The following is a 288,358-nucleotide window of genomic DNA, read 5'->3' on the forward strand; positions in this document are numbered from 1 at the left end:
AAAAAACGTTTTGATGTTTGGAGAGGAATAACTTCATGATTTAGTATTTTATTTTATTATTTTTAACACTTTAAAACAATATGTATGAAATAAGCCAGAAACAAAACAACAATTAATGTATGGTCTCCTTTAGAAAATGCTTATAAGAAAACAGGGGCTTACACTGTAAGCTCCTACAGCGAACATATTTAGTATGGAGTGGTAATGATTATTTCTGGATTTTGAAAGACTGTTTTATATAGCTGTAACCTGGCATTTAGAGACAAGAACAAAGACGATCAGGTCGGGATTAAAGTAATTCAGAGCACAGGGGTGAGGAAGACATTGTCTATATTTTAGAGCTTCACTTACTCTTTGAAGCCAAAAGAAGAAAGGGTTTTTTTTGTCTGGAACCTAAATTTTCTGTAGCACGTAATCTAACTCAACCTGGCTGGGTAGCTCATTTGAACAATTGAAGCACAGGGAAACCAGAATACAAAGCAGGGCCTTTAGTTCAGTATAGGTTAATTTAGGCCTGGCTACATCCTAGAATATATTAAGCAGATAATCAAAAAATATTGGCAAAGTCCTTTCAGGTGTGGGAGAAAAAATATGGAACTATTAAACTTTACCATCAGGGAATCCTCTGATACAGTGTCAAACTTTAGGAACACCCAAATCAATAGGCCATGCCGTTGATCCTGAGGCTTACTCTTGTGAAGCTTATGTAGGTAGCAAAGAAGCTTAGCCTACCTATAGGTATGCCTAAGAGTTACTTCTGGAGGACCTCTTTTGTTGCTCAGATATGGCCTCAATCTCTCTAAGCCCAACTCCGTAAGTGAAATCATTGCCCTCCCCGCTATGTGGGACATGACATCCAGGGAAGAAAGTCTCCCTGGCGCCAAGGGAGATGACTCCCAGGGATGGCTCTGGCCCTGGCACCATGGGATCAACAATTCCATTGTGACCAAAAGTGGGGAGAGAAGTGTAACTAATAAAGTATCAGTGGCTGATAGAGTTCAAATAGAGTGGAGAGGTTACTCTGGAGGTCACGCTTATGCAAGCTTCAGTTAGACATTGCTACCTATCATAACTTGCCAAACCCAACCAAAATCATTCCAGCCAATCCTAACACCTAGGGCGATATATAAGATTTTGCAAAGTTTTTTCTATGCCTGTAAGTTCAAGATGGGTCCCTGGACCAGATAAGTCCTGAAACCTAGAGGGCCCAGCCTCTCCAGAACATCAGCTAGTTTCATCTCCCTACCCCATATTATTGACAGCCCTTTCAACATGAAAAAGTTAGAATGGGCATAGCCCAAATACCCCTTAAGAGTGGGATAGAAAGATCAAAGACAATGGTGGAGTTATACAGAGAAGATACGGTTTAACAAACGTATATGATTGCTGAATCATTAAATTGATATTTCTTTTAGACTCCAGTATCTTAGAGCAGCTAGAAACAGAGACCTAAAATTTGGAATTATAAGCCATACTAAACTCTGAAATCTGTTCTACAACTAATTGCTGTGCTGTGCTTTGAAATTTTTTGCTTTTTTTGTATATATGTTATTTTTCACAAAAAAGAAAACAAAAGTTGATTGTGATGATAAAAAATATTTGTTCCTTCTAGCCTCCTATATTCTGGAGCAGCTGGAAGGAAAGATTTGAGAGGTTAGTATAGTACCCCATGTCAAACTCTGGGATCTGCCCTGTAACTACTTGTTGAATAGTGCTTTGAGAACTATTGCTTTTTTCTTTCTTTGCTTTGTATATATATTATATTATACAATAAAAAAGTTTTAAAAAATGTATGTTGCATGCTAATAAACTTTAGCAGTAGTTTATTTCTGTAGCAATGAAATTTCCATAACAACAAACAATTGATAAAATACGAGTCATTATTTAATAATCTTTGAGTTATGTCTGTATAATCTGTACTTTGTAGATTCATGCTAGTAGTGTTCAACCATAAAAACTATATCCAATGACTCATCTACTGGAGTCATCAGAGGGAGGATGATAATTAATGCTGGATGGAGGTGGGGGAGGGAGAAGATCAGAGGGGGTCTGGTAGAGCCTGCAAAGATTCCCCCCAATCATCCTACAGAGTGGCCTCTCTCCACTCTTCATTTTCTCTGACTTCCCTAAAATCTGGGCACTGCTGGCCACCTTGTCCTTATGCAAGCTTATACCTACCTTGGCTTCCTGAAATTCAGCACCATCTTGGTTTGTCTATTTTATCTCTGAAAGCTTTTTTATTAGTTCATCTTCCTGTCTTCCTCAAGACCACAAGGATGTATCCTTGGATTGCTTTTCTAGTTTATCTCTCTCAGCCATCTCATCATTCATTCATTCATTTAATATGCATACCAGGCAGATGCTGGACTACGAAAATTTGACCAATCATAGTCCTTGGCTAATGGGAGACACAAGCAGATAGACTTACTATGTTTCATATCCTGTTCCATGTATTTTGCATGGGTTATTGCATTTAGTCCTCACCACAAACTCAATGGCAGATCAGAGGAAGGGATGTGAGTAAGGGAAGTGGAATGACCACAAGTTTCTCGGCTGATTGGATGAAACAGAGAGAGGAATCTAATTTTCTTGGTTACTGGGTAGATGGTGATGTCACTCACTATGAGGATAAACAGCAGGATTGGGGGGAGGAAGGTGATGAGTGAAGGTCTAGAGGTCTAGACACACTGAGTTTTCAGGATCTGTAGGATTTCTATGTAGAAGTGTCCATGTGGAAGAATCAGTTGGTGGCTCTGAGAGCCTGGATTTGGGCAGAGAAGTTTGTGCTACCACTTAAATGTGAGCATTATTAGTATATAACTAGTGGCTGCATCGATGAAATCGCTTAGGGATGGACTGATTAAAAAAAGAAGAATCCAGGATAAAAACCTGGATGATAGCAATTTATAAGATGCAGGCTATTTCTTCTAAAAATCTTTTAGTTGCAAATGACAGAAAGCAAAATGAAAATTATTTACATAACAGCAGCAGCAGCAACAACACAATTTATGACTGAGTCCCTGGCCTCAATGTCATCAGGCCACCTTCAGTCACCATGTCTTGGTTTGCTTTCCTCTAGGTTAATTATCTTCTCTGTCAGTCTCATTAACAAACAACACAACATTTTTTGTTGTGAAATATAACATATATACCAAATTTTATAGGGCACTGTAACCAGTGTTTATAGAACAGATTTCAGAGTTTGGTGTGGGTTACAGTTCCACAATTTCAGGTTTTTCCTTCTAGCTGCTCAAAGACACTGGAGACTAAAAGAAATACCAATATAATGATTCAGCAGTCATACTCATTTGTTAAGTCCTATCTTCTCTGTCATAACTCCTCCTTCTCCTTTGATCTTTCTCCCAATCTTTAGGGGTATTTGGGCTATGCCCATTCTAACTTTTTCATGTTGGAAGGGGCATCCATAATATGGGATTGGGGGATGGAACTGGTTGATGTTTTGGAGAGGCTGGGCCCTCTGCATTTCAGGACTTATCTGGCTTAAGAACCATCTGGAGGATATAGGTTTCTGGAAAGTAATCTTTTTTTTTTTTTTTTAACTTTTTTTATTAATTAAAAAAATTAACATACAAAACATTAAGATATCATTCCATTCTACGTATATAATCAGTAATTCTTAATATCATCACATAGTTGCATATTCATCATTTCTTAGAACATTTGCATCGATTTAGAAAAAGAAATAAAAAGACAACAGAAAAAGAAATAAAATGATAACAGAGAAAAAAAAAGATTATACATACCATACCCCTTACCCCTCGCTTTCATTTACCACTAGCATTTCAAACTAAATTTATTTTAACATTTGTTCCCCCTATTATTTATTTTTATTCCATATGTTCTACTCTTCTGTTGATATAGTAGCTAAAAGGAGCATCTGACACAAGGTTTTCACATTCACAGAGTCTCATTGTGAAAGCTATATCATTGTTCAATCATCATCAAGAAACATGGCTACTGGAACACAGCTCTACATTTTCAGGCAGTTCCCTCCAGCCTCTCCGCTACATCTTGAACAACAAGGTGATATCTACTTAATGCATAAGAATAACCTCCAGGATAACCTCTCAACTCTGTTTGGAATCTCTCAGCCATTGACACTTAGTCTCATTTCACTCTTCCCCCTTTGGTCAAGAAGGTTCTCTCAATCCCTTGATGTTAATTCTCAGCTCATTCTAGGGTTTTTCTCAGTCCCTTGATGCTGAGTCTCAGCTCATTCCAGGATCTCTGTCCCACGTTGCCAGGAAGGTCCACACCCCTGGGAGTCATGTCCCATGCAGAGAGGGGTAGGGTGGTGAGACTGCTCGTCATATTGGCTGGAGAGAGAGGCCACATCTGAACAAAAGAGGCTCTCTTGGGGGTGACTCTTAGGCCTAAATTTTAAGTAGACTTGACCTATCCTTTGTGGGGTTAAGTTTCATATGAACAAACCCCAAGACTGGAGGCTCAGCCTATAGCTTTGGTTGTCCACACTGCTTGTGAGAATATCAAGAATTCAACTGGGGAAGTTGAATTTCTCCCCACTCTCACCATTCCCCGAAGGGGGCTTGCAAATACTTTTTCTGGAAAGTAATCTTAACATGCGAAACTTTTGTATAATCTCACTTAGAGCCCTAGGTGTTCTTTAGTGTTAACAGGAATGGCTTTGATTGGAGTTTGGCAAACCATGGTAATTAGCAATATCTAACTGAAGCTAGCGCAAAAGTAACCTCCAGGATAGTTATCTCAACTCTATTTGAACTCTCTTAGGCACTGTTTTAGTTTGCTAGCTGCTGGAATGCAATATACCAGAAACAGAATGGCTTTTAAAAAGAGGAATTTAATAAGTTGCTAGTTTACAGTTTCTAAGGCCGTGAAAATGTCCCAATTAAAGCAAGTCTATAGAAATTTCCAATCAAAGGTGTCCAGGGAAAGATACTTTGGTTCAAGAAGGCTGATGAAGTTCAGGGTTTCTCTCGCAAGTGAGAAGGCACATGGCAAACACAGTCAGGGTTTCTCTCTCAGCTGGAAGGGCACATGGTGAGCATGGTGTCATCTGCTAGCTTTCTCTCCTAGCTTCCTGTTTCATGAAACTCCCCAGAAGGCATTTTCCTTCTTCATCTTCAAAGGCCACTGGCTGGTGGACTCTGCTTCTCGTGGCTATGTCATTCTTCTCTGCTCTCTCTAAATCTCCCACATTCCCCAAAATGTTTCCTCTTTTATAGGATTCTAGTAAAATAATCAAAACCTACCCCAAATGGGTGGAGGCACATCTCCACCTAATCCACCTTAACAACCATGCTTGATTGAGTCACATCTCCAAGGAGATGATCTAATTACAGTTTCAAACATGCAGTACTGAATAGGGATTAGAAGAAATGGCTGCCTTTACAAAATGGGATTAGGATTAAAGCATGGCTTTTCTAGGGTACATACATCCTTTCAAACTGGCACAGTCACTATTATCTTATTTTGTTACATTTCTTTCTCCCCTTTTGATCAGGAAAGCATTGTCAATCCTGTGGTGCCAGGTCCAGGCTCATTCCTGGGAGTCATGCCCCACGTTGCCAGGGAGACTTTCACCCCTGGGTGTCATATCCCTCATGAGGGGACGATAATAATTCTCCTTGCAGAGTTGGGCTTAGAGAGAGAGAGAGGCCACATCTGAGCAACAAAAGAGGATTCCTGGAAGCAACTCTTAGGCATGACTAGAGGTAGGCTTATGTTCTCCACTATAAAAATAAGCGTATGAGATCAAGCCTCAAGATCAATGGCTTGGCCTATTGACGTGGTAGTCCCTAAAGTTTGAGACAGTATCAGGTGCTTCCCCAGTTGTAAAGTTTAATGGTTCCATATTTTTTCTCCAGTCCCCAAGGGACTTTGTGTCAGGCTCTTGTTGTGAGGTAGCAAATGTGGCTTATATCCTACAAGTTTAGCAATGCCCATAGTAAAAACATAGTTTTTTTCTAATAGTTCCAGTAATAAGTCTTGGGAATGATTCTCAAAGGTCTCTACTGAGTCACTAGACATTTCCTGAACCTTGATTCTGGTTGCCCAGTCCTGGGTAATGAGCTAACTTCTGTCTTGTGGTGGGATCAGTGCTCCCTGAATCAAGATAACTGAGAGTAGTGGAAGAATGGTTCCTCACAGGAAAGGGAGATGCTCTTAGAAGTAGAAAGGGGAGTAGAAGCTGAATGTGCAAAAGCCACATATTCATATACCCAAAGAATTGGAGGTAGAAACTCAAACAGATACTTGTACAGTGATGTCCATAACAGCATTATTTACAATAGCCAAAACATGGAAACAACCTGATGGCCCATCAACAGATGAATGGATAAACAAAATGTGGTACAGCCATATAATGGAAAATTATTTGGTGATTAAAAGAAATGAAGTGCTGATCTGTACTACAACATGGATGAATCTTGAAAACATGGTGCTAAGTGAAATAAGCCAGACACAAAAGGACAAATATTGTTTGAGTCCACTTACATGAATACCTATAATAAGCAAATTATTAGAGATAGAAAGTAGATTAGAGGTTACCAGGGACTGAGGGAAGGGGGAATGGGAAGTTATTTCTTAGTAGGTACAGAATTTATGTTTGGGATGATGAAAAAGTTTAGATAATGGATGATGGTAAAGGTAGCACAACATTGTAAACATAATTAATGCCACTGAATTGTACACTTAAAAATGGTTAAAATGGCAGTTTTTTTTCTTATACATGTTACCACATGCATGCACGCACACAAAACCACTGGTGCCCTTACACAATCAAAAAGCCAACAAGGCCCAATATACACATAGACTTAGGAAGGAGGTGAAAAAAACAATGGGTCCAGGAGTAGACAATTCTCTTCACAAGAGGATGATATTATCAGAAGCAAGGAAGGAAACAGTTTCAGTTAGGGTATAGTCAGCAAAGTCAAATGAGAGATTTAGGAGAATGAGGGCAGAGTCACATTTACTAGGTGTAGTACTGAGAGGTTTTGATTGGACTAGTGAGAATGGGACAAGATTTCAGGTTGAAGAGGCAATCTAGTGAAGAAGTACGAGGGCAGTTCAGTGGTAGAATTCTTGCCTGCCATATGGGAGACCCTGGTTCGATTTCCAGCCCATGTACTTCCCAGACAAAACAACCAACCAAACAAACAAACAAACAAAACCCTCAACAAATGGTGCTAGAAGTATACTTGCACAACTCTTTCAAGTACTTTGGCAGTGAAGGGAAAGAGAGGGATAGGGTGGTAGCTGAGGGGAAGAGACCTGAGCCTATTGAAAATAAAGAGCTAGAAATTATATTATTATATCTATCATTTATTTAGCACTTCCTAGGTGCCAAACACTTCACTAAGCAACTAATATTATAAAACTTGGGCCCATGTATTTGTGTTTTCACTTTAAAGTGAATATTTGGCTGGAGAAATGATCCAGCCAGCAATAAGAATTTCGAAGTCTGTACCCACATATATGCTTTCCCACTAGTGACCAGAGGTGGACTTTCTTTGCTTCTACTTAAACCAGTCTCTCTTCAACCACTAGATCCTATGTCTCCCACCTACTCAAATGACATGAGTCAACTCATGTCAACTATTACACTGTCAACTTAAAAAAAAAATTATTGTGATAATACAGATATAGCATAAAACTTCCCATATTAATCACGTTCAAGTATAATGTTCAATGGTTTTAATTACATTTACAATGCTATACTATCATCACTACCATCCAATAATACCCTCGACTTTTGCTCAACAAACATTCTGTTATCTCTCCATTCTTAAAAGAAACTTCCCATCACTATACCCTCCCGCCAGTTACTGCCCCCTTTGAAGCCAATCTCTTCCAAAGAGTCATCTCTATTCACTCTCTAATTGTTCCCCTTCCATTGTCTTTTAGTCATAGTCCCATCTGTTTTTGTCCCTAGGCTTTCCACTGAAACTACTCTAGTTAAGGTCACCTGTGATCTCCACTTTGTTAAATTTGGTGCTCAGTTTTTGGTTTTCCTTTGTTTGACACATTTGCTCACTCCTCCTGGATACTTTCTTCTGGTAGCTTCCAGGACACTATACCATCTACCTCATGAGCCACTTGATCTGTCCCTTCCTTCTCCCAGACCTCTTAATGTAAGGAGGGCCCAGGGCTCAGCCTGAGTCTCTATCTGCATCCACTCTCTGTTTAATCTCAGGGTTTAAATACTGATTTGTATGCTAGCAACTTCCAGATTTATATTTCCAGCCCAGTTTTCTTTCTTGAACTCCAAACATCTGTACTTATCAATATGTTTGGATCTTGGATAGATAGCTCATATTTAAAATGTTCAAAATTGAACTTTCAATCTCTTCCTTCCCCCAACACCTACACCTTCCAGACCCTGTCCCAACAAAATTGAAAGCAACGTTCCAGTATTCTGGCCCAAAGTTATCATAGTAGGGAGGCTGGGAAGCCATCTACAACAGTGAAGAAGAGTATTTTATAACTCTTTTTTTTAAATTTTTTATTAATTAAAAAAAATTACAGGAAAGAAACACAAACATTCTTAATATGTGATCATTCCATTCTACATATGCAATCAGTAATTCACAATATCATCACTTAGTTGCATATTCATCATGATCATTTCTTAGAACATTTGCATCATTCAGAAAAAGAAATAAAAACACAACAGAAAAATAAAACGAAAACAGAAAAAAAAACCATATGCACCATACCCCTTACTCCTCCCTTTCATTGATCATTACCATTTCAAACTAAATTTATTTTAACATTTGTTCCCCCTATTATTTATTTTTATTCCATATGTTCTACTCATCTTTTGACAACGTAGATAAAAGGAGCATAAGACACAAGGTTTTCACAATCACAGAGTCACACTGTGAAAGCTGTATCATTATTCAATCATCCTCAATAAACATGGCTACTGGAACACAGCTCTACATTTTCAGGCAGTTCCCTCCAGTCTCTCCATTTCCTCTTGGATAACAAGGTGATATCTACTTAATGCATAAGAATAACCTCCAGGATAACCTCTCAACTCTGTTTGGAATCTCTCAGCCATTGACACTTTGTCTCATTTCACTCTTCCCCCTTTTCGTCGAGAGGATTTTCTCAATCCCTTGATGCTGGGTCTCAGTTCGTTCTAGGGTTTTTCTCAATCCCTTGATGCTGATTGCCAGCTCATTCTCACATTTCTGTCCCACGTTGCCAGGAAGGTCCACACCCCTGGGAGTCATGTCCCACGTAGACAGGGGGAAGGTGGTGAGATTGCTTGTTGTGTTGGCTGGAGTGACTCTTAGGCCTAATTTTTTTTTTTTATTAATTAAAAAAAATTAACTAACACAACATTTAGAAATCATTCCATTCTACATATGCAATCAGTAATTCTTAATATCATCACATAGATGTATGATCATCATTTCTTAGTACATATGCATCGATTTAGAAAAAGAAATAGCAAGACAACAGAAAAAGAAATAAAATGATAATATAGAGGAAAAATAAAAAATACAAAAATATATAAGAAAAAAAAACTATAGCTCAGATGCAGCTTCATTCAGTGTTTTAACATAATTACATTACAATTAGGTAGTATTGTGCTGTCCATTTTTTTTTTTTTTTTTTTTAGAAATCATACCATTCTACATACGCAATCAGTAATTCTTAACATCATCACATAGATGCATGATCATCGTTTCTTAGTACATTTGCATCGGTTTAGAAGAACTAGCAATATAACCGAAAAAGATATAGAATGTTAATATAGAGAAAAAAATAAAAGTAATAATAGTAAGAACAAAAGAAAACAAAACAAAACAAAACGAAAACCTATAGCTCAGATGCAGCTTCATTCAGTGTTTTAACATGATTACTTTACAATTAGGTATTACTGTGCTGTCCATTTTTGAATTTTTGTATCTAGTCTTATTGCACAGTCTGTATCCCATCAGCTCCAATTACCCATTATCTTACCCTGTTTCTAACTTCTGCTGAACTCTGTTACCAATGACATATTCCAAGTTTATTCTCGAGTGTCGATTCACATCATTGGGACCATACAGTATTTGTCTTTTAGTTTTTGACTAGACTCACTCAGCATAATGTTCTCTAGGTCCATCCATGTTATTACATACTTCATAAGTTTATCCTGCCTTAAAGCTGCATAATATTCCATCGTATGTATATACCACAGTTTGTTTAGCCACTCGTCTGTTGATGGACATTTTGGCTGTTTCCATCTCTTTGCAATTGTAAATAACGCTGCTATAAACATTGGTGTGCAAATGTCCGTTTGGTTTTTGCCCTTAATTCCTTTGAGTAGATTCCCAGCAATGGTATTGCTGGGTCGTATGGCAATTCTATATTCAGCTTTTTGAGGAACCGCCAAACTGCCTTCCACAGTGGTTGCACCATTTGACATTCCCACCAACAGTGGATAAGTGTGCCTCTTTCACCGCATCCTCTCCAGCACTTGTCATTTTCTGTTTTGTTGATAATGGCCATTCTGGTGGGTGTGAGATGATATCTCATTGTGGTTTTGATTTGCATTTCTCTAATGGCCAGGGACATTGAGCATCTCTTCATGTGCCTTTTGGCCATTTGTATTTCCTCCTCTGAGAGGTGTCTATTCAAGTCTTTTTCCCATTTTGTAATTGGGTTGGCTGTCTTTTTGTTGTTGAGTTGAACAATCTCATTATAAATTCTGGTTACTAGACCTTTATCTGATATGTCGTTTCCAAATATTGATTCCCATTGTGTAGGCTGTCTTTCTACTTTCTTGATGAAGTTCTTTGATGCACAAAAGTGTTTAATTTTGAGGAGTTCCCATTTATTTATTTCCTTCTTCAGTGCTCTTGCTTTAGGTTTAAGGTCCATAAAACCGCCTCCAATTGTAAGATTCATAATATATCTCCCTATATATTCCTCTAACTGTTTTATGGTCTTAGACCTAATGTTTAGATCTTTGATCCATTTTGAGTTAACTTTTGTGTAGGGTGTGAGATATGGGTCTTCTTTCATTCTTTTGCATATGGATATCCAGTTCTCTAGGCACCATTTATTGAAGAGACTGTTCTGTCCCAGGTGAGTTGGCTTGACTGTCTTATCAAAGATCAAATGTCCATAGATGAGAGGGTCTATATCTGAGCACTCTATTCGATTCTATTGGTCGATATATCTATCTTTATGCCAATACCATGCTGTTTTGACAACTGTGGCTTCATAATATGCCTTAAAGTCAGGCAGTGCAAGACCTCCAGCTTCATTTTTTTTCCTCAAGATGTTTTTAGCAATTTGGGGCACCCTGCCCTTCCAGATAAATTTGCTTATTGGTTTTTCTATTTCTAAAAAATAAGTTGTTGGGATTTTGATTGGTATTGCATTGAATCTGTAAATCAATTTAGGTAGGATTGACATCTTAACTATATTTAGTCTTCCAATCCATGAACACGGTATGCCCTTCCATCTATTTAGGTCTTCTGTGATTTCTTTTAGCAGTTTTTTGTAGTTTTCTTTGTATAGGTTTATTGTCTCTTTAGTTAAATTTATTCCTAGGTATTTTATTCTTTTAGTTGCTATTGTAAATGGGATTCGTTTCTTGATGTCCCCCTCCGCTTGTTCATTGCTAGTGTATAGAAATGCTACAGATTTTTGAATGTTGATCTTGTAACCTGCTACTTTGCTGTACTCATTTATTAGCTCTAGTAGTTTTGTTGTGGATTTTTCCGGATTTTCGACGTATAGTATCATATCGTCTGCAAACAGTGATAGTTTTACTTCTTCCTTTCCTATTTTGATGCCTTGTATTTCTTTTTCTTGTCTAATTGCTCTGGCTAGAACCTCCAACACAATGTTGAATAATAGTGGTGATAGTGGACATCCTTGTCTTGTTCCTGATCTTAGGGGGAAAGTTTTCAATTTTTCCCCATTGAGGATGATATTAGCTGTGGGTTTTTCATATAGTCCCTCTATCATTTTAAGGAAGTTCCCTTGTATTCCTATCTTTTGAAGTGTTTTCAACAGGAAAGGATGTTGAATCTTGTCAAATGCCTTCTCTGCATCAATTGAGATGATCATGTGATTTTTCTGCTTTGATTTGTTGATATGGGGTATTACATTAATTGATTTTCTTATGTTGAACCATCCTTGCATACCTGGGATGAATCCTACTTGGTCATGATGTATAATTCTTTTAATGTGTTGTTGGATACGATTTGCTAGAATTTTATTGAGGATTTTTGCATCTATATTCATTAGAGAGATTGGCCTGTAGTTTTCTTTTTTTGTAATATCTTTGCCTGGTTTTGGTATGAGGGTAATGTTGGCTTCATAGAATGAATTAGGTAGTTTTCCCTCCGCTTCGATTTTTTTGAAGAGTTTGAGAAGAGTTGGTACTAATTCTTTCTGGAATGTTTGATAGAATTCAGATGTGAAGCCGTCTGGTCCTGGACTTTTCTTTTTAGGAAGCTTTTGAATGACTGATTCAATTTCTTTACTTGTGATTGGTTTGTTGAGGTCATCTATGTCTTCTTGAGTCAAAGTTGGTTGTTCTCTTAGGCCTGATTTTAAGTAGGCTTGACCTATCCTTTGTGGGGCTAAGTTTCATGTGAACAAACCCCAAGACTGGGGGTTCAGCCTATAGCTTTGGTTGTCCACACTGCTTGTGAGAACATCAAGAATTCAACTTGGGGAGGTTGAATTTCCCCCCGTTCTCACCATTCCCCGAAGGGGACTTTGCAAATACTTTTCCGCTCACTGATCAAATCATTCTGGAATACATTGGGGCATCACTCTGGACAAATCAACAAAATCTCATGTCCTTCTCAAGATTCCGTGTACTTATGTTGTTGAACCAAGCTATCTACATAAGTTGTATTAGGAAATGGACTAGTCAAAATATAAATTTCATACCAAATAAACATTTTTTGCTTTAGTCTCACACATAAGTTGAAATTTTAAAATATTAATTGCCATCTATTTTCAGCACCCTGCAGTAATGACATTCCTTTGTTCTTCCTCATGCAAAAACATTTTTTTAATTTGTACATTTAGTCACTGTGATTATACACTCCAGGCAATCCTAGATTATACCATCTCAATCTTTATCGTCTATCTTTCTTTCTGATTTCATTTGTGCCCCAGCCCTCCTCCCTCTATCATTCTCACATTCAGCTTCATTCAGTGTTTTAACATAATTATATTATAGTTAGGTAGTATTGTGCTGTCCATTTCTGAGTTTTTACATTCAGTCCTGTTGCACAATCTGTATCCCTTCAGCTCCAGTTACCCAATATCTTACCCTGTTTCTATCTCCTGATGGTCTCTGTTACCAATGAAGTTCTCCAAGTTTATTCACTAATGTCAGTTCATATCAGTGAGACCATACAGTATTTCTCCTTTTGTTACTGGCTAATCTCACTTAGCATAATGTCCTTAACGTCCATTCATGTTGTTACATACTCCATAACTTTATTCTGTCTTACAGCTGCATACTATTCCATCACATGTATGTACCACAGTTTGTTTAGCCACTCATCTGTTGATGGACATTTTGGCTGTTTACATCTCTTGGTAATTGTAAATAATGCTGCTATAAACATTGGTGTGCAAATGTCCTTTGAGTAGAGACAGCATATAAATGGGTCCCATTCCCTAATCCATTCTGCCAGTCCATGTCCCCCGATTGGGAAGCTTAATCCATCAACATCAGTGTTATTACTGCCCAGGCAGTACCCTCCTTTACCATTTTGCTTTTTGGCTTTTATATGTCCTTCTAATTTTCCTTCTTTTTACTTTTGTCATGGTCTCCCTTTCTACACTCTTCTCCACACCTCTCTCTTCTGCCTTTGTATCTGTCTCTAGTGCTCCCTTTGGTATTTCTTGCAGAGCTGGTCTCTTGGTCACAAATTCTCTCAGTGATTTTTTGTCCGAAAATGTTTCAATTTCTCCCTCATTTTTGAAGGACAATTTTGCTGGGTATAGAATTCTTGGTTGGCAGTTTTTCTCTTTTAATAATTTAAATATATAATCCCACTGTCTTCTTGCCTCCATGGTTTCTGTTGAGAAATCTATGCATAGTCTTATTGGGCTTCCCTTGTATGTGATGGATTGCTTTTCTCTTGCTGTGTTCAAGATTCTCTCTTTCTCTTTGAACTCTGACATTCTGATTAGTAAATGTCTTGGAGTACGTCTATTTGGATCTGTTCTCTTTGGGGTATGCTGACTTCTTGTATCTGTAATTTTAAGTCCTTCATAAGAGTTGGGAAATTTTCAGTGATGATTTCCTCCATTAGTTTTTCTCCTCCTTTTCCCTTCTCTTCTCCTTCTGGGATACCCACAACATGTATATTCATGCACTTCGTATTGTACTTCAATTCCCTGAGTTCCTGCTCATATATTTCCATTTTTTCCCCTATATTTTCTTTTTCTTGTCGGATTTCAGATGTTCTGTCCTCAAGTTCACTAATCCTATGTTCTGCCTCTTGAAATATACCATTGTAGGCTTTCATTGTTTTTTCCTCTCTTCTACTGTGCCTTTCATTCCCATAAATTCTGTGATTTGTTTTTTCAGACTTTCCATTTCTTCTTTTTGTTCATTCCTTGCCTTCTTTATATCCTCCCTCAATTCATTGATTTGGTTTTTGATGAGGTTTTCCATGTCTGCTCGTATATTCTGAATTAATTGTTTCAGCTCCTGTATCTCATTTGAATTGTTGGTTTGTTCCTTTGACTGGGCCATATCTTCAATTTTCCCAGTGTGATTTTTTATTTTTTGCAGCTGCTAGGCATTTAATTACCTTAATTAGTTTATTCTGGAGATTGCTTTCACGTCTTTTCCCTAGGGTTTTCTTGCTGGATGAATTTGTTGTCTGTCTGTTCTTTGACATTCAGTTCAGCTTTTTCTGGATCTCTAGCTTAGGTTTTGTTTAACATAGGAGAATTTTTCAGTTCTTGTTTCTTGCCCTGCTTGTATGGTTCCTTTTCCCCCCCACCCTGAGGCGGGTCTACGTAGGTATTATAGACCCCAGTCAGATTTTCCCAGACCAAACTGGCCTCCTATCAGGAGAAAAGAGTCACCTGCATTGATTTTTCCTGAGGGTGAGACCCAGAAGGTTGACAGTCTTTCCTGTGAAGTCTCTGGGCTGTGTTTTTCTTATCCTGCCCAGTATGGGGTGCTTGTCTGCCTGCAGGTCCCACCAGCATAAGATGATGTCGTACCTTTAACTTTGGCTGGGGGCGTGGTGGAGACAGAGGAGAGGTTGTGGGCTGGTTTTAATTGCTTCAAATTACCAAGCCCTGGTGTCTGTATTCCTTGAGAGAGGGATTCCACCTGAGTTGGGCTTCACCCCTCCTCTGGGGAAGGCACAGGTTCCAGACAAGCCCTCAAAACGAGTTTGTTTCTGCTTATTCCTAGGGCAGTTGCAGCCTGAGGAGCCCTGTCACTGTATCCAAAGGCAGTCAAGACTTTGTAGAAACACAGCCACAAAAACCTCTGTTTCCTTCTTTTTTTTTTCTCCTTTTTCCATCAGCCCTGCCCCCTTGGTGCCGGGGCAAAAATGAGCAACCTCCGCTTTGACCAGGTTCACCTGAGCTGGGAGCTTATTTTTAGTAGTCAGAATTTGTTAATTAATTCCACAATTGGCGTTCAGTTGGGCTCAGCCCTTGCTGCTGGTAAAGTCTCTTTCCTTTCCCCTCTGGGAAGCAGCCATGGGGGAGGGATGCTGGCCACTGCAGCTTGGGGAACTCACGGTTCTGGGGGACTTGCAGCCGGTCCAGCTGGTCCAGACTGGGAACACTGTGTGTCTGGTCACTGATGTGGCCCCAGGAGATGTTCTGTATTGTTTCTGGTTATTTGCTAGTTGTTTTGGAGGATGAACTAAAATGCGCACATTGCTAGCCGCCATCTTGGCCGGGCTTATAACTCTTTAGACATTGTTTGGAATGGCTGGCACATGATGATAAACAGCAGACCAATGTTTAGTCCCTTATATTATCATTTTAAAATTATCTACAGAAAACATACCCTTATTCCTTATTGCCTGCACCCAGGGAGAGTCTTCTCATCACCTCTATCCTCTTCTTCCCTGGGATGCTATCTTTGCTTCCTCTCTTTTCTCTCATCCCCTGCTTCTCTATTCCTTTGTTTAACTCTTAATCTTATTAACTTTACCAGAATAACTAGAATCCAGCCTCTTCTTGCTGTCCCATTGATATCAACTTTGTCAGAGTTACCTCTATCTTCATTTCTTTTTCTGATTTACAGAAAATAGCCTCCTTAAAGTTCTCTGCTTCCACGCTTCTCCTCAGTATATTCCCAGTCCAACAGCCAGAGTCCTACACAATATCTTGCAATGGCTCTTCATCTCAGTCTGTAGAATGGCCCCTGAAGACCTACATAGCAGCTCAGCCCTTAGTGCCTGAGGTCTTCTACTCTTTCTCTCTATCCCATTGCTCTGTCTGCTTCTACCCCAGGGCTTTTGCTAAGAAAAAGAAGGTCTCCATTGGGTGAACTGTTCTTCCTCAGATATCATGTTGGCCATGGTGACCATCAAGTGTTTGGTCAAATCTCACCTTCTCAATGAGACCTATCCGCCTAATCACCCTCTTTAACCACTGCAATCTGTGTTGCCTTCTGGCACCCAGGTATGCTTCAGTCCTCTTACACTATGTTTTTTAACTGTTTCCTTAGCATTTATTACTTTTTAAAAAATATTTTTATTATAAACAATGAACTGACATACCAACCTTCCCAAAGTACAATCATTTTTGACATGCAGACATTCTTGACATGGTTACAATCAATGGCTCACAATATCATCACGTAGTTGTGTATTCATCACCATGATCATTTTTTTGAGCATTTCTATCTCTCCAGCAAAAGAAAGAAAAAAGAAAAAACTCATTCATGCCATACCCCTTATCACTTCCTTTCATCGATCACTAGTATTTCAATCTATTCAATTATTTTAATATTTGTTCCCCCTATTATTTGTTTATTTTTAATCCATATTTTTTACTCAATTGTCCATACTGTAGACAAAAGAAGTGTATTAGTTAGGATTCTCTAGAGAAACAGAATCAACAGGGAACACTCACAAATATAAAATTTATAAAAGTGTCTCATGTGACCTCGGGAACACAAAGTCCAAAATCTGCAGGGCAGGCTGTGAAGCCAGCAATTACAATAGAGGGTCTGGACGAACTCTACAGGAGAGGCTTGCCGGCCGAAGCAGGAAGAGAGCCTGTCTCTTCTGAATTCTCCTTAAAAGGCTTCCAATGATTAGATTGAGACATCACTCATTGCAGAAGACACTCCCCTTAGCTGATTACAAATGGAATTAGCTGTGGATGCAGCTGATGTGATCATGATCTAATTCTATGAAATGTCCTCATTGCAACAGACAGGCCAGCGCTTGCCCAACCAGACAAACAGGTACGACCATTTGGCCAAGTTGACACATGGACTGACCATGACAGTCCACCCCTGTCAACTTGGCAGCTCTATATTCACCTTAAACCATACCTAATTTCTAAATAAAAAATATTAAAACACACATTTTTTTCCTTCACCTAACAATACTCAACTGTCTTGCATATAACTGGAAACACAGTAACTCTCTCCAAAACAGGATGCAAGTCCTTTGGTAATATTCATTCTTAAACTTGATATCTTACAACTTAAATAGTATAACAGGAACAAGACAACATCACAGTCCTCATTTCTGTAACTGATCACATGGTTGCAGTTCATATTTATCACTACCTTCTTTCACTACCCATTCCATGTTCCCTTTACCATCAGCAAGCACTTCAGTTGGCCATGGTTCTTTGCCTGGTGGGGTGACCCAAACTTTCGTTCCTAAAGTTTCAGACCCATTGGTAGTCCTGCCTGGATTGGGTTGTTGCAGTTTTCCAATATTAATCACAGGACATGGTAGTACTAAAAGTTGCCCTAGAGGATCTCCTATATTCCAAGAAAACTCTTCTTTACCTCCATTGTATATTTGCAGTCCTATTTCCCCCTGAGAGTCAGGGTCAGTCATCCCAGAGAATAATGCAATCTCCTTCTTGGCTTGTTGATCCAGGGGCATGAGTAGCCCAAAGTGACCAGGTGTCAGTCTTAGATTCCAGTTCAATGGAATCATTGTTGTTTCTCCTGGTGGAAGCACTCCCCCTTTTGGAACTAAAACCTGTAGACCAGCAGAGCTCAGGGACGCAGGGACAGGAAGCAAAAATTTTCCTAGTGGATCACTAGGGGTAATAGCGAGTGGTGCCACTCCCATTTCTACCCCTTGGTTTCTGGACCCATGGTTCCTGGCTATGGGAGAAACAGCACCATACAGCGGATGCTGATTCAGAGCATATACAGCTTCCTGGAGAACATTACCCCAGCCTTTCAAGGTATTGCCACCTAGTTGGCACCATAATTGAGTTTTCAAAAGGCCATTCCACCATTCTATCAATCCAGCTGCTTCTGGATGATGGGGAACATTGTAAGACCAGAGAATTCCATAAGCGTGTGCCCATTCCCACACTTCATTTGCTGTGAAGTGTGTTCCTTGATCAGAAGCAATCCGATGTGGAATAACATAACGATGGATAAGGCGCTCTGTAAGCCCACGGATGGTAGTTGTGGCAGAAGCATTGCATGCAGGGAAAGGAAACCCATATCCAGAGTATGTGTCTATTCCAGTTAGAACAAATCGCTGCCCTTCCATGAAGGGAGTGGTCCAATGTAATCAACCTGCCACCATGTAGCTGGCTGGTCACCTCAGGGAATAGTACCATATTGGGGGCTGAGTGTAGGTCTCTGCTGCTGGCAGATTGGGCACTCAGCAGTGGCTGTAGCCAAGTCAGCCTTGGTGAGTGGAGGTCCATGTTGCTGATCCCATGCATAACCTCCATCCCTACCACCATGACCACTTTTTTCATGAGCCCATTGGGCAATGACAGAAGTTGCTGGGGAAAGAGGCTGACTGGTATCCACAGAATGGGTCATCTTATCCACTTGATTATTAAAACCTTCCTCTGCTGAAGTCACCCTCTGGTGCACATTCACATGGGACACAAATATGTTCATGTTTTTAGCCACTCAGAAAGGTCTATCCACATACTTCTTCTCCAGACCTCTTTGTCACCAATATTCCAATTATGGTCTTTCCAAGTCCTTGACCACCCAGCCAAACGATTGGCAACAGCCCATGAGTCAGTATACAAATGTACCTCTGGCCAGTTTTCCTTCCAAGCAAAATGAACAACCAGGTGCACTGCTTGAAGTTCTGGCCACTGGGAGGATTTCCCCTCACCACTGTCCTTCAAGAACACCCCAGAAAGGGGTTGTAGTGCTGCAGCTGTCTACTTTTGGGTGGTACCTGAAAATCGTGCTGAACCATCTGTAAACCAGGCCTGAGTTGTCTCTTCCTCACTCAATTCACTGTAAGGAACTCCCAGAGCTCTGGTCTGGGAAAGAGAAGGTAATATGGCAGGAGTGGAGACCATGGGGATTTGGGCTACTTCTTCATGTAACTTACTTGTGCCTTCAGGACCTGCTCTGACCCTATCTTGTATATACCATTTCCATTTTACAATAGAGTGCTGCTGTGCATGCCCAACTTTATGGCTTGGTGGGTCAGACAACACCCAGCTCATGATAGGCAACTCAGGTCTCATGGTAACTTGGTGGCCCACGGTTAAGCATTCAATATCTACTAAGGCCCACTAGCAGGCCAAAAGCTGTTTCTCAAAAGGAGAGTAGTTGTCTGCAGCAGATGGTAAGGCTCTGCTCCAAAATCCCAAGAGTCTGCATTGTGATTCTCCTATAGGGGCCTGCCAAAGGCTCCAGACGGCATCTCTATTTGCCACTGACACTTCCAGCACCATTGGACATGCTGGATCATGTGGACCAAGTGGCAGAGCAGCTTGTATAGCAGCCTGGACCCATCGCAGAGCCTCCTCTTGTTCAGGTCCCCACTCAAAATTAGCTACTTTTCTGGTCACTCAATAAATGGGCCGTTGTAGCACACCCAAATAAGGAATATGTGGTAGCCAAAATCCAAAGAGACCCACTAGGCATTGTTCCTCTTTTTTGGTCGCAGGAGGGGCCAGATGCAGCAACTTATCCTTCACCTTAGAAGGGATATCTTGACATGACCCACCACACCACTGGACACCTAGAAATTTCACTGAGGTGGAAGGTCCCTGTATTTTTGTTGGATTTATCTTCCATCCTCTGACACGCAAAAGCCTTACCAGTAAGTCTAGAGTAGTTGCTATTTCTTGCTCACTAGGTCCAATCAACATGACATAATGAATATAATGGGCCAGTGTGATATCTTGTGGGAGGGAGAAATGATCAAGGTCCCTCCGGAGATTATAACATAGGACTGGAGAGTTGATATACCTCTGAGGTAGGACAGTGAAAGTATATTGCTGACCTTGCCAGCTGAAAGCAAACTGTTTATGGTGGTCCTTACTAATAACTATTGAGAAAAAAACATTTGCCAGGTCAATAGCTGCATACCAGGTACTACGGGATGTATTCGTTTGCTCAAGCAATGATACCACATCTGGAACAACAGCTCCAATTGGAGTTACCACCTGATTGAGCTTACGATAATCCACTGTCATGCTCCAAGACCACTGTGTCTTCTGCACAGGCCAAATAGGAGAGTTGTATGGGGATGTGGTAGGAATCACCAACCCTGCGTTCTTCAACTCCTTAAGAGTGGCATTAATCTCTGCAATCCCTCTAGGAATCTGGTATTGCTTGTGATTTACTATTTTGCTAGGTAGGGGCAGTTAGTGGCTTCCACTTGGCCTTTCCCACCATAATAGCCCTCACTGCATGAGTTAGAGTGCCAATGTTGGGATTCTACCAGTTGTTCAGTATGTCTATACCAATTATTCATTCTGGAATGGGGAAATAACTACAGGATGGGTCCAGGGGCACACTGGACCCACTGTGAGATGGACCTGAGCTAAAACTCCATTGATCACCTGACCTTCATAAGCCCCCACACTGACTGGTGGACCAGAGTGACGTTTGGGTCCCCTGGAATTAATGTCACTTCTGAACCAGCATCTAATAATCCCCAAAATATATGATCATTTCCTTTTCCCCAATGCAGTTACCCTGGTAAAAGTTCGTCGGTCTCCTTGGGGAAGGCTTGGAGGAAGATTAACAGTATAAATTTGTGGCAGTGTAACAGGGTTCTCCCCCAAAGGGACCTGGCCTTCCCTTCATTCAAGGGGCTCTGGGTCTGTAAACTGTCTCAAGTCTGGAAATTGATTAAGGGGCCATGACTCTGTGTTTTTGTAATTCAGGTTAGACTTCTGTTCACTTGACCTAGAACTCTTTTGTTTAAGAATTTAGTAGACTGCCCTTCCATTGTATTTCTAGGTACTCCAGGATTTACTAGCCAATGCCACAAATCTCTGTGAGTCATATAATTTTGATGCCTGCTTTGAGTTTGCTGTCTATTATAATAGCCACATCTACCCTGTCTGGCGATTACGTGCTGTCACCTGGCTTCTGCCAACTCTGGATCCCATCATCCAATTGTGTTTAAGGATTCCAGCTCAGTGACAGCAGTTCCTATGGTATTATCTGACCTACAGAGAAGTGCTTTCTACTGAGCTCTTCAGGGATGATGGTACTAGTCTCACAAATTTATTTGTCATGGTTCTGGTAAAAGGTGCATCCTCTGGACACACCTGGGGTATAAGAGCAGGCTTTGCATGATAAATCCACTCTAACATTCCAATCTCTCTAAGCCTCTGGATCCCCTCATCTATATTATACCAGGGCAGTTCTGGCATTTCAACCTCAGGTAATGTCTGCCACCTTTTGATTCATGTTTCAACCAACCATCCAAACAAACTGTTAATACCTTTTCTAACCCCTCGAGCTTTAACACTGAATGCAGAATCTCTGCTTAGCGGGCCCATATCAATAAATTCAGCCTGATCCAGCCTTACATTCCTCCAACTATTATCCCACACCCTTAAAATCCATTGCCACACATATTCCCCTGATTTCTGTCTATATAAATTGGAAAACTCACACAATTCTTTTGGAGTATAATGTACTTCCTCATGTGTGATACTTTGTACCTCACCTTTAGCGGCCTGTTGGGACTGTAGTCCAGTTATAGGTCTGGAAGAAATGAGGGGTGGTAGGGGTGGGTCATTAAAAGAATTAGAAATATCTTCCAAGCCATTTGCTTCAGGGCCTTCATTTGCAGTTTCATCTGGTGAAACAGGATTAATCACTCTAGGGCCAATCCCTTCAGGAGGAGGTTGGGTGGCCAATTCCTCAAGGCAGGCTGGAGGTAGGGCGGCTGGTCCTCAGGTCAAACTATTACAGGGTTATCTAGAGAAGACTCAGCATGACCTAGGGTTTCAACCTCACCCCCGACATCATTATCAATCCATATGTTACCATACCATTTTTCAGGGTCCTACTCCTTTCCAATGAATGCCCTCACTTTAACGGCACACACCATGCAACATTGAGATTTCAGTTTATGTTGGAAAATTGCTACTCTAACAATAAGATTTTGAGTCTGATTTTCAGTGATCTCAAATCTATGGCTACAGAAAATAAGATTTTCCTTCAGAATACTCATAGAAATGTTTACATGTGTCAGATGGTGCTTAAGCTTCTTGTTTGAAGCTTTAAGCCCATCTCTTTCATACCTTCATGTAGCCAGTGTATCTAACAACAACCAGCCAACATCTCTATACCTCTTATTTCCACCAAACTCTATAAAGGTGTCAAAAACATTATCCCCCAGAGCCTGGTTTCGTACAAGTGAAGCATTAGGAGAATTGAATGGTGATATTTTGACTGTCTTTTTTGCCAGCTCACTCCATGGATTGGGAATGTCAGTCTCATTATGGGAATCAGAGTCCTTAATGCCTTTGAGTCCAGTCAGAGTAGAAAACCATTCATAAAAACCTATTTTTAAGATTCCGTTTCTTAAAATCCACTCCTGGTACCAAGATGTATTAGTTAGGTTTCTCTAGAGAAACAGATTCAACAGGGAACACTTGCAAATACAAAATTTATAAAACTGTCTCACTTGACCATGAGAATGCAGAGTCCAAAATCCGCAGGGCAGGCTGTGAAGCCGACGATTCTGATGGAGGGTCTGTACGAACTCCACAGGAAAGGCTTGCCGGCCGAAGCAGGAGGAGAACCTGTCTCCTCTGAATTCCCCTTAAAAGGCTTCCAGTGATTAGATTGAGCATCACTCATTGCAGAAGATACTCCCCTTGAGTGATTACAAATGGAATCAGCTGTGGATGCAGCTGATGTGATCATGATCCAATTCTATGAAATGTCCTTATTGAGACAGACAGGCCAGCACTTGCCCAACCAGAGAAACAGGTACCACCACTTGGCCAAGGTGGCATCAGACACAAAGTTTTCACGATCACACAGTCACATTGTGAAAGCTATGTCATTATACAATCATCTTCAAGAAACATGGCTACTGGAACACAGCTGTAGTTTCAGAATCTTTCCTCTGACCACTCTAATACACCTTAAACTGAAAAGGGGATATCTATTAATGTGTAAGAATAACCTCCAGGATAACGTCTCGACTCTGTTTGAAATCTCTCAGCCACAGACACTTATTTTGTCTCATTTCTCTCTTCCCCATTTTGATTGAGAAGACTTTCTCAAACCCTTGATGCTGAGTCCAAGCTCATTCTTGGATTTCTGTACCATGTTGCCAGGGAAGTTTGCACCCCTGGGAGTTGTGTCCCACATGAGTTTGCTTGCCTGAGAGAGAGAGAATCCACATTTGAGCAACAAAAGAGGTTATCTGAGGTTGGCTCTTAGGCCTAATTTTAAGTAGGCTTAGCCTATCCTTTGCAGAAGTAAGTTTTATAGAACAAATCCCAAGATTGAGGACTGAGCCAACTGATTTGGTTGTCCCCACTGCTTGCAAGAATGTCAAGAATTCTCCCAATGGGGAAGTTGAATTTCTCCCTTTTCTCCCCCTTCGCCCAAGGGAACTTTGCAAATACTTTATTCACTGTTCAAATCACTCTGGGATTTATCAGGGCACCACACTAACCTGGACAAACTGCAAAATCTCATCCCTTTTCAATGTTCCATGTATTCATGGTGTTCATTTAAACTGTCCAGAAATGCACTAGTCAAAGTATAAATTTTGTACCAAATAAACATTTCTTCTTGTAGTCTCACACAGAAGTTGAAGTTTTAAAAGATGAATGACCACCTATTTTCAACACCCTGCAATACTGACATTTCTTTGTTCTTCCTCATGCAAAAAATAAAATAAAAAATAGATTAAAAAATTTTAAATTTATACATTTAGTCACTATCATTGTGCACTCTAAGCATTCCTAGATTATACCATCTCAGTCTTTATCATTTACCTTTCCTTTTGATTTCATATGTGCCCCCAGCCCTCTTCCCTCTATCATTCTCACATTCAGCTTCATTCAAGCACTTTACTTTCTAACATACTACATAAGGTAGTTATTGATTAGGTTTACTCTGTATTGTCTTTCTTTCCAGCCTAAAATGTAAACTCCATGATGGTACAGATCTTTGCTTTTTTCACTAATGTATCTCAAAGATATGGTGACCATACATTGTCATCCCAACCAGGAGTGAAAGGAGGTGCTGAGATCACTGATATAAGTCAAGACTTTCCCCAAAAAACTGGGCATCCTACCCTAAGATCCAGACAGTGCCAAACTCTTTACTTTCCTGTATGAAAAACTTTGAAGACATCTAAATACCTATTTACAACAGATTTCTCCCCATCTAGCTTTTCCCATCTTAACTCTCACCTCTTTATTTTCATTTCATTTTATAATATATCCTCTCCCTTTTATTATAAGGGGAGGGGAGTAAAGGAGAGAAGTGGGGGAAGAAAGAAAGAGGTGGGGGGGTAGAGGAAAAGTAAGGAGAGGAGAAAGATGAAGGAGACTGAACATCAGGGGAGAAGAAAAAGGGAAGGAGGGATAGAGAGGAAAAGTTATGACTTGTTTAATTTCTCATTTAATGGGTGGGAGAAGATGGTCTATATGATATTGATTTTTTGAAATTTATTGAGGCTTCTTTAGTTTGTTTTGTATATAAGTTTAACGTGTGTTGTATAAGTTTCAAAAGAGTATGATTCTCTGTTGGTTGGGAATAAAGTTCTATATTTGACCAATAGGTTGAGTTTAATTATATTAATTGTGTTGTTCAGATTTTTTATGTTTCTATTTATTTTTGTCTGTCTACTTGATCTACATATTATAGAAAAAGTGTGTTAAAATCTCTAACTACTTGCCTAGTATTTCTAACAAGTTACACTATTGTATTTCAAGGCTATGTTGCTGGTACAAATAAATTTATGATAGTTATATATTCATAAATTAATCTTTTGCTAATATCTGTCACATTTTTACCTTGATATTTTAAACCTTAATATTATTATTATATCAGATGAAAACATTTTTTATACTAGTTTTCTTTAAGATCATATCCAGCTGATGTTTATTTTTTGGTTTAAGTGCATCTCATAATTTCATCTGATCATAGAGTCCTTGTCTTTTATTAGTAAGCTTACATGTTTATATTTACTGTAATTGCTCTTAAGACATTTTCTTTGCCAAATTATTTAAACTTCCTATTTAGTGTACTTTCTTTGTTTGCTTCTTTCCACATGTTTTCTGATGACGTTTTCTTCCATTGGTTTAACAGTTATATGCTATTTATTTTATTTTATTTTTTTGCATGGACAGGCATCAGGGAAAGAATCCGGGTCTCTGGCACGACAGGCAAAAAGTCTCCCTGCTGAGCCACTGTGACCTGCCCTATGTGCTATTTTATAAATGCAATTTTGACTTTATGGTAATTGCCCTTACCTTAAAATTCATACTCATGTTTATTTAACTCATCAATTTCTAAAATTTATCCATATTTATTTCTCCCCCTAATGAGCAATTATTATTTTTTAACTTTTTTAATTGTATAATGTAACACATATACAGAGCAAATAAAGAAAAAAGCAATCGTTTTCAAAGCACTCTTCAACAAATAGTTATAGGACAGATCCCAGAGTTTGTCATGGGCCACCAACCAGCATCTCAGATTTTTCCTTCCAGCTGCTCCAGAATATTGGAGGCTAGAAGGAGTAAACATTTTCTTATCATCATAATTGACTTTTTATTTTCTTTGTGTGTGTGTGAAAAAATAACATACTTACAAAAAAGCAATACATTTCAAAACACGGCACAACAATTAGTTGTAGAGCAGATTTCAGAGTTTGGTATGAGTTACAGTTCCACAATTTTAGGTCTTTGTTTCTAGCTGCTCTAAGATACTGCAGAGTAAGAGAAATATCAATATAATGATTCAGTAATCATACTTGTTTGTTAAACCCGACCTTCTCTGTATAACTCCACTATCAACTTTGATCTTTTTCTCACACTTTAGGGGTATTTGGGCTATGGCCATTCTAACTTTTTCATGTTGGAAGGGGCTGTTAATAATATGAGGCAGGAAGATGGAACTAGCTGATGTTCTGGAGAGGCTTGGCCCTCTAGGTTTCAGGACTTACCTGGTCCAGGGCCCATCTAGAGGTTTTAGGTTTCTAGAAATTTACCCTTGTGCATGGAACCTTTGTAGGACCTTATATATTGCCCTAGGTGTTCTTTAGGATTGTCAGGAATGGTTTTGCTTCTGTTTGGCAAGTAACGATAGGTAGCAATGTCTACCTGAAGTTTGCACAAGAGCAACCTCCAGAGCAACCTCTCAACTCAATTTGAACTCTCTCAGCCACTGATACCTTATTTGTTACACTTCTTTCCCCACTTTTGGTCAGGATGGAATTGTTGATCACATGGTGTCAGGGCAAGACTCATCCCTGGGAGTCATCTCCCATGCCGCCAGGGAGACTTTCTTCCCTAGATGTTATGTCCCACATAGCTGGGAGGACAATGAGTTCACTTGCAGAGTTGGGCTTAGTGAGAGTGAGGCCATATCTGAGCAACAAAAGAGGTTCTCCAGAAGTAACTCTTAGGCATATCTATAGGTAGTCTAAGCTTCTTTGCTACCTACATAAGCATTACAAGCATAAGCTTCAAAATCAAGGGCTTGACCTATTGATTTGGGTATCCCTAATGTTTGACACAGTATCAGGGGTTTCCTTTGTGGTAAAGTTTAATAGTTCCATATTTTTTCTCCCGCCCCTCAAGGCACTTTACCAACACTTTTTGATTATCTGCTTAATATATTCTAGGATGTATCCAAGCATTACATTAAACTATACAGAACTAAAGGCCCTTCTTATTCTGGGCTCCCTGTGTTTCAGTTGTTTAAATGAGCTATCCAAACAGGTTGAGTTAGATTACATGCTACAGAAAATTTAGGCTCCAGACAAAATAAACTTTTCTTCCTTTGGCCTGAAAGAGAAGTTGAGATTCTAAAATATAGACAATGTCTTCCTTACCCCTGTGCTCTGAATTACCTTAATCCCAACCTGAATGGCTTCATTCTCATCTCTAAATCCAGGTTATAGCTATATAAAAGAGCCTCTCAAAATCCAGAAATAATAATTACCACTTGACCTAAATGTGTCTGCTTCAAGAACTTACAATCTAGACCCCTGTTTTCTTATAAGCATTTTCTAAAGGAGACCATACAATAATTGACCTTTTATTTCTGGCTTATTTTGCCTCACCAAGTGTCCCACAGATTCTTTCACAGTGTTGCACACCTCACAACTTTGTCCCTTTTTGTAGCAGCACAACATTCTATCATATGTATACACCATCATTTACCAATCTACTTCTCAGTCAGTGCATCCTTCAGCCACTTGCATTCATTTGGCATCATGTATAATGCCCAAAGTCCACAGTTGATCAGCACTCTCAATTTTAAATAATTTCATTGTTCCCAAGAAAAAGATAACCAATAAACACACCCAAGCCAAATAAGAAATCTAAACCTACCATTTTCTCTTGTCTTTACCTCCATTATTTACCCCTGTGCTGTGCTGTGTTGTGTTACTGATGTTTTCCTGTTAAGCATAGACCATAACATGCAATAGCAGTTTTCTCCTGTACCCTGAACTTAAACACTCTTTGTACAAGAATTGTACCTTTGAAGCAGTTCATGAAAGAACTTATTTATATTTGTAGTGTTAATCAGTGGGATTCATAGGTTTATGCAACTCCTTTCAATCATGTCATCTTCAATATGGTAATGTTACTTATAGACCCACTAGAGAACCACCTTCATGTCTAGCTAGTCCCTTACATTAGTTCAATCTCTTTAGCTAACCTACGCAACCTCATTAGCTAACCTATGCAATTATTTTTCTACCTACTTATGTATCATTGGGTTCCTCCTTGAGACTTTTTATTTTCATATTTTCTACAGTTTTTTTTTTTTTTTTTTTTTTTTTTTGGCTTTTACCAGGTTTAGAGTCTCTTTCCTTTCCCTCTGGGAAGCCGCCTGTGGGGGAGGGGTGCCGGGTGCCAGGCGCCGTGGCTTGGGGAACTCACGGTTTTGGGGAGGCTTGCAGCCGGTCCAGCTGGTCCAGATGGGGGTACGCTGTGTGTTTGGTCACTGACGTGGCTCCGGGAGCTGTTCTGTACCGTTTCTGGTTATTTAGTAGTTGTTCTGGAGGACGAACTAAAACGCGCACATTGCTAAGCCGCCATCTTGACTCCGACTTCTTTTTTGGCTTTTAAAATGGGGGAATTTAATGCATTGCCAGTTTACAGTGCTAAGGCCGAGAAAATGTCCCAATTAAAACAAGTCTACAGAAATGTCCAATCAAAGGCATCCAGGGAAAGATACCTTGGTTCAAAAAGGTAATGATGAAGTTCAGGGTTACTCTCTCAAGTGAGAAGGCACATGGCAAACACAATCAGGGCTTCTCTCTCAGCTGGAAGGGCACATGGAGAATACGGCGTCATCGGCTAGCTTTCTCTCCTGGCTTCTGGTTTCATGAAGCTCCCCGGGAGGCATTTTCCTTCTTCATCGCCAAAGGTCGCTGGCTTGTGGACTCTGCTTCGTAGTGCTGCAGCATTCTCTGCTCCCTCTGAATCTATTTTCTACTATTTTAGTTTTGTGATTTTATAAATGAACTTTCTATTTTCTGTTAGCATTAGTCTTTCTTTTCTTTTGCCAACAGCAAATTTTACTTCCCACATCTCTTGCATGTACTGGGTTTGCTTCCAGTGCTTTCATCAGGGATTTTGCATTGTCTCAATTTGAGTCCATGAAATGAATCTTGAGATTCATTTCATTTTCTGCGAAGTAACTACAGTTATTGGTGCTTAGCAGTATTGATTGGCTGAGATGATTTGAAGGTGCACTTTGCCCTGTAAAGTCTTGTCTCCTGTTTTCACCTTTATTTTTAGGATGCAGTCTTTTGGGATCCCAATCCAAAGTGAGCGTTGTTCACTAGGTGCTTCTCCCTGACAGGTTCTAGACTCCGGTTTCTATACCACTAACTTCTCAAGACTGTTAGAAGCACTACTTAGCCTCTTAGCTACTGCTCAGGAGAAGCTCCACCTGGAAAAGTACTCCCAAATGTAGGCCTATTTTGGTTTCTCTCCTTTCCCAGATCCTGGCTTTTTAGCCTTTCAGTAACTTGTTCACTTTTCAATTATTTCAAGTGGAGATTTTTTCCCCCCCAGCTTTTTTTTTTTTTTTTTTTGGTTTTTTATAAAAATATTTTTATTGACACATATAATCCATGCATGCTATACAATAAGTGGCTCACAATATCATCATATAGTTGTGTCTCATCACCACGATCATTTTTAGAACATTTGCATTACTCCAGAGAAAGAAATAAAAAGAAAAAAGAAAAAAACTCATACATCCCATACTCCTTACCCTACCTTTCATTGACCACTAGTATCTCCATCTACCCAATTTATTTTACCCCTCAGCCTCCTATTATTTATTTACTTTATTATTTTTAAAAAAAATTTATTTATTAATTTAAAAAATTTAACAAACTAAAACATTAACATATATAATCAGTAATTCACAATATCATCACTTAGTTGCATATTCATCATTTCTTAGAACTTTTGCATCAATTCAGAAAAAGAAATAAAAAGACAACAGAAAAAGAAATAAAACGAAAACAGAAAAAAAAAGATTATACATACCATACCCCTTACCCCCCTCATTTTCTTTGATCACTAGCATTTCAAACTAAATTTATTTTAACATTTATTCCCCCTATTATTTATTTTTATTCCATATGTTCTACTCCTTTGTTGACAAGGTAGACAAAAGGAGCATCAAACACAGGATTTTCACAATCACACAGTCACACTGTGAAAGCTTTATCATTATTCAATCATCCTCAAGAAACATGACTACTGGAACACAGCTCTATATTTTCAGGCAGTTCCCTCCAGCCTCTCCACTACATCTTGAATAACAAGGTGATATCTACTTAATGCATAAGAATAACCTCCAGGATAACCTCTCCACTCTGTTTGGAATCTCTCAGCCATTGACACTTTGTCTCATTTCACTCTTCCCCCTTTTCGTCGAGAGGATTTTCTCAATCCCTTGATGCAGAGTCTCAGCTCATTCTAGGATTTCTGTCCCACTTTGCCAGGGAGGTCCACACCCCTGGGAGTCATGTCCCACGTAGACAGAGGGAGGGTGGTGAGATTGCTTGTTGTGTTGGCTGGAGAGAGAGGCCACATCTGAGCAACAAAAGAGGTTCTCTTGGGGGTGACTCTTAGGCCTAAATTTTAAGTAGACCTGACCTATCCTTTGTGGGGTTAAGTTTCACATGAACAAACCCCAAGACTGGGGGTTCAGCCTATAGCTTTGGTTATCCACACTGCTTGTGAAAATATCAAGAATTCAACGTGGGGAAGTTGAATTTCTCCCCATTCTCACCATTTCCGGAAGAGGGCTTTGCAAATACTTTTCCGCTCACTGATCGAATCACTCTGGGATTCATCAGGGCATCACTCTGGACAAACCAACAAAACCTCATGTCCTACCTGCGATTCCAAGTACTTATGGTATTCAATCAAACTATCTACGTAAGTTATATTAGGAAATGCACTAGTCAAAATATAAATCTTGTACCAAATAAACATTTTTTGCTTTAGTCTCACACATAAGGTGAGATTTTAAAATATTAGTTACCATCTATTTTCAGCACCCTGCATTACCATCTATTTTCAGCACCCTGCGTCCCTCCAGCTTTTATACCTAATCTCTTTGGGAGGGCTTGTCAGCATAAATGGATAGACCATTATTGGAAGCCCAAATCCCCCTACACTCCTATGGAAAAAGCATCCTAATAGCCAATATGCTAAGAAACAAAAGGACAGTGGAAATGCTATCTTTTCAAATGTTATCTTTTCCTTCATGGGGTAGAGGTTCTCAAAATACATGGGGTAGGATCACTGGTGAGTCAGACATCCAAGCCACCCTAACACCTTAGAACAAATATCAGAACAGAGGCCACTGGACTCCACAGACTTTTATTCTCTCTTATAACTGACTGCTATTGGCATTCTTAAACTGAATGTGAAGCATACTCAACCAGAGTGTTGGGATTCCCTCAATATTTTGGAAGGGCATTTTGTTATTGGTGTTGTTTTGACTCTTTTTTTTTCAACTGTGCTACACTTGTGTTTTGTGTATTTGTAGAATCTCCCTTGGATGGCTCTTCTGTTCATTGTTTTGGTGCTTGGGTAATTATGAAACTGTTAGCATTTCCACTGTCCTTTTGTTTCTTAGCACTATTGGCAATTAGGATGCTTTTTCCATAGGAGTGTAGGGGGATTTGGGCTTTCAATAATGGTCTATCTGTTTATGCTGACAAGCCCCCCCAAAGAGGTTAGGTATAAAAGCTGGAGGAATGCAGGGTGCTGAAAATAGATGGTAATGCAGGGTGCTGAAAATAGATGGTAATTAATATTTTAAAATCTCACCTTATGTGTGAGACTAAAGCAAAAAATGTTTATTTGGTACAAGATTTATATTTTGACTAGTGCATTTCCTAATATAACTTATGTAGATAGTTTGATTGAATACCATAAGTACTTGGAATTAAGATTTTCTTGAGTGCCCTTCACTAAGTGTTTTTGTCTGGAGGGCTCTATAGGTTTTCCTCTAATTATTAAAGTACAGAGTTTTAGATTGTTTCTTCTGATTAGATTAAAACCTCTCTTCTCCGTAATTCTTCCACCTCCAAGATATCTTTATTAGATCTTTGGGTTTTCACAACAGCCAATGATTGACGATATTCTCTATTATGTTTGGTGTTAACCAGGTGCCTTTTGATGATTGCCAAATTTTAGGGATGTGAAACCGTAGAGTTGTGTTCCAGTAGCCATGTTTCTTGAAGATGAATGGATAATGATATAGCTTTCGCAATGTGACTGTGTGATTGTGATTGTGAAAACCTTGTGTCTGATGCTCCTTTTATCTATGGTATGGACAGATGAGTAAAACATATGGATTAAAAATAAATAAATAATTGGGGAACAAATGTTAACAAAAAAAGATGGATTTGTGGGGGGAAATGTACCTATTGCAAACTATGGGCTATGGTTAACAGTAATAGTTTAATATTCTTTCATTAACAGTTAACAAATGCACCACACCAATATTATGGATCAATGAGGGGGAAGGGATAAGGGGTATAGGAGGATTTGGGTTCTACTTTTTAATTTTTATTTCCTTTCTGGAGGTGGTGGTTAGGTTCAGGGGTCAACTTAGCCAGGTGAAGGTACCTAGTTCTATTGCTGTGGACATGAGCCAATGGCATGTGAACTTCATCTGTTGCTGATTACATCTGCAGTCAGCTAGGAGATGTGCCTGTTACAATGAATTATGTTTGATTTAATTGACTGGAGGTTTAAATGTGAGAGGTCAGCGTAGCACAGCCAAGCAGCTCAGCATACCTCATCTCAGCACTTGCAGCTCAGCTCAGGCCTTCAGAGATGCAGAAAGGAATCACCTCAGAGAAAGTTGTTGGAACCAGAGGCGTGGAGAGAAGGCCAGCAGAGATCGCTCTGTACCTTCCCGTGTAAGAAAGAACTTCAGTTGAAAGTTAGCTGCCTTTCCTCTGAAGAACTAATGAAATAAATCCCCTTTTATTAAAAGCCAACCCATCTCTGGTGTGTTGCATTCTGGCAGCTAGCAAACCAGAACATGGAGTAATGAAAATATTCCAAAATTGATCATGGGAATGTATGCAAACTACGTGATGATACTGTGAGCCAGTGATTGAATATTTCAGATGGTTTGTATGGTGTGTGCGTGTATTTCAATAAAACTGTATTAAACAGTTTTTTTAGGGATCATGGTGACATTTTCCTACCCAGACAACTCCAGGCAAATAACCTATAGGACATGTTTAGATAAATGCTAATCCCATTCCTTAGCCTCTCAAAACATTTTAAAAAAAATTTTTTATTGTTTAAAAACAGGGGTCATATATACAACACAAAATTTTCCATTTAACTGCTTTCAAATGTGCAATTGAGTGGTATTAATTATATTCACAGTGTTGTGCTACTATTACCACCATCCATTATCAACATTATTCCATCACACCAAATGAAAACTCTAGTCACTAAGCGATAAACTCCCCATTCTCCCTCCCCACTTCCATCACTAGTAACTTGTAATCTATTTAGTCTTTCTAAATTTGCATATTCTAGTTATTTCATATGTGACATCATACAATATGTGTCCTTATTTCACTTAACCTGATGTCTTCAAATTTCATCCATCTTGTAGCATCTATCAGAACTTCATTCCTTCTTATGGCTGAATTATATTCCATTGTATGGATATACCTCATTTTGTTTACCTATTCATCCATTTATGGACATTTGGTTTGCTTCCACCTTTTGGCTATTGTAAATAATATTGTTAGGAATCTTGGTATACAAATATCTGTCGAAGTTTCTGCTTTCAGTTCTTTTGGGTATATATTCAGAAGTGGGATTGCTGGGTTATATGGTAGTTTTTTTTTTTTTTTTTTTTACATGGGCAGGCACCGGGAAGCGAACCTGGGTCCTCTGGCATGGCAGGCAAGCATTCTTGCCTGCTGAGCCACTGTAGCCCACCCTATATGGTAGTTTTATGTTTAACTTTTTGATGAGCTGCCAAACTATTTTCCATGGTGGCTGTACCATTTTACATTCCCACCAAACAATGTATAAGGGTTCATATTACTCCACATCTTTGTCAAACACTTGATATAGTCCATTTAAATAATAGCCATTCTAGTGGTTGCGAAATGGTATCATATTGTGTTTTTTAAAATTTTTATTGGTAGAACAATGTACAAGCACATACATTCTTAACATACAAACATTCCATATATAGTGTACAATCAATGGTTCACAATATCATCATATAGTTGTATATTCATCACCATGATCATTTTCTAAAAATTTATTTATTAATTTAAAAAATTAAGAACAAACAAAAACATCGACATATTCCGTTCTACATATATAATCAGTAATTTTCAATATCATCACATAGTTGCATAGTCATCATTTCTTAGAACATTTGCATCAATTCAGAAAAAGAAATAAAAAGACAACAGAAAAAGAAAACGATAACAGAGAAAAAAAAAGATTATACATACCATACCCCTTAACCCTCGCTTTCATTTATCACTAGCATTTCAAACTAAATTTATTTTAACATTTGTTCCCCCTATTATTTATTCTTATTCCATATGTTCTACTCGTCTGTTGACATGGTAGATAAAAGGAGCATCAGATACAAGGTTTTCACAATCACACAGTCACATTGCAAAAGCTATATCATTATGCATTCATCTTCAAGAAACATGGCTACTGGAACACAGCTCTAGTTTCAGGTACTTCACTCTAGCCTAATACACCTCAATCTAAAAAGGGAATACCTATATAATGCATAAGAATAACCTCCAGGACAACCTCTTTCCAGACCTCTGTTTGAAATCTCTCAGCCATTGACACTTTATTTTGTCTCATTTCTCCCTTCCCCCTTTCAGTTGAGAAGGTTTTCTCAAACCCTTGATGCTGAGTCCAGGCTCATTCTAGGATTTCTGTCCCATGTTGCCAGGAAGGTTTACATATCTTGGAATCATGTTCCATGTAGAGAGGGGGAGGGCAGTGAATTTGCTTGCCAAATTGGCTGAGAGAGAGACAAGCTTCATCTGAGCAACAAAAGATGTTCTCTGGCACTGACTCTAGGCATAATTTTAAGTAGGCTGAGCCTATCTTTCACAGGGATAAGTTTCATAGGGACAAACTCCAAGATTGAGGGCTTGGTCTATTGATTTGGTTATCCCCACTGCTTATAAGAATATCAGGAATTCTCCAAATGGGGGAGTTGAATTTTTCCATTTTTCTCCCCATTCCCCCAAGGGGACTTTGCAAATACTTCTTTATTCACTGTTCAAATCACTCTGGTGTTTATCAGGTAAGGTTTGCCCAGTAACCTGGACAAACTTACAAAATCTCATGCCATATTCAAGGTTCCATGTTTTTATGGTATTCAATTAAGCTGTCCATATAAGTTATATTAGGAAATGCACTAGTCAAAATATAAATTTTGTACCAAATAAACATATTTTGCTTTAGTCTCACACATAAGTTAAAGTTTTAAAATATAGATTACCATCTATTTTCAACACCCTGCAATATTGCCAATTCTTTGTTCTTTCTCATGCAAAAAACATTTTTAAATTTGTACATTTAGTCACTATATTGTATACTCTAGGCATTCCTAGATTGAACCATCTCAGCCTTTATCCTCCATCTTTCCTTCTGGTTTCATTTGTGCCCCCAGCCCTCCTTCCTCTATCATTCTCACATTCAGCTTCATTCAGTGTACTAACATTATTGTGCTACAATTAGGAAGAATTGTGTTATCCATGTCTGAATTTTTACAATCAGTCCTGTTGCACAACCTGTATCCCTTCAGCTCCAATTACCCAATATTTACCATATTTCTATCTCTTGATGGCCTGTGTTCTTCACTGAAATTCTCCAAGTTCATTCATTAATTTTAGTTCATATCAGTGAAACCATACAGTACTTGTCATTTTGTTTCTGGCTAATCTCGCTCAGCATAGTGTCCTCAAGGTCCATCCATGTTGTCACATGCTTCATGACTTTATTCTGTCTTACAGCTGCATAATATTTCATTGTATGTATATACCGCAGCTTGTTTAGCCACTGATCTGTTGATGGATATTTGGGATGTTTCCATCTCTTGGCAATTGTAAATAATGCTGCTATAAACGTTGGTGTGTGAATGTCCATTTGTGTTCATGCCCTCGTGTCCTCTGAGTAGATACCTAGCATCCCGATTATATGGCAGTTCTATACTTAGCTTCCTGAGAAACCACCAAACTGCCTTTGTTGGTGGTTGTACCATTTTACATTCCCACCAATGGTGGATAAGTGTGCCTCTTTCTCCACATACTCTCCAGCATTTGTCGTTTTCTGTTTTATTGATAATGGCCATTCTGGTAGGGGTGAGATGATATCTCATTGTGGTTTTGATTTGCATTTCCGTAATAGCCAGGGAAGTTGAGCATCTTTTCATGTGCCTTTTAGCCATTTGTGTTTCCTCTTCTGAGAAGTGTCTGTTCATATCTTTTGCCCATTTTGTGATTGGGTTGTTTGTCTTTTTGTTTTGAGTTCAACAGTCTCTTTATATATTCTGGATACTAGACCCTTATCTGATATATCATTTCCAAATGTTGTCTCACATTGTGTAGGCTTTTTACTTTCTTCAAAAAGTTCTTTGATGCACAAATTTTTACTTTCTTCGCAAAGTGCTTTGATGCATTAATTTTGAGGAGTTCCCATTTATCTATTTCTTTCTTCAATGCTCATGCTTTGGGTGTAAGATCTAGGAAATTGCCTCCTATTTTAAGATTCATAAGTTATTTCCCTACATTTTCTTCCAAGAGTTTTATGGTTTTAGATAAAATATTTAGGTCTTTGATCCATTTTGAGTTAATTTTGTATAGGGTATGAGATATGGATCCTCTTTCATTCTTTTGCATATGGATACCCATTTCTCCAAGCACCATTTATTGAAGAGACTGTTCTGTCCCAGGCGAGTTGGCTTGACTGCCTTATCAAAGATCAATTGTCCATAGATGACAGGGCTATATCTGAACACAGTATTCAATTCCATTCATCAGTATATCTATCTTTATGCCAGAACCATGCTGTTTTGACCACTGTAGCTTCATTATACACCTTAAAGTCAGGTAGTGTGAGACCTCCGACTTCATATTTCTTTCTCAGGATATTTTTAGCTATTCAGGGCACCCTGCCCTTCCAAATAAATTTAGTTATTGTTTTTTCTATTTCTGCAAAGTAAGTTTTTGGGATTTTTATTGGTCATTGCATTGAATCTGTAAATCAATTAGGTAGAATTGACATCTTAACTCTATTTAGTCTTCCAATCCATGAACAGCGTATGCCCTTCCATTTATTTAGATCTTCTGAGATTTCTTTTAGCAATTTCTTGTAGTTTTCTTTGTATAGGTCTTTCATCTCTTTAGTTAAATTTATTCCTAAGTATTTTATTCTTTTGGTTGCAATTGTAATGGATTTTTTTCTTGATTTCCCCCTCAGATTGTTCATTACTAGTGTATAGAAACACTACAGATTTTTGAGTGTTGACCTCATAACTTGCAACTTTGCTGTACTCATTTATTAGCTCTAGTAGTTTTGCTGTGGATTTTTTGGGTTTTTTGACATATAGTATCATATCATCTGTGAACAGTGAGAGTTTTACTTCTTCCTTTCCAATTTTGATGCCTTGAATTTCTTTTTCTTGTCTAATTGCTCTGGCTAGAACTTCCAATACAATGTTGAATAACAGTGGTGATAGTGGACATCCTTGTCTTTTTCCTGATCTTGGGGGAAATTTTTCAGTTTTTCCCCATTGAGGATGATGTTAGCTGTGGGCTTTTCATATATTCTCTTTATCATGTTGAGGAAGTTCCCTTCTATTCCTATCCTTTGAAGTGTTTTCAACAAGAAAGGATGTTGAATTTTGTCAAATGCCTTTTCTGCATCCATCAAGATGATTATGTGGTTTTTCTGCTTTGATTTGTTGATATGGTGTATTACATTAATTGATTTTCTTATGTCAAACCATCCTTGCATACCTGGGATGAATCCTATTTGGTCATGTGTATAATTCTTTTAATGTGCTGCTGGATTTGATTTGAAAGAATTCTGTCAAGGATTTTTGCATCTATATTCACTAGAGAGATTGGTCTGTAATTTTCTTTGCTTGTAGTATCTTTGTCTGACTTTGGCATGAGGGTGATGTTTGCTTTGTAGAATGAGTTAGGTAGCTTTCCCTCCTCTTCAATTGTTTTGAAGAGTTTGTGCAGGATTGGTACTAATTCTTTCTTGAATGTTTGGTAGAATTCACATGTGAAGTCATCTGGTTCTGTACTTTTCTTTTTGGGGGACCTTCTTAATGACTAATTCGATTTCTTTACTTTTGACTAGTTTGTTGAAGTCGTCTAATTTTTCTCAAGTCAATGTTGGTTGTTCATGCCTTTCCAGGAAGTTGTCCAGTTCATCTACTTTATTAGCATACAGTTGTTCATAGTATCCTCTCATTACTTCCTTTATTTCTGTGGGGTCAGTGGCTATGACTCCTCTTCCATTTCTGATTTTATTTATTTGCATCTTCTCTCTTCTTTTTGTCAACCTCACTAAGGGCCCATCAATCTTATTGATTTTCTCATAGAACCACCTTCTGGTGTTGTGACTTGCTTTCATGTTCTTAATTTCTTCTATTTCTGCTCTAATCTTTGTTATTTATTTCCTTTTGCTTGCTTTGGGGTTAGTTTGCTGTTCTTTCTCTAGCTTTTCCAATAAGCAGTTAATTCCTCGATTTTTGCTCTTTCTTCTTTTTTGATATAGGCATTTAGGGCAATAAATTTCCCTCTTAGCACTTCCTTGTTGCTTCTCATAAGTTTTGATATGTTGTGTTTTCATTTTCATTTGCCTCAAGAAATTCACTGATTTCTCTTGTAACTTCTTCCTTGAGCACTGGTTGTTTATGAGTGTGTTGTTGAGCCTCCATATATTTGTGAATTTTCTGGCCCTCTGCCTATTATTGATTTGTAATTTCATTCCTTTATGACCTGAGAAAGGGTTTTGTATGATTTCAACCTTTTAAAATTTATTGAGACTTGCTTTGTGACCCAGCATATGGTCTATCCTTGAGAATGATCCATGAGCACTTGAGAAAAAGGTGTATCCTGCTGTTGTGGGGTGTAATGTTCTATAAATGTCTGTTGAGTCTAGTTCATTTATTGTATTATTCAAACTCTCTGTTTCTTTATTGATCTTCTGTCTAGATGTTCTGTCCATTGAAGACATTAGGGAATTGAAATCTACTATTATGGTAGACGTGTCTATTTCTCTTTTCATTGTTTGTCTCATGTATTTTGGAACACTCTGGCTTGTGCATAAATATTTATGATTTTTATGTCTTCTTGTTGAATTATTCCTTTTATTAATACATAGTGTCCTTCTTTGTCTCTTTTAATTATTTTACATTTGATGTCTAATTTGTTGGATGTTAATACAACTTCTCCTGCTCCTTTCTGATTGTGGTTTGCATGAAATATCTTTCCCCAACCTTTCACTTTCAACTTATGTTTATTCTTGGGTCTAAAATGTGTCTCCTGTAAACAGTGTATAGATGGGTCCTGTTTTTTAATCCATTCTGCCAGTCTATGTCTTTTGACTGGGGAGTTTAATCCACTACCATTTACTGTTATTACTGTAAGGGCAGAACTCTCTTCTACCATTTTGTCTTTTGGATTTTATATTCCGTATCTTATATTTCTTCTTTTTACCTTTATCGATAGTCTTCATTTCTACACTCTTCTTCACACCTCTCTCTCCTATCTTTTCCTCTGTGTCTCTAGTGCTCCCTTAGTATTTCTTGCAGAGCCGGTCTCTTGGTCACAAATTCTCTCAGTGATTTTTTTTTTTGTCTGAAAATGTTTTAATTTCCCCCTCATTTTTTTTTTTTTTTTTTTTTTTTTTGCATGGGCAGGCACGGGGAATTGAACCCGGGTCCTTGGGCATGGCAGGCAAGCACTCTTACCTCCTGAGCCACCGTGGCCCACCCAATATCCCCCTCACTTTTGAAGGACAATTTTGCTGGATATAGAATTCTTGGTTGGCAGGTTTTCTCTTTTAGTGTCTTAAATATATCATCCCACTGTCTTCTTGCCTCCATGCTTTCTACTGAGAAATCTATGCATGGTCTTATTGGGCTTCCCTTGTATGTCATGGATTGCTTTACTTTTGCTGCTTTCAAAATTCTCTCTTTCTCTTTGACATCTGATATTCTGATTAGTAAGTGTCTTGGAGCTATTCTGTTTGGGGTTTGCTGCACTTCTTGGATCTGTAATTTTAAGTCTCTCATAAGAGTTGGGAAATTTTCAGTGATAATTTCCTCCATTAGTCTTTCTCCTCTTTTTCTCTTCTCTCCTTCTGGGACACCCACAACATGGATATTCATGCACTTCATGTTTTCATTCAATTCCCTACATCCTTGCTCGTATTTTTCCATTTTTTTCCCGATATTTTCTTTTGCTTGTTAGATTTCAGATGTCCCGTCTTTCAGCTCAGTAATCCTATCTTCTGCCTCTTGAAATCTAACACTGTAGGTTTCCATTGTTTTTTTTTTTTCCCCATTTCTTCTACTGTGCCTTTCAGTTGCATAAGTTCTGTGATTTATTTTTCAGACTTTCGATTTCTTCTTTTTGTTCATCCCTTGCCTGCTTTATATCCTCCCTCAATTCATTGATTTGATTTTTGATGAGGTTTTCCATGTCTGTTCAAACATTCTGAATTAATTGCTTCAACTGCTCTGTCTCATTTGAATTGTTCGTTTGTTCTTTTGACTGGGCCACATCTTCAGTTTTCCTAGTATGATTTGTTATTTTTTGCTGGCATCTAGGCATTTAATTTTGTTAATTAGTTTATTCTGGAGATTGCTTTCACTTTTTTTTACCTTGAATATTCTTGCTGGATGACTTTGTTGTCTATCTGTTCTTTGACATTCAGTTCAGCTTATTCTAGATCTCTAGCTTAAGTTTTGTTTATGAGATCAGAATTTTTCAGTTCTTGTTTCCTTATTTCTTGCCCTGCCAGTGTGGTGCCTTTTTCTTTTTTTCTCCTTAGGAGGGTTTACTTAGGTATTATAGATCCCAGTCAGATTTTCCCAGACCAAACTGGCCTCCTCTCAGGAGGAAAGAGTCATCTGTGTCAGTTTTCCTTGAGGGTGAGACCCAGCAGATTGAAAGACTTTTCTATGAAGCCTCTAGACTCTGTTTTTACCTATCCTGCACAGTGGCTTTGTCTGCCTGCAGGTCCCACCAGCATAAAGTGAGGCGGTGCCTTTAACTTCAGCAGACTCTCCCCAATGGTGGTGTGGTTGAGACAGAGGAAAGGCTATAGTCTGGCTTTAATTGCTTCAGTTTTCCAGACCCTGGGGTCTGAATTCCTTGAGGGAAGGATTCCACCTTAGTTGGGCCCCACCCCTCTCAGGGGAAGGTTCAGTGTCCAAGGAATTACTTCCTTTCACCTGAGCAGCCTCTTTATCTCTCAGACAAGCTTAATTCCACTCTTGCCTGGGGCAGTTGGAACTTGAGAAGCGGTTCTGGGTGGGATCACAGCTGGTTCAGCTTGTCCAGACTGGTGTATGCTGTGTGTCCGGTCACTGATGTGGCCCTAGGAGCTGTTACATACTGTTCCTGGCTCTTTACAAGCTGCTCTGCAGGACAAACTAAATTCCACACCTCACTAAGCTGCCATCTTGGATCTCAGATTCCTATAAGTTTTAAGGACTCCATATTATGGTTTTGAGTTGAATTTTCCTAATGGCTAATGATGTTGAACATCTTTTCATCTGTTTATTGTCTGAGGTTCAGTTTTCTCATCTTTAAATGGGGATAACAATGTTGCTCATGTTGAAGGTGTTTGGGGAGTTTTACATGAAATGATGAATAGTTTTTAATGAAAGAATGATTTTAAAATTCTTAGCACAGTACCTGGCACACAGCAAGCATTTGATAACAGGATAGTTTCATGAGTTTGATGGAGGCAATGCTCTGATAGAGTCATGTTTGGGCTGGGCAGGGCCTTCCTCAATCCTTTGAGAGCAATTCCTTAAGGGAGACCAGGGATGGGTGACAAGTATTCTGCTGGAATTACATCATCTGACTGGGGAGGGGCCTGAATAGGGTGTGGTGCCTCATGGAGGTGGCAAAACTGACATTAGAATCTCTATGCCTGATTAATAGAAGCTAAAACTTAAAATTAAGGAGTTTAATTACAAATTTCAGAATGAAATCATGGAACACAGAGCCTGGCAAAATTCTGGAAAGTTTTGTAACTTGCTCATGTCTACTGTGTTACCTCACAGTCTGTTTTCCTTTGTAGATACCCAGCACTTTCAAGTGTCTGGGTCCTATGGTGCTAAATACTGTATCTGCTTTATTTCATTCAGTGCTTTTATTAATGTCCATGTTCCTGGGGGAGAAAATGGAGGCCCAGAGAGCTTAGCTAAGTAAGCAAAGGAGTCAGATTTCAATAGAGATTTGTCTGGTTCCAGTGCTGGATCTCTGAATACAACATACTACTTTTAGGTTTGAATTTGAATTTCAGAGCTGGCATTCTCTAAGTGGTTGAATTCACAAATTTAGCAAGTAGTTCCTAAGCAAACACTGTACTGCTACCACCGTGTTAGGTGCTGGGGATTCTGAAATGAATACAAGACCACAACTATAATAAGCTTAATTCTGTGCCAGTTACTGTACATATGTCAGCTCATTTAACTCTCTGTTCTATGGGAAAATTATTGATATTTTATAGCTGATACTCAAGAGACTTTCCCAAGGTCTCATAGCCAGAAGTAGCAGAGTTTAGGATCTCTAACTTCCACGCCTTACTTCTTTCTTTGAGAAATGAAAATCTCACTCTTTTTAAAATAAAAGTAACATTCTTTTATTTTTCAAAATAGAAGTAATGTGTGCTAAACCAATACAATCAGTATGAATGCCAATTTTCTCACTCACTTGCCAAAACAGTTAACAATGTTTACATTTTCCTGGTGCGTTTTTACAGATGAAAAATGTTATATTTCACAGTTGCATTTTTTAAGTAAACTTTTTTCTTCATTTAAAATTTTCCACCTTTATTGAGATATATTTTATATACAGTCTATTTAAGGTGTACAGTTTAGAGATTTTTAGTAATTTAGAGCTGTGCAACCACCCCTGCAATTTATTTTTAGAAGTTTATCCATGTCCTAAAAAGAAACCAGGCATCCTTAAAAGTCTCTTCCCATTCCTGTTCCCCCAACCCCCAGCCCCATGCTATTTATCCTCTTATATGTTTATTGGCCTTTGTTAATTTTCTGCTTATGTGTCTGCAGTTCCTTATTCAAAAATATTAGTCATTTATCTGTCATGTGTATTGCAAATAATTTTGGTTGTTTTCTCATTTGTTCTGCTTTGTGGATGGCATCTCTAATTGGACAGATGTTTAAATTTCTTTTCAGTCTCTCAATTTTTTAATGACTTAAGGATTTCAATTCATGATTATAAATATTTTCTCTCCTCCAATCACAGAACTTTAAAAAATATATATTTTCTGGTCCTTTTGAGTTTTGTTTGCCCAAGTTTTCAATTCATCTTGAGTTTAGTTTGAGATAATCTATCTCAAGATCAAACTAAACTCAAACCGAGAATATCTTATCAAATACTACTGATCTGAAATGCCACCTTCATCAAATGGCCAAAGTTCTATTCATTTTTGAAACTGGACAGAATAACAAGCAGGGTCCTGCTTGGTTGAGTGCTCTCCTGCCGCCGTTCTAAAATTCTTAATTTTTGAACAAAGGGCCACGGCAAATTACGTGTGGTTCTGCTTTCAAGTCCCAGGCACTGTACTGTGTACTTTACATATATTATTTCATGTGATCCTCAGGGCAATTCTGTTAAGTAGGAATTATTATAATTATCCTCTTCATTTTATAAATGGGGAAATGGAGTGAGGAAGTCCACAGAGCTGGAAAGCTGCAACAAAGGAGTTTGAACCCAGCACCTCTATAACACTAGAGTAGTATTGGGTCACCGTCCACTAACACTGCAGGCTGTTACAGTCTAGGGGTGAGCTTGAGAAGGCGCGAAAGGGGGTCTTAACCCCCTTATTAGCTCTGATGAGTGTCACTGTCCGGATCCAGGGTGCCTAGCTTCGTGTGGTACAGACCCGTGCCGAGGGCACCGTAGGAGTTCGGGCGCGGGCGGACGGGCGGGACTCCGCCTCCTGCTCCCGGCCGCGCGCTCTCGCCTAGCGGGCGGGCACTCGTGCACGCAGTAGTTGTGTGGCCTGCGAGTTTCCCAAGTTCACACAGGCCCTGGGTTGGCATGGCAACCAGGCAACCTGTTCCAGAGCCGCCTGCCTTCTCCGCACATGCTGCTGCCACCGCCGGAGCCGGGGCCAGAGCCTATCCCAAGATGCACCGCGCCAGCTCAGTCCCCAGTGGGCCGCCATGTTGTCGGAGTGAAAGGTAAGGGGGAGCGAGAGCGCCGGAGAGAGAAGATCGGGGGGCTGAAATCCATCTTCATCCTACCGCTCCGCCGGTGAGTATCGGCACCCCGCCGGCCCCAAACGTTGCTCCGGACCCCTAGCGAACAGATTGTCCCATCGTATTGGGGTTTGAGAGCGGCTGAGCGGTGAGCAGGGCTTTGGAAAAGCCGCCAGGGCCCTGGCTGAGGCTTCTCACTCGCTGTTCCTTGTACATGTTTTGGAGTCAGCAGCAAGGCCCCTATTGTTATCAAAGGAAGGGAGGGGGTGGGGAGCGGGGTGGAAGCGAGCAAAATGCCGGGGGTTTAGGCCCCGGCCCAGGGCAGGGACGTACCTCTTTATTTCTGCCCGGCCCTGTTGCGAGTCCCCGAAGATTGAGGTTGCCATTCGGGTTGCATTTATTTATTTTTTGATGGATTTGCTAAGCTTCGAGTCTTCTCTGTGGCCATGAAATGTATCTAATTCCGTGCCACTCTGGATTTCTTCGACTTCTTGAGCTTTGGTGGCAGTGCCGAAGGAAGAGGAACAATAAATCGTTTCAGAAGCAGCCGTGGCCCTTGTCCACAAGCGAGACCCACCATGGGGGAACTTTGTGAGCCTTAAATGTGGAGAAGTGGCGATCATGAAGTTTCAGATCGCTTTTTAGGCGCCTGGGTGCTTGTGGCCTTTTGTTTCCGTGAGATGGAGTGTTTTTGTTGGGTTCTTCCTCTTTGAGCCTGCCAGTGTTAGTGTGTTTTGCCTAACTCAACGAGAGGTCCACCCTTTGTTAGTAGGAAAAAACAGAATCACAGTTTTAAGTAGTTCTGCTCAGAAACGTGTTTGGTAAACACAGGTCATTTTTTATACTTGTCAGTACCACTCCCACGTCAAAATGAAGAATACGCTCCCGTAACTTTTTCCCCCATTATAGTTCCCTCCCCTGTGTCCCTCCTCCAAATGCCCATAGCAATACGAGGGAAAGCTTTATCATAAATTGAAGGATTGCTATCTTTCATTGTCCAATTAAGAAAACACTGTTTTTAAGCTTTCCTTATCAATCCATTTACTTCCTAGTAGGCTCTAACCCAGATTAAGAACGAGTTTATGAGGCTTTTTTTTGGTGTTGTTTTAAAGTCAGTTACTTCTGAAACAGCAGGTTTGTAGCTGTAGCTTTTTTTTTTTTTAACGAAACCACTTAAAACTCACCAAGATAAGTATCCCAAAGGATATGTTGGCGTCCCAATCAGCTTTATTAAGTGAAATATTTTGCCTCATTGCTAATTTTAACTATAAAACACTCTTGGGAACTTGGATTCTCTATCTATACTCACTGGATAGAACTTGTGTTAGTGTTTTGTCTTAGCCACAATTGACTTCATTTTGTACAAGTTGGAATTTGTTTAGTTTGGGTCTAAGTTGAATTATTTTCAAGTAAAATTATGTCCACAGGCTGCTTGGTGTGGTAAAAATAAACAACCGTTTAAACCACGGGGAATTTTAGTAAAAGGTAAGCATGTAGATAGATTAAACCATTTTCCTTTGTTTGAAGTAAAATCTAGTGTTATTAAAACAACAACAACACACGCAACAAAACCTAACCCTTGAGGTAAACGGTTTGAAACCTGTGGAAGAGAAGCGAGAATCAGTATTTAATTCTAGTTGCTTAAAATACTTATTTTTATATCACTTGTAAAATAATATAACAATTTCAGATGCTACCTATAACATTTTAGTGAGCTTTGAGATTTCCCTAAAAGGCATCAGCAATTTAAATGTTTTGTAACATTTAGGTGTCTGATTTCTTAATTTTTGTACTGTAGTTGCCAAGATATTACAAAATCATCCGAGACACATGTTAATTGCTTAGGTATTTGCTCACTTTCAAATTTGTCCCTCCTGCCAGGGTTTTTTCTTGTTGGAGAAACTGCCTTTCTTCATTAGGTAAAGCAGGAAGTCTCAGGGCATGCAGATAGTTTTACAAAAGCCAGTTGTTTTGTTTGAACATTTTTATAGGAATCCTGTCCTGCCTCACCGTCCTTTGTCAGAATGAAGTTGTGTTCATTGTTTTTTGGTGACAAAATCCTTTTCACGTGGAAATTCCTTGTTAGATACCTATTATGGCAAATCTTTTATTTCAGAAAAGATTGCATTAGCTATTTTAGGAATTCTTTTGGAGACTGGAGATCCATTACCTCACCAGTTTCTTGGGGTCTTTTGCATGGTGACTTTAAATATACTAAAAATTTTTGTATCCATTATCTTATTTTGGTTAGGGAAAAAAAGCCCAAAAAGCTAGTGAGGTTTGTGGGAAAGATTTCTCCTGTTTTCTAGATGAGTAAATAGGTTCACAGGGGTTGTTAGTTTAGTGGCAAAACTTGGATCGTGGCTCTCTGGGCTTGTTCTGGAACAATTAGTGTTAGATCGAGGATCCCTTATAGAAGAAAATGGTACAGCCCAGAATTAGTGGGACGAGGGCAATGAGTTCTTGTGAAAATCAAAGGGGAAGGCACTAGGCTGGTTTGTATTTTAAGACTGATAGTGAAACATAGCTATGACTTTCTGGTTCTGGTACTTGAGCATGGAAAATATTTTGTTGTTCATGAAAGCAAAAATTGAAATCTAGAAGGCTAGGCTGCCCCAGTATCCTAGTGAGGTTCTGAAGGATTGGTATTGTTAACGAGACTGGCATTTCCAAATTCCAGTATGTCTTCTTACTTCAGGCTTCAAAAAATGATTTAATTTTGAGAAATCCACGTTTTCCTTTCAGTTTAATTATTCCATAAAAAGATAATGTTATATATATAAATATTACAGTAGATTTCTCATAAATCTTGTGAGACTGTTTTTGAAATGTCACAGTAGGGCTAGGAAGATGGAAGGCATTTGTAGCAGTGGACTGTTTAACAGTCAGCCTTGAAATTAGACTCTAGTGGCCATAGATAGGAGTGTTCTAAATGGTAACTGATATTTTACTTTGTAACATTTTTTTAAGTACACAGGCTGACAAGTGTTCTAACTTACTTACAAATGTAGGTTTAGATTCTGGGAAGCTCAAATAGTAGTGTTTCATAGTAACATTCTGAGGATTCTTTGTTGATCCTTCCAGAGTAGAGTAGCAGGTCCTTGTGAGAAAATAGTACCCGTTTAAATTAACTGGAAACAACAAGAGGTTTGATAGCAAGAACTAGGTTTGGAGAAAAACTAATTTAGGCTTGAATTCCTTCTCACCTACTCACTAGCTGAATGGCCTTGGGCACATCACATAACTTCTTTGTACCTTAGTGTTTTCATATGGATATGTAAATCAATTAAACAGGGATAATAATCCTTCTCATTCAGTGTTTTTGTGATGATTAAATAATGTCTGCAATATATTTGTGACATAATTATTACTGTGATTTTAGGCATCTGGTTTTTACAGAGAGACTTTGAATTTGATTTTCTATCTTTATAGGAGTTGAAGTGTTAATGATGTAAATAAAATTATAATAGTAAATTATTGATTGAAATCTTGAAGTTTTCTTCTATCAACAGAGTCTGAAGAGAGGCTTCAGGTTAAGAACATTCTGTTCCTGTTTTTTTTTTGGTCAGAGGGTTTTATTTCTTTAAGGAGCATCCTTTGAATATGTTGAACATTTTAAAGGATCCTTTCGAGTTTTTGACAGTCTGTGTTATTACTTATTATATATGGGGTTTAGGTTTTTCTTTGGTTTATTGGATGGGTCTGCTATAGCTCTAATCTTTTTAAAAAGCTTTTATTCATTTAAAAATGCAATGGTTGACTTGAAATGCAAAGAAATTGGGTAGAGAAGCATTGATTGAACTTTTATATTGTTGCCTCCTGAAGGCATAGATATAAGGTCCCCTGAAGTTGTGCTGTTAAGTCCTCTGATCTCAACACCTTGTCAGAGTGCTTGTCACCAACTATAAATACATATGCTCAGCAATTTAAAAATACAATAAAACATTTACTTGCTTGGTAGAAACTGATTATCAAGTATTGTACTGTAAAAGACATGGAGTTTATTTTTATCTTTATGTATGTCAAGTTAGTTGTGTCTTTTAAATACAAATACTAAACATTTGTAACCTGTTTGTTCTTAGGTGTTGGTGGAATGAGCGTTGCATGTGTCTTGAAGAGAAAAGCAGTTCTTTGGCAGGACTCCTTCAGCCCCCACCTGAAACATCACCCTCAAGAACCAGCTAATCCCAACATGCCTGTTGTTTTGACATCTGGAACAGGGTCGCAAGCGCAGCCACAACCAGCTGCAAATCAGGCTCTTGCTGCTGGGACACACTCCAGCCCTGTCCCAGGATCCATAGGGGTTGCAGGCCGTTCCCAGGACGACGCTATGGTGGACTACTTCTTTCAGAGGCAGCATGGTGAGCAGCTTGGGGGAGGAGGAAGTGGTGGAGGCGGCTATAATAATAGCAAACATCGATGGCCAACTGGGGATAACATTCATGCAGATCATCAGGTAAAAAAAGTTCAATATTTCAGCTTTGAAACTCTTTTATAATCACTGTTCCCCCCTAAGGATATTTACTTTTAATGAATGTCTTTAAAGCTTAAATTGCCAATTTAGTTTGATTGAAACAATCACTTGTTTTAAAGGACAATCATTGTAATATTATCAGTGGTCATTTATCTCTGGTGCTAAATAGTAAATGATCAATTCATTAAAAAAAAAGACTTAAGATTGTTTTTGTGTGAACAGTGCATTCCTGGGAACACTTTTTAACAAGGAATATATATTTTTTCTTGACATATATGCATTTAAGAACCATTTGGGCTTTTTATCAACTGAATACATGTTAAATTTCTTGTCTGTTGGGTGTGGGTGGTTTTTGTTTTTAAGGTATTATAGTGAAAAAGTAGTAGGAAGTTGATAATATCATCTACTTAAGAAAAATTTATTTGAAGCAGAACTGCTATATCTAATGTTTTGTGTCGGAGAGGAGTGGTTGTGACTTTAGGTTTTAATGTGCTTTGTCTTGTTCGAAGCCCTTGTTTGATTTTGGTTTATATATATATATATATATTTGGTATGCTGTGTGTTGGGGGTCACATTTCATTCTTTTCCACATGAATATCCTGCTATCACAGCACCATTTGTTGAATGCTTTTTTTTGTTTTTCTTTTGGAGTGCATGGGCTGGCAATTGAACCTGGGTCTCCAGAATGGCAGGCAAGAATCCTACCACTGAACTACCTGTACACCCCTAGTTTTAATTTTAACATGTTAAATCTTATTCTGAAACCATAACTGGAATCACAGCATGTTTACTGAGTAGAGAGTTTAACCTGGTTTGTGTTTCCTAACTTCCTGATAGTGATGAAAGGAGTAGAATGTTTTAATCAAGCTAGAAATGGAAATTGTGTATAGGTTGAATTTGCTAAGATTTATTTTATATTGCCAATCTCTGAGGACTGGCAAAATCCCTTTAGGTGCTTCTGTTCTGGTGTAGAAATAATCAAGCCCAAATTCCCTTGCAAATCTGAACCTCAGTTGTTTCCCCTGACTCCTCCAAGGATAGCTTGCATAGCACAGTTTTTTACAATAGAAGAAATGAAGTGGTGAATTCATCTTATTCAACAGAAGTTTATTGAGCATATTGATCATAGGTCTTTGGTTTACTGGCACAGTCATCAAAATCAGTGCTTCGTAAGCATTACCATGTGTAGATGAGGGATTCTAAGAAGTATAAGGAAAGGCGAGTGCCTATGCACTTGGGGTACTTTTTAATTATGTATCTTTTACTTAAGACACTGTATTTAATTGTTTCCTGCTTTCTTGGAGTCTTGAAAGTAGGTATCAAATTTTATTCACCTTGACATTCCACTCCCTAGAGTTTGGCATATAATAGAGCTTTAGTAGAAGTTTTTTGAATGTGAGTCCCCTAACCCTTTGGCCTTTAAATAAACCTGGGGGAAAAAGGACTTGGTCAGAAAAGTAAGGGTGTTGAATTCCAGGCTAAGATTTAATTCGGTGGGCAGCAGGGTTTTTGAGTGTGTGTGTATGGAATGGCTTTTATCTTGTGGTGGTTTAGGAAGAGTCGGCAGTAAGAAATTGGAGTGGGTAAGAGCTGAGACTAATTGAATAACAACTCTAACCACCCTAGTGTATGTAGTGGAAAATAACCGTGGGACTGAAGTACACACAGAATTTGATGACTGAAATCTTATGTTCCTGGGAAAATGAGGTGTAGTAGAAGAAAGTGAGTGCTGAGGGGCATCTTGTTTGGGGATAAGGTGATTAAATTTGGTAGTTAGTACCCGTGTTGAGTTGGAGAAGGCAGAACATTCAGGTAGAATACTATAGGTAGTTGTAATGTGGAGAGAGATCTGTAGAGAGAGAGATCATGCTTGATTTAGGTGGTATCTGTGGATAGGGCAAAAGTGGAAGTTTTGTAATCTTTTCCTTATCTGGCTAAACATTGTTTACAGTTCATAAGCCTTAGTTTTCTAAATCTCTGTTATATGGCCATAAGATCTTATGCTGACATTCCCAATGATATGCTGTTGAGTGAAAGCTAAAAGGAGAATCAGGATGCTCAGCTGTGTTTTGTTGGGTAGACAAATCAAACTGTAGGTTGGTCTTTGGCAGAGCTCTAAGATCTCCTTTTGCTCTGTAAATTAGCAAGTGTTTATTGAAGGTTTACTCTGGGCTTTCTCTTATGCTGAGCCGTATCATAAGAAATCACATCTGACATTTATCCAGGTCAGTTAGCAAACCAGAGTTAATGTTAAATGGCAAAACTGGTTCCCCACCCAGGCAGGGGGCCAAAACAAGTGACCCAACTTGGAATTGGGACTCATCACAAAACTGTTCCATTGGGCCACATATGAGATAATGAATGGCATTGGGGAAGGGGGTGATTGCTGTGGTACAGATGTGGGCCACCCACAGATTACTTCTGCAGTCATCATAGTGTATTATAATTCACTGGTTTAGATGGTTCTCTCACCTTCTGGGCTGAACTATTCTAGGGCAGAGACTGTTGCGTTTTTTCATGCACCTTTCCCAGGAGGTGTTCTGAAATTTTTATGTAGAGTGAATCAGAAGAGCATAAGTACTTCAAATTTACACTTAGGTAAAGCAATGAATCTTGCTATAGCTGACCTGTCCTGCTAGGAGACAGAACCCAGAAGAGAAGAAAAAGACCTGCCATGTGTATTTCCAAGGAACCCCAAAGATGCTAGTCAGCAAAAGATACTGATCTCTGGAGAAAGCAAGACTTTCATCCTCTTACTATGAGCCAATAAATTTCTCTTAAGCCAACCCATTACATGGTATTTGTTTTTAGCAGCCATTGCCCTTGTGTGGGGGGGCAAGGCGAGGCAGAGACCTACATTTATAGAATTCACCATTATTTGTATCCCATTATCAAGTTTGTAAGCTAGGTTTTAAGCAAAATCATGACTAATTCTTTGACCTTGAAATGTGCTACTTTGGTTTTAACTTTAAACTTTTTATATTGAAAAATATAAAAGCATGCAGAACAAATGGGTTCTGTTGATTTCCCCTTTCTGGCTGTTCTCTGTGGCATCTCTTTCTGAATTCAATTTCATTTGTTTGTAAGGACTTCAGCCATATTGAATTAAGGTCCACTCGTTAAATTTGGGCACACCTTAATTAATAACGTTTTCAAAAGTCCTATTTACAAATGGGTTTACATCCACAGGACCAGGGATTGGGGACCTGAACATGCTTTTCGTGGGTGACATGATTCAGTCCCCCAAAGCAGTAATGCTAAAGTTAATTTTTGAGTTTTGTTTTTATTACATGTGTGCTCATAGAAGTAATTTTGGGAAATGTCACTGTAAATACAGAACTCAATATAAAGTGATCTGATTGCCAGTACATTCTGCTAGAAAAGCTGGTCTGTTATTCCTGTCTAGTGTGCCTATTTCCTCAGCCTTTTTTTTTTCTTTAAAGACACATTTGGCACAATGGAGCAAAGATTTAAGATCAAATTGGCAGAATGCTTTCACCAACGAACTGAAGTGAGAATATCACAGCCAGCAGTGTTGCAGGAAGGAAACTATTGTGTCAGGCACTTTACATCCATTTCTCTCATTATTACTCCCATTTACAACTGAAGAAACTGATCCTCAAGGAAGGAGATTGAGAAATTCATCCCAGGTTTGTTTGCTTTTCAAAGTTTATGTCAAACTATTCTTTAGAAAACAGACTTGAGGTCTATTTATTTTATACTTGAATTTTAAAGTTCTATTAATAATTCTATGAGCAATCACAATTTTTTTACTCATAAAGTTGAATTTTATTTAAGAAGGTAAAGCTTTATGCATCCATTTAAAAAAATGAAAATTCAAGCTTAGCATTAAGCAGTGAGCAGTATTACAATGCTGTTTAAGCAGTAATTGAAGAAGTAGTAACTTTTTATTTTTTTAGTGGGTGGGAAATGCTATATCACTTTATTTTCAAGTAAGATTCAGAGGCAGCCAGCAGACAGGGTACATACAGCACTGATGTAACATTTGCTGAATAAATGAATAGGAAACCTCATACACAACAGTACATACAAATACTAACAGGTAATTCAAATAGTCACAGGTAGTGTGTAACAAATATACAAATCTTTTTTTTAACTTTTTAAATTGCATAACAAAATATATATACAAAGCAAAGAAAGAAAAAAGCAATAGTTTTCAAAGCACTCTTTAACAAGTAGTTACAGAACAGATCCCAGAATTTGTCATGGGCTACCGTACCTACTCTCAGAATTTTCCTTGTAGCGGCTCTAGAAGATAGGAGGCTAGAAGGAGTAAGTATTATTTTGTCATCACAACTTTTTTTTCCATATTTGTAAAAAATTGCATATATACAATAAAACAATACATTTCAAAGCACAGCACAATAATTAGTTATAGAATGGATTTCGGAGTTCAGTATAGGTTACAATTCCACAATTTTAGGTTTTTACTTTTGGCTGCTCTAAGATACTGGAGACTACAATAAATATCATTATGATTATTCAGCAGTCATATTCATTTATTAAATCCTACCTTCTCTGTAAAACTCCACCATCAACTTTGAACTTTCTGTCCCACTCTTTAGGGGTATTTGGGCTATGGCTATTCTAAATTTTCATTAAGAATTAAATAAAATTTCATATTCATTTATAATGAAATGAAAATTTTATTGGAAGGGACCATCAATAATAGAGGGTAGGGAGATAGAACAGGCTGATGTTGAGAGGCTGGGCCCTCTAGGTTTCAGGACTTATTTGATCTAGAAACGCATCTGAAAGTTGTAGGTTTCTAGAAAGTTACCCTAGTGCATGGAAACATTTGTAGAATCTTATATATTCCCCCAAGTGTTCTTTAAGATTGGTTGGTATGATTTTGGTGGGCATTTCACAAGTTATGATAGGTAGCAAATGTCTAACTGAAGATTGTTTGAGTGACCTCCAGAGTAGCCTCTCGAGTTTATTTGAACTCTCCCAGCTGCTGATACCATATGATCCTCTTGTATTTTTCCTTCTAGCTGCTCCAGAATATAGGAGGCTAGAGGGCTTAAATACTTTATCATCACAATTGACTTTTTTTTCCTTCTTTTTTTGTGAACCATAACATATATACAAAAAAAGCTATAAATTTCAAAGTACAGCACCACAATTAGTTGTAGAACATGTTTCAGACTTTGACATGGGCTACAATTTCACAATTTAGGTTTTTACTTCTAGCTGCTGTAAAATACTGGAGACTAGAAGAGGTATTAGTTTAATGATTCAGCATTCATATTCATTTGTTAAGTCCTATCTTCTATGTATAATTCCACCATCACCTTTGATCTTTCCATACCTCTCTATGGGGTTGTTTGGACTATGGCAATTCTAAATTTTTCATATTGGAAGGGTCTGTCACTGATGTGGGCTAGGGAGAGGGAACTATCTGATGTTCTGGAGAGGCTGGGCGAGGTTTCAGGACTTTCAGGAAAAGTGGTAGCTTTTTACTGTTGTAAAAATGCCACAGAATTGAAATCATAACTTGGATCTTCAGTGATTCAAGTGTTTTGTCCCACTCAATGAGTTGGCCAGTTTTAAAATAAAATTCTTCTGATGTGCACAACTCCTTTATATCACCATGTATCAGGTTACCTAGTGGAAAAGCTGACTGTTGTGGTGATTCCACAAAGGTGATTCTAGTCTCTTGCCATCTTTACATAGCCCTTCATTAGTGATCATATTTTTAACATGTTTTTTATATTTTGTTTTTAATTTTTACCTTTTGAATTAGGATTTTCCTGCTTGATGTAGCAAATCTCTCCTAGTAGCTAAGTTTTCCATTCTTTAAATAATCATCTCTTTAAGGTGTGTTTAAAATATGTGTGACTTTTTTTTTCGTATTTTAAGTTTTATTTTCTAAGTATGAAACTTGACAACATCAATTTTATGAATGAATAATAAATAATAGTTTAAAACATGAAAAGCTTGTAAATCCTACAAGCAAGTCATGTTTCTTGAAGATGATACAGCTTTCGCTATGTGACTGTGTGATTGTGAAAACCTTGTGCCTGATGCATTTATCTACAGTATTGACTGATGAGTAAAACATATAGATTAAAAATAAATAATAGGGGGAACAAATGTTAAAATAATTTGAGTGGATTGAAATACTAGTGATCAATGAAAGGGAGTGATAAGGGGTATAGAAAAAATAGGGGGAACAAAGGTTAGAATATATGGGTAGATGGAAATACTAGCTGTCAGTGAGAGGGAAGGGTAAGGGGTATGGTATATATGAGCTTTTTCTTTTTATTTCTTTTTCTTGAGTGATGCAAGTTGTTGGCCACAGGAATGTTAAAGTAAAATGAGAGAGAGAAAGGGATCAGGGGTTCCAGAGACACAGTCTTCAGATGAGTTTATTTTTAGGGGTATGGTATGTAAGAGATTTTTCTTTTTATTTCTTTTTCTTGAGTGATGCAAATGTTCTATGAAATGATCATGATGATGAGTATACAACTATGTGATGATATTGTGAGTCATTGATTATACACCAAGAATGAAATGTTCATGTGTTAAGAATGTTTGTGTTTATATGTTATGTTTTATCAATAAAAAAAAAAATACTGGTGGTCAGTGAGAGGGAGGGGTAGGGAGTATAGGCTGTATGAGTTTTTTTCTTTACTTTTTTGGAGTAATGTAAATGTCCTAAAAATGATCATGGTGATGAATACTCAAATATGTGATGATATTGATAACTTATATGTGATGTATTTGTTGAGCCACTGATCATATGTGTCTGGACTGTATGTGTCTGAAGATTTCTCAATAAAAATATTTTTTAAAAAAGAAAAAATATATCCTATAAGAGTATCTAAAATTAGGTGAAATTTAGAAACAGTAAAATAATATTTTGGAGTGAGAAAGAGTGTTGAGATTTGTATGTTGATTTAACAAAATTGTTAACTATACCCATAGTTAACAATTAAGATAATGGATGGGGATCAAGAATTATAAACCACTAGAAAACACATTTTTTTCCAAATGTGATTTTACTGAAATATATTCATATACCATACAGTCTATCCAACGTACACCATCAGTGATTTTAGTATTATCACATGGTTGTGTATTTGTCATCATGATCAATCTTAGAACATTTGCATTACTCCAAAAAAAGAAACGAAAAGAAAACCCCAGGCGACTTCTGGGTCAAGATGGCGGCTTAACAATGTGCGCATTTTAGTTCGTCCTCCAGAACAACTACTAAATAACTAGAAACAGTACAGAACAGCTCCTGGGGCCACGTCAGTGACCAGACATACAGCATATCCCAGTTTGGACCAGCTGGACCTGCTGCGAGCACCCCCCCAGAACCGTGAGTTCCCAAAGCTGTGGCAGCCAGCACCCCTCCCCCACAGGCCACTTCCCAGAGGGAAAAGGAAAGGGCTTTACCAGCAGCAGGGACTGGGCACAATCAAACACCAATTGTGGAACTAATTAACAAATTCTGACTACTAAAAATAGGCCCCCAGCTTAGGTGAACCTGATCAAAGCAGAGGTTGCTCAAATTTGCCTCTGCGCCAAGGGGGCAGGACTGACAGAAAAGGGGGGGGGGGAGAAGGAAACAGAGGTTTTTGTGGCTGTATATCTACAAAGGCTTGACTGCCTCTGGATACAGCGGCAGGACTTTTCAGGCTGCAACTGCCTCAGGCATAGGCAGAAGTGAGCTCTTTTGGGGGCTTATCTGGAGCCTGTGCCTTCCCCAGAGGAGGGGTGAAGCCCCTGTGCCTTGATGGTGGAATCCCTCCATCAAGGAATTCAGACCCCAGGGCTTGGTAATTTGAAGCGATTAAAACCAGCCTACAACCTCTCCTCTGTCTATACCACGCCCCCAGCAGGGAGAGTCTGCCAAAGTTAAAGGTACCACATCATCTTATGCTGGTGGGACCTTCAGTCAGACAAGTGCCACATACTGGGCAGGATAAGAAAAACAGAGTCCAGAGACTTCACAGGAAAGTCTTTCAACCTGCTGGGTCTCACCCTCAGGGAAAACCGACGCAGGTGGCTCTTTCCTCCTGAGAGGAGGCCAGTTTGGTCTGGGAAAATCTGACTGGGGTATATAATATCTAAGTAGACCCTCCTAAGTGTGTGTGGGGGGGAAAAGGCACCTCAGGAGTAGGGCAAGAAACAAGAAAACAAGAACTGAAAAATTCTCCTCTGTTAAACAAAACTTAAGCTAAAGGTCCAGATAAAGCTGAACGGAATGTCAAAGGACAGATAGACAACAAATTCATCCAGCAAGAAAACCCTAGATAAAAGAAGTGAAAGCAATCTCCAGAATAAACTAATTAAGGTAATTAAATGCCTAGACACCAGCAAAAAATAACAAATCACATTAGGAAAATTGAAGATATGGCCCAGTCAAAGGAACAAACCAACAATTCAAATGACGTACAGGAGCTGAAACAATTAATTCAGAATGTACGAACAGACATGGAAAACCTCATCAAAAACCAAATCAATGAATTGAGGAGGATATAAAGAAGGCAAGGAAAGAACAAAAAGAAGAAACTGAAAGTCTGAAAAAACAAATCACAGAACTTGTGGGAATGAAAGACACAGTAGAAGAGATGAAAAAAACAATGGAAACCTACAGTGGTAGATTTCGAGAGACAGAACATAGGATTTCTGAACTGGAGGACGGAACATCTGAAATCCGACAAGAAACAGAAACTATAGGGAAAAAAATGGAAAAATATGAGCAGAGACTCAGGAAATTGAAAGACAATATGAAGCACATGAATATATGTGTTGTGGGTGTCCCAGAAGGAGAAGAGAAGGGAAAAGGAGGAGAAAAACTAATGGAGGATTTATCACTGAAAATTTCCCAACTCTTATGAAAGACTTAAAATTACAGATCCAAGAAGTGCAGCGTACCCCAAAGAGAATAGATCCAAATAGACATACCCCAAGACATTTACTAATCAGAATGTCAGAGGTCAAAGAAAAGAGAGAATCTTGAAAGCAGCAAGAGAAAAGCAATCCATCACATACAAGGGAAGCCCAATAAGACTATGCGCAGATCTCTCAGCAGAAACCATGGAGGCGAGAAGACAGTGGGATAATATATTTAAAAGAAAAACTGCCAACCAAGAATTCTATATCCAGCAAAATTGTCCTTCAAAAATGAGGGAAAAATTAAAAACATTTTCAGACAAAAAAATCACTGAGAGAATTTGTGACCAAGAGATCAGCTCTGCAAGAAATACTAAAGGGAACACTAGAGACAGATACGAAGACAGAAGAGAGAGGTGTGGAGAAGAGTGTAGAAAGGAAGACTATGAGTAAAGGTAAAAAGAAGGAAAATTAGATATGACATATAAAATCCAGAAGGCAAAATAGTAGAAGAATGTACTACCGATGCAGTAATAACACTGAATGTTAATGGATTAGACTCTCCAGTGGAAAGACATTGTCTGGCAGAATGGATTAAAAAACAGGACCCATCTATATGCTGTCTCTACTCAAAGGGCACAAGGCCAAGGACACAAATGGACATTTGCACACCAGTGTTTATAGCAGCATTATTAACAGTTACCAAGAGATGGAAACAGCCAAAATGTCCATCAACAGACAGTTGGCTAAACAAACTGTGACATTTACATAAGATGGAATATTATGCAGCTGTAAGACAGAATAATGTTATGAAGTATGTAACAACATGAATGGACCTTAATGGCATTATGCTGAGTGTAATTAGCCAGAAACAAAAGGACAAATACTGTATGCTCTCACTGATATGAACTGACATTAGTGAATAAACTTGGAATATTTCGTTGGTAACAGGGTCCCTCAGGAGATAGAAATAGGGTAAGATATTGGGTAATTGGAGCTGAAGGGATATTCAGCAACAGAACTGAATATAAAAGCTCAGAAATGGACAGCACAATATTACCTAACTGTAATACAATTATGTTAAAACACTGAATGAAGCTGCATATGAGAATGATAGAGGGAGGAGGGCTGAGGAATAAATGAAATCACAAAGAAAGATAGACGATAAAGATTGAGACGGTGTAATCTAGGAATGCCTAGAGTGTATAATGATAATGACTAAATGTACAAATTTTAAAAATATTTTTGCATGAGGAAGAACAAAAGAATGTCATTACTGCAGTGTGCTGAAAATAGATGGTACTTAATATTTTAAAATTTCAACTAATGTGTGAGACTAAAGCAAAAAATGTTCATTTGGTACAAATCTACACTTTGACTAGTGCATCTCCTAATATAACTTATGTAGATAGTTGATTGAACACCTTAAGTACATGGAACTTTGTATAGGACATGAGATTTTGTTGGTTTGTCCAGGTGATGCCCTGATGAATCCCAGAGTGATTTAATCTGCGTGGAAAAGTATTTGCAAGGTCCCCTTCGGGGAATGGTGAGAACGGGGAAAACTCAACTTCCCCAAGTTGAGTTGTTGATATTCTCACAAGCAGTGTGGACAACCAAAGCTTTAGGCTGAGCCCCCAGTCTTGGGGTTTGTTCATATGAAACTTAACCCCACAGGGGATAGGTCAAGCCTACTTAAAATTAAGCCTAAGAGTCCCCCCAAGAGAACCTCTTTTGTTGCTCAGATGTGGCCTCTCTCTCCAGCCAACACAACAAGCAGACTCACCACCCTCCCCCTGTCTATGTGGGACATGACTCCCAGGGGTGTGGATCTTCCTGGCAGCGTGGGACAGAAATCCCAGAATGAGCTGAGATTCAGCATCAAGGGACAGAGAAAAACTCTAGAATGAGCTGAGACCCAGCATCAAGGGATTAAGAAAACCTTTTCCACCAAAAGGGGGAAGAGTGAAATGAGACAAAGTGTCAATGGCTGAGAGATTCCAAACAGAGTCGAGAGGTTATCCTGGAGGTTATTCTTATGCATTAAGTAGATATCACCTTGTTATCCAAAATGTAATGGAGAGACTGGAGGGAACTGCCTGAAAATGTAGAGCTGTGTTCCAATAGCCATGTTTCTTGATGATGATTGAACAATGATATAGCTTTCACAATGTGACTGTGTGATTGTGAAAACCTTGTGTCTGATGCTCCTTTTATCTACCTTGTCAACAGATGAGAGGAACATATGGAATAAAAATAAATAATAGGGGGAACAAATGTTAAAATGAATTTAGTTTGAAATGCTAGTGATCAATGGAAGGGATCAGTAAGGGGTATGGCATGTAAAATTTTTTTTCTGTTTGTTATATTTTTCTGTTGTCTTTTTATTTCTTTTTCTGAATTGATGCTAATGTTCTGGGAAATGATCATGATGAATGTGCAACTATGTGATGATATTGTGAATTGCTGAGTGTATGTGTTTGGAATGTTTGTGTTTCTTGTAATTTTTTTTAATTAATAAAAAATTAAAAAAAAAAAAAAGAAAACTCCAGTCATCCCATACCTCTTATTCCCCCTCCTCCCCATTGACCCCTGGTATTGCATTCTACCCAATTTAAAGATTTAGAATAAAGGTAAGTTAACTAAGACAGTGTACTATTGTCAGAGATAGATATAGAGATCAGTGGAACAGAACAAAGCATCCAGAAATAGATCCATACAAACATGAGTAACTGACTTTTTTTTTTGTGAAAACATATCTTTATCTCCATATGTAATGTTTAAGATTGTATACTTATTTTAACAGTACTTTTTGTAACTTAAGATTTTCAAAAATTTTGTTGGTTTATTTATTCTCAATAGCTTTAAAGGTTTTATCATGAAAAGCCCAAGGTCAAGTCTTTGACTTGTGATCCTTTTATTCTCTTATAGTGAAGTCTATTTTTTCTGAAAACTGCTCTGAGATAGAATGGGTGATCAAATAGGGATAAAACTTTAAGGTTCCTTGGTTGAAATGTGGCCTCTGAACTGGAGCAGAGATAGGTAGGAAGCTCTGTTCTGGAAAAACGGAAATTTAGAGGAGGATTCTACAGAGCTTTTTCACTTTTGCTAGTGGTCTTTTGACACTAGGATATGTCACTATCCACCATAGATTGACAGACCAAAGGGAGATAATTCTGCATAGCTAGGCAGAATTCAGTGGATGAGCTTTACTTTGACTACTTAAACTATTTTTTATATTTCATTTGATATTGCCATCTTCCATTGGTATCTTGATGCCCACACCTAACATGCCAACCATTCTTAGTCTCCAGTAGCTGTGAGTTAATCCTTATACCTTGTAATGAAGACGTTAAGTACAAGTGTTAAACTGGGAGGGAACCTCAGTATTCTGAAGTCTGGAAAATCTGTTATTCCCTGGAGATCCTGTTCTGATGGCTCTGCTGACACACTGTGACACTCTGTTAGACCACGAATCTCTTCTCTTCCTTGGAAGATTGCTTAGATGAGTCAGCATTTGGGCCAGTGGCATTCAGTTAACATTGTGAGTTAAAGGTGAATAAATCATTCTTTCATATTTTCTTTGTTTTTTCTTACAGTTGTATTCTGAGGGTCTTTCTCATAATATTTGGGATTTATGTACTTGATCAAAAGGATAACCATTTCTTGAACTATAACTTTAAGAATTGTCTTGTTCCAATGTAAGAAAAAGTATATTCATTGACATGCCCTTATTTAATGTTTTGTGGAACATAACTATGTGCCTCCTTGATGGTACTTGTAGAGATTTATGATGTATCTTTATTTTTGTTTTAAAAGGTTTTCACTGTGGAATTAGGGTGAAAAGAATCATATGATAGACGGTAATGAGATATGACTGGGAAAATAAGGGTATGATCAGAAAATGAAGTGGGGGTAAATTTAGAACTTAGAAATAATGTTTCAGAATAGAAGGTTATAGACTTTGTTCTGAGCATCCCTATGGCTAAAGAAAAGAGGGAAACTGGATGAGTCATGAGATTCTTAGAGAAAAACTTAACTGTTATTCAAGAAGAGCTATGTTTCAAATTATAGTTACATATGAGGTCAGAGTGCTTTGTAAGCTATAAAGTAATATGATATTATTACTTGTTTTCATCACGCCTTTCTTCTCGCAGAGGAGACATGTCTTTGGTGCATGTGCTCATTTTCTTAGACAACCTAAAAAAAAAAAGCTCTAGCCCTTTTTAAAAATCTATCTAGATACTTAATCATTCTTGTGAAATGATTTAAAAATTCATATAAGAACATAGAACTCATAATTAACGCAATGCCAAGAGAATAGTAAGTGCTGAGAATGTGGTAAGGATCGATCCCATTAATTTTGTTGGCATCAAAATTGTCAAATTATAGGCTAGGGAATAGGCATTTTAATTTTCACAAATGGACCAACCTAGGTTTATATGTTAGAGTGGGGAGCATTTTCTATGCCTTAATCTCTTCACTTTGGGCATATATGCTCATTTATTTTCAAGAACCTGGTGAAGTAGGGATTATTGCTCCTATTTTATAAATGAGTGAATGCTGGCCCAGAATGGTGCTGTAATCTGGATATAGCCATACACATAGTAAGTGGCAGAGCTGTGGACTTTTGACTCTAAAGCTTGAATTATTTTTAGTGTGCCAAATTTGCTTCCAGTAATAAATCTTGAGAAAGGTGCTTTTTTTTGAGCCTTGCTGACCCCCCACTTCCCTGATTTTTATCTCCTATTTCTTTATCCTGTCCCACATTATGGGACTGTGACTGCAGATTAGTATATACCTGTGGTCTGCCCTGTTGATTAAAGAACCTGGACTGATAGGGTGCACATGGTGTTGGTGATAAAAGCTGCGTTGAAGATTTACTGGAGTTTCTCCAGAAGAATGTTCTAAATGTTTTTTTTAGCATGATATTTTTTGGTAACTATTGATCTTAAAATGCCCTATCATTGGTTTTACACGATTTAGCAGACATGGGTTTATCTGTTTATTGCCTTTAGTCACTGCTTCTTATGGTTGAGATACCTTTCTTTTTTTTTTTTTTTGATATTTACTATATTTTGAGATTTATTAAATATTATTTGTGCATTTATTGAGAGGATTACATATTTTTGGGGTTTTAAAGTTTTTTAATTAATTAAAAAAATTTTTAATATGACAAGAAAGAAACGCAAACATTCTTAACATACGATCATGCCATTCTACATATTTAATCAGTAATTCACAATATCATGAGATACCTTTCTTAATGTTTTTATGAATGTCATCAGGAAATCTTTTGGTTTGTGGAATTGGGGGGGACCCTAAAGACTTTTTTTTTTATTGTGAAAATAATATCTGTATACAAAAAAGCAGTAAATTTTGAAGCACACCCCAATAGTTAGTTATAGAACAGATTTCAGAATTTTGTATGGGTCACAGTTTTACAACTTTAGGTTTTTCCTTTGGGCAGCTCCAGGACACTGGAGACTAAAAGAAATATCAATATAATGATTCAGGAGTCATCCTCATTTGTCAGATCCTATCTTCTCTTTCATAACTCCACCTGCTCCTTTGATCTTTTTTCTTATTATTTAATTTTTATTGATAATATATTATATATTCACATACCATGTGTTCTAGTTTGCTAGCTGCTGGAATGCAATATATAAAAAACAGAATGACTTTTAGAAAGGGGAATTTATTAAGTTGCAAGTTTATGGTTCTAAAGCAGGACAGATGAAATGTCCCAATTGAAGCAAGAACAGGGAACGATACCTTGGTTCAAGAAGGCTGATGACGTTCAGGGTTTCTCTCTCAACTGAAAAGGCATGTGGTGAACATGACAGCATCTGCTAACTTTCTCTTCATGCTTCTTGTTTCATTAAGCTCCCTCAGATGAAGAAGCTGCCATCTTCATCTTCAAAGGTCTCTGGCTGCTTGGGCTCTCGTGGTTCTCATGGGTCTTTCCAAAATGTTTCATCTTTTAAAGGGTTCCAGTAAGCTAATCAAGACCTACATGGAATGGATGGAGTCACACCTCCTTCTAATCAAAGGTTAATACCTACAGTTGGGCATACAGTATCTCTGTGGAGATAATCAAATCAAGTTTCTGCCTACAGTGCTGAATAGGGATTTAAAAAATGGCTGCCCTTCTGTATTCTGGAGCAGCTAGAAAGAAAAATCTAAGAGAATGGTATGGTAGCCGAAGACAAACTCTGAGATCTGTCCTGTAACTACTTGTTGAAGAGTGCTTTGAACACTATTGCTTTTTCTTTCTTTGCTTTGCATATATACAATTTAAAAAGTTAAAAAAAAAAGGTGGCTGTCTCCACAAGATGGATGTTCTAGTTTGCTAGCTGCTGGAATGCAATATACCAGAAACAGAATGGCTTTTAAAAAAGGAAGTTTAATAAGTTGCTAGCTTACAATTCTAAGGCCAAGAGAATGTCCCAATTAAAGCAAGTCTATAGAAATGTCCAATCAAAGGCATCCATCCAGGGAAAGATACCTTGGTTCAAGAAGGCTGATGAAGTTCATGGTTTCTCTCTCAAGTGAGAAGGCACATGGTGAACAGTCAGGGCTTCTCTCTCAGTTGAAAGGGCACATGGCGAACACGGTGTCATCTACCAGTTTTCTCTCCTGGCTTCCTTTTTCATGAAGCTCCTTGGGAGGTGTTTTCCTTCTTCATCTCCAAAGGCCGCTGGCTCATGGACACTCTGCTTTGTGGTATTGCAGCATTCTCTGCTCTCTCTGAATCTCTTTCATTCTCCAAAATGTTTTCTCTTTTATAGGACTCCAGAAATTTATCAAGACCCATGCAAATGGGTGGAGACATCTTGTCACTTATCCATCTTATCAACCACTCTTGATTGAATCACATCTCCAGGGAGATGATCTGATTACAGTTTCAAACATACAGTATTGAATAGGGATTATTCTGCTTTTGCAAAATGGGATTAGGATTAAAACATGGCTTTTCTAGGGGACATACATCCTTTCAAACCAGCGCAGTGGATCAGGATTAAAACATGACTTTTCTAGAGCACGTAATTCTTTTAAACTGGTGCACCATGTAATCATCCAAAATATACTATCAGTGGTTTACAAAATCATCATATAGTTGTGCTTTATCATTATAGTTGACTTTTTTTTTCATTTTTATGAAAAATAACATATATACAAAAAAGCAATAATTTCAAAGCGCATTGCAACAATTAGTTATAGAACAGATTTCAGAGTTTCATATGGGTTACAATTTCATACTTTTAAGTTTTTACTTCTAGCTGCTCTAAGATACTGGAGACTAAAACAAGTATCAATTTAATGATTTCAGCAATCGTACTCATTTGTTAAACCTTACCTTCTCTTTATACCTCCATCATCACATTTGATCTTTTTCCCACTGATTAGGGGTATTTGGGCTATGCCCATTCTAACAATTTCTTGTTGGAAGGGGCTGTTGATAATATGGTATGGGGATGGAACTAGTTGATGTTCTGGAGAGGCTGCCCCCTTAGCATTTCAGAATTTATCTAGTTCAGGGACCCATCTGGAGGTTGTATGTTTCTGGAAAGTTACCCTAGTGCATGGAACCTTTGTAGAATCTTATATAACGCCCTAGATGTTCTTTAGGATTGGCAGGAATGGTTTTGGTTGGGATTTGGCAAGCTTTGGTAGGTAGGAATGTCTAACTGAAACTTGCATAAGAGTGATTTCCACTCATATCTTATTCATTACAGTTCCCTTAAAGACGTTGTATAACAGCTTTAAAAACATTTTTTATGGTGAAATGTAACATATATACAAAGAAAAGAAATAAAAAGCAATAATTTTCAAAATATACTTCACCGAATAGTTACATAACAAGATTTTAGAGTTTGTTATGGGTCACCATTGTACCAAAATTTTTTCGTTCTAGCTGGTACGAAACACTGGAGACTAGTGTAGATAACAGTATAGTGATTCAGCAGTCATACAATTTTGTTAAATCCTATTTTTCTCTGTTTTAACTCTTCCTCTTTTGACCCTTCTCCCAATCTATAGGGATCTTTAGGCAATGCCCATTCTGACTTTTTTCATGGTGAGAAGAGGTGTCAACACTAAAGGATAGGGGGAAGTAAGTAGTTGGAAATCTTGGAGAGGTTAGTCCCTCTGGGTTTCAGGATTTATCTGGCCTAGGATCCCTCTGGAAATTATAGATTCCAGGAAAGCAAACAGTACATGAAATTTTTATAGAGGCTCAGTTCAAGCCCTAAGTGATCTTTTTAAATTTATTTTTTTTAACATTTTTATTGAGATCTTTACAACCATACACTCTATCCAAAGTATACAAGCAGTGGCTCACGATATCATATAGTTGTGTATTCATCACCATGATAATTTTTAGAACATTTACATTACTCCTGAAAAAGAAATAAAAGGAGAAAACAAAACGAATCTCATACATACCATGCCCCTTACCCCTCCCTCTCATTGACCACTAGTATTTCAATCAATTTTTTACCCTTTATCCCCCTTACTATTTATTTTTTTATACTTGTTTTTTTACTCATCTGTCTGTAGTCAGGATAAAGGGGATCGTGTCAGCCACAAGGTTTTCACAATCATACAGTTACATTACATAGTCATGCAATTGTCTTCAGAAATCAAGGCTACTGTGATAGTGTTCAACAGTTTCAGTAACTTCCCAATAGCCACTCCAATACACCATAAACTGAAACAAGATATCTAAATAATGCATGAGAAAAACCGCCAGGATAACCTCTCAAATCTGTTTGAAATCTTTCAGCCACTGAAACTTTTTGTCTCGTTCTCTCTTCCCCCTTTTGGTCAAGAAAGTTTTCTCAGTCCCATGATAGCTGGTCTCAGCTCATCCTTGAGAGTCCTGTCCCACGTTGCATGGGAGATTTATACCCCTGGGAGTTATGTCCTATGTAGAGGGGAGGAGGGTAGTGTGAGTTCACCTGCCGAGTTGGCTAGAGAGAGAGACCACATCTGAGAAACAAAAGAAGTTCTCTGAGGGTGACTGTTAAGCATAATTATAAGTAGGCTTACCCTTCTCCTTTCCAGGAATATGTTTCCCAGGGGTGAGCCCTAAGGTCTAGGGCTCAGCCTTTTTAATTGGTTGTCCCCACTGCTTATAAGAATATCAAGAATTCCCCAGATTTGGAAGTTTAATATCTCCTCCTTTCTCCCCAGTCCCTAGATGTTCTTTTCTGTTTATTATTTTTTTTAAATATAGCAACATACAAACACAAACATTCTTACCATGTGTACCATATGGAATACCATATGATACAGTATTCCATTCTTGGTATATAATCAGTAACTTGCAATATCATCACCTAGTTGTATATTCATCACCATGATCATTTCTTAGAACATTTTGCCTCAATTCAGAAAAAGAAACAAAAAGACAAAAGAAAAAAACTCATATATACCATATCCCTTATTCCTCCATCTCATTGATTGCTAGTATTTCCATCTACCTTAGACTTTGTTTCCCCTGTTTTTTATCTATACCCCTTATCATTCCCTTTCATTGATCACTAGCATTTCAATCTACTAAATTTATTTTAACATTTTTCCTCTGTTATTTATGTAGTTTAATATGTTAAATAACCAATTTATTATTAATTTTAATAATAATTAAGTAATAAATAATTTAAAAATATGTTTTACTCATCTGTCCGTACTGTAGATAAAAAGAGCGTCAGACACAAGGTTTTCACAATCACACAGTCACATTGTGAAAACTATATCATTATACAATCATCTTCAAAAAACATGGCTATTGGAACATAGCTGTACATTTTCAGGCACTTCCCTCCAGCCTCTCCAAGATCCCTTAACTGAAAACAGTGATATCTATATAATGCGTAAGAATAACCTCCAGGATAACCTTTCAACTCTGTTTGAAATCTCTCAGCCACTGACACTTTATTTTGTCTCATATTTCTCTTCCCCCTTTTGGTCTAGAAGGTTTTCTCTATCCCTTTATGCTGAGTCCCAGCTCATTCTAGGATTTCTGTCCCACATTGCCAGGAAGGTTTACAACCCTGGGAGCCATGTCCCACATAGAGAGGGGGGTGGGCATTGAGTTTGGTTGTCATGTTGTTTGAGAGAGAGCGGCCTCATCTGAGCAACAAAAGAGGTTCTCTGGGGATGACTCTTAGGCCTAATTTTAAGTAGGCTTAGCCTAGCATTTGTGGGAATAAGTTTCATGTGAACAAACCCCAAGGTTGAGAGCTTGGCCTTTTGCTTTGGTTTTCCCCGCTGCTTGTGAGAATATCAGGAATTCTCCACATGGGGAAGTTGAGTTTTCCCACTTTCTTATTATTCTCCAAGGGGACTTTGTAAATATTTTTTTATTCACTGTTCAAATCACTCTGGGATTTATTGGGGTATCACTCTGAACAACCCCATGACCTACTCAAGGTTCCAGGTACTTACGGTGTTCAATTAAACTGTCCACATAAGTTATATTAGGAAATGCACTAGGCAAATTATAAACTTTGTACCAAATAAACATTTTTTGCTTTGGTCTTACACATAAATTTAAGTTTTAAAATATGAATTACCATCTGTTTTCAGCACCCTGTAATATTGACATTCCTTTGTTCTTTCTCATGCAAAAACATTTTTTAATTTATACATTTAGTCACTATCATTGTGCACTTTAGGCATTCCTGGATTATATCATCTCAGTCTTTATTATGTCTCTTACCTTCTGATTTCATTTGTGCCCCCCAGCCCTCCTCTCTGTGTCATTCTCACATTCAGCTTCATTCAGTGTAGTAACATTATTGTATTACAGTAAGGTAGTATGTGCCATCCGTTTCTGAATTTTTACAATCGGTCCTGTTGCACAATCTGTGTCCCTTCAGCTACAGTTACCCAATATCTACCCTATTTCTGGCTCCTGATGGTCACTGTTCTTAGTTGAAATTCTCCAAGGTTGTTCACTAATGTTAATTCGTATCAAAAGACCATATAGTATTTGTCCCTAGGTGTTCTTAAGAGTTAACAGGGGTGATGTTGATTGGGTTTTAGCAAACCATGGCAGTTAGCACTATCTGACTGAAGCTGGCATAGAGTAGGTTCCAGAATAGCCTCTTGACTCTATTTGATGCCTTATTTTATTATACTGATGCCTTATTTTATTATAATTCTTTTCCCCTTTTGGTCAGAAGGCATTGTCAATCCCATGGTGCCAGGGCCAGACTCATCCCCGGGAGTCATGCCCCATGTTGTCAGGTAGACACTCAACCCTGAATGTCATATCCTGCATAGAGGGGAGGGTAATGATTTTCCTTGTAGAGTTGGGATTAGAGAGAGAGAGAGAGGCCACATCTGAGCAACAAAAGAGGTCTCGTGGAAGCAACTCTTGGGCCTCGTTATAGGTAGTCTTTTTTCCTCAACTACAGAAATAAGTTTCATAGTGCAAGCCTCAAAGTCAAGGGCTTGGTTTATTTTCTTTGGAGTCAGCAGCGGTTGAGAGGGTATATAGCAACTTTTTGAGTTATAGTTCATCTCTTCATAGTGTATATTTGATGGTTTTTAGTATATTCAGAGTTGTGTACAGTTATCACCATAAAAACCATCACACCCAAAAATGTTGTGCCCGCTAGCATTCATTACATTTTTTCCCTTTTTTTAAAATAAACTATTTTTAGAACATTTTACGTTCACATAAAAATTGCACAGGAAGTACTGAGTTCACATATACCCCCCCTACCCCTCCAACTGCTATGTCTTGCTTTAGTATGGCACATTTATTATAGTTGATACAATTTTAGTTATTAAATTCCATTTACATTAGACTTCTGTATTAGCTGGGGTTCTCTAGAGAAACAGAATCAGCAGAAAATATCTGTAGATACAAAATTTATAAAAGAGTCTCATATAACTGTGGAAATACAGAGTCCAAGGTCTGTAGGGCAGGCTGCAAGCTGGTAACTCCGATGAAGGTTTGCAGCGAACTCTCAGGAGAGCTGGCTGGACAACCATGGGAATGGAAAAGTCCAAAAGCTGCAGAGCAGGTGGTCAAGCCAGCAACTCTGACAAAGGGCATGGACAAACTCCACAGGAGAGGCTCACTGGCCAAAGCCTCCCGGTGATTAGATTTAGCATCACTCATTGCAGAAGACACTCCCTTTAGCTGATTACAAGCAATCAGCTGTGGGTGCAGCTGGTGTAATCATGATTTAAGTCCATGAAATGCCCTCATAGCAACAAACAGGCCAGCACTTGCCCAACCAGATGACCAGGCACCTCCACCTGGCCAAGTTGACACATGAATCTGACCATGACAGCTTCACTTTTTGTGTGTCCAGTTCTATGGATTTTGGCAAATGCATATTGTCATGTATCTACCTATATATTATCATACAGGGTAGTTTCTCTTCCTAAATATTGTGGCTTAATAGTATTTCATTGTGTGATATATCATATTTTATTTATCAGTTGTTGGACCTTTGGGCTGTTTCTACCTTTGGCTATTATAAATAATGCTACTGTGAATATTCATGTACAATTTCTATTGGGTACCTAAAGATTTTTAAGGACCATAAATCTTTAATGTATACATACAAAATGATGGCGATTTCTTCACTGGTGTCTGGGCTCTTTAGAAATGGGGGTTAGGGGTGTTAGTTTGTCTACAACTTTCACTATGAATTTAAAATTTTTCCAAATGCCAGGTTTTGCTAGGACTGTTGGCAACTTTTTCTTCTATCTATGAAGAAAGTGTTTGCAGGTTGCCAGTATAAATAAACTTGCTTGCAACCTTGAAATGGGAAGTGCTTAAACTGTAGCAAACAGCTAATTTTAGAGAGCTGCACACTCTTTTTTATTTTTTTTTATTTTTTTTTGCACACTCTTTAGATATCATGAATATACAGTCAGTTGATCTGCTTATGATATAATTTTTCTCTATTAAAGTTTCTTAAGGACTTTAACAAGTTCATTAGCCAATTCTAGTTATTGTATGCATTTAAAAGCAACAAACTTGTTGTTAATGAAAAAATTTGTTTAGTTTTTTGATTCAAGCTTTTTTTTATCCTGTGTTATGCCCAAATCAATTTGGGAGATACTACTTGCATGTGCCAAAAGCCCAGTAAAATGCAAAATAAATTAATAGTGTTTTTTTTTTCTCTGAAGAAACAGGTTCATGAAGGGAAGGGAGAATTATAAAGAAAATTGCTCAAAACGAGAATTTCATTGACTATATTGAGATGGTCATTGATATATTGATTTGTGTTTATGTAACCTAAATATATCAGATGAGAGTAATTTTATATCAATACAGTTCCTTCATTTGTCAATTTATTATCTAAAAAATGGACTTTAGATTCTATTATTTATTTTTGTGTGAGTTGGGGAGATTACAGGAAGTTTGGTTTTTTTCTTGTACTTTTTGTATTTTCCAAATTTCAAACTTTTTGTAGACTATAGAATAAAAAGACATCTTATACCTTCTTTTGGGTTCTTGGTCTGCCATATTGAATGAAACAGGGTGGTTGATACATTTGCAGTAGAATTTTAGTCAAGACCTTGGAAATCCTTTAGCTTTTTTTCCAATGTAGGAATCTCTTCTTTGTTAATTATCTCTGTTTTAATTTAAAAAATGTTAATAGATCTTTTAGAACAGAGGTTGCTAGAATCAACTGAGTATGTCCAGTGAGATCTAGAAATAATTTTTTTTGGCCAGGCACTGGGAATCGAACCTGGGTCTCTGGCATGGCAGGCGAGAACTCTGCCAACTGAGCCACCATGGCCTGCCCTCTAGAAATAATTTTGTTTTACTCTTGAGTGCTTCCTTTCTGTACCTAGAAGTAATAATGACATATATCATAAAACTATGCTGGAATTCCTCTAATCTTTCATATGGTTTGAACTACCAGGAAACCTATGCAAATTTTTTTCAAATCCCATTTTATGTATAAGGACCTGTAGAATCAGAAAAGTCAGATGCCATGTTTGAAGATCTGGCAGCCAATGCATACTGAAGGTGATTAACCCATGCTTTTTTCCATTATACTGTTCTGTTTGAACACCTACATGGAATTGTCAACTTTTCCCTAAAACACAGACACTGGCCTGTTACACACACTACATTTTCTAAGCCCTACTTGGTGCTCATCCATTTATAATTTAGGGATGCCAATAAGAATTTAGTCTGCACATATAATTTTGGAACCCAGTATTTGGTGTATAATGGGTGCTCCATGAGTGGCATATTTCTTTTTAAAACTGAACTCTATATGCTTCCTTCCCTATACTCTATTTCTGTGGATGGCCCCTCCATTAAAAACAGCCTAGGATTTACCCTAGATTCCTGCTTTGAGCCTCAAGCAGTTCCATGTATAGTTTTATTTGAGAGGGTCATGTTTATTGCCTGGGCATTAATAGTAGTCTTCTGTTTTCTTGTATCCAGCCTTTTCTTCCTTCTAGTTATTTCCATGTTGTTGCCAAGTTGATATTTCTGAAGGCTCAAATCTGATTATGTTTTCATCCTTGCCTAAATTTTTTTTTTCCCTATTGCTGTTAGGATAACTTGCAAGCTGCTTAGTATTACATAATAGGTCTTTCGCCTTTCTCCTAGTTTCCCTTTCTAGGCTTCTTTACTGCCATTCTCTGAAGTATTTGTAGCTTTCTGAATACACAAGCTCTATTCATATTCTATGTAGTTCCTCAACATAGTTGTGTTATTTAAAAAGAAAACAGTAATTTCCTATTGTGGTAAAATATACATAACAAAAATCATTTAAATATTTTTAAGAGTACAATTCTGTGACATTAAGTACAATGACAATATTGTATAACCTTCACTATCTATTTCCAGAACATTTCATCATCCCAAACAGAAGCATATTGCCAAAGTCTCCATCCCCCCTTGCCCCAGCTTCTAGTAACCGCTCTTCTGTTTTCTGTCTCTATGAATTAACGTATTCTAATTATCTGTGTCTGGTTTATTTCATGCAGCTAATGTCTTCAAAGTTTATCCATGTTGTAGGATGCATCAGAACTTCATTCCTTTTTATAGCTGTATAATATTCCATTGTGTGTGTATATACTGCATTTTGTTTATGCATTCATACATTGATGGGTGGTGCGCTGGTTTGAAAGTTTTATGTAGCCTAGAAAAGCCATGTTTTAATCCTAATCCCGTTTTGTAAAGGCAGCCATTTCTTCTAATCTCTATTCAGTACTGTATGTTTGAAATTTAAATTTAATTATCTTCCTGGAGATGTGACTCAATCCAAGAGTGGTTGTTAAACTGAATTAGGTGGAGACATATCTATAAAAGGAAACATTTTGGAGAAAGTGGGAGAATCTGAGGGAGCAGAAAATGCCACAGCACCATGAAGCAGAGTCCACCAGCCAGCGACTTTTGGAGATGAAGAAGGAAATGCCTCTGGGGGAACTGGAGAGGAAGCTAGCAGAGGATGCCGTGTTTGCCATGTACGCTTCCATCCAAGAGAGAAAGCTTGACCGTGTTCACCATGTGCCTTTCTACTTGAAAGAGAATCCCTGAACTTCATTCGGTCTTCTTGAATCAAGGTATCTTTCCTGGATGCCTTAGATTGGACATTTCTATAGATTTGCTTTAATTGGGACATTTTATTGGCCTTAGAACTGGAAACTAGAAACTTATTAAATTCCCTTTTTTAAAAGCCATTCCGTTTCTGGTGTATTGCATTATAAAGCAGCTAGCAAACTAGAACAGGTAGGCACTTGGGTTATGTTCAGCTTTGGCTGTTGTGAAAAATGCTGCTGTAAACATTGGTGCCAATGACTGCCTTCATTTTGGGGGGTGCATACCTAAAAGTCAGATTGCCAAGCCATATGGTAATTCAGTTCAACTGTTTTCTACCTTGGCTGCGCTGTTTTACATTCCCACCAACGATGTATCCAGTTTCTCTGCCTCATTGTCATCACTTGTTATTTTCCATTTTTAAGATAATAGCCATTGTCCTGGGTGTGAAATACTATCTCATAGTTTTGATTTGCATTTCTTTAATGGCTAATGATGTTGAGCATCTTTTCATGTGCTTATTGGCCTTTTCTATATCTTTGAAGAAATATCTATTCATGTCTTTGTTCCATTTTTAACTGTTTTTTGTTGTTGTTGAACTGTAGAATTCTTTATATATTTTGGATATTAAACTCTGATCAGATATATGATTTCCAGATATTTTCTTATCTTCTATAGGTTGTCTTTTTTTTTTTTAAAAAAAAGCTGTTTTTTAACAGCTTTTATTCACACACCATACAATCCACCCAAAGTGTACAATGCATGGCTCTTAGTATGACCACAGAGTTGTGCATTCATCAGCACAATCAATTTGAAAACATTTTCGTTGCTCCAAAGTAGAGGCTGTATTTTTACTTTCTTGATAATATCCTTTAATTACAGTTACGTTATTTTTGTTTATGTATCTTCCTCTGCTTGGAGACCTTTTACCTCACATCCACCTTGCTATCACCTTATCTTTCAAGTTTCAACTAAAGTGTCTTCGTCTTTGGGGAACTTTCCTCTTGACTCATTCTTTTCTACAAGGTTGGGTGCCCTTTTTGGTGCTGCCATTGTATTTGGTACATACCTTATCAAACAGTTAGTTCCCTGTATTTGGGATGAATGTTTACTTTTTCCTTCACCATTGGGTGCAAGGAAGCTGTTTCAATAAACAGATTATTGGGCCTTAGTCCAGACCCATTGAATTAAAATCGCCAGTGATAAGGTACAGCTCATGGATTTTTTTTGTAAAAGCATTCACTGGTGATACTCTTACGCACTTTGGTTAAGAAGCACTGTTGTGGCTCTTCTTAAATAATATTTCAGCTTTGTACTATATTTTTAGTACCTGGCAAATAGTATGTACCTCAGAAATGTTGAATGAATAAATTATGTCATCTGGGCATATTAAAGAGACTATTGAGTGGAGTGTTTCATTTTGGTGTATTGTATCAGTTTGTAAGGTGTAGCAATGTTGGTCCCCCCCCATCCCCCATGGGCAGGCACAGGAAATCGAACCCCGGTCTCTGGCATGGCAGGGCAGAATTCTGCCACTGAGCCACTGTCGTACCACACGGAATGTAGGGTCTTAAATACTGAAAGGCATTTGGGCTTGAAGTCAAGGAGCCAGTAAGCATTTATCGAAGGGCTATATAAAAGAAGGTTTTTTTTTTCCAAGTTTGTTCCTGTCAGCTCTGGTTTTATGTTTATTTTACCTTTTCTTTTTTTCCTCCAAACTGAGATTTCCTGAAACCATATGAGAGATAGGCATATAGAATGGGCTGTGGAACAAAGTTCACTTTCCTTAGCAAAATATTGAAACTGTTTCTATTTCTAGTCAAATCATTTACTGGGAAACTGCCATGTTGTTTGAACCCAATACATTTTCAGTGTTCATTTCTGTTCTTAGAAGTGATTATTTCTACCAGGATAGCTCATGAAAATAGTGTCTCTATGAAGATAGAGTGAAAATTTTAAATTTTCCCCTATATTGTTAATAATTAACTTTTTTCAGAGTAGTCCCTAATTTTTCCCATTTTAATTTTTTTTTTAAGAGATGCTGTTTGGATTTAAGGTTTCTATCAGGACCTAGTGTAGGTACAAACTGTGGACATTAAAATAGATAATTGTGGTTCTATATTACGGTTATGGGTTTTGTTCTAAAGATTTTCTTTTCCCTTAAAGGGACTTTTTAAAAACTTTTTATTAATTAAAAAAATTAAACAACATTTAGAAATCATTCCATTCTACATATATAATCAGTAATTCTTAATATCATCACATAGTTGCATATTCATCATTTCTTAGTACATTTGCATCGATTTAGAAAAAGAAATAAAAAGACAACAGAAAAAGAAATAAAATGATAATAGAGAAAAAAAAAAAAACTATACGTACCATACCCCTTACCCCTCACTTTCATTTACCACTATTTCAAACTGAATTTATTTTAACATTTGTTCCCCCTATTATTTATTTTTATTCCATATGTTCTACTCTTCTGTTGATATAGTAACTAAAAGGAGCATCAGACATAAGGTTTTCACATTCACAGAGTCTCATTGTGAAAGCTATATCATTGTTCAGTCATCAGTAAGAAACATGGCTACTGGAACACAGCACTACATTTTCAGCCAATTCCCTCCAGCCTCTCCACTACATCTTGAACAACAAGGTGATATCTACTTAATGCGTTTAAGAATAACCTCCAGGATAACCTCTCGACTCTGTTTGGAATGTCTCATTTTACTCTTCCCCCTTTTGGTCAGAAGGTTCTCTCAGTCTCTTGATGTTAACTCTCAGCTCATTCTAGGGTTTTTCGCAGTCCTTTGATGCTGAGTCTCAGTAAAGGGGCATTTTAAAAACAGGGTTTTTTTTGAGATGTAATTCACAAAGTATACATTTACCCTTTTAAAGTGTACACTTTAACGGATTTTAGTATTTTCACAGAGTTGTGCAATTGTTACCACAGTCAATCATAGAATATTTTTATCACCCCAAAAAGAAACTCTTTGCTGATTAGCAGTCATTTCCCATATTCCCTCTACCCCACAGCCCTAGGCAGACACTAACTTACTTTCTCTCTATAATTGGTAGTACATGATTGTTATACAAAATTTCAAAAACCTATTCTTTAGAGTTAGGTTTGGTTCATTACATTTTAGATTTTCTCTCTGCATTTAAACACAGACACATATCCTTGAATGTGAGTGTGTGTAGTTTTATGTGCATATGTGGTGTGTGTATTGTGTTGATGTCTTTTTTCCTTTGTGGCCATCCTTCCAAGTGAATAAATACCTATAGATCCTTTTAAAGAGCCATAGTTCATGGAATTATAATTTTTTAACTTATTTATCTTGGATTGATGGACTTTTTCAGTTTTTGACCTTCTAAACAATGTGGTAGTAATCAGTTTTGTGTTTGTATCTTTGTATTCTGGAGTCATTTTTTAGGATAAATTTGTAGAAGTGATATTACTGGATTATACAGAATGAACATTTAAAATTTGAAACATAATTTCCAGATTGCTGTTTAGATAGGTTGTATCAATTTAAGGTTCCATAAACACTGTAGGAGTGCACTTTGTCCTTGTGCTTGCTTACCATACTCTGGGCATTTTCACATTAAAAAAACAAGCAAGGGCAGGCAATGGTGGTGCAGTGGAAGAGTTCTCACCTGCCATGCTGGAGACCCAGGTTTGGTTCCCATGCCAGTCCATGTAAAAAAAACAAAAACAAACAAACAACCCCTCCCCTCACAACCTCTCTCTCTCCGCTAACACAACAAGCAAACTCACTGTCCTCCCCCTCTCTACGTGGGACATAACTCCTGGGGTGTGGACCTTCCTGGCAACGTAGGAAAGAAATCCTAGAATGAGCTGAGACTCAGCACTAAGGAATTGAGAAAAACCTTCTCGACTGAAAGAGGGAAGGAAGAGAGAAATGAGACAAAATGGAGTGTCAGTGGCTGAGAGATTCCAAACAGAGTTGAGAGATTATCCTGGAGGTTATTCTTATGCGTTAAATAGATACCACCTTTTTAGTTAAGGCATATTGGAGAGGCTGGAGGGAACTGCCTGAAAAGAGCTATGTTCCAGTAGCCATGTTTCTTGAAGATGATTGTATAATGATATAACTTTCGCAGTGTGACTGTGTGATTGTGAAAGCCTTGTGTCTGGTGCTTGTTTTATCTACCTTATGGACAGATGAGTAAAACATACAGATTAAAAATAAATAAATAATAGGGGAAACGTGTTAAAATAAATTTGGTAGATTGAAATGCTAGTGATCAGTGAAAGGAGGGGGTAAGGAGTATGGTATGTATGAATTTTTTTCTGTTTTCTTTTTATTTCTTTTTCTGAATTGATGCCAGTGTTCTAAGAAATGACCATGATGATGAATATACAATTATGTGATTATATTGTGAATTATTGATTATATATGTAAAATGGAATGATCATATGGTAAGAATGTTTGTGTTTGTATGTTGGTATGTTTAATAAATAAAATAAATTTTAAAAAACCCACAAAACTGTTGTTTTGAAATAATTTCAGAATTACAGGGAAGTTACAAAGTAGTACAAAACTTATAAAAAGAATTCTAAAATATCCTTACTCAGGTACCCAGATTTACCAACTTTAGCAATTTACCATATTTGTTTTATCATTCTATTTATTTGTGTCTCTGTTTTCTGAACATTTGAGGATAGGTTGCATACACCGTGCTCCTTTAACACTTAATACTTCCATGGATATTTCATAAGAACAAGGATATTCACTTATTTAACCACATTAAGTACATTTCTCTAGTTTGAGAAATTTAACATTGATATAAAGCATATAGTCCAATTTTTTCTTATACCCCAGTCATGTCCTTTTGGGCATTTTCTCCATTATTAGATTCAATAAAAAAAAAAATGTTATCCAGTGGGTGCACAAGTAGTTCTGGGGTAGAATTCTCATCTGCCATGTGGTAGACCCTGGTTCAATTCCTGGCTCATGCACTCCCCAAACAACAGCAAAAGATGTTGTGAACAAAATTCCCTATGATATACATATCACATATCTGTCTCTCTGTGTGTATATAAGTACAGAAATGCATGTATGTAGGGAGACACATTAAAAATGTTATTCGAACTGGTAGTCGAACAGAAAAACAACCCTTATTAAAAATTTATATATGTGATATTAGTAATATTTATATTTTTTACTATGTTTAATGTCTATCCCTATTTCTTTGAATTTTCTTTAGTCTTTGGCCCATTGTTTTTCTGTTGGTGCATATATTTTTATAAGACTAACTTTTATATGGCATTTAACTTTGTTGTGTATTTTGCAGTACACAGGGCTTTAAAATATGTGTAGTTAAAAGTGTTATTCTTTTGCTTTTGGCTTCTTTCACTTTTTGATTTGGGGCCATCCCTCACTCAAACGCCTATGTTTCTTGTAATAATTTTTAAGGTTCTATTTTTATATTTTCATCTTCTATCCATCTGAAGTTTAATAACTATGCATTGTACTGATAGGAAGAAGAGATGTAGCATTACTTTTCTCAAATGGGTAATCCTACTACCATTTATTGATTTGAAAGACATTTATAATAAATTAAGTCTCCTATATACATGGCTGTTCCTTATTTTTATTGATATGTCATCTTTCTTACCCTAGGGATAGATTTTTTTCCTCTTTTTTTTGTAGTAAATGATGTCATATGATTTTTGTTCTTATATGCCCTGCTTATTTTACTGAACATAATGTTTTTATTTTATTTTTTGAAATACCAAAAGACACTAAACAAACGCACACATTCCTGTTTTCATCATTCCAGTCTACATATATAATCAGTAATTCACAATATCATCGCATAGTTGCATATTCATCATTGTGATAATTTCTTGGAACATTTGCATCTATTCAGACAAATAAAATGAAAACAGAAAAAAAATTTATACATACCTTACCCCTTTCATTAATCACTAGCATTTCAAAGCTAAATTTATTTTCACATTGAACATAATGTTTTTAACTTTCTTCTGTGTTGCAGTATGTCTTATAACTTTGTTCTTTCTTGTGGTTGAGTAATATTTTGTTGTGAATATTCCGTTGTGCTTACTTACCACAGTTTATTAATTTCTTTCTGGATTTCTGGGTTGTTTCCACCTTTTGGCTATTGTGAACATTGATGTACTAGTATTCATTTAAGATCCTGTTTTCACTCTTTTTGGATATATACCTAAAAGTGGAATCGCCAGGTCATATGATAATTCTATAATTAACTTTTTGAAAAGACTTTTCTACATTGAGTTGCGCCATTTTTACATTCCCATCAGAAGAGAATGAGTGTTTCTATTTTCCCCCATCTTCTCCAACTCTTGTTATTGTCTTATTTTTAAATAGTCATTTTAGCGGGTATGAAAAGCTAACTTATTGTGCTTTTGCACAATTTGCATTTGCATTTCAAATCTTAATGGTTAGTGATATTGAGTATCCTTTCATGTACTTTTTGGACATTTGTTTATCATCTTTGTGATGATAAAGATCAAGTCTATCAGCCACTTTTTATTGGGTTGTCTTTTTTTTACTGAGTTGTAGGATTTCTTTATATATTCTGGATCTTAAACCCTTATTGTGTTTGTGGTTTCCAAATATTTTCTCCCATTCTCTTGGTTGTTTTCTTATTTTCATGATGAAGTCCTTTGATGCACAAAAGTTTTAAATTTCAGTGAAATCCCATTGTTTTAGTTTGCTAAAGCTGCCAGAAGGCAACACAACAGAGATAGATCAGCTCTTAATAAGGGGATTTATTTAGTTAAAAATGTATAGTTCTTCAGAGGAAAGGCAGCTAGCTTTCATCTGAGGTTCTCTGTTACATGGGAAGGCATAGGGCAATGTCTGCTGGCCTTCTCTCCTGGCTTCTGGGTTCCAGGGGCCCTCCCCTGAGTGATTCCTTTCTGCCTCTCCAAACGTCTGGGATGAGCTGCAAGTGCTGAGATGAGGTATGCTGAGCTGCTTGGGCTGTGCTATGTTGAGCTCCCTTCTGACCTCTCTCTTTTAAGTCACTAGCTAATTAAATTAAACCTCACTCATTATGGAAGGCTTTTCCCCTAGCCAACCACGAATGTAATCAGCCATAGATGAATTCCACATAGTGATGATTTAAGTCCACAGAAACAGAACAACAGGGCATCATTATCTTGTCAAGTTGACACCCATTTATTTGTTTTTCTTCTGTTGCTCATACTTTTGGTGTATAGTTAAAGAAACCATGGCCTAACACAAGGTCCTGAATGTGCTTTCCTATATTTTCTCCTAGGAGTTTTATAATTTTGATTCTTATATTTAGGTCTTTGATCCATTTTGAGTTAGGTCTTTGATTTTTGTAGGTGGTGTGAGGTAGGGTTCTGCCTTTAGTTCTTTTGCATATAGATTTCCAGTTTTCCCATTACCATCTGTTGAAGAGGCTGTTATTTCCCTTGTAGGCTTGTCACCATTGTCAGAAATCAGTTGGCCGTAGATATGAGGGTTGATTTCTGAACTCTCTTTGATTCTTTCTCCCACAGATATAGTTTTGATTTCTATGAATTATGTTTCCTCAGGATTATAATGTCCAGAATGAGCTCTTTGATGCACTCAGTAACTGATCTCAACTTAATTATGTTGCCATGATTTGTCTATATAGACTTACTGTTGAGAATTCCTTGTTCCTTTACATACTATAAACAATAGAATGTTGCAACAAAGGGGTGAGGGTTGGCATCAAGGTTGTTGTATGTAGGAAGACATTTTCTAGGTCCCCTGGCTGAAGAACTGTTGAATAGAGGGAACTGCTATTTTCCTGTATCACCTGGTTGCATCCTAACAGTAATAATGGACTATTCACCTTTGGAAAATTTTTGAGAAATGTTAGATTTTTGATATAGATTGCCTTTGTTGCCTGCCATACCAGAATTTCTTTCTTTTATATCTGAATATATCAACCATCTTTGCAGATAGGTAGAAACAAAGCAAAACTAGAAAAAACATAGAAGTAATTGGGTGTATAGAATCATTTCCCCTTATTGGGGTCATTTTTTACTGGCACTGAATGTGATTTTGTGTTTCTCAATATTATACATGAACTAAATACTCTTTCCATGGCCTGACTTCATCTGTATGTCCTCACAAATAGTAATTCTTAACAAATGGTGGGATCTAATAGAAGAGGCAGAGTTTAATCTTTTAGATACTGTTATGTATTAATTTGTGCGACTAGTTTAATTCTTTACAGGATTCTACCTGACTGCTGGATGCAAACAGTAAACCTTAGTTTGCTCCTTTTGGGAAACACATATGACCTTTGGTTTCTTACCCTTTGGTTTGTCTCTTACCCTTTAGTTTTTTTACCCTTTGGCCATGCAGCAGGGCCCTCCTAGGGCTGAAAGGGACTTTAACTATTGGGAATTTAATTGGTTTTAAATATGGAGATTATGGGTGACATGGAACAATGTTTGATATTGGATTTAAAAATCAAATAAATTGTGTTTTTTTGCCCTTTTAGGTATTTTTGAATTCTAAAAGCAATAAATGCTCATTGAAAACATCTCAGAAAGTATAGAAAGTTACAAAAAATAAAATCACAGAAGAAACAAGCCAAAAGCAAATGAACCAACCACCATCTGTAATTCATCCTTCTATTGGAATCGTTAGCTTACATTTTAGAATATGTCCATCTAGTATTTTTCTTCTAAGCTTTAAGAAATGTTAAAATAATTGAGCATATATTTATAGATGGGGAAGTCTTCCCTTTGGATGTAACAGGGATAATTAATTGCCTTCTGAGCTATTTTTCTTTCTTTTTTTTAATCTGATGGGCAATGTGAATTTTTACGGATTGCATCCCTGTTTTGGTTAACCATCAGAGGGGTAAATTTTTGGCTCATTTCTAGCAATTGTATAGGACTTAATTGCATATATTTTATAGACTAGGTTGGTCTCCTTATTTTGCATTTGTTTTAATTTTCTCACTAGTTGATCCTATTTGATTTTGTAAGTCATTCTAAATCTTTTGTGGAACAAGTTGAGGTAAAAATAAAAATGTTTCTGGGAGTATAATTTTCTATCTTTTTGCTCTAATATTACATTTGAAATATTTTCTTATGACAGAATTTCTGTAAACAATTTAAGGCTATATAATATTTCATTCCTTTTAATGGCCTCATTTTAAATAATATTTCTTATAGATCATTTAAGTTTCTAAATTTTTGCTATTTTAGGTGGTGCCATAATGAATATTTTTGCTTATAAGTATTGTTGTCTTCATTTACATCCACCCTTTTTGTACTTATTTTTCTCCATTTTCATTAGTATAGAATTTAATACAGTACAATTCAGCAGTTTGAAATATATTGTTTTGCAGGTTTCTATGCTCAGTTTTATTATTCCCCTAAATTCCCTGGTTCCTCTTTGTAGTCATCTCTTAACCCTAACCCTCTGCCACTGGTAACCAGTAATCTGTTTCCTTTTCTTGCAGTTCTGCTCTTTTCCAAATATGATATAAATGGACTTATACAGTATGTTTCTTTAACTCAGCATAATTCCTCTAGTTGCAACTAGAGAACCCTGACTAATACAGTATATATAAATGTTATAACAGTAGATTGGTCCTTATTGCTGATTAGTATTCCATTATATGGTTGTATAGCAGTACATTTGTCCATTTCATGTGCTTTATTTTAATCTCTTGGTTAGCTGGAGTGCTTGGTATAATAGTTATTTGAAGGAGGACATATGGGCAGCATATTTTATTTTATTACTTCTTTTCTATCTTGTCTTTCTAAGGCCTTTATGCATGAAAGACTTTGGAGAAGGATGTTAAAATCTTTGGGCTATAGACTCTAGATCTTATTTCTTTGTTTGACGTGTCATGTTTTAGAGAACCCAGGGTAAGCTATGTGTTGTATTTTATTTTTCCCTCTACCGGACTCTACCGGAATATTTATGGAATTGTCCAATCTAAGGAAAGTTTGTTCAGGATGTGATTTTTATTTACTAAATGAATGAGACATTTTGATCTGCTTGTTTGGATCTATATTTGATTATTTGTTTGTTATTTGTGAATTTGCATAGTCTCCTTATTTTATATAAATGAGATTATATTTTTCCTTTTGTGTCTGGGTTATTTTATTCAATATGATGGCTTCAGGGTTCATGTTATCTCATGCATCAGAACTTCATTCCTTTTTATGGCTGAATAATAGTCCGTTGTATGTGTATACCATATTTTCTTTATCCATTCATCTATTGTTGGACATCTGAGTTGCTTACACCTTTTGCCTATTGTGAATAATCCCACTATGAGCATCAGTGTGCAAATATCTAATTCTAGTTCCTGCTGTCTTATCTTTTACTGAACACAAGCGTTGAAATAAATTAATATTAACAAAACTTTAGAAAAGCCAATTCTGTGCCTGTTTTTGTGGACAAGTATTTGTAATTTTCACATTACATACAAAGGTTGTTGTAATTTACAATTTACAAGTGAGATTGTTTCTGTTCCCCATAATGGTGTTAAATATGCCAAATTAAAATTTTTGGAGGGGTGTTGGGTAAAGAACCTGCTGTCCATAGATACACCACAACATGATTTAAGAAGTTTCAGGTGAACATTTTTGAGTTTTATTTTTTTTGCTTTTTCCAATTTTATCACTTGGATTTGATATTTCAGTTTGAAAGTTTACTGCTAATGAAGACTTGCTGTATTCTCCATGTAGAAATAATCAATCTTTTGATGTAGATATAGTGTTCTATATAGTTGTGTGGTAGTTTCTTACATGTTTGGTAAGGCATCTTGGGAATCAAAATAATTTTATTAGAAGTTACATTTTTTGCCATTTTGGATTTTGTTCTTCAGAAAGTCAGGAAGAAGCCAATTAGATATATGGCTATAAAGAGTAATATAACACTTAACCTGTGCATTTCCTGACAAGCAAAGATGAGATTTATCATTATCTAAGTTTTAAATTTTCTTTTATTTTTTTCATATCAATTAATCAGTATCTGGGGGGCATTAAAAATGGCCTTGCTCCATTACAGATTTTTTTTTTTTTTGCATGGTCAGGCACCAGGCATTGAAACCGGGTTTCCGGCATGGCAGGTGAGAACTCTGCCTGCTGAGCCAGCATAGCCCACCCCCATTATTGATTTTTTCTTTTTTTTTGCGTGGACAGGCACCAGGAATCGAACCTGGGTCTCCAACATGGCAGGGCGAGAACTCTGCCACTGTGCCACCGAGGCCACATTATTGATTTAAAAAAAATATATTTTTACTGAGAAATCATCACACCATACAGTCCATCCATAGTACACAATTAGTGACTGATAGTATCACATAGTTGTGTATTCATCACCGTGATTAATTTTAGAACATTGGCATCACTTCAGAAAAAAATAAAAAAACAAAAGGAAAAACTCTTATCTACCATGCCCCTTACCTCTCCCTCTCATTGATCACTAGTACTAGTATTGCAACCTAGCCAATTTTTTTTACCCCTTATCCTCCCCCATTATTTATTTATTTTTTAACTTAACTGTCCATACCCTGGATGAAAGGAGCATCAGACACAAGGTTTTCACAATCACACGGTCACATTGTAAAAGCTGTATAGTTATACAATAGTCTTCAAGAATCAAGGCTTTTGGAACACTTCAGTAGATTCAGGTGCTTCCCTCTAGTCATTCCACCATAAACTAAAAAGGGATATCTAATATAATGCGTAAGAATAACCTCCAGGATAACTAACTTGACTCTGTTTGAAATCTCTCAGCCACTGAAACTTTTTTTTGTCTCATTTCTCTTTTCCCCCTTATGGTCAAGAAGACTTTCTCAATCCCATGAGTTGGGTTCTGGTTCATCCCCAGAGTCCTGTCCATGTTGCCAGGGAGATTTACAACTACACAGGGGGGAGCTGCTATTGATTTTAGCTTGATCATAGTTGGTGAAATTGTGAAGGAAGAGACTGGCAGAACCAACAATTGTGAAGTCTTTATAGTTAAAGGTTTTTGTTATCATAGGATATGAAAACTGATGTTGAAATCTTTTTACTTTCTAAATTGCTTTCATGTCTAGGAGGTGCTGGCATTTCCATGAGGTAATCTGGTACTCTGGTAGCACAAATGGTTAAGATAAATTAATTGCTGTTTATTTTCATCCTTTGGATCTGTTAACCATCATAACAGAATGCCAATCAAAGCACTAGATAATCTATAACCTTAATGGTGTTTGCTTTGATAAATAATAATAAAAAATGAAAATTAAACTTAATCTCAGCTGCTGGGTTAATTTCCTTTTTAAAATCCTGTGTATTGGTTGGGCCATGGTGTCTTAGCAGGCAGAGTACTCGCCTGCCATACTGGAGACCTGGGTTCGATTCCTGGTGCCTGCCCATGGGGGGAAAAAAAAAAGTCCTGTGTGTTATGGATGGGAGACAAAAGATAGCAGTAATCAGTTGCTGGAACAAAAACTTTATAATCCAAATGTGCTGGAGCTTTTGTGGATACCTTTAATGAGATGGAGAAGAATAGTGAATAGGGTATAGAGACCTGGAGATGAATTCTACTTATGATCTTCTACAAAAGAGTTTGGATATTTTACTTTTCTGAACTCATAATAAAATGGAATAACGTCTATTCTGCAGTACAGTGCCTAAACTCAGAAATGGGTGGTGGTTATTGTTGCTTCTGAATGAGTGGGAGCACTAAGAATATGTAGAGTTTGCAGCCACTTAAGCCAAAATGAAGGGTTAATGTTTTTTTTCTCTAGTAATCAGGAAAGACTGGTGATTAATCTATATTTTATTTGAAGGCTGTAATAGAAATATAATTACTTCTTGCTTTTCTTGCAAAATGGAAAATATTATAGTACTTGTGCTCTCTGAATATTGAGAATATTAGGGAGATAAAGCATGTAAAGTATAGAACAGGGCTTGACACAAGTCTCAGTAAATATTTGTTGTTATTGTTAATAACATAGCTGTGTAGTGGAGCAGAGGATCCTATAGGCCAGACTTTTAAAGTTTATTTTCCCTTAATGATTAAATTTAAATTAAGTTAATTCTCATATTCCATTTCCTTTTACTACTCAAGTTTCTCTTGCTTTTGCCTTGTTTTTTTTTCTCACTGGTGTCTCCTTCCAGTAATGGTTCTTGGCACCGACTCTTCTGTTATTGTTCTGGATCTATATTAGCGAAGTGGAGCAGTTATGATCTAGGTTTGCCAGTTCAAAAAATCCTCCTGGAGAACAAGGGTAGATGTGGAGGAGAAAGACCCTGACAACTTAGATTCAGTGAGTAAAGAAATAAATATTTTAGTAAAGGTAGTTTTATTCTCAAGAATAGAAATCTAGTTTAGGTAACAAAATAATTTAATGAAAGAACACCTGGGACTTCATTTGATTTAATAAATGCCAACTCAGGGATACTCTGATGTCTGAGTTGGAGTCCTTTGTACAAGCAACAGGAAACTGATCAAACTGGCTTGAGTAAGGGGGCATTCATTTTATGGACACTGAATAGTTAAGGGGCAGTAGTTCAAGGACAGGAATGCCATCACAAGGCAAGGCCTGGACCAGAATGCTTTCATAACTTGCTTCTTTTTTCATTTTTTTCAAATTTTTTATTCTAGACTGCACAGTCTACCATTGTGTTTACTTTGCTTTATGAAGTTCAATGCTGATATCTGCTTGAAAAAATAATAAATTATAATTAATAAAATAATATATAGTTCCATGTAGATCATTAACTTGCAATTTGGAATTTCTTTATGCATAAGTCTGTGGTTTTTTTTTTTTTTTAGCACAGTGTAGGCTGGCAAAAAGAGAAATATTAGAAAGTCGTAGGATGATAATCAGGAGACCACAGTGGTCTGGAAGCCAAGGAATGAAAGAATTTTAGGTGCCGTTATGGAGATTTCATTTTTTTTAATGAGAACTGAAAAATCTGTGTTAGGCCTGTGGTTTTTTTGTTTTGTTTTGTTTTGTTTTTTTGTGAGGAAGTTTTTGAATGGATGAGAACGGAGAAGAGGTGTTTCTCTGAATTTATGACTTGGCTGGGAATTGAAACGAGAAAAGAGAAATGAATGTGCTTAGAAGACCTAAGGTTTGGAAAGTAAGTTAGAAATTCAAGTGTTCTAGCTACTTCTAATACATTGATTATAGAAATGAAATGCTGAAGTGCTTCTGGGCCTTTTCCCACCACAATGAAGAATGACCAAAAATTGCCCTCTACTGAGTGTAGGGAAAGAAAGGATGAATGTGTGGAAACATTTGGATAGTTTATCAAGAATAATGTGTGAGGTGGATATGGTTGAATGAGTGCCTACTTATATAATTAAATACTGGATATTTTGTCTCATTTAATCACTACAACAACCTGGAAAGTAGCTGATGTTAGCTCAGTTTTACTGATGAGGAAACGAATTATATGGCATTTCATTGATGATTCTGATAAGTGTATGGGAGCTTAAAAGGTGAGTAGGGCTTTTCAATAGATAATGGGTAGGGCGGGCGCTTTATAGCATGACTCTTAGAATAAGAATTTGTAAAGTGATGCTTTTTAATTTTAATTTTTCATATGTGGCATTTAGTTCTGGGTTCATCTGTTTTGCTTTTGAAACTTCCCATGGGGTGAAATATCAGTTTAATGTGCTAAATTATGGTTACCATTAGGACAAGATCCCTGTTAGAACAGGACAGCAGATGTTGAGACTCACAGCAGAAGGTTTTGGGAACTGGGAATGGAACCTCAGAAATGTATATATAGTTGATATCCTTATGAGGTGAAGAAGAAGAAAATAGGTAGGTCAGGTGCTAAAGCAGTGAACTTTCCTTACCTCTTTGGTAAGGGAGATGCTGTTATGGGGAGGGGTCACTGCAGAAAAGCCCTAAATGGGCATACATGTGACTAGTAAGTCGGGATGTAGAAGCCCAAAGTGAAAAGAGGAGATAGTTTTGTGCAACCAAAGGAAATATAGAGGGTCAGTTAGTTGAAGAAAGAAAGGGGGTCTTAGAGACATTTAGCAAAAGTGAAGAAGGAATCTGTAGTGATGCTAGAAAGTAGCATTAACATGTCACTCAAGTTAAATTATAGAGAAGAAGGAGGTAGAACATAAGACTTGGAAGGATTGTTCTGTTTTGACTTGAGTCCTTCCTCTGATTATAATTGAAGTCAGTTTTTTTCTTTTTATGGTGGAAAAACTTCTCTGTAACCTGCCTAAAATATTTCTTATAGTCATCTATATTTTTATTATTTGATTTTTCGTGATTCCCAAGCATTTTCTTGTGATCATTAGTTTTGTTTCCCAGAAAGAATTTTATCTGGAGACTGCATTTGCCAATGGTCATACCAGTATAGTTCCCATTATAAACAAATTCCTGACTAGTTAAACTACTTCATTCTCACAAAAGTGTTTTTATCTGATCAAGTCACCTGTGGGTAAATGGATTAAAATGGAGTTTGTGGATTAGCAGAAAGAACTTCAGAATTAAGGCTTTCCTTTCTCAGTAGTTGTCTAGGGAGGTAGGCAGGTGCTACACAGAGGTAGGGGAAAGATGGTTCATTGTGTAAGTGAGGCAGAGGGAGGGCTGGAGATGGAAAAGAAAGCAAAAGAGAGAAAGTATGATGGTGGAAAGAGAGTGCAGAAAGGAATGAAAAAATGCTACAAGGACAGAACAGGCAGGTTTTGAAAACAGGGAAGAAGGCAGTGAAGAACAAAAACAAGAAGGCATAGACAGTACAATCATCAAAGCTCACAGCAGGAATAAAAGGCAGTGTTGTCTGAATTCCTAATAAAATACTGGGATCAGAAACTTCTATGGCTGCTATGGAGCCAGTTTGGTGACATGGAAAGAGCATTAGATTTTAATTGGAAGACCCGCCTCAGGTCTTTGCAATGCTGTTTAGCTACTCTGAGCCCTAGTTTCCTCCTGTGTTCTTCCTACTTCTAAACAATGGTTGGACAAAGCATTTTGCTGAGGATCAGTTTTCTAATCTCTTAAACGGGAATAATCATGATGAGATTGATTGTTGTGAGAATTTCATTAATATGCATATTGCTTGCTTTCTGCCTTCCTTTACTCTTAGTTCTTCCGTGGGAAATGGAAATAGAATTTCTGGCAGCCCTGGTTAAAACTTGTATTTGAATAGGGGGAACAAATGTTAAAAAAAATTTAGATTGAAATCCTAGTGCTCAATGAAAGGGAGGGGTAAGGGGTATGGTATGTATGAATTTTTTTCTATTTTTTAATTTCTTTTTCTGAATTGATGCAAATGTTCTAAGAAATGATCATGATGATGAATGTGCAACTATGTGATGATATTGTGAATTACTGATTATATATGTAGAACGGAATGGTTGTTAAGAATGTGTTTATCGTTGTATATTTTTTTAAATTTAAAAATTAATAAAAAAACCCTTGTATTTGTAGATTTTTGAGTTTTCAGGGAATCTCTGCTTTTGTTAACTATACAGTTAGGTTCCACAGAAAGAGGTAAAGAACTTTGTGCATTTGATTCGTGTGCTTTGAAAATGTTAATTCTAGCCTAAAATTTCAAAATAATTTCATATATTATTTCCCCCTTCCCCCTTCCCCCCCATTAAAACTTGTATAGTTAAGGAACCTATTTAGTGTGTATATCCAAATAATAAAAACGTTTTGTAATGTGATCATAACTTTTTATTTCAAGACTTTTTGGAACTGTTATACTACATTAATAAGCTTTGTCTCCATGTTCTCAGGTGGCTGAATTTTAGCTTTATTCTCAATTTTATAAATTTACATATTTAGTGAGCATCCCAAAGCCCAAAATCCAAAGGTTTTATTTACACCGTGTATCATTTGTAGCATAGTATTGGCTCTGGGTTTTAAAAATATGTGACTTAATTCAATAATGCAACTGTGTTTTTGTGTGGTATGGGTTCAGGCAAGTTAATATTCTTGGGTATTAAAGGCAGCATGCTAACAAAATTCTTTAAGTTGTTTCTCTTAATCATATTCTGGTATATTGTCTTCGTATTATCTGCTCTCCCCTACTTGGCCCTGGCTTGACCTTCTTTGCATTTACTCACGGCTAGAAATTGTACACAACCTATTTTGGGAAGTAGTGATGATTGGGGAAGGGTTTGAGAAGTTACTGCTCCTGCAGTAAGTATCCTTTCTCAGGTAGGTAGAAGAGCTTTCCTCTTGAACAAGCAAGGGACTACACCCTTAAAGAACAGGGATGGGCAGCAGAGATGGCTTCTTGCTCATAACTGAGACTAGTAGATTAGTGGACAACAAAGGCTTTTTCAGTTATTAATGTTTTGAACAATCTATTTCACACTTCCCCGATGTTAATTTTACTTTAGAATAATGACCTTGGTGATGAAAAAATCGAAGCCAGAGAGATTGTTAAACTGAGGGTAGGAGTATATTAAATGATAGGTAAGGTTTAGAAGGATTCTTGTTACTTTATTTTTTCCCCTGGTTTTGAGGTTCTGGGGGCCCTCAGGGATCTTCTAATATGAAGAAATGTTAAAGCAGTTGATTATATAGTTTACAGTGCACACCTTTAAAGTTTATCAAAACTGTATAGTGGTTATTCACATTTGGGGAGGGGGTGCTTTGGTCTTTTGACTTAATAGGTTTAGGTGACATAATCATTTTTAAGCTTTATTGTGCTTCAGCCTGTTGTTTGTATTAAAGGGGTATGAAAAATATCTAACATAACTCTTATGTCATGGAATTTTCCTTTTCTTTTTCTGGATCCTTTGGAAGTAATAGATTATATTTCTGTGTGTTTTTCATGTTTTGAAAATAAGGGGAACGGGAGGGGAGAAAGCAGGGGCATTCCTGTACCCTAATGGTTAAAGGTAAGTGAATGTCTCAGTCACTTGATCATTATGATTGTATTTGTCAGTATCTGGAAATAAACATAAAAAAGCTTTTCAGTTATGTATGTGGAAAACATACAGTTTACAGTTATGTATGTTAAAAATTCAAGATGCTGACTTGAAGCTTTTCCCTCTTCTATTCCAAGGTACGTTCTATGGATGAACTGAATCATGATTTTCAAGCCCTTGCTCTGGAGGGAAGAGCGATGGGAGAGGTAAGTGAATTGGTGTGTCAGAAAAATGGGCATGTCTTGAAGGGAAAGTTGGAGTTGTTTTTCATCTAGTGTGTCTGAATCCAGTCTCCAGAAGTACGTGCTTGCTTTTCTTTGTGGCCCATCCTCATAATAAGAATGAGATGTTACAGAATTTTGCCAAAGCTGTATCACTATGGGAAGAATCTTAACCTTAGCCTAGTGTCTTAGAGACCAACTAAAACATAGCACAAATTATTGAATGTCATTTGGTCAGTTGTAAGTTGAATGCTAAAATTTTAAATATAATGTAAATTGATGTATTATATATATATCTCCTTACCTCTGACTCATTTTCCAGTTGCTAGGTTCTTTTTGCACTGGAAGGGAGTTTTATATTGGTATGCTGCTAATCAGAATATATTGACAACCTATTTTTAGAGTAGCCTTTTTTGATCAAGTTGTTTAGAATTCCCTAGTGATGGAGAAATTGCTAAGTTTCTGGTGAAATAATTCCAGAAGCAGAGGTCTGAGCTAGTCTTCCCTTAGAGAGAATTGACGAATAAGAGTAATTTTGGTTTGCTTTTTAATGTTTAAGATTTACCAAAACAAAGTTTATCTTCATCTGTTACATTGAAAAGGAGAGGTGCCATTATTCAAAAGAAAGGGATATAGATAGCTGAAATCCATCTAATTTCTGGTTATTCTACTTGTTGGCAGTACACATGTATTGACAAGGAAGATAGAATATACCATTTGAATTCATTGTTTAAGATTTCACAGGTTCCCAGTTAGGGGCATTTGTGACTCTTGTTCTAGAGAGTAGTAACCTTTGACTTTCTCTTTAATTTATTAAACTTTTAATTTATTTAGATAGTGTATATCTAATATTTTAAAACTTTCACATTTTAAAGGAGGGAAAATTGTTGTATTTTGGATTTCGTATTTATGCCATTCATTAAATGCATTTTTCTTTTGATTTAGCAAATATTCTTTGATTCAGGCACTGTGCTAGGTTCTGGGAATTCAAAATTAAGTAAGATAATTGCTCTCCTCCATAACAAATGCTCATTGACTATGGTTTTGGTTGGGCACTTAATAAGTTAAATCTTTTTGGTATTTTGGTCCTGAGATCTTTGCTTTCTTGGTTTCAAGATTTTGTTTCTAACTTTTCTGAATTGTCTTCTTGTCACAGAGTCCAGTGTCCTTTCTTTTTTGGCTCATGGGATTTAGGCTTGCTCTATTTTTTCCCTGAAGCTTTAAGAAATAGGTACCCTTGTGTTCCCTGTGCCTGTTGAAACATTGAAACAATGCGCATCAATAAAACCTACATTGTTATTGGGTGGAAGACTTCATCTGTTAATTTATAGCAAGCTTCTAATCTGTCCCCATCCCCCCATTAAAAATCAATTCCAGTTGTTTTTCTTTTTTTAATTTGAAGACTTGTAGGTTTATAGAAAAATCATGCATATAATACAGGGTTCCCAGTTACCACTCAATTATTAGTACCTTGCATTAGTGTGGTACATTTTTTGCAATTCCTGAAAGAACACTTGAGAAAAATAATTTTGCTATTAATTATAATCCATCGTTTACAGTAGGGTTCACTCTTTGTGTTGTATAGTTCTGTAATTAAAAAAAAATTTATTATAGTTTCTAAAAAATATTGGTCTTCCAAATCCCTTGTTTCCATTTTGTAAGCTCCAGTTCATAATCTCTTGAAGGCTTGTTAAGAGCAATTGAAGAAAAAGTTTAATAGAAGGTGGGTTTTATTTAAATGACAAGTCAATTAAAGTCTCTTTTAATCATTTTTTTCTTCCAGAAATGCCATTTATGACATACATATAGAATTCTCAGAAATAGATGGCTGGATATATAAATAGATAAATGTACATTCTAACAGTAGTCCTGTGTCACTCCTTACTCATTATTTATTTGCAAGGTAACAATAATAGTTACCATTATTGAGTGCTTTTTAGGCAGATGCTAAGGATTTTGCATGCATTATCTCATCCATAGCTTTTTTCCAGTTTGATAGTATTTTTTAATTGAGGTGAAATTCACATATCAAGAAAATTAATCATTTTAATGTGAACAATTAAATGGCATTTTCTGTCTTCACAATGTCATTATGTCATACAACCACTACCTCTGTTTAGTTCCAAAATGTTTCATCACTCCAAAAGGAAACCCTATCCCATTAAGCAGTTGTTCCCCCATCACCGCCCCCCCCAGCCCCCCAATCTTTGGCAACTGCCAGTCTGCATTATGTCTCTCTGGATTTACTTATTCTGTGTATTTCATTTAAATAGAATCATACAATAATACATATTTTTGGAGGACCATCCTATTATTGAGATAAGGGAAATGGCTGAGAGAAATGAATTAATTTGTCCTGTCTACCACATCTAGTACTCTTAACTGCAAAGCATGTGCCTTTAGATATATGAAACTAGTTTTTTTAAAATAATTGAGAGGTAAATTGATATTTTGAGGAGGATTTACAAAATGCTTCCTATACCCCTTCCTAAAATATAATTTTTGAAAGCATAACCCAGGGCAAGGGGTTAGACTGAATACGGAGTAAGATTTCTGTAATTAAGTATTTTCAGTGAATGCACAGTAAGACAGAAAAAGTAAAGTATTTTTTTCTATGTATGGTTGGAGTTTAGAGAAAGTAATGATCGGTATTGGCAGAACAATTTGACTTTAATGGAGAAGGTATAGGAATTGAGGAGAGTCTTCCAGTATTAGGATTTGGGTAGGTACAGGTTTGGAGAATGTTTTTTACAGTGATACAAGGGAGAAGAGCACAGAGCATGTGGAAGCAGAGAAGAAAATTATGTATGTAAATATAGTACTTACCCATATTTAGTGTTACCCTAACACTAGAAGTTCAAGTAAATTGCATGGACTTTTAGGCAGTCACAGTTTATTTTGGCTGCAATTACTTTATGTGTGCTTTGTGTGCATGTTTGTGAGTTCTCAGTAGAGTGAACAGTAACTATGTTCAAGAATATATGAACTTGTAGAATTCAAAGAGAATTGGCTCCATTCAAAGTAATTTGCTATCTAGTAATTAATGCTGCTTAGCTCTTGTTACATTTTTCCTATAAAGCTACTACTAGACTCTTGGTGTCATTTTGAAAGATTTAGAGCATTTCTTGGTAGGAATCTTGCTAGGAAGTAGCTACTTAAATTATCACTATCAAACCTTGCTGATTGTCTCAAGTACAGCTTTATTTAGCTGAAGGACTCAATAGTGCAAGTGTTTTTCCTGGCTCCTATTCTAGAAATAAAGCAGATAGGAAAATATTTTAGGATTAGGGCTACAAATTATTTCCAAATATTTTGTCTGCTCTTCTTGCTTAGCTTAATCCTTTTATTCAACTTAATGTCACTATTCTGAAAAGTTTAAAGGTACATATTTTGCATCTTTTATTTGTATATAAAAGATGAGTGTTAATTGAGTGTTCAGGGAAAGGAGGAAGGCTTTACAGGCTTCTGGGCTCTGATTTTACATTTGTTTGGTTTATGATCTTGCATGACTTATTTGCTTTACTTGTAGGAAGGGCAGCATTATTGTTCATATTCAAAAATGGATCGATTTGTAAAGAGGAGAGAGGTTCTAATTGGAAAGTACTTTTAGAGGCTCGACAGAAAGTCATATTATTTTGCATAATTTTAATTTTCTAATTTTTTTTAAACCATGGACCTTTTCTCCTTTTTTAAAAATGTTAGAACTTATTTTAAAAGATTCGTTTACTGTTGGTGTATGTGGAATAAAACATAAAAGTTCCTTTTCATCACTATTTGCAGTCCCTTCTCTGGTGGTAACCTTTGGTAAAAATTTGGCATTAGTTTTCTATTTCATCTGCGTTTACATGCACATATGCTTGCACATATGCAGAGAGACACATAATATGTAGAGATACTCCATATACTTGGAAGTATAAATAGGTCTTTTTTATACCTAATAATTTTATATGGATCATTATAGCTTGTGTTTTTTTCCCCTCAAAAAGTATGTTGAACACTCTTTCCTGCCACCTTAACGTAGTTTTGTCCCATTCTTTTAAAAAAAAAAAACTTCCTTAATGTTTTATGTGATGTAAACTTGACAGCTTCCAGAGAAGTTAAGATAGCAGTGATGATTATTTCTGGAATAGATGAATTTATTTAGATATTTGGCCTTTCATCTTTTATGTGAAACAGAGAAAAATTTACGCTTGATAATAGACTATTTTCGTAAACCTGAGAAAGGAAATCTGGAAAGAACTGTATTTGTAATGATAATGAATTCTTCCATGTTCACTGGCTAAGAATAAGATACCTTATGTTTGAATTATAGCTATAGATTCTTGTTAGACATTACGTAGGAATTCTTTTCATGAGTATGAGATAGCAGAATGGCTTGTAGGAGAAATTTGATAGTGATTTGGGGGAACTGTTAACACAAAGTAAGATATAATTTGATGGTTGGGATAAAGATAGCACAGGACCAGAACCCTAAGTCATTGCATGTAGCTGTGGCTCAGATATTTCTTTTCTTTGGACGTTTTTTTTTCCTTTTCCCATCTATAAAATAAAGAGAGGATACTACATAGTTTCCCAGACCTATTCAGGGCTAAGATTCTTGGAATTTGCCCATATTTCTGCCTTTAAAAAGAGAAAAAAGAAGCAGCCCTGTTTTTTTCTAAAATATGTCAGAGTACATCACAAAGGTTCCCTTTTAGAAAGACTAAGCCCTTGTGATGTAGAGGTTTTGTTGTTTTTCACTGGGATCTTCACATGACTAATTCACCTGCCTGTAGCTAAGGCATTGGAGTATCTATTAGAACTCATGAGGTGGTAGTTTGGGAATCAGGGCAAGTGAGAGTCTGATGTGGAGGCCAAGTCTGTTAAATTATTTTCTACTTCTATCTATTGTCTCATAGAATTGGAGGCTTTTGGATCAGTAAATATGATTCTGGGGTCCACAGAATTACCTTCCACAGGCATTTCTTGCAAATTGAGTCCTTTGAGAATAGTTCAGTTGAGTCCAAAATGGATTGAGTTTGGGAAAGGAGATCGGTTGTCCAGCAGCAACATCATGCAGCCATCTTCACTCATATTACTACATCTCAAGTCAGAAAAAGTAATAGACTTGAGGTATTGTAATATAAAAATATCTGACCAAGTAGTGTAATCAATCTCTTTTTCCCAAAATGTAGCTTTGAGTACAGGATGGAATGGTAAAAGTTGCCTAGGCATTAACATATTTATACCATTCGATTGTTGGGAATTTTTGAAGCCTTATTCTTAAGATGAAATGTTTACTTTTATTATGAAACATAGCTAGGCGAGACGAGTGAATAGAAGATTGAGATGTTATTTAATGGCTTTTTGTAGACCTAAGCTTGTAGTAGGGTAGAAGTGAAGGGATCTCTTGGTGAGCCTTGTTTGGGGAAGGATCCTGGCATCTCATACTAGTTTTAGGATTGGGATTGGACATTTTTGGGAACAGGAGAGGAGAAGGAGTCTTAATCCTGGGAATGCGGATGCATCTGACATTTGGAATCTGATTTCCAGTCTGTCCTGTGTGGAACCCCATTCATTCCAATCTATCTGCCTTTATCCTGCACTGTAAAGACTGGGCAGACTTGGTACTGTGTGTGTTGAGCTATCTTGGAATGTTTGAATGCAATAAAACTCTTTTGCAGCAGGATTTAGCTGATCCGCATACTGTTTAATCTGTCTTTTCATTAAATTTTACTCCCTCCATCCTTCTTTGGATGTTGTCATTCTTACATACCAGTATGCTTTTTTTTGAGAGTAAGCCAACTAAATAACTATCATAATACATCAGCATTTTTAAAGATACTTTGACATTGATTTCACTGTCTGTATGAATTTCCGAACAGGTTATTTGAGAGGAAGGAAAATGAGTCCTAAGGCTAAGCTAAGGTCATAAATGTCAAGATTGACATCAGATTCTGTTTTGTTGGGCTCAGAAATAATAATAGTTGAATTTTTGAGGATATATGATATACTAGGTACTGTGCTAATCGCTTTGTATACATCATCATATGTAATCTTCATAGTGGTCCTGCAATGTTATGACGCCCTTTTATAGATGAGGCAAACAAGGATTAGATGGGTTAAGTGAGAGCTAGCATTCAAACTCAGATCTCTATATTACTCCAGATCTTGAGTTTTTCTGCTGTTCATTTCGTCATGTTCAGAGTTTAGCCATCATTCAAAACACAGCTTCAAGTATTAGCTTCTCTATATGAAAGTCTTGCTTACACCAAATAGAAGCTATGGAGAGAAATTAAGTAGTGGGTGATTTGTATCATTTTTATCTTGATAGATAAGTATAATAGTTCTCCCGCAAAGTGCTCTTAAATTTCCTGAAGGATATATTTATCCATCTTTTTTAAAACTTATTTTTTAAAACAGCACAAAATTTCCCATTTTAATCACATTTGTATGTACAATTCAGTGATATTAATTACTTTCAGAATATTGTTCCCCCAAATTCCACCATCCATTACCAAAACTTTTTTATCATCCCAAACAGAAACTCTGTACCGATTAAAAATTCCCTGCTCTTGGTTTCTGCTGATTGTAATCTACTTTCTGCCTCTGTGATTTTGCTTATTTTAGGTATTTCATATAAATGAAATCATATAATATTTGTCCTTTTTGGTCTGGCTTATTTCACTCAGCATGATTTCATCAAGGGGTCATCCATGTAGTAGCATGTATTAGAATGGGATTAAAAAAAAAGCTTTATATTTTGAAATGATTTCAGACTTACAGGATGGCTTCAAAAATAATACAATATAAAACCCATTCTGAGAACTCCAGCATACTCCCGTCCACCAACTTTTAACATCTTGCTATATTTGTTGTATCATTCTATCCACCCATCTGTCTGCCTATCTGTTTTCTAAACATTTGAGAATAGTTTGTAGGCATCATGCTTCTTGAAAACTTAATACTTCCATGTACATTTCCTAAGAACAAGGATATTCGGTTATGTAACCATCTTAACAGTTATCAAGTTTGAGAAATTTAACATTGACGTAAAGCTTATAGTCTTAGTATGTCTAATTTTTTTATATGACTGATAGGCACATAAAAAGATACTCAACATAATTTAATAATTAGTAATTAGTAATAATGCTGCTATGAACATTGGTGCAAATATCTGTATAAGTCCCTGCTTTCAATTTGATTACATACCTGAAAGTGGGATTGCTAGGTCATATAGTTATTCTGTGTTTAACTTTGTGAGGAATCACCAAACTGTTTTCCACAGTGGCTCCACCATTTTACATCTCTATCAAGAATGTATTAAGGCTGTTTTGGGCCTTTTCTCCTCCATTTTCAGATCCAGTCCAGGATCATGTATTGTGTTTAATTGTGTTGACATATATGTAACATAAACTTTCCCATCTCAACCCCTCCCAAACATAAAATTTTATGGAAATTAATCATATTCACAATGTTTTACTACCCTCACCCCATCAGCACAAATCTTTCCCATCACTCCAGACAGAAGCTCTGAAGCATTATGCATTAACTCCCAATTTCCCCTTCCTCCTGCTCCTGGGAACCTGTATTCTAATTTTTATCTTTGAATTTGTGTATTCTAGCTATTTCATATAAGTAGAATCATGCAATATGTGTCCCTTTGTGTCTGACTTATATCATTCAACATGATGCCTTCAAGGCTTACCGTGTAATAGGATATATCAAAACTTGATTCCTTTTTCCCCCTAAATTAGAGAAATTGTAGTTTTTTGGAAAAATCATGCAGAAAATACAAAGCTTCCCTACTCCCTACCCCTCATTATTAACATTTTGCTTTATTGTGGTACCTTCATTAGAATTGATGAAAAAATATTGTTAGAATTGAACTATATGGTCCATAGCGTATTTTGTTTTAAAAATTTTTATTCTGGTGCCATGTAGGACCTATAATTTCCCCTTTCAACCATATTAAAATATATAATTCAGTATGTTAATTAAATTTAAAATGTACTAAAATCAGTACCATCCATTATGGAAACTTTTTTCCGTCACCATAAACAGAAACTTTGTACCAGTTAAGCATGTACTACCCACCCAGGCTCCTGGTAACCTGTATTCTACTTTCTGACCATGAATTTGCTTATTCTAATTATTTCATTTTAGTGAGATCATACAATATTTGTCCTTTTGTAACTGACTTATGTCATTCAACAAAATGTTTTCAAGGTTAATCCATGTTGTATGTATCAAAACTTCATTGCTTTTCACAGCCAAATAATCTATGTATACAACACATTTTGTTTGGTCGTTCATTTGTTAATAACGTTTGGGTTGCTTCCAACTTTTGGCTGTTGCAAATAATGCTGCTTTGAACATTCGTGCAAATATCTGTATAAGTCCCTGCTTTCAATTTGATTACATACCTGAAAGTGGGATTGCTGGGTCATACAGTTATTCTGTGTTTAACTTTGTGAGGAATCACCAAACTGTTTTCCACAGTGGCTCCACCATTTTATATCTCTATCAAGAATGTATGAACATTCCTATTTCTCTGCATCCTCTCCAATACTTATTTTCCTTTTTTCCTCCCTATTATAGCCAGAGTAGTGAGTGTGAAGTGGTATCTTGTAGTTTTAATTTGCATTTTCGTAGTTATTAATTGTGTAGAGTATCTTTTTATGTGCCTATTAGTCATTTGTATATCTTCTTTGGAGAAATGTCTATTCAGGTCCTTTGCCCATTTAAAAATTGGGTTTTATCATTTTGTTGTTGAGTTGTAGGAATTCTTTATAAATGGTGAATTTATAAATCTTTGTAAATTATATATAAAAACCATATATCTTATGAGATATATGGTTTGCAAATATTTTCCCCCATTTTGTGGGATTTCTCATCACTTTTGATAGTGTTGTGGTCTTTTTTTTTCTTTTTTTTTGGGTGCGTGGTCCGTGAATTGAACCTGGGTCTCCTGCATGGGAGGTGAGCATTCTACCACTGAATCACCCATGTAACCCTTGATAGTGTTCTTTAACGAACAAAAGTTTTTAATAAAGCCCAGGTCATCTATTTTTTTTCTTTTGTTGCCTGTGGTTTTGCTATCATAGTTAAGAAACCATTGCTAAATAAAAGGCGATAAAAGATTTGTCTCTTTGTATTCTTATAAGAGCTTTATAACGCTCTTAAATTTAGGTTTTTAATCCATTTTGAGTTAATTTTTATATATGGTATAAGCTAAGGGTCAGCTTCATTCTTTTGCATGTATTATCCCATTTTCTAGGCACCATTTGTTAAAAAGACTGTACTTTCCCTGGAATGGTCTTGATGCCCTTTTTGAAAATAATTGACTTTAGATGTGATGGATTATTTATGGGCTCTTAATTCTATCCCATTGGTCCATTTATCTATCATTATTCCAGTACCGCTCTGTTTTGATTATAGTAGTTTTGCATTAAGTTTTGAAATGGACACATATGAGTCCTCCAACTTTTGTTCTTTTTCAAGGTCATTTTGCCTTAAAATTTCATACGAATTTTAGGATGGGATTCTACCATTTCTGCAAAAAATTCCATTGGAATTTTGATAGGGATTGAATTGAATCCATTTATCACTTAGTATAGTATTTTCTCTTAATATTTAGTTTTCCAATCTGTGAATGTCAAGTTCCTTTCATTTCTTTCAGTAGTATTTTGTAGTTTCTGTTACATGACCTTCACCTGCTTCGTTAAATTTATTCCATGGTATTTTATTCCTTTTGATGTGGGTGATGTGTGCTTCCTGCTGTGGGGGTAGGGGGAATTGGTCAGGGAGCAAATTAGGTATTTTCGTGGTTTTATTTGTGAACTTTACAGGTTTCTTAAGTGATCCAGGAGTTACATTTTGCACAGTGTGCTCTCAAGGACTATTAAAACGATCATTTATTTAATTAAGTGTAGACTTATAATGTAAATACGATTGGTCAATAGATCAAGCCATATATAACCTTATTTATAGGTAGCTTAAAAAATAGTCCTATGTTTCCTTACATACTTATTCCTCTATTATGCAGAAATATGTGATTCATCTTGGTCATTTTGTCATTTTCCAAACATAGCTTTCTGTCAGTCCAGCAAGTTTTATGAAGATATAGGGAAAAGATGTTTCTCTTGGCTCTGTTCCAGTAAAACTGGAATGGAATAAAGAAAGCTTTTTTAAAAAAAGTGGATTCAGGAAGGAATGTATAATGGAGAGAGGATTGGCATGGAGGTTAATTTATCACAAAATGGTTTAAGAGTTTGAGAGTACTAACAGTAGTTTTGAAATTTTTTTTGAAGAGCATGCTTTATGAAAATAGGATTGATATCTTTTGTTTGCTTGGTTTCAGGATGATGTGATGGACAGTGATTGTGTTCTTCTGTTTGAATGCAAAGAATCCTGGGAAACCCCTATGCCTGTGTGAAGAGATCACATTTTGGAGTTCATAGTAGTCAACAATTGAACAGCCTATTGTTTGCACTTCTATCCAATTTGTGGTAGTCCTAAAATTTAAGAGCTACCAAATTCTTCCCTCTCTTTGATTGGTTTTTTTGCTCTTTCTGTTCCCCATCAACCTGCAGTAGATCTTCAGCGCAGTCTTAAAAACTTTACCTCTTCCACACGTGGGTCTTATTTTCATCTAGGTTTTGCACTCAGCTGAGTCTATAGAATAGATTCCTGTTTAAAAGAGCTTTTACTGGTTTGAGCAAAACTTAGTGACTTCATTCTTGTTCATAACAGGATATGAATCTTAACTTTTCAAATTATGTACGTATGTATTTTTCCTTTTTTAATGTTGTGAAGGTACGAGACATTTAAGAGGCAGCTGGTTCATTCCTTGCCCCTGTTCCCTCAGGTCCCTTTTATTACCCTAGATTACTGCAGTGGCCTCTTTGCTTATCCTCTCAGCATCCATTTGTTTTCTTTCACCCCATTTCATGGAGGAATGTTAGATTAATATTTTAAAAATAATTTTTATTATGGTGTTCCTATTGTTGCCTGTTGGGTTAGAGTTCAACTTCTGGATGCTCCGGAAAGCCTCACTGATAACTAGTTATATTTCTTCATCCTCTCCTTAATGCTCCCTGATGTTGATCATGAATCTCCTTTTTTGATGGGCACCTACCTGCCATACTTGTTTCCTCTTCTACTTTTGCTCTTTGTGAAAGTCCTTTGCATTGTATCGCCCATTCTTAACCCTCCCCCTCCTTTTAATGCACTGCTTGATCAGTCCTATCCCAGGTTCATTTCTTCCTTGGTCGGTTACTGTTCCTCTCTTCATTTGTAGTAGACTGTGAAGTTTAAAAATCTGTCCTTTGTTATTAGGCAGTATGCTATTTGTCTTGTAATTTTAAAAACTAAGTCATTTCTAAATGTAAGCTGTTATTGTATCAGTTTGATTCCTGGTAGGTTTTCTTTTTTAAAAATCTTTTAAGTTATTTCAGGATAAAGAGTATTTTGTGCTGCTTTTGTTAAGCCTGTGCACGTCACAGTATTTTCATAGTATTTTTCTATATCAGTATTTCAGATGCTGAAACTTTTTATTTTTCCCATAGTCAGAAAAGCAGTGTTGGTTTTCAAATGTGGGGGAGAAGATGAAATTACCTCATGTTGGTCAGTCCTCAGTGATTTGTGTGATTTCATCCTCCGTAGTGGAAATGTTGCTTGTGAAGAGTGTTTACTAACCAAGGAAATATATATTTTTAAACATCTTATTTTAATATATATATATATATATAATTATAGTTGTGTAAAAAAGTAAACTTTTAAATAAAAGAATCGTATTAGATTTCAGCCAAAAGAGGTATTTAGTTAAGAGATCAGTTGAAAACATTATTATAGATGTATGTTTTCAGTAGTAACAATCTTGCCATGTAGGGCAAAAATTTTGAACATCAGTTACCAGATGAAAGAGTTCAGATTGGGATGGTGCCTAGTAGAGAAATGTGAATAGTTACTCTTTATAGTTTTAATCTGTCAAAACTGTCTTAAGAAACTGTGCTGGATTCTTAGGCAATTTTGTGATTTGAATTAAACAGAACAAAAATATTTTTACATTTTAAAATAATCTTTTACAATCTGATAATTGAGTGATTAAAAGGAATGCAGAGGGCAGGCCACGGTGGCTCAGCAGGCAAGAATGCTTGCCTGCCATGCCAGAGGACCTGGGTTCGATTCCCGGTGCCTGCCCATGTGAAAAAAAAAAGAAAAGAAAAGATTAAAAAGGAATGCAGAATGCTTAATGAATAGATTTATAAGTTGGAGGTGAGAATTTGAAGAGCGTGTTCCTTAACTGAAAAAGAACATGAAAACTGAAAACTTCTTTGTTTACTTATTATTAACTTAGTTATTTAAAAATAACTAATTTGTGATGAAACTACTAAATATGTTCAACAATCGTCATATAAGCTGCAATTTTCAAAGTGAATTGGAAGTTTGATTAAAAATGTTTTGAACATATGTTATGATCATTCTCCTTCAAGTTACCAACAACTTTTGGCCTTTGGAAATTATGTTGAAGTGAGATATGTCTTTTTAAGAGAAAATGATGTGCTTCCTTGTAGTGAACTCCATACCACCATAATCTCAATTTTTATTATAAATTGATTCTAAATAATAATAAAAGTTTATTTTATGAAGAGTCATCCATAATCTCTCCACACCAGTGACTACGTGTTCTAGTTTGCTTGCTGCTGGAATGCAGTATACCAGAAACAAAACGACTTTTAAAAAGGGAAATTTACTGAGTTGAAAGTTATAGTTCTAAAGCCATGAAAATCTCCAAATTAAAGCAAGTCTATAAAAATGTCCAAACAAAGCCACCATCAAGAGGTTACCCTCACTCAGGAAAGGCTGATGAGTTCAGTGTTTCTCAACTGGGAAGGCATGTGGTGAACATGGTGACATCTGCTAGCTTTCTCTCCTGGCTTCCTGCTTCATGAAGCTTCTCTGGGAGTGTTCTCCTACATCTCCAAAGGTCGCTGGCTAGCAGACTTGTGGTTCTCTTGGCCTCATGGCTTGGCTCTGCTCTGCTGTGGCTTTCTCATGGCTCTATTTTCATCCTCTGCTCTCTCATAATCTCCTCTTTTATAGGATTCTAGTAAATTAATCAAGACCCGTGTAGAATGGGTGGAGACATGTCTCCATCTAATTAAGTTTAATACCCATAATTGATTGAATCACATCTCCATGGAGATCACCTAATCAAGTTTCCAACCTATAATATTGAATAAAAAAACCATTGCTCTCACAAGATTGATTAGTATTAAAACATGGCTTTTCTAGGGTACATAAATTCTTTCAAACTAGCACACCATCTATTTCAATTTTTATTTTTCTTTCCAATTTTTGTCCAAAAAGGGAGAGTGTATGAGGAGAAGCAGTCTTTACATGTGCAGTTTTGTATTTTACCTCAAAATTTTAATATAAAATATTTTTATAATATTTTGTAAATATTTTAAAATATTATAGTTTATAAATATTACGCATAATCATTGTGGCTATTTTTGTTGAGCTTACATTGTTGAACCACAGATACGTTATTGTTGAATATTTAGTTTTGCCTTTTTTTTTTTTTTTGACATGGGTAGGCTCTGGGTATTGAAACTGGGTCTCCGGCATGTCAGGTACTCTACCACTGAACCACTGTTGCCCACCCTGAAAATTTAGTTTTGCTCTCAACTTACTTACTATTACAAATAACTTTGAATGTAGTTTTTTCTTCTTCTTTTGAATTTTTTTTTTTGTTGGTATAAATTCTCAGGTGAACTTTTTTTCTAAAACAATTGTACCAACAATGAGTAGCTATACCTGCCTTTTTACCCTAAAGACATTTAAAGGAAAGGACTTAAATTTTAGTTTATTATCTCTCCTGATTTCACAATGACCCTTTAAGAAAGGCCAGATAACTTCCCTAAGAAATTAAGATTTTGAGAAGGGACTTCTGAAAATTACAGTTTTCATAAGTCCGAGCCTTGACAAGAACATGTGACCGTCAGTGGTTACAAAAAGAATACTTCAGGGGGTCTGCTGGGAGTCTCCGCGTGTGACAACGCCAGCCTCTAAACCCCCGGTCAGCTCGAGTCCCCGCCGCCTTCCTATTCCCTAGGTGTCAGCCCACAGAGCGTCCAGAGCGGAGATGGCAGATGATCTCGGAGATGAGTAGTGGAAGAACCAGCCATCTGGAACAGCCAGCAGCCCAGAAATCTAGGGACTTCCGGAAAAGATGGCAGCTTAGTAAGACGCGCGGGTCTTAGTTCCTCCTCCAGAACAGCTACTAAAGAAATAGAAACGGTACAGAACAGCTCCCGGAGCCACGACAGAGACCAAAAAGACAGCGTACCCCATTCTGGAACGGCTGAACTGGCAGGGAGAATCTGCTGGGGTGAGATCACCGAGGGGCGCGCGCTTCCCCGGGCCAGGGCGGCTGGCGGCTGGAGTCCCTCCCTCCCTCCTTCCCGGGCCGGCTGGGAGAATTGGACAGGCGGTCTCCTCAAGCTGCGGCGGCTGGCGCCCCCCCCCCCACGCGTGGCACCCCGGACCGGCTGGGAGAATTGGATCAGAGGTCCCCCAAGCCACGGAGGCCGGCGATCCTCCCCATACGCGGATTCCCGGCCCGGCTGGGAGATTCAGATCGGCACTTCCCCAAGCCGCTTCGGCTGGCGACCCTCCCCCACAGCAGGAGTTTTCCAAAGTTAAAGGAGCCACAGCATCTTTTACTGGTGGGACCCGCAGACAGACGAGCGCCACCTACTGGGCAGGATAAGAAAAACAGAGCCCAGAGATTTCACAGAAAAATCTTTCCACCTGCTGGGTCCCACACCCAGGGAAATCTGATTAAATGCCCAGACGCCAGCAGAAAATAACAGATCACGCCAGGAAAATTGAAGATATGGCCCAGTCAAAGGAACAAACCAATAGTTCAAATGAGATACAGGAGCTGAGACAACTAATGCTGAATATACGAACAGAAATGGAAAACCTCTTCAAAAACGAAATTGATAAATTGAGGGAGGACATGAAGAAGACATGGGCTGAGCAAAAAGAAGAAATAGAAAATCTGAAAAAACAAATCACAGAACTTATGGGAGTGAAGGACAAAGTAGAAAAGATGGAAAAAAACAATGGATACCTACAATGGTAGATTTAAAGAGACAGAAGCTAGAATTAGTGAACTGGAGGATGGAACATCTGAATTCCAAAAAGAAACAGAAACTATAGGGAAAAGAATGGGAAAATTTGAGCAGGGGATCAGGGAACTGAATGACAATATGAAGCGCACAAATATACGTGTTGTGGGTGTCCCAGAAGGAGAAGAGAAGGGAAAAGGAGGAGAAAAACTAATGGAAGAAATTATCACTGAAAATTTCCCAACTCTTATGAAAGACCTAAAATTACAGATCCAAGAAGTGCAACACACCCCAAAGAGAATAGACCCAAATAGGCGTTCTCCAAGACACTTACTAGTTAGAATGTCAGAGGTCAAAGAGAAAGAGATGATCTTGAAAGCAGCAAGAGAAAAACAATCCATCACATACAAGGGAAACCCAATAAGACTTTGTGTAGATTTCTCAGCAGAAACCATGGAAGCTAGAAGACAGTGGGATGATATATTTAAATTACTAAAAGAGAAAAACTGCCAACCAAAATTGTCCTTCAAAAATGAGGGAGAAATTAAAACATTCTCAGACAAAAAGTCACTGAGAGAATTTGTGACCAAGAGACCAGCTCTGCAAGAAATACTAAAGGGAGCGCTAGAGTCAGATACGAAAAGACAGAAGAGAGAGGTATGGAGAAGAGTGTAGAAAGAAGGAAAATCAGATATGATATATATAATACAAAAGGCAAAATGGTAGAGGAAAATATTATCCAAACAGTAATAACACTAAATGTCAATGTACTGAATTCCCCAATGAAAAGACATAGACTGGCAGAATGGATTAAAAAACAGGATCCTTCTATATGCTGTCTACAGGAAACACATCTTAGACCCAAAGACAAACATAGGTTGAAAGTGAAAGGTTGGGAAAAGATATTTCATGCAAATAACAACCAGAAAAGAGCAGGAGTAGCTATACTAATATCCAACAAATTAGACTTCAAATGTAAAACAGTTAAAAGAGACAAAGAAGGACACTACTAATAAAAGGAACAATTCAACAAGAAGACATAACAATCATTAATATTTATGTACCGAACCAGAATGCCCCAAAATACGTGAGGAATACACTGCAAACACTGAAAAGGGAAATAGACACATATACCATAATAGTTGGAGACTTAATTCACCACTCTCATCAATGGACAGAACATCTAGACAGAGGATCAATAAAGAAATAGAGAATTTGAATATTACAATAAATGAGCTAGACTTAACAGACATTTATAGGACATTACATCCCACAACAGCAGGATACACCTTTTTCTCAAGTGCTCATGGATCATTCTCAAAGATAGACCATATGCTGGGTCACAAAGCAAGTCTTAACAAATTTAAAAAGATTGAAATCATACACAACACTTTCTCGGATCATAAAGGAATGAAGTTGGAAATCAATAATAGGCAGAGTGCCAGAAAATTCACAAATACGTGGAGGCTCAACAACACACTCTTAAACAACGAGTGGGTCAAGGAAGAAACTGCAAGAGAAATTAGTAAATATCTCGAGGCAAATGAAAACGAAAACACAACATATCAAAACCTATGGGACGCAGCAAAGGCAGTGCTAAGAGGGAAATTTATTGCCCTAAATGCCTATATCAGAAAAGAATAAAGGGCAAAAATGCAGGAATTAACTGTCCACTTGGAAGAACTGGAGAAAGAACAGCAAACTAACCCCAAAGCAAGCAAAAGGAAAGAAATAACAAAGATTAGAGCAGAAATAAATGAAATTGAAAACATGAAAACAATAGAGAAAATCAGTAAGACCAGAAGTTGGTTCTATGAGAAAATCAACAAGATTGATGGGCCCTTAGCAAGATTGACAAAAAGAAGAAGAGAGAGCATGCAAATAAATAAGAACAGAAATGGAAGAGGAGATATAACCACTGACCTCACAGAAATAAAGGAGGTAATAACAGGATACTATGAACAACTTTACGCTAATACATACAACAATTTAGATGAAATGGAGGGGTTCCTGGAAAGGCATGAACAACCAACTTTGACTCAAGAAGAAATAGATGACCTCAACAAACCAATCACAAGTAAAGAAATCGAACCAGTCATTCAAAAGCTTCCTAAAAAGAAAAGTCCAGGACCAGATGGCTTCACATGTGAATTCTACCAAACATTCCAGAAAGAATTAGTACCAACCCTGCTCAAACTCTTCAAAAAAATCGAAGTGGAGGGAAAGCTACCTAATTCATTCTATGAAGCCAACATCACCCTCATACCAAAACCAGGCAAAGATATTACAAAAAAAAGAAAACTATAGACCAATCTCTCTAATGAATATAGATGCAAAAATCCTCAACAAAATCCTAGCAAATCGAATCCAACAACACATTAAAAGAATTATACATCATGACCAAGTAGGATTCATCCCAGGTATGCAAGGATGGTTCAACATAAGAAAATCAATTAATGTAATACACCATATCAACAAATCAAAGCAGAAAAATCACATGATCATCTCAATTGATGCAGAGAAGGCATTTGACAAGATTCAACATCCTTTCCTGTTGAAAACACTTCAAAGGACAGAAATACAAGGGAACTTCCTTAAAATGATAGAGGGAATATATGAAAAACCCACAGCTAATATCATCCTCAATGGGGAAAAATTGAAAACTTTCCCCCTAAGATCAGGAACAAGACAAGGATGTCCATTATCACCACTATTATTCAACATTGTGTTGGAGGTTCTAGCCAGAGCAATTAGACAAGAAAAAGAAATTCAAGGCATCAAAATTGGAAAGGAAGAAATAAAACTATCACACTTTGCAGACGATATGATACTATACGTCGAAAACCCGGAAAAATCCACAACAAAACTACTAGAGCTAATAAATGAGTACAGCAAAGTAGCAGGTTACAAGATCAGCATTCAAAAATCTGTAGCATTTCTATACACAAGCAATGAACAAGCTGAGGGGGAAGTCAAGAAACGAATTCCATTTACAATTGCAACTAAAAGAATAAAATACTTAGGAATAAATTTAACTAAAGAGACAAAAAACCTATACAAAGAAAACTACAAAAAACTGTTAAAAGAAATCAGAGAAGACCTAAACAGATGGAAGGGCATACCGTGTTCATGGATTGGAAGGCTAAATATAGTTAAGATGTCAATCCTACCTAAATTGATTTACAGATTCAATGCAATACCGATCAAAATCCCAACAACTTATTTTTCAGAAATAGAAAAGCCAATAAGCAAATTTGTCTGGAAGGGCAGGGTGCCCCGAATTGCTAAAAGTGTCTTGAGGAAAAAAAACGAAGCTGGAGGTCTCACGCTGCCTGACTTTAAGGCATATTATGAAGCCACAGTGGTCAAAACAGCATGGTATTGGCATAAAGATAGATATATTGACCAATGGAATCGAATAGAGTGCTCAGATATAGACCCTCTCATCTATGGACATTTGATCTTTGATAAGGCAGTCAAGCCAACTCACCTGGGACAGAACAGTCTCTTCAATAAATGGTGCCTAGAGAACTGGATATCCATATGCAAAAGAATGAAAGAGGACCCGTATCTCACACCCTATACAAAAGTTAACTCAAAATGGATCAAAGATCTAAACATTAGGTCTAAGACCATTAAAAAGTTAGAGGAAAATGTAGGGAGATATCTTATGAAACTTACAATTGGAGGCGGTTTTATGGACCTTACACCTAAAGCAAGAGCACTGAAGAAAGAAATAAATAAATGGGAGCTCCTCAAAATTAAACACTTTTGTGCATCAAAGAACTTCATCAAGAAAGTAGAAAGATAACCTACACAATGGGAGACAATATTTGGAAACGACACATCAGATAAAGGTGTAGTATCCAGAATTTATAAAGAGATTGTTCAACTCAACAACAGAAAGACAGCCAACCCAATTACAAAATGGGAAAAAGACTTGAACAGGCACCTCTCAGAAGAGGAAATACAAATGGCGAAAAGGCACATGAAGAGATGCTCAGTGTCCCTGACCATTAGAGAAATGCAAATCAAAACCACAATGAGATATCATCTCACACCCACCAGAATGGCCATTATCAACAAAACAGAAAATGGCAAGTGCTGGAGAGGATGCGGAGAAAGAGGCACACTTATCCACTGTTGGTGGGAATGTCAAATGGTGCAACCACTGTGGAAGGCAGTTTGGCGGTTCCTCAAAAAGCTGAATATAGAATTGCCATACGACCCAGCAATACCATTGCTAGGTATCTACTCAAAGGACTTAAGGGCAAAGACACAAACGGACATTTGCATACCAATGTTTATAGCAGCACTATTTACAATTGCAAAGAGATGGAAACAGCCAAAATATCCATCAACAGATGAGTGGCTAAACAAACTGTGGCATATACATACGATGGAATATTCTGCAGCTTTAAGACAGAATAAACTTATGAAGCATGTAATAACATGGATGGACCTAGAGAACATTATGCTGAGTGAGACTAGCCAAAAACTAAAGGACAAATACTGTATGGTCCCACTGATGTGAACTGACATTCGAGAATAAACTTGGAATATGTCATTGGTAACAGAGACCAGCAGGAGTTAGAAACAGGGTAAGATAATGGGTAATTGGAGCTGAAGGGATACAGACTGTGTAACAGGACTAGATACAAAAACTCAAAAATGGACAGCACAATAATACCTAATTGTAATGTAATTATGTTAAAACACTGAATGAAGCTGCATCTGAGCTATAGTTTTTTGTTTGTTTGTTTGTTTGTTTGTGTCCTTTGTTTTTTTACTTTTTCCTTTTTATATATATATATTTTATTTATTATTATTATTATTATTTTTATTTTTTTCTCTACGTTAACATTCTATATCTTTTTCTGTTGTTTTGCTAGTTCTTTTCCTAAATCGATGCAAATGTACTAAGAAATGATGATCATACATCTATGTGATGACATTAAGAATTACTGATTGCATATGTAGAATGGAATGATTTCTAAATGTTGTGTTAATTTCTTTTTTTTATTAATAAAAAATAGAAATCTAAAAAAAAAGAAAAAAAAAGAACATTTCTGTCATTTCTGCAAGGTTGATGTCAAATTCTCCTAATGTACAAATTCTCCTAATGTACCTTTTCTTGGTATGATGAGACTATTTATTAAGAGATTAAAAATTTTTTTTGACCATTTCTTACCAGCTATAGTTATATTAGATATTTGACTCTTGCGTTGGCTACATCCCAGTGAAACTAAGCTTGTGTTGGAAGTTTCAGTTGCCAGATTACAACATGGTCAGAGCTGAACATGCTCGCAAGGGCTGTATATCCAAATTTCTGCTCTTTTCAACTTGTACTGAGTTTGTAACTAGATCTCAACATTTTATTCCTCTTGAGTACAGAGTAGTTGTGCCAATTTAGAGTTGGGGCCATCAGAAAACCTCATTGATACTATGCAAAATATCAGCGGTGATATGGTCAAATACGCCCAAGTCTTTAACAGTCATTTTGCCTTTTCTCAGTTTTCAAAGTCATAATGTTGTTTTTTTCCTTGCAGTGTTTTGTTTGGGCTCTTAATTTTATGAGATTTGTACTGGGTGATGATGTGCTTGCCACTTCTGCTAGCTGAGTATATTAGAGCATTTTATTGATAAGCCATTAATAATGTGAAGTCTCTTGGTTATTTGTCCTTAACAGTAACAGCTTACTCTTTGAGTGTATACCATGAATTCCACATTGTGCTAGTCCTTTATAAACAATATCTTATTTTAACTTCACAACAGTCCATTTTATAGACAAGAAAGCTAAAGCTTAGGGGATATATGTCAGATAAATAGGACAAAACAAGCGTTTTGATGATTTCAGAATGTTGGTGTGTGCTTTACCACTGTATCAGTTAAAATATGCAAGCCTCTAGAGTTCTTGATGTTCTCAGCCCATATTGTATGCAGCTCCCTTATTATATCTGTGTTGTTTTAAAAAAATTTTTTTAATTAATTTTTAAATTAAAAATATATATATGACAAGAAAGAAACACATTCTTAACATATGATCATTCCATTCCGTTCTACATATATAATCAGTAGTTCACAATATCATCACATGGTTGCATATTCATCATCTATATCTGTGTTTAAAGGATTCTTACTAAGGGTCTATTTGATGATTGCTCAGGTATGACTTTGTGTATTATCTTCTTTGTTAGTTGAAATAAGAAAAATCAAAGTGTCCCAAAAAAAATTCAGAATTTTTCCAAGTGGTTGACATTGCTTATAAATCCAGTCAGTGCTTAATTTGTATTCTGTTCCCCAGAAGCCCTATAAATAAGCTTACTTATTTCTTTATTTTTCTTAAAAAAAATTATTTTACAAATCTGTGGTTCAGGTTCAGTTCCTTAAGATTTGAGAATGGACTATTAGGGGGAGAGTTAATTAGGAATCCATTTAACGGGACATTGCAAGGAAGACTATAAAATATATTGTTGGGGAAGGTAGGACTCCCTAAGTCCTAGTTCTCAGTTTGTAGGGTCTTGAAAAGGACCCCCTCTACTAATTCAGAGGTGATTGGATTGGATTATCACATCGGCCTACACTAACCATAACCACAAGAGACTAATATATAAAAATCAAAATGCAATTTATAATAACTCTCAAACAATAACTCTCAAGTGGCAGAATAATTGTGCAACTATAAGAAGAGGCCAAGTTCTTGGTAAGTGCTTGGAAGGTTGCTTAAGTGGAGTATGAGGCAGAGAATTTACTTGGATGTTTTTAGTGGCTACTGTAATCAAGTTACTAGATCTGGCCTGATGTATTCATTGCTTTTATAGAGAGAGACTTTTTATGCATCATATGCCCACTGTCTACACATGCCACTGGATGTACTGCCTGCCTCGACTCCCTGAGTCTCTTGTTTTTGTTAGATCAATGCTTTTTTCCTTTTACCTTCCTTTAGAATTATCAAATCTTTTAATCCTTTTATTGTCTCATATTTCTTTGAAGTGAATGTCGTAAAACTCTGCTGTGATCTGTTGCTTTTTGTGTTGTCAAAGGGCAGTCTTTATTTTCAAGTTCTTGATTGGGTAAGCAAGAACCATCTTGTTTTTTTTTGACTTGGGCAGGCTCCAGGAATCGATCCTGGGTCTCCGGCATGGCAGGTAAAAATTCTGCTACTGAGCTACTGTTGCATTGCCCAAGAACTATCTTTTCATACACTGTTATGCTTACAGTTTTGGTAATTAAATTTAGGTGTGGCTTAGGTGAAGTTTAGCAGCTGCTGGAGTTTATGCCAGTGGGTTGGCAAACTAGAATGTTTTACCCAATGCTGAGGAGGATGTTACCTCCAGAGAGGTTGCTGTTGAATTTGAAATAACAATTGAAGAAAAACATCATTATTTTGTATTATAATTCAGCTCCTTTAAAAGAAAAAAGTTTTTATTGAAGTATATTCATCCACCATACAATCCATCCAAACTATACAGTCAGTGACTTAAAGTAGCATTGCATGGTTGTGTATTCATCACTATGATAATTTTTAGAACATTTATATCACTCCAGAAAAGGAAATAAAAAGAAAAAAAGAAAAGGCCCATATAGCCCATGCCCCTTACCCCTCTTTCTTACTGACCACTATTATTGCAATATACCCTAATTTTTTTATGCCTTACCCCCCCATCATTTATTTATTTTTTGCCCTTATTTTTTTGTACTCATCTGTCCATGCCTTGCATAAAGGGAGCATCAGCCACAAGGTTTTCATAATCCCACTGTCACACTGTAGAAGCTGTATAATTATGCAGTCATCTTCAAGAATCCAGGCTACTGGAATACTGTTCAATAGTTTCAGGTATTCCCTTCTAGCTAAAAACTAAAAATTAAAAGAAATATCTATATAATACATAAAAATAACCTCCAGAATAACCTCTCAAGTCTATTTGAAATCTCTCAGCCACCGAAACTTTTATGTTGTCTCATTTCTGTCTTCCCCCTTTTGGTCAAGAAGGCTTTCTCAATCCCATGATGCCGGGTCTCGGCTTATCCCTAGAAGTCATGTCCCATGTTGCCAGGAAGATTTATACCCCTTGGAGTCATGTCCCATGTAGGAGAGAGGGCAGCGAGTTCTCCTGCCGAGTTGTCCTAGGAAGACCACATCTGAGCAATGAAAGTAGTTCTCTGGGGGTGGCTCTTAAGCATAATTATAAGTAGGCTGAGCTTTTCCTTTGCAGTAATAAGTTTCTTAGGGGCGGGTACCAAGATCGAGGGCTCAGGCTTTTAAATTGGTTGTCCCCACTCCTTGCAAGAATATCAGGAATTCCCATGTAGGAAAGTTCAATATTTCCTCTTTGCTCCTCAGTCCCTCAAGGGGACTTTGGAAATACTTCTTTATTTTCTGCCCCAATTTCTCTGGGATATATTGGGATATCGCATTAACCTATATAAACCAGTAAGATCTCACTCCGTATTCAAGATTCCATGTTACTATGATGTTCGAATAAACTGACTATTCAAGTTAAATTAAATAATGTGTTACCAAATATATAAACTTTGTACCAAATAAATATCTCCTCCTTTAGTCTTACACAGAAGTTGAAATTATAAAATACAGACCATATCATCCTTTACCCTGTATTCTGATTTACCTTAGTCTTATCCAGAGCAGCTTCATTCATATCTCTGGTTGAAGTCTGATCACTTTTCCCACTTTTTTTTAACAGTTACTATATGGAGTAATGCTGACTTTCATAACTTCATAGCTTTAACTCTGAGTCTCAGGTGTAACACAAATACCTGAAGTTCCAGGAAATGACCAGGTTATATACAAATAGCATCTCAGAATTTAGAAATAATAGTTACAACTCCGGCATAGTTGTGACTGCTGTAAAAGTGTACAATCTTGGAACTTTTGCAGTAGGTAGGCCTTAACCTACTCTGGATTTCAGCTCTCCAAGGTTGTATATTATAGTTCTAGGCATATTTGTCTTTTTGTTTCTGACTTGTTTCATTCAACACACTGTCCTCAAGCTTCATTTACCTAGTTGCTTTCCTTACAATTTCATTCCTTCTTGCAGTTGCCCAGTAGTCGTTGTGATTATAGTTCCTTTTAATATGATCAGATTAGAATATTTAGGTGTATTTATTTTAGTTGACTTTGAATATATAATTGCTACTAATTCTTTCTAAGCTTTATATGTTGATTTAATTTCATAGAATTTAAAAAGCCAGTCATTTTTAGTACAGCATGCTGTAAGACAACGTACGGGAAAATTTAATATGAAATGGAGGTAGTCATTTTTTTCCAAATTCAAAAGTACTTTTTTTGAACATTTGGATTCATGTATTAGAAATGGGACAAGAAGTATTCCTTGAAAGCAAACTCCTAAAGAAGTCTTTTGAATATAAGAATGCACTTTCCATGTATTTACAACTGTATTGGTGACCTATTGTGACATAATAAATTGCTCCCAAATTTAGCTATAGTTTCTGTACCTTAGGAATCTAGGTATGAATTTGCTGGGTCCTGTTCTTCAGGGCCCCTCCCAGGGTGCAGTCAACTTTTCATTCGGGTCTGCACTCAGATTTCAATGTTCAAATAGGTGAAAGGTCTACTTCCAAACTCACACATATGGTAGTTGTCAGGATTCACTTCTTCTTGTTGTTGTTTTTTTTAATACTAGCATTTCAATCTACTGAATTTATTTTATCATTTGTTCCCCCTATTATTTATTTTTAATCCATATTTTTCACTCATCCGTCAAAAAGGTAGATAAATGGAGCATCAGACATGAGGTTTTCACAGTCACACAGTCACATCGCAGAAGCTATGTCATTATACAATCATCTTCAAGAAACATGGCTACTGGAACACAGCTCTACATTTTCAGGCAGTTCCCTCCAGCCTCTCCATTACAAAAAAGGTGATATGTATTTAATATGTAAGAATAGCCTCCGGGATAACCTCTCGACTCTGTTTGGAATCTCTCAGCCATTGACACTTTATTTTGTCTCATTTCACTCTTCCCCCTTTTGGTTGAGAAGGTTTTCTCAATCCTTTGATGCTGAGTCCCATGTTGCCAGGAAGGTCCTCAACCCCGGGAGACATGTCCCATGTAGAGAGGGGGTAGGGTGGTGAGTTTGCTTGTCAGAGAGAGTGGCCACATCTGAACAACAAAAGAGGTTCTTTTGGGGGTGAATCTTAGGCCTAATTTTAAGTAGGCTTAGTGCATCCTTTGTGGGGTTGTTTTGACTGAAGGCCTTAGTTCCTGAAGAACTGCTGGCTGTAGACCTCCCTTGCTTCCTTTCCATGTGGTCCTCTCTAGGGTAGCTCACAGCACAGTAGCTGGTTTCATCAAATCGAGCAAGCAAAAGAGTAAGAGTGTAGACACAAGACTGGAGCTACAGTCTTTTTAAAGTTAATTTCAAAAGTGACACCCTGTCACTTTTGCTGTATTTTCTTCCTTAGAAGCAAGTCAGTACAGTATAGCCCACAGTCAAGGGGAAGAAGATTGCATAAGGGTGTGAGTACTTTGGGAGTAATTTCAAAAGTTGCGTAGAACATCTGAGGGGTGTAGGTGGATATGTTTTGGAGGAAAGAGAAAACGATAGGTTCTGTGTAAATACATAGACCTTTAAGATTGGTTCTCTCTTTGCCTTGGTTCAGTATTTTGATTTCATCCTGATTTGAAGAGCACCTTTGCAACTCATACTTTCTCCTATCTTTTTTTTCTTTCCAGAATCAGCGTGTTGCCACCCTCCTCTTTTTTCTTTATCTCTGCCAAATTTGCCTTTTCATTCTTTGTGGTCTTCATTGATCTTTCACTGCTACTTTGCCAAAGCATGTGGAGTTCTATTGTAGTATTTTCTGAGTTGCTTCTTAACGTCTGTTTAGAATTAGTATTTATATTGGCTGTTAATAGTGGGAGGAACAGTTGTATCTTGGGATCTGAGCTAGACACTTGGATTTCTTGGTATTCCTTTGAGAGTTGTTGCATCTGGGGTTACTACTTTGAAGTAGATTCTCTTTTTTTTTTAGTACCTTGCTACCTATTTTCTTTATTGTTGTTCACTTTGAGAAAATTATGACAACCTGGCAGGCTACAATGAAAAATGTTAAGACCCCAAAAGTCATTTTTTGTATCCTTGAGCTCAAGGGCTGCTGCTTTCAGTAAGCAATTTGACAAATTATGAACAGACTATATTTTCATGTGGAGGCTTGTATTTTAGAAGCTTTTCCCTTAGCTTTGAATAAATATTTCCAAGTTTCTGTGGAGAAGGATGAACACTTAAGAAAATTAAAGGACAAGAATGAATTTTTTTGGTCACCTCTGACTTCTTTTCATTATTATATGTAGCTTAAAGTTAACCAACAAATGAGATGTCTCTTGTGCTGACATTCTTTCTTCTGGCACACAGAGAAGTAGTTGATGTGGACTCCTGTTTGCTCACATTCCTTGCAGAAATACAGGAGATATTCAGGATGTTATTTGGAAAGGGTACAAAACCTTTTAACAAAGCATTTTCAGGATCAAAAGAAAAAAAAATTGAAAAAATAAGAAGTCTTGTATTGTCTTTTGCATAATTTACATTATTTTTCAGTGTCCCTTCTGGGATTTGACAGCTATTTTTGCTTAGGTGTGATGCCACTGGAAGCAAGTAATATCTACTACCATTTATTACTATCTTACTATGTGGCAGATACTGTGCTAGGCACTAATCAACAATATCTCTCATTGTCACAGTAACCTGAAAAATAAAATTTTCTTCATCAGTAAAATAGAGAATGAGGCTCAGGTCATTTCAGTAATTTGTCCTAGGACACAACAAAGTTGCCTTCCTGACTCGACTGCTTAATTTTGGTTTGGGCTCTCCCTCTTATTTACTGCCCTCCATCCCCTCATGTTAACGGATCAACTATGTTCATTCCCTATGTTTCCCTTAGGGAATGAACTCAAGAAGTACACTAGGAATTGACTGCTTATCTCCAAATAAACCTCTGTGTCTGCAATTAAATATCAGACCAAAATGTGTCATGATGTAGTTTGATTAGAAAGTAACAAATTAGAGGAAAGTGGGTGGGAAACTGGTTTGGTCTAGGTGGTAACCCATGTACATGTGATAGATCTATAGAGATAACTTAAAGATAGATTTATTCTCAAAATAGTGTTGAGAAACCCAGAAACTAGGTTTGTAAAGCTGAGTTTCATTTTAGTGAGAGCAAAGCTGAGTTATTCCTCTATTATCATTGTGTTATGGATTATAAATTGAAAAAGGGTAAACCTTTTTATTGCCAAGGAGAGCAAATGCTGTGTGCTTTCTGGGCTTTTAGTCTATACCTCTGAGAAATTCTGCTAAGTGTGCCTTTTAGTGCTCAAAAGCAGTGGTTAAGTACTATCCCAAATGTTTCCCTTCTGAGTAGTAATAGTTGAAATGAAAACATATTTAGAGGAAATAAGAGGATACATTTTAGCAAATAAAGCCAGTGATCAAATCTAGTGAGATTGTACTTGTGGTCACTAATACTCTGATCTTGTATAAAACTATACTGTATTTTTCCTGAAAGGTACTTTGCATAAAGGTTGAAGCAAGTTTAAAATTTTCTTATTGGAGATGGGCCACGATGGTTCAACAGGCAGAGTTCTTGCCTGCCATGCCAGAGAACTGGATTCGTTTCCCGGTGCCTGCCTATGCCCCCCCCCAAAAAAAAAAATCTCTTATTGGGTCAGGTACAGAGATGCCTGCATTTCTCTGAAGCATGGGAATGTTTTGTGAAGTTACTTTAATGGCATTTCTAAGTATTCTTAAAATTAAAAAGATTTTATTTCCCTTCCACTAATGGGGGACTAGCTTTTCTACTGTTTCCAAAATCTTGGAACAGGTTAATGTTATGCCTGGTCAGCATTGTCTTTTTTTTTCTTTTTGGTGATGAAAATGTTTTGATTAATAGTTGGACCCCAGCTTGAGTAACTTTGTTTGGTCAGTTCATACATAGGCAGGCAGAAGTGTTTTAATAATTAGTGGTCATTTCGTTTACATGCAGGCAGAAGTGTTTTAATAGTTAGTTGTAGGTACATTATTTTTCAATAAGAGTCCTTTAAGGAAGGAGTTAGCTAATAGTTCCAATATTAGTCCCTTTTCTCCCCTTTAAAAATCTTGGCATAGGTTACAGTGAATAATTCTAGATGTTTAAACTGAGCCTCCATTGTGATGGTATGATCTGTGTCCCCCATCCCCTGCCTTAGGCTTCTCTATCACTTTGACCAAATATACAGTAGTGCTCAGACCATAAGCTGTGTTGTGTAGTCAGAACACTATGATTAAAGTCTTTGAGGGCACAAGAGCATCTTCAGTACCCTTGTCTGAAAGAAAGTGTTGACTGCTGTACTTTCATCCTTTATGAATTCTTTAAAAGCATCTATTATTTTTAATTTGCAGCAGCTCTTGCCAGGTAAAAAGTTTTGGGAAACAGATGAATCCAGCAAAGATGGACCAAAAGGAATATTCCTGGGTGATCAATGGCGAGACAGTGCCTGGGGAACATCAGGTAATCTAGATCTAGCATCTGTACTGTGATTTATGCCTGTCTTAGAGCTCCTTTCCTCAGCAATTGGGAAGTCATGAATTTTATATCAGTGACATAAGTATGTCAAGCAATGTCCTTTTCTGTAGTATTAATTGCCATTAAGGAGCTTATATGATGTAATTTATTAAAACATAATTAACAGAACATCAAACCTTCAATATTTTATTGAAGGGAATGGTCTTATTTGAAATTACCATAATTTTAGCTGTAACTTCTTGTTCTAAAATTGCTGTCATCATACTTGGAATTAGAAAATCCATGCCTGCCATTTGAAGTTCATGTTTCTTTTTCTCCCCATGGGATGATCTGTCTTTAATTTTAGTTGGGGCCAAATCCAATTTTGGGCATGGACCACTGAAGAGGGATGGGGAAAACTTGTAGAGGCAGACAAAATACTGACAGCAGCAAGAAGTGAGAGATGATAGGAAGGGAGGAGGCAGAATACCCAAAAGCTAATATGGCTGAGCTGTTACAGCACAATCTAAGAATGGATCTTGATGACAGTGAGTCATCAGAAAAAGATCAAATTATATTGTTGTTGTTTTTAAGAGGGCAGTAAAACCACATTTTTGCTTTAGTAATATTACCATAAAACACATTAAAAAGAAATTCTGCTACTTGAAAGGGGTAAACATTAATTTATCCATTTAGATAAACTAGTTATGTAAACTTTAGTATTCTTCTGCTCTCTTGGATAAAAAGAGGTGTGTTCCGTTTCCTTAGCTTATTTAGAATGTCATACTTATGAAAAAATGCAATAGAAAGTTTTTACTCAACTGATCACAGCAGGTTTCCTGATTCCCAGTCATTGGTTTATCCATGAGACATCACTCATAATTTTGTTTGAGCCTCTGGCTGCACTGTATCATGTTTGTGTATCTTTTTTGTAGATCATTCAGTTTCCCAGCCAATCATGGTGCAGAGAAGACCTGGTCAGAGTTTCCATGTGAACAGTGAGGTCAATTCTGTACTGTCCCCACGATCGGAGAGTGGGGGACTAGGCGTTAGCATGGTGGAATATGTGTTGAGCTCATCCCCGGGCGATTCCTGTCTAAGAAAAGGAGGATTTGTAAGTTGGCTTGAGGAACTTGTTCCTATAATCTCTCTTTTTTTTTCCCCCTAAAGCAAAATATGCCTGTTTAGTTTCCTTAGATATTTATAACACTAATTACAGCATATTTCTCAACAGTTCTATTGTAAATAGAGCTCAGCAAATATACTAGGAGATGTAAATTAAACTTTTTAAAAATAGAAAATATTTTTTCAGGACATATAGATGGAAATGTGAGGTAAGAACTGAAATCTAAATCTCTATTCATTGGGCTATCAGAAAACAACATTTTTAGTTTAAAACAAAAAACAAAAAGGAAAGTGGAGGCCAGATGTCAATAGAGAATTCCAAATTTAAGAGCAGGGATTTGTCAAAACCTAAAGAACCTTAAAATGGACCAGATATGTAGCATCCTTCTTGTTTTACCAACTAGGCTTTTATTATAGAATCATCTTTGGCCCTCTTTGAACATCTTTGCTTCTCACGTCCAACCTGTTAGGAGCTTAGAAGTTCTGTTAAATTTTTAAATTCAGTATTTTTCTGATTCATTGTCATTGACTCCTCTGATTCTAAATAGTAAAGCAGCTTCTCCCCCCTTTCAAGTCTTACATAGTCTTTCTCAAGCATCTTTGATAGCTTTTTTCAAAATGAGTTCTTAATATCTTTGAGTTTTTAGATCTACAAAGATGTATTTCCATTTGGGTCTTCTTCATTTTCTATTCTGTGACTGGCTTTGTATTCCAAGCCACAGCTAGGAAGGCCATGAGAGGCATCCTGAATTTATCTTGCCAACTTTTCTCCTGAATCAACTTGTTTTCTACCCTTTCTTCTTGAAATGTCTTTGGGCTGATACCACCAGTTGGCAATCATTAAGGAATTTTCCTTCCCCCAAATCATATGAGCAGTTTTGCCTCTGTAAGTATCTTATCTTTATCTTATAGTATTTGTTACTTAGTATTTTTATTGTCATGTATCTGTTGCTAAGTAGCAGAGGCTTTGTCCTGCTTTCCCCATTCTGCTTTAACCTTCTGTAGAGTAATAGTAGTTCATTTTTGGTGCATCTTCCTCAAGTGTCCAGTAGAGTATTTTAATATGTTAGTGGGCATGAAATGAGTGATTGTTGACTTGGTTGGCATGAGAAGAGCAGGCAGCATCTAAGGTAATCAGAATCCACGTGGAGTTAGCTCTAGGCATGTCACAGGTGATGGCTTCAGTTGACATTGACACTTGCCATGTGGCTGGAGCTTTTAATTTTAACTTCTTCTGCACTGCAAATCCAGAAAAAATGAAGTGAATTGAACTTTTTAAATTCAGAAGTCTTGTTAGAATTTCTCCAAGCTCCGTATCAAGAAGTTTGGAGTGGAGAATTTGGCCTGATAAGGATCTTTTATTTTTTATAATAACTTTTAGGAAGATCAAGGGATAAACTGGGGCTTTTGTGTTGAGTTTTGAGTACTAGCCATTCTAAAGCTGACCTGATTGTTTCTGGGTCTTCTGACCCTGCAAAGACCTAAGTAAAGTTTATTGGCCTGTGGATCAGATAGAAAAAGGTTTCTTTTATTTGAACCTCCCTAAGAGGCTTCTTGTGAAGAACATGACCTATCCTTTGGATGTTGAGGAATAGGATCAAGCCAAGTTACCATTTCCTTTTGTCCCATGGGAAGAATGGCGTTACTGCTTCTCTTTTTTCACCTTATCCCCAGCTTATCTCTTTTTCTGACCCCGCAATTTGCTCATCTTTTGAGTACAGATTCCTTGGAGAGGAAGTGCTGTCTTCTAATCTACCTACAATTTTCAGTTATTTACTATAAGATAAAAATCAGTATAATGTGTTAATTAGTTGCTGAGGGGAGAGGAGTAAATTGGAACTTGCGTGGCCCTAGTTTTGAATTTTCTGTCATGTGTGTCATAATCTGTTTCTATTCCTTGAACATTAACTATAAGGCATATATGCCTGGGTTACTGTGAAGTTTATAGGAAGCAGAAAAATACCTAGGATTTGGAGAAAGGTAAAACTCTGGACTTGACTTTTTTGAACAGTTACTTCATTAGAAATTATTTCTATGATAAAAGCTTATCTTTTTGGGTTCGGTATCTTGTATTTGTTTTTGTAAAGGTGGTTTCCATCTTTAGTTATTTGGGAGACTGATGCTTTTTCACTCTTAACGGTATTGTGACCAGACGAGGTTAAGACCTAAGGATAGATGAGGTCAGGAAATTGGGCTCTCTAACAACCAGATAATTTACTTAGCTTCTGAGATTTGACTAAGGATAAATGAAAATTCTCCTTATCTGTGTTCCAGCTTCTTCTCTGAAGGAAGGTTGTGGGTAATGAAATATCCTATATTTTTACTGGAGTTGAATCTATAAGATGATACAGAAAGGCTGATCTGTGACTTCAGGCCACATGTCCAGTCCTCTGGTAGATGTAGATCTTTGAATCAGTGAACTGCTTTATCAGCTTTATGGTTGAATCTTGCTGATCTCATCCCTATCCTTCTTGCTTTACTCTGCCTGTTGGTTAGATGACACCTGACCCAAAGCTCTGATCTGGAAGGCTGAACCACTTATGGTTGTCATGGTATGCATCTTCTTGAAGGTGAGCCTTTTCTTTTCTTTTTTTTAATCTAACTTGTCAGCCAAAGGGTTGATATCAGAGGCCAAGGAAGATCGAGTATCTGCTTCTTGTAGGTAACTGTTCTAAAGAGTTGTATTTGGTACTTTATAGGTCAGAGCACCCATATGTTGTTACTTTTTGGTTGGCTGCGCCAACATTGCCTCCAGGAAGCCATAGAGTGCCCCATTTTAATCCCTTGAGAGCTGAAAATATCATCTCTGGACTGGCTGTAGACCTAAAGCAAATACTAAGGAGTCATTGTTAGATACAACATAACCCAGACTGTGATTAATTTTCTAGTTGAAGGTGGTTCAGAACTAAAGTAATACTGCCTACAATATAGTGGTTTTCCCTTTTCAGTGAGGTTGTTTCCTGGTTATAGCTTGAATATATGAACTTAATTCTTTGTCTAGTTTTTTTGGTCTTAGTTAAGTAGTTTTGGATTCTCTGATAAGAATTCTCTCAAGCTGACAAGAAGAATCCAACAACAGTATTGTCTTAGCACCCCCTATACATTTTTGGTAGTACCCACATGGAAATCAGAAATTTCAAGGCAGCAGTTTATAGTAGTGTTGAGAATAATAGGAAAACTCTGAATAACAGTCAGTCATAGTCAAGATTTCTGTCTTCGTATTTTCTTTTTATATCCTTTATTTATTCCTTGAGTACAATGGTTATTTTTCGGTAAGAGTAGTTACAAAATTGGATTAACTACTATATTTTTTTAGGCCATAGGATGAAATTGCCCATCTAAGGATCCTGCTACTGGTCTTCTGAAATACCAGCTGATCTTTTTCAGATAGGTTGAAAACTTGCCATTTTGGAAAAGTGGATCATAATTTCCACTTTGGTGTTTTATGGTGACAAGGAAAACCTTGCAGAAGAAAAATTTTTAGAAAAAATATCTTAGAAAGATTTTTCTATTTGTTCTGACTTTTGAGATTGAATGTTGTCTGACCTAGAGAATACATACATACGTGCACGTAGCATTTCATTGGGATCACACAGTTTGATGGCTTGCTGGTCTAGTCTTCACTGCATTTGTTTTAGGTAACCTGTGCTACTTTGGTTTAATTGGCTTTGTACAGTATGGTGCAAATAGAAGTCAGGGGGTTAACTCTCAACTGGACCTTAATTTCCTCATGTGCAAAAATAGGGATAATTAAAACCCAACAACTTTAACCCGTGTGGGTATGTAATATATGTAAAAATGCTTTGTAAACCATATAAAGTTCTTTTCCTCAAAGTTTGGGCCAATAGCACTAGCATCACTTGAGAGCTTTTTAGTAATGTAGAAAATCTCAGACCCTACCTAGACCTACTGAATTAAAATCTTCATTTTGAAAAGACTCCCAGGTGATTTGTATGCACATTAAAGTTTGATAAGCATGGCTATAAATATAATTTCCTTGGAAGATTAACTTATCAAGAGGCCATAGATCAAATTCAAAAATTGTCTATAGTGTGGAGTCCTTTTGGATTTTGGCTTCCTTTGAACAAGAAGTTCTCATGCTCTGCTTCCGATGTCAAGCTTCTAGACATTGACTAGCTAAAAACTAGAATATATGTATATACGTGTGTGTGTGTGTGTATATATATATATATATATACTTCTAAAAAATCGTTCTTTTTGTCTTCGTCTCTGTAATAGCAAGCACCATTCTTCACATTTAAGGTATGTTTTCTTTTACCTCTTGTGTCTGATGGTTACTACACCGAGGGTAGCATTCTTACCTTCCTGTGCATCAGAACTGGCTGATGTTTATTTATACAGTGTCCGATATATACTGTGCTCTATTGTTTCTAAAACGTACATTTCCACGTTTTTGTTCATTTTCAAGTTAAGGTGCATCTTTCCATATTGATAGTGTTTCCTTTATAGCAGCACATAAAGTAATGGTATGTCTTATAATTGATTGTCTCAGATTCAGTGAAATATAGTAGTTGTTGGTGGCTTGATTCTGTACACATATCTCAGAAAATTCAGTGGGACAAAGAATTTAATGGTTAGAGCCTGAGCAGTTTCTTTCCCGGGTAAAAACATAAAATATCTAGCAATGTTGAAGCCTTGGGGGATTGGAATGAGGGTAGATGTTTCTGTGAGAAAGGATATGGAAACAAATTTGAAAATCAAAATACTTTTAAGAATTTTTTGAAAAAATAAGAATTGTGTTTTCATGAAATGCCTTACTTAATCTTCGGAATAATCCTTTAGGTAGATACGCTATTGTCCCCGTTAATTTATAGGTGAGTAAAATGATCCTTAGGAGGGAAATGGTGGGGCCTCGATTCAAATTCTCATCTAATTTCAAATCTTGATACTGATTTCAACTATGCTAAAATGATTTGTTTATGAGTTGGGCGTAAAAGGGTGATTTAATGTTTTAAATTTGAAGAGTAGATCACATGGCCAATAAGTCAAACTTACTAATGTTTTTTAATTGAAATTTTTTAGTTCTAGTAGAGCAGCTTTAAAGCTTCTGAGCTTTAAAAGAATTTGACATTTCAGTTTCTAATAGAATTGTGAGCAGGAGAAACCAACATTTTATTAGCTAACATTATTAATGATTTCTGCACTTGGTGTGTCAAGCAGATGGAGAAAATAATTCCTTTTAGAAAGAAGGGAGGATAATTCCTAATCTCGTTGAATGTAATTTCTGCCACGTGGAGCACTGTGTTAAGGTCACTGCAGTAGGAAGAGGAATTAAATTCTGATTCTTCTGAATTCACTCTGAATTAATAGGTTTGCTCTGAAAAATTCTTCCTTTTATGTGAGTCTTTGGAGAAAGCTGAACTGTAAGTGTGTGATCTCTGATCTCCCCAGTATATGGTTCTTCTGCCTGTATCTGCTCTTCTCCCTGTTCTTTGATATCTAACAGTAGAGCACATTCTCTGCAAAGATCTGGGATGTCTCAGAACCTTTGTGGAGTTTCTTGGCCCTACTCTTGAGATTTTGGTTGGGCTTGACTGCCTTTTAAGCACTCACTGAAACCTATGTTTGAGAACTACAGCTTTGTTTGACATTTATCTTAAAGGAAGCCCATAATAAAAAGATGCTGTTAATCTTGAGCTGTATTTCCCATTCATTTAGCTAATAGTCCTTTTTGAGTATTATTATGTGCTAGGGTAATATATGACAGACAAAGCAAAATATGGATGCTGCCTTTATGATGCTTATGTTTGACTTAATCACAATAATTCTCAGTTTTAGGTGCTGGGAGGAATTGTTGGTCCTTATTAAAGGAAAAGATTTTATAACATTTTTTATAGGAACCCCTATACAGCAATTAAATCAGAATTTCTTCAGGTAAACCCAGGCACTTGTAAAATTTCAGAATATGTTTAACACCAACTAAAGAACCACTGCACAGTGAAAATGACAGTGCCCCTCTGAGAGCCAGATGGATTTTACACTTGTATTTGAGTTTGTTCTAGTTTGCTAGCTGCCGGAATGCAATATACCAGAAATGGAATGGCTTTTAAAAAGGGGATTTTAATGAGTTGCTAGTTTACAGTTCTAAGGCCGAGAAAATGTCCAATTAAAACAAGTCTATAGAAATGTCCAATCAAAGGCATTCAGGGTAAGATAACCTTGGTTCAAGAAGGCCGATGAAGTTCAGGGTTTCTGTCTCATCTGGAAAGGCACATGGCGAACACAGTCAGGGCTTCTCTCTCAGCTGGAAGGGCACATGGCAGACACGACATCATCTGCTAGCTTACTCTCCTGGCTTCTGGTTTCATGAAGCTCCCCGGGAGGCATTTCCCTTCTTCATCTCCAAAGGTTGCTGGCTCATGGACTCTCTGCTTCGTGGTGCTGCAGCATTCTCTGCTCTCTCTGAGTCTCTCTGAATCTCTTTCTTCAAAATGTTTCCTCTTTTGTAGGACTTCAGAAACCAATCAAGACCCACTCAAATGGGTGGAGACATGTCGTCCCTTAATCCAGTTTAACAACCACTCTTGACTAAATCACATCATCCAGGGAGATGGTCTCATCACAGTTTCAAACATACAGTATTGAATAGAGATTATTCTACCTTTATGAAATAGGATTTATATTAAAACATGGCTTTTCTTAGGGGGCATGCTTTCTTTCAAACCAGCACAGGGTTATACCACTTAATTGGGGCATTTAAGATTTTTAATCTGATACTGTCAATAATGTTGCATAAAAAATACTGTCCCAATACATGACTTTACCTAATGTTCATTTCTACAGATCATTTCATACTTTACAAAACTTTGGCATATATATTCATTATTTCACTGATGTTTATAAAAACTACTCCATTTTGTACAAAATTGTTCGTTTTGTTAAATGACCTGTCCAAAGTCTGATGACCAGTGTTAGCAACTGAGCTAGCAGAATATAGGTTCTGTGCCTCATGGTTCATTACTTTCTTAAATACCACATAGGTATGAATTCCGTATCTTTACAATTTTTAAAAAAAATTTGTAACAAATATAATATAAACCCTTTTAAACCACATTCAGATGTGTAATTTAGTAGTGTTAATTACATTCACCAAGTTGTGCTACCATCACCGTCATCCATTACTAAAACTTATCGATCACCCCAAGCAGACATTCTCTACCAATTAAATAAATGTTAACTTCCTGTTCCCTAACTCCTTCCCAGCTGCTGGCAACCTATATTCTAGTGTCTGACTTAATTAATTTGCTCATAAATTATTTCATTTCAGTGAGATCATACAGATTTGTCCTTTTATGTCTTGCTTATTTTACTCAACATTTCTTCAGGGTTCATCTGTGTTTTTGCATGTATCACAACTTCATTCCTTTTCATGGCTGCTTAATTTTCCATTGTGTGTATATACTACATTTTGCTTAACCCTTCTATTGGTGGACACTTAGGTTGCTTCCATTTTTTGGCAGTTGTGAATAATGCCACTATGAACATTGGTGTGCAAATTCTTGTTTGAGTCCTTACTTTCACTTCTTTAGATTATATACCTAGAAATGGGATAGCCAGGTCATCTGGTAATTCTATATTTATGAATTCCTTGTCTTACGTGCTAAGCAAAGAAACAAACAAATATAAAAACCCAAAAACTTACCAGCATATTTATATCCCTAGTCTCTCTCTTTAGGGTCATCGTGTCTATAACAGGTCATTTTTTTATGATCCTTTACACAATACTGTTTCTTAATAACAGCCAGACTTTTGAGAGGATGCCTTCGCACATGTGCTGTGGTGTCCTTCAGAAGTCAGAATGCATGTCAACCAATTATATTGAGTCATTTTTTATTTATTGAATTTTTCTTTTAAGTGACCTTTTAATATGATGTATGTACAGGAAAGTGCACTAATCATAAACGTGCATCTTCATGAATTTCTGCAAAATGAATACACCCTTGTAACCACTATCTAGATCAAGAAATGGAAGCCTCCTTTGGGAACCTCACCATCTAATACTTTTCTTCTGAGGCATCAGTAGCTTATTCAGAGTAGAAAACCAGTTAGCAATAATTTATATGACAGTACCGTATTGGATCTCAGCCAATCCCAAGGCATTCTAGCCCTTGGCAGTATAACCAGGGATGTAACTATCAATGGCTAAGTTTTTGGGCTAAGAGCAGTAGGCTTACTGATGGGCTGGGCAGATTTTCAGCCAGCCCTTGCTATGGGTCACCAAGGAAAGATAATAAAGAGCACTGATTTGGCTAGTGAGTCTTCCCTGCCACCAGTCTTCTTGCTTGTTGAAATTTTATATTGATTCTCTGTTCCATTTCTTTTCTGTTAGTGTCTACAGACCTTTGAACTCTCTGTGAAAAACTGAGGCTGAATGGTTCTTCTTGAACCAGTGATTTTATTTGTCGACTTGTGGGCAAGATTACTTAGGTGTGACAGTGGAATGATCCGTGATACACTCTTTTAATATTCACGTTAATGGTATCCGATTCAGCTAGAGTTATTTGCAGTCTAGACCATTTCACGACCTCCTGGACTCTGACGGGAGAATCCTTCTTATTTTAGCCATTCAGGTTTGTTTGTATTTTTGGGTGCATGGTCTGAGAATTGAACTCAGTCTCCTGCATGGAAGGTGAGCATTCTAACACTGAACCACTTGTGCACCTTTTAGCCATTCAGTTTTGCAGAATTTTTTTGTCATGATGGGGGTAGAAGGGTCATCACATAGTTTGAATTTCTGCCAGGCACTCTTATCTGGTGTAGGGATATGAAAATAAATATACAACTTCCATCAGTTTTGGATTTTTGATGTGGAGAGAACCATTGCCTGTAAACATTTTAAAAGATCTACTTGTCTTTAGAACCTTGTCATGTTCCCACCTCTGCTTTGGGATCCCATGTGGTACTTAATTGCCTATCATTCATTCCTTTTGAACCAATAAAAGCCTCATACTTTAAAGATTCTCCTTTGATTCTCAATGGCTGCCGAAGCTGTGATTTACCATCTTGATGCCATATGAAGCCAAGTTATATATCTTTTCTAAGTTTTTTCTTATTCCTTTTTTCATATTAGCCATAAAATCTTGCCTTTTTCTTTTTCTTTTTCTCATTTGAATACAGAATGACTTTGAAAGTTAAAATGGCTTCAGATATAGCAGTTGAAAAGTCTAAGAATGTCTACTGTCCATAAGTCACCCTTTCTGGGAAATGATCTATAAGAATTACTCTGAAAGTGTCTGTTGGTTTTGCATCTATAGGGCCTGCCCTCGATCAGTCTGTTCACAACTGAATGTCTGCTGCTGTGACCTCCATTATTGATTCCACCCTTCCTCTGGCTACTGAAATTTGGTTCTGGTGGTTGGAAACCCTATGCAGTAGTGCTCAGCTTCTAATGATAGATCCTGCCTTTCACCAGAAGCTCAGATTTTCCATGTTTATTTGTTTCTTCCTTACATCAGGAGACAGTGGTGGGTATAGGCAAAATTGCCTCCTTCTAGTTTTATAAAAGCAAAGGTTGCTTACTTTGATAAGCTTTTGCAAAAGTCTTTGTATCATGTTGCATCACCATACCAAATCTTCTTTTCCTTTTGGAAATCAAGGCACATCCAAGGCTTAGTTTATGATATTGGTGAGAGGAGACAGGCTTAATTTCCTTAGAAGACAGGGCATGAACGTGTCTGGCACCTCATCAATTCTTTTTAGGCCCAGATTTTCAAGCTGTGAAAATCAAAGTTTGGAACACTTTGGAGATAAGTTCTGTTGCATCAATATTTCAACTTAGCATGCTCCCACATATATCTTGAAAATAATCTGGCATGGGATAGGAAGAAAGGTAATGGAAGACAACAGAGAAATAGTTCTTAGGGTACTCTTGGTGAAAGAATTTTACAAATGGAGTTAACTTGTTTTGAAGGATTAAAAAAAATTAAATGGCAATCTGTGAATTGTTGATGCAGTAAGACTTATAGGGTGGAACAGGGGTAGTGGTTGTGCAAATCGACAGGGCATATGTCTCAAGATAAAAGTATAGAATAATTTAGTTGAAATTATCTTAGACCACCTTTAGCTTAATATTTGAAAGCAAGAGAGGAGTTTACATAGGACAGTGGGAAAGTAGAAAATTCTGTAGTTGTTAACACTTTCCCTTTATACTATTAGCTGTCATGCTAGGCTTACTTGCAGTTAGTTATACAGAGTTAGAGTCTAGAGTCCCTAGAGAAATGGGACTAAGAGATATAATGTATAACTAAGAGAAAGGGGGGAAAAATGCTGTGGTGGAGTATTGGGTTATGCCTTATAGTCAGTAACTTAAAATGTATGTCTGTCTCCCCCATTTGGTAAGATTTTCAGCAGTCTTCCTGCCTTTGTGTTGTCTGTTGTAATGTCTGAAAGGGTTGGGACTCTACTGTGGTCTAATTAACATGTAATTAGCATCTAGTGTAGTTTGGTGTCCACAGTGGTTGTCCACTTTTATTAGTTGATGATGATTAGTGAGCTGAAGCTATTTTTTAAACAGGGCCCAAGGGATGCAGACAGTGATGAAAACGACAAAGGTGAAAAGAAGAACAAGGGTACATTTGATGGAGATAAGCTAGGAGATTTGAAGGAGGAGGGTGATGTGATGGACAAGACCAATGGTTTACCAGTGCAGAATGGGATTGATGCAGACGTCAAAGATTTTAGGTTTGTATGTTTTACACTTCTGATTTTTTTGAATGGAGTCTGTGGGTTTTTGTTTGTTTTATTTAATTTTACTTTTAGTTTTGCTTTCCCACCTCCCCACCCCACCTACATTTCCTTTTTAAGAATTGGATCTAGTGTAAGACCTACCACAAAGATCGCAAATTAAGTGGTAAGGTAGAATTTCCTAAGAGCTGTCAATGCCTGATGATTTGCTAAAACAGCAGATTTTTCATTTGTATAGAGCTCTGGAATTTGCAGAATGATTACATAAAGCATTTCAATGATTCTCACATATCACCATCACCTGGAGGAGGGTGCCTTGGGAATTTTTCCATGTTCACACTAAATGGCTATATTTACAGAGCCATGGTTACTAATGGAAGTGTGTCCTGTCCCTCTGGCTTGTTAGAGTAGAGGGGAAAAACGGTTGAGAAATTGTGCATTATCTCATTTGAATCTCATAATCTCGTTTTGAAGTGGGTGGGTGAGGTACCTTTTTCCTCATTTTAAGGAACCAGAGATGCAGCTTAAATGATTTATTCTTAATCACATCCCTTCCACAGATGCCTCTCTTCCCATCTCTAGTCATGATTGGGTTCCAGATTTTACCCCATAATTTAATGTATGTAGTATTAAAATAATATGTATTTGTCTTCTACATTTAGCAAATATTCTTCATTTATGTACACAACCTTTAGTTACGGTATGTGATTTTTTAAAAATCTATGAAAATGCTTGTCAGTGATGTGCCAGTAGACTATATAATTTTGACATTAATCTGAAGCTAATGTGTGTAATGCATAGACACATACACACAGATCTTACCTTAATATATTACCAAAACCAAAATTAAAATGTATCTTAGATCATTGTTTGTAGAATAACTTTCAGTTGTTTAGTATTCCTAATCTAATTTTTCTATCTTGTAAATATAAGAAATTGCAGTCTTTGCACCTCAGGGCTTTCAGATGAGTCACAGGTGGCTTCTCCACTAGAATCTCAGGCAGCCTGTAGTGGTGATATGTGGTATTTGACTGGGAGCAGGTGGGGGTGGGGCTATGCATGTATATCAAGGAACACAGTATCTTTAATTTCTGCCAGCCTCAAGATTTCTTTTAGGGGTGTAGGGCATTGGATGTAGTCACAGGCAGCACTCTCCTGACTACAATATAACATTATTCTGTATTAGTCTGGTTTGGGTTTATACAACCCTGCAATCATTTTACATAGAGTGATCATATATTCTGGGTTACCCAGGAAAATCCTTGTTCATGCCTGTGTCCCAGAATAATTACCAGTGGTGCCCTTTTTACTTTTAATAGGACTATCCTGGTTTGGATGATAAATTATATCTCCACATTACTTTTACATTTGAGAGTTGTCTCCTTAGCAGGGTCATATCCTATATAATGATTTTATTTTGTAAGACTTTTAAATTACCTGCTTCTTTTGGTTTCTTAGAAAAGGAGACAATTTTAGCATTGGCTAGTAGTACCTAGAAAATAAGATATTTTTATTAGAATCTGATTATCAAATGTGGAATTTTCCCTTAGGAATCTAGTTTTTGCATTGGCTCTATATTTAATAAGACTAGATATTGCTTTTGGGGGATGTATTTTGATACCTACATTTTGATATTTCTTTTTTTGTGGTAGTCATTTTTTCCCCCAGTCATCCATTGTTCCTCATCCCTTGGTATAGAGTTTATAGATTAATAACAGTTAATATAAATTTAAGTATGAATCAGTAGGAGTAATTTTAGAGTATATAATACCGTAAACATCAGAAAGGATTTCTAGTTATTTCATAGAAATTCTTTTAAGTACTTTGGATAATGATCTGTATCAAGGACGTTGTCCTTAACTTGGGTTGCTATAGTGTCCCTCCCTGCTCAAAATAAGGTTTAATGCCCTTTACTTTCTCTGTTTAGCCGTACCCCTGGTAATTGCCAGAACTCTGCTAATGAAGTGGATCTTCTGGGTTCAAATCAGAATGGTTCTGAGGGCTTAGCCCAGCTGACCAGCACCAATGGTGCCAAGCCTGTGGAGGATTTCTCCAACATGGAGTCCCAGAGTGTCCCCTTGGACCCCATGGAACATGTGGGCATGGAGCCTCTTCAGTTTGATTATTCAGGCACGCAGGTACCTGTGGACTCAGCAGCAGCAACTGTGGGACTTTTTGACTACAATTCTCAACAACAGGTACTGTGTGTGTCTCTGTCACCTCTCTACTCTCCCTCCAGCCACTACGTTATTGAAGTAACTATGAATGGGGGATGGGGAGGGAGGCATGTTTTAGACTATCAAGAACCAGTCCTTGGTAGCCAGTAGTGAAGTAGGTTTCTAGGGCCTCTGTATCTTTCCATTCAAGAAGCTGGTTCCCATGCTGAAGTTACTGGCAAGAGACCTCTCTGCTCTACATGTACCTTCTTTGGCTCATCTCTCTCTCTAGAGTCTGGGGAGTAGGTGAAATGATGTTACCTCTTATACTGCGACCCTCTTTGGAGGCTAAGTTTATTTCTTTGAAAATTAATGTGACTTTTATCCTATTGGTTTTTTAGTTTTCTTTTGCTCTTTTTTTTATCCTATTGGTTTTTAAAGTAGTAAACTGTTATGTACCACTGTCAGAAGAACAGTGTCAGGTTTCCTATTAGTTAAATCTTTTTATTAAATGACTTACTGCAGATAACAAATGTACTCCTTTAAAAGTTAGTTGTTAGGATGTGGTGAGGGGGAAAGGACACACAAATCATTCGAGGAAATCTACAGTGAAATTACTTGACCTTTTCTTTTATTCATGAGTCCTTGGAAAATTTTGTATGTATACTTTCTGTTTTTGAAGGCATGGTGGGAGGAACTGTGGAATATACTGATCCTTTTGTTTGTTTGTTTATTTATCTAATGGAAAATCAGCTGTCTGATTTGTAAAATATTGATCAGGTAGTTTCCAGAACTTGCTAAGTACCAAAATTCTGCCTTGTGATTAGAAACAATTTGATGGGACATACATTTCTGATACTTCTTGATTTGGACTGAAGCATAAATACAGATTTCAAAATTTGAAAGGTCAGAATCTCATTTTGAAGTTTAGGAATTCTTTATCTGTGGAGAAATTAGCTTATGGTCTTTGGAGATCTTTGTACCTTGTAGGACCTTTTTAGTTATTGTCTTAAATAGCTGCTATTAAATGAGTTTTAACTGATAGAAAAGTTTACAAAAAGAAAGCCATTTAGGGAATGGTGTGAATGTGTGTACTCCATGCTCATGTTAGGTCGGTATATTGCTCAGTGGTCACATTTAACTATTATTCCAGAGAGAGGACAATAAAGGTATACACTGTTCTTCCTGTAGTTCCTAATAGATGCCTCTCCTTCCACATAAGAGCTGCCTTTCTGTGTGTTTTTTGTTTTTTTGTTTCTCCTTATAAGATACATAGTCTTCTTTCATTCTTATGCCCCTTTTGAAAATGAATCCTCAAAACAGTTTTCAAGAGGAGCCAGAAATTACTTCAGGTGATTAAGATGTAGTAGAATATTTTGTTCCATGTCAGCAAATAGAGGGTCACCCAACTACTACATGCGTTTCAACCTTTCAGCCTGAACAGCTTAGGATACTGATTTTTTCTACCTAAATTGAGTATAGACTCTTCTTAATCAGAATCCTCTGACCTAGTTATATCCAGAAATTTTATTTGAATTCTTTCTTTTACCTGTCTGTTGGTCAACCCTTGGAGCTCTAGCTATTTTTGGTTTTAGCCTCTGTTCCTAATCTAACCTGCTCCCCTTATTATTTAGGAAGAGTTTGTCTTTGGGTTTCTAAACCTGTTATGAACAAAAATTTGATTTTCTTTCATTTAAATTTTTAAATGGGGCTCTCTTTGGCTTTATTGATCTCTGGTTTCCAAATGATTTTACCAAGCATTTGGGAGGCCACATAGTTATTAGGGCTTGAACAGAAATGTCCTTTTGTATACCCCAAAGTAGTTAGCATAAATATATCAAAGGTATCACCCATTCACCTACATAAAACTGGGAGTGTCTTCAGTGTATCCTATTTCAGCAGTTTTTTGTTTATTAAGCTATTACTGGTTTTTTGTTTCCCTTATATGCCTTGGTTGGGACAACAAAAGGGGCATTGTTACACAGATATACAGCTATCATATCATGTCATCATTATTTTATATCACGAGTCCATAATTCCTACTTTTCTGAGTAGATTGTTTTGTTTTGTTTTTTATAAATATTATGACATTTATTATAATAATTGCCTCCTGTGATCATGGGGATCGTCAAGTCCAAATTCTGTTGTGCAAGCAACAAACTAGGAGCTCTGATGTAGGTTTCTTCTTCTATTTTGATAGTAGATGCAGTCAGCCATAGATGCTACAACAGTGTTCATTGAATAGATTGTTTTTACATACTTTTATACTGAGGCCTCTCATAGCAGGTCTGGGAACCACTGGTCCAAGATTTCTAAGTATCTTCAAGATCTTCAGCCTCCCTAAAGCTTCTGCAGGAAAGCCAGTAGTTCTTAAGAAGGAAGGAGCTCATTTCTACTGGAAATTGATGCTTTTGTTACATTTTATCCCTCCAGTCCCTACTGCCCTTTTCACTCCAGTCTAAAATAAGTTATTTATTTAAGCTCTATCCTGCCACAAACAAAGGGATGGAAGATCATCATCATTTGTTCATCACTTGATGAAAATAAACGTGAGTATAGGTCCTGTACACTTTTCTGGTCAGTATGCAGAGAAGTGGTCCAATGCTGTGGTCTAGGTTTTCTTCATTTAATGTCATATTCAGTCAGAAGTAGATTCACATTATGGGCATGGAATGAGTATGGTTACCATCTTCCCAGGTGAAAGGGCTTGGATCTGACACAAAGGTAGGAGTAGGTGATGAACTTGGATCTTGGGGTTTGTCTGTGGTACAATTTCAGGAGGGTGTTCAGCATGTTCACTCCCACACCCTGAAACAGAAGTAGTATGTGAGGCCTTCCACATGTGAGCAGAGCTTTCCTTGCCGTAGGTGCCACCCAACATAGGCTGGTTCAGTTCTGACCAAGACTGGATTAGGAGCCCAGAAACCTGGGACTCTGTAGTCTGCTATATAGTCTTCTTACCCTTTGGCTTCTGGTCACATATTATTCCCCCTTCCAGTTTCTACCATTTTAAATCCTCATTATTCTTTAGCGTCCAGTGCTATCATTATCCTCTTTTAATCTCCAAACCTAAAAGGTATAATATCTGCTACCTTTGAATACTGTGCCTCCCTTATGAAAAGGTTTTCCCATGTTCTGCCTTGTGTTATGATTACTCATTTAAAAACCTTGCCAGATTGTAAAATCTTTAAGCGCAAGGAAGGTCTGGGTCTTCCCGCTTTTGTGTTCTCTGCATTGTTTTAGCAGACGAAGTTTTCAGGAGAGTTTTTCTTTATTCCTACAATAGTATCTGAGAGCACCGGCCCCTTCCCCCTCCCCCCATACTTAATATATTCTTCCCAAAATTAAAATATGAAATTGGCCTTCAAAGAGGTTCTCTGAGGCCTAGCATGTATTTTAATAAGTGAATCATTTAGATCTTGTACATTAGCTTATGCCTCATATATAAATTACTATACCTGTATAATATCCAGGAAATTTATGTCTTTGATCTCTATATAACCCGAGGAGGATCACGTCCATGGATTGCAGATTATAACCTGTTTTCATCTTTTATTCTCATCTGTAGCCAAACATATCTTTCCAAAATAGAACAGGCTTCCCTTTCCTTGAGTATCTCTCAGCATAATCATTGTGACTCATTCAGACATTTAAATAGTGTAAGGAAGTACCTGATGACAAGTAATGTGACTATTTATACCCACAATCTAGGAAATTAGAAAAGGGAGAGTGTACTCTATTTTCTGAAGAAGGAAGGACTTGTGGAAGAGGTGGTTCTTGAGCTATGCCTTGAAAGTCTTGTTTAAACTAGGAAAATAATGAAAATTCCAGTGGAAGAAATAGTAAAACTAAATAAAGACTTGAAATTGGAAATTAACAGCTATGGGTTCAGTATATGGTAAGAAGTGGTCACCCTAGTATTGTTTGGGTTAAAGAAAAGTGAAAGGTGAGATTGAATAAAAGTGTTATATCTTAGGGATCATGCTCTGCCACCTTATAGGCAATGACAAGACATTTTAAAAGAGGGATGACTTAATTATCATGATTTAGTTTTTTGTGCTGAGTGTTAACTTAGTAGTAGTTTCAGACATTCTCTTACCCATATTAACCAGATAATGCTTGACTATTTATTGTGTCCTTCCAGGAATCAAGGATTCTGCACATAGTGAACACAGATAGTGTTCATAATAAGGCTTTCATACATGAAATAATTGTTGAACAGCTGGGGAATTAAGTGTTAATTTGGGTAGTCAGGAATGCTGTCAGATGAGGCAGGGGCTTGGTGAGACCATGTTTGCATAGAACCATCTTGAACGATAAGTGGAAAGTATATTGCTGCAGGTAAGAGAGCAAAGGATTGGGCATAGGAATGACTATATGGTGTAGCCATAGACTGACTAGAGTAGAAGATGAGTGTAAAGGAGGACCAGGAGATAGGTACATTTGGTAATAAGTCCAGGTCATGGAGAGCTTGAGAGCCAGGTGTGGGTCTTAGACAATACTAATGATTGTAATTATTGAATGAGTGATCTGGTGTGGCATTTATTTTTCTGTATATTCTGCTCTTTTAACTTGGCTTTACTAAATGGACAACAAAGGATATCATTTTTCTCAGTTTTTGAGTTATTTACTACAATTGTTTTGGTGGGCTTATTTGTGTATGTGTGTTTTTTTAGGGAGATCTGATTTGGAAATTGACAAAATAATTATTTCTTGTGTCCTATTTCCCTGCAATAAAGACTTTGAGCTGGTATAATAAGGTGATTTCTTAAAACTATTAATAGCAGCTTTTATTGGAGCAACATGGAACAGTCTGAAAATAAGTCCATTGTAATCTTAGTAGTATTTATGATGTTTTGTTTTTGAATAGTTAAATTACTTGTCTGTTAATCATTCTAAATTTTGCCCTTCTAGGTTTATTTAGAACAGGGGTTCTTAACCTTTTTTTGTGTCATGAATGCCTTCAGCAGTTAGGTGAACCCCAGGGACTGCTTCTCAGAATAATGTTTTAAAATACATAAGATAAAGTATGATTACAAAGGAGACCAATTATATAAAGTTATATGATTTATTTATTTTATGATATATTTGTTTCATTATCACATGATGTATGAAATAGCAGTAGGTGTATCAGCTGCCATGGTGAACATAAACAGGAGTTTGAGATGTCTAACCATTGTAAAGTGACATGAAAATATGTGATTTCTTTTGGGGCTAAGGTCACAAGGAGTATTGCTACTGTTAATGTGGTTTGTTGCCTACAATCATAATTGAAGGGTGTGCTAAATTTCAGCTAGATGTTAGTGAAAATAAATATGCAGTTTTCCCATCCAATTACAAAGAGCTTAGATTAAGAACCCCTCATTTAGGGTATTTTAATAGTTTGAAATGTACCTATCTGATGCATCTGTGAAATGTTCTTCTCCTTCTCTCTTCATTTTCTTCAAATTATCTTCTCCTTGATCCTAGAAAATAGAAGTGTATGTGCTATTTATGGGTAATATATTCATACTGTTTTGTGTTATGATGCTTGAGCTGTTTCTTTTATTTTCATTAAGTTATGCAGTCGCCTGTTTATATTTCTTCCCTAAATATATTTTCGAAAATCATTGCATGGTTTCACATTATATTACATTCATATGTATAGCAGAAACTCAAGCCAGGATTACATTGGTATGGATTAGTCATTGTTCTTTATTTGTAATTTCATTTAATAGCCCAATCTAGCACATTTCACAAAAACTCTCACCTATTAAGCATGAATTTTAACAAAGAAATAGTACTCTGAAAATCATAGTTGAAGTACTCTATTCATTCCTTCACAACTGTAGTCAGATGGGAGAGGAAGTAGGCATGAATTGCTTTTAAATGTAGTAGTGATTAAAGGTCACTTTTGTGAGGCCAAATGTGTGCATAGTTTTAATATAATTATTTGATATTCTCAGTTTTCTTTTTAACTTAAAAGGGAGGGGAAAATTATTCTACCAGTGTCATGTGTATAATCTCTGACAAAGAGCTGACTTTGATTAGCAATTTGTTCAGTTGAAGTTTGTTTGCCTTTGAAATTTTATTTAGGATTTGACATTTCTCAAAAGATATGAATTTATTTGGTGAGGGGATGTGTTTTGTTGGGCTAAATTTTCCCATCTTAATTAGAAACCATTTATTTTGAATTGGATTGTTCATTTGCTAAAGAAATGTCAAGAGGTTTTTTTTTTTTCCCTTTTTCCTTTTTCCTTTTTTTAAAATTTAGTATCATGGTTTGTATGTGCCTGTTAAACCAGGGATCATTGAAACCAGTAAGTTGATCATTGTAGTTGATCAGGCAATCTGGTAAAAAACTAGACCTTGATCTTGAAGTTTCAAATAGTGGCAAGTTTTCGCAAATTTCATGTACTGAGGACTGTACTCAAATATATTTTCTCTTAAAATTAGAAAAATTTACAATCTCACTATTGGTGTAATACCGCTTTTAATAATTTAAAGGGCTTTTCTCTGTGAATCCTCTACAACCCCACGAGAATAGGACAGCTATTCCATTTTTAGAGGTAAGAAAATTATGACAGTGAATTTCAAGGCCTTGATGGAGATCACCTAGTACAAGAATACATTGTGTTTTGGTTTCTAGCTCTAGGCTGTTTCCTCTGGACCTTGTTCTGGAAAAACAAAGTCTTTTGATATGTTCTTATATTTTAAGGCATGGTCTTACCTTCAAATTCAACTGTAGTCACAACCTTTTCTGAAAGAAGTATAATGTAAAGAGTTCTATCAATGAAAAAGGTTTTCTTCCTTATTTGCTTTGTGACCTGCTGGCAGCAGTTGGTGCTTATAAACTCAGTGGGATTTTTTTTTTTTTTGCTGGAGGTGCATGGGGCTGGGAATCAAACGCAGGTCTCCTGTGTGGCAGGCAGGCATTCTACCACTGAACCACCTGTGTACCCTCAATTCAGTGGGATTTTGACTCTTGAGTCCTGCAGTCTTCTTTCAGTGTGCTGGGCTGCCTTGCTTTGGGGTGGAGCAATGAAGTTTGACTCTAGCAAAAGGAGCTGTGTCTGTGTGTGAGCTCTCTTTTCATAAATCAGAAAGAAAATCACACACAAAGGACTGTTCTAAACATTTTGGGTATATTACTTTTAATCCCCATAACAACCCTAGGAATTAGGCATTCCTTTATTATCCCTTTTAAAGAAAGAAGGAAAATGAGGCACAGAGGTTGTCATTTGCTCAAGGTCACACAGCAAGTAAGTGGTAGAGCTGAGATAGTAACCCACGGAGTCTAGCTCTAGTCAGTGTCCTTGAACATTATCCATTATGCATATTGCCTTAAACTAGAAAAAAACAAGGACTGGCAATATGCATGTGGTGGGGGATGGTTTTTCACATTTCCTCACTCCATATTTAAACATTACTTCAGGTACAGAAGACTCAGCATTGTCTTTACGTTCATAACAATTTTTGTTAATAACAATAGTAATAATGATAATAGCTACCTTTTATAAAATGCCAGTTGCATATCAGTCACTATGTTGGGTGTTTTACATATGCTTTCTTTTGGCTACACAAATTCTTTTCTGAAATAAGAACTCTGCAGGCTGTGTTTTATGAGGCCATATAATAAGTGACAGAAGGGAGTCAAACCAGCTTGCTTGTCTAGTTCCTAAATTATGTCTTCAATATTTCTTATTAGGAAACCCAAATATGCTTCAAGTAGCTGATATATTTTCCCCTTCCTCCAAACACTTGAACAACTTATGAATTCAACCCAAGTGAATTATGATCAATAGTGGCACATTTCCCATTATACTTATGTTAAAATAAACATTTTACCCAATCTCATGGTATTGTGTTTCTCACTTAGGGAGTTATCGGCTTGCTTTGAGAAAATCATGAAAATGTTAACAGAACTCAGTGCTTTCCTAGCAGATGGTATTTTTATGAGCCTTTCAGGATCCTTTGGAATCTGTCACTTACCGTTACCCAATTTTGTTTTGAATAGTCTGTATTTCCAGTTAATATTAGGCCATTTATATAAAGAGAATGTGCCAGAATTGCTGTTGTCTATTCTATCATCAGATTGGCCTGCTGTAGATGCATACTTTACTTTTGTTAAATTGTTTACTTCAAAATGCTTTCAAGAAAACGTTTCCTTCCCTATTCAGCATAACCACTAAGCTATTAATTAACTCTCAAGCACAGGAGCATGGGCTTTTTGGGGGCCTGTATGTTTTTAGTTAAAATAATCTCTGTCCTCAAAAGTGTGATAACATGGTGGAGAGAACTACAAGCTAAGATTATGTACAGTGGTTGCTTTCATTGTGCTCACACATACTGTGTATTTTATGTATATGTACAGATATAGTACACATATAGATTATTTATATGTAATATTAAAACATATAATGAGAGGATAAATCAGATTGAATGACATTAGACTACAGTTTTGGTTAATAAGTGAAGATATTCTCAAGAGTTATATTCTGAGCATATTGTCTTTATTTCCCCAGCTCCATGTTACAGTGCCCAGCTAATAATAGGTGCTCAAAAATGTTGAAAGAAAATTATTTTTGTTTATAGTGGATCAAAAAAGGGAATAGCCAAGCACGAACAATATCTTGGATGTTAAATATTTCTAAAGATTTTTAGGCTAGGAAAATTTCAGAGGCCCATTAAGAGACATTAGATATTTAGTAAAACTATGAGGCATTTTTAAAACCTTGGAAATAACTTAAAAGCAACCATCCAGTATTTTTATTCTGCCACTTGGGTGGACTGATCCCTGTTAGTAGGAATACTGTCCTTTAGGTGAAACAGAATACTGTGAAGCTGTCTTGAAAAAACCACAAAATCACAGTTAACAAATAGAGGGACTGGTTCCTTTCCTGTAGTGAACAAGTGCTGTGATTTTCATCATTATATTTCATTGTTTATTTTTAATACTTGATATTTTAAAAATGCCTATAAAGCAGTATTATCTTTTTCCTTTTAACCAGCATCATAGTATCATGATGAAGTTTTTCTTTACGTTAACCTTTTTGTGTGTGTGTGTGTTGGGGGGTGGTACATGGTTCGAGAATTGAACCTGGATGTCCCACATGGCAGGCAAGCATTCTACCACAGGACTACCCATGCACTCCCTACATTAACCTCTGAAATACATAAAAACTCTAAAGTATTTTTGAAATCTGGACATCGTTACTGTTGATATTCATAAGAAAGACTAAGTTCTGCAGGTTTTAGAAAGTAAAATGTTTAGAAAGGGAGCTAACAGATGATACTGGGGAGTACATTGAAAATACTCACCATATATAAATCTTTTTGTTTTGTTCTTATTTAAAGCCTTTCTACTTGTATATTTGAGGCATATAGATAGCCAAATTACAAGACACAGTTTCTCCATCTCCTAGGATCATAGTAAGTCCACCCATGATAATTAAGCTGTTAGTGGAATGGCGTTATCTCCTAATGTCTGAAACAATCAGGTCTTTTTATGAGGACATCTGTAATGCAAAATCCATGGTGTCTATTATACATCATCCATTGATATCAGCTGAGCTGTTGAAAATTCCTGTAGAAAGAACAAATAGGTTGATGGTCCTATCCAGGAAAATCTCTTCAGTAACTGCTCTCAGTCTAATTTCAGCAAATAATGAAGTCTTCAGTATGACTTCTTGGAAGAGGCATATCAAGGTAATCCAAAATCAGGTTACCAGCATCCTTTCTTTTTTTTTTTTTTTGGTAACAATACTGTTCATACTAAAATGTAATTTTCATGAGGGCAGGAGTTATGTAATGTTGTATTCACTGTTGTATCCCTAGTTCCTTGCACAGTGCCTAGTGGGGATTTATATATATATGATTTTTTTTTTTTTTTAACAAATGATTTTGTATTAAGATGGAATCTTGGGATATTCTTGTTGAGGCCTTGTGAACGCCTTTCCTTTTCTTGGAAACTAGAAAGTGTGCTAGGTCTGAGCTCCTGTCCAGTTTTTCTTAGCAGCAGGTTTGTACTTCTCTTTCTTATTCCCTATGCATAAAGAATAGGTATCCTAGGAAATTCAGGAGCCCCCCAAATAGGGCAGTTGTGTCATTAGCTTCAGCTTCAGCCTCTCACTAAGATATAACTTAGGATGAGACACTGGTTGAGAAAGGTATCCTGTCTGTTTTTCTGGGAAGAGGTAGCTCAGAGGATGAAATTCACAATTTTGCATAGTCTTCTTCAGAAGGTGAGTAGACAAGGTTATAGGGTCTAGAAAGAATGAAGGGAAATTATAACACTAAGGGCAATGAGGTAAGTCATTTTGTAGTACACTTGTCTAATTTTTAAGTGTGATTTGGTTCAGGCAGGATCTGCAGACTGGTTGACAACCATTTAGGGATTTACACGTGTACGTTTTTGGTTCAGGGATCATATAACCTGTGGGAACTAGGTACACTGAAATGGAGGTTAAGACAGGGGGGGGGGGTTGGAGCAAAAGAACCATGAAAGCATCTAAATATCATGGGAGTGGAGTACAGCATGATACTATCCATTTTTGTTTGAAGCATCGTGCCTATAACAAGATTTTTGTTCAGAGAGGTTTTAAAATTATTTTGTGTTTTTCTCTTAACTCAGCTATTCCAAAGACCTAATGCGCTTGCTGTCCAACAGTTGACAGCCGCTCAACAGCAACAGTATGCGCTGGCAGCTGCTCATCAGCCTCACATCGGTAAGTGCTTATAGCCTAGATGTGGTCCCTAAAGTGGGACCTCCATTTTAGATCAGCAAGGTGCTGTGAAACATTAGATTGATTGTAAAAGTTAAGAAAAATCCCTTAGACAGGGTAAATGTCCTCTTCCTCTTATATAAGGTCTCCAGCCATTGGAGATGTTTTTGGCATCACCTTCTAGGCCTCAGCTCATAAGACTTCCTTCAGTATCCAGCTATTTTCCTTACCTCAGTTGTTTCAGGGTTTAAAATATTTACTACAGTAGTGACTAGCATAATTGTTTTGGTACAATTGGGTGAATTTAAGTAATGTCCTGTAACTATATCAACTTTTCATCTTATTAAGTACTTATAAATCCATTTCCCAGGCAGAGTATGTATTGACCATTTAAGAAAGTACTCTAATGTAATTACTGGTTTTTAAGGTTGCTTTTTTCCCCTCTAGCAATTATTTAAAATTTGACCTAAGTTTTAGTCTAGACCTTTTTTCTTGACCTTTTAAAGATCTCTTCAAAACAAAGTATTAAAATCATAAGCAAGTAGAAGCGTTTTTTAATGACAATTAAATAAATTAAATAAAACAAATAAAAGGGAGATCACCAGTGAAGGATTGTGAAATGTTATGGAAGAAAAAACTTGCCGTCAACCTCTGTGAACTAAGCTAGGCATTTGGGCCTTTGTCTGGCTCGATGTGATATTTTATAGTTGTTGATGATAGCCTTTAGAAATAACCGTATATTTTCTTGGAGGAAAACCTTCTGGAAAATTGTCTTAAATAGAAACAAGTCTTTCTTTCCAATCATTGCAAAAGACTCTTAAATTGCTGTATTTTAGCCTGCTATATTTTAATAATTGTGCCGAAAGTATTGAAAACTTAAAACTGTTTAAACACTTTAAATTGTTTTTCTTTAGTGAAGGTATACAAAAAACAACAACAGAAGGCTAGATAAATGTCACCATGATCTTCAGGATAGTGGTTATTTTACCTTTTAAAACTCTTATTTACTCTGAATCTATCCTATCACTCTTCTCTTTCTCCCCCCCCCCCCCATCTTTAGCTTGGAACGAATAGACAAACTGTGTAGGTATTTGGTAGGGCTGCAGTTTTTAGTCAAGTTTGTTTTTACTGACAGGTATGTTTTCAGCAGGTTTAGCTCCCGCTGCGTTTGTCCCCAATCCATACATCATCAGTGCTGCTCCCCCAGGAACGGACCCATACACAGCTGGATTGGCTGCAGCAGCGACACTAGGTGAGACATTCTGCTGCATGAGGGACTTTTTCACCTGCTAAAGGATCATTTGAGATGGGCATGTATTCTTTATATTTTCCCAAATCCATGTCTCCAATGGAGATTTCTTGTGCCATGTACCTGCCAGCAGGATATTTCTACTTAGCTGTCACATAGACACCTCAGACTTGAACATGTCCAAAGGTAAATTAATCACGTACAACCCCAGATAGGTATTTTTAATTTATGGGGTCACCGTTGCTCATACATGTTTCTGGAATGTTCCCCTTTGCCCAAGTCATCCTACTGCCTATATTCTACCATAGTTCAGGACCTTATACTCTCTACATGACTTTTGCAGCTGGGTTCTCTTAGGTATTCCATATTTGCTTGCCTCTCCCAGCCCCATGTTGGTCAAGAAAACTGTCTCAAACATAAACCTTACATTTCAGTGTTGAGCTTAAAACCCTTCATTGATTGCTCCCATATCCACTTTAATATGGCATACTGTGGTTATTTTTCTTTTATTATTTTTTAACGCAATTTTATTGAGATATATTCATCACATATTGTGTATACATCCCATGATTAATTTTAGAACATTTTTATTACTCCATAAAAGAAATAAAAGTAAAAAAGAAACCCCCAATCCTCGCATACCTCTTGTGTTGTCCCCCCCCCATTATTGATCCATAGTATTGGTGTGGTTTTATTTGTTACTGTTTATGAAAAAATATTAAATAATTATTGTTAACTATAGTCCACAGTTTGCAATAGGTACATTTTTTTCCCCATGTACCCCTCTATTTTTTGTTTGTGAGGGGGGAGAGAAGGGGTGCTATATGGGCTGAGAATTGAACCCTCTGGGTCTCTCATGTGGCACACATTCTACCACTGCATACCCCTTTATTAACTCCTTGTAATAGTATCTTACATTTGTTCTAGTTCATGAAAGAACTTTTTTTATGTTTGTACAGTTAATCACAGTTACTGTCTGCCACAGGATTCCCTTTGTTATACATTCCCATGTTTTAACCTGTAACTTCCCTTTTGGTGACGTACAAAACTCCCAACTTCCCATTTCTACCATATTCACACACCATGCATTCAGTTTAGTTAATTATTCTTAAAAAAACTTGATAGTATCATCTCTATCCACTTCTGAACGCTTAAGTTCAACCTAGTTAAATGTTCTGCACATATTAAGCAACCACTTCCTATTCTTTAGCCTCATTCTATAGCCTAATAACCTGTATTCTTTTTTTTTTTTTTTTTTTTTTTTTACATGGGCAGGCATCGGAAATCGAACCCGGGTCCTCTGGCGTGGCAGGCAAGCATTCTTGACTGCTGAGCCACCGTGGCCCGCCCAATAACCTGTATTCTTTATTGTATATTTATGAGTTTAAATATTATAATTAGTTCACATCAGTTATTTTTAACATGGTTGATCATGAGGGCTTTCTTGGGTGAGTGGGAACTATTCCTTGGAATCAGCATCTTTAAGGAGCTGCTAGATAATTTTGAGGATTGGCTAGGGGTAAGTCCTACTGTATATGTGGGTCTCTCCATGATTTTTGCATGGACTTCTACACACACACACACACCATTCTCTCTCCTTCAAATTGGCCACCATGTATTCTGTTGGCTCATACCATGTATTCTAGCAAAACTAGACTTCTGTGTCTTTGCTTATATGGTCTCCTTAGCCCTGTATAGAAGCGCTTTTCCCCATTCTCTGCCTCAGGTGCTCCTTAGTTGTCATTATCACCTCTAGAAAGCCTTCCTTGCTGACTCTTCCCTTTTCTCTTAGTAATTACTACATTGTATTTATTTGCTTGTGGATATATATATATGAGTGTAATTTTCTTTCTCTTGAGGCTAAGTGTTTTTGAAGACAGGCACCTTTGTTATTTTTCTATGTAGCACAGTTGTTGTTACTGTAATGGGGTCATAAATGTATGATAGATTGAATTTAACATTAGGACTAACTGTATGTCTTCCAAAGTAGGTATTCTTCAGGGGCAGATCCCTCCAAGCCATGGCTAAATATTACTTTAAGATTTCATTTCTGATTATATACCATATTATTTGCAATTATGAACTTAAATGCAGTATATAACTTCTTTTCTTAATGAATTTTTAAGACTTGTTCACGTTTTGGCATGAGTTGTGATGGGAACATAATTAGTATATGTGCTCCCCCAGTCTTTGGAGAAATAGAAAGCGGTTCTATTTCTTGCTAAGGATTTCTTAGAATGATCCTTGCTAATATTAATATTTATTATTGAATACTTATTATTCGCCAGGCACTATACTGCGTGCTTTTCTTTCAGATGAGTTGTTTTGATGATGATCTTACACATTAGGAAATTGGGACTCAAAGAACTGCTTTGTTTGAGGTCATGCTTCTTAAATGTTGAGAGTTAGAATTTGAACCTGTTCTAACTCCAAAGCCTGTATAATTTGCCACTACAACATATAATGTCTTTTATCTTGAATTGGCTTTTCGGTGTTTTCTACAAAAATGTGTTCTTCCACTAACTGGATATATGTTATTTGGAACAAAGAACTTATCTTAGAGATGATGTACTTACCCTCAATGAGATGATAGTTTATTAATGAAAATCTTGCTTATTTTATACTCATCAGCTGAGCCAGTTTGAAAATAACTTTTAAGTGCTTTCACACAGAAAGGACATTTTAACTATCTAGACTATGGAACTATATGAGGTGCATATATTAACATAGCTTTCTTAAGGAATTCTTTCACTCTTTACTCAGGTGCACTTTCGTATGTTTTATAGTGGGCACCTTTGCTGATAAACAGAGCTTCTTGAGCTTGGCAAAGCCCACAGTGCAGAAAACATCAAAATTGAAATGCCAGAGCATGTTATTGGCATATTGAATCATATGATTTAACCTGATTTATTTGTATTTTAGAAGCTTAAAATGGAGAAACAAAGCACATACCAACTCATTTTGACATAATGAGATGTTTTCTTCAGAGTGTATATACTATTTGAAACAACTCTCTGGAACTCTGTAAGATGTGATTGTTATTATTAATCAAAATTACACATATTTAATTCTGGCCTTTAAGTTAGAATGTTTAAGTTGGTCATGTGTTTCAACAGAGTTAAGAGGCTGGCTTTGAGCCCTTGACCTAGATGATGAATGTGCAGCCTTGTTGTTCTTTAGCTAAGAGCTTCATCAGAGAATTCTAGGGGCTAGATTTCTTTTGCGCCCAAAAGCTACCCCATAGCCTCTGTGCTGCCTTATACTCTTTGGGGCCAAGATGGCAGCTGTAGCTTGCTGCCAGAGAAGGTGAGCAGATCAAGCGGATTAAAGCAAAATGCTTAGTTTTGTTTAGGATACACAGCAGTTCTGTAATAGTGAATCTAAGTTGTGGTATATTTTGTCTATTTGTGTTCAACTTCATAAATTTAAAATTTTGTTTATTAATGTCTGAATATACTTGTGTAGAATCACTTTTTATGATGGTTAGACCTATTTTAAAAATAGACAGGAAAACCAAGTCTCTGGACAGTGAGCAATGGAGGGTCAGTTGAGTGTCTGGGTTTTGTCCTTAGAAGACTGATTTTCATGCTTCTGGAGTTAAGGAAGCTCCTGGATTCCTGTCCCTATCATTTACCTCAAGAGCCTCGAGCCTCTAGCTGCCCATTCTTACCATTGAAAGAGAGGTACAACTTTAATCTTTTGTTCTATTCCTTTAAGCACATGAACTCTCCATTTTTCTTTTTTTCAACAATAAATGTTGTCTGTATCCTTGCGTCCTTTCTTTCTCAGGGAAAAAATCATGCCTTTTTACTGACCAAGCCAATTCCTCTGTTGTTCTTAAATGCATTCCTTTCAAATTCTGTTTTCACTGTGGGTGTCTTCAACTTTTTGTCCCTTACTGACTTCTTCCTCTGGGCCTGAAACATATTAGTGATGTTAGAAGAGTTTGGTATAGGGAACTTGGTTAATGTTTTCTTATTTTAAAAAAATAGAATTAATGATTAGAACATATCAATACATTCTTAAATTAATATTTTACAGTAGAATTTGCTGAGTTAGATATGCCAATCTGAAAATGACTTAAGTGCTTTCACTTAAAGTTTCTTTTGGAAACCCAGATGATTCTTATAAGTATAAACTTTCTTTTCCTTTCTCTTGCTATTTTAGGCCCGGCTGTGGTCCCTCACCAATATTATGGAGTTACTCCCTGGGGAGTCTACCCTGCCAGTCTTTTCCAGCAGCAAGCTGCTGCTGCAGCAGCAGCAACTAATTCAGCTAATCAGCAGACTACCGCACAAGCTCAGCAAGGGCAACAGCAGGTAAATATAAATGAAATTGACCTCTATCTACATGTGAATTTTAGTTTTGTATAGAATTAAAATATAATGTTACAACTAATAAAGAAATATTGTGAATGCATGAAGTCCCTTCTGTGCATGTGTATCTGAGTTCAGGCTCAGATTTAACTCGTACTTAGTGGCTTACTGCATACCTATTTTGTATCAGTTGCTTTACAGAGGAGGAAACTGCTTAGAGGTTTGTTCAGATAAGGTTTAAATAGCTTATAAGTGGCAAAGTGGGTCTACCACAGTATTGTTGCCTCCTTAAGTAGCATTCTCAGATCACTTCAGTCTCTTATAAGTGGCTTGCCACCAAAGGGGAATGTACTGGTTCTTTAGACTGCTTATTTATATTACCTGTTTGATTGCATATAAATCCTAAACCTATCATAGAGGCTGTAACTTAGTAATAGTAGTTTTCAGTTGAGGATGGGAAAGGACAGTTAACTACAAAACTATATTCTTTTCTTTTCTTTTAATCAGGAGCCAATTTTCTCCTGATTGTTAAAAGTAATACCTCTTTTTTGCTTAAAATTGTAGTAAATTGGTAAAACTTAAAAAAATTCTCATCCTCATGTTGGAGAAAACCAATATTAATATGTTTGGCTTCTGCCATTTTAACCTTATTATTTAATTTCTTTAAAAATAGGAATTATTCTGTCCACATGGCTTTGTATTCTGTTTTCACATTTTCCCATATTATTTAATGTATTTTTAATAACATTTTTACTGGCTTCGTGTAGAGCCATCATAAATCTCTACCATACTTTATTTCAACTGGCCTATTAATATTTTATATTTAGCAGCAATATTTTGGTGTTATAAATAAGACTAATTAATATCCTTTGCAAATATCCATGGTTATTTCATTCCTAAAAATGTAATTTTTCTGGGACAAATGAGATGAGCATTTAGGCTTTTGATATGTATTATCAAATTAAAGCTGTCTTTTGAGGCAAAGCACCATGCTCGTATATGAACATATGTTATGATGCAAATAGGAATCCTTTACTCATTCTTAACTAAGAGAGTATATGTTTAATTTTTATATTTTCCACAGAACTATAGGAAAAACACAGGTCTTTAAAGTCTAACTATTTTTTCCTGAGTCAATATTTTTCCAATAAGGCAGATTATTTGGAAGTCAATAATTTTTTTTTTTTAACAGGATACAATTCTTAGTTACCCAGTTGCTGAAACAGATACCATACAGTGGATTAGCTTAAACAACAGGAATCTATTGGGTTATAGTTTTAAGGCTGGGAGAAATTCAAGGAGACAGCAAGGTGATCGATGCCTGGTTCTCAAAGACTCCTGGCGATCCTTCAGTCCTTGGCTTTTCTGTCATAGGACAGTGCTCATGGCTGCATTTTTTCCTTTCTCTTCCTGGTTCTGTTGACTGTCAGCTTCTTGCTCTTCCTGTGGCTTTCTCTCTCGTGTCTCGTTTCCTTTTCTTACAAGGACTTTAGCAATATTGGATTTAAGGCCCACCCTCATTCAGTTTGGGCCCACCTTACTAATAACATCTCCCAAGGTCCTATTTCCAAATGGCTTCACAGTCACAGTATCCAGGGTTGGAATCTGAACATACCTTTTTTGGGGGACATGACTCAGTCCTAAACAGAGTATGTAAGTGAACTCAGCAAATACCTTGTTGAAAGAATGAATGATCTCTATTAAATAAATTTCCTATAGCTTTGTGTGTTTCTATTATTTCTTTGTGTGATGAGTTCTGTGTTTAAATGACTTCTAAATCATTGTGGATTTAAGAATGAAGTAATTGCCATCTTTTAAAATTTGCTCTAACGTAGTGGGCAAATTACTATTTATTGAACAAGTTCTATGTAAAGCTAAGTGCCCTACATATTATTTCTATTCCTTATTCCAATTCTTCATAAATAAATCATATGACTTCCCATTTCACAGTTGAGGAAATAGAATTTGTGTGCCCAGGGTCTCGGAAATATTAAATTGGTAAAATTTGAACCTAAGTCTCTGCTCAGAACTTTCTCTGTTTTCTGACCAAATTGCAATGTCTGGGATTTTAGAAAACCTGAGATTGGATCTTTGTCTTATCATTAACTGGCTCAACCTGTCTGAATCAACTTTTATTAGTTGTAAAATGGTCAGTGATAACCATTTGCATTTCAGAGTTTTCTGTCATTCACACTTAAAAATCCTACTGTGCAAAAGTTAGCATTCATTTTTGATAAACAGCCATTGTTTAGTGCAGTGTGGGGGGGGGTTGCCAGTTTTTTGAGGGAAATATGATTTTCCTGGTGAACTCTTTCATCGTAGTAACTGAAATGAGGGGCTTTATTTAAATTTGCTTTGGGCCTCTTTGGTCTTGACATTTTAACAGAAAACAGTTATTGTTTCTAGGTACTTTTGGAGAGTTAGTGGCATTCTAGCCAAAACTCTATCTTAACTTCTGAATTCCTATTTCATCCTTCTTCAAGATTCCTTTGTTATCTGATAAAAACTTCATTCTTTCATATTCCCAAATGCTTCTAAAATTGAAGAAATTTCCTGGGTGTTAGATTGAAACCATGCACAAACGGTCAGGTTGGTGGGGATTTGGTGTTTGATGATGCGTTCTGAGAGAGGAATTTAGAATGACTTCTGAATTTTCTAGATTGGGGGAGATTATACAGATGATGATTTTACCAAGTGCAATGAAAACTATAGAAGAAGAAATAATTATTAATTAGAAAGTCTCCACTGAACATCTGCTTCCTTGTTATTTACTGATATTTTTCAAATGCTGTGGTAGAACAAACTTTTGAAAAGATATTTGAATCTCACGCCTATGTTGTCAAGATTTATAATAAACTAACTCCTAGGAGAAGGTTTTGCAAATAGGTATTCATTCATTTTTATTGATTTTATTAGACCTTAATAAGTTGCTTGTGAAATCTTATGTGTTTGGTTTCATAAAACCCATAGAACTGACAGGTATTGATAAAATTAAATGTGAGTAATAGGCAGTTAACTTAAGAAATTTAGTTCATACTCATGGGTACCACTCATATTTCTAGAGAGTGGGGAAAAAGGGAAACATACTTTGCTTTTTTTATTCAAACAGTACCTCTTTCTTCAGGCTCTTTCGCCCCTTGGACCACCAACCCCTCACCCCTCACCCCTTTCCCTTTATCCAAGCCCCTAACCAAACATAAGCCTAGGTCATTATGCTCAAGAGAACAGTGATTCCATTGCTCGGTTTTTCAGTTCTTCGGCAGTTTTGAACTAATCTCTTAGAGTAAGACCTCTTCTGGGTAGGCATCTTCTCATTCTTGGCCCAGACACTCACCTTTGCAACCCCCCTTGACTCCTGTGTGTATGCACTCCTTATGTAATACCTGTTAGACTCTTTAGGTCAGTTACGAACAGGAATGAATTGCATAATAATTTTATAATAGTAATTATCTATTGGTTATTGGTTATCTGTTAGATGCCAGGCATTGTGCCTTGCATGCACTATTTTCAGTCATCCCAACAAATCTGTAAGATAAGCTGTTGCTCTCACTACTTACAGAGAATGAAATAAGAGACTTTGGGTAAATTAAGTGGCCACACATCTCTTCTTGTCAATATGGACAATGGTGTTCACCTTATACCCAATTAATACAGAATTGATTATAAATGTTATTTCTGTTTTACATTTGTCACTGAATGGTACCAAGAATAATTTAAACCAGCTTCTTGACTACATGCCTAACTTTTTAAATAGCAGAATGAAATTGATCTGATAAGAACTTTGCCTTTGAAAATCGCAAAACACGTTGTTAAAAAATCTGGTAATTTTAGCCTTGGTCTGTTGGTTTTGCATTTTTACTTATTGGAGTATATAGATCTTGTGAAATACATTTTTCAGAGCATTTAGAATAAGAATGATTTACTGGCATCATAATACCTATGTTTCATTAATAAAAAATATAGATCCTTTATCACAGTGGCAGAACTGGTATTCTGCACTGAAATGTCAGTGTTCTTGACTAATACTCATCTCCATTTAGATTGCTGCGTGTTTGTGGAATTTGTGAGAGGAGAAATAGAAACAGTCAGGTCAGAAGCCTCCTAAATCAAATCTGGTGAGCTCATTTGGGGCCATTTGGGCCTTGATGAATGGGAATAGTGTTAAAGAGCAGAGAAAATGTTCTCATTTTCCATCTAAAGAGAATATAGCTTCTTTTGTGTTTTTCTAGACACAGATATTTTAACTTAAATATGTGAGTAAATTATCCCAGTTCACCTTATCTGAAACATCCCTGTACCCCAAGTTACAGTCTTTCTTCTTATCCCACTTTTTTGTCAGTGCACTGACATTATGCTATATAGTTCCTTGTTTAAGGTCTGTCTCTTTCACTAGAAAAATAAGTATTCCATGAGGGCAGGGACTTTGCCTGTCTTGTTCATTGCTCTCTCTTTAGTACCTGCCATATTGTAGGCATTAAATATTTGGTTAATGAATCAGTCATCACTTTCCTATAGTTTTTGGCCACTTTTAAAGGTAATAAGTTCAAGCTAAGAACAGTAGAAGGAAATTTCACTATATGATATGTTATTTAATTGAATTTGTATCCTTACAGCCATGCCATATAAAAACATGGTAGAGAAAATGTTTCACAACTATTAGTTTTTAAAAGTTGAATCAAATTGAGCACATCATGGGGCTTATATACTTCCAATGAGAAGAAAGTAGTTGATTTATTTGTTTATCATTCCCAGGTTCTTCGTGGAGGAGCCAGTCAGCGTCCTTTGACCCCAAATCAGAACCAGCAGGGACAGCAAACAGACCAACTGGTAGCAGCTGCAGCAGTGAATTCTGCCCTTGCATTTGGACAAGGACTGGCTGCAGGCATGCCAGGTGAGGCTGCGCTGTTGTTCCTAATGCCTTGACAAAAATTTGCTTCTTGGGGTCAGTTCAAAGGAGAATGGGCAGTGCTTTCAGCTTTCTTAGGCTTGTGATTTGGGGACTGGCAAGGATGACACACTTGCCCTCACTTAGAACATAGTTCATTGATGAGTGCATCCAGTTGTTCTGAGCCAGTCCTGAGTTGTATGTTAAAAGTGAATGTCGGGCCACGGTGGCTCAGCAGGCAGAATGCTCGCCTGCCATGCCAGAGGACCCGGGTTTGTTTCCCGGTGCCTGCCCATGTTAAAAAAAAAAAAAGTGACTGTCCACACCACTTGGAATATGCTATTTTTTCCTTTGGTGGTGATCTGTTTTCTCCCTCAGGCTTAGGAATAGAAGGAATGGCCAGGCTACTTTACCATCATTCTAGGACTTTAGTCTTTATTCCCACTGTTTTGAACAGCGTGATTAGAAAGAAATTTCTGGCACCCTTAGATAGGGTTAGCTCTTGTATTTCTAGGGTTTTTCCTGAGCCATTAGTGAAGGTGCTTTTTAGCTGCCTACTTTGAGATATATATGTACACACACACACACACACACATGCACGCACACAGCAGCTCAATTCAATAAATTTACTTTTCTTGGCTCAGTTAACACCTGGTTCCGTGCTTTGCACTGAATGGAATTTAGTATGAGGCTCTTCCTTTGAAATAGGTCTTACGAGACTTCAGTTTAAGTGTATGTAACCTTATTGGGTGTGTCACATAGCCAAATTCATTGATTCATTTGTGAATTCAGTGAGCTAATTTGTATAATTTGTTTTATTAGTTATAAAGCTGTTGTTTTGTTAGGAAGCCACCTTCAGTTCCTCATGTGGCTCAAACTAGAATTTAGAGATTCTATCCCATTTGTTATTGAAAAGGGCCTTATAATTGAAGGCTATCCAGGTTTTTCTGGCTGACTTACAGGATATTTGTGTTTAGATGATTATATGACATGAAAATGCTATGATTGTTATGTATTCAAGGCATGATAAGAAAAAAAGTATCAGTGTGTGGTTGTTGGTGATAAGTTTGGGTAGCCCCCACACCCTTTAGCATTGCCAAAGTTGCTTGTGTTTAGCTTTTGAAGAGCGCAGATATTTCTTATTTTGCCAAATTACTTTTCTAACACTTAGCGGATGGTAACTAACAGTTATCTACTTCTATTGATCACTTACTATGTGCCTGATATTATGCCAGTGCTTCACATTCCTCTTTTAGCTTAACCTTCACAGGAGCCCTTACCCGGTAGGTACTGTTATTATCCTTATTTTGCAGATGTGGACATGGATGTCCAGAGATAGGGTCATACAGCTACTTACATGGTGCAGCCAGGAAATAAATCCAGGTCTATCTGATTCCAAAGCTGTGTTTGTGATTATTTTCAATTTGCTGGCATCTAGGAGACATTTATTTGTTTGATACATATTTGTATTCCCAGGTTATCCTGTGTTGGCTCCTGCTGCTTACTATGACCAAACTGGTGCCCTTGTGGTGAATGCAGGAGCAAGAAATGGTCTTGGAGCTCCTGTTCGACTTGTAGCTCCTGCCCCAGTCATTATTAGTTCCTCAGCAGCACAAGCAGGTGAGCTTACATCTTAGTAGACCCATGTCAGAGATTTAAAAGGGGAGACTGATAATGGCATTCTTAACATAATTTGAAACACGCTAATTATTTGACAAATTCTCAGTATGACACTCTACCCTGTAATATTTCAAAGAAAGAATCAAAGGTAAGTTCTGATTCTGTCAAGAACATGTACCAACAGCTAGTTAGTAGCCAGAAGATTAGCAACAAGGACTGGCTCCACTGAGAATATACTCACAGAAAATGGCACTGTTTGCAGAAGTCCAGGGCTAATTTTTCAGAAACCCAAGTCATTATTTTATGCTGATAATTATGATCTTAATTAGTAACTATTTGGTGGGTGGGCTTCGGGGAACAAGGGTGGAGGGTGTATAGGGGAACATTTAGAAGACAGCAGCATGCTAAACAGTTTTAGTAGCAGTGTGAATGGCATGGTTCTGGAAAAGAAACCTTAATGTAGATATTTGTGGAATTTAAGATTTAGAGAGGTTATTGTATTTAAAATGAATACATTTGATATTGAAGAGTCTCAGACTCTTTAAAGATACTATTATAGTGATCTTGCTTCAGTGATATTTTGGCTTCAAAGTGAAAGTAGAAATAGAAAATAAAACCTTCAGGTGAAGGAGTCAGTGACAATTTTGCACAGTTCTTTATAAGGTTTGTTTTTCCCTTGTAAAGGTAAGGCGGCATTGAAAGGTTTTCAGAAAGGATAAAAATATAGTTTGGAACTGTGGTCAATCCCTTTCATAGCCAAATATTTTGCTTTTCTTATTCATAGCTGTTGCAGCGGCCGCAGCTTCAGCAAATGGAGCAGCTGGTGGTCTTGCTGGAACAACAAATGGACCGTTTCGCCCTTTAGGAACGCAGCAGCCTCAGCCCCAGCCCCAACAGCAGCCTAATAACAACCTGGCATCCAGCTCTTTCTATGGCAACAACTCTCTGAGCAGCAATTCGCAGAGCAGCTCACTGTTCTCCCAGGGTTCTGCTCAGCCTGCCAACACATCCTTGGGATTTGGAAGTAGCAGTTCTCTCGGTGCCACTCTGGGATCAGCCCTTGGAGGGTTTGGAACAGCAGGTAGAAATCAAGACTGATGCACTGTTAAAATGGAATTTCAGTTATTTTTATAATCTTTATAGAGTACTGGCAATGCATGGAGCCCTAGACAGGTACCACAGCCAGGTATGGACCAAGCCCTGTCTTAATACAGTCAGCCCACGTATATTTGTACAACTAGGGGTTTCTTTTAGGTTTATGCTTATGTTACTACTTTTACATGTATAGCCAATTTGTTTCGGGGATTAGAAAACAAGGAGAGCTTTTTCTAGGTATTGGGGAAAGTGGAGGAAAGCCCAGAAACGTGAATATTAAAAAATCTGAGGGAGAGCAGCTAGAAGAAAAAATCTGAGATTGGAATGGTAGCCCATGACTGACTCTGGGATCCGTCCTGTAACTGCTTGTTGAAGAGTACTTTGAAAATTACTACTTTTTTTCTTTGTTTACTTTATATATATGTTATATTATACAATTAAAAAAAGTTAAAAAAAAAAAAACTCGTAGAGGAGGATTTACTAAAAATCAGAGTAGAGTACACCATAATTGAAGGTGAGACAATATCATCAGCTGAAGGTCTTAAAGAGTCATGGATTATAGAGTCATGAGTTTTCTCCAGTCTTTTGGGAAGAAGGATATTTTACCAAGATATTTTAAATGTTTTGATGAGAGAACAAAGCAGGAAGTAGTAAGGTGAAATAATGGGTTAATTGCAGTGGCAGTGGTTGTAAAACAATATCATCTCAAACAGAAGGACATGTTTGAGAGAAAGTGTCTTAATTGAGATTGGGGGCCTAATAGTAACTCTTGATTGAACCCTCTAAGAAAACAGACTTTAATATGTAAATCTTGTATAGCGGGGCAATATCCCATTTACCAGTCTTTTTTCTGTATTCCATTTTTCTACTAGAATCCTTTGGGTTGTGAAAGGCATTCTTTCTAGCCTATTTTCTTGTATTTTTTCTGTAGTTCTTGTGGTCATCAGATTTTTTTTTACCTTCTCTTATCTCATATGACCCAAAAAGAATGTAAATTTGGCATGCATGTGATGGTTTGAACAAAAGTTTCATGATAACCTGAGCCATATCCTCTTTATAACTTCGTCTGACACTAGAACTGCTGCATTAACAGTTTGTCTCTGCTGACAAATTTGCATTGGTAAGGAGTCTGGATTAAAGTGTTATGAACAGGTCACTGGGCTTGTTCTCTGAAGAACAGGCCTGTTCTTATCTGCATTGTTTTAATTCCAATTTAGTTGCCAACTCCAACACTGGCAGTGGCTCCCGCCGCGACTCCCTGACTGGCAGCAGTGATCTTTATAAGAGGACATCAAGCAGCTTGACCCCCATTGGACACAGTTTTTATAATGGCCTTAGCTTTTCATCCTCTCCTGGACCCGTGGGCATGCCTCTCCCCAGTCAGGGGCCAGGACATTCACAGACACCACCTCCTTCCCTCTCTTCGCATGGATCCTCTTCAAGCTTAAACTTGGGTAAGAACCATTATTCTAACCTTGAACCTACCAACAAGGATATTAGAAGTACTTTGCATAAGGACACAACAATCCATTTATCTTAGAAGTGTCCTGGGTGTTCTGTGCCTTTCTTAAGTACCTCATATTGCTCAGGCTATACCTAGACAGCATAACAGTTTTGGATTTAGAAATGTTTGAGTGCATCCCTGTATATTTACTTCAGCATTAGTACAAACATCTTGTTCTTTGACTGCTTTCGAGATGTCTTTCCTTATGAGCTCAGTAGAGATTCATTTAAGTAAAGCTGGAAAACAGAGAAGTGAGAAAAAGAATGTATTCCCCAATATTATTACTTGAAATACCACCACAATTAATATTTTGCATTATTTCTTTTCAGACTTTCCCCCACTGTGTATACATCTAATATCTTGTGTATTTCACATAAAACATTTTTGCCAGAATCTTTAAAAGTTTTATAATACTTTCTTAAACTGTGCAGTGTACTAATGAGAAGATGTGTATTTCCCTATCACATATTTAAGTGGTTTTATGTATGGGATTTAAAAATATCAGCATCTAAACTCTAGGAAATCAGGAAGTAAAAGAGATCCCAAGCAGCAGAGTATAAGAATGTAGAGATTACATTAATATTTTTGGTGGCAAATTTCTAAATCTTTCAGGAGGTGTTTTCTTGTCTCAGGAACATGGGATGTGTGCTCTCACTACTTCCCCATTCCCAACTTTTATTTAATGGAGTTTGGATTGTGAGGTACCGATTATTTAATAATTGGGGAAAGTTGAGGCCTAGAAGTAGGGTGAACATATATTGTGCAAGCCAGGACACTTTTGAGGGTGAAAGGGATAGTATTAATAATTACTCTGTGATAACTAGGTCTAAATCAGGACCATCCTGGGCAAATTAGAAGAGATTCTGTTTTTAACCAACATGGTTATAAGTGGCTCCGTGGACTCAAAAATATCTTTCATTAAGAAAGACAGATGGGAAATGATACATAAAAATTAAGAAAAGGGTGAAGAGAATAGGGAAATATTCTCCAACAACTCACAAAATTTTAGAACTAGAAATAGTATCTTTGAGTTTGAAAGAGATGAGTTTTCAGTCAAAACTATATATGTATATATATGTACCTATATATTAGATGTGTGTACCCTGAAATTTCACACAGTAAAAACTAAAGCTTTAGAACTTGTTGTCTTAGGTTATAAATATATGGACATTACATTAGAGATGTTGTAGGGGAGTTCTTGTTTGATAGGTCCACGATGAATGGATAGTTAAGGGAATGGGTTCTATTGCGTAACAGTGTTTGCTGATAACAGAATGCCTGGTTTTTAAAATTCATAGTTAATGTAAAATCAGGAGGGATGGGTAAAAGTCCCAGTCTGATTGTTTGGATGGAAGGAAGGAACTAATATTTATTGAAAAGATATTACTTACAAGTGTTTATGGTTTTGGGTCCTGTACCTAAGAACTCTAGAAGGTATTATCTCCATGGTAGGTATAAGAATGAGGAAACTGAGTCTCATAATTTACATACTTGCCAGAGTCTTTCAGATTTTAACAAATTTAGAATTCACACCTTTTTATCTTTTTTTTTTTACTTCAAAGCAGTGTTTATCCTTTCAGATGTCATGCCTAGGATATCTTTTGAAACAGTGTATTATCAGATTCAGGAATGTGACCTTCTGTTTCCTTAATTAAAACATTTGAAGTGAGTCAGATCATACTGAGTATTCAGTAAATCCCGCAAACTTTTTTCTGTATGTGTGAAGAGCCAGCTAGTAAATATTTTAGGCTTTGTTGGCCAGATGGTCTCTAGTAAATACTCAACTCTGTTGAACCTTGAAAGCAGTCACAGGCAAAAATGTAAATGAACAAGCATGGCTATATTCCAGTAAACTTTATTTACATGAGTAGATGACGGGCCAGATTTATCCTGTAGGTTGCAGTCTGTCAGCACTTGAATTAAATATCATGGCTCTTGGTTTGTGAAACGAGCTGGAAAACCTTGTTTGCAAGCCTTTCCTTCTTCCAATATATTGATGTTTTCATGAAATACTTTTCTTCTTAATTTGGGTTTTCCCTATGGGGTAAGACATAACTGTAGGTGTAAGTTATTTCTTGTTTTGATGACTCTTTTCTGCCTGCTTAGTTTTACATCTCCCCCCTTTAAATACTACCTTGTTCAAGCGATTTTAGTTGTATGCATTTGTACTGGACTTCCCGTTGCTACATGTAGTACATAAATAATGCATGCCATTCTTGAGGAACATTGTGTCTTGACCCATAGAACATTGCCTCAGCTCAAATCTGTGACCTTGCAAAAAGGTTTCTTTTGTTTCTTTGTCTTAACTTAGAGAAAATAGAGGTGTGGTACTTGGTGTTTGACAATGTCCATAAAAAGACCTTAAAGAAACACTTTTAACCACACATGTATTGGACCATGTCCAGTAGAGCTTTTACTATTAATACTATTCATATTATCAATGAATATATATATGGTGTATTATCATATGGCAATGCTATCACCAGTCATTGGATCACTAGCAACCATACCAGAATTTTATATTCAACACAATGAACACAGCTAGTTAGTAAGTGTTTGAGTGCCCACACTGGTATATCTCTCTCTTATCCCAGTGCAAATCTTTTCATACTTCCAATAGGTTAGGCATATATTTGGATACTCTCAAAAAATATTAGTAACCAGTTTAGTAATTTTTTCTCATTATTTATTCAACCATCACTTATTGAGTGTCTAAATAAGACCCTTCAATGGTTTTTCCATTATCCATTGTTTAATGTCCAAAATACTGTTTTTTTAACCAACATTATTATATTTGACATCATAAAATTCACCCATTTCAGGTATACATATCAGTGATTTTTTAAATAACTTTATGAATTGTGTAACCATCATCATAAATCCATTTTAGACCATTTCATCCCCCCCAGTTAATCACTAATCTACTTTCTGTCTCTGTAAATTTGCCTTTTCTAGTAGGTGTGAATTGGTATTTCATTATGATTTTAATTTCCATTTCTCTTATTCCTAATGATGTTGAGTATCTTTTCATGTACTTATTAGCTGTTTGTATATCTTTGGTGAAATGTCTGTTCATATCTTTTGCCCATTTTTTGATTGGGTTGTTTGTCTTATTTAGTTATGAGTTATTTGTATATTTTGGTTACAAGTCATTTATTAGATACGTGTATTGCATTTATTTTCTCTTTTTTTTGGCATGGGCAGGCACTGGGAATCAAACCGGGTCTCTGCATGGCAAGTGAGAACTCTGCCTGCTGAGCCACCATGGCCCACCCTATTGCATATATTTTCTTCCACTCTTGTTTTCATTGTTTAAATGGTATCTTTTAAATTGCAAACATTTTTAATTTAGTTGAGGTCCTATTTATCAATTTTTTTCTTTTATGAATCATGCTTTTGAAATAGTATCTTAAGAAATCTTTGTCTAACCTAGGATCTCTAAAGATTTCTTGTTTTAGCTCTTATACTTAAGTCTATGATCCATTTTGAGTTCATTGTTTTATGTGGTGTGAGGTGGGGGTTATGTTTTTGCCTGCAGATATCCAGTTGTCATAGCACTGTTTTCTTCCCCCCAAAAAACGTTTAGTGATTTGCGGATATCCAGTTGTCATAGCACTGTTTTAATTTTTTTCCCAAAAAAATGTTTAGTGATTTTCAGTGTATAAGTCTTATACTTGTTTTGTTAAATTTATTCCTAAGTATTCTTTTTGTTACAATTATGAATGAAATTTAATAGAATTTCGGTTTTGAGTTGTTCATTGCTTGTATACAATTAAATTTTATATATTGACCTTGTATCCTGTAATCTTATTGTACTTGTTTACTAGTTCTGTTAATAATAAGTATTAAAACTACTGGTTCTAGTAATTTTGGGTGGATTCTTAGAATTTTCTATATATAGGATCATATCATTTGCCAATAAAGATGGTTTCATTTTTTCCTTTCCAATCTGGATACCTTTTATTTCTTTTTCTTTCCTGATTAACTGGCTGAAACTTCTAATACTATGTTAAATGGAATAGGTGACTGTAGGCATTCTTGCATTGTTCTGGATCTTAGGGGTAAATTGTTTAGTCTATCACGTTTATGTATCATTACTGTAGGTTTTTTTTTTTTTTCTTTTTTATTTATTTATTTATTTATTTTTTTTATTAACGGAAAGAAAAAAAGAAAAAAAAAAAGAAATTAACACAACATTTAGAAATCATACCATTCTACATATGCACTCAGTAATTCTTAACATCATCACATAGATGCATGATCATTGTTTCCTAGTACATTTGCATCGGTTTAGAGGAACTAGCAACACAACAGAAAAAGATATAAAATGTTAATATAAAGAAAAGAAATAAAAATAGTAGTAATAGTAAAAAACAACAACAACAAACAAACCAACAAGCAAACAAAAACAAAAAAAACCCTATAGCTCAGATGCAGCTTCATTCAGTATTTTAACATGATTACTTTACAATTAGGTATTATTGTGCTGTCCATTTTTGAGTTTTTGTATCTAGTCCTGTTGCACAGTCTGTATCCCTTCAGCTTCAATTACCCATTGTCTTACCCTGTTTCTAACTCCTGCTGAACTCTGTTACCAATGACATATTTCAAGTTTATTCTCGAATGTCCGTTCACATCAGTGGGACCATACAGTATTTGTCCTTTAGTTTTTGGCTGGATTCATTCAGCATAATATTCTCTAGGTCCATCCATGTTATTACATGGTTCATAAGTTTATCTTGTCTTAAAGCTGCATAATATTCCATCGTATGTATATACCACAGTTTGTTTAGCCACTCTTCTGTTGATGGAGATTTTGGCTGTTTCCATCTCTTTGCAATTGTAAATAACGCTGCTATAAACATTGGTGTGCAAATGTCCGTTTGTGTCTTTGCCCTTAAGTCCTTTGAGTAGATACCTAGCAATGGTATTGCTGGGTCGTATGGCAATTCTATATTCAGCTTTTTGAGGAACCGCCAAACTGCCTTCCACAGTGGTTGCACCCTTTGACATTCCCACCAACAGTGGATAAGTGTGCCTCTTTCTCCGCATCCTCTCCAGCACTTGTCATTTTCTGTTTTGTTGATAATGGCCATTCTGGTGGGTGTGAGATGATATCTCATTGTGGTTTTGATTTGCATTTCTCTAATGGCCAGGGACATTGAGCATCTCTTCATGTGCCTCTTGGCCATCCTTATTTCTTCTTCTGGTAGGTGTTTGTTTAAGTCTTTTTCCCATTTTGTAATTGGGTTGGCTGTCTTTTTGTTGTTGAGTTGAACAATCTCATTATAAATTCTGGATACTAGACCTTTATCTGATATGTCGTTTCCAAATATTGATTCCCATTGTGTAGGCTGTCTTTCTACTTTCTTGATGAAGTTCTTTGATGCACAAAAGTGTTTAATTTTGAGGAGTTCCCATTTATTTATTTCCTTCTTCAGTGCTCTTGCTTTAGGTGTAAGGTCCATAAAACCGCCTCCAATTGTAAGATTCATAAGATATCTCCCGACATTTTCCTCTAACTGTTCTATGGTCTTAGACCTAATGTTTAGATCTTTGATCCATTTTGAGTTAACTTTTGTGTAGGGTGTGAGATATGGGTCTTCTTTCATTCTTTTGCATATGGATATCCAGTTCTCTAGGCACCATTTATTGAAGAGACTGTTCTGTCCCAGGTGAGTTGGCTTGACTGCCTTATCAAAGATCAAATGTCCATAGATGAGAGGGTCTATATCTGAGCACTCTATTCAATTCCATTGGTCGATATATCTATCTTTATGCCAGTACCATGCTGTTTTGACCACTGTGGCTTCATAATATGCCTTAAAGTCAGGCAGCGCGAGACCTCCAGCTTCGTTTTTTTTCCTCAAGATGTTTTTATACTGTAGGTTTTTTTAGATGCCCTTTATGAGGTTGAAAAAGGTCCCTTCTATTGCAGTTAAAGAGTTTTTGTCATGAGTGGATTTTGTATTTTGCTAAATGCAGTTCCTCTGTCTATTGAGATGATCATGTGATTTTGTCCTTTATTCTGTGAATACTGTATATTGATTTTACATTCCAGAGATAAATCCCACTTGGTAATGTATGTAATCTTTTTTTTATGTACTATTAGATTCAGGTGTTTTTTTTTGAAGATTTTTGTATCTATATTCATGAAGGATATTGGTCTTAGTTTTCCTTTCTTGTGATGTCATCTGACTTTGGTACCATAAAATTAAGTTGAGAAGTGTACTATAGCCCTCTATTTCTGGAACAGAGGTTCCAGAAATAAATAAAATAGAGGTATTAGTCTTTAAAAACGTTTGACGCCATTCGCTAATGAAACCAACGAAACCTGGGCTTCTCTTTGCTGGAAGATGTTCAATTACTAATTCAGCTTACTATAGCTGTATTTAGATTTCCTATTTCTTCTTGAGTCAGTTTTGGTAATTTGTGACTTTCTAGGAATTTGTCCATTTCATCTAAGTTGTTGAATTTGTTGATGTAAAGTTGTTGGTAATTTTTTAAAAAGTGAAATCTCTTTCCCTTTTACCCTGTCTCAATCCCCTACTTCCATGTTCCCTATACATATACATGTGCGTGCATGAACATGCTTGATCATACAAATAAAAATTTTTTATGACTGTAAAAAGTGAACATTATAAGTTTTTGTTTGGTTTAAATATGTATCTTGATTTGAAATTATATTATTATTAACATTTTATTTTTAACTGGATCTGTATCCCTCATTTGTAGCTTATATGTGAGTTAGAGATGAGTCACCTATGCCTACAGCTTCTAGTTAATTCAAGTTACCATCTCAGAGAAAAAAAAGAGTATGGAGTGTGGATGTGTGTGTCTCAAAAGTCTGATTCTTACCTTAATGTGTCTCATACTCTGCCTACTCACAGATCTCCACATCTTACTCCTACCTCCTCCCTATTTCCTAGAATGCCTCTTGCTGAATTCCTATTTTCAGTTTTCTGTACAATCCCCAGGTTGTACCTTTTCAAATTCTTAGCATTTAAGAGGTAGCAGGTACAATTTATTACTATGTGCATGTTTGGCAACCGCTAGACTTTTCCTGGGCCCTGGAAGAAAAGTGTTGTACTGTACATTCCCATAGGGTTGAAAATGCACTCACGAGTTCATACTCAGTCCTGGAAAAAGAATTTAAGCATTGAATTTTATTGTTGTGATAGAATTCTTCTTAGTAATAATGTTTTTAATATTGATTCATTCTGTCCTTTAAACTCAGTATGGCCTTTAATCTTTTAAGGAAAACAAACCTGAAACAAAGAATGTCTTTTCTCACCTCCTGCCTGAACTGAAATAGTAGTTTCTAACTATGTTAATTCTAAGTTGTCATATGTGTCTATAGGTACCTGCCAGTCTAAATGGAAATGCAGTCTTTTGTGCTTGGTCACCAGGTTCTCAAAAAGAGACATCATCTATAAAACTAACCATGTGAAAATTCAACTTACTTTGGACTCATACATAGTATTATGAACTAAAGACATTCTAGCATATATAAACTTAAGACTTCCTTGGCATGGTATTAGGTAGTTGGTTGGTAGAACTTATTTTAAACACAATTTAGTAAACAGTATTGTCTCTGCCAGTTGTCAGTCACCTTGGAGATTTTTCTTTAGAGGTGTGAAGGCAAAGTTTTGCACATTGAACACCAGTTAGATCTCTGAGTGCAAAAAGCAACTAAACGAAAATATTCCACATAGCAAGGGGATGGTGTTCTAGATGAGTACTCGCAGAAAATCTTTATAGGATTTAACAATTTTTTAATTTATATAAACCTTAATTTCAGCAGAGGGTTGGCATAGGACCCAACCCTATGAAATCTAGCCCTGCCAAAATACCACAGAAAACTTTGTGACTTCACAATGGGCCCCCTTTGAAGCCTCATGAGAATATTTCTTTTAAAGTAGGGGTTATTCATTCCCCTGAGGGGCCACCTCCCGGAGCAAAGTGGTTTGGGAGCACAAGTAGGTGTGTGGGTTGCAGTGAACTGGAAAACATATTTCTATGTACTCCCCGTCTAAAGGAGATTGACTCAGCAAACGTGTACTGATGACCTACGGTGTGCTGGAAAGCAAAAATCTTTTTAACGTTGACTTGATTTTTAAAGAAGTAGTGTTTGGCCCAAACAGTATGTCTGTTTGCCATTTATAATTTAGTATCTGGCAAAAAAAATTTTCCTTTTGGAGATTGGTATATTTCTTCCTTTCTTGATAATAAAAGCTTTGTTTTTATGCATGTTTGTATGCTGACCTGTTCGGGCACCTAAGAAGACCACTGCCCCAAATCAAGTTTCAGATAAATGCATAACCATTTTTACAGGCGTATAAACTGCTGTCCACTTCAACTCTTTGTGTTATGGACTAGTTAGTATGCTTTTTGTCACAATAACAGCGAATCCAACTAGTCATAGTTTAAAAACAATAATGCCTTTATTGACTCATGTACCTTACATTATAGAGGTGTAGGGCAGGTTTCAGGATTGGTTGGTCCCATCATTCCACATGGTCACCAAGGACCTGTTGCCTTCCGTATCATATAATTGAAGGTTTGGTTCTGGTTTTTTTGGTGTGGATTTGCTACTGTGTGTTCATGCCATTCCTTTTTTCTAAGTGTGTTCCCTGCTATTATCGCACTCTCCCAGTATCTGTTGACCTACCTTATTGTATACTGCTTCTTTGATTTTGTCTTCACAGGCTTTGTTTCTGAAATGGAATGAAGAGCAGTCATACAGCTGCTGTCTTTTCATATAAACCTCATCTCTTCCTTTCCTTTAAAAAGGAAGTTCTCTTTTTGGATTAAGAAATGTTGTGACATTTAACAAGAATAGCAGTGTCTTTTAGAGCAAGAAAACTTAAAATATTTGATCATGAAAATGGATCTGGTATAGTGGCAAAGGCTCTGACCCTGGAGTCTAGAGCTTTGTATGAATTCTCATATCTGGCCATGACGATTTTGGATTTTATGTGTTTGGACAAGCATTGCAGCTCTCTGGGTCTTAAGTTCCTATTTTGTAAGTGGGAATTAAAAACTTCTGTTCCACGATAGCAGCAAGAATGTGAATATGAAAAACTTATAGCACAGGGCCTGCCGTAAGACAAATGCTTAGTAAATGTTTTTCAGATTTTTACATTGAACTGTTTCCTTTTGGTTCCATTACTTTCATTCAGACCTTTGGAACTGGGCCGTAAAATTCTGTGGAGAAAGCCAGTAGAACATCTTTTTCTGCCTGTCATTAAACTTCAAACCAGATGGTCATTAAAACTCGGGAGAATGTCAAGTGACTTTTCTTATGGATCTTGAATTGATAGTCATGTAAGCTGTTTGTGGTTTAGGTTGTATTCCTTATCTACTTTGCTTTTTTGTGTAAACAAAACAAAACAAAAAGATTTCACACCTTTTTTGTGCAATCAAAAGTTTAAAAAAAGTACCATAGTGAAAAACAAGATTATTGAAAATATATACTCATTCCAATTTAGTATGCTGCTTTTTATTTTCATGAATCTTTTGGTCATATCTCTATTCTGTCTCTCTGGGGATTCACAATTATTATATTTGCTTGTCACAGTCAAGCAGCATTATCAGTGGCATGAAAGTTGTTGCTGCTGCAGTTATTTCAGGCTCTGTTCCAATAGATACCGTTAAGAGCTGCCCGTTCCTGATGAAGAATTTGAAAACCTTCCATGTCAAAGTGTATCTCCTTTTTTCTACTCCTTATATCTAATCCTTGTCCTGGGATACCATAGTAATTTTTCAAACTTCTATGTTAATGGCAAAACCATTCCTTTAAAGAAAGCTTCATGAATTGGTGCTTTCCTATTTAAAACAGATTAATCTGGATATCCTAATTTGGGGTGATGCTTTCAGATGGCAGTGGAGGTTATTCAGAAATATAGGGAACTTCCATAACTCAGAGTGGAAAACTCTGAAGTCTCATTCCATTTTGTATTAGTTTTCCAATTCCTTGCTGTTCCTCTGATGCTTGTCTTATTTGACAAGCAAGTTCCTCATTGTTTTACTTACTAAGGGCTACACTAGCTGTTGCTCCATTATTGCTAGCAGTCTGCTATCAGAGGTAGAAAGTATTCCTATATCAATATTTGTGCAAAAGTTTCCTCCATCTTGGTATGTTGTCTCAGGAAAGTCATGACACCAGTTAATAGAGTCTTAAAAAAGCAATAGATCACAAAAAAATAAAAGATATGATGCAGGTTTCATGTGTAGGATACTTTTTGCTCTCTTGAATGAAATTTCTTAAGAATGGGTCTTGATACTTCTCAGAAGAGGTAATACAAATGGCCAAAAGGCACATGAAAAGATGCTCAACTTCACTGGCCATTAGGGAGATGCAAATCAAAACCACAATGAGATATCATCTCACACTTACCAGAATGGTCATTATCAATAAAACAGAAAACAAGTGTTGGAGAGTATGTGGAAAAAGAGGCACACTTATCCACTGTTGATGGGAATGTCAAATGGTACAGCCGCTGTGGAAGGCAGTTTGGCAGTTCCTCAGGAAGCTAAGTATAGAATTGCCTTATGACGTAGCAATACCATTGCTAGGTATCTACTCAGAGGACATTAGAGCAAAGACACAAACTGACATTTGCACACCAGTGTTTATAGCAGCATTATTTACAGTTGCCAAGAGATGGAAACAGCCCAAATGTCCATCAGCAGATGAGTGGCTAAACAAGCTGTGGTATATACATACGGTGGAATATTATGCAGCTGTAAAACAAAATAAAGTTATGAAGTATGTAACAACATGGATGGACCTTAAGGACATTATGCTGAGTGAAATTAGCCAGAAACAAAAGGACAAATACTGTATGGTCTCACCGACATGAACTAGCATTGATGAATGAACTTGGATAATTTCAGTTAAGAACAGAGGTCAGCAGGAGATAGAAATACGGTAGATATTGGGTAATTGAAACTGAAGGGATACAGGTTGTGCAATGGGACTGATTGTAAAAATTCAGACATGGATAACACAATACTACCTAACTGTAATACAAAAATGTTAAAAAGCTGAATGAAACTGAATGAAGAATGTGAGCATGATAGAGGGAGGAGGCCTGGGGGTGCAAGTGAAATCAGAAGGAAACATATACAATAAAGACTGAGAAAGTATAATCTGGGAACGCCTAGAATGTATAATGATAGTGACTAAATGTACAAATTTAAAAATGTTTTGCATGAGGAAGAACAAAGGAATGTCAGTAATGCAGGGTGTTGAAAATAGATGGTAATTAATATTTTAAAACCTTAACTTATATGTAAGACTAAAACAAAAAATGTGTATTTGTACACAATTTATGTTTTGACTAGTGCATTTCCTAATATAACTTATATGGACAGCTTAATTGAGCACCATAAGTACATGGAACCTTCAGTAGGACATGAGATTTTGTAGGTTTGTCCAGAGTGATGGATGCCTCAATAAATCCCAGGAGGATTTGAACAGTAAATTAAAAATTATTTGCAAAGTCCCCTTGGAGGAATAGTGAGAGAGAGGGAAAATGCAACTTCCCTAAGTGAAGAATTCTTGATATTCTGACAAGCGGGGGGACAACCGAGGCAGTAGGCTGAGCCCCCAATCTTGGGGTTTGTTCATCTGAAACTTAACCCTACAAAGGATAGATTAAGCCTACTTAAAATTAGGCCTAATAGTCATCCCCAAGAGAGCCTCTTTTATTGCTCAGATGTGGCGTCTCTCTAGCCAACACAACAAGCAAACTCGCCACCCTCCCCTGTCTGTGTGAGACATGACTTCCAGGGGTGTGGACCTTCCTGGCAACACGGACAGAAATCCTAGAATGAGCTGGGACTCAGCACCAAGGGATTGAGAAAACCTTCTTGACCTAAAGGGGAAAGAGAGAAATGAGACTAAATAAAGTGTCAATGGCTAAGAGATTCCAAACAGAGTCAAGAGGTTATCCTGGAGGTTATTCTTATACATTAAATAGATATCACCTTTTTAGTTAAGGTGTAACAGAGAGTCTGGAGGAAACTGCCTGAAAATGTAGAGCTGTGTTCCAGTAGCCATGTTTCTTGAAAATGATTATATAATGATAAAGCTTTTGCAATGTGACTGTGATTGTGGGAAAAAAAAAGAATGGGTCTTGAGTTCTCCTGTTCTGTAACCAACAGGAGGACTTACAAATGGCAGCGGAAGATACATCTCTGCTGCTCCAGGTGCTGAAGCCAAATACCGCAGTGCGAGTAGCGCCTCCAGCCTCTTCAGCCCTGGCAGCACTCTTTTTTCTTCCTCCCGTTTGCGATATGGAATGTCTGATGTCATGCCCTCAGGCAGGAGCAGACTTTTGGAAGATTTTCGAAATAACCGGTACCCCAATTTACAATTGCGGGAGATTGCGGGGCATATAATGGAATTTTCCCAAGACCAGCATGGGTCCAGGTGAGGACATACATAGCTTTGGCACTTAAGATAGCTGAAATCTTCATGCCTTAAATTCCATGCCTCACATAGACATATGCTAAAATACTATTGTCATAAAATAATTTAAACAAAATGTGCCATTTAGTTTAGGGGGATGTGGATAATGAGAGTCACCAGCTATATACCTGGTGAAAAAGGTCTTTCAGTAGTTGGGATCACATGCTTAAAACCAACCTTTCTGAAAGAGAAGCTTAGTGTTTGCACAAAGGTTGATATTTTAGAAACATTAACATAAGACATACACACATCTTTGCTATTTTAAGCATTATAAAGAATCTTTGGATTTCAAAGAGACATTATTCAGATGTAAGCTTCCTTATTAGAAAATAAGAAAGGCAACTCCCCCACTCTGTAAAAGTGAGAGTTCATAGAGGTGAGAGAGAAGAGGCTATTATAGAAAACAGGATTTTGAATTACCCTTCCCTGTTTGGCTGTTCCAGTGGGTTTCAGTAAAAGGGATCCTGGTCTGGGAAGAAAGTATAATTAAGATGATATCACCCATCCTTATTTTCTCTGTTATCTTTCTGTTTGTTTCCTTCTGACTCTGCCCAGTGAAGCAACTGCTAAAGAACCTACTTTTTAAGTTATGCCACCTTCCTACTTGGCAAGGATTTCTCATATTTGGATCTTATAGCCCAGGTTCAGAGATGACATGATTTTCCTTATCATGTCTAAAAAAGGCAAAGTGAATAGCTATTAGTTCAGAAGAAACCCTGCAGACGTTATGAATACTGCTTCATATGAATATGAGTTAAAGAATATAGTAAGAACCATAAGCTTTGAGAGTTTGTTGATCCAGGACAGCTTTTAAAGGAAAAATGACAAACAGAGTTCTCTCTAGGTTTTGCCCACCTTCACCCCTCCTCTCTTCCTACTTTTCATCACTTCTGTCCCTACTCTAATGATATATACTTTTGAAAGTTCAGTATTGTTACGGGCTACATTACACTATAAAAATGTTTCTTTTTTTCCCATTTCAACAAAATTTCCTTTCAGTAACTTCAAGGGATTGATTCAAATAACACTGAGTTTAGTATACATATGGATATATGCCTGTATACACAAACATACGTACATACATACAGAGTTTTCAGAACAAATGCATTGTGTAAGTTGAGTTACCCTTGCTTATTTCCAAGTCTTTCTCAAAAGCTAATTGCCCTTTTACTTTGCACTTTCAGATTCATTCAGCTGAAACTAGAACGTGCCACACCAGCTGAGCGCCAGCTTGTCTTCAATGAAATCCTCCAGGCTGCTTACCAGCTAATGGTAGATGTGTTTGGGAATTATGTCATTCAGAAGTTCTTTGAAGTAAGCCTTTGTTCTTTGTCTGATGTCTTTTAGAAAGTCTCCAGAGCATTTTGATTTTCTTTAGATTTTTTAGAATAGCGATCTGATTTCTGCTTAGCAGAATGAAGTATGGTAGTCTTTTGAAGCTTTTTAATGTTTCCCCAGTTCATTAGCAGGAGTCTGTCTTTTCTGTACAGTTAAATGCCCAAGCAGGTGATGCAGTGTCAGTAAGTGCTTTGAAAACCACTGTTCCCATTTAGGACCCAGCACATTATTTCTAGTTGTATGATAGTTTCATTAACCATGTCATTTGTGGAGGGCACAAATAAGATAATTTTAGCAAGATTCCAATTAAGTGTTCTGAAAAATGAAATTTTGTTTTTAAGATTGCTAGAAAATTGTCTTTAAACATCAACTTCAGTATTTTCCATCATAAACTAGGCAGGAATATTTTTAAATACTTCTTATCAAGTGATCCTTAGCCCTTTTTTTTTTTTTGTCTTCCTTATTTTACCTCCATTTGTTTGAGTAGTATCCAGTCTTTTATCATTGTCTTTGGAAAGGAATATTGAGATTTCTGGATTAATGTCTGTTACCCCTACTAAACTAAAACTTCAGACAGGCAGGGATAATTTGCTTACCATTGTAGCCCTTATGCCCGTAAGAGTAAATAACCCTAAATTAAAAATCCAGAAAGACGTCAAATGCTGAGATGAATAATTTGGTTGTGATGGAAAAATGCTGGATCTCTGCATATTACCTGCCACAAAACAAATAAATTTGCAGATATCTTACATCTTATTTATTTGATTTTGGTGAATATTAAAAAAATACATTTTCTTTGGCTCACTCACAGCGTTTACCTTCCAAAGTTTTTTCACGAACATTTAAATTTCTTAACCGTGAATTCTCTAGCTGTGGAATAAGAAAACAACTGAAACTAAGACTCTTGTATTTTTTATTTTAGAATGTCTTCTCACTGCCATTTTGTCACAATAAAAATGCAGAGATCTCCAGCTCCAGAGGCTGATGCAACTTGGGATGGTGGAATGGACAATGGGTTATAGCCATGTGATTTGGGGCAAACCAGAGAACTTACCTGAATCTTAGTTCTCTTGTATGGAACATGAAGGGGTTGGACAAGCTGAGCATTAGAAGTCTCCAGTGTCAGGATTATGCTGTACAAACTAAAATAAAAAGCCTAGGATAGAAAATCATTCTAGGTAGAGCTACATTATGTAGCCTTCCTTCTTGGATGCCGTTAATCCTTTCCCTCCTCACTCTGTAACCTTATATAAACATATCAATTCTTGAGATGATGTATAGGACATTTAATCAAAACAGAGAGTCCATGTGTGCTTTGGCTTAAATTTCCACCTATGAAGGTAAAAGAAGAGCATTTTCACCTGTTTGCCTCAGGCAACCAAAGTACTATGGATTTACTGCACAAAGTTCTTGTATTTTCCCCAGATACTGTCTAAAGAGTCTCCCAGAAATAATATTAATTTTAAAGAAAAAATACAGGGCAGATTGCCGTGGCTCAGCAGGAAGAGTTCTCGCCTTCCATGTGGGAGACCCGGGTTTGATTCCCGGTGCCTGCCCATGGAAAACAAAAGCCCTTATAATGGAGTGCAGAATCATTTAATAGTATTAATGAATTAGTGGCACCTTTGGGAAATTACGTATCTGCTTACCATCAGATACCAGTAGGAAAACTCTTATTGAGTACCTGAGAAATATTTTACCATTATAATCAGAGACTGGGAAATACCGTCTCGAGGAAACAAAGGATTTAGTTATTATAGTTGACAAGGCTGAAAGAGGTTATACCAATGGTTAATGCAGAGTAATGAATACTTTGCTTTCTCTGATTTTTTTCCACTTCTATCTAAGTAATGGATTTTCACCTACTCATTATGTCTAGTTTGGCAGCCTTGAACAGAAGCTGGCTTTGGCAGAACGGATTCGAGGCCATGTCCTCTCATTGGCACTGCAGATGTATGGCTGCCGTGTTATCCAGAAAGCTCTTGAGTTTATTCCCTCAGACCAGCAGGTAATTGTAAGTTTCCCCTTTAACTTTTCTCTTGGTGTTTGATGTTTCTCCATGGTATATGTAGTGAACCCTGTGATTCTGTCAGTCTTCACTTTTCTTTTACAGTTTTTCTTTGGTGCTTGTGGCTGCCTTTCTGTGCATGGCAAACATGAACTGTACATTTAATTTTGTGAAATTACTGCGGATGAAATATCTTGTGTTAAAAACAGTGGCTTTAAGTAATACTCTCTTTGACCAAAACTTAGGTACAGTTTTACAGGTAGGTTTTTTTGTTTTCTAAAAATTGAAGCAGGTTAAATGCTAGTAAGTTGTCATTTTCTTTCATCCAGGCCACTGAACATTTTTCTTCACTCATTCCCACTAATTCGTTCATTTCACCAATGTTCACTATGCAGTGCCTCACCTGGCACATTGACTGATACCCACTCTGTGCCAGGCATGGGCTTACAGAGCTGGCTGAGATCTGGTCCCTACCCACAAAGGATATAGTGAGGTGGGGTCAGTAATGAGAAACTGTGGTGAGCACATAGTATGCTGTGACAGCACACATGGAGACTCGTAACCTTGCCCAGCCTTTGAGGGAATGCTTCATAGAAGTCAGGGCTAAAAGAGGAGTTAGGCAGGAAAAAAAGGAGCAGAAATCTGAACTCTCGGATGCGGTGAGTGGAGAGTCGACACAGAAAATATATGAAGAGACCCACAGCCTTAGGAATTGTCACAGAGCAGGTCCACCATTGTCCCCCTCTACCCCCATAAACCCCAGAGCCCAGGAAGCAAAATAAACCCTCAGGTAGGGTATACTTGCAGTTGTGTTTGTACCAGGCAATGCTGTGAGCCATAGGATGCTTCTGATCTGAACCCTCAACTTTTGGGTTCTGAGCTCAGCCAGGCCTTCCTAATTGAGAAGGTGACCATTGTCTGGCAATGATGACCCACTTGCCCTCACTGAGAACAAAGTTCAATAATGAGAATCTTTGTTATGGACTCAGGTTCTGAGTCAGACAAGGCACCTACCTGCAATTAAAAACACAAACAGAAACTTGCAGTGGTGTTGGGGATAGCAGTTGAAGACTGAGAGTCCAAACTCCATCAAGTTGTGAGACTTACAGATATGGGAGTTAAGATGCTGGTGAATATAAAAGAAATGTTGGAGATACAGAGCAGTTTCAAATTCATTTATTCATTAGTGGGGATATAACAGTAATAAGATAGTGTTGTATGCAAGTATTTATAGTCAGGTATGAAGCTTTTTTTTGTTTTCCCCTAATGTTCAGGGGACTGCTGGTTTTAGTTATCCTTGGTATTTTTCATGGATGGTTGAATATGTCTTGTTTCATTTTCTTGTTCTTTTTGAACATGAAAGCTTCTTTCTTTTTCTTGACCATAAATGCCCACTTGTTGAAAGGAGATAGAAGTATGACAGTTTTCCAGGTACATTTATAATCTTTGCCTTCTTTCAGAATATGATAATTTGTTAGTTTGTTCCTATCTTTTCAAATTTTGTTTTCTGATTGGATGGCTGTATTGTAGTAGCTTTTTACCTCCCATTTTCTCCAAGCTATTATTCTTTTCTATACTATATTTCTGTGTATCTTTTGAATAAACTCATTGTTTTAGTGAAATTAAATCATTCCTGGGATTTTTACATCTTTTGATTCAAAATATTCAGATGCCACCTCCCCTTCATTTTGATTATAAGTAAAGTTTCTATTAATCATTCATATGATAATATTTCTAGAATTAATCATTCTTTTCTGATATTTGATTAGTTGCTTTAGGAAACTTTCCTGAGTTTCTTGTCTTTTGCTTGTTTGATCCCTGGCTTTATCATCTTGAATTTCTTTACTGAGATGATATCTTGGCGGTTTTTACATAATCAACATTTTTCATTCATAAATATCACCAATCTAAACTGGCTTTTTTTTTTTCTTTTTAACATGGGCAGGCACTGGGAATTGAACCCAGGTCTCTGGCATAGAAGGCAAGAACTCTGCCACTGAGCCACCATTGCCCACCCCTGGCTTATATTCTTTTATCATAAATACAGAGTCAGCACAGTGGAGCTGATATTACAGAGATTAGAGGCAGCAAGGACAGTAGGTACAGGTGCACAACTATGATTAGGGCGCCCAGCTTTTTGCTGCCTAAGTCCAAAAGCAGAAAGTTTGGGAAAGAACTCCATTCAAAACTCCAGAGTCTTCTTCCTGTACCCTTATCACATCTCCCATTTCCTACACACACACACGCACACTCTTTCTCTCTCTTCCTCTCTCTTCCTCTCTCTCCCTCCCTTTCCCCTTCCCCCTCCTCCCCATCTGCCCCACTAAGTGTCTGGCTTTCCCCTGTACTCTTGAGTTTGAATACTTTTTTTTTTTCCCTAAAAAAATGGCAAGAACTGCTCCTACTGGCTTTGCAGCCACTGTAGCCTTGTAGAAAGACCGTAGATGCTGGAATCATAGACTAGGGCTCGATTCAGTCACTTTCTGTATGTGGTCTTTAAGAAGTTACTTAACCCCTCTCAGTCTGAATGTCTTCATAATGTATGGGAGGGTAGGAGGTGTGGAATAATACATAATTCACAGATGTTGAGCCCAGCTGCCAGAGCCAGATTTCTTGGGCTTGAACCTTGGTGATGTCAGTCTGTGATTTTGAACAAAGCCATTTAATTTCTCTATTCCTTGGTTTTCTCATCTGTAATAATATCAAATGCATAAAATTTTTATCAGAATTCAGTGAGTTAAAACATGTTAAGCACTTAGAAGTATGCCTGGCCTAGAGTAAGTTGACTAGTCACTGTTAAAGGAATTTTGCTAACATTTGGGACAACTCAAATCCTCATATTTTATCAGATTGTTATAGTGCCACAGCTTAAGTCATACCACTTTCATTATCATGAGTTTTCTGCTTAGTAGTTTTGTGTTTGGTAAGGAAAGCATTGACTGTCCAGATGTTTGCTTGCTGTGATTCTGGTGGTGCTTTCTTTCTTTGTGTTTCCAATAGAATGAGATGGTTCGAGAACTTGATGGGCACGTCCTGAAGTGTGTAAAAGACCAAAATGGCAATCATGTGGTTCAGAAATGCATTGAATGTGTGCAGCCCCAGTCTCTGCAGTTTATCATCGATGCATTCAAGGGGCAGGTAAGATGACATAGGAAAGAAATACAGGAAACAAATCTAATGATAGTTTCCATTGTCATGAAACAGGACAGGATTTGTGGAGTGCTCTCAGGGTGCTTAAGACTGCAGTAAATATCAGTCCTGTACAGTGTGGTCAGGTTCCTAGCCGTCTCTCCCCGAGTCTCTTCCTTTAACTGTCCATGGGTTTTCTCTCTGTCGTTAGTGCAGATGTATGCTCTTGTTTGGCTGAGACACTGTCATCAAAGTTTTTAAAGTATTATTACTAGTTTCATCATTTTAAGAATAAATTTCATATTAGAAGAATAATTTTTTTCCTTTGAGTACTGTCTATATCAATAGTTGGTATTTAAAAGTTTTTACCACTTTTTAAAATTCAGATAATTTAAAGAACTAATCTTTTGGATCATGCACGTATAAATATGTCTTTAAAATAATAAGGTGTTCTTGCTTGATTTTTTTTTTTATCAAGTTGATTTGAATTGTTAAGTGACCACCACCAGATATAGCTTCTTATTTCTCTTATTCACCCATATAGTAAAAGCAACTTCCAAGCAGAGTTAGCACTTAGATATTTTCTAAGTGTTTTTCCAGAGTTGCTTCTGAATTGGCCACAGTTGTTCATTTCTTTGACCAAAAGCAGTGTCCAGACACTCTCCTAAGCTTGGTGAGGCAGGAGAATGAAACACATATTTTTGGGTATGGTAAATTGGTCTTGTTTCAGAAAAGGGAAAAAAGAATGGGAAGAACTAAGTAAATTTTTTAGGTGTAGTCATGTGTAAGCCTAGATCAAAATGGTAAGCCCATATCAAAATGAAATTTTAGAGTCCTCTAGGTTTTGGGATTTGCTCACTTAAGGCTATGGTTAAGTAGATTATAGACAGGAACTCAGGGGGTCATTGGAAGTTCCTGAGTTAGTGAAAAAAGAGTAAGTCTGTTTACTTTGAAATTACAACAAAGAAAGCGAGAAGATTAAGCCACCAATGGGAGACAATATTTACGACAGGAAAGTACCAAAAGATTGATAACCTGAATACATAAAGAACTTCAATAATCAAAGAGAACAATACAGACTAATATAAAAATAGCCCAACAGCCTAGAAGATACTGGAAAAGGTACTTAATTGTATTAGTAGTCAGGAAACTGCAAAGTAAAGAAACTCAATTGTATTAATAATCAGGAAACTACAAAAATAAAGCCACAAATGATAAACTATCTGCACCCCCCTCCATTATTGTTAAGTGGTAGTCTGCTGGTGGGAGTATATAATAGCATAACTATTTTGGAAAATAATTCAGTATCATGTTTTAAAGTTAAACGTTTATGCTAAGTTTCCTGTGATTCATTGTAGGTATATTCTCCTGGTGTAGACACATACTTAAAGAAATCTCTGCCTAAATATACGAGACATATATATTCATGTTTAGAATATATATTCTAACATTATATATATTCTAGCATTGTCTCATAATAAGAAAAAACTAAATAGTCCAAATGGCCACCTACAGAGGAATGGATAAAAAATAAATCACATACACTCACCCAATACCATACTGTATAGATATACAGAATAAACTATAGACATCCACAATATTGTAAGTGAATATTAGAAATGTAATATTGAGTGAAATAAAATAAGTTACTCCAGAATGTGTGTAACATTTTTATAAGATTAAAATTACGCAGAACCAAGTATATAGTCATTGTTTAAAGCTACATATATAAAACCATACATAACACACTTAGTACGGTGACTTGAGTTTGTATGAAATCAGTAAATGTTAGCTATTGCTATTGCTGTTTTTTTTTCTTTATTGTTGTTGTTATTCTTAATGAGAAATCTGAGACGCAAGTTGCTCCAGGCCATTCAGCTAGGAAGGGGCAGTAACAGGATTGCGTGGTCTGGATCTAAACCCTATGTTTTATATACTGCCTCAGACAAAGCATGAGAATAAGCTTTTCTTGTTTATTGCTGGAAAGCACCTTAATTAAATTCAGAGCATTGCAAAATCATTGTTCTAGTTTTGTGGAAGCAGTCAGAATTTGATCACTGCCCTTTTCTGTTTTTAACTCCATCCTTTGGAGAGGCTGTTGATTGACACTCTAGACTCACCTGTGTCTTTTGTGACCTTGAATAATTCTGTGTTCGTCTCCAGGCTTTTTGGAAAAGTCTTTTTCATCTCTGAACTTATTCATATCTGTGAATTCCCAAAATAGTTAAATTGGTTTACACAAACACACACACCCCTTTATTGTTTTTTTAGAAAGAACCTAAATGCCATATTTAGAATTTGAACTTTGAATCAAACCAGGAAATAAAATCCTGTCTCTTGTCAGTATTTGTACCACTATAGGCACATTATTTAAACCTCAAGGACCTTTAATTTTCTCATCTGTGACTAAGAAAAATCATAACTATGTCTTAGAGTCATTATAAAGATCAATAGGTTTATGTATATAAACATTTAGCACTGAAGCATGGAAAGTGGCAGCTGTCATTTGTGTCTTTCTTACTTGTGTTTGTCTGCTTTAGGTATTTGCTTTGTCTACGCATCCCTATGGCTGTCGAGTGATTCAGAGGATCCTGGAACACTGTCTCCCTGACCAGACACTCCCTATTTTAGAGGAGCTTCACCAGCACACAGAGCAACTTGTACAGGTAGTGAGAATTGCCAGTAGAGTACTTGCAGACATGGTCTTGTGCGGGTCCAGAGCATCATGTGTGTGTTGTAACATGGGTATCTGTTCTAAAAGAAGTCAGTATTAATGTGTTTAAAATGCCCTTTGAATGTTGGGGCAGGTTTCCACTTGCAAGAGTCTGGTTTGTGTATTGTGGATATGGGTAATGAATAGAGCCCTGGACCTGGAGTCCAGGGGTTCCAGATCTCCATCATGGGATAGCTGTGTCACTTTAGGCAGGGCATTTAATCTCTGTGTGTCACAGTTTCATTATCATCACATGAACTAATTGAGTTAATTATTTCTTCTAGCTTCAATACTTTTCTCTGTTTCTACCACTAAAAATTCCCTCCACGTCCTGTTAACCACTTGAACACCTACATTTGATATGTTGTATTAAAGCAAATTTTTAAATTTGTTTTTATTTTACTTGGATGTGTGAGAGTATAAACATGTTAAATATTTATTATAGGAAAATTTGAAAGCACACAAAGTAGCACCAAAATAAAATAAATTACCCATAGTTTTGGCAAACCTATTTGGCATTGGCATTTTTTTTTCTTCTGAGTATTATTTCTAGGCTTTTTACTTTTTACAACTTAAAAATAGATATTTTTGCTTCTTTTGTTACTTATACTCACTTATCCTTTCATTAAGTATTTTCACTTTAGATGATGACTACTTCTTTTGCTTTTCAGGTGATTTAATTAGATATGCATGTTTTGTTGGACATCTGGGTTTCCAGTTTTTCTCTGTAATATATAGGTGCAGTGTACAATGTGTACATTTCTCTTTCAGTTTTTTTAAGTTCTTATGTTCCTTAGTATTCAGATGAACTATTATATTCCTAGAGGGAGGATAGGTATTGATACAGATGTTGATTAGATTAATTCTCAGAACTGGTCTTCACATAAAATTTATTTCTGTTGTTGTATCTCAAATAGGATCAATATGGGAATTATGTAATCCAGCATGTGTTGGAGCATGGTCGTCCTGAAGATAAAAGCAAGATTGTAGCAGAAATTAGAGGCAATGTACTTGTGTTGAGTCAGCATAAGTTTGCAAGGTATGTGTTTTGAATTAAATGGTATTTCAGGTAGGGTTGAAAGGAATAAATTGTCATTCTCTTCTTTTTTAAAATTCTATTTTTCTCATAGTATAAATTGCTTGAAATGTCAAGTATTTCTACTGCATTAAGAAAGAAAAAACATTCCCTTAGTGAGCTCCTCACTCCCAGAGTTGACCACTTTGAAATCTAATGAATGTGTTTCTAATGAATTTAGGTTTTATACTTTGGTAAACTGACGTCATTCACTTAATTATTTGGAATCTTGAATTATTTTACTCACTTTCCTCTTTGGTACCTGATTTAAGAGACACCTTAGTATACTTGAGAATCTTTTTTCCAGTTTTTATATTGTGCTAGGACAAGAATGAATTGCACAAGTTATTCCCAGATTGTGAAAGATTGTTTAGGTAACTTAGAAACAGCAGAAACTGGAGAAGAACCTAATGGCAGTATGTATATAGCCCTACCACAGTTGATTGTGTGGTCCTTCTCAGGATATTCTGTAAGGCCGATTGCCCACATAACACACATAACATAAATTTTGGAGTATTTTCTCCTCTGATTTTTAGGATAAATTGCAAAGCAGAAGTGCTCATACAGACTTATTGTTTTGATTTGTTTTTAAATATTTTCATTGATAAATTTTTCTACACATGCATTCTATGTGTGATGTATAATCAGTGGCTCACAATACCATCATATAGTTGTGTATCTATCATGATCATTTTATAGGACATTAGTATTACTCCAGAAAAAGAAATAAAAATAAAAAAGCTCATACATACCATACCCCCTACTGCTCCCTCTCATTGACCACTAGTATTTCCATCTACCCAATTTATTTTACCCCTTACCCCCTATTATTTATTTTTTAGCCATCTTTTTTTACTCATCTATCCATATCCTGGATAACAGGAGCATCAGACACAAGGTTTTTGCAATCACACAGTCAAATCACAAAAGTTTTATCTTTATACAATTGTCTTGAAGAATCAAGGCTATTGGAACACAGTTCAACAGTTTCAGGTACTTCCCTCCAGCCATTCCAATACACCATAAACTAAAAAGGGATATCTATTTAATGCATAAGAATAACCTCCAGCATATCCTCTTGACTCTGTTTGAAATCTCTCAGCCACTGAAATTTTATTTTGTCTCATTTCTCCTCCCCCCCCTTTTGGTGAAGAAGGCTTTCTCAATCCCTTGATGCCAGGTCTCGACTCATCCCAGGAGTTCTTTCCTATGTTGCCAGGGAGATTTACATCTCTGGAATTCATGTCCCATGTAGGGGGTGGAGGACAGTGAGTTCACCTGCTGAGTTGGCTTAAAAAAAAAGAGGTTCCCTGGGTGACTCTTAGGTATAGTTCTTAGCTTATCCTTTGCAGGAATAAATTCATAGGGGCAAACGAACCCCAGGATTGAGGGTTCAACCTATTAAATTGTTTGTCCCCACTGCTTGCGAGAATATCAGAAATTCTCCAAATGAAGGAGTTGAATATTTCCTCCTTTCCCCCCTTATTGTTTATAAAATATTCATATTTGATTTGTGAAATCTTATAATACTGCAACATAGAAAATAGAGAAAAGAAATAAAAGAACCTATGGATTCAGTGTATCAATAGCCTAACCATATCAGAGTCATCTCATATTGCTTCTTTTGGACAGTTGCCAGGACCTGGGAAGCATGAGGTCAGAATTTCTGGGTTCCTGTTTACTTGCAGCTGCTGCTTACTGAATGGAAGAAGTTTGCAGTTTAAGTTCATCCAAGTCAACTGCATTGAACAAGGAAGAAAAATAATATTTTTTTGGCAGAACATAACACAACTCCATGTTTCTGCAGTGTATTCATGATATCTAGATAACAGGAAAATGTGACTATTATTGAAAAAAAAAAGCAAAAATAAAAAACCCAAAATCAATAAAGATTGATTGATCCAATCAGATTGATCCAAATTCAGATGTTGGAATTTGCAGAGAAGTCAACTATTTTAATTACATTCAAGGATGCAAAGAAAAATATATTGTAATGAATGAAAACATAGGAAATGTCATTAAAGAACTAGAAACTATGAAAAGGACAAAATAAAAATTCTAGAATTGAAAAATACAAGATTAGTAAAAGTTCACTAGGTTTGGGCTTAACAGCAGTTTAGACAGAAGAGAGGCAGTGTGAACTTGAAAATAGATAAGTAGGTGTAAACCAGTGCAATAAATGAGTGACTTTCAGACAGTTTTGATGGTGACCTAGAGTACAAAATAAAATTTACATTGTTGACTTCCTTGCACAGTTAAGTGCACAAATACATAACTGAAACAATATTGCCTGTGATTCATTGTCGTATTTTCTATTTCATTTTTAAAAAAGTCATAAATTACTAAATTGACTTCATCACCCACAAATATGTTGGGAAGTACAGTTTCTAAAACACTAGAATAATCTTTAAAGACTAAAACTGTATTGATTAAACTATATTTAAGAAGAAAGCCTTTGGCCAAGTGGGATCCCATGGTGTTATGTGATCTTCCTGCTTGCTTTCTTGAAAAACAGGTTAGTTGTGAGCAGAGTCCTCCACTCACAAGAATGAGCATCTTGTCCCCAACCCAATTTGTCCTGTTTTAATTTTGTCCACTTTCTAGGGCTACTGACCTGGAGTGCATTATTAACAGTGGATGTGGGTACAGCCCAGCCAGTGAGTCCCTAAAAAAGTGATGAATGAGTTCTTTGCTTGAACATTTGGAGATAATGACTGGCGTTTCATGTTCACTGAACCAATTCATCATTATCTTAACTCCATGATCTGCTAAGAGAGAAGTCTGTGGCTCCTAGGAGATAACTTCCATAGTGTCATACCTTCAGTCCATGTAGAATTGCACAATTCTATGGAATGAAGTTAGGGAAAAAATAAAGTTTTTTCACATCACTGTAAAAAAGACAGAGACTTGTTTAAATTAGATTTGGTAAATAATACCAGATTGGTATATAGGCCTACCTCGGAGATATTGTGAGCTCATTTTCAGACCACCTCAGTGAAACAAATCATGTGAATTTGTGTTTACACTATACTGCAGTCTATTATGTGTGCAATAATATTGTCTTTAAAGAAAAACAATATACATACATACCTTAATGAAAAAATACTTCATTGCTAGAAAATGCGAACCGTCATCCTTACTTTCAGTGAGTCATCTTTTTGCTGGTGGATGGTCTTGCCTCGATGTTGATGACTGCTGATTGAACAAGGTTGTGGTTCCTGAAAGTTGGGGTGCCTGTGACAATTTCTTAAACTAAGACAAAAATGAAGTTTGTTGTATAAATTGGCTCTTCCTTTCACAAACATTTTCTCTGGAGAATGATATGCTGTTTGATAGTATTTAACCCACAGTACAACTTCTTTCAAAATTGAAGTCAGTCCTCTCAAGCTGTGCCACTGCTTTATCAATTAAATTTACGTGATATTCTAAATACTTTGTTGTCATTTCAACAGTGTTCACAGCATCTTCACCGGAGTAGGTTCCATCTCAAGAAAATTCTCTCATCCATGAAAAGTGACTCCCCAACTGTTAAAAGTTTTATCGTGAGATTATAGCAATTCAGTCATATCTTCAGGGTCCACTTCTAATTCAGTCCTCCTGCTGTTTCCAGCACATCTGCGGTTACTTCCTCCACATGAAAGCGTATGCATAAATAAGCTCAATGTGTAACAAATATACTGAAGGGGTCCTTTATGAGCTCTCTGGAACAACACCCCATATAGCTTAGAAAACTCAAAGTGGTAATTATTCTGGTATGGCTTTTTGTGATGATTATTCAAATATCCAAAAGATTGGCCTTTGGAAGGAATTGATTCCCAAATAAGACACTGTCCCTGCCCTTCAGATTATTCCTAGAGTAGGAATCTAATCTTAATTGTGTAATTAAGATTAATGGGTTGAAGTTTCAGGAAAGTGTATTTTGCTTGGGTATGTAAGGAAGAATTTTCAACAATTAAAGCCATTCACAGGTATCATAGTTTGTCCTAGAAAGTAGTTCCTTCTGCATCATTGGAAATTTCCTTTTCTACTTGAGGGTTCCAATCAGCTCTTGCTCCAGGCTTTAATTTTTTGCAAAGCCTTCACCTACCCACTTACCCATTCATCCACTAAATATTCTGTCAAGTAAACTGCTCCGATAATAGAAATCCAAATAATATGTATTGTTCCTATATCACACAACCTCTTCATAACTGCAGAGCCCCAGATGCAAGGTAGTATAGTCTTGTAAAACTAAATATTAATAGATAATCACTCTAGGATGACAAATACCCCTTAGCATAGCTATCGTTAATAAACCTCCGTAATTCCCTAGGAACTCTAGCAAACTGATTTAACATAGCCACATTCCTTTTCTTTCCCAAGATGATACATATTTGTTAAGTGTTGAAATACTTACAGATCTGTAGGGTCCTTCTTAGACACATAAGGGGACAGCATGAAGTGGTTGAACCAGTGCCATGGGTCCTGGCTGGTTTTAATTTCCTTCATACAGGAAGTCTCCAGAGCTTCTGTTAAATGTCAAGCTCTGTGCTTGGCACTAGGGATCTAGACTTAAGATTTGTCTCTGGCCCCAGTTCCTCATAGAAGTGTCAAAAGGATTGATAGATTTTGTTGATTGTGTTGAAATAATTGTTAACCAGTCCTGTGAAGTTTTTGTAAGTCCCTTAATTTATCAGGAGTCCTCATTTGTTAATTTAGAAGGTTAGGTCAGGTATTCCTATCTATTCCTATCCTTGATTCAGATTGGAAGCCACAGATAACAGTCATGGAGAATCTCATAGATTCAAACAGTTGCTGAATTAATCTTCAAGAAGTGTTAGCTCCCTTTCACTGCTGATTCTGAGGTCAGGGCAGAGACTGGACAAGCCTCAACCTGAAAGAGGGCTCTCTCTTATGAGTTGCCCCTGGATTTGTCTCTTTACAGCAATGTTGTGGAGAAGTGTGTCACTCATGCCTCACGCACAGAGCGCGCTGTGCTCATCGATGAGGTATGCACCATGAATGACGGTTCCCACAGTGCCTTATACACGATGATGAAGGATCAGTATGCCAACTACGTGGTCCAGAAGATGATTGACGTGGCAGAGCCAGCCCAGCGAAAGATTGTCATGCATAAGGTAGGCTAGGTTGGCCAGGGTCTTACCCAGAGAGAAAGTGCACAAACCCTTGGGCTCTTCACAGTTGAAAAACACAAAGAAGGGTGACATCTGGCTTGTTTTTGAGGTGTTGTCAGTGGACTATGTCTTATGCTGTATCCCTTTTTCTTTTTATACAGTGGCCATTGTCCCCTCAGTAACGTACTGATGTGAAATGTTCTCATACAGTAAATTTGAGGTATTTCCCTGATCTTTAGTCCATGTTTCTAGTCCTCAGATCCTGTGCTCTGGGAGGAGACCAGCTAATCAGCCCAACAAATCAATCTGCTTGCCCTATTTCCTTTCTCCCCCTCATATCCGTTTATTTCACCAACATTTACTTTTAAAAAGTCCCTTAGTGGGCTACTCAGTGACCCATCACCCACTCTGTGCCAGACATGGGCTCACAGAGCTGAGACGTGATCCCTACATGTGAAGAAGACTGTGATGTAGGGATAACAACTAGAAACCATGGTGAGCACACAGTATGTTGTGGAAGCACATAACGGGAGATTCAGCCCTGTCCAGAGTCTTTGAGGGAATGTTTCATAGAAGTCAGAACTAAAGAGGAGTTAGGCAGGAGATAAAGGAACAGGTGCCGTGAGTCGAGAGACGGCACAGAAATACCTGAAGAGGCCCATGGCCTCAGGAATTGTCAACAGAGCAGGTCCAGCTGGCTCCCCATACACCCCAGGGCCCAGGAAACAAAACAAACCCTCAGGTAGGGTATGCTTGCAGCTGTGTTTGTGCCAGGCAATGCTGTGAGCCATAGGATGCTTCTGATCTGAACCCTCAACTTTTGGGTTCTGAGCTCAGCCAGGCCTTCCTAATTGAGAAGGTGACCATTGTCTGGCAATGATGACCCACTTGCCCTCACTGAGAACAAAGTTCAATAATGAGAATCTTTGTTATGGACTCAGGTTCTGAGTCAGACAAGGCACCTACCTGCAATTAAAAGCACAAACAGAAACCTGCAGTGGTGTTGGGGATAGCAGTTGAAGGCTGGGAGAGTCCGAAGTCCATAAAGTTGTGAGACATAGTGGGGTAAGGTGCTGTGAAGTGAGAAGGAGTGTTGGAGACAGTCAGCAGTTTGAGGGAAGTGGGGTGTCCTTTCATTCATTTAACCAATATTCCTGAAGGGCGTACTCTATACCAGGCCCTCTTCTCAGCTGGGCTTTATTGGTGATCATGCAGTATTGTGCTGAAGAGTTTCAGTAATGCTGAAGAAATACTGGGACAGTGTAAGGAATGTGGCAGGGTGCCTTTGCTAATGTGGGAGTACAGAGAAGTCTCAAGGGAGAGACATTTGAATACAGCCTGGAAATCTTTCCAGGAAGAGAGAATCAGATGTGTAAAGGTTTGGAAGCAGGAGACAAAATTAAAGGAAGTGCATTATGGTAGGATTGTGGTGAGAAAAATCAGATTTTACGTTTCAAAAAAATTGCTCTAGATGATGAATGGGCCCTGTAATTTGGAGGAGGGGAGATAGTGGGAGATGATGGAGCTGGGAGACTAGATTAGAGTCTGTTAAAATAGTTAAGCGAAGAGATTATAATGGCATGGAAGTGAAAACAGTGGGGAATCAGAATTGATAGGGTTTAGTAGTTGATTGATTAATGGGTGTTGAGAAAAGGGGAAGAATCTCAAGAAAATCCCTTTTAGATTTTCAGGTTTTTTGCCAATAGGTGGTGCCCTTTTCAAAGAGAAGAAACATTGGAAGAGGAACAGGTTGATTATACTTTGCCTTACATTAAATGAAATAAAAGAGATGTTCACACTGTGTGTGCTTGGTTTGCTAAGTGTTTTTGTCTGGAAGAGGGGTGTAAATGTTAAGTGGCTTGACTCATCAGTTAGCTAGTCCCAGGGCTATAGAGGTGAATTAATTGAGTTTTGCTTAGTTTCTGGAAAGGGAACTATCAGCAGTCAAAAATGAGGACCTTGAACCTCAAGTTCTAAGGATAAACAGTAGCCAAATACGTAGTCCTCAGTTCAGCCAAATGAAAATGCAGCATTACATCCTTTTTTATAAATGAGTTTAGGAAAGTTGGGCAAGTTGTCTGGGTCACACAGCTCTGGAGTAGAACCAAGGACTAATTGTTATCAGGTTTCCCATATAGGCGCTTAGGTGGGAATATGATATGTGTCCTATGTGGAATGCAGAAGTGGTGTCTAGATCTACTTGACCCTTCCTTTCTTTGGGGGCCTAGCTAAAGAGATAAAATTGTTGTCTTCATGGCGCTCCCAGAGCAGGGCCTCCTTCTACCTACCTGCTCTGTGGTCTATTTGTCTAGTGTGTTTAAGCATGCAAGTCCAAGTTTGGGTGGGGAAACAGGACGATAAGCCATAGTCCTTAACTGTCTATGTGGAAAATCTGATGATTAAGCAAATAATTCCAAACATGATGTTATGTGGTGTAACTTCCAAGCTCCTTGAACTTACTGAAAAGGAAAAGTAGCTCTAGAGGAAGTACCCCTTGAGTTGTCCGGGGTATGCAGAACTTCTTGAAGTGGATCAGCTCAGAGAGTGGACAACAAAAGAGAATCCTTGTCAAGGTGAGCAAGAGTTTGAGTTGGAGAGGGTGAGAGATGAATTGGCATCATAGGCAGTACTGTGAGAGCACAGTAGGGAAAACTTCCGGAAGAGCCAGGCAAATTGGGTTCAAATAGCTCTGTTCTTCCTTACTAGCTATTTGACCTTGGGTATGAGTGACTTAGCCACTTTGTGCCTTCCTTTCTTTCCCCTGTAAAATAGGGATGATAATCACAGTTACTGTGTAAGGATAATTAAATTAAATGAACAGTGCCTGGGTCTTAATGTTAGTTTTTATTGTTGTCATTATTTGCTTTTTATGATTTGCCGTGAATTGGAGAAACAGGGTCAGTTGGTGAACTCAGGATTCATGGCGCCCTGAAATAATCCCCCTTGTTCCTTACACAGAGCCAGAGGTACATGTGCATGTGCCTCTAGGGAAGTGCTGTGCTGGTGGTGGGTGGTGGATGATGTGGTTTGTCAGTTAGTCAGTATTGTCCTGGGAGTGGTCCATGGCTGTCCAGCCTCCAGAGCCCTCGTACCCTGTATCAGCTCCAGATAGGAGCTACTTTCCTCTTCTGCTGGCTCACAAAAGCTGAGAGAATTTAGCTGAGAAAAAGGTGTGGCTATGGGTGGTGTATGTGTGTACATGGGCTGTGCACTGAGTCTATTTTCAGGCATGCAAAACACTAACTGTCCTTTCTCCTCAGATCCGGCCCCACATCGCAACTCTTCGCAAGTACACCTATGGCAAACACATCCTGGCCAAGCTGGAGAAATACTACATGAAGAATGGTGTTGACTTAGGACCCATCTGTGGCCCCCCTAATGGTATTATCTGAGGCAGTGCCCCCTTCTCTCCCATTCCCATTGACCTTACTGGCTCACTGGCAAATTCAACCAGCAACCAGAAATGTTCTAGTGTAGAGTCTGAAATGCTTAAGTGGTTGTTCTAGGATTACCCCCCTCAAAAAAAGGAATTGAATCCACAAGTGGAAAAACCTTTGTAAATTTGTTTAATTTTATTACGCATAACATGTACTAATTATTTTTTTTAATTGACTAATTGCCCTGCTGTTTTACTGGTGTATAGGATACTTGTACATAGGTAACCAATGTACATGGGAGGCCACATATTTTGTTCATTGTTGTACCTATATTCCACATGTGGAAACTTTCAGGGTGGTTGGTTTAACAAAAAAAAAAAAAAGGTTTAAAAAAAAAACAAATTAAAAAAAGGTTTTTAACTCATTTGCCTTGCCGGCAATTTTTGCAAATAGCTCTTCTCCCCTCATTTTAGTAAAAAACAAAAATGAAACAAAAAAACCTGAGAAGTTTGAATTTTAGTTAAATGACCCCAAGCTGGCATTTAACACTGTTTATAAAATATATATATATATATATATATAAAATAAAAAGTGTTTCAGAGTTGCTAAAACTTCAGTTTATGACATTAAGTTTATGAAACTTCTAAAAATTGCTTTTTTGGAGACTATATTATGATAAAAGAAGATAGTGTAGTCTGTTTTTTGAGGAGGAGACATGAGCACCCCAGAATGTCTTTCAAGGCCGGCGGGTGTAATGTTTACTGCCTACTGGATTTTTTTCTGTTAACAGTGAAAGGCAAAATCTGATTATTTAGCATGAGAAAAAAAATCCAACCCTGCTTTTGGTCTTGCTTCTATAAATATATAGTGTATACTTGGTGTAGACTTTGCATATATACAAATTTGTAGTATTTTCTTGTTTTGATGTCTAATCTGTATCTATAATGTACCCTAGTAGTCGAACATACTTTTGATTGTACAATTGTACATTTGTATACCTGTAATGTAAATGTGGAGAAGTTTGAATCAACATAAACACGTTTTTGGTAAGAAAAGAGAATTAGCCAGCCCTGTGCATTCAGTGTATATTCAAACCTTTTATGGTCGTAGATAGTGTTGTATATTGTAAATTGTAATTTCAACCAGAAGTAAATTTTTTTTTCTTTTGAAGGAATAAATGTTCTTTATACAGCCTAGTTAATGTTTAAAAAGAAAAAAAAATAGCTTGGTTTTATTTGTCATCTAGTCAGACAGTAGCGAAATCCTTTCTAAATGTTATTCAAGATGATTCAGTTCACACTAGTGTTTTTTTTTAATCCTTAAAAAGTAATGTTTTGCTTATTTTGTGACAGTCAAAAGGACGTGCAAAAGTTCAGCCCTGCCCTAGCTTTCCTCACAATCAGAGCCCCACTCACCTTGTAAAGTGTGAATTGCCCTTCTTTTTTGTACAGAAAATGAACTGTATTTTGCATTTTGTCTACTTGTAAGTGAATGTAACATACTGTCAATTTTCCTTGTTTGAATATAGAATTGTAACACTACACGGTGTACATTTCCAGAGCCTTGTGTATATTTCCAATGAACTTTTTGCAAGCACACTTGTAACCATATGTGTATAATTAACAAACCTGTGTATGCTTATGCCTGGGCAACTATTTTTTGTAACTCTTGTGTAGATTGTCTCTAAACAATGTGTGATCTTTATTTTGAAAAATACAGAACTTTGGAATCTGGTTTTGTCCATTATTTTAGCTCCTTCCCACCTAAACCCCCTTCCCCCCCAATAGTGTCTTAGTATAGCCCTTGCTTGTGCTTCTCTTTCTGTTTTCGTTTGTTGCTTTTGCTTTGGGAAGGCGGGGGGGGGGGGCGGGGGCGGGTAAAGTAGGGCAAATGTGTAAAAATTTTGGCACAAAATTTTGGTTTAGCCTGTGTAGTGCTTTTAAAGTCAAGAAATTCCATACAGAGACCCAGATTTCCAATTTATTTGGAGAAATCAGAATGTTCACCTCTCTGGGTCTTACTCACCGATCACAAGGATCAAAAAGTCTGTTCTCTAACCCGTTCTTTACTGGTGCTCTTTATTCGTTTACTCTTAGCTCTCTAGCCTCTGCAGCATTCGTTTGTGATCCCTGGGGATTAAATTAGAATCCAATGAATTATAAATGTCTCCCAGCTCAGCTAAGTGCTAGGGTGCATCTAATTTTTCAAGGTGATGCAGTAAATAATATCTGGGTTGCTGTGTGGACTGAGTTTCCCCTCCTCCCTCTTCTGTTGGTCTGTTCCTGTTCTCACCTGTACAACCCATGCCCACACACTGATGCTGGCCCACATCTGTCCCAGGTTCTTAATTTACCTTATCCTCAAGTGAGGAACCTCCAGCTTTTAGTACAAGAAGTTCCAGTTCAATTAAGGTACCTGATGTCTATGCCTGAGGTTGTCCACTTTCCTTTCCCCACCACCTTTGCTTCAGAAGCAGCTTTGCAAAAATTATCACTGAAACTTCAGTGTTGGCAACTACAGAGAGGGCTCAGCCAGGGAGGCCTCGGTCTCGGAAGGGCAGCTGAGGATCCATACCAGCCCTTGATCTGGAAGTGCAGCCCCAGGGTGGCTGCAGAAGGAACTTAACTCAAGGGTAAGGTGTAGTCAAGTGTAGCTCCTGTAATTGGGGAGAGGAAGAGGAAGCTAAAATAATGCAGGTTTCAAGTCCAGGACCTGGTTTTGTTATCAGCAGCTGTAATCAAGTTCTTGCAGTAGCCAGCATTGGTTTTCCAGAGATAGTTGGAGGCAGTGAGGCGTCCAGGACTCTGGAAACCTGTTGGAGGCACTGTGAACTGTGACTGACTGGAAGGCTGATTCAGGGCTCTAGATTCAGATGGACCTGGGTTTAAGCATGGATTCTGCCATTTACTGTGTGCCTTTGAGTAAGTTAATTCACTTTTACCAAGTGAATCTTTGACCAAGTTCTTTGCTGGAAATAGGTTTTATGTATATGTCATCTATATATGTCTGTGTATATACTTAAGCCTGTGAAGTGGTTCTCTCATCATGTTATGGGAAGTGCTGGCTATAAAGACATTACGGTTGTACTAGATCCTTGCAGAGGCAGTGTGCGCAAGTGCAAAGTTGAAAGGCTTAGGTGCTTAGATTTGTTTCTCCCATTGCCTCCTGTCTTTGTGACACTGGGAAAGTAATTTAGCCTGTGTGAGCCTCATTTTTCTCTTCTATAAGATGGGGCTCTAGTAAAAGAGAACAATTAAATAAATGTCTTGCATCTGGCACATATTGGACAATCACATGTTGGTTTTCTCCTCTCCCCTGGGATATCTGTACTTTGTACTCAGGTTTTATCTCTTCTATTATTACTCGCTTAAGTGGTAGCAAAGCAAGGAACCAGTTTAGAAATGTGATTACTTCTACCCCCATGCCCCACCCCTTATTTCAAGCCCAATATGAGGCTTGGGGAACATGTAAGCTTTTGAGTAAGACAAATGTGGGGCTTAATTCCAATTGCATTTGATTGCCTGGGAGATCTCTTTGAGCCCAGTTTCCTTCTCTGTAAAGTGAAAATAATAGTACCTGTGTCAAAGGTCCACTGTGAAGATTAAATGAAATTATGTAGCTTAGTACAGTACCTGGCTTATAAATCTAATTGATTTAGTTAATGATAAGTCATTTTCCCCCCTTAATCACTTATCCATAAACAAGATAAGTTTACTTAATGTCATTTATTCTGAGCTTATTATGTGCCAGACACCCAAGAGATGTTTTCTGCATGTTCTCTCATTCCTCACCACAGCCCTGCAAGGAACGTGGTTTTATCCTGGTCTCATAGCCTTCTACCGATATGAGCTTCAAGGAGCAGGCTGATCTCTGGGCTCGTGTCCATGTCTCATTTGACACAAAGCTGCCTTTCCTGGTGCTACCAAATCTGCCTCAAGGATGTGATGTCTGAGGCTGCCACCAACTAGGTACATGCATTCCTGCTCTCTCTCTCTCATTGTCCCTCTAACGTGGATTCCTCACAGTTTCCATAATTACTCTGTGTGTGGGCACAGTGCTTTACAGTTTACAGAGCACTTTTGCATTCATGATTCCTTCGATCCTCATGAATGCTTTAGGGATTGAGGTATAGAGTAGATGACATCAGCCCATTATACACATGAGTTCCAGATCCAGTAAGAGGAGGTTAACCACACCACACAGTGAGTTATCAAGTAGGGATCATAATCTGAGGTTTTTCAACTCCAAGTTCAGTGCTCCATCCATGCCACCCTGCTATTGTCATCTTCCTTCAGCCCCAAGAATGTCCTCTTTTTTTGTGTGTGGCCCAGAATGGGGTTGCAGGAGAAGGGTGAGACATGGGAGTGAAGCATCCTTTTCAGCAAGGAAGCAACTTAATGTAGTTAGTAGATACAGCCACATGAGGGTGTTGCTGCCCAAAGAAAGCATTATGGAAGCCTAAGTGCTCTACAGCTGTAAGAACTGGGTTGGTTTTCTCCTGGCCTGAGGGGCTCAGGAGAGGAGTCCTACCCAGGGATCAGAGGCCTAGCAGCAGCCTTGAGACTAAGTTTTCCCCCTTTTTTCCTACCACCCATCACTCCCTCCCCCCAGTTCACCCTGAGCATGGGGCTAGGCCCTCCCTCTGCTCATGGCAGGAGGGTGTGGTCATGGGTCTGGTTCACAGGCCCCAGTGTTGTGTTTGTGCTTCACTCTGTGACCTCTGGCAAGTCCCTGACCTCTCTGGGCCTTGGTTTCTCCAACTGTCAGATGAAATACTAGTTCCAGCCCTGCCACCCTCACAGGCCTGCTATGCAGTCAGGTGGTTGTGGCTGAGTAGGGCAGGTCCATACCTCTGTTGATGTGACCCAAGGCCCTGCTGCCTGTTTCTGGGGCCACATCCCTGGCTTAGGCACAAGCTTCCAAACAACCGAAACCTCTTGATGACCAGCAACTGCCTGGCTTCAAATTCCAGCTCCACCTGGCCCCATGCTGTGACGTTACTAGGGTATTTACCCACTTATGCCTCCATCTCCTCATTGGTAAATGGGGGTGATAGTGGCCCTGCTTCACAGAGTTGGTGTGAGGAGCAATCGAGAGAATGCGCTGGAAGCACGGGGCACAGGGCTAAGCACACAATATAATACTGTTATTGCCTGAGTGTCCCCTGCTATGTGGGGGCCTTTGGGAATTTCCCTAGGATGACCATTTATCTTCCAAACTGGGACACTTCTGCACATTAAAGTTGGTGCTCTGACTTATCCTTTCCTGTGGTAGCCATCCTCCAAATTGTTTCCTTCTCCTGGTATTCTCACCATTGCCCAGCCCCCTCCCACACTGGATGGAGCTGACCTGTGGAAACAATAGGCTACTGTGGAAATGATGGTGACTTCAGAGGCCCAGTCGCACAAGGCATGGTAGCTTCCAGCTGGCTCGCTCTGGTCTCGTTGTGCCATGTGTTGAAATGTACTCACACAGCCCTGTGGAGAGGTCTAATGGGTGAGGAACTGGAGTCTTCTGCTGCGTGCCAGTCATACCTGCCAGCTTAGAAGCACAGCCTTCAGCTCTCATCAAGCCTGAAGATGACAGCACCCTGGCTGACATTCTGATTGCAACCTCCTTAGGGACCCCAAACCAGAACCACCGATCTAAGCTACTCCCAAATTCCTGACCTTCAGAAACAGTGTGACATAATAAATGTTCATGGTTGTTGTAAGCTACAGCATTTCAGGGTGATTTGTTATGCAGTAATAGATAGATAATGAATACAGGGCCAAAACTGGTTAGTTGACCAAGGCTGTCCTTGCCCACTCCGCCCCACCAGCTGCCCATCAGCAGGACTCGGGCAAGCTCCCTGGTGCTACTCAGGACCCAGGGTGGACGCCTATCCTTGAGGAGGGCAGAACCGGGGACCCCCAGATGGGCCTCAAGCCTCTGTCTCTTAGTTCTAGTTGGGCAGGGGCCAAGCCCACCCATTTCAGGCCTAGAGTGAACCTGATAGGACATGACTTAGAATTCTACGGGCCCTGTCCTGTGTAGGAGACATGGTTCGAGGAGGGGTCTGACCTGTTACCTTGCTTACTTCTCTTCCAAACCTGTGAGGAGGGAGTGCTCATTCCTGTATTTTCCTGGGAGGAAGGGAGCATGAGGCTGGGAAGTAGCAAAGTGTGGCTTTGACTCCAGAGTCCCCCTGGCCTCTCCTCAGAGCTGGTGAGCCGGAGTCCCTCCCCGATCTCTCTGCTGAGCCCTGTCAGGGGTCACAGGGCCACCTATGGGTGCTGGGAACTGAGTTTGGCTCCCTTGATGCCAACCACTTAAGGGAGGCCCGGGCTGAGGGAAGTGACCTGCTCAGCCCATTCAGCAGTGAGGGCCAGAGCAAGGACCTGCCCTGCTTGAACGCAGCTACCCGTTCATTACTTGCCTCCACCCTTCCGTGTCAGTTCTCTCACTGCCTCCAGCCGTGGCTGGCGTACTGCAGGGGCTCAACTGGACAAATAAATACAGCTTGAGGGTTTGAAGGCTCCTCTCTAAGAATCTTGAAAGTCCACAACCACAAGGCCTGTTAAATGTCTGAGAGACAGTGATACTTGCAGAAAGGGACCCAGGCTTGCGGAAGAGGGAACCGCCCCCAGCCCTCAGTCCGTTTTCTCAAGCTCCAGGCTCCAGGTCACACTCCCCCACTCCCTTCCTTGGGTGCCATCCAGCTGGGCTCTTCTAGCCGCAGGATGAGGTGAGAAAGAAAATAGAAAATAAATTTTTAGAGAGGTTTTTTTTTTCTTCCAGGAAAATGATTCAAAGTGTGCAATTTATTCCCAGGAATGTGGGTATGTTAGTGGAATGGCTTTGGGGGCAGTATCCTCCTCTGTCGCCTCCTCTCTTGCCTTCCTTCCCTTCTCCTGCTCTCTCCTCTTCCTCTACATTCCTGCTCACTGCCCGCTGCCTCCACCTCCGCCCTGCCCCCCCACACACACACACAGGGAAAAAGGCAGGTGTGTAAACACACACACACGGGTTTCCCCCAAGGCCCTCCCCAACCATTTCCTAGCCCTATGATTTTAGACAAGTTGCTTTATTAGTCTAAGGCTCAGTTTCCTCATCTATGAAATGGGGAGAGAGTGCACAGATAAGAAGCTTTTAACATAGAGATGGGCAGCATGCAAAGGTTGAGGCCCTCCCTGACCCAAAGACCTTGGGCCTCCTCTAGGTGCACGGGAGGAGACAGGGCTGTGGCGAGATGGCCGGCACGCCACTGGCTCTGAGGGCCCCTGGGCCCTGAGCTGGCATCTGGGACGGCTCTGAGGAGCTAGGCCCCAAAGGATGACTGAGAAGTGAGCCTGGGCTCAGAGGGAGAAAACGGCCAGAGGAAGAGTATTCCAGACAAAAGCAATAGGTCTTGCAGAACCACCCCAGCCAGGGCAAGGGGGTTGGATTTGAGCCTGAGAGAAGCCACTAGAAGACTGCAAATAGGGGAAAGCATGATCCCATGCACATTTATTCACATGACTCCAGGCAGGATGGAGGGCGGGTGAGGAGGGGAGGCAAGGCCGGTAGGCCAGCAAGAGAGCAGTTGGGGAGAGGCCCTGGGGATGGAGAGAAGGGATGGGTTCTAGTCTGGGAGAAACTGGAACTTGACTGCCAAGGGCGAGCTACAGGCGGAGTGGGGAGGAAGGGGAGAGAAGGGTCCCAGATTTCGGATTTTGTGAGTCTCTAGCTAATAAAAGGAATAAAACAAGGAGACTCGGTAGAGAAGGGAAGTGCAGAAGGAAACTTGAACTTGAAGGCTGAGGCAGAGCCCCAGGGGCCTCCAAAGAAGATAGAGTAGAAGGCGCAGCCAGAGACATAAGAGAAAAACCAGGGGTAGGAGGCTACCAAGGCTAGCAAGATGGTTGTCAGAAAAAAGGGGATGGTCCATGGGTCTCGAGGTGAATGAAGAGAGGGGAGACTGTGGGTGGAACAAGGTCCCAAGGGGCCTCAGCTTGGAGGGGGGCCATGTACCTACCCTCCTATAGAAAGAAGACCCTGTGTGTATCTGTGTGGTAAGAATCCTGGGTGGGGTCGATCAAGACATGGCAGAGGGTGGCCAGCCACCCAGAAGACCCCCGGACAGCAGACTGAATTCACAGGGGCTTGAGCTACTGTAAATCATGCCATGGTGACCAGTGGCCCAAGCAGGTGACAATGGGGCCTGTGCCAGGCAGGGTCTTGGCCAGTTGAAGAGAGCACCCAAGGTCTAGGATATTGTCTCCAAAGCAACTCACAGGAGGACCCTTGGGGTTAGAGTGGGGGTGGAAGGAGATGAGGGCAAGAGGGGGCAGTGATGAGGACAGAGAAGAGGGTTCTGAGGCCTGGAGGGCCCCTGGGTGTCAAGGGCCAGAGCTGTGGGGGATGGACCAGAAGCACTGGGAAGGAAGGGCTGGGGCCTGGCCGGAGTGGGACAACCCATGGAAGGGTCTGTCTCTGGGCTGAAGGAGGATCTTGGTTGTGGGGGGTGGGGGGAGAGGGGTCCTACACCAAGAATTTGTGAGTTTTTACAAACATGGCAGCTGGTTTATAAGAAGGGGGTGGGTGGGAGAAAACTTCCAGGACTGTGGATGAGGCAGCTTGGGATTTAGTCCCAACTGTGCTACAGACTGACCACATCATGTTGGGCAAGTCACTTCCCCTCATAGGAAATGGGCAGACAAGGTAGGGTGAGATGGGGAGAGTAGGACAAATTCCCACGTGTGCTGTCATTCTTGATGACAGTGACAAGCCCCCAGAATGTTCTAGGCCTCATCCATGTGCCTGATGCCTGAAACCTCGAGCCAGTGCTCCAGATCTCAGAGGCTCTCCTCCTGGGCCAAGCCAAGCCTCAGTGTAGCCAATTTGGAACACCCACTTCTCCAAGGCTTGTCTTCCATGGCCCAGTGGAAATAACACCACCACCAGGAAGCCTTTCTAGATGCTCTCCTCTGTACCCAAACCCTCATACTGGCATATACCCCCCACTGCCCAGTCTCCCTGCTGACTTTGCTGGGTGCAGTCTATAGTGTCTGGCCACACTGTGAAGTTAATGAAGCTTAAACTTCAGGACTCCTCACTTGCACAGGTTTCTTCCAAGGCCATGTTCCTAATTTTGTATTTCTGGTCCCCTTGAATTGTATAAGCTTCGCCTGGACCTAACCTTGTTCTCAGGTCCCAGAGCCCTTCTCTCTCCTTAGGCAGGGCCCCCATCTGCCCAGCTTGGCCCTGCCCCTTCTGGTACCTGGGCATGGATCTGCCCTGGAGGGAGGCTATCTGCAGCCAGGGACTCTGCTATGGTACATCCCAGTCTCTATTCACCCATCCTGCAAACCAGCCCAGGCCTTACTCTGTGGCTCACAGATCACTAAGCTCAAACCTGACTTCCTCGCTCCACTCTCACCTGTGCCAGCCCCTAAGAGTCCTCCAGGACACCCTTCAGTCTCCACCATTTGCAAACTCCCAGCTAACAGATCTAGGACAGGACCAGGCTCAACTCCTGGCCCCATGAACAGCACCCGTGTGACCTGGGGGTGTCACCCAACCCCTCTAAGCCTCCCTCTTCTCACATGGAAAAGCTCTGCATGCAGCGTCCCAATCCCAGACTGGCACTGCCCCGTGAGACCCTCACACAGACCAGGTCCCCTGGGCCACAGGGGACTCCCACACTGTGGAGGCCAAGCTTTCCTTCTGCTTGCCCTAGCCCCTCTGCAGGCCCTGTGGATCCCGCCAACAGTATCGCTGGCTTCTGCTCACGGCAGGCAGCCGGCAGCCTCTGAGTCTCCCCAGGCTCCGTCAGTGGGCGCTGCATCAGGACTTCTCCCCCTACCCTGCCCCGGCCAGGGCTCGGCCTTTGCCTTTGCCTTCTTGCCAGGATCTTGTTTCAGTTCCTACGTTTCCAGGATCACTGGCCTCAAGGACAGCTCTCACTTAGATTTTCTTAGAAGCAAACCTAGGCTCTGGCCTCTATCCTGACTCTCAGGCAAGACCGGAAGCTGGGGTGGGAGGGGTTCTCTTCACACCGGAAGGGTGAAAGTGGGGGTGGCAGAGGGGAGATAGGGGCTCATTTTATAAGCCCTGAGAGTGTCCAGAACCAGGAGGGCACATGTGTTTGAAAGGCTGGTTGGGATCACAAAGTCCCCTCGTGGCTCATGGGTGGGAGCATCACAGCACAGTGTTAAAAGCCAAGGCTCTGTCATCACACTGTCTGGTTGGCATCGATCAACCCCCGCTTGCTGGGTGTGAAACTGGGGCAAGTTACTTCGTTTCTCTGAGCCCCAGTGTCCCCAGCTGTCAGACAGGAGCGAAGCGAAGAGCAGATGCCTGCGTAGCACCGTGTGCCAGCCTCATCCAGAGAGTCGCCGGAGTCTTAACTCACTTGGTCCTCACAGAACAACCTGGGAGGCGGGTACTGCTTTCCCTCCGGTTTGTTTGTTGTACCCAAGTCATGGAGCAGGGGTGGGGGGTGGGGGGTTGTGCGTGGAGGAAATGAAATGAGGATGTTTCTGGCAAGTGCTCAGTATGGCAAAGAGTTAGCCCTCGGTCAGTCTTGGCTCTCATTATTACAAGGCAATGTTGAATTCCAAAGAGTTAGTCTGTTTAGTCAAACACCTGGGCAGGTGGGGTCAGGTAACTATTATTAAGCACCTAATATGTGCTAGGTCTGGGCGGCAACTCTTAATAAGATGTAAGTTCAAAGATGCTGGCTGAGGCCTCCCCCTACCTCTTTGCTACCTTGTCAGAGTCAAAAAGGCAAGTCCAAGGGCAGAGATAGGTCTGCCAGGACTGGGGGTGGTGGGGCATGGCTTCCACAGGAGCCCGTGGGGTTATCTGGGTGTCAGGCTGAATCCACGTCCGTGGGTTGGTGTGTGCCCATGTGATCATATCCTCATTCCCTCAGCGACTCTTCCATCCGTCCATCAAATGCTTCCCAACACACCTCTGGACCTGGCCTTATGGTGTAAAGATTAAGAGCCTTGGGCAGGCCACAGTGGCTCAGTGGCAGAGTTCTTGCCTGCCATGCCAGAGACCCGGGTTCGATTCCTGGTGCCTGCCCATGCTAAAAAAAAAAAAAAAGAAAAAAATTAAACTCCTTAGGACTCAGGATTTTGGCTTTGCTACTTTCCAGCTGTGTGATCCTCTCTGTGCCTTGGCTTGTCATTTTTCAAAAGCGGATGATGTGGGTGGCTGTGTCATAGAACAACGTCTGACACGTAATCAGCTCCTCTTGAGCTCCATATTTATCGTACACTGGGATACCTAGGCGAAGAGCCAATGCCTGAGAAGCACTTCCCGCGAGCCAGGCTCCATTCGCAGAGTTGCCGAGTCTTAGCTCATTGGGCCCTCACAGCAACAACCTGCAAGGAGGGTACTGCTCTTCCTCCGGTTTGTCTGTTTTACCCTTGCTTCCCAGGCAGGACAGACTGAAAACAAGGTGAGGGTGAGGTGGGGTGTGAGGAGGGTACAGCGTGCTGGGTGGAGGCAGGACCAGCCCTGTCCGGGGGAGTCAGGGAGGCTTCTCAAAGGAGACCTGTATTCCGAGGGTCCAAAGGGCAGGAGGAGGGAATGGAGGTCATGAGAGCTGTGCATGGAGTGGGGCAGCAGGTGCAGCCTGGGTTCGGCGGGATGTTGTGGAGGGAGGGAAGATGATGGGTAAAGGGAGACCCTGCGTATGCCTGGATGTGCAGCAAGTGGGTGGGCTTATAAAGCACTGGGAGGCATGGGGATGGGTGACTGCAAATGTGTGTGTACGAGGGTAGGTGGAAGTGTGCATCTGCGGATTCCAGGGAGAGCCAGAGCAAGCAGGAGCGGGGTGGGAGTGGAGGGCAGAAGGAGACCCCCAGCCCTTCCCTAGTTCTGGCCATGAACAATGTCTTCAGGGAGCAGCAGGTGGCGCTCCTGGCATGGCCAGTCCAAAGAGATTACTCCACCCCCAACCAGGATGTCAGGGAAGGGGTGCTACTGCTTCCAGGAGCCAAATATAACAACTGGCAGAAACCTCTGGAGTTGGACCACTCCTACCACCGCCCTTGTGCATGGAAATTGTTCTATTGGTCTTTTTGCTAGCTAGGTCTCTGAGCCTTGCATACCTCCCAAGACAGTGTACTCACTACCCATCAGACTAATTGCTGCTGTCTGTGGCCAGCTCCAACTACTCAAAAGTTCTTTACACAGAGCTGAAATCTGGCTTCTTACAACATCTCACACCCACCCTAATCTGCCCTTTGGGAGCTCCTCAGGACAAGTCTGCTCCTGGGACCCGTGGTAGCCCCTCTGGGAGGTAGCTCTACCCCCACAACTGGGCCCTTTCCTTTATAAGCATCATCACACTCATCTTTGCTGAACCCCAGAACAATGACAGAGAAGAGCTCATTTATTCTCACTTTTCTCTGGCACTGGCCTTGGCACATAAGTATGCACAGACATTTGCTGAATGAATGAAAGAACGTTGTCTTCTAGTTTGCTAGCTGCCAGAATGCAACATACCAGAGACGGATTGGCTTTTAATAAAAGGGATTTATTTTGTTAGTCCTTCAGAGCAAAGGCAGCTTTCAACTGAGGTTCTTTCTTACATGGGAAGGCACAGGGTGATCTCCGCTGGCCTTCTCTCCAGGCCTCTGGGTTCCAACAACTTTCCCCAGGGTGATTCTTTTCTGCATCTCCAAAGGCCTGAGCTGAGCTGCGAGTGCTGACATGAGGTATGCTGAGCTGCTTGGGCTCTGCTACATTGAGCTCTCTCATTTAAGCACCAGCCAATTAAATCAAACATCATTCATTGCAGCAGGCACACCTTCTAGCCGACTGCAGATGTAATCAGCAACAGATGAGGTTCACGTACCATTGGTTCATGTCCACAGTCACAGAACTAGGCACCTTCACCTGGCCAAGTTGACAAATGACTCTAACTACCACACACTGTGTAGTTATTATCTCTGTATTACAGCTGGGAAACTGAGGCTTGGAGAACTGAAGCTACTCATCCAAGATCACAGAACTGGGATTTGAACCCAGATATTTGCCCAACCCAGAGCCAGAGCCCTTCAACTCCAAACTGTGCTGCCTCAACAAGAACCAGCTTCCTTTTACCAGCTTCCACCAGCCCCTCCCCACCCATCTCCTCAAGGTGCCCATAGGTCAGAATTACAAAAGACATGGGGATGGGATTTCCGAGACTGGAACCTCGGGATATTTTAAATCTTAGAGTGGGACAGTCTCCCTCCCTCCGTCTCCATGATTTCTGGAGAAGACAGCCAGCCTGGCCCCACATACACTCTAGGTTAGGAATTCTCACTCCCTCTCAGGGAGCCCCTTCTAATTCAGCCCCGCCTCCCATGGGCCCTGCAGGACAAGCCTGGGGCCCTCCTGACACCCAAAGACCAAAGCTGCTCCCTCAGAGTCTGTTCCTCCAGGCTCACCCTCCCTCAGGCAGGATCTCCCCACCCCCCCATCTGCTTCCACCGACCCTGGTTTTGGTTCCCCTTTCCTTGGGGTCATTGTTCCAGTTTCAACTCAAATTCAATTCCTGTTTCCTGATGGCAGGCCCCATGCTGGTGCCTGAGCAGCTGACGGCAAAGACTTCCAGCCCGCAATCCTCAGTAAATAACCTTCTCTCTCAGGGCCTCAGTTTCCCCATCAACAAAGTGGAGACCCTACCAGTACCTACCTCATGGGTTTGCTGAAAGGATGAAAGGAGACCATCCATGTGAAGCACTTGGCACCCCGCCTGGCATGTGGTCAGGGCCTAATTAATGTTTCCTCCCATCTGCCATCAGAACACCTGGGTGGAGGTGAGCTTAGGCAAATAGGAAACACTCATTCACTCAAAAATTTGTATTGAGCACCTACTATGCGCCAGGCCCTATTCTAGTGTCAAGTGAACAAGATAGACTCACACCCCTGCTCTCTGGGTGTGCTAATGGGGGACAAGGACTAAAGCCCGTAGTATGTCAGATGGGGAAAAGGCAATGGAGAACAATGCACACTCACCACCAGGGTAAAGAACCCTCAGGGCCAGGCACCCCCACTCAGCCACTTAGACACTTCTCCCTCCCCCTCCACCCGCTCTGGAGAACTGGGGCGGCTTGCCTGGGGTCTCACAGCTGGTGGGGGAGGGGGCATGACAGCAGGATGCCCCCCTCAACTCCCCTCCCCCCATCGCTGGTTTTTTTCCCCCTGCAGATCCAGGAAAATCTAGGGCCCAGAAGTCAACACCCACCATGGACAGAGCCCAGAGAGGCCCAGGTCGGATCTGGTGTCACACAGCCCCACGTCCTGGGTCTTGGGCGACCTCCTGGCCGGCCACGTGGACGGGCTGGGGTGGAGAGAGGGTGTCCTGGAGTCGGGAGGCCTGGAAGGGACATTTGAACCGAGCCCCGAAACAGGGAGGCTCCAAATGCTAACGGGAATGCCACCCACTAGGCCAGCCAGAAAATAAGCCAGGCCCGTCCCAGGGCATTTCCGCGCGGGACCCTTCTCTTCCCACCCTCCCAACAGCCCGGCCGGGGTGGGGGGCGGGGTTCTGTCGGGATCCCCACACACGGCAGCCCCACGCGCGGCGGGGCAGGGCCCTGCTCCCGGGTCCCCCGGCCCGAGGGGCTCGCCCCGCCGCCCGCCGTCCCGGCCGCCGGGGCCGCGGGGGGTCGGCGTGTGCTGGCCGCGCGATCGGGGGCTCGGAGGGGAGCGGACGGGCGGCCGGGCCCGGGGGCGGCGGCCGCGGGGGGCGCGCTCCGGCCCGCCCCGCCCCCGCGCCCCTCCTCCCGCTCCGCCCGCGCTGGGGGCGGCCCGGCGGCGGCGCACGCTTCCTGCGGGCGCGGCTGCTGTGGGCGCGGAGCTGCGAGGCGGAGCCGGGCCGCCGAGCCGGGAGCCCCGGAGCCCAGCCAGCCGCGTCGGGCCAGCCGCCCCGCCGCCCCGCCGCCCCGCGCGCTCCGAACAAAGGCGCCCGCCGCCCGCCCCGCCGCCCGCGCCGCCGCCATGAAGCCGGGGCCGCCGCACCGCGCCGGGGCCGCGAACGGGGCAGGCGCCGGGGCCGGGAGCGCGGCCGGGCCCGGGGCCCGCGGGCTGCTCCTGCCGCCGCTGCTGCTGCTGCTGTTAGCTGGGCGCGCCGCGGGGGTGAGTGCCGCGCGCCGGACCCCCGCCCCGGGCCCGCCACCCTCGTCCCGCCGTCCTCCGCGCGGGGCGCCCGTCCCCGCCCCGGGACCCCGTGCCGGGCCCGGGACCCCTCCGGGGCCTCCCCCGCTGCGGCCCCGCCCCGCCCCCGCGCGCCCCTCCCCCGCCCCGTGGGCGCCCCCCTTTTCTGGCCTTCTCGGGGAAGGCCACCCCCGCCCGCAGTCGCCTTTTAGGGGGCTCATTTCCAGTTCCCTTTGCCCCCACCGCCCACCCGAGGGAAGCCCGGCGGGAACCGGGGCGCGCGGGTCAACGCCTTGCCCTCCCCCTCCCTCGGCCCTGGGGCTCGGTGAATCCGCCTCCCCAGGGGCGCAGCGGGCGCCCCTGTCCGGGTCCGAGAGCGTGGGGAGGGCCTGCCGGCGGGCCCAGGCATCCGCGGGCGCGGGGCCCGGGCTGGGTGTGTCTTGGGTCGCGGAGTGAGCGTGGCTCTCGTCTCGTGGGTGTGCCCAGACCGCGACCACTTTTAGGGAATCGGGTGGATCCCCCCTACCGGGGGAGGATGTGCGCTGGGCCCCCGCGGCAGCGGCGAGGGCGGTGGGGGGCCGGAGTGGGGGGAGGGCGGAGGGCGACCCGTGTGAAGGTGACCTGAGGGGTGGAGGGCGATCCCGCGCGCGTGTCCACCGCAGGGAAGAGCGCTGGGACCTGTGGGCAGGTACGAGTGAGGGGTGGAGGGCGAGGGTGGGTCCACCGGGAATGGGCAGGTGCATCGTGCCCTCCCCGTGTGAGTGCAGTAGTGATGGGTGTGCGTGCATGGTCGTGGGAGGGTGACCCATTGTGCAAGGCATGTATCAGAAACCGGCAGGGCAACTGTTGGCCATAGCTGTGTGTGCATGCACGGGGCTGGGGTGTGTGTGAGGGAGACCCCTGCGTGTGCTTCGACCCATGGGAGTGTGTCAGTGTGTGTTCTGTGTATGGGTGAGTGCAGGTGCATGGGTGACAGAGCATATACTCCCGAGAGAGGTTGAATGTGTGCAGGTAGATGTGTGTGTGTGAGTGTGTGTGAGGTGACCCCCGAATATCCCTTTGAGTGGCTGCAGCAGCCATGGGTCTGAGCTGGGTCCCACCTCCTTCAGGGGGAGCGGGAGGAGGGCAGTGGGGGGAAGGGCCACCTCCTCCCTTGAGGGACCCAGGTCCCAAGTGAATTCCTCAGGGTGCATATCTAGAGCCTGGGCTGAGGGTGATCCAGGTTTCCAGGGCAACCCCCAGGTGCCCTTCCCTGTCCCTGCAAATCCCTTCTCTCTTTGAGCCTCAGTCTGCTCATCTGTAAAATGAGAGGACAGAAAGGGGCTTTGAGATTGCTTCTTGGGTTGACAGGCCATTATCAGAACCATTCCCCCAGCCTAGGGCTGTGAGCTGTTGAGGAAGGGATTGGTGAGTGTTTGGTGGCCCCTCATCCCCAGCTCTGTCTCAGGGAGGGTGATGGGAAGAAATCCTTGGGAGAGACTGAGACCATCCCATCCCAGCTGCTGGGGTCACTTTCCAGCTTTATTTCTAGATGACCATCCTTGAAATCAAAGACTCAGCAATCACACAGCCCCAGGTTCAAATTCCACTAGTGCACTGACCCATGTTGTGACTTTGGGCAAGTCATCTCACTTTTCTGAGCATATCTTTGCCTCTCTGTGAAATGGGCTTAATAGCACCCTCCTCAGAGGGTGGTCACGAAGATGGAATGGGACAATGTGTGCTTTTGTACAAGGAAGGAGCTAATAAATGCCTAGGGTCTAGATGAATGGAAGAGGGGCTCAGGGCAAAGTACCTATACTTGCAGGTTAAGAGGGGATCCCAAGCTGTGTGACCTGGGGCAAGTCACTTCCCTGGATGAGCAACTATCAGTCATCCATGAAACAAGGGTAATATTTCATGACCCATGAGGTGATGGAATTGATTAAATAAGCTCATGTGAAGTGAAGGCATGGCAGGTAAAGCTTGCCTGGGTGGTAGGTAAAGGCTGGGTACCCCCGAGTCTAAGGACAGAATAGATATGGGTGTGGTTCAGGCTGAAGGCTGGGTGGCAGGTAAAGCAAACCCTGGGGTCTGGGCTGGAAGGCTGAGATCGTAGGCTAGGCTTGGAGGGGAGAAGGGCCTATGGCTCGAAGTGGGATGAGGAAGGGGTGTCCCTCTCCAGGCCTCACACCTTCCCAGGGATCAGGCTGTTGAGAGGGGCCTCACCTCTGTTGACCCTCATCTGGCCTGGGAGGCAAAGGGTTAATGAGTGGTGCTCAGTTGCCAGGGGTGTCCAACCAGAGGAGGGGGGCGATCCCTGCAACGGGATGACCCCTATTAGACCAGAAGAGCCCTGGACAAGGTGACTCCAGTAGTGGCCTCTGTTGGGGGGGGGGCTGTAAGCACGTCATTGGGATGGAAGAGGGACAAGATGACCCTGGGGTCTGTCTGCCAGTATGTGTGGTGCTGTGTGTGTGTGTGGGGGGGGGGGTGGCCTCTGGGGTAGCTGCAATGGGGATAGTAGGTCTCATTCATGCTGCAGGTGTTGAGTTGGGGGGCATCTGATTCTGGCACCTCCTTTAGGGAGTCTCCTCTCCCCTGAAAGACCAGGTGACCAGGAATCTAAGGGACATCTGCCTTCAGGACCATCCCAACAGCAGGACTGAAGTTATCATGCCTTAGGTAGCTCCCTACCCCTCTTCCCTCCTGGCCCTTCTTGGGTTGCCTGGGTGAGACTGTCCTCCCTAAAAATAAAAGGTGTGGACCTCTGGACTGTTCTGGATGAGGGCCTCTGATGAACCATTCCCTTTCTGTCATTGGAGGGAAAACACAGGGCCACACGGGGACTGCTGCCTGTCCACCTCCAAAGTGACATGGACCTGGGGCTCTGGGGTCAGTCACCTGTTGTGTGATTGCAGATGAAAAACTTCTCTGTGTCTCAGATTTCTTTGTCTGTAAAATGGAGACAGTAATGGCGTCAGCCTCACCCAGGGGTGCTGGGATGAGGAAATGAGCTCCTTGGATAGACTGAGCACAACCTAACACATAGTGAGCTTTCAGGAGGTGGGGCCTCTCCAGGAGGGAGCTGGGAGGGCTGCCTGGAGGAGGAGGATTTTGAGCTGGGCTATCGAAGTGATAACCATGTGACTTTGAGCAAGCTATAGCCGTCCCTGACCTTGGCTTTCTCACCTGCCAGTCGGGTACAAATCTTTCACTTACATGGCCCTTGGGATGGTGTGTGACACGATCCTCGCAGCAGAGCTGGGATTCAAACCAAGTGCATGCTGCTTTTTGGGAGTGGTACCACACTGCCAGCTGTGAAGTCAGTGTTTCTTCCTCCGCTTCCACTGTGTTCCAGAGCAGTTTGGCCTTTGCAAACAAGTGCTTCCTTCCACATCCCATGGGGGGGAGGGGGGCAGGCGCACAGAGCGGGGCAACTCTGGGTTTGGGCTTTAGATCAAGTCAGGTTAGTGGTGGGCTGGGGGAGGGTAGAGACAGAGCTCCTCCAGGAGTCATGCCCTGCCTTGGTCCTCCCTCCTGTCTCCCCCATTAGGCTGAGGCTCTCCCCCAAAAACTAGTGTGGGAAGAGGGCTGACCATTCTAGAAAGGGCTGCAGCAGGATTCCTAAAGGCTGGAGCAGAGTGGAGCCAGCTGGGGAGGGGAGCCCTTTTAGTCTAAATTCCCCTAGTCCAGCAGTTCCTGAGGGCACAATTTGGGAGGCAGGACCACACCTTGGGGGGTTTAATAATAGAAGTGGCAGCTCACACTGAGAGCCCCGCCCTCTAAGTGTGTTCACATTTAATCCTTGTGATAATCTTTTGAAGTAGGAATTGTTAGGACATCTGTTTTATAGATGCAGAAACTGAGGCACACAGAGGTTAAGTGACTTGCTCAAGATCACACAGCCAGAAAGGGAGTGGGGGCGCGGGAGGCGGGGGGTTTCCTGAATAGATCCGGGTCCTGACAGGCTGATAGAATGGCGCTCCAGTCATAATTTCACCTCCTCTTGCTGTGTGATCTTGGGCAAGTTACTTCACCTCTCTGGGGCCTCCCTCCCCCCCAAAATGATACCTATATCAGTATCATTGGGATATTAGTTGAATAAGTGGCTGCTGTCTGCCAGGCTCTGGGCTATGTGTGTACCATGTCATTTCTCATTTCATTCTCACCATAAGCTTGGAGGCGGGTGGCGCTATCACAAATCACAGTTGGAGGAAAGGGCTTGCCCAGGGTATGACCCCAGGGTCCTCACCCCCCAGCCCCTCAGCCCTCCCGCAAGACTTCCCTCATCTGTAAAATGGGCTTCTCTGAGAGTACTCAGGGGATGGATAGTGGGTTTGCTTTGTAAACTGTGATGGGATGTCAGCAAGTGTGTGTGTGTATGTGTGTCTGGGTCAGTGATCTAAGCACAGGAAAGAGGGAATATTTATAAATTTAGGGGATGGGAGCAGTCTGAAAAGTGACCTGGGCATGTGCTGGATTTCTCCAGTGATAGAGACACACTCTGCAGAAGCAAGTAGTCTTGCCATTAGCCCAACTGACCCTTAGAAAGAGCCCAAATCTATGTTCTTACTGTCCCATCCCTGAGTCCTGGCCCCACCAGGATGCATCTAAGGCCTAACAGTGTTTGAGGTTCAGAGAGGGAGAGGTATTTGGTGGAGGTCACACAGCAATCCAGAGTGGTGCCAGAATGCTTTGCGGATAAGCCATGAGCTCCTTGGGGCAAACTCTGTGGCTGCCTTGTTCTCTTGTGAAACCTCAGGGCCAACTTCATGCCTGACCCAGAATTGAATGGCTCAAATGAATGAATGAATCAATCAATGAAGGGAGGAAGGAAGCCAGGGTTATGAGCTTTGAAGCCTAGGCTGGGGTTTTTGTGTCCTCTGCTGTGTAGGCTAGGGGGACAGCAAGGCTGGCAGGGTCCTGCGGGCCCGTGGCCTGTGCCCGTGGGCTGGGAGGCGCCAGGGGGCTGCATGGGGTGGGCCTGTGGTCTGAGTGCCAAGGCACTGCCTCTACCGCGTCTGGGCAGGACAGAGGGGCTGTGGCTCTGGGCTCCAGCCCAGCTGCTTGAAGCTGTGTCATTTCGTTTCTGGGAGTGGGGAGGGTAGCCAGAGCCGGGAGCGGCCTGGGGCTCAGCCCCTTACTTCCCCCCACCAAAACCTAAAGTGAACAGGGAGCAAAGTCTGGACTGGTCCTGGACCACCTGGTTTGTTGTGCTGATCTCCAGCCCCTGGCCTCTGTCCTGTTACGTTCTCCCACATCCTGGGAACACCAGGGCAGTGCCTGGTAAATATTTGCCGACTGATCCCCCCTCCCTCCTTGCCTTGACTTGGATTCCTGGAGACAGGGTAGCCTTCACTTCCGGCCCCCCCACCTCCTCCAGAGCAGGCCCCGGCCAGAGGGGCGGCCGCTCCCCTCCCCTATTGGCCAAGCCCAGTCTCAGTGCCAAACAGGAAACCACGATTGCAGGGGGAGTCTGTGCAGCAATGGCTGAGAGTCCGGCCATGGGATAGGGTGCAGTGGTCCCTGACAAGTGACCTGGCCCCTTCATTACCTGGCCACTGAGGGCTGAGGGCAGAGAATGCCTAGGCTGGCCTTTTATACCAGGCAGAGGAAGGTTCTATAGCTTCCATTGTCCCAGCTGGCCTTGGCCTGCCTCCTTCCCATCCCTGGGTCCCCAGCCAGGCCTTGGGACCTCTGTCTGCTTTGGGGTCTCCGAACTGAAGGCACAGTGTGAGGTAGAAGAATGGGCAGGGGCCCTAGACTCATCCTGACCAGGGGTGGATGCCTGGATCTGTCAGTTTTTTTGCTGTGTGACTATGGCACGTTTACATGACCTCTCTGAACCTCAGTCTCAGACTCTTCAAAATGGGGCTAAGAATACCTCTGCCAGAAGATGTCTGAGAATTAACAACATGAAGTAATAAAGGGCCTGATAAGGAGTGGGCACTCATGCAAATGTTGGTTGCTTCTATTTACCTGCCTTAGTTTTACCCTTTTCCTGTCCCTCTCTTAGCATCGCTGAGGAATTGCTATTTGTTGGTAGGAACAGGGTTTTTCACTGGATCTGGATGGAGTAAGGGGATCAAGTTTGAATGATCATCAATGACCCAGAGCCAAACCCCAGAGGTAGGGGGTCCCCTAAAAGGGAGGACGTGGGCCAAAATTCCCAATTAGAGCAGACAGGATTTGGGCAAGATTAGTGGAGGTACTTTCCAGGGCCTCATGGTGTTGGGTTCACTGTTGAATTTGGTTCTTTGGAGCTGTCAGGGCAGCCCTTCCACTCCTGCAACCCCAGAGAGACCTTGTTATTTGTAGCATGGAGCCCAGGACATGGCAATACTGGGCTCTTTCCATTTTCCTTGTAGCTGGGGAATTCCTTGGCTATGTTCCATTCATTGCACAAATCCTGGCCAAAACTGAGTGTTGATGTTTGTTGACTGAAGCACAGAACTGCAGAGGTGGGAGAGTCCTAAAGAAATGACCAACCCCACACCCTGCTGTGTTACAGATGGGAACGCTGAAGCCCAGAGATGGCTGTGTAGTCTTACCAAGGGTTGAATCTGATTCTCCAGCTTTCCAACCATTCTTAGAGGCTGGTGGTTTCCCCCTCACTTAAAAAAAGGCTCAGAGATGTTAAGCTACCTGCTAGAACTCACACACCCAGGAACTGGTAGAGCTGAGTTTTTAATTGCCTCCACCCCCACCCCCAACCCATACTCTGGAGTTCTGTTTGTCCCATTGCTAGCCTTGTCATCATATCTCCTCCAGGGCCAGGGATGGTCTGAACTCTGGACCGTCAGAGTGGGGTGGGATGAGGCTAATCAGGGCCCTCATCCCCACACTGGGACGGGCTGTGGGCTTCTTGGCTGCTGGTCCATACCCTGGGGCCAGCCTCGGCCCAAGAACCCCTGGAGCTTCCTGTGCCCCCTGCCCTGCCAGCTCGCTCCCCTGCCCCCCACCCAGCCCTGCTCACCAGCCCAGGCTTTAATGAGGGTAATTTAGAATCAATCACCAGCGGGATCTGGGAAATCTAATTGCAGCAAGCTGATTGCCAATTCAATTGTGGGCACAGGATGGGGGTTGGGGGGCGGCGGCAGCAGGCGGCTCATTAGGCCTGTCCCACTCCCTGAGACTTGTAGGGGGCATGTGGGTTTGTGGGGCCAGGCAGGCAAGTTGCTTGGAGAGCTGGGTCTTCTCTTGTCCTAGGCACAAGGGAATTTTGATTCTTGGGGTGCCTGGTGGAACCCACACACTGCTGCCCCTTCCCCGGCCTGTGGCTGGGGTGCGAGTGACTGTGACAGGCTCAGACCTTCATTCACCCATCACGCCATCACATGTTCAGTGCCACCTTCTTGGGGCCAGGCTGCTATCTGGGGTTCGGGGGGGTGCGCAGCTGAGGCCTCCCTTTTTCTACTCTCCGGGGGACCCCTGTGTTGGGGAGGTGCACCTAAGCAGAGATGATGAGGTCGGTGGTGGTAATGGCATCGGTTCTGAGTGCTGGATGTGCTTTATCTCAGTGTTCCCTCCCAATAGCCTGTGAGATAAGTGCTTTTAGCCCCATTTTACAGATGGGACACTGAAGCCCAGATTGTTAAGCGACATGCCGTGGGGAAGACTGTCAGGAAGTAGCTGGGGTTCAAACCCAGAGCCTCCAACCCTGGAGTCCCCCCACCCAGATGCTGTTTGGTCCGGGCACACTGGGGGCCAGGCTGAGGGGAGCGCACTGTTGTGCATGGGGCCGTTTTTTGCAGGACTGGCCTGTTCGTTCAGCAGACATTTACTGAGCACCTTCTGGGTGCCAGGCCCTGTGCTGGTGGCTGTGGTGTGCAAGTGCATCTCATGCGTGCTCCCTGCATCTGGCTGTGCCTTGCTGGGGTGGGGTGTGTTTGGGGTGTGTGCAGTATGCCTGTGTGAGGTTTTTGGGGTGCAGCATTGAAAAGAAGCAGGGAGAGCACCCCTGCTCCCTGCACCCACTACCCCTTTAACTGTGCTCTGAGACAGTTTCGAATACAGGGAGAGCACCCCTGCTCCCTGCTCCCACTACCCCCTCAACTGTGCGCTGAGACAGTTTTGAATGCAGGCTCTGCCCGTTGAAGCTGAGCGAGCTTGACCGAGTGACCCTTTCTTCAACCGTAGTTTCCTCTTCTGTAGGGTGGGATCAGCAAGCTCCCTAGCCAGACTGTGGGGACAGATGAGGGTCAGGGGAGGTGCCCTGTAGAGTTCTTGGTAGCCAGGTAAAAGAGAAGCTGCTACTGGATGGGTACTTTTATTTTTAATTATTACACTTTCCCCAAGATTGTTATGTCTGAGGCTTGTTGAGTGACTTGCTGAGTGGTTGCTTTTTCCTTTTTGGGGCCTCCATGTTCACATCTGAAAAGTGGGGAGGTCAGACTGGGTAGACCCAGAGGCCCTTCCAGTCTTCACATTTGAGGAACCATCAGAAAGACCTGAGCCAGCTAGGGCAGGGCTGACCCAGGGGGGCCCAGCTGGGGAGGGGGGCAGGCCTACGGGGCCGGGGCAGGAGGTTGCCCTTTCCTCACTCAACACGCTGACCCGCACCTCCCTCCCGGGTGCCTGGAATGTGATTAGCCACATCCAGGCTCGTTGTGGCCTGGGCTGTGATGCTGGTTTCCTGGGTAGAGAAAGAGCACTAGGTAGGGAGTCCAGTCCTTGGGTCCTCGTCTTCACTGGGCTGCCGCCTTGCCAGCCTCTTTGGCCATCTTTCACTGGTGCCCTCTCTGTGTCTGCTGGGCACTGGGGACTAGTAGGAGACTTAGCTTGGGCCCCAACCTCTGAGAGCTCCCTGTTAGGTGAGGGAACCAGCCATGTGTCCAGATGCCCACACATGAGAAGGGCAGGAGGGAGGCAGAGGAAGGAGAGGTTGGCTTTCACACTGGAAAATCAGAGAGGGCTCCATGGAGGAAGTGTCCTTTGCACCAGGCCTTGAAGGATGACAGAACAGTGATAGGCAGAGAAGGCAGAGGAATCATGGTGGACAAAGGCTCAGAGGTGGGAAGGGTCACGGTGTGTGAGGGGACTGGAGAGTGGTTAAAAGCAGCAGTTCTAACCCCAGTGACCCAGGGAGGGGGATGTAATATGTGGAGGGTTGAAATCCATCTCCTGGGGGAGGGGTGGAGAAATTGCTGCCATCGGGAGCTGCTGTTTCTGATGAAAGTGTGTCATTTTGTGCATTCAATAGACATATTCACCTACTGGATGCCTGGTGCTGTGCCACGGGGTATCCTGGGGTTGAACACTTGCACCCCACTGAGCCTCAGCATTGAGGCCCCTGACAGCACCAGTGGGCTTGGAATCCAAACCAAGGCACTTGAACTCTGCCCTGTGGGTAGAGAGTGTTGGTCTATAAAGTGGGTGCAGCCCCACTGCCCCAAGGGGTTGGTGTCAGATGCCAACAACAGCATGAGTTACCCCCATGTTGAGTTCCCACCGTGTGTGACACTCTGCCAAATGTCTTATATGTAAAACTCAGAATCTTTACAGTTGCATGAGGAAGTTACCATATTATCTCCATTTTATGAAAGAGGAACTCAGGGCACACAGAGTGCCTCTCTTTTCCAGTGAACTCCTAATCATCCTCCAAAACCAGTATAGTTGTTCTCCCCTCTGGGCACCCTTTACTGACTACTCCTCCCAGCTTCCCAATAACAGTGAGGCCTCCCCCCTCAACCACTTTTCTCCTGCTTCCTTCTAATTACCAGGCAATGCTCCTTACTCCTCTTCTACTTGTTAGAATTCTCTGCCAAGTCCCAATTCTGTTAAATTGCTTCATAGTATCTGGTTCCCTACAGGGTTACATTGTTACCTCCTTAGAGTCCTCACTTAGATGCATTGTTACAGCAGCTACTCCCCATTACATCATCTCCCTGCTCAACCCTAACACATGTTACTTTGTCTCCTTTCCCCAAATTCTGACATTGCTATATTGTTTCTTTTTCTTGCTTTCACACATCACTTCTAGTTCTCCCCTGTTGTCACACCTTGTCCTATTTTTCCAGCCTCTGCTCATGTGACCCCTCAAGCTTGGGAGAGGAAGGGGAGTGTTCAATGGGCAAGAGGGGACATAGCCTTCCAGCCTCAGTTAGCTGAGGAGGTGCAGGGGGAGGGGGAGGGTGTCGGGTCCTTTGGGACCCTGTCCTCCTGAAGGGGTGCATGCGGTGGGCCTCTGGAGGCTCAGGCTTGGTTAAGGAGAGATCATCTCCCTCCGCCATTCACTCTCATTCCCTGCCCACCCCCCTGCTCACCTCCTCCTCTCTTTGCTTGCAGCTTCTCTCCCTCCCTGCTCCCTACTCTCTTTCCCTTCTCTCCCTCTTCCTTCTCTGCCTCCCCAGAGGCCTCTGTCTCACCCACTCCCTCGCTGGTTGGCTCTCTGATCTGCCTGGTTATCACCCAGTGGGGCTAGGACCTGAGGATTCCCTTGATGGACAAGGGCCTCGAGTGCCAGGGGCATTGGTGGGGGGGCGGGGATGGTTAGGGTCAGAGCTGGATGGGCTCTGATTTGGCTTCTTGCACTCATGGGCCAGAAACTACCATTCCCTCCATCCACCCCTCAAGAAGTGGTGCTTCTCGGGCTCAGAGCCACAGGGACGCAGCTCCTTGCCTGGCTGTTCAGGTCCCACAGCGATAGCAGGCAGAGCAGCTCCCCTAGGGCAGTGGTCTCTGCAGAGCTTGGTGGTATCCTGTTCTCATATGAGGCAGGGGAGCTGGGAGGCTTGTTGGGGACAATCTCAGACCCAGGAACTGAAATTTTGGCTCCATATTTAAGGGACAGTCTATAAGCCCAGGGTAATTCTCTTTCCCTATGGCACTGAGTCCACAGGTTTCTGTTTAGGACTATGGTTTGGACACGGAACTGGTCTTGTGTGTGTGTGTGTGTGCGTATGTGATGGTGTGCTGTTGTGCATCTGTGCTGAAAGGGGGAGGGCTCAGGTGTCAAGGTGAGAAGAACTGGCTTGATGGCTCAATTGGGAATCTGGGGTCCCCTCACCTCTAACCCCATAGGTGGCCACAGGTATTGGCGACTCCTGAGATTGGTGGAGGAAGTAGAGAGGGACTCAGTCAGCCTACCTCTAGGGGGTCGGAGGCACACGTAGAATTGTGTACACACACACACACACACACACACACACACAGATCCATTTGTCCGGAGGACCCCAAATACCTGGGCATGACCCCCCAGTACACACACACACACTCAGACGCACACACGTACCTGAACACACACAGGCGTAGAGGTCAGGGGCTCATCCCGCCCTCCACGTGCCTGGGCACCACTCTCAGAGATGCAACCCAATGTACTCACGCCTGAACACACCCAGGTGCACACAGGCATCCAGCCTCAGGTGTACATGTACAAGTGTGGCTGGACATGCGCTGGCCGGAAGTCCAGAGGCACCCCCCGCACGTGCTTCACCGTGTGCACGTGCATACCTGCCTGTGAGCAGACACACACAGACACACACAGAGGCACGCGCATGTGCTGCACACACAGATATGCTGCTGGGACCCTGAGCTGCCAGAATTGTGTTTGTCTTTAATCCCAGCTCTTAATCCCAGAGTCTAGGGAGTCCAGCCCAGAGGGCAGCTGGTCATCTGACCTTCTTAGAGGTGATTAAGGCAAGGGGGGGGGGGTAAGGAGTAGAGGTACTCAGAAACTTGCCTTCTGCCTGACCTTCAGGGACATGCATCCCCTCTGCCCAAACTCGAACTTCTTCAGTGATTCAGTTATATGTAATTTCCCAACACCCCCGGAGCAGCCGCTGGGGGTAGGGTTGAGGGGAGCAGAGAAGGCCATGGCTGTGTGTCCATGGGGAAGCTTCCGGAGGAGGGAAGGAAGGCTCAGCTCCTGGGGCATTTGGAAATGTGGGAGGGGCATTTGGGGTTGTCACAATAATGGGGGTGCTGCTGGCTTTTCCTGGGGGGTAGTCAGGGTTGCTAAATGCCTGCAGCACCAGAATAGCCCCGCATTCTGCCCAGGCGTCAGCAGTCTTCTGCTGGGAAATCTTGCTAGGTCAGGAGGCGGGGCAAGAATGCTCCTGGTAGGAGAGACGTCCACGATTGTGTGGACATGGCTCGGAGGTGAGACTTCCCTGGGCATTGTGGGGGGAGTGACATCTTGCTATCCCAGAGGCACTGCAGGGTTCCCCAGGATTGTGCCAGCTGAGCCCCTCCCCTCTGTCCCCAGCAGACCCTGTAGATGTGTGGGGAGTGGGAATAAGACCCTCCATCACTTTAGTGGGGCCAATCAGCCCTCCCCTGCTCCCTCCCATCCTGGTCCTGGGATATGAGGAATGAGGCTAAGTCCCAGTGACAGCCTTTTGCCTGATGTCCCACCTCTAAGTCCCCCTGTCCCATCCCAGCTCCCTCTCCCCACAGGCGTGGGCTACTCTAGCACGTCCCTTTCTGGGCTGGACCATTTGGGACTCATTGGTCTGGACCTCCCTGGAGGCCTGCCCTGGCCTGGGGCTGGGGCTGATGGGCAAGTGGGCCTCCTGGCTGGCCCTGCCTTGGTGTAGCCCCCTGCAGGGGAGGTGGAGCGGGAGCCACTGGGACTCCGATGACCAGGTGTGGGGAGACAGGGGTCAGGGAGGCAATAGCTTGCTGTAAAATGGTGGGGCTGGAGGCAGGGGCTAAGGGGGCTCAGGCTCCCCCCGAGGACCCTGCTGGTTTGTAATACCCGAGTTCAGCCCTGCAAGGGGGTGTGTATATGGGAGGCCACAGAGCACCTGTCAGACAAGGGCCCAGCAGCTTGAGCCGTGGCCCAGCCCCTCAGGTCATACAGGCCTCAGAGAGGAGAATAGAGAGCGGAAACCAGCTGGGGGCTTGGCGGCTGCCGCCTGGGCTGGGTGCAGGCTGGTGCCCCAGAGCCAGGTGGAGGCGGGGTGGGGATGAGGGGTGAGCCCTGGGAGAGGGCGTCTCTGTCCTCAGAGCTGCCTTAGCCAGCCAGAGAGGCTGCTGGGCAGACAGACCTACATTCGCGTTGGGGTGTGCTTCATCACTGGGGCAGCTGAGGGCAGCCAGAGGACAGAGGTCCAGGGTGGGGCCTCCAGGACACTGAGAACTGGACCTGGGGAAGCTGAGGTCTAGGGAGAGAGACAGCAGCCAGCCACAGTCTGGAGTTGCCTCCCTTCCCCTGGGTCACTCTGGGCAGTGCCCTCCTTCCAAAGGCCCCACCTGACAGAGTGGCCTTTGACAAACACAGAAGAGGCAGTTGCTGGGCTGGGCTTCTCCCAGCCTGTGGGCTGCAGAGCAAATGCTTGCCCATCCGGAGATGGGGGCTGGGGAGGATGCATGTAGGGTGTGACCGGGAGACATTCATCCCCGCAGGCAAGGTCTACTCCGTGGGCTACCTGGAGAGGAGGGGAGCAGGGATGGGACAAGGGTGTTATCAGGAGACAGAATGCAGCTTCTCTGGAGGATGAAGGACCCAAGTTTGAGTCCAGGTTCTGCTGTGTGACCCTGGGCAAGTGTCTCACCTTCTCTGAGTCTCAGATCTTTGGCATCATTGTTCCATTTGTGATGGAAGAACTGAAGCTTGGGCCGGGCAGCTTGCCCCCAGGGTCACCCAGCCAAGAAGTCGCTTGAACTCAGAACCTTATTTGGGTCATCTTCATTAATTCTTCCAGTGCTTTGAGGTCAGTGCTATTACTCTGTCCATTTGTAGAAGGACTAGGCTCAGAGAGGTAGCCTTGCCTGTTCTAGGGTCACGCAGCTGCTGAGGGCCAGTGTGGGATTTGGACCAAGCAGACTAGCTCCCGAGCCCCTGCCTCACTGCGAAGTTCCTGCCTGACTCCCAGGTCTCAGGGAGGGGGGGTTGGGCATCAGCCTGCCTCTTCCCTTTCCACCCCTGTCCGTGTCCCACACAGATTCTTGACTTGGGTGAGAGGTAGCCCTGGGGCAAGTGTGACTGGGGCTGGGCCAGCTACCTCACCCCCATTTTGGCTGAATCCTTGTTCTGAGCCTCAGTTTCCCATCTGAGATGGGAATGGTAGTGGCTTCTGAGATCCCCGAAGCTCAGATCAGACTCTGGCCAGTTCTGTCTCTTGAAGCCAAGCAGCTCAGAAGCCAGTGGGACAGCTCTGGGCTGGGGGTAGGGAAAGTCACATCTCATCTGTGTGCGAGTTTGTGCTGGTTATAAATAACCCAGCAAACAGGAGGGTGAGGAAAACCACAGCCTGGCATACAGACGGGACATTTTGTGTGTGTGTGTGTGTGTTTTATGTCCTCAGGTTATATACTTGGCATGTGTCCTGGTGGGGTGGGGCTGGGATGCAGTGGGGACATGGGCGGGGGTAGGGTGGGGTGTTGTCTCCCAGGACAGCTGGCAGGGCTGGAACTGTCTTGGGCTGACTCCAGCAGGGTCTGTTAGGTTTCCTGGAGGAGGGTTGGGGCTCAACCCCTTGGAAGCCCAGGGTTGGTGAGGTTCCTGGGGCCCGCTTACTGGTTTCAGGTGGTCCCCGCCCCCACCTTGGGCAGAAAGTATCTCTGTCCTTTTGATCTGCCTTGAATTCTGGTCGTGGGAACTAGACACTCCCTGGAACCTTTGTCTGCTCTTCTGCCACCCCACCCAGCCACCTCCAGGCTTCCATTCCCACTTGCCTTGCCCCCCTTTAGATCCATCTTGATGCTTTGACTGAGTTCTCTGACCTCTGGCAGGTTACCTGATCTTTCCGGGTCTATGGGGTAAGGAGGCCCATTCACCTGGCTCCTGGGAAGATTAAATGAAAAAACATCAGTCAGAGGTCTGGCGCTTAGTTGGTGCTCAGCAAATGCTGCTTTACACTCAGCGCAGGCCTAGTGGTAATGTGGCCAGAATTATAGGCATCAATGGAAGCCTGCTGATCTGCATGTTTTTGCATATCATTTGCACAGACATTTTATGACAAAATAGGCTGGGATCAATCTCGGATTCTCTTCCCTCCTCCTTGGAATCTTCCTGGCTGGAATTTGGAAGGACCAGACAGAACCGGTGTTCGGCTCCCTGTTTTACAGACGGGGCTGGAAGGGCCCAGAGGAGGCAGGGGCTTGGGAGGTCAGTGACATGGGTCTGTAGGGGGTGATTCTACTCCAGCATTCATTGAGCAAATATCAGTGGAGCCCTGCTCTGTACCACACATTTTTTGGGCCCTGGGGATTCAGGAGTGGCTGTGGCAGACCCTCTCACTGCCTTAAGGAGAGGGGACAGTTGTAAACAAGAAGTTGAGTAAATAAACATGCTAATTTCAGACTGTGGAGAGCATGAGAAACAAGCGTGGGGCTGCCAGAGTTGATGGTTGAGAGCTCATTTCAGTGGCATAGTGGTCAGGGAACCTCCCTGAGGGGGTGACATTGGAGTAGGGACCGAGTGTCACATCCTAGCACCTATTAACAGCCAGCTGACTACTGAGCTGGTATCTTAAGGTGTTGGGAACAATCATGCCCATTTGTAATAGGGCAAACTGAGTCTCACGTAAGTGGAGGGACTTGGGCCAGACACCCTGTCTGCTAGAGAAAAGCCAGGACTAGATTTGGCTGGAACCCAACCCCCCATGCTGGGCTGTTCTGTGGGGACTCACAGGCCCCAGGGGCAGGCAGATGTGTGCAGTGTTTGTGTTTTTGGCAAGGAGAGGTACAGAGCCCAGAGACTCGCTCCCAGGGGCACTTGTCAGTTAGTCATTGGGGTGAGGGGTGGGGCTGCTCGCGTGAGCTGGGCCACCTGTCACTTGAGCACAGCCTGTCCTCCAGTTCTCTTCATTCCCAGATGTTCAGCCAACCTGCCTGTCTGGCTCTGCAGGGAGCTGGGGGCAGGCAGAGCGGGGAACAGTGGATTCTGACACTTGCCTTGTCCTTGAGGAGCTTCCTGGTGGGGAGAGTGACGAGGGATGGGAGTAGGTGCACAGAGTGTACAAAGGACATGGCTCTTGCGGATCACCTAGCCCTGGGTTCAAATCGTGGCTCCATTGCTATGTGACTTTGAGCCGGTTGCTTTACCTCTCTTAGCCTCAGCTTGCCCATGTGTGAAATGGAGAAAAGAATCCCTTATGAATTATTTGTGAAGAGAACCTTGGTCATGTGTGTTTTAAGGGTCAGGCACGTAGTGAGCACTCCCTCCACTCAGAGCTGTCATTGATGTTCAAGACGAGGGACAGAACGGCCCCAGGCCTCCTTTGGTAAAACACAGTATGGAATGAGGCACAAACAGATCCCTGCATGCATTCTCAAGAGGTCATAAGATCGACTAAGCACTGGATTTGGAGTTTGCAAACCTTGGGTTTAAATCCTGCTGAGGCCCCATGGGCAGCTTAGCAACTTTAGGCTCCTCATCTGTAAGTGGCAAGAGTAATACCTGCTTCCCAGGGCAGCCGAGTTGATTAAATGGGCTCTGGAAGGTACTGTCTGAGTGATGGGGACTTGGTCGGTGGTCCCTCTCGCTCCCCTCCCCACGATGGATGTGCAGAGTCCCAGAGAAGGACTTCCTAATTTGGTCCAGGAAAGAGGTTGGTGTATGTGTGATATCCAGGTGAACTTCACCGAGGAGGAGGCATTGTTTGGGCTGGGAGCTGCTTGAGGACATACCTGTCTTGCAACTTGTGGGACTCTGAGTGCCTAGACTAGTGCTTCGTTCACAGTAGGCACTTAACAAATACTGATTGTGTGGATTAAAGAACCTGAGACTTGCAGGTGAAGTAGTCTCTGGGTGGGCAGAGATGGTGGGACGGGAGGTCCCAGGAAGCAGGAAGAGCACGGACAAAGTCTGAAACAGCCCCGCTCTTCCCAGAACCATCTGGGAAGAGTGTGGGAGGTCCATGGGGGCTTCCAGATTTGGAAACAGAGCCTCGGGGGGTGGTCCTACTCTCAGGCACAAGCTTGGGACCAGTACTGAGTGGCCAGGGGAGTTGAGAGGGTGGCAGGAGCCTGCAGGTAGCCGGGATTGATGGTGTGGCTGATGAATGCGTCCTAATCCTGGGTTGAGAGGGATCCTGGCATACCCCAGGATGGGCTCTTGTCTTCCATCCAGGCACTGGAGCTGGGACAGGCAGCTGAGGGACAGCCAGCCTGCAGGCACCCCGGCGGGGCTGGCGGGAGGGGGCAGGCCAGGCGAGGCGTCCGGGCACCGCGGGTGAGTGTGACCACCAGATGGGCTCACACCCAGCCAGCCCCTCCACAGAGACACGTAGCCATGCCGGCCCGGGCTGCAGGGCCCTGCCACCCTCTCAGAGGCTTTTGTGTTCATTTCCTTTCTGCTTGCCCTTCTGTTCCCTCATCATGTTCCTCACAGACATTCCTGGTGGGGTCTGGGCAGAGCAGAGGGGCCAAGGAGTTTCCCAGCCCAGAGGGCAGCAGGGCTGCAGCCTCCTAGAGAGCATGCTGCATCTAATAAAAATGCTACAGGGTTGCACAACTAGCTGATGACACCGTGAGACACTGGTTATGTACCTTGGATGGGATATATATGTGACTATATCTCAATAAAATCTGCAAAAAAAAGAAGAAAGAAAGAAGGAAAGAAAAGTGCTATGAGTTTATCATAGAAACTTGGGAAAATGCAGAAATATTCAGTGAAAACTGCAGATAATTCCACCAACCAGAGAGAGTCTCTGGGAATCTTTAGTACAATTCGGTGTTCTGAAATTCACTTTGGGAATGGGTTCATCAAAATGGCAAGCGCTACATATTTTCTATACGCTGTTTTTAAATTTGGTGGTGATAATAGTATGAGTAGCCAGCATTCATTGGACACTTTATTAATGTGCAGCCGTGTCAGGGTCCTCCAGTGAGGCGCAGGGAGTCGGGGTGTGGCTCTTTGTTTCATTAGGAAAATCAGGCTGAGAGAGGTCAGGGTCACCTGGGTTTGGGGAGACCCTGTCTGCCCCAGCCCCGTCGGCAGGGTCCTCTCACCAGGCTGGGCTGTAATGCCTCCGGACAACCGTGGTTTGCATTTTTCCATATCCCTAAATATTCTTTGAAACATGTAAAACAAACAAAAATCTTCTAAGGTACAGTTATGCCTGCCAGTGACTCAGACAGTGTAGGTTTGTGAAAGCACAACTGTTGATAGGGGCCCAACAGTCCCCAGTTAGGGTTGTAGCCTAGTTTATTTAACTGGTCCCCTATTGTAGGTTATTTCCACTTTTTCCCTCTCATGAAGGACATTGCTCTGGATCTCTTGGATGCCGAGGGCCAAATTCTTGGCACCTCAGGATATCAGAATGGAAAAGGCCCTGGGATCATCCAGCCCAACTTTTAAAGAGGGAAAAAGAATGCAGAGAAGCAGGAAGGGAACTTGCCTGTGTTCTCAGAGGCTGCGGCCCCCTGGGCAAGGGGTGCTGCCTCCTCTCCCAGTGGGCCCAAGAGGGGCATGGAAGGAGGCAGGTGATGGCAGCCGGAAGGAGGGGATCCTGGGGGGTGGGGTGGGGGGAGCACAGGGGTGGGGAGTGGAGGTGATGCAGGGGGCAGACCTGGAGCTGACAGCGGAAATACGGGCGTGGGGTGTCAGAGCAGTGGGCGGGGCTGGGCTAGTACCAGAGGAGCATTTCCTGCCCTCTGATGCTGGTGGGGAGGGGGGGGACATAAGGGGAGTGGGAGGGCTTGAGCATGAGTATAAGCCTGGGTAAGTGGGAGGGCAGAGTGGTGTCCTCTACTTTGCTGATTTTTTTTAGTGGGGAGGGAGGGATCTGTTGGGTTCAGCTAAGGCCTTCCCAGTCCCGCCTCTCTCTGCCTCCCCACTGCCCCTCATTCTGTCCACCCCCTGGTCTCTGTGCCTCCCCACCCCCAGCAGGTGCAGCCTTTGTGCCCTTTACCTCCTCCAGCAGTGAGTGAATGTGGGGGCTGCTGGGCTCCCAGCCAGGGCAGCTGTGGATGGGTGGGGATGGGGGCCCTTCCCGGGCAGGCTCCCCCTCATGCAGCCCCCTTGGCTGTCCTGCTGCCCAGAGCCTGGCCCCAGCCCACATTCCTGCAGGGACGCTCCAGGTCTCCGGGGTGGAGCTGGTGAGCGTGAGGGGCACTGAGTTCTCACAGGACCCGGGGCCTCCTAGGGCCAGGGCTGACCAGGACAGAGCCTGCGGGGACCCTGAAGCCTCTGTTGAGACCCCCACCTTCCCTAACCCTGCTCCTGAAGCTTGACATGCAGTTGCTGTGTGTCTGCATAAGCCACCTTGCCTCTGTGAGCTCCTGGGGGGGGGGGGGGCACTCATTCCCTGCCACCCACCCCTCTTATCAAGAGGTGGGAAAATGTGAGTCTTTCCCCTCTCTGGGCCTCAGTGTCCAACTGTGTAACAAGGGGGAGTTGAGCTCCACAGTCTCCAGGTCGACCTTAGCCTTAAAGGTGAGGCCTGGGGTGAGTGGGGGGAACTGGGCTGTGATCATACCAACCTGAGTATGCCCTGTGTACCGTCTCAGTTGATTCTCATAGCAGCTCTATGAAGCATGTGTTATTGTCACCATTTCACCAAAAAAGAGGCTTGGAGAGGTAAAGAAACTTGCCCAAAGCCACCCAGCAAGTAAGTGGCAGAGCTGAGACTTGCAAAGACTGTCTGAATCCAAAGCTGGGCTCCCAACTTATTTAGCCTCTGGTCAATGAAAGATTGGAACCTGAGCCTGGCTAATTAGGGGAAGGAAGCTCAGGAAAAAATAATTACACTTGATCTTATTCTTAGCTTTTGCTGCATGATTAGCACAGCGTGGGGGTGCTGTGCTCCTGGGCCAGTTTGCTTGGGCTCCTGGGCCCCTGCCAGCTGACCTCATTTGTGTGTCTGAATCTGTTGCTGAAATTCATCCTTTCTCTCTCTGCACTCTTACCTGCTGTGTGACTTTGGCAGTGCTACTTAACCTCTCTGGGCATCAATAGCCTCATCTGCAGCATGGGTGTTTATTTTATTCTGCTTCCCTGTTGAGGACATTGGGGCTTAAATGAGATAAAGTCCTCAGACGTGATGATAGAAATGTTCATATACAACCGACAATAATCATGGCTGCATTTATTCATTCTGCTCTCATTCGGTGTTAGGTCCTGTGCTCATCCTCTTACCTGCATAGCTTCTCTAGAAGCTGCAGACATTGTCATCTCCATTTTACAGATGAGAAAACTGAGGTGCTGAGAGATTAAGTAGTTTGCCTAATGTCTTATGGGAGGCTCATGATAGGACGGGGAAGGCTCAGAGCGGGGCTGAGCAGAGGAGACCCCAGACTGCTGAAACAGGCTTGGAAGGAGGCTGGGGGTGGGAGGGAGAGATGCCTGGTTTCTGAGTGCATCCCCCACCTCCCTGGAGTAATTACTTACTGAGACTTCCCTGCTATCTGGCTGGGCTGTCACCCACTTGAGGGGGTAGGCCAGGGAGGGAAGGGGGCACTTTGGGCAGCAATGCCTGCTTGCCCCAGACTCTGGGGAACCGTGCCAGCCTCCCCAGTCACTTTACATTTCAGTAGAGGGGATGGAGTGGGCTAGGTGGCCAGTGAGGGGCCCTCTAGTCCCCTCTGGGCTGGGAGGCCAAGGTGCCTCTGTGGGGTGAGGGTGTGGCTGGGGTGGTGGCCAGAGGGTATCAGTCCACTGGGAAGGAGGGTGCGTCTCGTCCTGGTGGTGTATGTGTCCTGGTAGGGATCCTGGTAGGTACCTGGGAGGGGAGGGACAGAGGGTACAGATGCCTCCTCTTGGTCCATGCACACGTCTGTGTGTGCGCATGTGCACACGAGTGTGTGTACAGGAGCTGGGGGTGTGGTGTTAGGCCTGGTGGGGGGGCATCTGCGCGTGGGGTGTTCGTATGGTGGGAGCCTATTCAGGGCCGTGTAGGCGGGAGTGAGTGGAGGAGCGCGAGTGGGAGTTTGAGAACACACGGCGTGAGCGCGCTGGCCGTGCACTGGAGAGGGTGCGTGGAGCACGTGGTCTTTGGGTGTGGGTAGGTGTCTGCGGGGATTTCTAAGTTGAGGTTGTGCAGGGGCTGAGCAGGGGCTGCAGGGTCACGAGTGTGGTGGGGAGGGCTCTGGAATGTTCCGGACAAGGGCTTCTGAGACCGTAGGCGTGTGCTCATGTCCCCCTTCTGCCTAAAGCCCAGCCTCAGTGTCCACATCTGTGAAATGGGGATGCTAAAGCTCTGGGAAGTTGTGAGGATTCCAGGAGGCTGTGCAGGCGCAGTATGTCCAGTGCCTGGTGTGGGGCAGGCCCTCAGCAGCCGTGGGCAGTGGTCTCTAGATTTCCCAGAGGCCCCTCAGTAGCACCCTTGGGTGGGATGCTCGGACCCCTGGGGCGTCTCCTGTTGGGGGTCTGCCCCGAGACTGGAGGTGACAGGATATAGTGGGCAGCGTCACCTGTTCCCCAAGGTGCGTGTGTAGAGGCTGTGGGGCTTGGAGAAAAGGTTGTGTGCAGCTTGTAAGGTGAGGGGGTAGGGCGTGGGGGTGGATATGTCGGCGTGAGGTGCAGCGCCGGGAATGTGCTAGAATTGGAGGTGGGTCTGTCTGCGTGTGCCTGGAGTGCAGTGTGTGTGCTCAGCATGTGGTTATGACATGTTGCTGAGGTTTGTGGGGGGGGGGGCGTCCCTAGAGTGTGTTGGGAGATGAGGGGGTGCAGGCATGTGGCTGTGAGTACCCCGGGGTGTGATGAGTGGATGGGTGGGTGGCGGTGTGTGCTGGACTGGGTTGTCCATCAGCTGCAGAGGGCATACAGGTTGGAATCAGTTAATGCTGCTTCCACTGTGTGTGTGTGTGTGTGTGTGCTGGGGAGTGCATAGCCATGCATTTTGCAGGGTGGGCTGTATGTGTGTGTGCGCGTGAGGGTGTCGGGTTATGCACAGATTTTCTATTAGGTGTTAGGCATGTGGGTGTTTATCAGGCAGAGGAGGGTCTGAATTTACCTGGAGGGAGCGTCCTGAGGGTCAGGTCCTGGGCACTTGGATTCAATTCTCCTTTAAAGGAATTGCATGGAGAATGATGCTCATTATGCATGGGATTATGCAAATTGGGGAGGTCGTTTGGGGGTCAGGGGCTGTTTGTCACCATCCTCTTCGGGCACTTTGTGACTTCCCAGGCTTTCCCTATTGCCTCCCAGGCTCTGTTCCCCATTCCCAACCCTCTCTTCTCTCCTCCCTGCTCCTTTGGGAGTTGCAGCTCTCAGCACCCCTGTGGCGCTCTTCTGGGGGTCCCACTGAGTCCTGGCTCCCCAGCATGCCCAAGGAGAGGCAAAGCTGGTTTGCAGCCCACTCGAGGGACTGGATGACGTGGCATCCTGGGGCCCTGGCAGGTCCCAGGTGTCCCCAGCATTGAGCTCCTGCCAAGCTTCCTAGGGTGAGCTTGGGGCTGTCTAGGTTATTGGCACCCCTCCCTCTACCCAGGCTGGGGGCTGCTTATTATTCGGAAAGAATGTTCCCTTGGCTGCTGGTTTGGAAAATCACGGAGGTGGCCCCTTCCCCAGCTTCATCTGATCAGTGCAAGGCTAAATTAAGATGTGAGAGAATTCTCTCCCTCCGCCTCCCACTCTCGCCTTCTCTCCTTCTCTCACCCACAGTACCCCCTCCACTCTCCCCTCCCCCTCTCTCTGCCCCTCCTCCCTGGGCTGCCCTCTGCCTCTCTGTCCCTGTGTTTCTGCTTCCCCCTCTCCCTGTCATCCTCTCTGTTTCTTGGTGATCTCTCCCTCTCCCGCGCCCCCCCCCCCCCCAGCTCTGTGGGGAGCTGGAGCTCCTGGTCCTTAGCATGGAGGAGATGGTCGTCATGGTAACAGTTGTCATGTCGATGGCTACTGAACTAAGGATGAATAGTATCTAGGTGAGAGCTACCTGAGTGGAGGCTGATGGATTCACAGGAGACTCAATGCTTGTCTCTGAGCCTCGGAGCAGCACAGTTTGCCCCCCCTCCCTGCCAGCAGCCCCCCCCCATCACCCCATGCGTGTGCCCATTTGTACCTGGGGCATGCTCACATACTGTATCTCTTGGTGGGTGGGTGTCAGGTGGGTCTGGGGTGGGAGAGTCCTCACCGTGTCTCCGGGTGTATCACAGCTTTCTGGCGGCAGGGCACAAGGGGCTGGGGTGTGGTTTTGGTCATTGAGGAATCAAGAGGACTCTCTGTTTTGGCTCCCACATTTACCCCAGTTTGATGGCCCCTGGGACCCCAGGCTTCCTAGAATCCCTCCTCCCAGCTAAAGTCCTCTGAGCCACGCCTGGCTCCTGCTCTGCCCATCCTGCTGGGTGGCCCTGGAGAGAGTTGGGCGATAGCTGCTGTGAGCTCCTGGAATGTCTAAAAAGGAGGAAGACCCAGCAATTAGTCACGGGAGCAATTACTCTAATTGTTCCATTCCATGACTCACTGGTAGCAAGTAAATACTGATTAATTCATTACTTTGAAATGTGTGTGTGTGTGTGTGTGTTTGTTGGGGGCGGGGGAGGGGGCATCTCCTGGCTGCCTGTCTTGGCCTCCTGCCCTGGCTGGGCTGGCTAGGGTTTGGAGCAGGTGGTTGAGGCTGGGCTGGGGCCGGGAAGCCAGGACTGGGATTCTGGGCCATTCTCTGTCTGGCTCTGTACACATTTCAGAAGGGGACCCACTGGTGGCGGTGTGTGTCAGGGGCTGAGCACGAACATGATGCCAGTCCAGTCCTTCTGTTGCTCACACATCTTCCGGGGCTCTCCAGTGCCAGGCAGTTGCTCATATTTGACCCTGCTGAACCACTGAATTCAGCCTTCACGATTTTCTAATGTGCAGCCGGGGTTAAAAATGACCAATTTCCAAGATAAAGTCATCAACAGGTCACTGAGAGCCTCTGTGGCCAGGCCCCAGCTAACTTCCCCAACCTGGACGCCAGCTTGCCCTGCCTCCCGCCTGCCCTGGGAATTACTCACATCTTCCTAATCCAACAGTCATTCCTTAACAAATATTTCTTGAATACCTACACTGTCCCAGGCCTCTTGCTGGACTCTGGATATTGTCCTTGCCTTCACTTAGTATATAGTTCAGTGAGGATGGGCACAGCCATTGAGCAACTACACATACAGACAGGCACAGCTCACAAGCAGTGATAAATAGCATAAATTCAGAACTGCACGGTGCTCTGAAAGCTGCTTTCAAGAAGTGACATGGGAGTAGGAGTTAGTTGGCAGAAAGTTGGGGGCTAAGGGATGGGAAGGAAGGGCCTTCTCGGCAGAGGGAACAGCATGAGCAAAGTAGGAGAGTCTAGGCGTTTTCCAGGAAGGCAAAGGGCACAGGGGCTGGAATTGAAGTGGGGGGGGGGGGTGGGGGTGTGACCAGCTGTGAGAGCAGAGGCTGCACTTTCCCACCTTGGAGGCTGTGCTCATTCTGCTCCCTCAGCCTCAGACACGTTTTGTCTATATTTCAATTTGAGACCTAGATACCATGTCCTGCACATCAGAGCTCCAGGCTCGGTAATCTCACCTCCCTCTGGACAGCTCTCGGAACTGGGTTCAAAGGTATAGCGGCGGGGAGGCCAGGGAGCAGGGCCAAGCCTGCCCCTCTTGGGGTTTGTACTCCTGCCAGTAATGTCCTGAGCCCTGGCTCCAACTCCAGGGCTGGAGTTGGGGGGACAGAGTAGGGGGCCCAAGGAGCCCCACGTCTTCCCAGGCTCGATCTCTGGGAGGAGTCTTGGGCCTGGTGAGCTGGACCTTGGGAGATGCCCCTCTCACCCTGTGTGACCCGGAGACCCTCGTGCCAGAAGAGGAAGTAGCAGACCCTGAGCTGACCCTGGGGCTCGGAGATACTTTGGGGGTGGTGTGGGCAGGGGCAGTTCACTCTTGTCTTGGGGAGAAGCCCGGACCCAGGCTGCAGTCTGCACTCCCCCTCCCCCTTCCCATCCGAGGCACTTCCCTCCCAGAGACCCAGACTCCCCAATACCCAGGCCCATGTGGTGGCCCTAATTGAGGGGGGAGACATTGGGTCCCAAGCAGAGTGTGGATCTTGCCCGTATCATGTGCTCTGGTGACCTGGGACAACTGGGCCTCAGTTCTCTCATCTGTGGAATGGGACTGATGACCTTTCAACCCCCTGCCCCCCCCCAACCCACACAACACACACACTTGTCTTAAGGACTCAGAGGGGTCACCTCTGTGAAAGGCACTTGGTGAGTGGGGGTGGCCATGCCAGCCACAGTGAGAGTAACAGGTAACCTGTCTGAGCACCTACTGTGTACCGGGGCTGAGCTCAGTACTGTGCACAGGTGAGCGTGCTGAATAGGCAGGAACTATAGCTTGTTTTACAGATGAGTAGTCTGAGGCTGGGAGCATAAGCGCATTGCCCCAGGATACACATTGAGCAGGTGAGGCAGCCAGCATTCACTTTCAGAGACTCTGGCTCCGTGGCCTGTGCCCTGAGCATGATTCCTCCAGGGGATGGGGGGTAAGCAGGGCCTCAGTGGGGGCCATCAGGTAGGAAGGTGGGGGCTGCTACCTTGAGGGGGGGTGCAGGGCAGGTGGGGGGCAGCAGTCAGGCCGGCCCTCTGCTCTCTGTCGCCCACGTGGCAGCCACACCTGACATCATCCCTCTGCTGCCCCTTGGCCCGTGGGAGCACCTGCTGTCCCTCTGCATGCAAACAGGTGGCCTGGCCCCAGCGTTGGGTCCTGAGCCCGTCTCTGCCTTCCCCAGGCTCAGCGGTGGCGCAGCGAGAACTTCGAGAGGCCGGTGGACCTTGAGGGCTCCGGGGATGACGATGCCTTCCCTGATGATGAACTGGATGACCTCTACTCGGGGTCAGGCTCGGGCTGTAAGTGACCTCCTTCCCCTGCTGTCGCCAGGCCCGGTCTGCACCCAGCACTCACCCTGAGGCTGCCCTGGCGAGGGCTCAGCCTTGAGCAACGCGGGGAGCTCAGGCAGGGCTACCTCAGGGACCCCAAGAACAAGAAGGCCAGGTCGTCCCCCTGGGAATCGGAACCAGGGCTTGCAAGGTCCTAAGAGCCCAGGATGCCCGGCTCCCGGCGCCTCTGTGGGTACAGCTTGGGTCTCTCTGCCAACTGCTACTTCGGCGCCCCAGGGAGAGTAGCTGCCCCAGGCTACCCGGTTTTCACGGTCCTGCTCCAACCACCAGGACCGATTCAGTAGCCACTTCTCAGGCACACTAGCAAATCGTCTGCAGAGACAATTTGTTTGGCTCAGCTCGGGTCAGGTGGGCCCCCCCGTTCTAATAAGCTGTGGCCAGGGCCAGGGTTAGGGCAGGAAGAGAAAAGGGTAGCCCCTCAAATGGTGCCTGGGAAAGGCAACCCCGGGGAGTCCCCCAGAAGGAAGGCAGGCTAGTTGGAATCCTCCCTTTGCCACTTAAGAGCTGAGTGCCCTTGAGCAAGCCACTTCCCCTCTCTGAGTCTCGGTATTCTTACCTGTAAATGGCCACCAGTGTCTGTACCCTCCTCTCAGAGCCCCTGTCACACTTCCAGGTGTGACACGTCAGGGTCTGGCACAGGAAAGGAGCTCTCAGCATGCTAGCTAACGGGAGTGGGGGGATGGAGATTGGGCCCAGTGAGGGACAGGATCATGTCTGATGAGACGGTGCATGCCCCTGCCTCTGTCTTCCCCTTTAGCCCATTCCTTAAGCCTCTTTCAGGTTCATCTTTGTAAAATCCATCCTGGTGGGTCATGCGTCTGCTCCCAATCAGCTCTGACTGGTTCAGACCCCCAGGAACTGGCCGTGGTTCCTCTCTCCCTCTCCCCATTTCCTCACTTCCTCCCAAATCCTTTCAGTGTCCTGGTTTTGACTCAGCCAGATTGTTCAAGCACTTCCCCTATAGAAAGGGCTCATCTACCACTTGCCCTCAGCAGCCCCATAGCTTTGCACCTAGTAGGACCTTAGTTGTTGCTGGCTGGATTGACCTCATCAAAGCTTCAGGCTGGCTGGGCTAGAAAGGTCAGGGAAGTCTTCCTGGAAGAGGCAGTCCTCTGGAAGAGATTTTAGCTGGGCAGGAGGGAGTTGGGGGAATGGTCACCGGCTGTCAGCCAACTGTGGTAGCTCTCAGCTAGGGTGTGCCTTCCTCCTTTTTCTTATCTTGTCCTGGGAAAGCTGGACAAAGGGAGGCGATTGGGAGCCCCAACCTTGAGGCCCATTGCTTATGTGTTCCTCGTGATCACCGAGCTCCCTAGTTCTCTCCCTCTCCCCCACCCTCTCAGACTTCGAGCAGGAGTCGGGCATTGAGACAGCCATGCGGTTCGGCCCAGATGTGGCCCCGGCAGTGTCCACCACTCCCGCCGTGCTGGCCACCACGGACATCCAGCCGGTGGGCGCTCCGTTTGAAGAGCTCCCCTCTGCGCGCCCCACCCCGGAGATGGCCGCCAGCACCCTGGTGGTGACAGAGGTCCCAGAAGAGCCCAGCCAGAGAGCCACCACCATATCCGCTGCCACAGCGCCCACTGCCGCTGTGACCACAGAGGCCCCTACCACGGCCACAGCACCCGCCACTGTGGCCACCGCCGCCCCCAGCACCCCTGCGGCACCTCCTTCCACGGCCACGGCTTCTGTCGTAAGGACCACCAGCATTCGGAGGCTTCTGCCACTTCCACTGACCACAGCAGCCACGGCCCGGGCCACCACCCCAGCGGTGCCCTCGCCCCCCACCACAGTAGCTGTCTTGGACACAGAGGCCCCAACACCCAGGCTGGCCAGCACAGCCACCTCCAGGCCCAGAGCCCTCCCCAGGCCGGTTACCACCCAGGAGCCTGATGTCCCCGAAAGGAGCACCCTACCCCTGGGCACCATTGCCCCTGGCCTCACGGAGGTGGCTCAGGTGAGGGGCTGGGTAGGGCCGGGCAAGAGGGCAGAGGAGGCTGGGTCAGCATGTGGGGGAAGAAGGACGGGGCTGAGCAGAGGGGAGCGCCGGCAAGTTCTGGAGGCGAGCCAGGCGGGGTCCGGGAGGACGAGGGAGACTGTGGCTGGAGGGCCGAGGCTGGGTGTGGGCGGCAGGATGAGGACGCAGGTGTAGGGTGGGAGAGGGGCCTGGGCTGGGTCCAGGAGATGGAGAAGCAGGGTGGGTGGGTGGGGTTCGGGGTGTTGGGACACACCGTCGCTGGGGAACTGGGTGAGCGTGTGTGTTGGGGGTGGCGGGGCAGGGGCCCGTGTGCCCCGCCGGGAAGCCCAGACTCGGGAGCCAGGCGGCCCCCTTTCTGAGCTCTGGGATCTCGGGCAAGTCACCCATCCTTTCTCTACTGCTGTTGCCTTATCTGAGAAGAGGAGAAACATCTATTGTAGAATGATGAGAATTAAATTTACTGAAAGACCTAAAGTGCTGAGAACAGTGCCTGGAAAGCAACCAAGAGCCTTAGCTGTGGCTTTTCCCACTCTCCCGAGGGTTCACAGACTGTAACGGCAGAGGCAGAACTTGAACCTGGACAGTCAGCTCGCGAGCTCCTGCTGGGCCGGGAAGCGTGTGTGCGTGTGTGTGTGTGTGTGTGCATGTGCGTGTGTGTGTGCGTGCATGCGTGTGCATGTGTGTGTGTGTGTGTGAGAGAGAGACAGAGACAGAGAGAGAGATACCTGGATGGGAACTGAATGAAAGAAGATGGAATGGTTCGGAATGCTGGGCTGGGTGGGCGTCAAGGAAATGGGAAATGTCACCTGATCCCTGCTGGGGGTGCCATGGGGGGAGGTGAGAACATATTGAAGCACTGAAGCCCCTAGTGGCCTGCCTCGCAGGGGTGGCACCCAGGTCCAGCCCCTCTGAGTTCCCGGCGAGTCCCAGCGAGACCTGGGTCCTTTCCCGTGGCTCCCCGGGGCAGCTGGGACAGCCTGGTGTTTTCACAGAGACTTGGCTGAGCAGGAAGGGGAGACAATGATAGGGCACAGAGCCCAAGAGCAGGCTGGCCACAGGCACGGCTTCTGGGCACCGCCTCGTCTTTGCCAGACACCAGACCCACCCTCTATAACCCCTCCCCCCATGGAGTGGCTCTGCCCCTGCCCTGATGGCTCCTCCAGCCTCTGCTTGGTCTCATGATTCCCAGTGCTGGTCCTGTTTGTACCTGTGGGAGCCGCTGGGGTTCATAGCTGGCCCCGTGGACATCACCCCCAAGGGACAGCGTATTCCATGGGCTGTCCAGGCTAAGGGACTCACCTCTGCCCTAGGTACCTGGGCAGTGGACCAGACTGAAGTTCATACCAGCTGTGCCCACCTGTCCCCAAAGTGCTCTGTGACAGGAGATCCCCAAGGAATCTCCTGAGGCAGCTGGAGGGGGAGGTGGTGGGAGTGTGGTGGGGACGAGATGTGTCCAGGGTGGAGTGACAGACAGGCAATGTTTCAAACTCAGACTCCAGACTTGGCTGGGTCTGCCTTTCATTCTGTATCTACTATTTATTAGCTGTGTGACCTTGGGCAAATCACTTAACCTCTCTATTTTCTTCCTATAAATTGAGGATAATTATACCTCCTTCTTGGGGAGGTTGGGAAGGTAAAATGCATATACAGTGCTTAGCACAGAGCCAGCCCATCAGGAGTGCTTGGTAAGGGAGGAGGGGTGGTAGTGGGTTTGTGTGTATGTGTGTGTTTGTGTGGGGGGGGGACGGGGGGTTACCCTTTGGCAGGGGAAGCTGGGGCCGGGCTCCTGGGCTTATACCACCCTCCCTGCAGACGCCCACGCCCGAGTCCTTGCTGACCACAGTCAGGGATGAGCCGGAGGTGCCAGTGAGCGGGGCGCCCAGCGGGGACTTTGAACTGCCGGAGGAAGAGACCACGCAGCCAGACACAGCCAATGAGGTGGTGGCCGTGGGTGGGGCTGCAGCCGAGCCCTCACCCCAACCTGGGGCGCTGCCCAAGGGTGCCCGCCCAGGCCCGGGCCTCCTGGACAATGCCATCGACTCGGGCAGCTCGGCCGCTCAGCTGCCTCAGAAAAGCATCCTGGAGCGGAAGGAGGTGCTTGTAGGTGAGGTTCTGGGGTCTCGGGCAGGAGGGGCCTGGGAGGGTCCCAGGGAGGGGCAGCTGGCCGAACCTCAGTTTGCCCTGTAGGTGCCCAGGAGGGAGGCCGGAACAGCATGGGTTTCCTAGGGGACAGATAAGAAGGGAAAGTTGGGGACCTGCCCTCTTTCCTCCCCTGACCTCCCCTGTCCCAGGCCTTGGCGGCATCTCCACCTCCAGCATTTCCCCCAGTACTCCATGACCCCTCCCCCGCCTCTGACCCTGACCCCTGCTCCCAGTTACTTGTCTGGAGCCTCCCCCTCTAGATCCTAATCTCAGACCCCACCCTTGACCCCAGCCCCTGTGGACCTGCCCCTAAGCTCCCATGTCTTGGTCCTCACCCTGGCTCCCCGCTGGTGAGTGGTATGAACTCAGGCCCCGGGACTTCACCTCTCTAGCCGTCCTTTTCCTCGTCTGTAGAATGCGGGGGGGGGGGGGGGGGGGGGGGGCGGGGTTCATTCTGCACGTACTCAATCCAGGGCTCTCCATCTTCACCGCAACTCTGACCTCAGGTTGGCGCCCCCAGCTCGATCCCGCCCACCCCCAGGCCCCGCCCCCTCCCCCCTGCCCTGGGCCCTGACCTCTGCTCTCTCCCTCGGCAGCGGTGATTGTGGGCGGGGTGGTGGGCGCCCTGTTCGCCGCCTTCCTGGTCACGCTGCTCATCTACCGCATGAAGAAGAAGGACGAGGGCAGCTACACGCTGGAGGAGCCCAAGCAGGCCAGCGTCACCTACCAGAAGCCTGACAAGCAGGAGGAGTTCTACGCCTAGCGGAACCCCAGGCCCCCCTGCGGCCTCGCCGTCGCCCCTCCGCCCAGCCCCGGCCCGGCACCGGGGCCCCGTCCTCCCTCCAGGGCCTCCCCAGGCTGGTGCAGACCTGCCTGGCAGGACCCGAGGCGCCGCCAGCTCCCCAGGCCGGGCCCCCACCCCTCCTGCCTGGGGCTTCAGGACCTCAAGCCGGCGGGACAGGAGGAAGGCCGCTCCTGATTGGCTGGTGGAGGAGGGGTGGGGCTTGGGGTGGGCCTGACCCCTGACCCAGCCCCCCCCCCCCCCATCCCTTGGGCCAGCCTGAGATCTCCTTGCTGGAGAGAGAGGCCCACAGGCTGGCTTCCAGGGCAAGCGGCTGGCAGACTCAGCCCTTGAAATCAGCCGGACACTGCAGCCCCACGCTCCTGTCCCGCTGCCCTCTCTCCTGGGTCCCCAGCCTGCTCTGTCCTGGCCTCGCTGGGGTCCTGGGATGGTTCCCATTCCCAGAACACATGCCCCCGCAGGCGTCACCACTTTCCGAGTCTTCCCCTGAAGAAATGGCTGCCCGAGGGGACCCCGGCAGGAAGCAGCGAGGCGCGGCCGCTCCCACAGACCTCCGCAAAGGGCTCTGCACCCGTCCTTTCCCCTGCGCTGTCACACCCGGTCCCAGGCGCGGCAGAGCACGCCACGGCGGAACCACACGCCGTCCTGCCGCCTCAGCCGGTCAAGCCCCGCCCCGCCCCGGCCACGCACACGTTCTCCCCAAGCTGTTTATTCTCATGCATTTCGTATGCGCCCCCCACCCCCGAACAGTTACTCCAGGCCACTAGGCAGGTCACCTGAGTGATGGCCAGAGAGACCCCGCCTCTTGCCCACCTCCCTGTCACGGGCCCACGCGCTCCGACACCGCACACCCCTTCTCGGGGCTGCAGGCTCAGAAGGGTGGGTGGCAGCGAGCCCTACAATCAGCCCATATTGGGTCACCCTGAGTCACCCCGTCACAGTCCCACATCATGGCGCCCTCACCAACCGCATCGCCTCCGACCCCAACCCCTCGTGGAGACGCCGTCTCACAGTGGGGGGGGGATAGGTGGGCCCTGGCCCTTCCTGGGGTGAAGTGTGGTGCCACAGAAGGTGCCACAACCCCTCCCTGAGGGCCTGGCCTCCCCTTGTCTACTTGTCTCTGCCCTGTAGCCACCAAGGGGGAAATTTGGGGCCAGCCCTCCACCGGCTGAGGAAGGAATGAGCTGGGGAGGGTGCTTGGGTCTCCCAGGACCACGGGCCCCAGCTGGGGCGGGGGCTTGTGGCCAGTCTCCTGGGCTCCGTATAGCCCCTCCCTGCTCCCAGCTCGGGGGCTGACTGCCTCCCAGGACACCAAGTCTCCAAAGTGCCTGTGAGGGCAGGCCCTGCCCTCGGCCTCCCCTTGGCCTCCCCTCCCCACAGGGGCCCTCGCCCCCCTGGATACCTGCCCACCCCTTTGACCAAACAGCTGGCAGTTCTGGCTGTATCCGGATGGACCCACAGCCAGAAGCAGACTGTCCCAAATGAGTTGTCCGAGGCCCCACGGCCAGAGGATTGAGAGGAGCGATCAGAGCAGAGGGTGGGGGTGTCACAGGCCCCAGCCCACTGTCTGCTCCGGGGTCATTTCCGTAGATATTTTCAATGTAGGGTCATTCCTTTTTGGGGATGGTGTGCTTGGCAGGGGCGCTTGGAGCAAAGGGCTGTGGTGTGAGTTGTGGTTGGCTGGTACTCACACCTACAACCCAGATTAAAGTCAGAAATTCAGGTTTTATTTCTCTTCCCTTTTCAAAACTCCCTGGAAGCAGATTTCTGCAGGGTGAAGGGTGGGGGCTGCCCGAGGCAGCGAGGGCCAGGTTCCAGGACATCTCCCACAGCCTCCTTTTCCAGGGGTCTTTCGCCCGGTCTGGGGCTCCATCTTGCAGACCCCAGAGTCCCCCTTGGCAGGGCCTGAGGCTTAGGATCCAGCCGGTCCCAGCCTTCAAGGAAGGGTGGGAACGAAAGCATCCTGGGCCCAGGAGACCTGTAGGAGGCGGCCTGGCCTCAGTCATTCCTGCCGCAGAGGAGCTGAGGGCTGGTGAGCAGAGGGGACACAAGCCCTGGCCTCCCTCTGCCCTGCTCCCTGGGTGGGCTGCTGTCTTGGGGACAGCAGCTCTGGTGAGAAGGCCTGGGCAGGCCGAGGCTGAGAAGCCAGGGAGCTTGGGGGAGAGGGGACCTGGGCTGCCCTGCCGAAGCCAAGGGGCCCGGGGGGAGCCCCAGCAGTGGGAGGGCCTGCTGTGGGTTTAGGCTGGCGCCAGTGGGCCTGGCTCCTCGCATCCCCGGGGCTGGGCTCCAATGTGGTGTCTGGGGCGTTCCCCCCAGGTACTGGGCCTCTCTTCGCTGTGCTGTTAGCATTTGAGAAGATAGGCCTTGCTTAGGGAGCCTTGGGTCCAAGGCAAATGTCCAGGCTTTATCCCATGAAGTCTAATGGGGTCTGGCCAGCCCCAGCCAGGTGAAGCAATCTGAGAGCGAGTAGTTGGTTAAAGGAGTAGCTGGAGCTCTCCAAGGTGCAATGTGTGGATGCCGGGCCTTCACTCCGCGTGTGCAGGGCCTGCCCAAATAGAGCCCCACACCCCCCAGCGCCCCGGGGGAGGGCGTCCTGCCCGGCCCTGACATTTCCCGTGGCCTGGCAGATTCTGAGCGAAGGAGCACTTGCATGGCTTGAGAGCCTCGCGGAGGCCTTGGCTGTCTGAGAGCAGGAGGGGGTTGGGCCATTCTGGGCCTGGGGTGGTGCCCATCCCCACACCCCTCCTGGAGGCCCTGGCTTCTGGAGCCCAGGCTCTGTCTCCCCAGGGGCCCAGAGGGACGAGGTCTCCAAGGTGGGGAGGGGGTACTTTACTTAACAAGGCCAGGCCCCCGGTCATCCGAGTAGCAACCAGGGAGGCCCGTGGGCAGGAGCCCTGGGTGCTGCGGCCAGACCCCTGGGGGTGCTAAGACAACCTGTTCGGGCCTCCAGGCTGGGCTCCATGTGATGGGGAGCCCATCTGTCCACCTCACTCATGAGGCAGGAGTGGCCTCCCCTTCCGTGGCTCCTGACAGCCGCAACCCTGGGCCGGCCTCCCTGGGCCTCCTGCCTGTAAATAGACGCCCACAGACTGTGTACAGATTTACAGAGCCGCCAAGACGGGCCCCGGGAGTCACCCTGGCGTCCCCCAGGTGCCCGCCTGGCACCTCAGTGCGTCTGGCTCCAGGGTGGCGAATGCATGTAAATATTTTTCGTAGGCAGCGTGGCTCCAGAGAGCCCCCTGAAGACTGTCCCTCCCTCTGGCGTGTCCTTTGTCCTGTACAGAGCCCTCTAAGAACCCGCCTGGGGGTGGGTGGGGGTCTGTCTTTCCCTCCCCAAGGCCTTCCTTGCCCTTTCCCCTGTAACCTGTTTATTAACCATGCCCGACCTGAATCCATGGCCAAAACTTTCAATAAGGAAAAGCAGAGGAAAAAGACAGTGGGAAAGGAGACCAAGGCGCCTGCCCCGCCGTGGTTGCTCACCTGTCCCAGCCTTGAGAAGGAACCGGGTTTTTTTGTTTTTGTTTTTGTTTCTTTTTCCCTTTTTTTTTTTTTAACACTTCCCGTGCTGTGCCCATTTATAAGAGGAAATAAAATTAAGCTGAAATGATGCACTGTGGCCTGAGCGTGGGCTGGATGCGGAGGTCATTTGGGGAGGGGCAGCCCATGGCCCCACCCTGCCGCAGCCGCATCCCCTTTAGCTGGAGAACCAGGCCGGGGGAAATCGACCTGCGGCCCCTCTGGGAACCATTGTGGTCAGAGCTGCTGCTGCCTGAGCACGTCCGGAAACCACGGCGCTGGCTGTGGTGGGGCTGGGCTGGGAGCGGTGGTGGCCGCAGGGCCCCTGGTTGCCCCCGGGGAAGTGGCCCTGGTTTCAGGCCATAGATAGAGGGTTGGGCCGGCGGAGGCAGGATGGCTTTGGGGTCTGACAGCCCTGATTTTAAGCCCAGGTGGCCACACTTCCTAGTCCTGACTCTGCACAAGCTGCTGGCTTCTCTGAGCCTCAGTTTCCCATCTGTAAAATGGGGCAGCGCACCCAAAAGGCATGTGATGAGGGTTAAAAGAGGAAGACCGTTTAGCACAGTGCCCGGCGCAGCCAGCCTCAGCTCACGTGGAACAGAAGAGAACCGCGGATGGGAGGCATTCAATGGCCTGGACTCAAGCTCCAAGGATCTTGGAGCCAGAGGGCCCGTAGGCACAGTCCTGGGTGCCTTTGGTATAGAAATCCCTTCTGCAGATCCCCTCTGGGGAATTTTCCAGCTCCCCCCCCTTGCTCACCTCTTGTGACAGTGAGCTCACTGCATCTAGAGGTCAGTGGGTCAGCGGCTTTATTTCCAGCCCAAACTGGCTTTTCCAGTGTTTCTGTCCTCTGGTCCTTATTCTCTGGGAACCACGGGACAGTCCTCTAGGCCTTAGGGTGTCATGGTCACAAACTTTCCTCCTCCAAGGGAAGCCTTTCTGCCTCCCACAAATATTTCTTCTAGAAATTCTTTCCTCTTAGTATGCGATTTCCACACAGGGTCCTGAGGATCCTGGGGTGGGCTGGAGCCTGAGGCTTGTGGTTTGCTGCAAACTCTCACCCTGCACCCTCCAATAACGTTCATTGAGTACCCACTCTGTGCCAGGCCCTGTGCCTGGAACTGGGAACAAAGAGGTCACCAAGGCAGGCCCAGCCCCTGCCCTTGGAGTGCTTACAGTCTACTGGGAAGAGAGACAAAAGTCTCAGACTGGTCGGGAGGGGCAGGAGGTGCTCTGCTTTCTTCCTCAGCCACCATCTCCCAGCCGCCCACCACGTGCCCTCTTCGTTGCTGGGCCGTGAAGCGCAGAGCCCGGAGATCTGACCTCACTGCAGAGCCTTGGACCATATGTCCCCCAGAAGCTTCAGCCTGCAGAGCTATAAAATAAGGTGAAGGGGCCAGGCCTGCTCCTGCAAGCTTCTCATAGATGCCTGGGTCCCAGGTGAAAGCCAGGCCTGGCGTGAGGGGTTGCTCCATCCCCATTCTAAGCTCAGCCCTTGTGACCCCTTCCCCAGGAAGCTTTCGGAATTTTTCGCTTCTGAGTTTCTCTAGCCTATTGTCTCTCCCTCCTGCAGAGCCCCAACTGCCTTCTCTCTTGGCTTCTAGGGCTGTGCATTCATATCTTATGCCCAGCTTGGAGTGAAGCAGGCCTTGCGGTGTGTGCTTGGGCACAGTGCTCTGCCTCGCTGAGCCTCAGCTTTCTCACATGCAAAATGGAGGTGATAAGGCCCGTATCTGGAGGCTCCTGTGAGGATGAAATGAGATAATATGTCGAAAGCAATTAACAAGAAGCCTGGCGTATGCGGCTGCCAGCAGTTGGACTTGAATTCCTCTCTGCCGCGTCAACCTTTTACCAGGCAACCGTTTATTCAAAGAGACTGAGACTTTGCTCAGTCTCCTCACCTGCAAAAAGGGCACAATAATAGTAAAGTGCTTCACGTGCAAAGTGTGTAGCATAGAGGAGATGCTGGCTATTTCTATGGCGCTGCTGCTGTCATTGATATCATTATTTGTAGGGCCAGGTGCACTTCCTGCTGACTGAGTGAATGACGCCGAGGCTCGGTGGCTGCTCTGGTGTGAACTTAGGCTTGTCTGAGCCAAGGGGGATGCCTGGAAATCATATAGATGGGCTGGGCACTGCCAGGAGCTGGAGCATTTCCCTTCGGGCCCCTGGGCTTAGGGGATGAGTGACAAAGCCGAAGGGGAAGGAGAAAGAATAGCTGATTGTTTCCCCAGCTCTAGAGGTCACAGCCGCCTACCCAAGCTGCCCTGAGAACAGAGTGTGCTTCTGAGGGCCGCCCACCCTGTCTCTGCTGGCTGGGGTGGGCTGGGGGCAGACTGAGGGTCCAGGTTTATCACTGCCAGAGCCTCCAGCCTCATCTGCTCTCAGGGAGGAAAGAGGTGGGCCTGATGTTGGCAGGGAGGAACTCACATCAGATTGCAGACAGCAAAAGGGATGAGGGTGGGTCGCAGACTGTGCCAGGCACCACAGACGGCATTATCTATTAGGCACGGCCCATCTGGTCTCCTGGCCCAGTTTTGCAAAGGAAGATAGAGACTCAGACAGTGGAAACCCAAGACCACAGGGCTAGTAGAGGGTGAGGTGGAATATGAGCCTGGGGTCTCTCCCTTTAAGTCTGCTATGTGTGTGTCTGAGCAGACCCTTAGCTAGCCGTGTGTGGGGGCAGGTTTCTAAACTTCTCAGAACCTCAACTGTATCATGAGAAAAACAAAAGCAACAAGGTATTGAAAAGCTTGAGGTTATATCACACATGACATTTGCGGGGTGCCTCCCAATTGCCAACACTCATTTTACCAATACAAACATTGACTATATCAGCAAAATCCGCACTGCAGAACACTCTATGGAACGAGGGAACGTATAGATTAAAAGAAATGCAGAGGACATGCCACTAATCACAAGGTAGAAACCTATTGAAACAAAAATAAATATCTAAAAAATATTTCAGTTATGAGACCACTGGAAATTTGAGCATTAAGTGAATACTTGATATTAAGGAATCATTATCAGTGTTCTTAGATTTGGCTCCAAGTTACAGAAATACTTGCAGATTCAGAGTATCTGGGACTGGCTTCAAGATAATATGGGGGTGTGTGGGAATGGAGCTGATAATTGTAGAAACTGAGTAACGGGTACATAGTGTGGGGGGGGATTCATTACGATTCTATCTCATCTAGGTATATGTTTTAACTTCCCTATAATAAAATGCTGAAAAGAAGGAAATCGATTCCCAGAATGGAGTGGGACTTGCTTGAGGTTGCACCACCAGGAAGTTCAGAGCTGGGGCTTCTGACCCCCACCCCTGCTGTGGGCTCTTGCCATGTCCGATCCACCCGGCATTGTGCTCCCCCCAGTTGCGGATGGTCAGCATCTTCATGGGGCCCGTTCCCTCCCTTTTATTAAAACTGACTTTTGTGAATGGCTTTGGCACAAAAATTCATGCAAAGTTGTCACCACTAACATGGCTTCAGCGATTTGCCTCCTCCAGAGGTGTTTGCCTTTTACCAGAGATAGCAGCAAAAATGACCCTTCCCAAGTGAACAGCATCTTATAGCCACAAGGAGATTTCCAGGGCATCCTCAAGTTCTCTTGACTTGCACATTGGTCCTGGGAAGTAGGCTGGGTTGGGGATTACTCTTCCCGTTTGAAGGACATTGGATTTTCAAGCCTCCAGCCAAGTCTAGACCTTTATCGAAATACTCAGCACAGAAAGGGTATGGGCTTTGGCACAGACAGGCTTGGGTTCTCCTCCAGCCTCAGCAAGTCCCTCCACAGGTCCTGTCCTGGGGAAGCCGTTTCATCTCTCCAAGCCTCGGCTTCCTCCTCTATAAAATGGGCACAGGGCACTGCAGCAGAGATGTGTGAGGTTTCAAAGAGTGAGTAGATCTAAGTGTCCAGCACAATGACAACACATCATAGGTGTCTAAAGGGACAATAATGCCAACTGCAATAACAGTGAAACCCACATATACTTCAAGTGCTGGGCATGTTCTGAGCAATTTTCATACATGCAAGAAATTTTTAATGGTGGCCAGTGTATGGTAAGCACTATATAAGTAAAATAATTTTTATATGTTAGCTTATTTCATCTTCGTAGCCATCATAAGAGGTAGGTGCGGTCATTACTCTCATATTTACACATGGGGAAACCGAGGCAGAGAATCCCAGAAGGCTGAGGGTACAGTTGATTCAAGCACACAGTCAACCTCAACTCTCCTTCCATCCTTCTACTCCTGGAACACCCCCATTTGTCTTTCAAAGCCCTATTCCAATGTCACCTCCTCTGGGGAGTCCCAGATGCTGGGAAGAGAAGGTGGAGAGATGATGAGAAACTCTCAGACCCGGGAAAGTGGAGAATCAAGGGAAGAGAGGATCTGACAGAGACTGGTTGGGTGAATCAAATGGGAAGTGAGAGTAAGAGAGCAGGACGAACAGGCTGGTGGGGCCTGAGAGAGGGTCAGAGGCTTTAGGGAGAGACCCTGGATTGGCTGCTGGGAAGGGTGCCCTTGGGTAACCCAAGGGGAAAGTCCTTGGTCCTTCTTTCCGCAGACACCCATGATTAACACTGTGGTCCAATTTGGCCATCAGAGTTCTTGGGATTGGCCATTTGGTGTGAAAGTCAAGAGATGGGCTGTGGGGTCACACTGCTCCAGTTTGAATCCTGGCTTTTCCACTTACTGGCTAATGATCTCAAACAAGTTGTTTAACCTCTTGTGCTTCAGTTTTCTTATGAAGGCAACTATGGTACACATCCTATAGGATTGTTGTGAGGTTTAATTAACATAGGGGACATAGGAAGTGCCCAATAAATATTAGTTAATAAAGTTGTTTTGGATAACTCTACTTCATGGTCTTCTTTCTTTTTCTTTAGTTCCATCATGCTTAAGCCCAAACCACATAATTCAACCCAACAGTAATAATAACAGTAATGAACCTTTATTGAGCACTTCCTATCAGCCAGGCTCTATGCCTAGTTCTTTAGACACAGTGTTCCACTTAGATGTCATAACAACCCCAAGAGGAGGGTATTATTAGTAGGCCCATTTTGCAGATGAGAAAGCTGAGGCCTTTTTAAAATGCACCTAAAATTGTACAGTGAAAGAAGATTTAAACTCAGGAAGTCTGAACCAAGCCCAGGTGATTCATTCTAGTTTTCTGGTTATTCACCCAATGTTATGGATACCTACTGTGTGCCAGGCACCATGCTAGCACCAGGAGTATGGAAATAAAAGACACACATTCCTGGTCCTCAGGGAACTCACAGCCTGGGGTGGGGATTGGGTTGAGTTAGGGGGACATGGAATAAATGCCTGTCAGTGCAGGATGACACTGAAGGAACTGGACTGTGTCTCCTGTTTTGGATCTGTTAGAGGTGCTGTCTTATTTAGTTGTATCGTAACAATTACTGGGTATATAGACTATGCAATAAATTATGCTCTGCCATCCCAAAGAAAAGCAAACAGGTCTTTAGAGTGAAAAAGTGACATCAAGGTACAGTTTGACATTATTTTTAGGCTCCCAATTAAGTCTGGGGTTGTCAAATATAAGCATTATTGATGCTGTGGTTAATCAGCTATACTTCTTAGAAAGACCTTGAACTTCTGGTAATCCTCATGACGGCAGCATGGTGATTCAGAATCCAATGGCACCAAGTGACATACAGGCATACACAAAGCACTGTTGGAGTGCAGAGGAGGGAACAGTGAGTTTGGGGGCTTCCTGGAAGAGGAAATATTTGAGTTGTGAAGGACGTGTAGTTCTGCAAGAAAAGAAGGGAGAATATTCCACAGATACACCCTGGCATATCTGGGGAAGGCTGGTAGCCAAGCAGGGCTGAAGCACTGAGCATATAGCTGGGGGGCAGTGGGGGCAGGAGGGTGCTGCCCTTGGATCACAGAAGGCCTTGAATACTTGGTTAAGTGGCCTGGAGTTGACCTTATAATGTAGGGGGGTGGGGGACAGTTGTCATTGGAGACTTTAGGGGGGGATACAATCAGATCTGTGGTTTGTAAAGACTCTCTAGCAACCTGCAAGGTGGAAGGTGAGAGGTTGGTGGCAGAGCAATCAGTTTTTCAACCAGATTGTACGTTTCTTGAGGGCAGTGACAATCTTTTTCTCCCGCATGTCCCATAATACCCAGCAGGGCCGGGCACACATCTGGTGCTCAACAAATGCCTGCTCTATGAAGTATGTGGTTATGCCAGGATGTGTGCATGGGGAAGTGGATTTTAGTAGCACCTGGAGCCTGACCCCCCACCCCACCGCTGCGCCCTGGCGCTGTCCATGGTGCCAACGCGCACGCTTTTAGGCTGCAACCCCAGGGGGCTCCCAGGTAGCAGGCTGGTGTGTGTATGTGTGTGTGTGTGTGTGTGTGTGTGTGTGTGTGTGTGTGTGTGTGTGTGTGTGTGTGTGTACTGAAGTAGGAGAGCGGACTTTTGGGAGAAAGACAGGTCCTAGAGCTTCGGAAATGCTGCCCAGGGCCCATGTTATCTGGATTCCCACTTCGGCGGGTCAAGCCTTAGTTTTTTTGAGGCAGGAAATGAAGCCAAACAGAAAGGATGAAGCTAGCCTCTGGAATGGTTTTGAATGAGAGTAGATATATAGCAAGAGAGTGGCAAGGTCACATTTGTGCTCCAGAAAGATTACTCTGGTGTTAGCAGGGAGGGTAGACTGGGGAGGAGAGGAGACCCAGGAATCACGCATCAGCTCCTGAAGCCAGGCACTGGGACTTTAGAGAAGGAAGGAGTCAGGGAGGGTTAGAGTAACCAAGCTGGTCTTCCTGTAGGAGGTGGGACTTGAGCTTACCCTTGAAGGATCCCTAGAGAAAGAAGGGGCATGCCAGATAGGGGGACAGCATGAGCAAAGGTACAGAGGTCAGAATGATTGGTGGCTCAGAAAGCGAAGAGAGTCTCTCTGCCTTTCTGTGTCCTCTTCTCCCCACCTTCTTATGAGCAGGAGGGGGTCTGGGTGGGACTAGGCTCAGCTGCATTTCTGGGTATTTCTGGCTGAGGGGTGGGGTGGGTTGGGTGCAGTCTCAAAGGTCCTTCCATTGTGAGTTGGGCTGGGACAGGGCAGCGGAGGCGGGTCCATGGAGTCCTTTGTCTGCTGAGTCACCCACCAAATGCTGCAGCAGCCCCCACAATCCTAGCTGGCCTTGGACTTCAGCCCACGCCATAGAGACAGTTGTTCTGCCTCTGCTGGCCCTGGTGTTACAGCTGTGGGAAGGGGCAGGGACAGGGGTGGACACGGGTGGCCTTCAAAGCTGTCCATCGGCTGACAAATCACCTCTTGCCCTCAAGTCTCAACAAATCACTGTTCGTTAAATCCTTTAGTCTTATGATCCGTAGACCAATAACACCTGCCAGCACTTGTATCCCAGAATGATGGACTCCTTTTAGGGTCACAGAATCACTCACAACAGATCCTGTGGGAATCGTAGAATCCTGTAGCCCAACAGAACCCTAAAAGTCAGAAACTATTTTCATATCATCCTCCTACTTTTGTGAGGAGGATAAAACAAAATGCCTTCTTGGAAAGCACAGTCCCAGAATGCTGTAAACGCTCCCCGAGTTTCGGCGGGTGCCCCCAATTGGAGGAAACTCGGGCCCAGGGACAAGTGGCTCAGAAGTGGTGGCACAGAAAGGCGGTGGCCTGGAGGGAGCCCCGGATCGGCCGAGGGCCTTGGATGCCGAATCCCCCATGGCTGAGCCTGCTGGGCCCGTGCCTGGCTTCAGGCCCCTGAGCAAGAGGCTGTCGGCGGAGTGGAGGGTGGGAGGCAGCAAAGAGGGTGCCAAGGACTCCAGGCCCTTGAGCTAGCCCAGGCTATCTCGGTCAATCCCTGTGGGGCCTTGTGCAAGTCAAGTAATCTCCCTGGGCCCCAGTTTGCCCATCTTTAAAAGAGGACTAGTGTTCTCCTCTGCTCCCATCCTAGGAGAGGGGTATGGTGGTTTCCTGATTCAGACAGCCGTGGGTCTCGGGTCCTAGGCTGTGCATTCTTAGGCAAGTGAATTCACGTCTCTGAGCCGGTTTCCTCATTAGTGTAACGGGAAGAATAAAGTCCTGAGGATTGAATGAGCTCATGCTCATTGAGGGAGTATTTTTGGACACCGTGATCAAAGCCTCCAGAGCCAGGCTCCCAAGTTTCAGACACCAGCTATGCCGCTGGCGGATGCTGACTTGGAGGCAAGTCCTGTAACTTTCAGTTGCCTCAGTTTCCTCAGCTGTGAAATGGAGACAACAGGAATTTCCATTTAGATTAAATGAGTTAATATAAGTGAAGCGCTGAGAACAGGGTCTGGCAAGCGGGAAGCGTGTAATGGCCTCACTATGACTGTTATAATGCCAGGCTCAATCACTGTGAGCAATTGTTAGTAACGGTCAGCAGGGAGCTTGGGAAACATTGTACAATTGCGTGCGTGCTTGTGTGTGAGCGTGCATGTGCCCGAGTGTGTGCAATGATGCTTATTAACGGCAGAGCCGGCAGCCCCCAATTGAGCTGTGGGCCCGGAATCACTGCCGTTTCTGGCGGCCTCCCCAGGGATGGTGGCGGAATGAGTGTTTACGGAGCCCCCCACCAGGCAGAGAGGAGAGGCGCTGCCTAGAGCGAGAGCAGCTGAGCCAGGCAGCGGCTGGGGGCCAGTACTAGTATATTAACGAGCGTCAGGGTGATGATTGCCAGGCTGCCTCCGCCCTCCACCGGGCCCTGTGCCTGTGGCAGGCCAGGCAGGCAAGACTTCTCTGCACCCACCCCCCTTGCCTCTGTCTTGGAGGAGGGGAAAGGATTCCCTGGTGCCAGACCTGCTGCCAGATCCGTCACATCCTTGTCTCACTGCATCCTACCCAGTCCCTGGAGTTAGTTATTGGCACCCACATTTCACAGATGAGAAAACTGAGGTTCCAGTAAGGTGAAGCTGGGGTCCCCTCAGGCCTGTCTGATCCGGGAATGCATGTATCTTCATTGCCCTTTAATGCTATTTATAAATATTTATTTTATGACTAAGTCCTTAATTAGCTGTTTGCATGGATTAACCCATTAGTTTTCACAGCAGCCCCAGTAGGAAGGTACTATTGTTATCCCCCCTCCTCAGAGGGGAAACTGAGGCACACAGTAGTTAAGTGACTTGCCATCCATGCCTTCCCACAGGCCCCCTCTCTTCCCAGCAGTCAAGGTTGGGGGGGTGGTTCCTAAACTTTTCATTATCCTGTGTATGAGAGACTGAGCCAAGGACTCTGTGATCTGGGGATTTGGGGTATCTTCTCTATGTCCCCACAGACCCCTCGGTCACACCTACCTAGGGCACACACTTTTAGTGCCATCTACCACCCAAGACTGAGGCTGCTGACTATCTACTTACACTGCAAACATTGTCCAGGCTCTCCTTGGGACCAAAATGTCAGCCCTTTTAGATATGCTTCGAGAGGTCAGGTTCATTCATTTAACTTGTACTGAACAGCTACCATGTGTCAAGCACTGCTAGACCCCAGAGCAGGAGGCTGTTGGCAGACTAGAGGGTGGGAGGCGGGAAAAAGGATGCCATGATGGAAGAGACAGATCTGTCCCTGCTGTCATGGAGCTCCCAGTCTCCTGGAGACACAGGCCTTGGATAAATCAGTGCATGGCTTATTATTTAATTCCTCTTGGGCTGAGTACTCCAAAGGGGGAGACAGGGGCCAGGGGACTGCACAGCGGGAGGGCCTGCCTAGACCTGTGGTGACAGTGTTGTCGGGAGTGGGGGAGGAGTCAGAGAAGGCCACAATCCCAAAGTGACCCGTTTAAGATGAGTCCTAAGGGCTGAGCAGGGACTAGACAGTCACAGAGGGGCAGAGGGAGCAGGGTCTGCAGAGGTGAGATCCCCTGGGAAGTCTCACTGCCCTAATCAGCCCATGTTTGAAGCACAGAAGCTTCCCCAGGCCCAGAGCCATTCCTTCAATCAATAATCATTTATTATCAATTAAAATATTTGAATGCAGACAGTTCACTTGCTCATTCATTCACTCTACATTTCCCTTATGGCACATCATATTTCAGGCTTAGGGAGTGGGGCCGTAGGATACAGAATTGAGTAAGGCTTGTTCCCTAACCCGGAGTTGTTTCCAATCTGGGAGAAAGGTGGACCCTTACACACCACACCATGTGATCCATAAACACGGAGACCATTCATTTTGGCTGGATGGGGATGGTCAAGAAAGGCTTCCCGGGGACAGAGCCTCTGAGCTGTGTCTTTATAAAAGAAAAGGTGTTCAGGAAGTAGAAAAGGGTAAGTGGGCAAAAGTGCACAGCCTGCCAAAAGCACGAAGTCCCCAAAGAAGACTGAGGAGGCTGGCTGTGAAGCATCCTGAATGCCAGGCGGCAGCAGAGACTGTTGACTGTCCCACTAATATCCATCCTCCCTTCTTCGCACAATGATGAAACATGAGCACCGGGAAGAGACTGCACTTCCCAGCCTCCCTTGCAGCTAGGTGGGTCACGTGGGATGTGAGGAGGAGTCCTGTAGGCGCTTCGGGGTGGTCCCCTTAAAGGGTAGTGGTGCTCCTTTCCCTCCATCCCTTCCCCTTCCCGCTGGCTGAAGGTGGAAGTGGTCCCTTCTAGGAGAACGTGGATGAGGGCTATATCCCAGAAATAATGGAGAAAGAAGATGGAAGGAACCTGGATCCTTGCGCCTGAGAAGCACAGCCACCACAGCCCAGACAGTTTGTGTACGAATTATCCTAAGAAGGAGCAAAGGCTTCTCCCTATTTCAGCTAGGGTTATTTTGTGCCTTTGATAAAGAAGCTAAACCTATATCCTAGCTAATAGCCAGGCTAAAGGCTTTATCCCCCAGGGTCGGAGAGCTTGCCAGTGTTGGGTGGGGCAGGGAGCGATATCGATATCGTCAGATCTGTGTTTTAGGAGCTCTCCCTGGCTTCAGAGGGAAGGACCAGTTAGAGGGGGAGCCCGAGTCTGGAGGCAGGAAGACCAGAGAGGAGGTTGGTGCCACAGAAGTGGGCCAAGTCCCAGGCCTAACCCTGCCAGCCGAGAGAGGCCCACGGCGCGTCCACTAGGCCTGGGGCTCAGCCTCCCGGCTGCCTTCACCTCTCTGCAGCCAGAGGATGCCTCCTGCCCTGAACACAACCCAGAGGCGCCTCTTGACACATCTGGCCTTCAGCTGCCATTGCAGCCCTCGGACGATTCCTTCTGGGAGAGTTGGTGCTTTAGGCTGAGGGCTGGGGGCATGGGGCTGGGGAGGATGGATTTGGAGGGGGCTATGAGGTAGGTGGGATATGCCTGTGGGGGGAGGCGGAGGCCTGGGGTGGGAGACGGCGATGGGCCAAGGACAGGTGGGAGAGACAATGAAAGGGGACCTGTACTATGCTAGTCAGGTCTCCTCTAGTTGACAGTGACAGAGACTAAACCAGAACCTGTGAAAAAGGGGCTTTGTCGGACACGTGGGTCAGGAGAAACAATGTTGTTGGACTGTCAGCCTCTCCACTCTGTCTCTCTCTCTGCTGGCCTCACTCTATCCAGACACCCTCTGTCCGTGCTGGGGATGGGAGGTGGACATGGCCAAGGCTGCTTGTGAGACAACTACCCAAGAGCCGCTCTCTTCCCGTGGCCGCGTGTAAAAACGCAAGGACTTTTACCTGGCCGGCTGCCCTGGGCTCAGCTGCCCATCCATGGCCAGTCACCACCACCAGGGTGGTGGCAGGCTGTGGAGGCCTGACCTGGGTCTCCTGTCCAGCCTGGAGCCAAGGGCCCTGGCTCTTGGGATTGAGCCACCTCCATGGAGTAAGCGACAGGAAGTTCCCCGAAGGAAGGAAGCATTTTCCTGTTACCTGGAGAATAGGGGCAGAGTTTTGGATGGATAAAAATAATCAGTGGTGATTGCAGACATGGACGGGACTGAGAGGCTGTCAGACAATGGCTGGGGGTTGGGAGGGATTATGGGGAAGGCCTGGTGGGGGAGAAGCCCAAGGGGTGTATGAGACGTGATCTTCATTCTGTGATCTTTCTCTCCTAGCAGTGGGCAGACTCCAAAACATACCCCAGACCCTTCTCCTCCTCTCTCTGTGCTCTTGGTGTCTTATTTAATTATTAGGAAAGAACACATCAGACCAGTTCTATGAGAGCAGGGCAGGTGGACAGAGAAATGCCAGGCTCCTCTTTCTGAAGCACACTTTTGCCCCTCCTCTGGGAAACCCTCCCTGATCTCTGGCAGAGCTGGTGGCTCCCTCCTCGGGGCACCCTTTACCTGCTACGTCATCCTCTGCTCCAGGGAGGACCCACACGTCTGTGCCCCCCGAGGCCCCCAGAGGCCCTTCTCCACATCCTTTCAGCTCTTGGTGTCTGTATATGGCTGTGCCCATGTCCCTTCTTGTGTGTGTCTGTGGGTTGTGGGTGTGTGTCTGCGCATGCATGTGTAAGACTGACTGTGTGTGGTGTCTCTGCTTGTGTGTCCATCTGGCTGTGTGTCTGTGTGTGGTGTTGACTTTGTGTGTGTCTGCGTCTGTGAGACTCTGTGTGTGGTGGGGGGGGCAGCCCTTTCCTCTGGGGCTGGAGGTCCTTGAGGTTTGCACACAACACACACACACAGATCCATCAGAGGTACAGACTCACAGTTACGCACGCAGGGGCCTGCCTGGAGGCCTCCGGGGCCCTGCCCAGGGCTGGCTCTGGATGGCGTTACCTCCGGAAGGAAGCTAGGAGCCCTTGTCCAGGGCAGGCTGTGGCAAGGGGTTCCTGGGGCTTCCCCTCCCCAGACTGGGACAGTTTCCTGTGCACAAGCAGTGGCCAGGAGCCCAGCCCCGCCCTGCGATTTCCATTTCCACCCACGTGCGCACACCTCTGCCAGCAGGACAGCAGGGCAGCAGGTGGGCCCTGCAGGCCGGCGGCTCTGGAAAATGCAGAGGGGAGGGGGAGGGGGCGGGGGCTGGGCCACAGGGAGCAGGGGGAGGACTTGCCACCCTGCCGTCTCGCCTCTCAGCAGCACACCTCCATTGCCACCGTCTTCCACCGGGGCAGCTTAGAACCGCCGTGACAGGTACTTATCGCACGTCTGCAGGTGCAGGCTCCCAAGTCACTTGCTGGAGGGCCTCCCCACAGGGGGCAGGGAAGAGGGGGAATGGCCCATCCTTCATGGAGCCCCAAGGTGAGGTGGACCCCAACGAACCCCCAAAAGTTTGTTCATTGCCGTATCCCCAGTTCCTAGCACCATGCCTGGGCCAGAGTGGATGCTCAGCAAATATTTGTGGAGCAGATCAGTGAAGGAAGGTATTGTTAGTTCCGTCTTGTTCACAGAGATAATCTGCTCAAAGGTCCCATAGCTGTTAAACGGCAGGGACGGGGTTGGAATCCAGAGATGGTCAGTTTATCAAGCCCTGTTTTCACCTCTGAACGTGAAGGTATTCGTGAACTGAACCGACTGTGAGCTCTTGGGATCAGATCCCAGAGCTTGTCCACGCACAGCTTCGTTCCCTATTCTGAATCTCAGCTTCCTCATCCATACAATGGGTTCTATGAGAGGATATCAGGTACAGGCATAACATTAGTGCATAAGAAATGTAGCTTTCTCTTCTTAATCACTGACATGGATTTCAGCTTTGAGCTCCCATCTCATTGAGTGTAGCAGAAATCTATTCTCAGTCGTTTGGGGACCTGCACCCTGGGGGTTGTGTCGGGTGGAGTGCAGAGAAGCTTCTGCGTCAGAGGTGCTGGGGCTTGCGGCATGCCCTCTGGGTTGGCCTCCATTGAGATGAGCTCCTTCCTGCCTGACCTTTGAGGTCACCCCTCAGAGGTCAGGGACACCCTGCCATATGTCCCCAAGCTCTCTGGTTCTGATCATCTCTCAGCCCCTCCTGGCTACACGGGGATTGTTTTGGACCTGGGTGTGTGTTCCAAGTCCAGTTCTAATGCGTACTTAGCCAGTGTGACCTTAGCAAGTCTTTTAACCTCAGTTTTCTTATCTATAAAATGGGTATGAAAATGACACCTGCCTCATTGTGTTGCTCATCCCAGTAAGCGAATGAATCCACATAGAATGGATGATAAAACAACGCCTGTGCCTCCTTCTAACTAAGGATGGATGTGACCCACCCCAGGCTGGGCAGCTTCCTGATGATGAGCCATCACGTGGGGGGCGCTGCGCATGTGCAGGATGGAGGGGCCACATCAGAGCCTCAGCCCAGCCTCATCCGGGAAACATCAGCCCCACACGCCCTTCATCTGCAGCCAAGTTTGTGACGGCTTTCTCTCTGGAGACAGCCTCCTGACCCTTCTCTCCCCCCACCCCACCCAGCCTGTGCTGCTGGATGGAGGGATTCTACAGAACGCGCCTGGCCTTGTCCCTCTGACCCTACCCACTGGCTCACATCCAGCCTCCTTAGTTTCGTCTTCAAGGCCCCCACCCCCAGCCCCACCCTCTAAGCCCCAGCCCAGCCCCCTACCTGATCTCCTGCTACTCTGTGCTCAGTGTCTACAGGGCTGTACTTCCTGTGTCTTGGCTTGCTCCCCTTCCTCCAGACCCCTCACCTCTGCTTGTGGTGTTCCTCCACCCAGAATGTCCTTTCCTCCAGCTGTGCCGCTTAAAACATGACCTCTCCTTCCAGATTCATTGAAAAGCTGAGCAGCAGGTCTGAGGTAGTCTGTGTGGCCAGTGGGAGGGACAGGGACAGAAGAAAGGAGCCCAGGCATGTTCCCTTGGTCCTCCTGGGGAGGATGCTTGGGGAAGGTTACAACAGGCAAGAGGAGGCCCGGGCTGGCAGGGGGGCTGGCGGGGCCCGGCCATAATGCCTGCGGCTCAGGAGGCAGGAAAGCCGTAGTAGGATCTCTGGGGTCAGACCCACTGGGTTTTGAGTCCAGCTTCTTTCTAACTGGTGACCTCAGGCAAATTACTTGACTTCTCTGAACCGCCACTTCCTCCTCTGTAAATAGGGGTTAAAGCTGTCACTACCTCGAAGGACTGTGGCGTAGATGGAGAGATGATACACATTTAGTGCATAAACAGGGCCTGGAATACACTCAGTGCTCAATAGATGTTTGCACTTATTATTGCAGCCTCTGAGTTTGAAGAACTCAAGCCAGGATTTCAGGCCCAGAGGAGCTGGGAACCAGGAAGGCAATCAAAGCTGGAACCCTTAGCGGAGACAGGAGCACAGAAGTAAAACTGAAAGCTTGTATTTTTGAGTATTTTCTGTGGCTTTGTCTCAAAGCTGGGTGTCTTACACGAATTGCTTATGTAATCTACAGCACAATCTGTCAACGTCAGGATTATCTCATGGGCCCATTTCACAGATAAGGAAACTGAGTCTCGGAGAGGTTACATCGCCAGTCTGAGGCATGCAGCTTGCAAGAAGCAAAGTCAGGAATTGAACTTGGGGTGGCCTTGTTCTGAGGCGTCTGCTCCCAACCAGTGGCTTGTACGACCAGTCACCTTGTTCCATGGTATGTGCACCCAGGTTCCACCATTTGGGTGCAGCAGGTCTCTGGGGCACCCAGCTGCTGCTCAACGTTTGCCTGCTGCAGACTAGTGGGCCCAGCAGGAGGTCCTTAAGCCTGTTCCTCAGGAAGTGCTGGGGGAAGTGGCAGTGCCAAAGTCACAGCCCATGCCAGCAGGCCACTTAAGGGTCAAGCTCCAGCTGCCCCCCCCCCCCCCGCCCCGGTGTCTCAGGACCCTCATGGGGCATTCAGTGTTGAGGACCTGAACACTGTGTTTTCAGAAGATTTAGGTTCCCATCCTAGCCCATGGCTCACTAGCCCATGACCTTGGACAAGTGACCTGCCTTCCACACCACAGTTACCTCATTCCGAAAATGGGCATGAGAGCCTCTCCCAGGACTGAGGTGAGGTTAAGCCGGATGAGGGAAAAGCTCTGGGAGCAGCAGAGCCAGAGACAAAGGGCAATTGTGGTGCTTCTCTCTCCCACACAGCACGTCCCGGGGAGATGACGCAGGGGAAGTTTGTCCCAGCGACAGTTTCCACCATTAAAGAGGGGGGTGACAGGGAGGGGAGGGGCTGGATGCAGCAGCCCTGGATCCCTTCTGGGAAACAGGAAGCCCACGCTGCCCAGGTCACTGCCCGGACCACAGGAAACCAGCTGACCCCTTCTTCTCCCGCCCCTATTCCCATCCCAAGAAGGGACTTAGCATCCGGTCAACAGCCCAGCCCAGCCCCTAAAAGCAAGCCTCAGAACTTCTGGGGCCTAGGGCAGCATCCAGCTCAGATCCCTTGTTTTACAGGATGGGCTAATGAGGCCCAGAGAGGGGAAGGTCCCTGACCCTGGGCACACAGCACTCAGGGGCAGTCAGAGGCCGAACTCAGGACTCAGGACTGTCAAAAGCTTAGCAGTAGCAGCAGCAGCACTAATGGATATTGTTCTCTGACTTTCTGTTAGACTCTCTTCTGAGTACCTGACGTATAGCAGTCTCATTCAGTTCTCACAAATCTATGTGCTAGGCTCTATAGCTACCCATATCTTACAGATGAGGAAACTGAGGCACAGGTGTGGTGAATAGCCTGCCCCAAGTTACGCAGGTAGTAGGCCATGAAGCCAGAATTTACACCCAGGTAATCAGAGCTGGATAAAGTCCTAGAGAACTATGATGGTCAATTTTTTAAAATTAATTAATTAAAAAAAATTAACAACAAATGAACTAAAACATTAACATGTGATCATTCCGTTCTACATATATAATCAGTAATTCACAATATCATCACTTAGTTGCATATTCATAATTTCTTAGAACATTTTCATCAATTCAGAAAAAGAAATAGAAAAAAACAGAAAATGAAATAAAACAAAAACAGAAAAAAAAAGATTATACATACCGTACCCCTTACCCCTCGCTTTCGTTGATCACTAACATTTCAAACTAAATTTATTTTAGCATTTGTTCCCCCTATTATTTATTTTTATTCCATATGTTCTACTCGTCTGTTGACAAAGTAGATAAAAGGAGCATCAGACACAAGTTTTTCACAATCACACAATAATGTGAAAGCTATATCATTATTCAATCATCGTCAAGAAACGTGGCTACTAGAACACAGCTCTACATTTTCAGGCAGTTCCCTCCAGCCTCTCCATTACATATGATGCAATTTTATGCATCAACTTGGCTAGGTTATGATGCCCAGTTGTTCGGCCAAGCAAGCACTGGCCTAACTGATACTGTGAAGATATTCCGTAGATGGGATGGGTTTTAGCTCTCTGTCTGCTCTCTTCTTCCTGCCCAGAATGCAGAGAGGATGCTGGAGCTGAAGCAGCCACTTTGTGATCCTGAGGCCATGAGTCTGAGGATGAGGCATGTCCTGATGAAGGCTGCATAGAGAGCAAGAAGGAGCCCAGTGGCATTGGGGTGTGTCTCTGTCAGCCTTGCTCTGACTCCTTCTGGAGTCAGAATCATCCTCTTTGGGTTAGCCCCAGTTCAGAGTTTTCAAAAAATTGTAACTTGCAGCTAGATGTAGTTCCAACTCTATTTGTATCTAGAATCTCTGAGTCTTAAATTCTAATCAAGTGGATGTTGGAAGGACCCTGAGGAACCATCCAGAGACTTTCAAATTATGTCTTGTATCTATGCTTTACAGTATCTGCAAACCCACTATATATATACAAATTTTCCAGGCAGTATGGGAGAATCCCATCTCCTTATTTAAAGGAGAGTAGCTCTGTTTTTCCACTGCTAAAAAATATCTACAAGTCATTGTCTCATCATGGTATTATATTTAAAGATTGGGAAACTGAGGCTCAGAGAGGAAATGGTTGACTCAAGATGAGGACAACAAGAGTGGGGGCAAGAGACCCATAGCACCTTGTGTGGTGGGAGGAGCTCTCAGGGAGAGACCCTTCCATCTCCATGCATGCAGGTATAGACAGAAAGAGCCCAGCTAATGCACCTGGGTAGAGAAATTCCCCATGACTGAGCTATAAAATAGGTGGCAATGTAATGGCAGGAGCTGCGTGAGCGTGAAATAAGTCCATTCATCCCTTCATGCTTTCTGTGCATCCGCTATGTTCAAGACCCTGGGGTCAGCCTTGGTGAAGGAAGTGTACTGGTCACCAAGACAGACAGGAGCCTGCCTCAGAGAGCATCGGAAAAGTGCCCAGCCAAGGGATGCTCAATAGACGAAAGACCCCAGTCACCCCCTTCTCTAATGGTGAATGCTGGGGACAGAATCATGTGCCCCACAAAAAATATGTTCAAAACTTAATCTGCATTCTGTGGGTGTGAACCTGCTTGTACATCGGCCCTCTGGAGATATCATTAGTTAAGGTACGCCCAGGCTGAGTCAGGATGGGCCTTAATCTGTATGGCTGGAGGCCTTAAAAAGAGAAGAAATTTGGGTGCAGACAGACAGAAGAAGCCAGAGGTCAGAAGAAGCCAGAGAGGAGCGACAGATTGCCGTGTGACAGGGGATTGCTAGTGCAGAAATCTACCAGTCCTGGGAGAAAGCAAGGGCTTGATGCTGGACTCCTAGCCTTCCAACTGTGAGAAAATAACTTCTTTAAATAAATTAGTTACTATAACTATTAAAACATTTTGTTTCTTTGAATTTATTTACTTAAATTTATATTAAATGACCAATTTAAAAGTAAATTGTTAATTAAGCCAATCTCTTGTGTGGTATTGACGTAGCAACTCTGGCAAACTAAGGGGCATATCATGGGAAAAGCCTTTGACTGACATCAGGGGACATGGATTCCAGTTCCTGCCTTGTCCCTGCCTTGCTGTGCAGCCTGAAGCGAGTCTTTGACCTCTCTGGGCCTCTAACATGGAAGGCGGCGGGTGAGGTCCTTTCCAAGGGCTCTTTTCACTCTGTTATCCCGGGAGTCTGATGAAACACGAATGATATATATTTAATGTACCTGTGCATTTCTGAGCCGCTTTTATGTGACTCTCTTTCTTTTCAGCCAGAGGCATCAAGGGTCTTGGAGAGGAATAGGATTGGGGATCACGAGTACAAAAGGAAAGCATTGATGCTCGGCTTTTGACTGAATAGGATCCTGCAGCCTTTAGCCAGATAATGGTCTTGAAAGCCAGGCTTTGTTGAGAGAGGGGAAAAGGCTTTCTAAATCCCCCAAGTCCTCTTTGCATTTCAAGAGCCAGCCGGGCTGACTCTGAGATCAGAAGGGAGCGTGGTGAGGAAGGAGGAGGTGAGGAGAGGGGAATGCCCCCAGACAAGCAGAGGAAAAAGAGGGCCAAGCATCACAGGAAGGAGGACAGATTCCGAGGAGAAGTAGCCAGGCTGAGGACATGGCTTGGGTCTCAGGGAGAGACCCACAAGCCTGCCCTTCTGTACAGAAGATCACAGGTACTAGAGACTTCAGACGAAGTGCTGGAACATCGGTGGTGGCATCCACTTGGCCATTTAGTCGATGTGGTGGTGGGGTGAGGTTGTGGAGTTAGACATGTGACATTGGTGGAAGGAGAGGTCCAGTTAAATGAGCGTGACCTGGCATTGCTGAGTCCTATGACCTGCATGGTGTGCACAGATGGTCCAGAATTCCAGCCTGCCCCCCAGGACCAAGAGACCCTCAGAGAGGAGCACTTTTGACCAAAGGCAATGGGGGTGGGGGGTCCACAGACCATGGCAGTGGAGACTGGCTCAGGCCGAGGTCTCATGAGACTAATACATCACCAGTGGGCCCAGTGTGGACTTTGGCCAGTGCTGAGACAAGCAGGAAGACAAGCACGTAGATGCCAGTGTGGACCAGGGAGTCAGCACATAGGCTGGAACTCCAGCCTGTGCTGCCAGGAAGTGCTGTTGGCTTCTTCACCCCCTTCTACCCTGGCTGACATATTTGGAAGGAGAAAGAGGAAGGGAGGAGAACCCAGAAACTATGAGTTTTACCCCAAGGCAACTGAGTTGGCTCCAGGGAGCCCATGTTAAGCTGCAGGGGACAGAGTCATAGTTAACTGGTGAACTTGCCAATAAAGAGGTCCTCTTCTCCTCTGCCATCAGCAGGATGTGAGTTCCAGCATGAGACAAGATCAGCTGGAAGAAATATAAGAAAGCTACATTTACTTTTCCTTCATGCATTTGCAGAAGATATATATATATATAGGAATTTTGAGCTCCCTTTGCAAAAAGAAGGGCCTGTCCCTCTTCATGTTTGTCCTTCCTTCCTCCTTGGTCAGGTTTTGCTTGCTGGTTATGTGGATGGAGGCTGCAATGGAGGCAGGTAGCACACAGGCAACGTCTGCCCAGTCCCCCAGGAAGCGCTGTCACTTGCGTTGTCTTATTCGATTGCATTAAGAACAGTTATTGCTATTTGGAGCAACTGAGGCTCGTAGAGGAGAGCAATTTGTCCAGTGTCACACAGCAAGTTGATAACAGAGCTGGGATTTGAACTAGGATTCTCAGATTCCAAAAATCATGTGCTTCTCAGTTGCACAGGCTTTTGGGGAGCGCCCTGACCGTGTGATTGATGGCCATGGTTTCAAGGCTGTGATCTACTTGGGGACCTGCCTGGCCTGTGACAGGAGGCATCCATGGTGATTAGTCAGGGGCTATGTGGGAAATGGCCGCGGGCTTCCAGGCATGTCACTGCAGTGGCTTCCGAGCCATCACTCTTCCTACAGTGCATGAGGAAGCCCAGATGAAAAGCCCCAAATATGCCTGGCAAAATGATGTGCAAGAAGAAATCATGCATCTCGCTCCAATTAAGATAAGAGAGTCCAATTGTCCTACAATTACCTTTATTTATCATACTCAGAATAAAGTGTGGTTGCGAAAGTGTCTCAGGAGAACTGTCTGGGAACTGGGGGTGGTCCAGGCTCTGTCTGGCATCCCAGCCAGGGGAGGAGGGAGGCCGACCTGTGTGGACAGCTGGGGAAGGCAGCAGGCTGAGGTCTGCTCCAATTCTGCTGCTGGCTTGTAGAGGGCACCGAGTCTGTCACCTCCTATTCCTGAGACTTAGCTTCTTCCTATGGAAAATGGGGAAGGATGCCTGCCTGGCTCGTCTCACAGGGAAGGAAAGGGAGGCTGAGACTCGGCACACACTTAGCCTGCGTGCGGTGCTGTGCTGAGCCTTTTCACATATGCACCACAAATGAGATATCATTTGATCCTCCAAACAGGGATTGACCAAGGCATCACCTCCCCCAGGAAGTGACTGGGTCAGATGACTTCATCTCTATCCCCACTCCCCAGCCCCTGATGGGGTCATTACTGTCCTGGGATTGAACTGTCCACCTCTTTGCCTGTACTGTGAGCTCTGCAAGGACTATTTGGAACCCCTAGCACCTGGGACAGAACTGCAGGTCGATTTTCCACAAACGCTTTTTGAGTGAATGAATGACAGATAAGGAAAGTAAGACTTGTGGGGGTTCAGTAACTTGCCCCAGGATAAACAGTTAATAATTTTCAGAGTTAGAAATCAATCTGTTGGAATGAGAGCCTCGTACTGGTGAGAGGAGAAAGCTGAAGTGCTAGGTAAAGCATCAGGACCCGGGTAAGCCGAAGGCTCTGCCCAGTCACGTGACCACAACATCCTCAGATCTCTCGGCAGCACCAGAATAAAAGCTCAGTAAATGAAAGGGTGAAGGAGCTGATTATGTTCCAGGCACCATTTTAGACACCAGTGTTGCAGCAATCATTAAGACGGGGTCTTTAATCACAAGGAAAACCAGTCTAACTGGGAGGAGGCGGGGGGAAGGGGGACAGATCTGGAAAGACAGTATGCCATGTGCAGTGAATACAGAATTTCAGAACCCAGTGCGTGGCCTGACTCAGCTTGGGAGCCAGAAAAGGTTTCCTGGAGCATTTGACTCTTTGGGTAAGGAGACAGGGCAGGGCAGGGAGGAGTGGAGAAGCCAGGGCAATAGTCTGTGCTGAGGCCTGCGGGTGGGGGAAAGCTTGGCTCTGTGAGCATCATAGGTGACAGTGGGCTGGAGCTACAGGTAGTGAGGAGCAGGACGAGAGACAAGGGGACTGGGGGTGGGGGTTACGAGCTGAGTAGGCAACGGCATGATGGCTTTCTTGGGGATCCCAAGGAGAAGGCAGAGTTGGGGTTAGAGTTCTGGGATCAGATGTCTCTGTCCAGGAGGGTATCGGAAACTTCAGGATGTGAGGTTGCAACCTGGGCTGGCCTGGATCCAGCATGCTGAACTGGCCATCCCCTCTGTTGCTCTAACCCTGCCAGCCTCTGAGGCTCTGGGCTACTGACACATCCTGCCAGATCCGGTGGCATGAGAAGGAGGAAGTAATCGAGGCTTGCTCAGTTTCCTGTAGTCCTTCCGTAATCCCTGTGGCTGGCTCCAAGGAGTGATGCTGCAAGACAGCTTTGCACAGCCGGGTGGATGGATGGGGTACAGGTGGCCCCTCTGCTGGCTCAGGGCTCTTTTGCATCCACTGGTTGGATGCTGCCTGGCATAGCCCGAGCAGACCCTGCTCTGGCTGAACTGGCTAAAGGAGGAACTCAGAGGGACTGGGCATTTATTGAAGACTTACTTGGGGCTAGGCATGGTGCTGGACACTTTCATATATTATCTTCTCAGATTCTCATAGCAGCCCCCTTGAGGTGGGCACCATGACCCCAATTTTTGGATAGGAAGGCTGATGAGTGGACTGAATCCACTGTGCCAGGCTGCCTTCCAAACTCATCTGAGCTTTTAACAGGTTAACCATCTCTCTGGCAGGGTGAGACCCTACACCAAAACAGTCAGGTGGGTGCAAGCACTATCAGCCAGGTGACAGACACTGAAGGCAAGGGCTGCACCTGACAGGTGGACCCAGGGCACAGGCATGAGAGTCCAGAAGAAAGAGTTGGAGAAGTTCAGTTCTCCTCAGCCTTGGGTAACCTTGGGTGCCTTGCAGTGAGGGCTTTTCAAGGGAGACAACATGCAACTGATGGCCCTTTATATTTCAGTATTTATATATTCATATTTCACCCATCTAGCCATACACCCCCACATTCCCCAGATCCATCCATCCATCCATCCATCCATCCATCCATCCATCCATCCATCCATCCATCTATCCATCCATGCTTCTATCCATTTGCATCAAGACACTTTCAGCTGTGGGTGACAGAAAACCCAACAAATAAACTAAAACAATAACAAAAAAATGCCATGTTGTGTAATAAGAAATATGGAAGTCAGGTGGCTCCAGCATTGGTTAATTCAGTGGTTCGATGACAAGCTTTGCAGACCCAGGTTCATTCCATAGTTACGCTCTGTGGTACTCGCTCTCACCTCCTCACCGTCATAAGATGGCGGCAGCATCTCTTAGCATCTCATCTTCACATCTCAGTGTTCAGAGGTCAGAAGAGAAGATGCCCTGCTGAGTGTCCCTTTCTAATGAAGAAAACCTTCCTGGGGAGCCTCTGGACCAGAACTGTGCCACGTGACTATTCCTAAGCAACTCTCTGGTGAGGGAAGAGGTATGACCGTGATGGCCTGAGACTACACAAGATGTGCTGCTTGGGGGTGGAGAGGTGCCCGGGTTCCTTATGAGTCCATGGCTGCCAGAGACTTGAGCCAACCTGGAGGAAGGCAGGGAGGGGACAGATGTTGCTGCTGAGTCGGCAGCTGTGTCAGCCATGCCATCCGTCTTTCCATTCACTCGTCGCCCACACGGCGATTCATTCACCCACACATCCCTCGTGTATCCACCCTGCATCAATTCATCTATCAAGGGTGTGCTGGTGCCCACAGCAAGCCGGGCCCTCTGCTCCCCGACTGGTGGGGACTCATAAGAAAAAGATCTCGTTAGGGAGAAATATGGGGTTTCCCATAATATCCCGACAACTGCTTTATTTAGTCACAGGAAGAATAATCTCTGAAGCTTGTGCTGTGCACTGCAGTTGGCAAAGATCTCCCAGGACCCCTCCTGCACTCCGCACGTGTTTATTGAGCATCTGCCACATGCCAGGCCCAGCGTCTTAGTTTTACAAAGGGTTTTTTGGCCTTCATTTGTCAGAAAGAGGCCTCCAAAGTCAGAGACCAAATGTTCTCCGGAGGCTGGAGTGAGGTGTCCCTCGCGCCTTCCTCAGAGCCAAGGGTGGAGAGTCCTCTGGAGCCGGGGGCGTCAGGAGGGCTCCTCTGGGGCCAGGGAGAGTGTTGTCCCATGCCAGGGAAGGGTCTTTCTGGAACCCTCCAGTGGGTTCTTCCAGAGCTTGTGATGGGGTATTGTTCAGGGCTAGGGATGGGGCTTTCACAAACCACAGGCAGGTGTCTTTTGAGCCATGTATGACGGAATTGTCACTTTTCTCAGCATAAAGGGGCATCCTCTCTCAAGGATACAGGTTTACTGGATGCCAAACCTGGGCAGCTCACCAGGGATTGGGAGCTTGGTGGAGGTAAATTTGTCCTTGATACGGACTCCTCCAATTTAGGAAAGTCCATTTCTCCTTTCACTTCTCACAGACCCTGCGACTGGTCTGAGCATTATCTCAGGGCCCCCAAATTCACCCTGATACCCATCAAAACTCATCGTTCTGTGCTCCATCTCCTGGGAATGTCTCCGAAGAGACAGAGGGGGGCAGAGCACCTGTAGTAACAGCCATTTCCATTCATGTGTCAGAAAATGGTCCTGGCCACCCACATGGAAGCGAATGTCTTAAATACACGTGTTATTGGGCCATTAGGATATTGTCAGGTGTCATGGTTAGGGACATGTGTCAACTCGGCCAAGTTGTGGTAGCTGTTTATCTGATTGGGCAAGTACTGGCCTATCTGTTGCAATGAGGACATTTCATAGGATTAGGTCATGATCACGTCAGCTGCATCCACAGCTGATTCCATTTGTAATCAGCCAAGGGGAGTGTCTTCCACAATTAGTGATGCTAAATCTAATCACGGGAAGCCTTTTAAGGAGGACTCAGAGGAGACAGGTCCCATTCCTGCTTCAGCTGGTGAGCCTCTCCTGCGGAGTTTTTCCAGACCCTCCATCGGAGTCATAGGCTTCACAGCCTGCCCTGTGGATTTTGGACTCTGCGTTCCTGCGGTCACATGAGACACTTTTATAAATTTTATATTTACAAGTGTTCCCTATTGATTCTGTTTCTCTAGAGAACCCTAACTAATACATCAGGACATTAAGAATGTCAGTTTTTCAGAACAGTTTTGCTTTGCATGTCCCCTCATGTCTTTGAGTTGAGGTTATTGGTTTAGGGTGGGCTGCCACCAATCAGGCAATAAATTGTTAATTACGTGCATGGCTCGGAGCCCTCTCCCCTTTCCCCGCCAGCCACCGGGGCCAATGTGCCCTCCAGACCTGGAGCTGTGATTGCTCCAGGCCCACAGCCTCAGGGTCTTCCCCATTAAAAGACTCCTGGAGTCTTCAGTCTCCAGGAGCTTAGAATCCTCCATGCATGTGGGTTAGAGTCCTCCACTCTCAGGGGTTGAAGCAGCAGAGTGCTGGAGCTAGTGCAAACTAGCTCACGAGCAATTGTATTCATTGCCTCCCAAAATTGCTTTCAGTGATGTCACACTGATAACTTGAAATCAGGCATGGTGGGAGTAAATGGAATTGGGAAACAATACCAACCAGATGCACCCCCACCGCCACCAAGAATCAGTTGTTAAACATTGACTAGTACAACTGAGCTCAGAGGCCTCTAGACTTAGAGCCCCATAGTCCTCCAGATTTAGGGGTGGAGAGTTTTCCATAGTCAATGTCAATGGGTTTTCCAGATCTTGTGAGGAATGATTTTCTGACATTGTATCTTCTAGACTCCTGCAGAGAGTATTTTTTTTCATAGTCATAAAGAGAGTGTGTTCTACAGCCTGGGGTGGAGTATTTTCCAAAGCCAGTAATGGCATGGTTTCTAGGGTCAGCAGAAATATTTTCCAGTGCCTGCACTGGGGTGTTTTCCTGTGCTGAGTGTTTTCAAGATGCAATGACGGAAGGTTTTCCAGAGCCATGGACAATTTCCTAGAATCATGGACAGACGTTTTCCCAGATCTAGGAATAGAAGTTTTCCAGAGCTGGGAATTGAAGTTTTTCTTGAGCCAGAAACAGAGTTTTTCCAGATTCATAGCCATAGAGTTGTCCAGAGGTATGCAAGGAAAATTTCCAAGATGGAGAAAAATATCTCTTTGTCCAGAGTAGAGTATGGCATCTTCTCCAGAGGCAGAGTTTGCTGGTGTATGGAATGCTCAATATTTCAGGGTCTCCCCATCCACACTGAGACCCCACTACATCCCACTGTCTTTGGGACCAGCTCCTGGGTAGCAGGTGACAAAGCTCCCCAGTGCCCCGGCCATACAACTTAATCTGAAAATGGGTCATACTTCCCAGATGGTCAAGTTTTAGGACCTCAAGTTCAAAATGAAAACTCACTGAGTCATTTTACAATTGTGGAGAAAAAAAGTCTAAAAAGTAAGGTACCTGCATTAATCATATGCACGTGAAGGGTCCCAGGGGCTCTTTTGTCAACTAGAGTGTTAACTTTGTCTCCTTTCATCATGTTGGTAACTTCTTAGTAACTTGTCCACGAGGCCTAAATAAATAGTAGCCTTAGATACTGGAACATGAGGGCTTTGGCTTCATCAAAACCGGGTTAGGATCCTGGGGCAAGTTATTTAGCCAGTCTGGATTTTAGTTTTCTTATTTGACAATAGGCAAAAATAAAGCTCAACCTGTGTGTGGAGCGCCCCAGCACGGGGGGGGGAAGTTGGAGGTAACAGCTTCTAATAAATGTATGATTTGATTCAGGCAGTAAGGAGGAGCAAGGGCTGGCCTGACTGAGGCTGGCACTACTTAATGGCACGCCCTGGGAGACCCCCAGAGACCTCACTTCCTCCTCTGACCCTCATGTTTCCAATTCTATAAAATCAAGGGTTAAAAGAGATGATGACAACTAGTAACCACACCAGCCCTAACATGTGCTGACATTCTGTGAACTGAACCTTGACCCCCAGATAGCTGCCCCAAAGCTGGCCCTTTGAGCAGGGAAAGCTGAATCATTTCTCAGGATCTGAAATGACGTCCATCAGCATCTCGTTAGGGGCTTAGGTGAGGTTCTGATGGTGTGTATGTCAGGATTCCCTAGAGAAACAGAACCCGCAGGAGATATCTGTAAATATGAGATTTATAAAGGTGTCTCATGCAACCGCGGGAATGGAAGAGCCCAGAATCCGCAAGGTAGGCTGTGAAGCTGGCAGCTCTGATGAAGGGTCTGGATGAACTCCACAGGAGAGACTCACTGGCTGAAGAAGCAGTGAAAAAAATCTCTCTTTTTCTTTAAAAGTCTTCAACTGATTGGATTATCTCATTGGTGGAGACATGCCTTAGAGGATTGCGGATGTAATCAGCCACAGATGCAATCAACTGACTGATGATTTAATACACCAGTGTTCTGATTCATCAACCAGCCGTGAAATATCTTTGCAGCAGCAATCAGGCCAGTGCTGGCCTGACGAGACAACTAGACGCCATCACTTGGCCAAGTTGACACCCTCACAGACGGTATAAATACGGCAACTCAGCCCAGGACCCAGGAACAGGGGACACCACCTGGCCAACCAGTCTTCCTTCCTAGAGATTACCCAGGCATCTATGCAGGCAAAGATGAAACACCGGAGGGAAATTAAAGTTCCACTCTATATTTAGCCTGGTGAAGGCTGATACCCCAGAGCTGGTCTTTCTGATAACAGAGGTGGCTGTAGAGCCTTAAACCCAGGGCCTGAAAAGGTCTCACCTTCCTCAACCAGCACCTGATCTTTCATGAGCCAGAGCTGATCACCGACGCCACCTGAGCCCAGAGTGTTCTGGTGAGGAGAGAGGGGTGAAGGCTGTCTCCTCCCTCCGTGAAGAACTCTAGGCCCAAAAAGGAAGCACATACATTTCTCACCACATGAACTGAATTTGTTCTTGGAGATGCGTTGGAAACAAAGTATTGGGCTTGGGGTTTTATGGTTTTCCTGGTCTATCCAAAATCTCCAACCAATTAGCTCAAATATCTCAAAACACTGTTAAATACCTATGTGACAACCTACCAAGGACTTCTGCCTAAAACAAAGCATTTTAAACTCAAGTCATCTGCTTCTCTAACCCAGGGTGAATAATCAGTGGGGAGGGCTGTGTGTACTGATAAACACAGAGGAGGGCACGGAGGAGGTTTTCCTTCTGTGCTACAATAATATGCACTGCAGACATGAAAGATGCTAAAGATTCCACTGAATTGGACCTGGGCTGGGAGTGCCACCAGGTGCCTGACACAGTAAGGAAAATGTATGGAAAATTGTCAAGCTAGAGACCTGATCCCTTTGGGTGAACAGCTGAGATTTACCTGCAGCAGGTGTCACCTCCTCCCACCTGGACTTCAAGCCTTCAGCACAAGCCTTGTGTAGGAATTATCACATATTTTCAATTTTGTAGTAGTTTGGGACAATTGCTTTTTTTTTTAAATAAGCCATTTATACATGAAAATCTAGCAAATAAAGGATAATTACAATTACATTTCAATCAAATTTAATTTATTAAAGTTATAGATCTTAGGACTTAGCTCTTTCTTTACCTTTTACCTTCAACTTATGGATCTTGGTATTTCATTTATGAATTTAGTAATTTTTATATAAAAGTAATATCATTTTTACTTGTTCATTGACTAATATCCAATTAACTCATAAATTTGATAGATTAATTTCCCATAAATGCAATACCATTTACACATTTAATTAAGCAAATTCCTGTATAAATTTTAAACTACAATTAAAAATTTAATTTATGTGATTCAAACACTTCAAATACCTGACAAGAGAGACTTACAAATATGTTGAGCAAATTATTCTTGAGCATTTAAACATCTGTAACTCAAATTAGACATAAAATGGGTTGCTTAAGTCTTGTTTCGAACATCATAAAAAAACAAGCAGAACATACATAAAACAAAACAATTATTATAGAATTTCTTACTCTAATTATAAATACAACTTATACAGAAGTATCATTTTTATGGATTCAATTTATTTCTTTCATCACCCTGCTACTTAGAAATCAAGTAATCTATAAATTTCTCACCCTAATTGAAAACAACAACATTACTATTTTCCATTTAAGCTAAGATCACTCGGTAGAAAACTCAGGTCCATGGTAAGAGTGTAGCGAAGATTGGGCCATGGGACACAAGGCACTCAGAACCAACACGGGCACAGTCACCAGTGGGCTTTCCCGGCACCTGACCGGTTGGCCTCCGTCATGTGTTGAGATTCTCTCCACCATGTCATTGGGGCTTTCTGAACTCTTGCCTTCTGGCTAGGACTTGACCAATAACATACATTTCAATTTCTTTCATCCCAGGTCCTTTCCTGGAAATGATCAGGCTCTTAAATTAATGACGGTGGCTCCATGCCATTGGGTTTTACTTTATAAGATGACCCTGGTGTGTAATGGCTTGCATTAAAACCTACTGTGTTCAAGACCCTAGTTCATTTTTCTACAAGGTCGTCTGTCTTTTCCTCATTTGTTTGCAGGAGTTCTTTATATGTTGTGGATGCGAGTTCTCTGTCAGCTATGTCTGTTGTAAATACCTCCTTCCACTCCGTTGAAATCTAGAGTTTGAATCATTCCTCTGAGATCCTATCCTTGACCACATATGAGAGGTCACCTTTTGAATGTCCAGGGAGCGTGCCAAACTTTATATGGCAAATGTGGATCTCTCATTTACAGATCCTCTACGTTCCCACCTCACCCTCTCTCCTGAAACTATCTCCAAATCAAATATTGGCCACATTATTCATTCAATTACCTATTCCCCAAATGTAGAAATCATTCTTTTTAATCCTTTTTATATCATGAAAGAGAAGTTATACAGAAAGTACATTAAAAATAAATGTACAATTTAGCAAATAAAGATAGAATAAACACCATGTCATATATGTGCATATGTAGGTAATTTAAAATATTTATGTTTTAGTTTTGCCTTTATATGAACTTTATATAGTGGAGTCACACTGAATATATTCTTTTGCATCTTCATTCTTCCTTTCAATGCTATATTTGTAACACTCATCATGTTACAAATGATGAGTGAATGAAAATTTCTTTCATCACCCTGCTACTTAGAAATCAAGTAATCTATAAATTTCTCACCCTAATTGAAAACAATTATTTCCTTATTTCTCAGAGCAGTTGTATGCAGCTAAAATAATCCTATTTGTTTATGTGTTTGTTGTCTTGTTTGATTTCAAGTCCAGATCCTGGATGAAGAATGTAAACTGTCAATATTCCAGGCAATTAACATGTTCTTCCAGATTCATGGACGGTCAGCCCCACAGAGGCAGGGTGGAGAATTCTTTAGTTTCTCAGCTGAAGTTGGTTTTCCGGAATTGGGATCGGACAATCTTCTGGAGCCAGAAGGCAGTGCAATGCAAAATCAGGAAGGAAAGACCCTCAAGAATCAGGCTGAAGGACTCCAGAATCGCGAGCAGAATCTCTTCTGGATTTACAGAGGATTATTTATTTATTTATTTGCTTAGAGCCAACAATTTTGTGGGGCTATAAATATCTCTGGAATATTTTTCAGAGCTAGGAACTGAGAGATTTCCAAAGCCAGATGCAATAATTTTCATATATTGTTTTTCAGATCGAGAAATAGAGCCGTTTGAAGATGGTAAATCATCCATTTCTCCAGAGTGAGTAAAGGACAGCATCTCTTCCAGAGCTGAGGGCACCACCGTTCCTCTGCCATGAGGGAAAAGACTGTCGGGCACGCTGCTTTTGTGGGATTTTCCGATGAATGTGAAGTTAGCACAGTTACATTTTTCTGTAAGGCTCTTTTGTGGAACTAGCTCTCTTAGCCTTTCCTCCAAGATACCCTGAATCTATTTCTACTTCAAGACACACAAATTTATGTGATAACCTCAATAACACTTAATCTCCTGTGCTTCCTTCTGAGAATCCACTATTCTGAGAACATGGAGTGGGGGGGGGGGGGTGTGCGTCAAAATACATGCCCAAGTCTCTCAATAACCCCCCCCCAGGTGTTCCCATTCAAGACCTTCCAGATGGGCATAACCCTTTGAGTCATGTTATTACTTTAGAGGAGCACTTCCGCTATGCAGATGTGTAAAACACAAACATGCAGAAGATACTAGGATCCCTTTTGCTTTTTCAAGTAGAGGGTTCATCTCTTCTCCTTTCAGTGATTATATTGGCAACTCTATCTGAGGCCCACACCCCCAAATAAACCATACCGAGTTGTCCCAGAGTCAACATACTATCATGCCAAGAACAAGGGCTTTGGAATCTGACAGACCTGGGTTCGATCCAGTAATGCTGTGTTGTCCTGGATGAGTTACTTTACCTCTCTGAGCCTTAGTTCCGTCATCTTTTAAATGGGAGTAATCATATCGCCTTGCAGAGTTGTCATGGGCATTTAAAGTAATGGTGTGCCCTGGGCTAGAGAAGTGCCCTGGGCTAGAGAAGGTTCTAGCAACTGTTTAATCGAAAGGCAGGCGAGAGGTGGAAAAGCGCACTGACTTGAGAATTGGAATGCCTAAAAAGATCCTAGTTCTGCTTCTCAGTTCAACTGTGTGACTTCGGGCAAATTACTTCTCTTCTCTGGGGTTCAGTTTCTTCATCTGTAGAATCAAAGCTTGAATAAAACGATTCTATAGGTGATACCAGCTCTGACTTCCTAAAGATATGAACTGACTCCCTTGACATTTAAGAAACTGTTAGGTTGTCCTACTTTTGTTCCTTGGAAGAGGGCATCCTGTCAGGGGTATAGGTGAAGTTTTGATGGCGTTGATATGGCCTGACTACAAGACACAAGGATTCTTGTCTTACTATCATACTTTGTTCTCTGTTTTCCCCAATAGTGTATAACAAACGCATGTAACAAATGAGAAGTCAAAACACCAGTTTGTTTCGAGCTAAGCAAATGCCCCACATCCCGATGCAGGGGTGTGCCCTACTGGAGTCCTAGCTGGGCCTCTCCAGCCTCCTCTAACATCTGGAAAGAGTAATGCCATCACCGTAGCTGACTGATTGGATAATTACTATGTGCTAAACAACGGATATTATTTACTTCGTTGGACTGTTGTTCATAACAACCCTATTATTGGACTATCATGACCCTACTAACCAGAAAACATGGCCCCATCCAGTCTTTGGAAATCTGATCTGAAGGTGGGCAACTGTCCCTCCCAGCTGCAGGTAGGGGTGATATGGGGAAGGGGAGCTCCCAGGTTCCTAGGGGCAGTGACGACATCTTGACTATAAGAGATGGAAGAGAGGTGCTTGGTGGGTGGGAAGGGTGGAGACTGGGGCAAGGGGCAGGTCATAGGGTGGGGAACATGGAGAGTCAGGTCAGTCTAACATCTGTGGTCTTGGGAAGCCCCTGTGCCAAGTGTTGGGAATATAGCGATGAATAACGTAGTAAATGTGGGGGTAGGTGGGATGGGTAGGGTGAGCGAAATGGAAACAGGCACCTTTTCAGTGCAGCCTGACTCTTATAAGAAAAGCACAAACACAAATCGTGGTCTGAAGGGGGAGTCATGAACCTGACTGCTTGCCAGGGAAACCCTCCCAGCTTCCCAGGTGGGGTGTGACATCCACTCAGCCTCAGGACCCGTAGCTCCATCTCTTTCCTCCTCCCTCCATCTCTACTCTCCAAATCTTGGTCCCCTCCCCTCCATCTCTCACTAGTCCCTGCAATAATTGGCCCTTCCAGCTTATCCTCCCCAGCAGCCAGCGGGGAGATCTTAAAATGCAAACCTAATCACAAGCCCCCTCTCCTTTCATCCCTCCGGTTGCCTGAGAAAATGGCCCAAGACCCCTTGGACAACTCTCAAGCCCTTCAGGAACTTGCCCCTGCTTCCCCTTTCAGCCACAGCCCCCAACCCTACTCCTTTCCACCCCTCCGCCTCTAGGTTCCAGGCACAGTGCCCCAGGTGTCCTTGCCTTCTCTTGCCCCCCAGTCTTTGCACACCTTTTCTCATCTAGCTCCTTCAGGTCCCAGCTTGGGCATCCCTTTCTCCTAGGAGCCCTTCCTGACCTGGCAGATTGAATAGGGACCCTCCTGTGTGTCTCACGCCTCTGAGCTCCCCTCTCTTTGTCTTCTGCACACTGCCTTGTAAGTTTTTGCTGGACAGTTTGCTAGCTCCCACTGGGGGCTCTGTGAACTCCAGGGTGGGGTGTACTCATCGCTGTATCCACAGAGACCAGCTGGCACCTGGATGGTGGATGGTGCTCACGGGTGTTTGTGGGGTGCATGGGTGAGTGTCTGGTTTCCTTGTGGGGGGACAGTGAAGGGCTGGCATGGGAGTGTGCCAGTGACTTGAATAGGTGCCTTTGGAGAGGACTTTTGAGTTTCTGGGGCTGCAGGAGCTCAGTTTCCTTGTAGAGGGCTGAGTGGGGGTGTCCCTGAACCCCAACATAGGCTGGAATGAGGTGGGGGCCATCCAGAGTCACCTTGTATCATCCTCCAGACCAGCGGCCACCTGGGCTGTCATAGCAACAGCCCGCCCTGGAGACTGGATCAACCAATAGCAGTCTGTGCTGGTGAGGTAATACCAGACCTCGAAGCTCATTGGCTGCGATTTCGCACACGTCCGGGTTTGGGGGGGCGGGTGGGAGATGGCACCGGGAGGAAAGAGCTTGCGCAAGGAGCTCTGGGACCCATCTCTGATTCGGTTGGTTACATTTGGTCTGCGGCCACTCCACGCCGCTCTCTCTCTCTCTCTGGGTCTGTCCGCCACTGTCTTTCATCTCTCTTTCTCCGTCTTGTTCCTGCCTCCGGTCCTTCTGCCTGTGTCTGTCTCCCTGTTTCTGTGACTCCTGCTTCTTGACTCCCAGCCTCTGCCCTGGGACCTCCCTGCACTTAGTATCTCCGCCTCTGCTGGCTGTCCTTCCCTCCACTCTTGCCACCAGGTGCCTTCTCCAAACAAGGACGCGGCCAGAGCTCCTTGACTTGCAGCCAGAAGGTGACTCACTGCTTCAAACCGCGAGGCCCGGCCTTGCTGGTCTCAGGGGCACCTTCTTTCCAAGTTCGTTGGAAAGTTCTGGCACCGGCTCTCGCCCTGAGATCTCACCAGGCTCGGGCCTCTTGTTGACGTGTCACGCAGCCAGGGAAAGGCCAGGCATTCTTTGCTTTGGGGAGGGTTGAGACATAGAGGACAGACTTTGAGAAGGAGTAGACTCAAATGACAGTAATTACAAGTGTGTTTTGGGAAAGGGGACTCAGCAAATATTAATAAATCTGAAGCATGTCACACTTGGCCCAGTAACCCTGAAAGGCTTCCGGAACAAAGAGTAGACACAAAATGGGGTCCCCCTCCCAAACCCTCACTAAAAAAGTCTTCATTTCACACTTTGACGATGAATACATTCTCCATAGCATCTTGGTCAAGAGCAAGGACCCCAAGGTGGGCAGTCTGTTTCTGAATTCCAGCTCCATCACTTTCTGGCTTTTTGACCCTGTGCAAAGGGCCTGACTTCCTTGGGTATCAGAGTCAAGTGCGAATTGCAAACACTGCTCTCCGCTGCATGGGACTGTTATAAGAACGAAATGAACTATTAGATGTAAAGCACTTGGGACAGTGCCTGGCACATGTGAGCATCTCAGAAATGTTAATCATTTTTTTTTATTATTATATGGACAGGCACCAGGAATTGAACCTGGGTCCTCTGGCATGGCAGGCAAGAACTCTGCCTGCTGAGCCACCGTGGCCCACCCTAATCTTTTCTATTGGTAGCAGTGATAGAGCTTCTCATCTCCTCCCCAGAGCTGACTGCCCTCAGCCATTGGTGGCAGGTGCCACAAGTGGGCTCACTCAAATTCCATTTAGCTCACCTTCTACTCTAGGGCAGTGGCTTTCAATTTTGTCTGCATGGTAGAATCATCTGGGGACCTTTTTAAACTCTCCCTGCTGTGGCTCTACCCTCAAACGATCACATTGCAGCTTCTGGGGGTGTGACCCTGGCCCTCATACTTCCCCTGGTTCATGCCAATGTCAGCCAAGGTTGAGAACCACAGACCTAGAGCAGTTGTTCTCAAAGTCTGGACCTCAGGCCTGCAGCATCACCTGGAAGTTTGTCAGCATGCAAATTCTCAGGCCCCACCCCTGTCTGCAGAATCAGAAACTCTGGGGATGGGACCCAGCCATTGTGTATTAACCAGCCCTCCAGGAGATTCAGATGCAGCTCGAGTTCAAGGACTCACTGACCCAGAGTCTGAAAAGTACAATGAAGAAAGTTGAAAACCTCTGCTTTAAGTGCCTCTCTATTACTCCCTGTGTCTGACTGGCAAGGACCAAATCCTGCCTACAAATAATCATATCCTTGTTATGGACCCCCAGCCACTGGATGTGGGTTCTTGTATTTAAACCTCAGAGCAGCCCAATGCCAGTGACTTCATCTCCCTTTCCTCGATGAGGAACTGGAGGCTCCTGGAACTTGTGCATCTTGCCCAAGGTCTCATGCCTTATTAAGGGGCAGTGCAAGGGTCCCGGAGCTGGGCTCCCCTCCAAGGGTCCCAGGGCTGGGCTCCCCCCCAAGGGTCCCAGAGATGGGCTCTCCCCAGCTCTGGCTGAGCAGGAGCATCTCGGAGCCTGTCCAAGACCCCAAGTCCCAGCTCTTGTTGGCGGTGGGGGTGCGGGGCTGCCTCTCCCTTCGGAGCCCATCTGCTCCTCCGCCCAGGTGTTACAAGGAAGAAAAGAGGCACAGGGATGGGAAAACCATCTGAGATCGTTAATCCTCAAAATTATCCCAGGAAAAATCCAAGGTTGGGATAGGAGGGGAGCTGGTTTCCTGGCTTGCCCCAGGCTCCCACGACCATAGGAGAAAGCAGCTGGCATGTGGTCAGCACTCAACAGACATGAACCCATTGATAAACATAAAAATAGGGTCCTAGTTTTTATTTACTCTTCCTTATTATGTTTAATACTTAAGGACCCACCCCCCAGCTAAGTTTTTCCATGAAACTTCCAAATGTAGAGGGTGCTGCGGGTCCAGTCGACATGCCAACCCTGCCCCAAACTCCCAGCTCAGGTACATGAAAGAGCCACTGGCTGTGAGGGAGACACACCTCTGCCACCTACCTTGAGACCTTGGGCAAGCCCCTCCTCTCCCTGGGCCTCAAGTTTCCCCTCCTTAAAATGGGGAAGCACATTATAGAATGAGCAATTCGCTACAGTCACGAGGGCTTATTATTTCTGTTGAATCAAAGCCCGCACGCACCCAGCCAGGGAGCCGCTCCCCACTCTGGGGCACGGGGTGAGATTCATCTTCTCCCTTTTTATTACTGAATTTACTTGTAATGGGGATGAGGGTACACAGAGGGGCATCCACTGGGATAACACTCCCAGCCTCTCTCTGTCCCCTCCCTGACTCACGCCCAGTTGGTTTGGGGGAAAGGACTGAGCACGCCCAGCTCGGTCCTTTCTGGGCTTCTCTGTCGTCAACCCAGCCTTCCTGCAGAGGGGCTTCGTGCTGGCTGGTTCTTTAATGCCAGGTCACCCCAGGGGGCCGGCTTTGCTCCTCTGAGGGTCTGCCGTTGGTCAGCACTGCGCGTAGTAGGGAGGGTTATCTGTCTGAGCCAGGGGTGGGCTATTCACAAGCCCATCTGGGCAGCAGATCTCCAGGTCTTCCTCCAGGAAGCTTGTTGCATCACCTCATTCAACCAGCTTCCTGGCTTACCTGAAGATAAACCAGGTTCCTGATGATAACCCCGGAGCCCTCGCAATCTGGATCCCAACCCCCTCTGGCCTCATTCAGCCTCAATCCAACTTTTCTCCTCCCTCTCACTTCATTCCATTTGCACTGCCCACGCTGGCTCTGGAGCTCGCCAGGTAAGCTCCTGCCACGGGGCCCTTGCTCAAGCTGCTCCCTCAGCCTGGAATGCTTTTCTCTCAGCTTTTTACTCAAGGACCACCTTCCTGGCTTTTTAAAATTGCACCATCCCCACCCCCCTTAGCACTTCCTACTCCCCTTCAGTATTTTATTTTCTCCTTAGTACTTTCTATTGACATGCTATTACTTTTCTTAATTAGCTGGTTTATTTAATCCCCATCCCTACTTAAACAACCTAGTCCAAGACTTGGCACATATTAGGTGCTCAATAAATATTTGTTGAAGGAACAAATAAAGCTGGCACTCTGCTTGTCACCTGTCACTTGCATGCATCTCACAGGGACTTGCATGCCCTCACCTCCTGGCAATGCCCAGTTCAGTGTGGCAGGGTGGAGATAATGCAGTGAGGACACAAGAATTTACATCCCAGCTTGGACACCTTCTTAGCTGTATTTTTTAACCTCTCGTATCCTCAGTTGTTCCATCTATAACCCTTATAGGGTTGTCATGAGGACTGAGGTAGATCATACAAAGTGCTAGCGTGTTCCCTGGCATGGAGTAAGCACTCCATGTGCCAGCTGATGGTAATTAACTCTGTGGCTTGGGGGAGGTCACCGCTCAGGAGGGAGTGACCACCACGCTGCCTACTTCTTGGGACGTTTATGGAGGGTGGCCAGGGAGGCAGGCAATGCAGCTTTGTCTTGTGGATTCTGATGCCCAGGACAGAATAGAGGGCCTGGGAATCTGAGGCTGAAGCCTGGGCCAGAGAACTCAGAGGGAGGTGGCAGCAGGATGGGGTGGGACCAAGAGACAGTCCCCAGCTGGGCCCACCTCAGCGGGAGTTGGTGCAGGGGTGCTGTCTGCAGGATCCCAGGCATCCAGGTGCTGCTAAAGGCAGAGACCTGTGTGCAGGGTGGACGAATTGTCTGGATGGTGACCTGGCCTTATCACTTCCCACAGGTAGAGTCTCAGGTTGCCAAGGCTGGGGAGGGTCACTGTGTCACCCCTCGCCTGCTCTGCAAATAGCAGAGCCCTGGGGTTGAGCTCTGGAGAGAGCAGTTTGGGGAGAAATGGGGGTCAGAGGGTGGTCTCTGGGGCACTGACCTAGTGAACAGGGATAGCCTTGTGACTTCCTCCCCCAGGCTTGAATGTGGTGTGTGTTTGTTAGAGAATTTGTGGATACGTTTGTGTGTACGCATGTGTGTGTTAGAACGTCTGCTGCCAGCCATTCTGTCACCCCTCCCTCTGCACCCAAAGGCTGGACCTGCTGTTAGGAAGCCCCAGGGGAATCTATTCCTCATCACACATGCCTGCTTTCCAGAGTCGAGCTGGAAATGTCAGTTTTGTGCTCTGGGCGGGGAAATCTCTGGAAGGCAAGTACAAAGCCAGACCAGGCCTCCCGATGGAAGAGGGAGCTCTGAATGGGGCAGGCGGGGTTAGGGGAGACCTGGCCGTGAGTCTGGCAGAGGCTGCAATGCACTCCCCAGGGACAGGGTGAGAACAATTACTGATGCTTTACATGTTGAACTGTGTGCCCGATTTCTCATGGGCAGCACCTCATTTTTCACATGAAGCAAGCCCCAGAGAGGTTCAGAAACTTGCCTGAGGTCACACAGCTAAAAAGTAGCAGGTGAGGAAACTGAGGATCAGAGAGGGAAAGTGGCTTACTTGGAGTCACTCAACATGCTAGGGCAGAGCTTGGATTTGAACCCAGGTCTCTGACTCCAGAGGCTGTGCCCTTAACCACAGCCACCCTCCCTAAGCTCCTGGAGTGAGCCAAACACACAGGGGTGTGTGAGACACGAGGGACTTTGGGTGGCTAGGAGAGGGAAGGGCTGATTCTACCTGGAATGGTCAGGGGGTAAGAAGCAAGCCTCGAATGACAGCTGGGAACACTCCTGGGAGACAAGAGTTGGGGGAGGCCATTCCGGCGGAATAAAGAGTGTAAGCAAAAGGCACAGAGGCGTGAAATAGGGGTGCCAGGTTCCGGTAGTTTATGGCGGGGCCATTGAGCAAGAAGACAACCTCCACTTCTCCCTGCCCCCACCCTCATCCTGGTTCAGAAAGCCCGATTGTCCCCACTTCCCTCTGCCCCCCTTCTGTAGGCTCCTGGGATATGGACAAGAAAAGAGCTTGTCTTTCCTGACTCTGCTGGAGTCCTGCCGCTGAGGTTTGGTGACCATGGCAACAGGCTCCATGGAAACACGCAGCCGGCCTTTTCCTGGATGAGCCTGGACCCCAGCCCACCTGCTGATGCACCCCGGAGATGCCCGGGTGGTCACTCTGCTGCCTCGGCAGGGGCAGGGGGAGTCTTGGAGGCCAGTGGAGGCAGTAATTCCAGCACGCAGGGGCAGCTGGGTTGTTCCAGGATCGCTCAGCAAACCAGGACACGGAGACCCAAATTCTCTTACATTTAGGCAAATTGAGGGCAAGTCCTTGATGTCCCACCCCTTCGGCCCTGCGTTCTAGTCTGTTCCTCTCTGTCCCAGGGCCACATTCTTTTCATTGTTTCTCTCTGGCCCTGCAGTTCTTGGGTTCTGGCCCATTTGCACCCACTGTCTGCACACCCACAGCCCTAGTGCAGAGAATCGACACCCCGTGTGGCCTGCCACCAGACTGACCTGGAAGGGAAGCCTAACTCCACACCCGCTAGCCCCGTGAATGTGAACAAGTCACCTCCTCTCGCTGAGCCTTGGATTCCACGTCTCTGAAAATGTGCTTCACAGGGCTGCGTTCATCCAACAAGTATTCATGTGGTGAGGGGTGCCTGCCCTCACTGAGCACTCGCTACGTGCTAAGAGCCATCCGTCCTCCCTCGACAGTCCTCTGAAACAGGGTTTCTATTCCCGGTTCATAACAGAAGACGTGGAGGGCATGAGGGATGAAGGACTCTGTCCAAGGTCAAACGGCTGGCACGCCGCCGAGCGGGAGGTGGAACTCAGGGTCATCTGAGACCCTCGCTGCTCCCTTCACCACTTTATTATCTGGTCAGTTAACTTTTATTGGACACTCACTGTGTCCTGGCCTGGCCTCTGCCCTGGCAGAGCATACAGTCCACTGGAAGAGATGGGGGGAAAAAGGGGGCTGTGCTGGTTTGAAAGGAAGTATGTCCCCTAGAAAAGTCATGTTTTAATCAAAATCCCATTTCATAAAGGTTGAATAATCCCTATTCAATACTGTATGTTTGAAACTGTAATCAGATCATCTCCCTGGATGATGTGATTTAGTCAAAGGTGGTTGTTAAACTGGATCTGGGTGGGGTCATGATTGGTTTATTGGAGTCCTATAAAAGAGGAACCGTTTTGGAGAATGAGAGATTCAGAGAGAGCAGAGAATGCTGCAGCACCACGAAGCAGAGAGTCCACAAGCCAGTGACCTTTGGAGATGAAGAAGGAAAACGCCTCCCGGGAGCTTCATGAAACAGGAAGCCGGGAGAGAAAGCTAGCAGATGACGCTGTATTCACCATGTGCCCTTCCAGAAGAGAGAGAGAAACCCCTGACCGTGTTCACCACGTACCCTTCCACTTGAGAAAGAAACCCTGAACTTCATCGGCCTTCTTGAACCAAGGTATCTTTCCCTGGATACCTTTGATTGGACATTTCTATAGACTTGCTTTAATTGGGACATTTTCTCAGCCTTAAAATTGTAAACTAGCAACTCATTAAATTCCCCTTTTTAAAAGCCATTCTGTTTCTGGTATATTGCATTTCAGCAGCTAGCAAACTAGAACAGGGGCAAATACACATTGCACAAATTGTTGTAAGTGTTATGTTGAGACAGGATGTTGAGACAGAGGATAATGGAGGACATTCCTTAGTGAGGGAAGGTCAGGGAAGATTCCTCCGAGGAAGACACATAAGGATGAGAGAGTGAGTGCCGAGCCGAGCCAGCCACGAGCGGGTGGAGACCCGGGCAGAGGGAAGAGCAGGGACAAAGTTTTTGAGGTGAGGATGGCTTTGGGTGTCCTCAAGCTTGGAAAGGGCCAGAGGAGCGTGGAGGTGGTGAGCGAGGGAGCGTGAGGCCTGGCGTGAGCTGGGAGGTGGGCAGGGGCTGGGTCCACACAGCCTCGCAGGCCAGGGACACAGCAAGGAGTATTCTAAGGGAGTTGGAATCTGCTGGAAGGGGCTAAGCCGGCGGGGGACCTGACATGATTTCTGTAGGAAGAAGCTCCCTCTGGCCGCTGCCCGGGGGTGGGTGGGAGAGAGGCAGGGAAGGAAGCGGGACGACGTTGCCATCTTCAGGTTGGAGCTGCTGGTGGCCCCAGCCATGGGGGTGGCAGCGCAGAGGGCAGGCAGCTGCTGAGCTTGAGGCAGTCTGGACGTAGAATGGACAGACCTACTGACAGAGACCAGGAAAGACTAGAGGACGCCTCGTAATTTCTGCATCTTTGGGGAAGAACGATGCGGCGGATGATGATGATGTTTACTGAGTTGGGGAAAACCCAGGTGTGCTGGGGCTGGGGCTCGGGTGCTGGCCAGGTGGTTACGGGGGAGGAAAGTCAGAGCTTGTGTTTGGCTGTGTGAAGGCTGAGATGCCTGGAGATGCCTGAGTGGAGCCATCCGGGTCTGGAGGCAGGGAGGGGGTCGGGGCTGCAGGGATACATTTGGGAGTTGATAGCCTAGATGTGGTATTTAAGCCCATGGGTCTTGATGGGAGTGAAGAAGGACTGAAGGAGAAGAGGAGAGGAAAGGAGAAGAGAGGGAAGGGGAGGGGAGAGAGGAGGGGAGGAGAGCGGAGAGGAGGGGAGCTCCAGGACTGGGTCTGGGCACTCAACGTTTAGAGGCTGGTTAGAGGAGACACAGACAAAGAAGATTGGAGCAGCATTCCCGAGGGGGGAAGCAAACCTGGAGCGTGTAGGTTCTGGAAGGGCCTCAAACAGGAGGGGGAGGGTCAGCTGTGTCAAGTGAGCTGAGGGTGTAACTGTGCCCGAGGGATGGCTGCACAGAGGAGCAGGCTCGGGGAGCAGTGGGGGCAGAGCCCAGGCTGGGCTGGTGATGAGCGCGAGGTGACGGAGGCTGGTGGGAGAATGTGGACAACCTGTGGAGGGGAGCAGGCACGTCACGGGGCTCCAATCATTGTCAGGGCCAATACTTCTTCGCCTCTCACCATATCCCAGGCGAGACGTCCAGGTGCGGTCCATGACCTAGAAATATAACTTTCTGGTTTGTTTGTTCTCTAAAGTATGTGTTCTTCAAGTCCTGATTCTGAGTAATGGGCATTTACTCTCGGCTGTGTCCTCTACTTTTCCTGGGGTGGAGGCTGAGTTCTGGGTGGCTCGCATGGTGCCAGGCAGGGGAGTCCCCTGAGCTGACCCTCACCAGATGGGCTCCAGCTGCAGACTCTGGGCATGGCACTTCTCAGCCAAGGGCACCCAGGTCACCTGCCCCTCAGCGGGGCACTGGGAATGGAGCCCGGGCAGCCGAGCTCTAACATCTGGCCTCCTGACACATCCTGCTTTAGACTGAGCTAGGTGGTAGGGATTCAGAAGCAAAAAGATAAATGGCCCCTGCTTGGGATCCGAAGGCTACAGGCCTTAAACGATTAGATGATGACTTAGTTGCAGCTGGGGTGCGATTTCAGGAAGGAGTCTCCGTGGGCCGATGGGCGGGGGCTCAGCTCAGTGTGGGGCTCGGCCTTAGGTCTGTGGAAAGACGCTGGAGCGCAGTGCTCAGTTCCCTGCAGGTGCCGGGGGTTTCTCCTCCCCCAGGACCGTGGCGTGAGCTTCAAGGCCACCAGCAACCACAGAGCGATTTTGCTTTTTGAGCTGGAAGGGATCTCGTCTCCTTTATTTGATATGCCGCTTAGTTCCTCTAAAACAGGAGAAAGCAACAAGAGACTACGAGAGAGCAGGAGAGAAGTCCCCAGTATTTACGGCAGAAATCATCTGATCTGACCCATCTTTTTCACAGGAGGTAGCTGAGGCTCAGGGAGGTTAAAGGATCTACTCTGGGGCTGTCACAGTGACGGAAAGGTTGGGTCCAGGACCCCAGGTCACGAGGCCCCCAGACTAGGTGTCTTCCCCCTACTTGCGCTGCCAGAGCCTGGAACACACTTGCTCGCTGGTTCAGCAGACCGGTACTGCTCTGTGTGGTGCTTCAGGCCACGTGTCCTGCCCTGGAGATGGGGTGCTGGAGCCCACAGTTTCTGAATCCAGGAGTGCTCAGCTTGGAGCTGGGACCAGCAGGGAAATTGGCCATTATATCATGTGTGAGTGTGCTGGGCTGGGCGTGAAAAGAGGGGGCTGTGAAAGGTCCGAGGCGGCTAAACTAGACTCGGGGTGCAGGGAGGAGGTGGCTTCCTGGGGAGGCCACACAGAGGCTGAGACATGACAACAGGCAAGTTTGCCAGGTAAAGAGGGTGGAGGGAAAGAAGCATCTGAATCGGGAAGGTGGTGAAGTGCCCAGCTTTGGAAGGTAAGCGGAGTGGAGGAAGCATGACTGCAGAGACAGAAAGAGAGAGGGAGAGAAACAGACACTTGGAGACAGACAGAGGCAGACTTCGACCCCGAGGTGGGGGCGAGAAGCAGCTGCCGTCGCTCCAGGCAGCTTCTTTCCCCACTCCCAGTCCCTGTCCTGGGTGGGGCCCAGCAGCTCTTCCGTGGGGTCTGTGACGAGCTCTCGTCTTGGTTTACTAGCCCGACCTTGCAGCCACATGGTCCCTGGGTCCCTGTGAGACAGCAAATGTGGGCAGTGGGGGGTGGGGGGTGGGGGGAGGACAAGCGGCAGGGCCAGGAACACTCCAGGTGCCTGGGGCAGCTTGGAGCCTGGGGAGGGGGCAGCTCATAGGGACTGAGTTTGGGGGTTCAGAACAGGGAATCACTTCCCACTCCAAATTCCCTCACCAGCCTGACCCTGGATGCTGGCTTGGGGGTCCTGACCCTTATGGGCTTCCCCCTGCCAGAAATGGAGCCGCTTGACCTCCCGGGGACAGCAGCCGGATGTCCGGGGTGGGCGGGCAGCACCAGGCAGCAGAGAAAGTCCTGGACTCGGGGACACTCAGAGCTGCGGGACCTGGGCAAGGACCCACACTCCAGTCTCCGGTGATAATGACAAGGAGAAGGGCGATAATAACGTGTGAAAGGGCCTTGCTGGCTCCCAAGGGGGAGGAATTATTGGTGCTGTCCAGGCCACAAAACCCTGTGTGAGGTGTGACCCCAGTTTTGTTAAGAGGTGGAAGGAGAGAGGGAGAGGGAGCACCATGGGGAGGGGCGGGGAGAGGCGACGACCTCAAAACTATAGCAGACCCACCTGGGCAGTAAGATTATAAGTGACTTCGACGTTCACATTTTTTGCTCCTCTCATTTTCTGATTTTTCTCTATATATGTGTAAATAATCAACTTAAAAATGGTTTCTAAATGTAAATTGGATTTTAAAAACTTGCTGCAATTTGGAAATATCTATGAAAAGCCTTACAATCTGCATACAAATTGACCCAGAGATTTCACTTCCTGGAATTTATTCCAAGGAAATAATCATGGATGTGTCAGAGACTTCATTATACGATGTTTTGGAAGTGTTTTTTATAATAGCAAAAAACAACAACAAAGAACACATGCACGGTGGGTGCGAGGTTAGTTCAATGGTAGAATTCTCACCTGCCATGTGAGAGACCTGAGTTCGATTCCTGGCCCATGCACTTCCCAAACAAACAAAGAAACCAACAAAAACAAACAAACAAACAATTCAACAAATGGTGTTGCAGTAACGGGATACTCACATGGAAAAAGAATGAAACGTGACCCTGCCATACAGCTTACAAAAACAAACACATGTACACACACACACACACACCCCAAGCCAAAAAGCCTCTACTTAAACGTACCGTAGAGGAATAGATGAATAAAAGACTGCCCAATCTTAGAATGTAATTCTATGCATGCTTTAAAATGATGTTGCAGAAAGTATTTTTATTGGTGTGGACAGTCATGATAGACTGTTTTGTAAATTAAAAAGCAAGTTTCAAAAAGCTCTGTACCATATCATTCAATTTTGTTAGAAAAACATGTATTTGTGCACAGGCATAGAGAAAATCGGAAGGCTGTATATTCCAAGGTGATAACTGTGGTGTGCAATAGTAAAAATAATTCTCATTATTTAAAATATTGCCCAATGCATTAAGAATCTTTCTGCAGGGCTGCTGGTAGGTACCCTCCTGTATTTCACTCTGTCCTCAGAGAATTGAAGAACAGCTGTTCACAGGCCTCCATGTGATAATCTGGCATGATTTCTATGGTCATAATTAAATCACACCTCAGCCATGTCAATTCACACAGATAGCTACAGCAAATTTTTTTTTTTTTTTTTGGTTAAGCTTCTCACTGAGCCTATAGCCAGATGCCACCCATTCAGAAAAACAATCTCTCGCATTTTTACAGGGCTTGTGACACTTTCATTCCCTTGATAGTTGCAATTAGAGGTCTATTATATATTTTTAGATATTGACTCTGGGATTCTGTTCACTATAATCAGGAAAACACAATGACACGTGTATTAATAAGGTCTCCTCCAGGTGGGATAACTAAGAGGTGGGATCTAACGCTTGAGGTGCAGTCTCTCTCTTTTTTTTTTTCCTCTTTAAAAGTTAGATGTGGCCTCTCTCTCTTTAAGCCCAGCTCTGCAAGTGAAATCATTACCCTCCCTCTGACATGGGACATGACATCCAGGGGTGAAAGTCTCTATGGCAGCGTGGGACATGACTCCCAGAGATAAACCTGGCTCGGGCATCATGGGATCGACAATGCCTTCCTAACCAAAAAGGGGAAATGAAATGTAACAAAATAAGTTTTCAGTGCCTGAGAGAGTTCAAATAGAGTTGAGAGGCTATTGGGGAGGCTACTCCTAGGCAAGCTTCATCTAGATATTGCTACTTATCATGGTTCGCCAACCCCCAACCAAAACCATTCCTGCCAACTGTAAAGAACACGTAGGGCATTATCTGCGATTCTACAAAGGTTCACACGCTAAACTGACTTTCCAGAAACCTATAACTTCCAGATGGGTCCTATGCCAGATAAGTTCCGAAACTCAGAGGGGCCAGCCCCTCCAAGAACATCAACTAGTGCCATCCCCCATCCCATATTATCGACAGCCCTTTCCAATGAGAAAATGTTAGAATGGGCATAGTCCAAATACCCCTAAGGGTTGGGAGAAAGCTCAAAGGAGAAGGTGGAGTATAACAGAGAAGATAGGATTTAACAGATGAGTATGATTGCTGAATCACTATATTGATATTTCTTTTCAGTCTCTGTTGTCTTGGAACAGCTAGAAGGAAAAACCTAGAATTGTGGAACTGTAAACCCATACCAAACTCTGAAATCTGTTCTAGAACTAATTGTTGGGGTGTGTTTTGAAATCTATTGCTTTTTTGTATATACGTTATTTTTTACAATAAAAGTTACATAGTATCATTATATCACTTTATAGAAATCTCAGATTTAACTTATTTATATTCTCCTTTCATTCCAAAAGGAATTTGAGGTAGTGTGCTGGCTTGGAGTTAGGTACCCCAGAAAAATCTGTTTTTAATCCTAATCTATTCCTGTGGGGGTGAATCCATTGTACATAGGACTTTTGGATGAGGTTACTTAAATTAAGGTGTGGCCCAAATGATTCAGGAAGTGACTTAATCTGATTACTGGATGCCCTGTAGAGAACCACAGAGGGCAGCCACCAGGAGCTGCCAAAACCTAGAAGTCAATGGAACCCGGAAGAGAAAGGAGATGACACTGCCGTGTGGTGGAAAAGCCAAGGGCCAGGGATTACCAGCGGCCAGACCCAGCATGCCACGGTATTCTGGGAGAAAGCATCGCGTTGCTGACGCCTGAACTTCTCTTAGCTTCAAAACCATGAGCCAGTAAACTCCTGTTGGTTAAACCAATCCATGTATGGTTTCTGTTGTAGGAATGAGGAAACTAAAACAGTAGCTTATCAAATTGCATGAATATAATAGGGTAAAAATAATTGAGGAAATTAGGGGAAGGAAGTTAGGATACGAAAATGAGACAAAAAAGGATAAAGTTAGTAAATAAAACCTCATGGCACTGACTATATGGTAGATTGAGATGTCAGTTTGTTCTGCTCTTTCTAGTGGCTTATTTATTCACTTAACCAAATACAGAGCAAAAGGTGAAGAAATATAAACCTTAGATAAGTTGTCACCTTTATCCTAACCTCAACTGTTCTCAACTTCTACATAAGTAAGCCTTCGCTTTTCTTTCAAATCTCAGGAAAACAGTTTCTTTCTCCATTGCCACTCTTTCTAGCCTGCGGAAAGTTGATGATCACGGCCTGCCCACTGTCACCCCAGAGTGGCACCCAGATTTCTCTCCTGGGTTCAACAAGATCCAACCAAAAGGAAGGCTTCTGCCTTCAGGCTCACACGCAGGTATCTTCTTGGTAGAAAGGAAGCTTACATCAGGGAGGATTTTAAGCTTCCTCTCTCCAGGACTTCTCAGTTTTCTGATGTTGGTCCAAAAACAGAAAAGATTCTGCTGCACCTGGTCCTTATCCAAATACAATTTGCACTCACCGTGGTGATGATTTTATTCCAAATGAGACGTTACCTTAGAAACCAATTAACCAACTCACTCAACAAACCCACTTTTTCTGTGTAATCAATACTCAGCGTTGAAGCCCTTCTTTACTTGGCCTTGCAGTTTTAACCACTCATACAGGTCAACCTGTTTCTTAAGGATGACAATGGTTTCTCCCTCTGATACGGAAAGCCTACTTGAACCCTACAGTTGCCTTCTTTCTGGTGCCTATGGGGATGGCATCCTAACTTGGGTCCCCAGAGCTCCAGTTGGTGGTGGATTCGGAAGCAGGATCTCCATGATGGCTTCTGGCATTTCAGTGGGTCTCCGGGTCTTGCCTCCAGGGGAGGTGGCAAGGAGGAAAGATGGTATCTGCCATTTGGAATCAGACTGCTCTTGAGCACACATGTGGCTACCTGGGGACTCCAAGAAAGAAATACTATTATGTGGAGGTTATTGTGGATGTCTATGATTTGAGAAACATGAAATATCTAATTACATGTAGTAGAGAGAAAAACATTCTTAAAAAACCAAAACAGTCTGTACCACTTCTCACACCACTTCTAAGGCATGGGATGGGTGGTGGTGGCATAACTCACATCATGGGGAAATAAAATTGTAGACAACTTTCTTCGTGGCATAGAGCCTAGTGGGTGAGGGAGAAGGGGACAATGGAACATTGTGAAAACTTTTCCTGAGCTGCTTCTGCACAGGGGAGGTGGAGGGGATGGCCCTTCCTGAAGAGAGAACAGTAGTGGGTTTCCAGATGTGCGCTGGGAAGTCCAGAGATCAGGTCAGACAGGAGAGTGAAATTGCTCTGTATAACAAAGTGAGGGGGACTGAATTCTGGGGGAGTGAGGGGAAGTCCTTGGGAGGGGAACCCTGACTCGGGGGAGCAGAACCCTGAGGGGGAGAGGACTGAGCGCCATGTT

At 42.4% G+C, this 288,358-nt stretch overlaps 2 protein-coding genes, 2 long non-coding RNA genes and 3 other non-coding genes across 22 annotated transcripts; 5 read left to right on the forward strand and 2 right to left on the reverse strand.

Moving 5' to 3' along the window:
* The first annotated feature begins 44,496 nt into the window (after positions 1-44,496).
* PUM1 (pumilio RNA binding family member 1) lies at positions 44,497-192,611 on the forward strand. Of its 16 annotated transcripts, none has more exons than XM_077150522.1 (22): positions 44,498-44,705; positions 48,733-49,106; positions 91,562-91,630; positions 120,190-120,295; positions 121,225-121,403; positions 131,949-132,115; positions 134,046-134,316; positions 144,887-144,980; positions 146,113-146,229; positions 150,394-150,545; positions 155,295-155,433; positions 156,904-157,047; positions 157,832-158,128; positions 159,360-159,596; positions 171,818-172,085; positions 173,309-173,438; positions 175,342-175,476; positions 178,471-178,608; positions 181,140-181,265; positions 182,230-182,351; positions 187,312-187,504; positions 190,762-192,611. In XM_077150522.1, the coding sequence occupies exons 2-22, from the start codon at positions 48,744-48,746 to the stop codon at positions 190,891-190,893; spliced, it is 3,579 nt and encodes a 1,192-aa protein (XP_077006637.1). In that variant the 5' UTR covers positions 44,498-44,705; positions 48,733-48,743; the 3' UTR covers positions 190,894-192,611. The 16 variants fall into 16 exon arrangements, with proteins under 16 accessions (XP_077006643.1, XP_077006644.1, XP_077006637.1 ...); XM_077150527.1 differs by having other exon boundaries at positions 44,499-44,705; positions 120,187-120,295; positions 157,913-158,128; XM_077150520.1 differs by having other exon boundaries at positions 44,500-44,705; positions 120,187-120,295.
* Positions 155,542-155,617, forward strand: LOC143675359 (small nucleolar RNA SNORD103/SNORD85). The gene has a single exon (XR_013171585.1). It is a non-coding gene; the product is annotated as a small nucleolar RNA SNORD103/SNORD85 (small nucleolar RNA).
* Positions 176,388-176,472, forward strand: LOC143675356 (small nucleolar RNA SNORD103/SNORD85). Its single transcript, XR_013171582.1, has one exon. It is a non-coding gene; the product is annotated as a small nucleolar RNA SNORD103/SNORD85 (small nucleolar RNA).
* Positions 188,371-188,455, forward strand: LOC143675358 (small nucleolar RNA SNORD103/SNORD85). The gene has a single exon (XR_013171584.1). It is a non-coding gene; the product is annotated as a small nucleolar RNA SNORD103/SNORD85 (small nucleolar RNA).
* Positions 192,612-205,845: 13,234 nt separating the features above from the next.
* Positions 205,846-240,248, forward strand: SDC3 (syndecan 3). Its single transcript, XM_077130489.1, has 5 exons — positions 205,846-205,983; positions 231,554-231,671; positions 233,063-233,676; positions 235,510-235,801; positions 236,436-240,248. Exons 1-5 carry the CDS (start codon positions 205,846-205,848, stop codon positions 236,600-236,602), a joined length of 1,329 nt encoding a protein of 442 aa, XP_076986604.1. The 3' UTR covers positions 236,603-240,248.
* On the reverse strand, positions 214,237-216,174 carry LOC143674604 (uncharacterized). The gene is made up of 2 exons (XR_013171125.1): positions 215,703-216,174; positions 214,237-214,356 (listed from the first exon to the last, which is right to left on the reverse strand). It is a non-coding gene; the product is annotated as an uncharacterized LOC143674604 (long non-coding RNA).
* A 19,830-nt stretch (positions 240,249-260,078) lies between the features above and the next one.
* LOC143663955 (uncharacterized) lies at positions 260,079-273,537 on the reverse strand. Its single transcript, XR_013166245.1, has 3 exons — positions 273,516-273,537; positions 271,792-271,861; positions 260,079-260,144 (listed from the first exon to the last, which is right to left on the reverse strand). It is a non-coding gene; the product is annotated as an uncharacterized LOC143663955 (long non-coding RNA).
* Positions 273,538-288,358: the final 14,821 nt, after the last annotated feature.

Source organism: Tamandua tetradactyla, chromosome 2 (assembly GCF_023851605.1).
Source record: "Tamandua tetradactyla isolate mTamTet1 chromosome 2, mTamTet1.pri, whole genome shotgun sequence".
Lineage (NCBI taxonomy): Eukaryota > Metazoa > Chordata > Mammalia > Pilosa > Myrmecophagidae > Tamandua > Tamandua tetradactyla.

Bases quoted from the DNA above. Each gene is read 5' to 3' on its own strand.
- PUM1 (XM_077150520.1), top strand. From the start codon at position 48,744: ATGAGCGTTGCATGTGTCTTGAAGAGAAAAGCAGTTCTTTGGCAGGAC. The intron at 155,434-156,903 runs GTGAGGCTGCGC...TTGTATTCCCAG, and splicing joins ACTGGCTGCAGGCATGCCAG to GTTATCCTGTGTTGGCTCCT. The intron at 178,609-181,139 runs GTAAGATGACAT...TGTCTGCTTTAG, and splicing joins TCGATGCATTCAAGGGGCAG to GTATTTGCTTTGTCTACGCA.
- SDC3 (XM_077130489.1), top strand. From the start codon at position 205,846: ATGAAGCCGGGGCCGCCGCACCGCGCCGGGGCCGCGAACGGGGCAGGC. The intron at 231,672-233,062 runs GTAAGTGACCTC...CCACCCTCTCAG, and splicing joins CTCGGGGTCAGGCTCGGGCT to ACTTCGAGCAGGAGTCGGGC. The intron at 235,802-236,435 runs GTGAGGTTCTGG...CTCCCTCGGCAG, and splicing joins GCGGAAGGAGGTGCTTGTAG to CGGTGATTGTGGGCGGGGTG.